The following is a 243,793-nucleotide window of genomic DNA, read 5'->3' on the forward strand; positions in this document are numbered from 1 at the left end:
CCCTTTCTGAGACATAGTTAAAGGGGAACTCTGGTATTTTTAAACCTAGACCTTATTTCTGGCATGAAATATGTTTATATACTCACCGAGAACAGTTTGGTGAAAGTTGGCGTCCTTTGAAAGATATTTAGATTACTCGAGATCCGCTTATATCCATATAACGGGAGAGAACAGGGCATTGACAATACAGCCTCTCAATAAGGCATTATCTGTCTTTATTTCACCAATACTTTAAGACGATGAATGCGTTCTATTGCACTGTTAGCTCACAGCTGCTGTGTTGTTGTTATTGGCGGCTATCGGGGGGCTTATAGAGGGCTTTCTACACACTCGTCGACTGGGATGATGTCATCGACGCGCGCTGCTGCAGCACAGCTTATTTAAAGTTCCCTTTTAAATAGTTGACCAGAGGAGAGTTAGAAAAAATAACGTTGTCTCTCTTCTTTACAGTTCACGACAACACACAGCCAATCTTCAATCTACTGCCACATGCTGACATCAGCTTTCGCACCAATGCTTGTGCTGGAGAATAAAACTTTGCATTATTTCCTCACTATTCCGCAACTGATTAGACAGTAATGCTTCAAAGAAGAGTCAGAATGGAACAACACTCGTTGACCTTTGTTGGCAGACTGGGCAGGTATTTAGATCACATGCAGACACATGCATATAGCGTCACATTCTCCACATCTGAATATAAACTAATTGCTTTAAATGCTATAGTGGATATGATCCAAATGAAGTGGCAAATACTTGCAGACTTTTCTATAAATTTGTTACTAAGTTTGAATAGGAGCACCAAAAAGTCGAAAAACTAGGCTGAGACACCTTGTAGAACATCTTGCAACTTATAAGACTAATTGGCAGCAAGTAACATGTCAAGTAACAACAGGATATAACAAAAACCTCATGGAGACAATGAGTCTTTCTGAGGTTAAGATGGGTACGAATAAAATTGCAACATACTTGGAGATGTTACCATCTACAATGCACAGTATCATCAAAAGCTTAAGAATCTCAAGGGCAAAATCCAAACATGGTCGTGATCTTCAGCCCCTCAGGCAGCACTGTGATAAAAACAGACACTGCTCTCTGGAGATAAATTACTGCATAATCTCAGAAATATTTCTTAGGATGATTGTCAGTGAAAACTGTTTGTTGCTGCATCCAAAAGTGTGAGTTAAAATCCTGCTATGTACGGTAAAATCTTACATAGTAAAGGTCCGAGAATAAATCTGCCGTCTCAGGGCCCAGATTTGTTTTAACTGAGGCCAAAAGGAAAACCTTCCTGTGGTCTGACAAAACCTCCCCCAGGCTCAAAAGGAGAAGTACCATCCTGCTTCTAAAAGCTGTGAAAGAACCATTTATGCTGACAGTTAAATGCAGGTTTTTGAGAAACATAATGCAACATGACGTTTCTTCTCAAGGATTGATGTACACATTTCAGGGAGACGATGCCTAGCCATATTCTGTAAGTCCTGAAACTGCAGTTAAAAAGCATGGATACTACACTGGCCTGTCTTCAATACAGAGAAATACATTATGTAACAAAGGAGCCCCTGAACTGCTGAGTAATTTAAATCAAGCAGGAATGGGGAAATATTTATCTTGCTCTCTGTTATGATGCTAAAAGAAGAGGTGATAAAGTACGGATATGGAAATGTATCCGTCCCAACTGTTTGTTGCTGGCTTGAAAGGTATAGATACCATATATTTATAGGCAAACATATTTATAAAGACAATTTCACCATTTCATAATTTCGAATTCTGTCTTTATACTGTTTTGATTGAATATTGAGTTTAGTGATTTGCAAAAACTTTATTTTAGGGAACCAAAAAGAAATGGGATGTAACAAATAGAACATACAAGAGTGCCCGCACACATAAATGTGAAAATAGTGACTGACTGACAGCTATTCCAAATAAAAATGGTCATGTACACCTAGATAGACTAAGGCTAAACTTAGATTTGTATGTATGTATGTGTGTGTGTGTGTGTGTGTGTGTGTGTGTGTGTGTGTGTGTGTGTGTGTGTGTGTGTGTGTCTGTTTATATATCACATTGCTCAAGCTTAGTTTAACTAGCAGCTGCCCTGGGCATGTCACCCTGCTCCCTCTACTCAAGTGACGCAGATCTACCAATAACCATGCCCCACGTACAACACAGCAAGCACAGACCAACACAAGTATCCTCCAGACAGTAGGTGTTAGCCAGCGGCAGTTTAAGAGAAATTAATGAGTTCTTAAAATGAATGCATCAACCAACCTATGTGCTGTTGCCTATGGCAAGATTAAAGAAACTGAACACACACTCACAGAGACACACAAAGCCCACAGGGAACAGTAGATTAACACACAGAGATGAGGACTGCTCAATCACTATGGTTACACAGATGGGCCCCAGAGAAAGCCTGGCCAGCACTGAGGCTGGAGGCAAATGACACACAAACACACATACTAATACAGATAAACTCAGATAAACTGTGTATTGTTCATGTTAGATGAAAGCTGTCCTTTCTCCTTTTACTGTCACTTAAAAAGCTCTTTCTGAAAGAGAGCTTTTGTACACAATAATCTTGCACATCATATTTTTTACTTCTCAAATAGTCAGATTTTTGTCTGAAGTGTCCCTCTGTGTCTATCTGTGTCTACCTTAGCCTTTAGGCCCTATAGAATATGGCCAATGACACCAGCAGCAGACAGAACCGCTTTTCTCTTCACACTATAAAGTTTCATTGTCTCTTTTCTCATCAGGGAATTGTAGTAGAGATAGCATTAAAGTGAACAATATCACTTGTATGTGCTCCATATCCACTGGGACAGCCAGGGAATCTATCACTTTGAGAAAAAAGGGAAGATGGTTTGGAACGCTTCTATCTTCACTCACATGTTGTATTACTTTGTAGGGTTAACCACATCCCATACTATAACTCTTATCACCCCTGCACTCTCTTTTCTTGTTCTGTTTAACTCTGTCTTTCCATTCTATTTTCCAATCTTTCCCTTGTGTGCTTTGTCAAACCCCAAGGGGACATAAGTTGTCATCCCTCCCATCTCGGAGGGTTCTGCAGCCTGACAACCCAGCAGCCAGTTGTGCCCCCAAGGGCTGAGGGTTCTGCTGCACAAAGAGATGGGATACATGTTGGATTGAGGAGTGAAATGGGAGCAGGCTGTGGCCACAATTGAGTTCAAGATGTGGCCTGTGGTGTGCATGTAGACATGTACACGTGCACACATGCACATCACTGCATGCAAAAAAAGAAAAAGGCAAGTTAGAAGTGAGTAACACAGTGAGATCCTGCTGTGTGTGGGCTAAGGTCATCAAGTATGTGTGCGCTGAAAGGCTCTCTGTGTTTTGCTACTTCAGACATGGCTGACTATTCTTACCATGGAGACAATATATTGAAATACTACCCACTGTTACTGGGCCACAATTACACCTATCTTTACAGGGAATAAGGAGGACACACAAGCTCATAAACTGCTAAGTTTTTAGGCCATGAGGCTCATTATAATTCCTCAAATTTTCCTCTGTTGTATTTACCTGAAGTCATCCAATTTTTCACCTAAGCTATTAGTCCCATTTTCCTTACTCAGGTAGGCTCATCTCTATTTGTATCTTTCCATGCATGCATCCATTTCTGTATTTATTCATCATCATTGTCCCCGATTCTAGAGAAAGACAATAAATCAATGCCATATTGATGGTGTAATATGAGATTTAGAGTAGTCTAGTGCTGAAGATGATAATGATAAGATAGTGTCAAAAAGTTTTTTAGGGTCTGTTCACACCTGGTGTTATCAAATGTCTTTGGAGAACCAATCATGTGACAAGTGAAAAGCTGTGACTGCCCACACAATACTCTGAGTTGGCTTGGGACACACATCTCCACTTTCCTTTATTAGCATAAAGACAGACTGTCTTAAGCAACACTGAATGGCCATCTATTCAAATGATGTGCCCCCACAAAAAGACAACTTTCCCATTTGGATTTTGGTTGTATGGGTGTGTGCTTGTTCTCCCAACAAAATTTTCTGACAGCACGTTAATAAGCATGCAGATAATTTTGTCTTCGTGGGTGCAAAGTCATTTTTAAGGGTTAAGATTTGGTTCTGGGGTTAGAATAAAGCATTCACTTGTGATGGTTAGGGTAATGGGGCGAGGGTTTGGAGTTCCCACTGTTGTATGTCAGGCATTCAGAAAAATTTTGTTGTTTGCAAAACTGATTCCTAAATCTTTGGGTCTATCCTGTGCTGGCTCATGTCCCTTATTCCTTCCTTCAATTGTTTGGCTGTAAAAATTGCTATTGTAATGTAACAAAGATTTACTGTCTGTGTAATGTACAAAAACACAAGGTGCTGATGGATGTATTAAAGCCAATTAAGTTGCTTTTTACATAAAGCAGAACAGAATCCATGGTTTCAGACTCTTGCTCAAATTTGTGCACAGAGACTAATCTATAATGAAAACTGTGTCTTTAACAGCAGGGGCGCGCATTTTCCAAGCTTTCCAACATCACAAATCATTCATTTTATGTATATTGTTTCATTTTCTTCTCTGTCATATTGCATCTGCAACACAACCAAATTTTTAATTCTAACTCACAAAGGCTTAAATGTGCTTACTGTATGTCTCCATCTATAGTAATTAAAAGGAAAGACTTTTAACATCAGCAGACTTGTAACGGATGTCCTGTTTCCTGCCAGTGCATGATGTAGTCTGGATATTTCCTTGCAGTACATAGTTGAAAAAAAGAGATCTGATCACAAGCAGTCACTAGAGACCCATGTAGAAATACATATGTTGACTGAAGTACTCACATCTGTCTGCTTGTGATCGAACCACCAAATACAGGGCCTTAGTCTGCTTTGAAATGTCAGTGCCTGACATTTCTATTGTTTGATCAGTGCAAGAAGAGAAGTTGAAACCATGCCAGCTCTCTCACCTTCACACAGCTGGTCATGACTAATAAAGTTAGTGCAATTGTCCTTTTCATAAAGTTACAAAAATTGTGAGACACATCCCACCACAGCACCCAGTAGTGGTGGAGATGTACGGAAGGGAGGCAGTTTCCAGGGCTTTTTGACCATCTGGCAAACATGTCACGTCGTGTATGTTGCATCAAGCAAGTGCTACATTTAACTGAATATAATATTTTAATCACTTTTCAAGCGTTTCCTCAACCATCAGTAATGTGGCTTTATATATCGGTTTCAAGTATGGTTTAACTGTGTTAGATTTTCAAGTGTGTCTTTGATATGGTGTCAAGAATTAAAAGTTAAGTTTTTTTCTATATTGCCAGTCATTTTTCAATTTTTTTTCTGGACACACATCTTTCAGCTTATTGTCAACTCATGCTTACATCCGATCCTTCTCTTCATACATCACTGCTTCCATTCTTACACAAACCTTCATCCCCATAGTGCCTTTGTTCCATCTCTGTTTCCCACATAGAGCTATCTATGTGTTCTTGTAACTACTGTTTGCATTGAACAGGAGGCAGGATAGCGATGACAGCGATGCCGCCGCAGATCAAATGAGTCTGTCTAACCATGATCACATCTGAGGAAGTGGTGAACATGTCATCAGCATGTGACATGAGCACTGGCTGGAGCTGCCAGACAAAACCAGTCAAGCGCAAAACTAATCTACCAATCCATTTGTCTGAGAGCCGCAGAGACAAACAAAGGTGGTATAATTGTGCTGAGAGGTATAAGGATTGAAACAGTGTCTTATTTCTCGCGGTTATGGAGGCCAGATTTCACAGCCCATTTCTACAGTGTTGTGCCAATCTCTAAGCTGTTTTAAATTGCACAGACATGCTGATAATTGCATGAAAAAACAAGTGCTGCGTAGGTAGGGAAGTGTGTATGTGTGTATGTAGGTTTTAAAGCCTGGCTGCGTTTTATGAGCAATAAGCTGTTGTTTGTGATCCTCTGTGGATGCATAGATAATGCATGTCTTAGTCAGCAGACTGGTAGGTGTTTATTATTAAAGTCTGATCAGGGTAATTGACTGAAAGGAGGTGAGACAGAAGAATAGTGGTGAAACATAAAGCTGTATTACATATTGTTGATCCAGCACATTATATCTAAATCCAATTTGAATATGAGTTTACACTTTCACACCCTCTGTAGGATGAAGATGTGTCGTCCAAGTCAATAAAAGCTATGACTGCATAACACCTTTGTATTGCATTAGCATCTTTTCCATCCCTTTGCCCTTCTGACCAAAGCACCCAGGTAGTAAAAATGTTAATGAGTAGGATCAGTTTAATAATGCCACTGTTGCGAGGCTCGTCAATCATTGCTATATATGGAATACTATAATGCTGACATAAATGCGACCTCAATGCAAATAGACCCATGATGCCCCAGCTTTAAAACACTATGTTTGTACATTTCTGTGTATAAAGTTCTATGATCCTCAACTATAGTTTTTTTTTCCTCACAATCTACTTTTCTTCCCCTCTCTGTTGACTCCTATCACTGCTTTCCCGCCTGTCTCTTTTGAATGTGCTTCTTCTCTTGGCGTTTTTCTCTTGGTTTTGTGCAGAAGCTTGCTGATGTACCCCCCCTTAATTATAGTGTATCTGACAAGGCCTCCTGTGTGGACTTTGTCACGTTTTTTCATACATACATATTACAGTACACACATACATGCACGCACTAGCAGTGGTGCTGCAATTTTTTGTTAGTATGACAGTGCTGTCAAGTCTATCTTTATGTTAGTTTATGTAAGACTCCCCTCTATTATGGAGACAAAAGTTACTAAAATCACCACTAAAGGTCACTATAGATAAAAGATTTTAGGGCAGAGGTTTGATTTAAGGTCAGAGTGATGTTACGTTTTAATTTAATTTAAGCTATAGAGCTATTTAGAGAAAGTTTAATGGTTGAAAACATTTTCAGAATAGGAATTATAGTCATGGTAGAGTCTTCTGAGATGATGAAAATGTGTGCGTGATATGAAGTTTGGCAATGTTCACCATTTTAACACCTGTTAGCAGTGTCCCAACTTCATTAGAATTGGGGTTTGTATACTGTGGTTGAAGATTTACGTTATGAATCTCCCCATAAATAACAAACTGCAAAGCCAATAATGTGCATGAAGGACTATCTTCTCTAAGGCTACATTCATGGAAAGCCACACACTATAGCAAAAGTAGTGATGATTTTCGTCAAGCTGTTTGTCATGTTCTCAGTCTCATGAGACTTCACAGTTTTTCACTGCAGTGAATAAGTTATTAAGAATTAAAATGTCTCTCCCAGGAGTACAGCTGATTAAAACAATATACCGTGCATCTTTCAGTTCCTTCATACTGTCTGCATCTGTGTACCCGAGTGTTGAGTTAGGTGGGTCATTTTCGTCTTTCAGCCCCATTTCCATTGAGGCTGTGCTCAATTAAGGCTGACATTTTTCACCTGGCTTCTTTTCCCAGGAGAGTGTATTTAAGACAAACAACTAAGTCACATAAGTATGTGGTTGAGTGTGTGTTTAAAAGCAATATATTTCAACTTAGTTGTGAACGTTGGTGCAGTTTTTTTCCACAGTTGTTTGTTCTCTGTAACCTACGCAGCCTACAGCAGGCCTCATCCATTACTAATTAATGTGTGATCGATAACTGGTTGTTGTGATGCGGTGCATGGGGAGAACAGGGGAACAGTGACATTTCAGCAGACAGGGATTACTTGACCTTATTGTTGTGATTAGAATTCAGCCCCAGCTCCCCCCAGAGATGACCTCACCTTGTTCACTCTGCACTGGGATGCTGGAGGTTGTTCAAAACACATTCTTCTCCTGCACCCCCCTCCTGCCCTTTGCTGTTCACCAGCATATTTCTTTTCTAATGTTTTTTATTTCCCACTCTTGCTAAGCTGTCATCTCAAGATTGTGTATCACAAGATTTGTAACTTCTGTTACAGAATTCTATTGGTTTTGGGTGTGTACTTGTACTGAGGTGCTCAAATGTGGGCACGTACATACAGTATGTGAACTGCCAAAATACTAAAAAAGCACATAAAGCAGTTTGTGTGACCTTTTTTGTGCTTTGCATTTTATTTAAAGAAGCCAGTACAGTATGTCCCTGCACCTTTGTTTGTAAAGCACATACACTAACCTATACGGCATCCCACCTACATGTGGCGTTTTTTTTTGTGAGAAGTAAGAACGTAAGAAATGAAAAGGAAAATAAAGATTGAAAAAAACTTTTAGAGCAATTTATGCATATTTAGTCTTCCTATAAATGTACTTGTCTACTTCTTGTTCTGTCCTCTTTAGGAATCTAAGTGAAGCCGTATTGTTGTGCTGCATTGTCAAGTTTTAAAAACTCAGCGAGAAAGCTTTTGTGTGCGTGTGTGTGTATGTTTGTTTGTTGGGGGTTTGTTAATACCCACAGGAATAAGTACCACTAAAGTAAGAAGGAAAATATTTCTTTTAGAGAACTATAATGAAATGGACCATGCATTTCGATTTAGATTCATTAGTAATTAATTCCAGTACAGGATGTATAATTTACAGCTTTGGAAAAACACTTCCTAAATCTTATTAAAAAAGTGAAGATTAAGTCAATAATAACACATTTTTAAGCAGACACATACAATTTGGAGACTCCAAATGGAGTTGTGATAACCATTCACATTTATGTATCAGTATTTACTTTTTGTTCCCCATTTTGCCTTATTTTACTCTCCTAAACATTTGGAAACTCCCAAAAACCCTTAACAATATTAAACTAATGACACAGAGGTAGAAGAACCACCTCATAGCTGTAAATTTGCTTTAGTTAGGAGTTTTCTTTATTGGGAATTTAACACGACTCATTTAAACGCCCCATGGGCTTGTTAAAAATTTTATTAGCAGTCTGATGTGTCAGTCATCATGAAGCTCAGTAGTAAGTGGCTCGGTCTATATCCAGAAGAGTGGGAGTTTTCAGCACAGATTCTCCTTGGATAATGCAGCCTGTGGACAAGACAAGAAAGTTTCTACTGGCTCAAGTGAAGTGTCAATCACCCACTGCAGACTAATTTTGAATAATGCAACAGCAGTTAACGGGAAGTCACCTTTTTTTTATTCATAAACCTCCCCTAAATTAGATCCTCCAAAGTTTTAAACAAGGCAGTTTTTGACAGGTAGTTTGTTAGTGTCTCATTGTTTTTGCATTGATTGTAACTGCCTTGGTGATTTTATCTTGAAATATCAACTTTTTGGATTTGGGATTTCTAACTGTAGATCACATATGTACTCACTAACACACAGAGGATGCATATACAGCTAAAGTTACTAGAAAGTAGAAGATGGTTGGCCCCCAGCATAAGTGAAAGCAACCCCTTCCAACTCAAGTTTTAGTTTTCAGTCTCGTTAAACATAGCAGGAAAGCCAGTGGGCGCTGATGGTTGAAGCCAATGATCATGCTACTTGAAAATACATTTTTTAAAAACTATACTCTTGAATGAGGATACCGACAGTTATACCAAATTTTCTTCTGATCCTCCATTTTTCATCTTCTCTGATAACCTTTAAAACCATTTATCAATAATAAGTTTGCCAGGTTTTCACAGTTTCACAAATTTGTGAATTTTCTGTCATTTCTTTCATCACTTTCCTTTTCATTATGAAGCAGACGGTGAAGGTTAAGCCACCAACCAAACAACAATGTTTATCTGTTGTGCGTTGTAGCTGTTTGTGGAAATAATTACTTATAGCAACAAAGCTTGTTAACAGAAGAAAACATAAAATTAATGTTTCGTCATTGAAAAAAATGGTCCCTATTTGTTACCTTATACTGTTATCCAATATAACGTTAAAGCTACACAAGATACAAGTTTAACTCAGTTTTACTCTTATTTTACAGTGAAATTCTTCACAGTCTGTTTCCTTTTTTAGGATCCTGTATTACTCCGTTTACTTGTGCCTACATTCCTGAGATCTATTGCAGAAGACTGGCAGCTCAAGCTTGCATCATCATCTGTAGAGTCACTGGGTGACTGGCACTCTTATCTGGGTTATGGCCCAGAGTGACACAGTAACTGTGGGGGTGTATAATGGAGCACCGACATCAGGTGAAGGTGGAGGATTGTGGATTTAGTTGCAGTGTTTTGGTATCGCTGGAGGGGAGGGAGTTTGTCGGTGGTTGGAGAAATGCAAACCTGTCACACCTGTTTGAAGTTGGCTGAGCTTATCAGAGTTTTTCCAGCTCAGAGAACAGAAAGCCAACCTGTCAATATTGAGTGGAGAGGGGAGCAGAGGAGAGCAGAGGAGATCATTAATTATGGCGCACATATATTGGATCTGAGGAGTATAATGGTTGCAGTAGTGAGAGAGGAGGACAGACGTGGAGCAATGGCAGTAAAAATTGAGATGGAGTGGTGGAGAATTGGACGGCACCAGAGGAGCATTTCGGGTATAAGAAATACTCTGTAGCCTCCTCCTGCTGTCAGCTAAGTGATAACATGCATGAGCAAACCTTAGGTGAAAGACGATGGGAAGATGAGGAGTGAGGGGGGATGGGAGAAGCAGGGTAAAATTGACAGATTCAAAGAAGCAAAGTGGTCTGAAAGCCTCCCATATCCTCCCTCCCCGCCAATCCTCTTCTCCTCACATGGGGCCTGCTAAGGACGTTAGTGTCCATTAAAATTGCAGCATGTTTACATAAAACGAACAGAAGCTTATGCTGGCTTCACCTCCTACCTCCTGTCACCCTCCCACATAACAAGCATGCAAATATAACTTCCATTTATTTACTGAGTCTTTCAAATATAGATTAAATATGGTTTAAAACCTTCTCAGTTCTCAGTTTAAATGCCATTGTACAGGTCTTCACATTCCCATTCCCTTTCTTTAAATTGGAACAGCCAGAGGTGCTGCATATGGAAAACATTCCTATTTTTCTTTTCTTTGGTTTTCTTTTCTGAGCTTCCTTTTATAGGTAGCACAAAGCATTCATACACAAAACCAAACAGGCATGCGCACTTTTCACCCATCAGCTGCTATATTGATGAGGGTTCCTGTAGTTTGGCTTTTGAATGATTCAACACACAATATTGCAAGGTCCATTTGTTGTCTGATTCCTTTGTCGGGGTGGTTTATTCATGTTGATGATGGTCCCCTCTCTCGGTCAGGTAGTGGTGTGCTTGATGTCCTCATGCCTATTTACCCTCCGAATCTCTTCAGCAGCATCATCTCTGATGGCATATAGACCATCAGTGATGGTACAGAGTGCCTGCAGGAGAGAGATGAAGGGAGATGGTAAATCTAAAATACAAAGGAGTAGAAGGAGAATAGTACAAACCATGGAAGATGAAAAAGGAAACACAAGTGTTTCATTGAGATGCTCTGATGAAGGATGAATGTAACCAATGAAAAGAAGCATATGAGGAGTTGTATGAGGGGATGCTCATCATGATAGGGGGGATAAGGCTCCCTGGTGTAGTCTGTGCCAAAATGGCTAAGATCGTGATTTGGCTGTGCCCCTGAGAGGGTATGTATCCTGCTAGAGTGGCTGGTTACCATTATGACTTTCTCAGTGGTACATGTTGGATTGACCTCTGTTGTTCATGAATTTTCATTTGAAAAAATGTTCAAACGTCCAGAGTGAGTTTAGCACTGTGGTGCTGGACTAGCTCTAATCATCACTCTCATAATATAAAATCCACTTCAAAAAGAGAACCATTAGGATTTAAATTGTTGTAATCTAATCTAATTTATTCAGCTGTCTTCGTCATCAAACTAATCTTGGAATTTGTCTTATATCTAAATCAGTGACTTTGAAAAAGCACATGGGCACTGCTGCCAAAGACTGAAGTGATCCTGCATGAAATATGACTCATTAAAAAAGAAAAAAAAAAAAATATATATATATATATATATAGAGAGAGAGAGAGAGAGAGAGAGAGATCTATGTTGTTTTACAATTCATAGATAGATAGATAGAGTGATAGAGTGATAGAGTGATAGAGTTTATATTTTAATTTTATTATCTTTATTCTTTTTAACGAAGGATGCAAAATTGTGCAACTAATCATGCCATCGGTGCTCATAAAATTGACTTTCACAACAAGGAGGGCGGCACTATTTGGGATTAACTATCAAAAGTGGAGGATTTTCAGATCAAAGTATCGCTCAAAAGTTTTACCCCATTCTCCTTCGTGGGGAAGGTGGGGGAAGCAGCCATTGGGGGGGACATTGTTGCATTTAAAATGCTGCATCTGTTGAAAAAGAGCACAGAAAACAGAAAAAATTTTATGCACACTATTAGATGAGGGGATTTCATTTTAGTTTGCATTCTTTATAATAATATGATTTGATAGCAACTCACAAAAAAAGTAAATCTTTGTGAGTTGCTAATCCTGCCATCTTAAACAATTAAAATAGAAAAAAACCATCCTTGTTTCAAACATTTATATTGTCAGTTAATCAGTTTACAGTGAAAGATCTTAACTAAATCCATTCAGGAATATTGTTGCAGAATGATTTCAGGAGTAACGCTGTTCAAATGACTGAGTGCTTCAATATCTTGGAAACTTGAAGAAGACCTCTTAGGATTTTTTAAGGAGTAATTAATATACAGGGGGAAAACACATTAAAGGCAATATGGCCATGCAGCAGCAATGAGTTTTCATTTTAGACCTATAATGAGGAGCCGCTACAGGCTGTTTCATTGGTAAACACAAGTTTATTTCCTGTAATTACTGTGGTAAACAAAGATTGCAGCTTGTGTGCTGAGGACTCTGATCATAAAATTGAAAGTAAAGACTGTTCCTGATTATACTGTACCAGATGTACCAGATGTACTGTCTCCAACCAAATACAGAACAGGTAAGGATAATCTGTGCAGTCTATAGCTTGCACAAAGACGACTAACACACGTAACATAGATTATTTCACATACACTTTTCATCTTTATTTTGTGCAGTTTGAGATTAAAAAGTTTGCCTTCTTTGATTTTCTTAAGGGATCTTGGTATCTGTATGCGTACACTTGGATATACTGGAAATGTTGCAATGCAATGACACATATGACCACCCCCAACAATAGGAAAGCTCAGTGTTATTTTGCAAAGCACAAATCTGCAAGGCACAGCAAACTTTACAGGGGCCTTTTAAACCTATGATAATGCTGGGAAGGTTTTATGTGATGGTGCTGGTTTGGCTTTTGGCATGACTGACTTGCAGCTCAGATTCCACAATTTGCATTCCATTGCACCTCAAGTGCACGAATGTATTCCATAAATTTAACCAACTGGCAGAATGGTTGAAAAAATTCTAAACATAATTTGGGTCTTTTTGTGAATAGTTTAAAATAACATCAACATTCTGTGTGGTGATAGTGTTGTTGTGTCCTTCGGCCACATGAGGCAACAATCTCTCGTAACAACATAGCAAGTTTCACGCTTGAGGGAAAACCCGGTCACGCTGATGCTGCTTGGTCCTTCTCCCTTGCCATCTCTGCAATGATGAGTTATGAGGCCACGTCTTACTCTGATGCAGCAGTAGCTCACACCTGACAGTCCAGGAGAGATCAATATTTGATTTAGGCAGTGAGCCACCACCTGTCGGGGTCTCTCGTGGCTCACAGGCACACACATCTTACCTGGAGGAAAACACACCTTTTTTTTTCAACTGTTACTGTAATGATCTGTATTCCATCAACTCAGCTTTTAGATGGAGTTGTCCATCTGCGCTCGTCACAGATGATCAGATTTCTGCTAGTGCTTGAGCTTTACAACACCCATATAACTTGGCTGACAGCATGACCACCTATGAAGTTAAACTGTGAAGATCACAGTTGGTCGTACTGATGCTGGTCGAGTGATATACATGCTCTTTCCTACCAATTACCGTATTCACATTGGACAGATGTGTCCATATATGAAGTTCTTGCTGCAAAAGTATTGAAAAGTTTTCTTTTGTCATCACCAAACAATTCATTTCCTTTGTTTTCCATTTCAGTCCTTCCTGGTTTAATTTGGTCCTTAAATCAACTCCTGCTGTCGCTCTTCTCTCTTCCTCCCCAATCTCTGGGTGTTTAGTTGTTTATGAGAGGAGGTGGAGAACAGCAGGTGCAAGGCCTGCACAAAACACCACAGAAATGATCCAATTTGGTGTGGGTAGTAAATTGTTTGGACATCTGCGCACTGCATGGTGTGGAGATGAGCACAGGGCAGGGTGGATGCATATCTCTGCCTAGCTGAGTTGCTGACAGGGCACAGAAACAGCCATGGAGGGGTGCCAGGCAAAAAGACTAAGAACAGGGTCCTGACACACTCTGAGTCTCCATCTTCAAGGCTTGAATTGACATTGTTCCTTCACCTTTGACAATGCATTTCCAGTCTCTTGTGAGATGATTTGTTCTGTTGTTTGTGAAAATGTTTTTCTCGCTCACTGTTTGGTCTGGATTAGGGTCTTGAACAGTTTCATTAGGGTTTAGAAAAGGTTTGGTGTAAAATACGACTTTTACACCAAGATTATTCCAATCCACCACAGAGAATCATCAGGATGACAGGTCTCCCTGCTTTCTAACAATATAAAGTGACCATGTTTCTCTCTGTTTGCCAAAACTTTATTACCACTGTGAAGAATGGTGGGGGACATGTCATGTCATTTGTGTTATTGGGTTGTGAAAGATTGTGTTTGTAAATGATTAAAAAAACAATCAACCAAATTTTCAAATCAGAAATGTGGATCACTTAAATGATTCACAAAAGTTTTCATGCACATTTTTTTGTGTCAAAACATGAATGTTATCTAAATAAAAATCTGTGCATGTTTGTAGTTTGAGACAAACTTCTTCTACTTCACAATTTTACACTGCACAATCTATATAAAGAGCAGTGCAGTATATTTTCTAAAAAACCCAGTTAAGAAACAAAATAATCAGACAAAAACATCCAGATAGGAAAAAATCGTGGGATTCAAGCTATAGCATAACCAATTAAGATCCAGTAGTGCTATGAATCACAAACATTACACATTGACCTAAAACATGAAAATCTTTCTAATATATGTTAAAGGGGGGTTGAGGCTTGCAAAATGTTTCATGTCAAACGTGTGTTGATAATAACCTTTTCCCCTCAATTTCAGCAACATGCACACAAAGTGCCACACAAAGCTGTGTGTGCCTTGACACACCAACAGCAGGATGCAGACTGTGTGATGATGAATAGAGATGTCAGGTGGCAACAATAGAGGTCGCGTCTTTAACTGGCTGACTGACCTGCTGCTCTGAATAGAATGGGTGGCCAAACCATTGAGAATGGCCATCAATCTCAAACACAATGATGATTTACTCTATTCAGATCAGTGGGTGAGTGAAGACTGGTGGAACAAAAAGCAGTGTGCCCGCTATTCCCAGGAAACTACATGCGTGTGTCTGAGTGCACAATTGTGTCTACACGTGTTCATGTGATACACAGCTCCACCAGGTACCTCAGTGTCCTGCCTTTGTAATCATGTTTACTCATTCTGTTTAACGCCAGCGTCTGTATTCAACTGTTCCGCTAAAATCTGGCTGTAATATATTGATCTTCTCTACCATACTGGATATCCAACCAATAATCTCACTTTCTAACAAAGTGTGAAATGAATTGTGAGAACAGCACAATGTATGTACAAGTACTCTCAGCTATTAGATTCATTGAAATAAAAAGCACATCAGGTTCCTGTCTGCAGTATAGTGTATGCGAGTGTGTGTACAGCTTGTCACCCAATGAGAACAGACTCAGGCCGACATTTGTTTAATCTTAACTTGGTTTATAGAGGCTAAATGGGATCACTCAGTGGGAGACAGTGTTTCTCGTAGCTTAGCATTCATCACAAAGCTGCAAATCCAAACTAGCAATTAAAGAAAATAGCAGAGTATGTGCATATGGCCATAACCATAAAGAAAGTCAGGGTTGCAGAAAAAACATGTATAAATATGATGAAGTAGGAGCTATTACTGAGGAGAAGAAGGAGAATTACAGCATGAAGACACTGAGTTATGATGAAAGTGTTGGTAATGACGCCGATGGTAGTGGCAGAAATCAGAATGATCACTGCCATGCTTCTGAAGGTGATCAGACTCTTAGAACATGTGAGGGTATGCTCATGATGACATCCATATTTATAACTAAAGGCTACAATGACAACTTATTTTTATTTTTTCTGACTGCAGCCAGAAATACATTGACAAATGTAAAAAGCTGATGGGAAGCTTAATTCACAACCAACTTCCCTTGGGGAACTGGCACCAGCAGAGCTGGAAAAAGTCAGCCAAGTCATTAATGAAGTTATGACCGCAGTCACTGCAGTGGTAGGAGATCTTAATCGCTTGCAAAAGTAGAGGACCAAGACTTGTTCCAGACCCATTAAGTCCACGACACACTAATTAGGGGGTAGAGGGAAAGGTTTGTAATCTGTTCAATTAGCTCAGCCTGGGGAGGCGTCCTGTGGGGCAGAGCAAAGAATCATGTTTCCAATGAATATTTTTCTAATTCACAAGGAAGTTCAATATATTATGGTTTCAGTTTGCTCTACGTGTCTCTACACCATGTTAACCTTCCTCCCTCTCTTTCTGAAGTGTGGCAGAAACCTCCATCTCAAACTGGAGTCCAGCTTGGATCACCTGTAGTGATGTCTGCTAACTTAAACAACCACCACTCGGCTTGCCTTGTAAAGCATGCATGTTTTTTTGTTGAAAAGGTTCACACTCATGCATGTTGCCAGTGTGATTTTGCGAGACACAAATGGCAACATTAAAACATGTGTACCCTTTTTTTCTTTGAGTGGAGTGATGGTTTCCTATGTGGCCTCCTTCCATTAACACCATTAGCAAGTAGGAGATATTTCTACAGGTAATGTTTTTGCAGGAAAGGCTGCATTAATAGTCCTTATTTTTTGTATTTGCAGACAGTTGCTCTGATCTTAGGCTGATTAACACCCATGTCTTCCGAGCTTTTTTCAGCATCTTGCATTTTTATAAAGCTTCTTCAAAGATCCTGTGAAAGACATTGTGGTTGAGTCATTGCTCTCACCAGCCAGTTTCTCTTGATGAGAGCAGACTTTGTCAGTTAACAGACTTGTTTGTCTGGTTGTGGGGTGTGTTAGTACAGAGGTTCACGTACATATTTTTCCAGTCTGGACTGCTCTGTTTTCAAGAAACACTTTAGAATCACAACTGTTTGTATGTTGTTCGTTTAGTCATATTGTGTGTATGATGTGCCTTTACCGTAACTCACATTTACAGACCTCATTTTATTAGTAAGTGTTGCAGGAGTCCTGGCACAGAATGTTGGCAGACGTTCTGTCTTTAAACTGGAGGCTTACTTCAGCATCAAATTTCACCATGTTGAATTAGTAGTTGTTCAAATGTCACCTGTTTTAAATATATTCCCCACAGCCCTCTACACCGTTCTCGTATTATACAATTTATTTATAGTACACACTGCGGTATATTTTAAATATAACTGGGATTATATTGTAATAATGTAAATTCTACCTTGTTTCAGCACTAACTGCACTGCAGCTTTCTTTATTCTTGTTCATCTGCTCATTGCAGTGGAAATGGTTTTGTTAGAGGCATAACACTTGAGACTGGAGTTTCATTGACTCTTGTAATGTTGTCTTCACCATCATCAGTCTCTACCTGCAAAACACAAGCAGCCCAAGCTGGACCCAGAACTTGTCATTTTATGTGACATCCCAGAAGTCTTGCTTCAATCCAGACTTGTTGTGCAGGCGAACATCTGCCACAGTATAGCCTACAGTTTTGGTAAATTAATGAATAATAATAATTGTTATCTCCTACATACCAGTATGACTTTCTTTGAGCCCAGAGTCTTCTTTTCATTTTTTGACAGATAGACAGAGCATCTGGTACAAGTACCAAATTTGCAGTGAAGTCTTAAAACTTTCACAGCATCCAGAATTGGATTTTCGTCATCTGAAGACGACATGACACAGTAAGAAAGCTGTGTTGAGTCTATTGTCTGGTCTCTGTTGGCCCAGTGTCTCTCATACCCAGACAGGACATTTCCTTTCTGCAGGTCTAGCCTTGTACCACAGTCACGTTTGTGACGCTTCATTTTCTGTCATGTAGTTCGGCACGTCTTATTTCAACATGAACTCAATCCCATGGTCCCAGAAAGGAGAGAGTGAGAAAGGAAAGTGAGAGGGAGAATCTCCAAGGTCACTTTTGGTTGCTCTCCTTTGGAGCTGGTGAGTTCCTGACAAGGCAGAGACAGGTTCAATTTCTCACTGACTGTCAGGGGCTCCCTGTTTTTAAACGCCTGTGAGACAGATATAAGCAGAGGAAGATGTTTCCTGACTTTTCAGTATTATCTGAGGGGCACTCTTTTCTCCGGCCTTATCTCTCTGTCAGTAATGGGTCTTCAGTGATTCCTGCCAGATATCTGCTGTGGATGGCAGGCAGATAGAGGTAAGCTTTCCAGGATACTGTAGATCTAGGATGGGCAGTTTTTCCACATCTCTGCCCCTCAGTGATTGGCCAATCCCACTGAGTGACAGTTTGACAGACATCACACCTATACTTCTAAGTAAAGCAGGAAAAATAGGAGAAGTGATTGATTTGAGGTGCTGGAGGTGTTGTTCACTGAACTTCTTTGACCAGCTCCTCAATCAAAAGAACAGGAAAAGTCCTGTTTTTCTTTCAGGTATGATGAAGATATGCATCAGAGAGCTTTGAAGTGACAGATCATGGACATCTTCATCTGACCCTCCTGACTCTAAGCTTTTTGCTGTTTTTATTGTTTTGTAGAACAATCCACTGAGGGGAAGGGTGCCATGTCGGAACTACTTTTTGAGTCTTTGATGCTAAAGAGAAAAGGGGAACTTCAAAGACAGCAAACTGTGCATGCACCTGTTTGAGTGAAGGATTGACCTAAACAATATTAGCCTCCTGTTGACAAATTAATGATGAGTTATGCCTGGTGAGCATGTGAACTTATGGTTCTTGTATTATCTTCTAGATAAACATCCCCAAAAGTAATTAATCCTACTTAAAGGCTTTAACTGAGTTAACTATAACTCTACCACTGTTCACTTGACTATAACAGATGAATGTTTGGAGTACTGGCGAGGAGTGGAAGGGCTGATAAGAGAGTTGAAAGCAGGGATGGGGACTGGAGTGGTATAGCAACAGACAGGACTCCTGCTGTCCCCTCTTTTGGGTGATCTCAACTAGTGCTGTCCCCACTGCAGAGTGGGAGAGGCTCAGCCAGACCCCTTTGAAGTACTTCTCTATTATTACATGGATGAGCTCCTTTGTGCTGCTAGTATACATCTCACACACTATATCTGAAGACAGCTATCATCCCTCAAACTACTGCAAATCTAGGCGACATCCAGCCAGCCAGTCAAGGTGGAAAAAGTTAATAGAGATCCTCGACAGCATTACCACAGCACAGCACGGTGCTTTTGACTTTACACTCAAATGACACTCTGCTGTTCTTAATCAAAATACTTGTTAAACCATTTTTTTTGGACTATGCAGTGGATTGCTTTATCACTAACATTTAATTTGATCTCCATTTTGTCGTATGCAAATTAGCAGCTGCTGCAAGAAGAAACAGAATGCAACATGAAGAGATCATGTCATGTTCCCGTATACTCCTCTTCAGTTATTACACTGCGGCTGCCATCTGTGCCTGTGTGCCTGTGTGTCATCTCCTGTGTCATGTCATTGCATCCAACAAAAGATGTTACCATGTAAGACCAAGGATATGAGCATAAAAGCTAAACCAGTTTAGTAAACACTGAAAATTCAAAAACTGGCTTCTGATACATTTGCAGAAGGGAAATGTAGCACTACAGCTGGCAACTATAGTCATTATTTCTTTATGTCCAAATCGTTTTTTAATTTGATGCTTTTAAATGCCAAATATCCTGCAAATTCCCATTTCCGGTAGTTCTGTGTTTAAAATGCTTTTTTATCCAACCAACAGTCCACAAAAACAAAACATTTTCTGTTAATTTGCTTGACAAAGAAAAGCCGAGATAATTCTTACTTTTTAGTTTTTGAGTATTGGGAATGACTGTGCTGAAAACTGAACTGATCAAGAGATCATTAAAATATATCGACGCGCTATTTTTATGACAACTAATACAACAGATAATAGTTTTATCTTTACCATAGCTGGATATTTTTCTACACTTGAAACTTGTAATGTTCAAGGTTTGTTGGCAATGCAGGAAGAAAAGTTAGACAGATGTTATGTTTCAAAGGCATTTCAGGTGATGTGATTGGATTGATGAAGACTTTTTGCTGCTCTAACAATTTGGAGAGTACTTAGTCCTATCTTCTTTCTTTTTCAAATGAATTCATTTAGAGACCGGTTAGGACTGCAGGCCGGCCAGTCTACCCAAATTACCAAGCCATACCTTTTTAATACAGTAATACAATATAAACAGGGCCTACCCTGAAAAAAGTGTCGTCTAGTGTGCTCCACACACTCCACAGATTGTTCACCCTTAACTGTGCCTACACTGATGTGCAAGATATCCATGTGGTGTCATTTCATAGTTCTGCGTGTGGGGTGGAATGCATTCAGAACACCAAAAACTATGTTAAATAATTTACCGAAAAAGTTTCCACTCTCTACTCTCAACTATGGTTTGCAAGGTCAATGAGTGCAGAAGGTTGGGCTTTAGTTTGGGTTTTGTCTTCGTCACTTCTCAGACCGGCAGGCTGCGACAGAGAGCCAACTTATTTAGAGAGACGCCGCCACTAACGCGGGATCCGTGCCAGCTGGGGAGCACATGCTTAGTTTTAAGTCTTGTTTGTAAAAGCAGCATGCTTGTGTGAAATCCCTGAAACGTGCGCAAGCCCATAGTAGAGGGGGTCGCACTTTACTCAGAAGCTATTAATTTTCCAGCTGACGTGGGAGCGAGAGAGCGCAGGCTGAACCGCCGGCTGGGCATCTCTCCGTGTCTGTGCGCCAGGGAGGAGAGGACAGAGGCAGCGCTGACCTGCAGGGATTACAGGGCATCCACGTTATTTAGCCTGTTTTTATTTCTACCAGGACCCATACACACTCCGGCGGGCTCTTCTGTGGACAGACTCCACTCAGAGCGATGACTGGTGTGAATTATCCACCGGCTCTCTGTAATTTCTCCGGCGAAGCTCGCCTAACCGCCGCCCGCCCTTAGATTAAAGCTCCCTGTGAAACAACTCAGCCTCATCACCGTTGTCTAACAGCTGGGATTTACACTTTACCATGTCTTGACGTGGAAGGGAAGCTACAAAGATGATGACAGTGAGTATCGGTTCATTTAAATGTCAGCTTTGTTGCATCCAGTTTACTTTTAGCTCCCGTGGCTTTAATTCATGCAGGCACTGACTTTAATTTTGACCGATAATGGTGCATGGACAAGGAGTCAGTTAGACCGCTGTTGTGGGTGACATCCGCCGTGTGGTATTGGGCGTTTCTGTCGCTGCTGTTGCCGGGGGATATCAGGTTGCTCCTGGGACTTTTTTGGGAACATTACATCATTTGACTGCCCTATGAATGACTGTGCAATTTGATGAAGCACATACAGCCTCTTTTAGCCGAGTGACGTGTTTTTGTTTTTGTTTTCAACTATATATGTTCATAAAGATAAACTACTATCTCTGTGTCATCAGATGTAGTCATGCAACTGCAGAAATACCACTTGGAGTGGACTCAATGCATGCACAGACTGGGCGTATGCGGTGATGCCCCTTAAACCATCTAGTGGAGGACAGAGCTGTGAACATAGTAGTCTTTGACACAGAAATGAAACAGCCCCCCGCCCCCCAAAAACAGTCGCCCGGCAGCGGGGTGGATATCGGTGCAGCTGTCAATTTGCATGTAATTTGTCGGCCAAATCCAGCCTGTATTTCTGCCTGCGCTTCGGTTAATCCCACAGCGGATCAGCTTTACCGCTCCAGCCTGGCCTCATGGAGTGCCTGCCACCTCTTTCTGTCTTTCTTATAATCACACTTTAAATGATTACATTATTGTAATCATGTGACCATCATGCACTGACGCGGTAATAGCTACATGGAGACCAAGGAAGCTGCGCAAATCGGGATCGGAACAGAAGGGATCGGTGGCTGAAATTTGAATCGAATTGAAGCGATCGTAGTTCCTGAATCCGGGTTTTTATAGCATTTACAGGGCGACAAAGCCAACATGACAGGCTGGTTCCCACACCATGGAGACTTGTGACCGCATAGTGTTCAAGCGCGCTCGATGAGCACCTCGGTAATGTTGTTCCCTACTGTATTGATTTACTTGAATTTTTGTATATACGTACGTTTAGCCACTTTTAAAAATCGAAAGGAGTTTATTTTTCTGCAAAAATATCTAATTTGTAAGTATTAGGTCATAGGCTGATGTTATATGTCGGGTTTCTTCACATTTCCATGACAAGAACCCACACTTGTGGAAAATTATCACAACATCATAGTAGTGTTATTACTATCCAAACAAGCAAAACATCTATCTACTCTCTAGCACAGGTTTGGTTTATTATGGTGTGAGAATAAAACAACAGTGAATTTTAACCTCCCTTTTGGACACCGTAGACCTACCAACATTTCAATGGTCAGGCAATATGTTTCCAATACTTTTTTATGTACTTTTTTAATACCAGACTTGCTTCATCTAGGGACGGACAGGTTGTTTTTGGGGCTTTGTTTGTATGTCTGTCAACCTCATCTCTGCTGCAGCTTCACTTCTGTTTTCTTTTACTTGCTTCATGCAGAAATGCAAGTTCCTCAAGGCAGGGTGGCTTTACGTTTCTCCACCACATCAGCACTTTTTATACTGTCTCTAAGATGCTGAGTCACATTGCTTGTCCCAGTGTAGATATTTTCTGCACTGTCCTTTGACATGAACAGCCGGTTATCGCTCATGTACGATCTAGAAGCGCTAACACTTGGTTTCTCTCCCTGTTGGGTCTTGTGCAAAAGGCAGACCTACTCTAAGTCTTCTTGGTTTACAATCAGTAATCTTCATAATTGATTCATTTCCAGAACAGCTCATAATGTGGTCACAGAGGAATGTGTTGTTAATTTCTCTTGCCTTCAGAGAAATTTGGGTGTGCCTTCTTTTCATTAAGTATTAAAGTGTCAACACCTATGTTAATATGCTCCGGTGGTGAAAAAAAATAATAACTCTACAAGGGAAGGCTCAGGTCAGGTGGAGATTTGTGGAGGGTTGTAAACAACAGGGACATTTTCATTAGCTGTGCACTAATCAGTCAGATGGTGATTGTGGCTCTTGCAGGAGCATCGCCGTCAAGGTTAAAGAGAAAACTCTGGATTCACCTGTTCATGCCATAGTTTTGGTGAGTTGTGTCTTAACATGTCACCGTCACTCACTCCCAGCACTCATAACACCCTGTTTTGTCCCTGTGGTGTTGTGCAGATGTAACAGTAGGTGGTGGGATATTATTCTGACACATTCAGCCACATAAACTCCACCCTCGCTGTGTGTGTGAAATGTTGCTCAAGAGGGGGAATGTTAAAGGACTGAAATGTTCTGTTAGCATTGTCTAGCAAGTGTGAGGAGATCCAGAACAGCGCAGATGTAGTAGAGATGACTGCAAAACAAGACCAATAAAGACAGTGACAGCAAAACTGTAGCGGAAAGGAAGTTCCTGCAGGTCAGGAAGTGCTTCGTTGTCTGTTTCAAACCTCAACAGTCTCAAACCTCAACACATATCTAATCCAAATCTACACTCTTCCTTAAATTGTCCTTTTCTTTTTCTCTTTTCCTTCCCTCTTTTTTAATGGATTCTGTCCAAAGGGAAATGTCCCTCCAATTCCATGTCCCACCTTCTTCTTTAAGATCCTCATTCTTGTCCTTAACCTAATTTTTTATGTCTGTTTCTTTTTGTTCCTTTTGTTGCAGGATTATCGGGAGGATGGCATGGACCTGGGGAGTGATGCATCCAGTCGCTCCAGCTCAGAGTCCAACTCCAACAAGGTTACACCTTGCTCTCCCTCTCTTGACCTGGCCACTTTAGAGGACTACAAATCCTCCCCCTCCCCAGATCTGGTCACTTTAGAGGACTATGAAGAGGATGAGGACTACCAAGAGTATAAAAAGAAGGTGATAGAGGAATGGGAGAGTGAATATGGAGAAGACTATACATCTCCACAGCCTTCTGGTCAAGGAGAAAGCAGAGAGGGTGTTGTGGGTGTTGACGGCCTTGACGAAGGCTACAGGAAGACAGTAAACAGTCGCAGCCTTGCTGAAGAATTCCAGGATGTGAAGACCGTCCCGCCCCTGCCGGCCCCTGGAGGACACACTGCCACCTCTGTAGCAGCCGTCCCAGAAGAACTGAAACAGAATGGAAATCTGATTTTGCCCAGGAGCAACCAGCTCCGCTCTCCCAGCACACCACGGGGGTGCACAGGGACTGCCAAACCCAGCCGCAGCTCCAGTCACGGCAGAGGGAGCCGCAGCAGGGGAGGGGGTGGCGGTGGAGGAGGCGGAGGAGGAGGAGGAGGAGTAATTGAGGGGACTGGGGGATTGACGCGTGAGTACAGAGAAGAGGAGGGTGTAGAGGAAGAGCCTCTCCCCACCATGGACTGGGCAGCCTTGGAGAGACACCTGGCTGGTCTGCAGTGCAGAGAGCAGGAGAACCAAAACCTCAACCAAAACCAGAACCACAACATGGGCAAGACCAACTACACCTCAGTGAGTGTGCATGTTGTTTCTGTGACTTTCTGCAGGTTTTTAAGATTTTGAGCTTTACTGCTTCTCACTCATAATGCACTGATGGGCAGCTTAATTCAGGCAGTTAACCATGTCAGCTGGACCCTTGAAAGCAAGGTTAGATTAGCTAGAGTAAAGAAGAGGGATTAGTCGGCTAATGTAGTGTAAAGCTATGTGGCCCATCTATTAAAGTGACTATCACGAAAGTATGCACAGCTGGAAGGTGGTGGAGGCTATTAGGGAGTAGCTAGAAAACAGAAATTCAACACCTCTTACAGTTAATTTAAAATAGATATCACCAAGAAGTAGACTGATTCAGAGAGTCTCCCTAAGTATTTAAATCGAAACAGATGCTAAGCAAAATGCAGAAATGTAACACCATTCTTATTACTGCGAGTCATCTCAGCACATAACTTTTAAAATTTAATAACTGTTGGCTCAGAATGAAAGTCACAGTTTAACCAAATTTCTCGAGATTAGTATGTTCTTTGTTGTGGCCATGTGATGTTTCTACCAGAAGAGGTCAGTGTTGCATTGATGTTGTGCAGAAAACAGCTGTAGGCCCCTCACCAGCAGCTCCAGCAGGAAAAGACTGCCCGTTTATTACACCGCAGCTTAAATCATAGTCTGAGTCACTTTTATGTTTTATTGTTAGTCTGTTGGTCCAAAAGGGTGTAGCTCTATAATATTCAGGGAGGAACAGGAGGAAATTGCACACAGCAGCTGGAGTTTCAACACTGCTGAGTTGAACTAACTGAGGGCAAATGTGTGCCTGAAAAAAAGCTAGATTGGTGCACACCATTGATATGCGAGCACCAAGACCTTTTCCTCAGCGCACACACACAATAGCTGCAGCCAGTGCTATTGTGAGTGTGTTGTGTGTGTTGTTTGTCTGTCCTGGAGGCCCCCCCTCTGTCTCCCTGAGGCTCGTCAGGAATGCAGCGAGAGAAGTGGGGGATGAGCGGGAGGAAGGAGGGAGAAAAGGACAGGAAAAGGAGTAAGCAGTTCTGGGCCGTATGGCTCGTGTGTTTGTGTCAGTGTTCATTAACTCCTGTCCATCTTAAACAAGAGAATCACTCCCTGCTGTGCTTTAGACCAGAGAAAGCCTGCCCACCCCCATCTTGTCACTTAGGCATAAGGCCGAGATATATTTGACCTGGGTGGAAGAAAATTTCTTGAGCCATATGTAGCCAGTATCTTCACATGCATTCACACAGATTCTCTTCACCGCTGACATATTGTTGCTTTCTGCAGGTGCCTTGTATGTGTGTACTTTAAGCCAGACTGAAGGCTTGGTGTTGCAGATACAGATACAGGGATCTTTACAATATTGGTGCAATAACATTCAACCAAGCCTCAGGAAAACCATTCAATAGTTTAGATAAGAAATTGGAATTAGCGTAGTAATCCCACCTCAGCAAGGATCGGATATAATGGAAGATATTACACAAGGTTAGATCCTGGACAGTTCCACTTTCTGTGCTGCTTGGTCCTTTGTCTAAGTAGGCAATGTTAATAAACTGAGAGCAAGAGCAGAAAAGTAGTCAAGCTGCAATTTAGGAGAAGTTCCCTCAGGAGATTTCTGATTTCTTTCTGTGTTAGAGGTTATCTTATTGTCTTAAATTTGAAATTGAAAACTCCATCAGACTGAATAGTCTCTCTGAATATTAGTTACCCTAGTTAACATTGCCATGTTTACAGCTTGAAAGGTCTGTAAACACTTTCCCGGTGAGGCCTTGGTTTTAAAAAGTTGGAGATTGCACTGTATATTGTGCCTTGAGAAGCTTAATTTGTCCTCCATCTCTCCCACATCAGTTCTGTATAAAGGAAGCAGTCATATTGCTGCAGGTGTGTTTAGTTAGGGTGTGGGTTCTAGCTGCTTTTTACTTTGCAGCGTTTGCCTGCAGGCGTTGCATGTGGAGGCATGGTGACCTGTTCATCATTTGTTTCTAATGAGCTCTGGAGGCACGTGGCAGAGAGGGGTCCACAGGGATCTCAAGAACACCAAAGGTAACACAACCTCTAACCCTTCATTTAGCTCCACTCGGCTGAGAGGTGAATAATAATATTATCCTTCCTGTCCAGTCTTCAAGTTAAAAACAGAAATGGGTTCAGGTTATATGTGTGGCCCTCAATACACAGAAATGTACACTTTTGTGTATTTTCAAAAGCACATGCTGAGGAAATATTGAATCTATGCCTCCCGGCGGCTTCTTTTTCAATCTCAAGGCTCACACAGCCAGCCTTCGTCACATAATTTAAAAAACACCCCATGGGCAAACTGTGATTAAAAGATAGTGTCAGTGCTGAGACTTGCAGTACTTCTCCTGTTTGAAAAGTGCAGAGAAGAGCCCTGTCCCTGATAACATCTACCGAACCTGCCCAAGCATCTACCTCACCGGTTGAAACACAAAATACTCGTATACAACTTGTACAACTGTGCCAAAAGCAGTCATTTCAGCTGTGGCATTGTATTAGGCACATGTGCAAAAATCACATCACAGGATGTGCAAAGTCAATTGAGGCAAATGATGCTGAATATGTGAAGCTAGATTTTTTATGGTGCTTCATACAAAAGGAAAACTCAAGTGATTCTCATTTTCCATTGATTGATCTACAAGAGAAGTCTGATTAAATGTATAACATTATATTTGTTAGTTAACTCACCTCTAGAAATAATATAAGAGTTATAGCAAAGCAATGCCGTCATGATAATTCAACCAGTGTATTTATCCAGTGTATTTTACCGAATATTTCCTTCCAGAACCTCTAAAGATGAGTAATTACAGCACTCACTTGCTTTTGTATTTGGCTCTTTGAAACAATTTGCAAACCATTCAGGTCTCAGTTTGCACTGAGAAAACCTTGCAGCCCATCTTTCCTACAAAATCAGTTCTTTTAAACCTCCACATAGATATGTTCTGGTCATTCCTCTGTTTTTCCATTATTTTTAGAATCAATGTGTATTTTTAAATTTCAGTATATATTGCAGAAAAATTAAACATACAACCTTAAGCCAGAACTGAGAGAAAATATGTTTTTTAATGTATTTATTCTTTTTTTATTAAATCATGTTGCATTATGGACAGTGTAGGATACATATTTGCTGGAGTTTGACCAACATTAGGCAGTTCTTCTCTAAACCAGTGATGAGGTAATGTCATACGTAACGTATGTTTTGATTATTAGTTTTGTTCAGTTTTAAATTAAAGCTGGAAAATATTTCCTGCTCAGTGTGAAACCGTAAAGAACAATTTCTTCTGAGGGCAGATTTTCCAACTGGCAGTGGAGGTACTACAACTTAATAGGGAAAGTGTTGCTCATGCTCACCATATAAACACTAGAAAAGACAACAGCCAAACCAAACTGTACAAGGCAAGAGCACTTTGCCCCAGAGAAACAGTCATGGGTTGTGGAAAATAAAAGAATGAGAACAGAAGCTTAAGTTCAAGAAAAGAGCAAAAGCTGAGAGAGCTTTCTCTCTCTCTCTGGATGGGGATGTTCAGCTGTTGAACTCTTTTTGCCACCCTTCACTAACATTCTAACTACTACTTTCTCCCAGAAAGTAGCTCATGCCACGTAAGGGGAAAGAGGGCGCGGTAGGAGATGGGAGAAATTGCAGGGTTGAAGAAGTCTTGTGCACAGTCATAGAGGATATGAATAGGTTCAAACAATCAGTGTGAAGAGGTCTCAAAAGAGTTAGATTGTGAATGATGCAACGCTAAGGTTTTGAAAGAGTAGCTGTGGAATGGAGGTGAGAGAAAGAGTGTGGTGTCTGAAGTGTGGTTTGAATAAGGATGGAGTTGAGCCAGTAGGAAAGAATAAACAACAACAGTAAGGAGAGAACGGAAGCCTCAGAGACTGGGGGCGTGGCTTCAACCAGGTGTGGGGAGCCCCTGCTGAGGATTTGAAGTCTGGAACAGCCTTTTATGCAAAACCATTGCTCCTTCTGCGTGCGTGTGTGTGTAGATCCATGTATGTGCAGAAACCAGCTGAAACATGCCCGGCCCTCTGCTCACCAAAGCTCTTGTACACACAGGCTCTTCTTACACAAACTCACTGCGTTGCATCTGCCTCTGAGCCTCCTGTTAGTCCAAACACACATGCACAAACTCACCTAAACACATCAAATGAAAGGATATCTTTTTCTTCTCCAGACAGTCTGCCCGTGTTGGTAGATTTTTTTCTTTTCTTTTCTTCTCTCTTTTTTTTTTTTTTTACATCTGTGGAATACTTTTCATCCCAGCTTAACCTTGGATTCCTCGCAGCACGCTGGGCATTTAACTCAGGTAAAGGAGAATATGATCAATTTGTCAAGGTGTGCTGTGGGTCCAGCTTCTCAGATCTTTTCAGCATTACATCTAATGAAAACTAAACTTCAGACCGTACATGCTCAGAGTTAAACAAGTTGTTTGGCGAAAGGCTTGATATTTAATTATAGCTTGGGGCACCACATTTTTCTGCTGTTACATACTGTCTTTCGACTTTGTAAGTAACTGACTATGTAGATATGTTGAGAATAGAACAAAAAGTAAAGCCAGCTGTTCTCCTGTCTATGTATCTAAGTTTTTGTGTGACCCTTTAACAAATAGCAGGTTCATGCTGGTAGGTTTCTGACCATATGTTGGTTGATACTTGGCTGCCCTCTTTTTCCTCGTTAAAAAAAAGTACCATCAAATATGTTGTGCACGTGTATGTGTTCTCTAAAAGCCTATCTTTGTGTTGTGCAGCTGTTTTAAATGTTCCCTTTACTTTGAGGGGTAGTGAGTTTGTGTGTGTTACACCCAGCTGAGCTCAAAGAATGAGCCATGACAAAGGCCAGCTGATTAAAAGGTTTATGTTGCCTCTGTTAAACTTGTGTCTGCTCTTGAAAAGCTCCTTCAGTAAAAGAATAAGTCAGATTAGACACAACTCGCACCGTAAAGCTGCTCTTCTCACTTGCTGATATCAGTGTTTTTCTTGTGATAAAAGAAAGGAAAAGATGGAAGCAAAGCATTGCAACAGGTTACCTTAAATGGGTAAAATCATTCACAAGACTAAACAGCCAGTCGGTGAGCTCTCTCATCTTTAGAGTTCCAACATGCTCAATAACCCAAATGCCTGCTCGGTGTGTCAGGACTCAAGGATAGTCAGAATAGTTGTTGAGAAGTATTTTTTGGTGAGGAGCCTCGTGTGTTCCAGTCCCTAAAATGTGGTTAAAATGTGAAGTCTGTTTGACACTTATTTGGTCAACCATAACATGTTTTGTCTGTGGTGTATGCACCTGCACATGCTCAGGCATTCTCATTGACAGCATACTTTTTTTTCTATGTCAGTATTGTCTCGAAGAAAAGCACAAGGTTGCTTTTTGCAAATTGTACATCTGCTGTGGCAATTCCATTTCCTAGACTGTATGAAGTAGATGGATATAGTTATTCTGATGTCGCCCTCTGTTTCGTGGACTCAAATTTAGAAACCTTTTAAATGCCTGAGATATGTAGAAGCCCCATACATCTCATTGGTAGTGGCTTGTGAATCACAAATTAGCCCAGTCCAAACTGACAGTCAGGTTCCTTGTCTTTATTACGTATCAGATAAAAAATGAAGTCCTGTTAAAGAATACATAAAACAAACTATTAAGACCTCCTTAAGATAATGTGAACTGAGGTTGGAAATACACTAAGGAGGATAATTTTCCTTTTTTATACAAATAGACCTCTTTCTGCAACCACATAAGTCAATCCCTGCTTGCCAGTAGATATAGGACAGGTTCATGGTGCTTTTGAAATGAGAGGCTTGGTCCCCATTTATGGTATCTCTTAACCCCTGCAGATAGGAATCTTTTATCGCAGATAGACAGACATGCATTCCTCCAAAAAGCTAACAGTGCATGGGCTTCAGGCATGATGCTACACAGGGATGTTGCTACAAGGAGGGCGAAGTACCAAAAAAACGATTAATAGCAAAAAGGGACAAGCAAAAAGCACAGACAACAGCAACACTAGACAAACTTCAATATAATGCTTAGTTTTACTCTATCACAGAACATAGCTTTGTCCACTTTAACTGCTGTTTTTGCTGCAGCAGTTCAGGGCTAAAGGACCAACATCAGCTCCAACATAACCTAGATCCATACCGCAGATTGGGCCACATATTTCTGGTACTGCCCCCACGTGGCAGCAACACACTTTAACATGTAGACTAGAGGTTGCAAAAGTTTGTTCAAAGTATTATTTCTGTCTCTGGGTGAGACGTGTATGACATCACTGTTTTTTTTAGTTTTGTTGCCTATCAATGTTTGGCAAAGCTAGAGCACCAAAACTACCTAATTAGATTTAGGAAAAGCTCATGGTTTGGTAAAGTACACCCTGTCACAACATTAACCCCTCAAATTGAAAAGGTTCCCTTAAGGTTACCTAGTGACTTAAAATCTCATGCCAGTGGGCATGTGCCAAGTTGGAAATTAGACACGACACACACGTGCCTAAATAAAATAAAATCTTTTGTTATTCAAATTGTCCTGTTTACATGAGCCAAAACCTTTGAATTGTAAAATCTACATACTGAAACTGGTAGAAAAACGCAAACTTCCTTTAAATACGTGGGTTATCGGGTTCAAGTGTCACCGCCATGCAGCCATCATGGGAGTGGTAATGTCTCAACTGCTCTTATCGTATTTCAAAGTGCAGCTTAATCTGCTGCCTGATAACTTCTGAACCAGTAAACAAACACAAAGAGACAACCTATGTGTGCTGATGAGTAATAGCAAAACTGAGTGCTTAAGGTGAAGTCAGCACCAATTTGTTTGATGATACATCATGAAGTCACCAAGGTAACCTGGCAAAAGCTAGACAGAGTCTCTGTTGTGATTGGAGATAAGTCTCAATTTCATGCGGAAATGTCTGGCCAAGAGCTACACATTCCACTAATTCTTGTTTAGTGGGTTATCCTGATAGATGCATAAAAACTCACCCAAACACACACCCTTCCTCTGATTTAGTCACATATGATTCACTATAGTCACAGAATGTGGATGAAATTCACAAAGTCATCCTGCTCTTCAGAGTGTGTAATATATTTTATGGCATGAAAGTCAGCTTAGGATCAAAGTAATTTTTGCAACACTGTTGCAAATTTGCACCTTCTTTTCTTTGTTTCCCTCTTTTATTAAATCACTTTCAGACATCCCTGGTCCTTTACTACAGTTCCCGTTCCTCCTCTCAGCTAATTGTTTTCTTCCTCTAGCTGTCAGGAGGCATTATACCCTAATGTTCTCACACAGCCAAAATACAGCAGGAGACCATTTTCTGCACTTTGCCTGGCTCCCCTTTTCCACCCTATGAAAACTATCAAAGAGGGGCGCAGGCTTTGAGTGGCAGAGCGTGCTGTGGAGGAAATGGGGATTTATGTAGCAGGGAGTAGACGGCCTCCAATGTTATAGCTTTGTGTCAGTCTGCATACTGCACAGTCAGGAATACATAACACACATTTGCACACAGGCTGGCTGTGTAAGTAAAAGCAAGTCAGAAGGAGATTTTTAAAAAAGGTTTATTTGAACAAGGCTGCTAAGAGAAATAAAAAAAAAATGACAGTGAGAATTGAGAAAGTGAAGGAGGTTTTTTTTTTCCCTATCAGTGAAGTATTTGAAACTCCATCACCTGTCCTGTGCGCTACCAGGGGAATAAAAGGTTAAATCACTCACATGCAAACACAGTGGCTTGTGTTTGTGTGCTTACACGGGTGCTCATTTGGGTGGAGCTGAAACATGAAACACTGGTCTTTTCTGCTCCTGATTATAGAGGGCGTAATTGGGTGTGTACATATGTACATGGGCAGAGAAGTGGATTTTAGACTAGGCCTGTTTATGTTAAGCTAAAAATACAAAGCATGTTTAAACTCAGAGAGAGTGAGACTTTAAAGGGTAAAAAGGTATATTTTTTCTTATCTAAGCTGTGGGCCTCTTCATATGACAAAGTGTGTGTGTTTGTGTATGTTTGTGTGAGACATTTTGCCAGGTCATGCAGAGAGCTTCATCTGCTGCCGGAGAGAACAGAGCACAGAATGCTTTCATCTTATTGCGTACCTAAAATACAAAAATAATCAGTACATTTAAATCAAATTGGGCTACAGCTCCTCATTATGACATTAGCAACTGAACTGATGATTTTTCCCAATCAATTACTTGATTGTAAAGTAACACTGTGAAAAATACCTGCTTTTATTTTACTATTGCTGTCCAATATCATCACCCAAAGAGATGAAAAGCAGCAAAATAACTGAGATAACAGAAGTGAGGAATGTTTGCTTCAGTTAATTATATAAAGATCAAATGATAACTGATGGGGGGCCTCAGTTGGCTGTTGTTTTTGCTATCAGTTTGGGCCGATTCGTCCTTTCCCTCTGTGCTCCAGTTTGGTCTGTGTGGATCTATGTGACGTAAAATTTGTAATCAGCACCAGTCCATGAAGGTCCCTCCTCGGCTGTTGGCATGCAGTCCAACATTTGTGTCAACATGATGTGCAGAAACTGCAAGCATGTTGACTCTCTCTGAGCAAGCAACAAAAACAAAAAAACGTAGTCACTGCAGTACAGTCAATAGTCTGTTTTGAGGAAAGGGACTTGATCATCCATTGTTAAAGGAGTAGGTCTGTAATGTCACAAAGATTATTTTCTTTTTCTTGTATTTTTCTTGCTGTTTTGTTTGCACTAGTACTAATCTTCTGGCCATCATGAAGTTGCCAATTTCATCATTCGAGTCGATGAAATATTACAGATGAACTTGAACTTGAATAGTAATTTAAACAGAGTCATATGCATGTCTGCAAAGTTTAAAATGGCCTGCACAGACAGATCCTTAAACCACAAATTAGCCTTTAGTTAGTTTGCCAACTATTTCCCAGACAAGTCATTCACCTTTGTCCGTAAAAAAACGCAATAACAGCATTTTGATTTGTCCAAATTATTTATAATGATTTAAAACAGAAATCAGCAGCAAATCCTTACATCCGAACACAGAATCTATAAGAAAGATGAATGGAGCCATCATAGTGTCACCTAGTGGCTCTGAATTACCATTCTGGAGCCTCAAGTTTAGCATTTTGGACATTGCCCTGTTGGATCTTTGAGACCTTTTCATGTGAGAGGTGGATGTGAGTGATGGTCATAGAAACTATGCAAGCCACTAAGGTCAATTGGAAGGTCAAGTTTTTTTGTCTATTTCAATCTAGATCAGACTGTATTTTGCAAAAGGAACATCCTGTTGTTTTGAAAAAGTCTTGAAACTAGTGATTGAGACTAAACTGAATTGGGGAATATTTACTGAAGTAATATATCATGTGAAATCATGCGTTTGGTTGTTTTCTTTCTAGTCGCCTTTACATTCTCACTTGTTTTCATAAATGCCATCCACTGGCTACCCAGTTATTTCAGCTCCAGACCAATGACTGATTGTTTCAATGCAAATCAGTTCTTTTCCATGTTTTCATGTCTTCACTCTGCTTTTCATAGTTGTTTTCATTGTTGTCAAGACAACAAGAAGAATCTAAAGAAATCTTCCTGTCTCGGTTTTGTCAGCTGTTAATGTTTATTGTGACTCAAAACTCCTGTTTCATAATGGACTTTGTCAGTGCACAAGTGTAATTGTTAGTTGTTAGTTTATTCAGCTGCTATACAAATGTAGTGTGCTGTGATGCCTTTGAAAATGCAAAACAAATATTAATGCAACCTGGTAATCCCAGCATGTTCAGTCTTTCCACCACCAACTGTAGACATGCAGGCCTTATTAGAACAGTCTCTGGTGGCTAACCATAAGAGCGAGCACACACACGAACTCCCTGGCCTTCCACATCAGTTCCTCCCTGTCAGAGCGAGCTCATTACCGCCAGAATCTGGCCCTCACACTGAGCCAACCTGCTTTGCAATGCAGTGTTTTTACACTGGCACAAAATGTCAGCTCGCTAAAAGCATCTGCGCTCTCCTCCACCCGCTGAGCCGGGGAGGAGGGCAGGGGAGGAGGAGGAAGATGGAGAAAAGTGGTAAAAAGAAAGCAAGTCTTGTTACACTGAAAGGCCAGAGAAAGAGGAAGGAGGGGTAGATGGCACAGAAGCTGAAAGGAGTGAGTTCAAGCTGTTTGTTAGAGAAAGGAAGGAGGTGACACAGCATGACCGAGATTCAAGTATTTTCCATGAACTGTATAAAATGTTACAAGACATTTTTTACCACCTACAACATTCATTGCAGCTCTTTGGCACCCCACTGTTTTCACTGGAATGAATCACCATGTTTGTTACATATGATTGCACATTAATCATTTCTGCTTCAGTCAATAAGTATGCCCAGGTAAATATGTGTTCAAGTAACAATGGAAAACAATCTTTGTACCTACTCTGAGCAAACAATCTAAATTGCATGTTACTCTTGTTACGTTTGGCATTGTAATTGGCATGCAACTACTGTATTTTACCAAGAGAATTTGAATTTGCTTACAGTGAATATACTGATCATTTTTGCAGATGATATTTGCTTGTCTTCTAGTTTTTAGCTTTGTACCACCCAGACATTTCATAATGTGGCCAATGCTTTGGAGACAGCGGCCTGCCTGCCTGCTCATCTCTCCGCCACTTACATAAACACGTTTTTTGGACTTTTGTTTTTATTTGCCAGTTGAAGTGACCTGTGTGGGTATAATTTAAGAATTACAGACAACACAAGGCACAGCCTGGGGAGAGTCAGACACTCTCTTTTTTTTCCAGTCTGAGTAAAGAGATATTGCCTGAGTCTCCACCTGTGCTTTGACTCAGATTGTAACCTTGACAACCATGTGAAGGTCAGCAGGGGGTTCTTTGGACTGACTGCTGCCATGGTGACAGAGGAGACAGGGGAGGTTGCTGTGTATTAATTTTTCAAAGCATCACTCATGATGTGGTATATCAAAGTTTGTTTTGCTCTTGCGCTTCAGGTTTGGTTGTTGGTTTTAACCTAAAAAGAACAGTGATTGTGAACATTTAAAACATACAAACACCTAAAGAGAGACCAAATGTGTGTTTAAATTTGGTATCAGATTGCTGTTTTTGGCATCAGCAGGCAGATTCACATTTTATCAAGCTGTATAGTCCTCTTCAAGTCAAAATGTATTAAATTAGCCATGAGCTTTTAATTAATTTTAAGCATGTAATGATCACTAGATGGCAGGGAGCATAAAAACAAGTTCCCAGCAGCAACCCACATTTTATTGAATATATAAAATTTTAAAGGCTTCCTAAGCATGTTAACACATCCAGCAGAAACACAGCAGCATTTACACTAAACTAAAAAAAAAAGATCAGGATTCATCGACTTGCTATGCCAATTTTCTACTACCCCCTGTAAACTTGTAAGCTTAGATAAGCTTTCATGTAACCTTGAACAAGCTTAAGAGGGCTTTCATGAAGCTTGCTTGGTATCTTTCAACACAGATAATTATATCCACTAGTGTCACCGGATGGGCCGAGCTCCAGTCTGTCCCAGCTGGGCATCACACAGAAGGCTAAGCCAGAGCCAACAAAGTGCAAGCTTGAGCGGAGAGATCAGAGCAGAAGGGAACTCATCGATCCACTTCCAGGTCATTAAACCCACGAGTGGTCTTATCGGGAAAAGCAGCGTCACCCAAGAGAGATCAATGTCGGATAGAGAGGTTTGGCCAGAGAGGAGGGATGAGATAACAGAAGTGTATGTATCTATAGCTACCTCCCAAAAATGGAAAGCTGGAAACCGATGTAGGATTTAATTGCATCACAATGTCACATTCTTTACATTTTTGTGCAAAGCTGTTCCACTGCTTTTTACTTATGGGAAGGCTTATAGTGGAACAAGGCAGAAGCAATGCTGAGCACAACTCGACTGTGGCTTCAAAATTAGATGCAGGATACTGGATTATATATGGATCTAATATGGAAATATTTTTGCAACTTATCTTGACCAATTGCCAATGTCAGTGCCTCCATGTTTTTTTCTATGGACAATGCTGATCTTTAGAAAACAGGACAGCCATTATGTTGCATATAAACTATCAAAACAGAAACAGTGCAGGCTCCTTTAGCTTCCAATAACCACCTACTCCTTTGACTTCAGGTTGTTAGTTAAAGTAAACACAAGTTGATCTTGTGTCATGGCAGTATGTCACTTGTTTCCCACTTTCTTTTAATGTCTATGTTTCCTCAGCAGCAACACTACGTTATCCACATATTTGCCTGTCAATTAGTTGTCTTAGTGTCCTCGGCATCGGTATCGGCTGATGCTAATTATAAAAAAATTGCCTAAATCTACCTGATTAATTGGCCAACCGACAGTTTTTTTTCCTACCGGATCACAACACTTAATCTGCATTTCGGTAAATTAAACAAGTTTTTTTTTTTGCTTTCTCTAATCATAATATCCCACTTGCAGATATGCAAAAAAAAATTTCATTGTGCACCTTTTTCTTCTTCAACATTTCCAAGCAAAGTTTCAGTCTGCTTTCTTAACACAGTTCCGAAAACAGCCCCAACCGGGTCCGAGTTGAACTCACCTGCTTATCAGTGCTCATTTAGGGCCAATGATTATATTTCATTTGTGTTTTGGTTGATAATATGCCAACATCGTCATACATTACTATATAAAAGGTTGTTTTGAAAACTGATTGATTGATTTGTTTTCTTCATATATAGAAATATGAGAATCTCAACTTTAAATGAGCATTTAACTTTTATAAGCATTATGTCAATATTTGATACACATTTTTTTGTGATGTACATTACATTGCATTTATCTAACACAAGCTTTTATGCAAAGTGACTTACCAGTGAGGAACACATTTGGGGTCTAATGTGGAGTTAACAAACCTGCCCTACATTCTTCCACGTGGGGACTGGGGAAGTTTGTGATCAAACCAACAACCCCCTGTTTGAAGAATTACCCCCATACTTCCTTTGCTACAACCACCCCCCATATGTAAGGATAATTTTGCATAACTTCTTATGGAAAACAGTTTTAAGTGCTTAAAACTTAGTAAAAAAAAAAAAAAGAATGACAATGCAACGGTCTCATTATTTTGATTAAATCTCTGAGGAGAGATCAGGAGAATATACATCAAATGTCCCATCATTTCAGCATAAAACCATAATGTAGACCTTCTATTAGATATCTATGTAACTGTTATCAGTGCCAAACAGGTGTGGTTAAAGAGTTTGCTGTGTATATATTTTTATTTCACCTGATCTTCAGTGAATAGTGGACAAAGAGGAAAACAAAAGGATGGATTTAGCACAGTAATAAGAGAATAGAGGAATGGATGGAGAGATGTAGAAGGGAGCGATTATCTTAGTAGGTTGGCCTGTTTGTGGATTATAGACCAGCCATCTGCCACTATGGGATTATAATCTTACGAAGAGACAGACACATTGCCCATGTACTATTTGTACTTCGACATAGAGAGGCTAAAGTAAAGCAAGTTCACACATAAAATAAGTGAATATATTTTTTATTATATGAATTGGATTTTTTTTTAATAAAACAATAACTAAAACATTGCAAATATCTCATTTTGGGGTTTGACATATTTTTAATTTCCTGCTAATAAAAACACATTTTCAACCTTTTAGTCTCCTTGTGATGATATTTTGTGCAGCCCACAAAGGGATTGAGATTACGGTTAAGGAATGAAAGTCACCCCTTGGCCCTTCCTCCCCTCTCTGTCTGGCTTCACTCCATTTAAAAAAGCAAAATGACATTCCGGCCTTGACCTAAGCCCTCCACCTTCCTCCCTCCCCCCTCCACCATGCCCTCTCCCCACTGGACAGAGCTGCTTACGTTCAGCCTTGCAGCTCCTCCCTCTTTTCAGTCCAAAGCAGATGGAGAAAAGTGAGCCGGAGTGCTCTCTGCTTTCCACCGCTCTCCTCCCACCCTCTCTCTGCCTCTCTTACATTCTCACACCCCTCCTCCCGTCTCTCACTCCCCTCCCTCTCGCTGCGTTGGGAAATCAGTGATCAGACCCAGCCCTTTTCTGTTAACAAACAGACAGATCAGAAAACAAGAGATATAAAAGGCAGAGGGTTGGATGAAGATTGACCTGACTACAACAGGAGGCAAGCAACGGTAGTGACTTATTTCTTTTTAGATTGGATCAGGGACTCGGAGGGATCTCTTTCCTCCCCTCCCACTGGAATACCGCTGCAGGGCTGGGAATCTTATCCCAGTCCCGCTCCAGTTCTCCCCAGCTCAGCCAACTCTGCTCTAGGATGCTGTGAAGGATGGTCCACCAGGAAAACTGTTCTTACCAGGTAGTCCTCAGAGCAAACTGACACAAGACATACAACTGTAATTTAATTGATTCTTTGGCATTCTGACAGACACAAGCTGACTTTGACTTGTAGTTAGTTATGTTTCTGATCTAAGAATAAAGTTTTATATTTTCAGCTCAATGTTTCGTAAACCCTAGAATGTTGGATTTAAACTAGAACATTGTTGCACATGTGTAGCACTTGTGTGTCACTGCAGAGACTGTGTGGGAGTATTTCTTTGCCTTGTGAGGTTACGTGATTGTGTTTAGAATCTGATGGCTGGCTGGTTGCTAAGAGAGCACTTGACTCATGGGAATAATGTCCTACCTCCCATTCACATCCTCCCTCATCAAGCCTCATCAGTTCATGTCAAGGAGCCATGATCTGTGCATATAACTTCATGTTTGTAGTATCACAGCTAATCTCCATTTTGTCTGTTTTCATCTGTTTTCAATAATTTGTTCTCTGCTTTGGTCTTAAGTAGCAGATCAACATAATTAAATGAATGGTGAAGGCAGCACACCAATACATAGAATTTAAATGTGAATGGTAGCTTGCAGGGCTTTCCTTGTGGTTTCTCTAACAGGACATGTGACAGCAGTGTCCCACTTTTTCTAACGAAGAACTTGGAGGAATGAAGCAGTCATGATTAAAGGAGTGCAGCACATCACAGCTATGCTCTTCCATAACTAGCACTGCTTGGAAGGAATATCTGCACTGCAGTGGAGATAAAGAGTGGGAACAAGCAGAGAGATAGATGAAAGGCAAAAGAAATAAGCTGAATATGCCTGGGGAAGCAGTGGGGAAGAGAGACGGAGCTTCTTTGATGGGGAGAAACAAGTTTGAAGAGTCTCCGAGAGTCAAATGGGCCTTGTAGATGTACTTGAACAGCAGACAAGATGAAACTGCAACATGAAAAGTCCAAATTATTAACATTAATGTTATTAACACTCCAAACATTTAAGTCTAATTTAGTTGAGATGAAGTTGCATTTTCAGTAGAAAAATTAAAGAAGCTTTCAAGCTTTTTCTAAAGCCTGGCGATCACAGTGCTCACCTCGCTATTATCATCAGCAATTTCTTATCATGATTATCTTTTTATGCACTTTCAAACACCATCTGAAGAAGCATTTGCATTACCCTCACTGCATCTTTCACATATTTGTATTTGCTTGTCTGCAGGGTGACTTTGTGTAATGGGATAAGGATTTCCTGCCATGTTCTTTGACAGATAAAGGCTGGACAGAGTAATGGGAAGATGGTAGGATCGAAGGAAACAGCGGCAGGGAAAAGTGATCCCAAACAGATAGGGAGAGATGAAACAGTAACAGGAAATGTTTTGTCAAAACAAGGGTGAGTAAGGCAAAAGACAGAGGGATGTCCAGCTCCCTGAGTCATTTGTGATGGTAGCTGATAAAAAGTATGGAAAATAGTCAACACCAGTGTCATCTAAAAGAGGAAAATGTATGGAGACGTTGAGAAAAAGTTGATATTTATTAAGTTAAAGTGTTAAGAGGTAAGATAACCCAATGCAAGAGATGTATTATAAAAGAGAGATGGAGTGAATACAGAAAAAGTGAAAGCAGTGTGGCGTACAGAGGGTTCAGGCTCTGATAACTGCAATTCTCTAGAGGCCTCTCAATTAGACTGGTATCCTGGCAACCAGCAGGCAGACAGCGCCCCTCACACATATATTTATCGCACACCCACTCAGGGATGGAAAGGCGCAAAGGGCAATGAGAGAATAGAATAGAGGGAATTAGTTTAATGAAGAAATACAGTGGTGAAAGAGTCATTAGTTGATGTGGGGAAAAAAGAGAGGTCGAGGACAGTGTTTTCCCTGTTTCTGTTTGTCTCCAGGGACAATTTATGTCTCGGGACAGTCAGATAATCAGAATTGTTTCTTTCTTTTTTTCCTGATTTAAATGAAGTATATTTCCTCATTTAGCTATTCGTGAATTTAAGAAAAAAAAGTAGAAACAAGCCAGAGAAATGGAAGATGACAGAAACCTAGACGGCCCCTTTAATTCCCTGTTACTGTCTGAAGGCATTCACCAATTAAGTGACAGGCTGACCATTAGAGATCAGGTAAAGTGACCATTTGACCCATATCTCAAAATTATCTGTCGATTTCTGATAGTTTTACAAACCAACAAATAGAATCCAAAAAAAACAAAAGTGTTCAGCATTAGAGCAATAACAGATTATCTGCTGCATCTCCCTCATCTTGATGTTGCACTTCGCTTCATCGAGTGCTTAGTGATCCAAAATCACGTTGCACCTTAGTGTGTTTACTGGGGTATTAGGTCTCAATATGTCACCCTGTTTTCAGATTCTCATGTAAATCTATAAATCTCACAGAGCCGTATTGCTGTCAGCAGCAGCAGTAATCTCAGCAGGGTAAAGGGTGATGGTGAGATTTATCAGCTTGGCCACAGTGTGTCATCCTGGGCCAGAACACCACTGTTAGCCTGCCAAGGCCTCAGGGACCCTGACTGAATGCTGAATCCTGTCACACACAGTGTTTGGGAATGAGGATTTCTGTGTATTTATGTTATGTTTATGTGCTGGCAAGCTTATGTAGCTTGATGGAGAGGGTTTAGGGAAAGCTCCAGTGTGGGTGTAACTTTATATGAGGTGTGGCATGATGAATTATAAATTAGAAGCAGCAGCAGATGGAATTTATACCACTGATGGATAATGCTCGAATTACAGAATCGATCACTGAGCCCGAACAGTGAAGTATGAAATTACTGAGATAGCAATTTACTAGGTTGTAAATTCAGCTTGCAACAGCCACTAAAACCACAAGTTCAGACATGTTTAGTGGTGTTTTTGGTTTTGGTTTGTAAAGAACAAAACGTACAATAACGAAGGATTTCTAAAGCTAACACACGGAAGGAACTAATATTCACTAAAACTGCCAAAAATTGTTGTTACGTACAATGTTATCAAGGTAATTGTGAGAACATAGGACAGACACTGCAAGACATACCCATTTCCTTTCCTATTAGTCTATGCAGACACTGAAAAAGACACTGATTACTGAAATAAGCAATCCATTCCCTAATATGCACACAGATCATCTTTAAACTGGCTCATTTGGAAGCATGCGGGCTGTTTTATTGTCTCTTGTTTCATGTCGCCTCTATTTATTAGATTTTAACAGGTAAACTCCAACCTATTACATTTCAAAAGTAACCTTACCCAGAAGTTTTTAATGTTTGCACACATGGATTCATGTGCTTATGATCTCGCCTCTGCTGTGCAGCGAGTCTCTTTGTCAGTCAAGATGAGAACATCTTTGTCCTAATATCAAACAATTTGCCAAAGCTGCCTCAAACACTGGCCTCTGTGTGAGTTAGCGGACTTCCCGATGGGCCACCCTGTGCTCCTTTCACAGCCCAATTTGTTTGGAACGCAGAGTATCACCATGGAGAAATTCTCACAAGGTTGCTATGGTAGCAGCCCCCATTCTTTTCCTTCTCTTTCCAAAATAAGATCCGATGAGCATGCATCTCTACATGTGTCTTTCATATCTGCCACTGCATGTAATCTGGTGTTGTAATATCACATGAGTATGCACATAGATATTAGGGAGCAGTGTGTTGATATTTGTAGACTAGGAATAGGTGTGATGAATAGGTAACATTTTTACCACATGCATATTCCCATACACATGCTGAACTTTGCACCACTAAAACCAAGTTTTAATCTTCAAACAGCCTTTCGAGGGACCAAAATATCCTCACTCTCAAACTCAAACTTGTCCTCACAAAGATAGCTGTACAAGTGCACAAACACACAAAGCGCCATTGGTCTTGGATGCCAGGCTTACAGGAGGTGCCAGGAACCTTCTCCCACAGTCACCCTCTGTTCTCTTGGAACAATAAGCCCCTCTGTGTGTGTATGTCACTTTCATGCTTGCTCTCTCTCAGCTGACCCAACAGTCAGGCCATCATTGACACCACGAGAATTAACCTGTGTGTCTTTGTGAGTGTGTGTGTCTGTGTGTGTGTCCCAAATACAGAATTAAAGGTATTCGCATCTATTTTTGCCCTTGAATAGTGATTCAGGCAGTTTTTGAGTGCACATCGATGTATGTGTGTTTGTAGATCTTTACTGTAGTGTCTTCCTCCTGTACATATGTAAAGTAGGTACCAAACCGCTTCTTCTAAACCTCCTTTGAATCAGCAGTGACTTCACCTTCACCATGAAGTCAGCCTCAGTAATGAAGCAGAGAGCCAGTGGGGAAGACTCTGCCCCACCCAACCGCTCGCAGATAACACCAGTTTTATTGGACTGTGTGTGTATATATGTGTGTGTTGTTTATATTGTCCCCAGCAGTTAGTCCAGTGGTGGTAGATTCAGGGGACAGCCAGACAATTCGCTGTACTCTACCCATAATCCACAGGGATCGACGCTAAATCACAACCACTTCCTATTTTTCCACTTAACCCTTGTGTGTGCATGTGTGTGAGCAAATGTTTAAAAGCTTTTTAATGTTATCAAGCAAATGCACTGTTCCCCAGCTGTATTAATCTTTGATTCCCCTTTTTTCTCATGTTATTCTCATCTCGGTGAGGAGAGAAACAGGTGACTGTGACTCATGTTCATCAGTTTCACCGGCTGTTCTCTTCGATGTCATCTCTCTCTTTTCATCCCTCTTTCACCCCTTTGTCCTTGACGAGCTTTTTCATTTCTTATCTGAGATCTACTTTCCCCTTGTAGTCTTACTACTTAGTGGGATTCGTCTTCTGACTCTGTCAGCAGGTGGTGGTTTGATGCTTCAAAAAAAGAAAAAAAGACTTCAAACAATCTTTGCTCTTAATATGGTCAGAATTGGTGTACTGCAGTTTCTGTCATTATACAAGACCAGTAGGAGGGTTTTTGCCTCAGTCTTGCATAGTTGTGTTATCTGTCCAATGAGAAAAATTTTCTGATGCAGTTTCTTTCACTAATTTTCTCAGTTGACTTCTGCCAACACCATGGCATGCAATAGTCAGGGCAGCAGAGGATTAACTGATCTCCAAAAGGCATGAAGTTAAAGACAAAACATTCTTCTCAACAATTTAAGTATTATTTATTTAGTATTATTATAAGATTTTGAGCAAAACAAAGTAACATTGTCCCAGTGGCAGCTGCCTAACACCAAATACCAAGCACTCACAAAGAAGGCTAGAAGAGGATTGAAATGGGTTATCAGTGTGTCATTTTCCTGAGATTGTAATGTAATTAGGAAATGCCAATTAAAAAAAGATCAGTGGTGGTCAAGAAGATTTCTGGAAGAGCAAGAAAACTATGCAAATCTCTTTGTTAGACAGGCAACTCAGAGCCAGTTTTTGACTGATAAAGACCTTCAGAAAGAGTTTGCAGACTACATCGTGGAGGTGCTTTGTTCTACTGGGCAATAACACCTGTGCATATATGACAGTCATGAAAGAGGCATGAGAAGAAAACATTTCCTGCGTGCATCCTCATCACAAAATTCAGCTCCAGACATCTACTCTAGCGAAGAAAGTTTTGCAGGATACAGAATTTAATGAACAGCCACACAGCTGTTAGGCACAGGTGTCGATCAGTCATTTCTTTCACCCAGTGGTACTGGGAACATTTCACTGGTAGAGGAAAAAATGTAATTGATTAATTAAAGACGATCTGATTTTGCAAGCAGATATCACATTATCTGTAAAAATCCTGACAATGAAAGAAGGGTCATTCTCCAATTACATAGTGACACACCTTAAAATCCACAATGGACTAACCTCAAGGGGTGTACGCCTAAGGTTATGCCATGGCCCTGAATTAGGCCCCTGACCTAATAAGCATCGGAAATCAGTGGATAGAAAAGCGGAGTTTAAGTATGATCGAGAACTGTACAGATTCTAAAGGCCTTTTGCTGGAAAATTTGACAAAAATCCCCAAAACAACATTTGAAATATTTGCCTGGCAACAAAAAACATTTCGCTTAGTATTGACTAAACATGTGTTTTGGCTCCTTTTCGTTTTCTGCTATTTTAGTAAGTAAACAAAAGAAACCTGGCAGATATAACCTTGTTATTGCTAACATATTGTTGTTTATTTCAACCATAAGCTGTTTTAGAAATCAGATCATAGATATTTAACTTCGTCAGATATTTACAGTAACAGATTTTTTTCACCATGAGGTGATTTTTATGACTTTATTTTTGCTTAAATGCGGTGATGGCTTTCCAATTCCTTGTAATGCCTGCCATTTTTCTGTGTAACCAGCGGACAGTGTGTGTGAGTGTGAAGCCGTGTCCGCCCGCAGTGTGAATCTCCAGCCATATGTGGATATCATTTTCTGTTGGGGCGGCTATGACAAATATATGAGTCATGGCTCGATAACGTCTCGCAAAGATGAGATCATTACACAACATGGAGAGCATGGAGAGCTCAGATTGAAAATGTAAGTCACTGATACAAAGCACAACCAATCCCTGTATATGTGAGGTAGCGAATGACTGGCTGTGTGTGTTTGTGTGCCAGACTAATGGTCCTTTGTGCTCTGTCAGGGTTTATTTAGCTGGCTGGGGCTGTGGGGCTGCTGGCTTTGGTGTCCAGACGAGGCACTATTTTTACCTTAGCAGGAAGGGAGTACACTACATTCTCTGTTGCAAGTACACACACACTTTCATGTTCATTTTTGCCTGAATTATGAAGGCTAATTGGCTAAGTGTATCTATCTTTAGCAATTCCAGTCTTGACTGAGCATGAATACAGACCGTAAAGGATTGCTCTGTCTAAACACACATGATCATGTTTGTCATAAACACACACACTCTGTGGCTAACTGTATCCCATTGCTGAGGTGTCTCTTTTCAAACTAGTGGTGAGCAGCTGCTGTCCTCACGTCAGGGCGTGAAACCGGAAAAAAACCACCAGTGTTAGTTTCTCCCTCTCCCTCCTCTCTCTTACTCTCCCTGGATTGTGAGAGGCCGCCCTGACCAGAGGGTGGAAGGTAGGGAGGGTCCAGCGGGGCCTTACCTCTGACCATTGTGCTTCCTCAGTCCTGTGAGAGAGGCAGGAAGACAGCGGGGCGAGTGGAGTAGTCAGAAAGTGCAGAGAAAGAGAAACACTGTCACAACATGTTAGAGAAAGACGAGGAGAAGCCACCAGTGGCAGGGTAGTGTTTTTGCTTTAGTGTCAGATGATGCCAGGGTTGAGTTGTGTGGGATTATGATGCACACTGACTGGGTTCAACCTCAGGAGTCGGTCCGGACAGACTTAAGCAGTGACTGGGAAGTAGAAAAGAAAAGACAGAAGAGTGAGGGAGGGGATGAGGGAAGCTCTTGATAAAATGGATGGATGTGGTGGAGTAGATGATGTCATCAGACAAGCGTCCAACCTTTACCTCAGTGATGACTACAAAGAGGTACCATGTCATGTTTCTATGTTTTGGTTTTGTTTTTTTTAACAGGATCCAAAATCAAATTTTATTGTGAGCTAGAGTGGACTCAAAGTGGGATAAGTTAGTTTGAGCACATGACTATGTTCACGTTGATGATTTTCTCTTCTGATTGTCTGCAAAGTATTGTATATGAACACGCGCACAAAAACTGATAATGTTCATCTCTTCAATATAAAGTTACAAATAGAATAGCAAAGACTCAAAGCTACAGGCAAACTGCTCTGCCAACGCTCACTTTGCTGTCTGGAGATAACAAAATTAAGGGTAAATTTAAAAACATGTAAAAATAACAAGTTGTGGTTTGTGTTATGGGCTCTTTAGTCGGGTGCAGCGATTAGCACCTTCACACTAACTACAACTCTTAACACCACAATGTTTTACTGATTTACCAAGCAACATATTACACTAATTAATATATATTAGTAATTCGTATCTTTATGCTAAACTTAAAGATTTATAAACTATTTGTTCCAGCTTTGTTCCAACACTTTTGTGTTGTGTGAACCTATGCGATGCAGCCCAAAGACTTAGGCTGGAACAGTGCTCAAGTCTGGGCATCAAAGGGTGCACATATTTGAAGGCAGTGCTATGACATAACACTATGAGTAACCAGGCTTTATTCTTAAATCTGCTTCATTCTTTTGGAGAAAAAAAACAGATCCCTCCACTAAATCCTGTCCCACAAATAGTCAGACCTTCTCACGCTGATTCAGAAACCCATTGTCCTGTCCAAACCCAGTTCATGCTTCTTGTCACCCCCCTCATCCTTGCTTTTTTTCTCTCTTATTTTCACCATAACCACCCCTCGTCCCCTTCCCCCCGTATATCTTTTACTGCCACATACACATTCATTTATACCCTTTTGCCACTTGCCGGGCTTCTTTTCCGAGCTGAGTGACGGGAGCAGTCTCACACTGACCTGCAGCTGAACTGTAAGAGGGGCCAAAGGTCAAGTCCCTTATCTGGGATGGAATGCTGCACTGAACAGAAAGACAGGTCTCAGATAGCAAAGAGAGATAGTAATGAGAGAGAGACACACGCACACAGAAACAAGCATCCATATTTAGCCTCCAATGATGGTGTGTATACTTGAAGCATATTTCATGAATAGTTGCTTCAGAATACAGACTGGAAACAAGGGAGACAGCTAGCCAAGAAAATGATTTATGCTAGGTTGAGCTTCAAAGATGTTTGTCAGTGGATATGCGAGCACTCAGCAGGGTTTCCAGTCTTTATGCTAGGCTAAGCACACCTGCTACTGGCTGTACATTCATGTTTTCACTCACACAGTTGTGAAACTTTTTTTAGCAAAGACAAAGGACATGAGCATTTCCCAAAAACTGCAAACTGCTCTTTTGAATGGGTTGACTTAAGACTATTTTAACATCTGAAAACGCACCTCACAGTCAGTCATAACACTCACACAGAAGACACAGTAACCCCTCATCTGTTTTGGAAAGCTGAGATCTCAGCAGCAGCTCACTCTCAGGCCTGGAAAAATTGTATGAGTGAGGCCATCCCTGTTTGGATTCTCAGCACCACACACGGGCTGCCAAAACACAGCAACACACATATGCACTAACACTTAGCAGCAAATACTTCATTTTAAAAAAGCCTTTAGAGCTTCAAATGCACTTATTCATATTCAGGTAGTCATATAAAGATGTCATGCTTCATCTTTTTTCTTTAGAAAAGAGACCACTTTGTAAGGAATGTTGAGAAAAATGCAAAAAGCAGACACAAATATTAATAAACGAGAAGGAGATTGATTTTACTTTTAGAGACGGTAAGAAGACTGAAAAGGGAAACTGAAATCGGAGAAAAGCAAATGACAGGAATGTGTAGGCACACAATATACATGCACATGCATCCATGTTTATACACATCTCAAATCTTAACCACTAAACAATTTTTTGGCAATTTAGTCAGCAATTTAGTGGGAGGCAGATTTGCTGGAACAGATAATTCAATTCATTCCCCTTCTCCAATATAGATTTTGAGGGAAGATTTGGAGGCTTTAAACAAGCATTCTGTCATCCATTGCCAGGGCTAAATCACCCACTTGGCCCGTGGATGAATGGTCGTAGTGCAGACTGGAGGAGAAAATGTCTTTGTCAATGAGGGTTTCAACAGAGGAAATTGCTTTGTGAATTTGAGGAAAAACACAAATTAGCCCAACTGTGTTTCCCCCAATCTAATTTGGACAGCTCTGGTGCTCAAGGCCAGGAACTGAAGGAGGTGGTTAAAGCTGTCACTTGTTCTCTTTCTTATGCTTATTTCCCGAATGCCTCTTTAAATCTAAATGTAACAGATCCTGCTATTTCCCAAGTCATCTGCAATGAAAATACATATTTGAACCATTTTCCATCTTAAGCTTGATGAAGAAACTGTAGTGGAATAGGAACTTTTTTTTTTTTTAACAAAATAGTCAAGATAGAGTTTGTGTGTTTCTGATTGGTTTACATTAGTTTGCTCTTGGAAAAGGCAAAAATTGGGAGGGAATTTGAATACATTTGGTTGCAGTGCATCATAACAAATATCTATAAGAAAAAAATGTTTTAAAAGTATGTATTTATTATTAATTGCTCTAAATTGTTATGTAATTATTACCTTAGAATGAACCATTTATATCTGTTTGTACAGCTGGTCCTTTCACATAGGAGAATGGCCACATTACTGCCATACAAGGCACATAAAAGAAGAAAGTGGAGGAATTTGTGGTTGTGATGTCGAAGTTGCACATTTTCTCCTTTACAGTTAATTTAGCAACCACTATAGTTGGAATATGTTTTCAAATTAGCCAGTGAAAGCCATTTGGGATGGTTTCTATTTCCAACTGGACCACTAGGTGTCAGAAACTGTTACACGCTGTTCCTTGAAGAGGCTCCAAAATTCTATATACTTCCAAAGAAGAGAAATGATTGAAATTGATATGATGAATTTGACACAGTTTAATAAAGGCAAAATGTAATGATAGAAAACAAGTCTGCTGGTTTGGATGTTACGAGTGGTGAGTAGAAAAAGGAATGAGGAGGAAGGGTCAATTTGCCCCCCTACCTCTAAGTGGCACATTCCACAGCTTTGTAAATGGTTTATTGGGCTGCCATGATCTCTGTTTTGCCACACACATACAAGCACACAACACAAACAAGCTGTGTAACAGGTGACGTTTATGTTCAGTCAGGAAGTTGGGATGTCTGGCAGGTGTGAGATACAGACATAATCTGTGACTTGTTGGTCCAACAGTTATGACCTGACCCCTTTCTCTCATAGCAAGTATCTCTCCCAAATGTTGAACCATATATCTATTTAGAAAGCTCAAGTGGTCTATCAGACATTATTGAATAGGTGAGTCATCTCTGATTGGTGTTTTAGAAAATGAAGACATTGCTGTCATTCAGCATCATAATCCATTTTTCTCATGAAATGAATACCTCAATGATTTCTTACGTATCTTCACTAGAAAAAGACAACAATCATTTCATCATTTAATCCTGTTAGATCAATTTTGTCATAGTTAGTGTAAAATCTTGTTGCTATGACCAAATACATGTCTTGTGAGGTCAGTTTAACCTTTTACTACCAATAATCCTGTCAGTTCATTTTTGAGTTATAGTGGACAAAAATGTCAAATTTCCGGAAATTCCTTCAAGGCTTTCCTGAAACTTTCATTGAAACAAGATAGGAGAGAAGTGAATGCTCAACTTGAAACACGATGCGTCTATTGATGGCTGTTCCTGCAAGTGTCCGTCTTGGTGGGAGTGTGTGCTAATGTGATGGGAATGCAGGTAGTTGTAATGACAGTATCAAAGTTCCTCTTTGAAATCTTTTAAATTTTGTACATTTTGGGTCACTATAGGAAAAGTAGTCAAATCTTCAACTCTGAAATAAAAAATGAATTGTTTTTATTGTTTAAATGTCAGAACCGTAAAGGAGGTGCTCTTGATGCCTTATGCAGTGCCCTCCTTAATGTGCCATACTGGGTTTCAGCCAGCCCCTCTTCGTCTCTTTTCTCAGCCTTTACCATATGAGGAAAGCAGGCAGTCAGGAATGCTCAGTGAACCTGCGGCTTCTGTTTTTTTTCATTTTGCTTGACACAACTGTTCAGCAGACTAACTCGACTGACAGATTTTCTGTAGTCAGTATGAGTGATGGATTTGTAAAGAAATGTGTTTGACCTGCAGTGAACCACACAGACTCCTGTTGCACCTCTGAGGCAGTGAAGTGAAACTTTCAAGTGTGTGCATTTTGATTAACCAGGCAATCTTTCAAACAGATACACAAAGAAGCAATACTAGCATGGTCCACTCCTCAACATACCAGTGTGTGTGTGTTTGCAGTGCCAAGAGTGTCTCGCGGGCTCTTGTGTGGAGTGGGATTATGTTAATTTGTCCTTGGTAGAGGTACTCACACCGACGCCTGCACACAATTGTCAAGAGAGATAAACACTGAGAGAGGAGAGGACTGAGAAAAAGGAGTAGGAGAGAGGTGAAGGTGTGATGTGATGTGCAATTTGACGAGAGAAGAACAGGATGAACGACAGAGTGACGGCTTGATGGAAGGAACAGAAGAGGCTTGAGGCTGATGGAGAGAAGTGGATATTGGGCATGATGAGGAGTGAGAAAGACAAATGATGTGTGAGACAAGTGATGTGACAGAATCAGGCAAAATAAGAAAGAATGGGAGTGTGAGGACCAAAGGTGAAAAAGGTGAAAGATATATTGAGGAGTAAGTAATTGTTTTTAGTGTAGCGTTGTCGGAACAAACGGTTCCGGGTACAGTCTCAGGATACCTATCCATCATCAGCTCCCATGTGAACTGCAGAACTTCTGGTGCATGTGAGCAGGTGTTGCATCACTTCCCAGCTTTGGAGGAGAGAAGAGACGCAGAGTGGTGTCACATTAGATGATGACAAGGCTCCCCTTTCCTGGAACAGGAATCCTTTGAAAGTTGTGCCTTATTGGTTGAAAGCTCTCCTTTGTAGCCTATCCACCAACTGTTTGAAAGACTATGAGCTCCTACAACCAGAAAGTGCTTACAAACAACTGTGGGCACCATCATGTGAGTCTTTAGAAAGAGCTACTCCACAAATGTGCATGCTTCAGATCAAGTCCACTCTGTCACAAAAATGATTTGGTGATGTGGACGTCCACATACAGATTTGTGGACATCCACTGGTGAGGATATTTGTGGATGCTGACAGTATAGCATACACATCTGTGAAGAGAGGTACCACCAATAGAGAGTAATAGGGCGATTACCAAGCCAACACTATAGACTTGTCCTTACTCCTCAGCACACTCCCACCTCGATTGTTCTTCTGTTTTATCAGGTAGCCTATATTTGTGAGGGTAGAGAAAGATGCATGAAACAGAAATGTGGCAGTAACCCTTAACCTTAATGGCTCCATGCTTTTCTAATAGATGTCATGTGACTTAAGTATCCATCATCCCGCCTTAAAGATTCTCAAGACAAATAGGTTGAAGATGAGGAAGCGATTCTTACAAACCAGAAACCTTGACTCATGAATTGTGAATTGTTTGCATCCCATTTGTCTCATATGTTTATCTGTTATGCGCAAAAGTTGGAAGCAGGCGGGGTTTTTGTGTGAGGGTGAATGTACAGTGGAAAGAAGTCAGAACAGCAGACCGCTGTAATTTAGTACTTTTGGGATTCCTGCAGTTTTAAGCAAACAGGAAATGCATAAGATCTTTTACTCTGGTGTTTCATATGTAAATCTAAGCATGTATGAAACCAACTGTGTGTGTCCATGCTCACCAACTGTTTGATGGGGCAACAGCACAACCTGCTGGTGAATACTGGTAATTTCAGCTTTTAATGACGAGATATGTCACACATTTTTTTCCACTTCATCAGCTGACTCCACACTTTGTGTCAGAGCTTGCTAAGATCACACTGAACCTCCTATTGTAAATTAAGATGAGGCTGCTGCTTCGAATATGCTTGCAGCAGTGATTTTTACCAGCAGAAAGTGCTGGGGGCAACAGTACTTTCAGCAGCTTGTCCTTTGGGAAAGGGTCTTATAGCATGCAGTTCACCACTTACCTGTCCTCCTTTTGTAACTACAATATCAGTCATCAAAGAGGTTGCATTAAAGTATCCTCATCTTGTTAATCTCTTAATTTTACAGGCCCAGAAGAATGAGAGGGAATCTATCAGGCAGAAGTTGGCCCTGGGAAGTTTCTTTGATGATGGCCCAGGCATCTACACAAGCTGCAGCAAGAGTGGCAAACCCAGCTTGTCCTCACGGTGAGATGCCTCACTTTTGACATGTAACTTACCACAGCAGCCATGTGATCGATACACGGAAAACACAAGTTTTTGTTTTTCTTCAAGTACTTTTTTTTTCCATGTGGTCTGATAATTCTCTGAATGAGGATGTTCTGAAAGAGGATCCTACACAATGATGAGAGCTGTCACAAGAACATGAGTCTTTGCTGTTTCATGAAGTTAACAGCAAAAATCAGAAATGTTCAGATTTACTGTCAGATGTGCCTCTAGATAATGAACAAAGGAGAGAGAGAATGACAGGAAGCAGAAAAAAGTAGTGTGAATGAGCCCGATGTGATCAGGCTTTGTGGTTCTCATTTCCTAAGAGACACCTACACATGTAGACGCATATTATGCTACAACCTCTGACACTGAACCTTACTGGAAGTGATTGTTTTGGTACCACTTCAGTGCTCTTTTGATTCCTGTGATTTGAATCACAGGAATTTCTCAATACTGTTGGATGAACTGGTATGACTACAGGGAAATGTTATGCACTTTTCTGGCATTTGGGTCATTAACAAATATGTTCATGGCTGAAAACACTTGATTATTCACTTGAACTCTAAATTGCTTTTAAAGAGTTGTGACTATGTATTGTGCGGGAGATTTTACAGTTAAACTTGTCGGTCCTCTTAGATTGACAGGGTGATTTTAAATTCTTTGGCATTTCTTTCGGCTGTTTTCCTTGCTGCTTTTTGCTGCTTGCTGCTTTGCTCCATTACATTAGCCAGGCTCTACTCTGTTAATACAGTTTGTCATATTCTGGTTGTCAAAAAAAAAGTCATTGGACTTTTTCATGGCTCCAACAATCTATTCAATTTGAGTTACAGAGAGCTTTTTGATGCCGCCTCCTTTGAAACAACAATCGACCACTCAGATCCTATTTTAAGCGGGCCTGAATGGATCTTTGCAGTCTAATCAATCAGCTCCGTTTGTAATTACTGCCCTGAATAAGCAGAGTATTGATCGACAGTAGGATGGTTCTGCACCCTAATGATATTCTGCTCTTTCACGACACAAACACACCCCTTATGAACACGGGCAGATTGCGTAAGACCCACTGGAGGCCTCCTGGGTCGATCCACATTGGAGACAATATCAGAGATGATTAAAAACACAAGCCCTCTGTAATATTATCCTCAACTAGCATTTTCCTTTGGTAATGGTGTCCTTTTTTTGTGTCTTGTGACAACAGTGCGACACCTTGTGTTTATTCACAGCACTCTTAATACTGTACTGAACTTGTCAAATGTTGTTTGTCTTAGTGCTGCTGACATGGCTGTCGACTGAGCTGAACTGAGCTGACACCTAACAGCAGTTATGCTTATATGACTTCTCTGTTTTCTGTGTGCCCCTGCAGGCTGCAGAGCGGCATGAACCTACAGATCTGTTTTGTCAATGACAGCGGCAGCGACAAAGACAGCGATGCAGACGACAGCAAAACAGAGACCAGTCTGGACACACCTCTGTCCCCCATGGTATGCACTGATGCCCACGTGTTCACTGAGAAGCACACAAAAATGTATTCCAAAGAATTCAAAAAGAAAAGAAAAGCACCTCAGTTTCAATTTAGCTACCAAATGTGTGCTATTGGCTGTGTGAAAGTAGCAAAGTAATAAAGATCTGATGACAGAACAAGAATAAAAGCAGGAAAATAGGCAAGATACTCAATATGAATCAGAGATAAGTGGTGCTCTAGTTGCTATATGAATGTGTTTACTGACGTTTCCTCGACTGTTAATGAGCTCAAATGAGAGGTGAATTAGTGGTTGTGTTGCCAAAGCCTTGCTTTACCTCATGTTTGCCTAAGAAACATGTAAACAAATGAAAGGGAGAAAGAGAAAATTCTAACCTCTTTACATGTTCAGCATTTTTGTTCCTTATGTCCCAGCTGATGTTCAATGACATTACTGCAAAAAACTTCCACACCAAATCACAAAGAATTCATAAACATTGTTTCTTTGGCCTCTTTCCTTATCCTCTCTCCCTGTTTTTTTTCTTTTACTAAATGTTTTCCTCTCCTTATTCCTCTTTCTGTTTTCACCACATCCCTCCCACAGTCCAAGCAGAGTTCCTCCTACTCGGACAGAGACACTACAGAGGATGACTCGGAGTCTCTGGAGGATATGGACTTTTTGAGTCGACAGAAGAAGCTGCAGGCGGAGGCAAAGCTGGCGCTGGCTATGGCCAAGCCCATGGCCAAGATGCAGGTGGAGGTGGAGAAACAGAATCGCAAAAAGTCACCAGTGGCCGACCTGGTTAGTAACATAAGCCTGAGATTAGCTTTGACAAAAATTTGAGACACTTATCTAATCTTTGATATCACGCCTTATCGTATGTTATTTCGTGTCATTTTTAAATGAACTAACTTAGAGTCACTGAGTGACTCTGCGTAACACGATCCACGGAACAGTTATATGTATAACTGAGCTGAGCCACAGTTACAGCTTGATTGAGCCGTTTAATTAGACTGCTATCCTTGTCCCAGTATACATGCACAAGAGTGGAATCAAGTTATTGACTGGATTATGTGTGAAACCTGTGTAAGAAAACATTCCACACATGCTGCCACTTGTAACTTTCTCTGTTGGAGATCGTCGTACATTCAAGTGATGTTAAATTTACAGCAGAGGCGTTGCATTTAGGTTACTTGAATGGTAATTTCATCAGATGACACAGCGGTTATAAAATCAGGATTTTTGTTAGAGTAGAGCCACAGTAAATTTCAGATGCATTTATCCATCTGACAAGAGAAACAGCTATTTTGATATACACACACAGCATGTGCAGGATGCGTAGACCCATTTGAGTCTTGTGATTCAATCCACGGTCACATTATCTGGATGTGTTCGTATGGGTTTGAAAAGCTTGATTTTGTACAATTTAGGGCCTGACTAATATGTTTACATGGATTTTACAAGTCCAGTGCCGCTCGGACTAACACAATAATTTCTGATTTATAATCCACTGACATGGCATCACATTACAATTTCCTAATATACCTTACTCTGTAAGAAATGTGGTGGAAAGAAATCATAGTCTCCCCCTGCACCCTTGGTTTTTTAAAGCCCTTTTTAGGGAGAGGATGGTGATGACAACCCCACTCATCATTATTTCATCCATTTTTATCTGCCCTGCTGCCTCCTCTGGAGCACATGCACCAAGAGACACCCACACATCTGCAGTGTCACACCGGCACACACTATGTTTCCAGCTGGACTTGCAGGCAGAACTGTTTTACTTATTCAGAGAAGAGAGGGGCAGTTCAAGCAGGTCCATCTATAATTCATTCCGGAAAGCATTGACTTGGGTGTTTAGGGATGTAGAAGTGCTCAGCAGTCAGAAGACATCACTGTCACATCCGGACTGAACACACACTGAATGTTAAGATGTATTAAGGTTACAGCTGCCTGCTATGTCCACAGCACAAGAGATCTATGACATGAACGGCAGTTATGACACATGCTTTATGCTTCCCTGGAACAGGGATTCCCAAATATGATGTTGGTAGAAACACAGGCTACTTCTGCAGTTTCTCCGCTCATTTGATTTAAGAAAACTGAAGTTATCTATACCAGAAAGATCACAAGTGGGTGTGATGCTGATTTTAGATTTTAGTTTCTTAACAAGCAACAAAAGGATGGAATACTGGTCTAAAATTATTTAACAGATTATTGAATAAGAAACAAATATGTTGAAGCCGAAATTGTTGAAACGATTGACTGAAGATAAATGGAAAATAGCTGAATATTACTGAGGTAATAAGTCATGCAGAAGCACTTGAGACGTTACGTCAGACAATGAAGGCTGGGGAGACACTCCCCTCCCTCTCTTTGCTGTTAGACTTCTGCGTGATTGGTTCCAACTAACAGGGATTTTCCTGCCAGCTCCTCAAAGGTTTTTTTTTCAGCACGGTGAGCTTATACCCAACAGTCTGCTTGCTTCCTGAGAATGTGGGTTTTCCTAAACCAACAAACAGAATCCCTAAAAGAGAGAGTTGAAAGGGGCAGAGAATCAGATTCCACAGTAAAACCTTAGATCTGTCCCCTAGTTTCATTCAGAAAGAGGTACAGTTCACTCTGATAGTGAGTCATAGCTGAAGATTGGCTCACTGGTATCGAGTGACCAAATAGTAATTTGCTAGTAGTAGTATGATAAGTCTGCCACAGAAAGTCTCACTGCAGTCAACAATTGAGTCAAAGATAATGCCAATTTGCAGCCTTTCCCATCACACTCACATTTTCTGACATCACGATTTTCCCTATGTCACGCTAATACTGCCTACTTGTGGGCGTTCAGTTTTTTCTAACTGAAACTACCGCATCATCCACACTTGCATCAGCACTCGCTGTGAAAGTGAAAGAGTGGCGGGAAACTATGTCGACATCCACATATGCTGAAAAGTGTCTAGAGAGAAAGCGTGCGCATTCTCCTGCCGTTTGTTTTAACTGGAGGGGGAAATGGGAGGGACAGAGAGATATAATAACTGTTGTAAGAAAAGGGAAAATATGTGGACCGGTTGGATGAGAGTATAGGCGACAGGAGAGGCGAAAAGCGAATTACCTGTCTGTGTTTTGTCAGAGAAAGCACCTACAGTTCTTTGTGTCTCCTTTACAAGTGCGGCTCACTTGTAAGGTTGAGAGGTTGACATTGTGTTGTTGTTTTTGTGTTGTTTTTTTTTTTAAAAAACACATTGAGCACAGCTGAATCATTAAACAGCAGAAAGCCTTATATAATATAGTTAAAACTTAAAAACAAAAGACACTGTTTAGAGCTGTTTGCAGAGGTAAAGTTTCAACTTTCTTGATTTGCTCACACGTAAGAGTACTCTTGCGACTGTTATACTATTATTGTTTCAATGGTTTAATTTCAATCATTTGGTTTTCATCAGTCATGCGTTACTGTAATATCAAGATTATTATTTTATCCATCTATAACTGATTTTTTTGTGATTAATCTGATAATTACATTCATTATTTGACTGACTCCTTGGTTTGTGAAAAGGGTAAGAAATCAAAAGACAAGTGTCCTGAATTTTTATTAAATGGAATTTAATTGAATGACAGTTTATTGATTTCCAAAAAAAGATTATATTATATATATTAAATTGAGAGAGATGTCATGAATGCATTGAGGTGTTATCTTTTTTAGTTTGGCAAAAACTGAGCTGATGACTTCACATATAGTGTGGGCTGGTTACACTGATGGACTCTCTTTAGACAACATAGACAGAAACTCAGATCTAACAGTTAAATATCAGGAATGCAGAGACGAACCCTCTCAGTAACATATTCAAGATTACACCACCTATAGTTAAAAAGCACTGCAATTCCTCCTCCTTTAGTCTTACCCCTCTGTGTTCTATTTCTGTCTGTGTAGCCCAACAGCCAACAACACATATTTCTGTGTTCTTGATTTACTCGCGCAGTCCTCGTAAAGTCTCCAAGCTCGTTTTTGTCATTTTCAAGTAATTTCACAAAGACAATCGAGGGAATAAAAGGATTCAACTTACTCTTCCTCGCTCTCTGTTTTCCTCCTGTGCTAATTCCTAAACATCTCTTCTTCAACTCATCTTGTTTTGGGGTCTTATTCCGGACTTAACTTGGGGTTTGGACAGCCCAATCAGCTGCTCCGGCATCGAAAACAACTTTAATGTTGGCTTGGTTATTCATCGTGACAAAAAAAAAAAAGTAGTATTTTTTAAAAATTTGACTTTTCACAGAAAAGAATCTCAATAAAAGACAAAGATTGTGTCTCAAATACACAATGTGATGAGATCAACTCCAAGAGCACCAATCTATAGAAAAACGAGGTGTTACCGAAAGGTCTGTCAGTTGAGCTAATAATTCTCAGTTTCAGCTATAAATGCATTATGTATATATATATATAAAATATTCTATTCTTCTTGAGTACAAAAATTTTGTGACATAAAAAATATTTCCATCTAAGAAATATCACAATAAAAATAAAAAGTATTCATATAAGGAATGACCATTTTTACTTGAGTAACTTTTTCTTGATTTCAGATTTTACTTGAAATGTTTCTGATTACTTAACAGTTGTTTGCGCTACTGTCAATGACTGGGATTTTGTGTGAAAAACAATTGAAGCGTTTTATTCAATGACAGGCCATATTGTGAGTATAAGATGAGATTCAAAGTAAGATAAGCCAGGCTGTAATGTTTTTTATTGTTTTTTACGCACTGTAAACTGTTAACAGGAGTGTCCACATGGAATCCCCTAACTTTACAGTCTCCGCACATAGAGTGGTAAAAACCTAAAGGAGTGATATTCCCTTTTGTTTCGGCAGGGAACAATGACTCTGAAAAACACTGAATGAGACATCCTATAAAGGGACTGCAGTGTATTGTTAGTTAATCGAAACAGCTTTGACAGTTTGACTCTTGATCTTCTTAACATTTGTGCAATTGTGAGTTTAAGCCATATTCAAATCGTTATTGTTGTAGGGAATCAATACAGTTGTTTTATAAATCACCAGAGAGCGGTGAGGAATGCAAGGGAAAATCTGGAAGGTCTCACATGTGAAAATCTGGAGGCAGATAAAGACAGTGTTGCTGAATTACAAAAGCATACAGTCTAAATTTTTTTTTTTAGTGAATTGCAAAAATATTAGAAAGCTATACTTATAATAGGGCATTTCTGTGCTACTTTATTCAAAATGATTCCATTTCTGCCTTCAAATACAGAAAGCACTATATTCAATGTGTTTGTTTGATCTGTTTTTATTCCCATCAGCTTCCACACATGCCTCACATCAGCGAGTGTCTTATGAAAAGAAGTCTGAAGCCCACCGACTTGAGAGATATGACTCTGGGGCAACTCCAGGTTATAGTAAATGATCTGCACTCCCAGATAGAGAGTGAGTTTACCACACACACACATACACAAAGCCTCTGACCTCTGTTTTCATTTGCAGAAATGAGCAAGAGAACAAACGGGGAAACACATGCACATGCATACTGACCCCTTACCCTTCTCAGTGGATGTGAAAGTCCTTTCCTTTATATACATTAGTCACTTTAATGTGCTATGCCAGTTAACAGCTTCCCCTTAACATTTACTGGTACTGCTCTGTACAGATCATTGACCCTGCAACTAGTGGATGAATAATTTTGCATCTTACATTGAACATTGGCAAAACCCCCCATGAGTTTAAAATTATGAGCTTTTACCTTCAAAAGTAACATGTCTTCTTAAAATCTGTTTTCTTGGTTAGCTGAAACAACGATAGCGATGCAAAAACAACCACAAGTCACTCAGAGTGCTTTGACTGTCAGTGCTGATAGTTTCCAGTGGCTCTGAGGTCATTTTATGAACCCGTTTTGAGACACAGAGGCATTGATCTACAGATATTCATTTTTATCAAAAGTCTGTACAGCAGCTCTATGGCTAATATGGTGTTTCAAGTATATTCATGCAGTAGAATTTGAAATAACTACTTGGTCATAGCATTGTATTTGTACACTTTCATATTTTCTATCACTCCAGGTCTGAATGAGGAGCTTGTACAGTTGCTACTGATTCGTGATGAACTACACATGGAGCAAGACGCCATGCTGGTTGACATAGAGGACCTCACCAGGTGATGAAAGACTTAATGGGGAAATTATTCTCTACATTAACCATTGTTTTTAACATATAAGTTGGGGTAGAGGAAAAATAATCATCTACAGAATGAAATGTGAAAAAGAAAAATTATATTGTTGTCACTGTCATTGAAAAAGACATTAACTAATGCATCACTTCATTTTTCAACATTTTCTCTCCTCCGACTTCCACATCTATATCACTGTCAGTTTCAAAATGTGCAAAATTAAAAGAAAATGTATTTATTTCATTTTTCATCATCGCCAAAAAACCCAAAACATAGTCAGTTGTCAGATTTCTCACAGTTCCCCTGAAGCATAAGTTTTCACACATATCCAGTTGTTCTCTTAGAGACTTTTAAACAATGTGTTCTCGACTCAGTGGAGTTCCCCTTTAAAAAACCATTCAGATTGGAGTAAAAAATGTATTTGGTAGGGACTACCAGGAGCTGTGGATGTAGTGTATCACTGTAGAGAGACAGAAGTGTATTTTGTCACAACAAAGTACAGTATCTGTGCTTCCAGAGTCCTCAGTTCAACACATTAACCTGCCTTTTGTGTTGATGATGCGAGACATTTTATATGAGCTTGCAGACTGCAAATTTGTAGGCTCACCAGAACAGATGTGTGCCCGACAGCAATCAGCAATGTTATCATTTGAATTGCTAGCCTGTCTTGAAAAACACTCTAATTTCTATCGTTTTCTTGTATGTTTCTTTCTTGATGTTTTACACATTCAGACATTATCTCAGTCAAACCTTCGCTGTTACAAAGGCTCTTTTTTCCTATTCGATTCTGACAATAGCCTGATGTCTCTTGCTTTTATTTGAGCCGAAACACTGACTGTCTCACACTAGAAACATACGATGGTTGATTTTGATCCAGATCAATGGCACTTCTTTTTGTCAGACCAAGGTTCTATTGTTTGGTCCAGATGGTGCTCAGGTATAGACTGAGGGATGTCACACTCTGTTATTTTTCCAGGAGTCCCCTCCTGAATGACTGTGCTCCTGTAACAAACAATTGCACTGTAACAAAGCTTCAAACCCCTAATGTTGTACTTGTCTTTAACTGTAATCCCTGTGATAAGTTGCCACAAAAGTTTTATTTTTCTCAGGTCTCAGTTTGTAACAAATTGAGCATTTTCTTTTTTTAGCCTCCACTTTATTTGACATTTTTAAGAATGTTGCTGTACATCTTAGGTTTTATTAACTATTGTCAAGGTGACTTGCAATAACGCTACACAGTGACTATGTCATTGTCACTTATTACTATTGACTGTTTTGATTATTTATTCTTTTTTCCCCTTCCTTTTTTGGGATCAATAGCGTATTTTTATGTTCAATTCAATATTTTTCTCATTATGGGCTATGTAGAACTGGTGAACAAAACCATTTATCATTTCCCAGTTATGTGCTATATAAATCTGGGACATATGGGGTCATGAGAACATCGGAATGACTCCCATGAGTAGGTATTTGCTCCTAAATAAATGTGTGCCAGTACACCTGTGTGGCTCTTTGATGGGTTTTTAGAGTTTTACACAAAAGAGGTCCGTAGAACATTAATTTTGAGCTTTTTTTTGTAGAGACGGGTATTAGCTTTTTTCTTGAGATTTATTAACTATAAGAGAAATAAGGAATTTAAATGACAGATTTTTTTTCCCACTTTTCTCATTTCCAGGCATGCCGAGAGCCAGCAGAAACACTTGGCTGAGAAGACCCTATCCAAATAAGATGCCCATCACCGTCCACTCTGCCTGCCTCTGCCAAGCTTAACCCCTCCTCCAAACGAAACTGTTCCCCTCCAGCCATTCCACCTCTGCCCTGTGTCGATCCAAATCCTTCCCGCTTGTCCTAAGTATTTTGCTCCTCGCTGCTTTCCTGTTTTCCCGTCTTTACCCTCTTGTCCAACTCACTGACTTCAGTGGTAGCAGCCGCACAGAGGAAAGCCACCCTCTTTCATCTGCTTCTCCCAGCGCTGAGGATGGAGTAGCACTTCCTGCTTCCTGGGAGAAGAGGAAATTGATTGTGTGTTGTCATGGATTCTGTCCCCAGCTTCCTGTGCAGTGATCGGCCTTGCTTTGCTATTGTTTCTTTATAACTTTCTACCTTCGCCACTAAATTGTAACTGTTCAAATGCAAAAATTGTGGGGAAAAAAATAAAATAATAGTGAAATTTAGTAGAAAGTCCGTCAAGAGAAAAAAAAGAAACAACAGTGCTTAAAAAAACAATGGAAAACTAACTTCTTCAGACCATTTTAAGTTGGACAGTAATTTCAAAGTATCTCAAAGTCGACCCGTTTTTATTCTGCACAAATGGTAGTTTTCAACTGAGAAATGTTTATTTGAAGGTGCTAAAAGAGTGTAAAGGAAACATGCCTGCCTTGTAGTGGAGTTGTAGATTTTGGTAATACGTTCACTCTAATTGCTCTTCAACATTTTGTGAATGTTGATTTTCTGACACGAGTCATTTTAAATGAATAAATGTGTTAATATTGTTTTCATCCTATTGTATTCAGATACTTTATTTGAGGGAAAAATGTTTATGTACAGACATGTAAGATAAAGAATAAACTTTGTTTCATAAATGTTGGTTTTCATTGTGCAGTTTGTACAGGGGCACAGTGCCACATGTCAATAAGGTAGTCTCCTCTTTCTAATACGTTAAAAAAGTGTGCTGGTTGTACCCTCAGTGAGAATGTAAAGGCATTATGGAGTATGACTCAGCTCCTGCTGTTTCGGTCTTGCCTCATCATCTCACTCTCTGTCATTCTTACTGGGGTTGATTTGCTGCTCTCAGAGGCACCACAAATCAATTTGGGCAACCCCTTTAAACCAAAGTCTTAATCAGGAATTTTTCAAAGAAAAATAACAGCTTGTGTACTTAAATGAATAGTTCCTTCTGGTGAGGGAAAAAAATATATATACCGAAATTTGAGTCTGAATGACTTGGAGGTTCGGCGATGAGTGCTATGTTTTTTGTTTTCTTTTTTTTTTTTCAGGTAAGCTGTCCCACCTTTCTCTCAGTGAGTAATATACTTGAGCATATAGTGCACTTAGAAAGTGATGGCAAGTTTCAGTTTTCAGTAGTTCTGTGATGAAGGCAGAGAAAGGCCAGGAAACTCCTGCAGCCACAGACTCACCACAGTATAGTTTCAGAGAATACACTTCCTTTCAAAAGTGTGTAAAATACAACAAACAAAGTGGTTCAAGCAGGAAGTGAAGTCTTGCTTTCATGAGGGTATCCATACTAACAATCAGGGCTCTCAAGTTTTGAATGAAGGCAAGTGAGAATCCCGCCCCTAACTTGTTGAAATGCGTGTCTCAACTTGAGAACCCGGCACAAGGTTGTATCATATTGAGTCTTATTCCTTTGATACTGTTTAGCAAATTGAAAATGAAAGTTGATCATTTGTGAAATAGAAAACCGTCTGCTTAGATGGAAGAATTAAGCAAACTCTTCCCTTCTTGCGTTAAGAAATTATACTCTATATATTAGTCTGTCATTATTAAGTCATTTAGGGCTGTTTTTCTTTCTGAAGCACTTGTTAACCTCCATGGCTGATCTGGCATATTTGTGTGACAACAAAACAGCCACAAACCAATCGACCAACCAGAGTTTTTGTTTTGTTTTGTTTTGTTTTGTTCTTTTTTAATGGTGCTCCTCAACCGTTGACGTTGGAAACGTTCAGTGGGCCTTGACGCCGTGGGTCAGGGACAGATGATGTAGAAGTAGTCAGACAGGATGGGCAGATCTGACAGAAGAGGCCAACACACACTGACCCGCAACTGCTCCGAATATCGTTGAATATCATCATGATTAATTTTCATCGATCCTCTCATTTACTTCTTTCTCACTCCTCTCCGCAGTTGAGGGACGCACAAACACTGCAACAACCAGTGTTTCTACTGCTTGCGTCATTTTGAGGCTGCGTACTTTCGACATCTGAGCGCATTGAAATATTAGTTTGGGAGAAACTGAGACATGCGTGCTACACGTTGAGATAGGTTGGGGTTAGAGTGAGAAATTGTTTATGAAAAATCCCTTTTAATAAGTCATGTGCTATGATCCAAGTTTTGCGGCAGGAGTTGGGCAACAGGCTTCCACATGACCATCTGCATCATTTAGCTGCAACCTGCAAATCTGACTGGGCACCTACAAATAAAAGACGTAATGTGTCAGTAATAGTAGACCTATTCATCAATAGAAACGTCTGTACAGCACACCAAGTAATCCAAGCCTACACAAAAGTCATTTCAAATAACATCTACATCATTATTAATTTACTCTTTTTTCTTTTTACCGCAATTACCTCTTTCAAAATATCAAGCAATAATCAGAACTTCCCTAATTTCTCTCTTTCTTTCTTTGTTTTTTTTTCTTTCAGTAAGATCAAGGAAATTACATATGACGTTTTAGTTTTACTTTTCTAGTAGCTCCATGAGGGAATCTCCCCTGAATACATATAAATCCCATGCGATAAGGAGACAGCGGCACAGTGTGAGTGACTTACCAAGCTGCACCAAAGATCTCTATCGGATCAGGGACATGGCAAACGTTCATTTCTGTAAGTCGGATAGCCCGCAATGTAGACCGAGTTTAACGGATATACCTTTGTCATGCTGTTTATTTGCGTTTTATCATGCAAACTGGACACCAGTGTGTGTGTGTGTGTAGAGTCGAGATATTGTGTTAATAGCTGGTATTTTCTTGCCTTGCAGACTTCGCTAGCTGTGTGCTGCTGCTGACTTTGAGCTGCCGCACATCCACAGGACTGCCGGTGCACCCTGAGAGCGCTGACAACAGTGCGCACTGCGCAGGGCTCTTCAAGGGACTCTTGTTGAATGTCACGGAACTTCTCAAAAGCGTGAGTATACTCCATCTTGTTTTATGTTTCCAAAAAAAACTTTGTAGTTTATCAGTTATTAATGGCATTGTTTTCTGTGACAGGAGGATTTGTGCCACGGCATAATCGCATCCAGCAAATCAACGGTGCGAAACGAGGACACAGTTCAAGCCTGCGCACCCATTCTGACCCAGGTGGCTCTTGTTGATTTATTAGTTATATAAATGAAATCATCCAATTGTTCAAAGAATCAAAATATTATTAAATTTCGTGGATTCTATTAACTTTCTTTTTTTTTTAAAAAGAGAGGGAGAAAAAAGCTAAAACGGAAAAGATTATTTTCCAAGAGGATAGAGTAGGGAAACAGCTTTAACCCATAAACTGTAGCCTGTGTTCACCAGCTTTACTTGGTCAAACTATTTTATTGATTTCTGTATAGTCCTGAGATGCATGGTGTTGACTGATTTGACCAGAAAAATGAATCAATCAACAAAGCTCTTATGTTTAAAATGTACTTTCCCCACAGAACTCTGGTTGCATGATGCAAAGAAAATCCTTCTTCAATGAGGTATGCTGTTGTTACAGTTTCATGTATTCCAAAAGAAATTCCTTTCATTTTCTTAGCTTTTACACAGACAAGTGTCTGATGCTTATTTTGTTTCCCTTGACAGAGTGAATGTTGGCAGAGCATCATGAAAGACTTGGCCTACTATGATGCTTTAATTCAGCACTACCTCAAGTCCTCACTTTACCAGCCTGAGAAAGAAGATCCACTTCTGAGCCCAACTCTGAGAATAATACAGAACCTCAGAATGGTGGGTTTATTTTCTCTACTCATGTGTGAGACTTGTAGAACTATTCTGAGAGCGAAACAAGTCATATTTAGAGAATCCCCAGGGAAATAACATTTGGAAGTTGCCTGACAAAATCTTCCTTGGTTTGCACAGAACTGCTCCCCGATGCTGGATGGAGAGAACTACTCCTCAGAGGTAGTTTTCTATTCCTTCTTTTGCGTTTGTTCCCTATTTACACCTCTACTTTAAGTCCCTAAAGAGGAAAACAGATATCAAAACATTGCTTTCAAATAGGAGGGAGAGTGTTTTTCTTCAGACACACTAAAACTTTTGCCACTGAACGTGTTCACATTGTGTCCTCTGTTGTCTCTCAGGAGGCGGCTGCCAACATTTGGAAAAATGACTCCTTCAAAAACCGTCAGATGATGTGTAAGATGATGAGAGGCTTCCATGTCCGTGCCATCACCATCAACCGAGCCATGGGCTACATCTCCTCAGGGGACCACAAGAAGTAAACATCCCAAAGTCTCATCACCATCATCATTATTCTATTCAATATCATAATATCTCCATCCCTTAAAATGATCACAACTTACCAAGCCATAACAACCATTCACTACCAACAAAACTAACGATTGTGAGGTGCTGCACACTGACTAAGCTGCAAATCTGTCTGCTGTTCAGACATCAGATTACTATTGATTCCAGCTTCTTGTCAGTAAGAGCTGAGGATCAGTAAAACTGCTGCAGGTTACCAAGGAGGCCACGTTGGCTCAATTTATGAATGTATTCCAATATTTGGGGGAATTTATTTATTTAAGATCTATTTATTTGTTGGATGTATTTATTTGATGGCCTGTGATGTTATTTATTGTTATTTATAATAAAGTATTTATAGTCTCTTGACCTGAAGTTGAATTTTCTTTCTCTGTGAAAGTGCAACTGATGATACTTAGAAATCTCTTTCCCAAAAAGTTGAACTATGAATTGAAAAAAGACTATGCAGTGATGTGCAAACCATGTAAACAATTTATTTGATGTAAAAAAAAAAAAAGACATGAATGAATAACATCAGTAACATTTTTTATTATAAACAGGGCCCCTTAGAGCCCCCTGAGGCTGACTGCTTCACGAGTAAAGATTTACTATTTGTGAAAGTACGATGAATCAATAGTTTTATACAGAATTACGATTTCATCATTTACAGCATGCTGTGCTTAAAATACTCAGAGAATCTTTACCCTTGTATGGTCTTCACTTTTGGGAGCCTCTGGTGACCCTCGGGTCAAATTGACCCGGGCATATTTGGGGCTTTAAAAACAATTCTAACATAAAATGCATGCAGGTGCATGATATCTATCTCTTTCCACTGGTTACCAAAAACACGTCTCCATTCAAGATTAGTCATATCCAGAATAATATTCTGAACTGAGTCAGGAATCAGCAGCTCAAAGGATGACTTGATATCCTGAACATGAGCCACTGCAAACCGTGTGGGCCCTGCTACCATCCGTACTATGTTAGCAGCTGAGCGGGGGGGCTTTCTCACTGTCTTAATCCCTTAAGACTGTTCAATTAGTCCATTCTTAGACAAATATGTCTGTGAGGCTCTTCCAGTGGCTGGCTCTTGGGCTGGTCCAGCGGCCACCTGGGGTGCTCCTTGTGGTGCATAGTCCGAATGAAGGTCATCTTCAACTTCACTTTCAGAATCAGAACACTCTGAATTGACATCTAAATTATCCTCATACTTGGAGACATCTTCCTCTTCCATATTACCATGTGCCTGACTCTCCTCAAATATGAGTTGCAAAACCCTCTGGCAGCTAAATCTTTTGGTCCTACTGATGGTGGAAGTCTGTACTGTGATTTAGAGGTATTTATCTCTTTTGTCTCACCACCTCGATGTGCAGGTGTAAAGCATATAGTACGAGAAAATGTTTGATTTTTATCAAGTTATAGAATAACGTCTAAAAAAAATTTTTTTTTAAAAGAGAGAACAAACAACTTCTCTGTGCTTTGATGATACTAATCTAACATTCTGTGTGTCTCTGTGTATGTGGGTCAAAATGACCCGAAGACCATATGAAGGCTGTAAATGTGTGGGGTATAGTAGCATGTGTGCTCAAAACTTTTTTTTTGTTTGTACATGTTTATCACAGAGAATAAGCTAAGGCCATTGAGTTTCAGGTAGAAAAAATGTGTACTTGTACCATTTTTCTTCTTTTAAAAATTTTAAACGGGTCAATTTGACCCGAATACCATACAAGGGTTAAGAAATCTCTTCCTTCACACACGGAACGTGATAGTATGTGGGTGTATTATGACACGTCACAAGTCACTTGCTCATCTGTGTTGATTAATGGTAATCAAAAAAGGTTTTAGAATATTTTTCCACATGTTGGCTGTTTTTTTGCTTATTTCAGCACAACAATCCCAAAACCCCATTCTGCTCATACTTTACTATTTTACAGCAGTATGTGTCTGCGGGACACATACTGGCCGGTCAGTGTTTGAGCGGCCTGCCTACAGTCCAAACCTGTCATCAGCTAAAAACATTTGCAGTATTATGAAAAGAAAAGTATGATTCCATACCAAAGGAGCGCCTATATTGTTGAGCAGCTGATGTCCTATATCGAGTAAAAATGAGAAAACAGTTCATTTTCAAAACTACAACTGGGCTTTCAAATTCACAAAAGCTTATTGAGTTTTCTTAAAAGCAGCGGTATCATAACACTGATATGAAGCATTAAATTCAAAATAAGTTTATAGCTATGAAAAAGGAAATCCAAAAGTCTTGGTTTCAACACTTACTATATAGTTTCAAAGAATAAAGGTGATCTGGAGCTTACTGATTCTTTATGCAGCCCAAACAGACAAATTATTAAATGGTGTGCAAACCCTGCCGACTCAAAACACAGCGAATTAAAGAATTAAAGAAAACAGCTAATTCAGAGCTGTTGCAGAGCCCTGATTGGACTGTTCATCATATCTAAAACTATGATTAAATGTTTCTTTGTAACATTGGAGGATGTTTTTGTGTGTGTGTGTGTGTGTGTGTGTGTGTGTGTGTGTGTGTGCATGATGGTGTTAGGGGGGTGGTATTTGGACACAATATACTTATAACTAGGTTCAACTACTTGTCCTATGTCTCATGCACACCGTTTCAGGTTTGCTATAACTTCCTGCCTAAGTTCTGTGTCCATCTTGACGCTGCTGAAGACTCAGAAGTGTCCGTTTGTACAGTTAAAAATAATCAATGAGTTCCAGCCCTCCTTTATTCTTTGTAAGTTTGTTCTTCAGCCGAGAAGCATCTGATTCAGCTGCACATTGCTTGAGGATATGCGGAGAATCCTGCTTTTATAAGGGTTGTAATCATTTTTAAAACCATTTCTAAAGAATAGATTAAAAAGACACATCCAGGACATATTATATAGTTTTATTCAGTCCACAGTTGACTTTTCTTTATTTCTAGAAGTCTTTGGAGGGATTGTGACCCTGACAGAAACAAGAGCAAAAACGACAGACTGGGCTGTTGGTAATAAATTCTGAATGTAAACATAATGTCTTCAGGGAAGATCCCAAAAGATTCAGTGTTCCAGATATCATTTCTCCCGTTTTCCTGAATTAGTGTTGACATGTCAGAGAAAAGCATTATTCCAAATTAAGTTGCTAAAAGATTTCCAGACAGAGTTCACAGGGTAGTTTGTTTATCACATTTTAGCAGTTCTACATTTGAGAAATTGGCCTTGAAAAGCTTATTCAATCATGTATGAATGTTTTCCCAGTTGTAAGCGGCACAAACACGGGTAGAAAACTTTTTCTTTCAGTCCAAAAAGGTGTTGGACGTTATTTAGGAGTGTACCCATCTGAAATACACAAACACGATTTATTCTTCACAACCACACGATGTAGTCTTAGGAGGGCAGGAAGTAATTCCCAGTTCAAGTTGAACAACATAAACAAAATTTTGGACCTCGTGCAATTCCATTTAGTTTTATCGAGTCATAGTAAAACACAAATAGACAAAAACAGATATAAATGACTTAAAAAAAAATAAACTACAAGTCTGAGAAAGGTTGGTAAAAAATAAAGATATGTACATGTCAATATGCCCAGAAATATAAAATGTGTAAAGACACAAATAGTTCAATAATTCAGTCCACGATTGTTTGGGCAGTCACACTCATGTGATCTAATGCCCAATTATTTCTATGAAAATTTCCCAAAACATAATATTTTAAGTGAAACAACATACACAGGCTGGATTTTTCCTGATTATTGCAGTTTTCAACACTGCAGCACCTACATCCGTCACTTGCTACATTATTAGCTACCAAATATTTCTTTCAACTCAACTGGTCATTCGTATTCTGTACTCGCTACAGAATCCCAACCGAACATACTTAGCCAAAAAAAATGCCCACCCAGACTGAAGACAATGGTCGTCTTTGGGAAATGCAGAAATAAAAACTCTTCAGCTCTTCCCTCAGTTTGTGTCGTCAGACACGAAGGAATGAAGTTTGGTCCACAGGTTCACTCTGCTTTGCAGATGCGTTCCAGATTTTTGTTGCTTCCATTTCATGGTGCAACAGATGTCCAGCAGCTCATTGAATTCACATTCCTTTCACTTTCCTGCTCGATTGTTCATCATATCTGAAAATAGACACAGGAAATTAAATAAAATTAATTTGGCTGAGCCACCACATACTGCACCAATATTATTGCTACCGTTTTGCTACTATGCAAAATTTTCATATATATACTGTATATATAAATAAAAAGTTATATATATATAACTATATATATGTAACTTTTTAAAAAAAAAAATTTAATACAAGATTTATGATTTGACTATATATTAATTGTTACAATTTCTGCTTATAATTCTATATAATAAATCATACTTATTGAGTGTTTTTATGGAAATTGTACCTTGCAGTGTCTGATGAACTTCATTTGGCAGGTCATCCAGCTCCTCCAAACTCTTCCACAGGTGGTATGCTGTGGCCTCTCCTGGCCGCCTTCTGCTTTTCCACTCCACCAGCATCTTCAGCTTCTGCATCGTCACATCTTTCTCTACTGCCTGGATGTCATCCAGCTCCCGGGAGTTCAAGTCTAGGTAGATGGCCACTTGCTTCCATTCCTTCCCGAGCCGCTTGGCCACCTGCAGTAGCTGCTTCTCTGACATGTCCTGGCCCTGAGTTTTCACTCCATCTGTTGAAGGAAACAACAGAACAGACGCTTCATTTTAGTTTAATTTGTGTATCTGGAGATAGTTCAGTAATTCAATAAAGCTGTGCCTGAAGTTCTTCTAAAATCAGTGGTCAGAATGCAGGGGAAGTTACCCGACTCGTCCTGCCATCGAGATCTTTTACAGGTCGTTTCTTCCTCTGAGGGGCTGCTGCTCCTCTGTCTACCAGCTGAACAAGAGACATCAATATGATGTGAGTCATCCTGCAGAAGCTTAAAACATTATGGCTCAAATCTGTATCCGTTTAAAATGAGAAAAGCATAGAAGCATACAGATTGTCCTTTTCCTTGGCTTCTTTTCCGTGTTATCCACACAGTCACCTGAGAGAGCAGCAAAAGATGGACATCAACCACAACGTAGAAACCAAAGAGCAATTCAGAGTGTTCAGACAAGATTCTGGAAGAGAACAGTGTTATTTATTTTGTTCTTACCACTTTCATGTTTTGTTATATAAGATATATCAATTAAAAGATGAAGATAAGCAAGACTTTTATAGGCACTTTCAATTAAATCATTATTAGATGAAAGACCAAGAGGCATTATTTCTGACCTGTATAAAGGCATTAAGGAGAAAAAATGTAGATAAAATTCCATTTATTATGTTCACCACCAGGTTTGATCAAACTGAATGAGAGATTAAGTTAGCTTTCAGGCTTCAAAGGAGAAAGGGTAGATCAGAAAGCTTAGGGATGATGAAGAGTCAATTTAATACAAAATAAAATGAAATACAACAAATTCAGTACCAAAAATGCTGTACACCTCCAGCAGTGCACTTTTACTTCTAGGACAGTGAGGTTTCATTCAGGGCACTATAAATAATATCTATTTGGTGCATTGGTATTTGCGTTTAAAAAACAGAAATAGGCACTGGCTGCCGCCTGACTCCCACAGAATGGAAGAATTAACAGATGTAGTCTGTTTTTCCACTCCACCTACAAATTAACAGATTACCAACTTACAGGAGTTGAATCAAATCATGGAAAAACAAATAGAATCGTGTTTTAGCCCAACACTTTCGGAGAGACAATACATTATGAAACTAAATGCATTAATACCTTCTCTAATGGTGGCGGACCACACACTCTCCTCGGTGTTAATCTCTATTAGAGACAATTTAAAAGGAGGCGGCTGCTCAAAGAAAGCTTCAAAGTAGCCTTTCATCTTGGTCACTGCGAGGGTGAATTTCAAGTCCTGCAGAAAGACACAAAAACATAGTTCAGTGGTAACAAAAACAAGAGTTTCAATGGCTTGGTGAGGAATATCATTCTCTCTGTCAGCTCTCTCACAACAGGACATACATATTGTATTTTTTGTACATAATGTCCAGTCTAAATGGCAGCTTGTGAGAAACCGTCATACATATACACAGAGACACACCTCAGGTTTGATTTCTCCCTCCGGCTCGCTGAGGAGGCGATATGTCCCCTCATCCAGTTTACATGTCGGAGGCTTATCTATCTTAATGTAACGATTCTTGTAGGCCCGCACCTGTTTGCCTATATCCTGATTTACAACAAGACAACAGGAAGGCAAGAGGAAGCAGAAGACACGTCAGTTTCTTGGCAACAACAAAGACAGAAAAATGACTAAACTGAGAGCGTCTCAATGGGAAAAGGTCACCCCGAGTTCAGCCGTGCTGATCGACAGCAAGACACAGAATCGCCATGGGCGATCACATCACATGGTAAAATTAACTGAATCTTTTTTTCGGGAACTGGATTTTTTTTTTTCTGGTTAGTTACAATACATGCAGCATGATTTTTCATCAGCTAGATCCTCTGTAGTACACGTGCTCACGTAACCACAATCGTACTTCCAGAGTGATTTCAGCGGTGCAGGGTTTCCTGTAATGTAGCTGTCAGACATATGTAACGCTCTTAAAAACATGTCGACCGATTTATCCCCCGCCCCCTGCTCAGCATTACCGTGACACTCATCACAGGCTCTAATTCCACCCTCAAGTTTCCACAAATGATTTCAATGGTGAGGCATTTTGCTGGAGTTTTATCCAGAAAACAGCTGGTCTGAATGAGAGTCTTGATTGAGGAGTCTTATGAGTGGAATATTTCTTTGTCTTGCTCCTGTAAGAAAGGTATTTTTGCTTCTGTTGTTTTGTTTTTGCTTGTACATCAATGGAAAATTCCTCAATTAAACACAATATTGGCACATACCGAGAGAACAGTCATGAGGAAGCTCGGTAAGTATTTTATTTCCAACTGTAAAGAAATGTCTATAGAAATTCAGCTAAAAATGTGCATCTAATCAACATGCACACAGTAGCACCCTATTCTGATTCAACTTTACAAGTCTAAGCTGAGCTGTCACGTTCTTTATAGAGAGAAGAGGCTTTCTTTATAAAAGGTGCTGACACATCAGCACCCGATCACACGATCAAGTACATTTGATTTGATTTGCACCTTGCTGCTTCTTACTATCTTAATTGATATAGAAGCTGTAAGGGTAGACTTGGTTTCTGCATTTTAGTTAAATAAATAATGACATGGAGAACTATGTTGTGTGTTGTTGTAAACCTGTGGTTGTCCCCGACTCTAAGATGTGGTAATGATCACATCATTGTTTATTACATCCTGTAACACAAAACCTTAGAACTGAAAGAGGCTGTATAAATGACTCTATGAACGATACTGTAACTGTAATGTTTGTCACCATGACTGCATAGGAACCGATACTGAAATTTTGTGGACAATGGCCAAGACCTCTAAGAAAAGCCAGTCAGTGTAAAAATGTGTAAATAACATTTGCAGATTAAAGATCCAGTGTGAAAGAAGCTTGCACTGATCAGGTGTTGCAGATAAAAAAACAAAACAGGATCCTGAAACTACAGAATGTTTGGAAAAAGTCTGGCCTAAATTCCAAGAGTTTTGTTTTTAGTGCTGCAAGTGAAAGTGAATGACAGCACAGATGATGCAGCTGGTGAGTGTAATTTCTCAAAAAAATTAAATGAGTCAATTGTTCACAGTAAGGTACATACTGTTTTCACAAATACTTACCTTAATGTCAGATGCGCTATTGGTGGCCAGGTAGACGTGGAAGCTGTAGCTGCTGGTGTCACCGCCAAGCTGCTTATAGACCAGAACCACACCGTGGCGCTCTACAGCCTGACTGGTCTGAATGATGGGACCCACAGGTGACAGGGACGTCACATTCCACTTAACGTGGCTACCTGAGTGGTCCACTGTCGGCTCAATGAGTGGACGGTTATCCTTTATGTGCAGGACACTGAATCTCAAGTCTTCTTCTGGATCTTTGTGGAGATAATGAGGACAAAGACAGTTGTAGGTTTCACACTTATCTGGTCTGATACACCATATGTTGAAGACAGAAGACACACAGGCATGAGACAGCTCTAATGTTCTTACGAGCTAGGCAGACGCAGTGAGGGAACTGGATGGACTTGAGGACAGAAGCATCCTTGTTGACGGTGTCGACATTGAAAATTGGCCCAGCAAATTTCCAGGAGTCACACAGGAACGCACCAAACTTGGACCAAGACAAGACTGAGTACCGTATGAGAACTCGTTCAGTCGCTTCAAAGACCAGGCCGGTGACCGAACACTCATATGTGCCCTCTCCTTCCAGCTGCACCCTGAAACACACACAAAGAGTTGGACTCCGGGATGCTGCTCATTATAATTCTGCTGCGGAGACACAATGTCACACTCACTGTAATCGTCCCTTTGAGATCCTGCGGGGGGTAACCAGCTCATTGCCATGGGTCTGTCAAAAGCACACACAGCTTGTGGGTTCACACATTCATAACAACAATGAAAGAAAAAACACAATGGAGACACACAAGTGAAGAGGCTATTTAGGTTTATTGAACCTGCTTCAAAGTATCCAAAGAATGCCAAAAATCTGTCAAAACATTAGTCGAATAAAACACACAAACATCTCGTTTCTGAGCTCACCTGCTGGATGGCTTTGCATTTTTCACAGCAAAATTTCAACCTGTCATCTGTTCGGATGTGTGACAAAAAAAAAATGTCATATATTATTAAGAATACAGGTGACAATGCCTCCACAACACTGCAGCGTGTAAGTAATGATCCACTCACCTGTCCCATTGAAAGTCGCTGCTTCGGGTCCAACATCTGCCCCTACATGGAGAAATAATCCAGACCCAATAAGATCACATCAAAAACCTAAAGTATCTAACAGGCTGAAATCCTGTCTTAAACCTGTGAAAAGCCACAGTGTCTGATAACTTTTGAGTATCACGATGTTGCACGACTGCTTTTGCGATGCATCTATAACAACACTATAACAAACAGGCATGGCCGTCTCCATGTAAACACAAACTGAGCTGCACCATGTTCACCACTGTCTTACTCTTTTCAGACTCTTCTGCATTGGCCTCCTCATTCTCTGCAAAGAAAACAAGGGATATAAATGTTGATAAGTAAATCCAGCAGGGTTTAATTTAGGTTTCTGGCATATTGTGAAACTTTAAACTGAGTTTGAACAGAATATAGGACATAATTCTTACCTTCCCCATCTCCTTCGGCATGGCCTTCTGCTGAGAGTTTCAATATGACAAAGAAGAGAAGGTCAGGAGCACAAAAATAACCAGAATATTAACTGTTATTTAATACACTCACTCCGCCAGTTACTGAAAGTTAGTTTGGAAGACTGATACTCTGTCTGTAAATGCATATGAATGTGAATGAGGGTACCGCCGAGCAGAGACCTACAGAGTTGAAAAGGTATGCCAGTAATGAAGTTGTAAAAAACTGCAGTCCCTTAAACAGCCCCTTGAGGCTGGCTCCAAAAGCAATTTAATCCCATAGTTTGTACGTAAAAGATGGATTTTACAATTAGCATCCCAGTTAATATCACAAGTTACACGAATCCAGATTGTACCATTTAAACAGTAAATGGTCAGGCCCCATACACTCCCCATGTTAAAATACCCAACTTCACCCTGATGCAAACAAGTTTACAGCCTGGTACAAAAACACTTCAATGCTAAGAAAACACGGTGTTTTTTTAAAGCCAGATATTTCCCTTCTCTGACTCAACATTTCAGAACAGCAGTCTACAGGGAATGCCATAACAGTGGTTATGTTCATCTTTTATCTGCAATAAAAAGGTCCAAATAAACTAAGGTCATAACGGAAAGATTAATCTCATTATTTTCTACAACAATGGCAAAACTCCAGTAGGCTCTGTGTGCATTTCTTTTTTTGGGGGTACGGATAGAACATACGACTTGTTAATCAATTAGTTAAAATTGCTGGTCGACCGATTTCTTCGATGATTTAGCTGTTCAAAGTGAGTCTCTTACCAGAATCCTCCTCCTCTTCATCCTCCTCCTCTTCTGAGCTGTCCTCGGTGGATGTTCCAGTGTTCTCTGTGTAACAAATCAATATAGAGGGGACATGCATGAGAACAGAGAACTTTGAACTGATTTTTACAAGAATATTGAGTTGAAAATACTGAACCTGTAAAGCGATGTGATATCTGTGCTCACCTGAACTGCTGCTGTCACTTTCTGTCAGGTTATCTGTAATGAATTAGTAATAGTTTTTAAATGAATGTTGTTTGTCCTGGAAAAAGGTCCAAGTGTGTTTCTATTTTAATACACAGTGAATATGTGACTACAAATGTTGTTAACAGCTGTATCATCGCCATTACGGGAACTACACCAGTTTAAAAGGTTTTGCATCATCATCGAGCCCATTTTGGTCTTTACTGTATATTACACAGCAGTTAATCAATTACGGGTCGACAATGTCAGAGAAAGCAAAGCTATTCAGAGCTGATGTTAGCTGTTTTAATAAGAATAACAAGAACACGCTTAATTCTGCATAGGAAGCAGAAACAAATGACACAAAGAGCCTGTAAAGTGAGGCAAAGCAACTTTTTCTTCTACTTTCTCATGTACCAAAGTCTATTTAAAGCAAAAACCTCAGTCACCCACTTGTTGTCACAATTAACAGTGTAAAACTATTTCCTTAGATTGGAGGAGCGATAATACTTTGCAGTCAAGTATAGTGACGGGAACAGAATTAGCACAGGTGCAGCCCCAGCAAGACCTAGTTTTAGTTTACTTCTAGGTTTTTGTTGGAAAAACAAATATTAGTCACCAAAAAAGCCCAAAACATGTCTGAATTACACCGCAAGCTTTTACATATGCATGATTAAAAGTGGCTGAACTGCGGCACCATTTCAAGTAGCCTGTGATAAGTGCCATGCATTAACTTTCCAGCACATTTATATAGATGGATGCAGAGGAGCTGCTGCAGCTCCTCTCCTCCCAGAAGCAGTGAATGGCCGTGGACCGAGCCATCTGGCTGAGTGCCCGGCTGGTTAATGGATGGAGCCCATCCTCTCAGGCCCACAGAGTTTTATCTTAGACTAACAAGCAGATGCTGCCATCCCTGCTCCACGTGCAGCACCGACCTCATCAATCTCTCCCCTCCACTTTCCTCAATTCGTCTGTTTCACCTCTCCCTGCACTCTCCAACACCCGCTTCCTCTCCGTGTCCTCATATGCCTCCTGTCTCTTACTGTGCTGCTGCCGCCACACAGCTGAGCCAGCAGGCATCCCTCTTCTTCATCTTGGCAAAGCTACTTCCCTTAATCAGACTGACAAACAAGGTGGAGAGCAAACACCCTGAAAGATACACACATGTATCTGCAGCCAAACAGGGCTGGTATTGCTGCAAAGATTTGGATATTTATAAATGTCGCCTGCCATCTGCTGGTCTAAAATTGTATTACAGCTAATGGTAAAAAGGTTAATAGTTTCTTGACGACTTGAGAAACCCTGCGGTATTTTATTATTAGTAGTTCCTGATTAGTTTTAGTAGTTCCTGATTTGCTTCTACAACTTGAAATTGAGATTTATTCATTGCACATGTGGAACGATCCAAAAAATAGAAATGTGGCTTTGAAATACACAAGGCACAGCAGCCTCCATTATTCTAAAATGCAAAAAGTTTCAAACCATCAACAGACTTTATAGATTTTGCTGCCAAACTGAATAATTAGGGATAAAAAGTCTGTCTGAGACAAATAACCAACCAGGCAATTAATGAGGTCCAGAGTTCCTTTATCAATATGGTAAAAACTTAAAGAAGGGTAACTAATGATGCAGCTATTTGCTAATCAGGCTTTTATAGCATATTGAGACAAAGTAATTTTTCACTAAAAGGTACTTGACTAACTCTCAGAACAAGAGAAGCAAGATCCGTTGAAATGATGAAACAAAGATTGAACCATTAAATGGATTAAACAAGCTAGACACAATTCTCATTGCATGTATGGAGGAAACCAACGATGGCAGTATCATGCTGTCTAGAAGTTTCTCTGTAACAGGGACGATGAAACCAGTCAGTATAGAGGGAGAAATGGATGCAGAAAAACACCTGGAAATCCTACATGAAAATGTTTTCCAGGGTGCTCACAATCTAAATGTCAAGGTCACTGTCATTAGTTGAACCAAACTGCTGTACGATAAGAGTCAAATAAACCAAAAGCGAAAAAAAAAAAAAATAGCATTCAATAAAAAACACAATAAAGGCACAACAAGTGAAATCAATAAAAATAATAACATAGACCAAAAGTGGTAAAATAACATCTCAATTAAAATAAAACAAAGGTATCACCTTCTACTTGAATCAAATGCCAATAACACAAGGTTGGACTTTAATAGCAATTTTAAAGTTCCTGTTGTTACAGAAATTAGGAGCAGCCACTTCAGAGGCAGGAATAGGCAGAACATAAAAACATCTGGCTGGTCGAACTCTGTGTCTGAGCTGGTGATGGAAAAGTTCCTCTAGATAGAGCATATAGAGCTTTAAAAAAAAAAAAAACAGGGACAGTTTTTTTATAAATCAATCCTGTGATCAACAGGAAACCAGTTGTGTGAAGCTAACAATGTTGATACGTCATCACAGTCCAGTGAAAGGACGAGCAGCTGCACTTTGCACCAGCTACAGACAAGGAGGAGACGGCTGATCTGTTGCCACACACTGTAGATTTAAACAAGGCAGCATCCAGATGCATATAACACAGGAGTGGCTTTGGGAAAACTTTGGAGTGACCCAGCTATTGGACCTGAACCCAGCAGTGCGTTTCTGATAAGACTTGAACACACCTCCACACTGATGCTTAACATTTGAATATCTATGCAAAGAAGAATTTGAGAGACTTCCAAATGTAAAATGTGGGATCATTCCCAAGAAGACTCAAGGCTGCTAAGGCTCTTTTAACCTGTATTAATTGAATGATCTGCTTCTGTATATTGAATATTCATGGATTTAAACTTGATTAAAATAACTTGTCAGAGCAAAACCTTGTCTTGCTCTGCTTTGTGGACAACTGTGTTTAAACTCAAGAGGAAATTAATTAAACCACTGAAGGCAGAAGCCATTGCATGACTTTGCATTAAACTTGCCACCCTTTCACGCAAATCATATGGAAAGAAGGGAGGTCAAACAGAGAAAACAGAGGCCTGTGGGAGGTTATTAAGAAAGAAAGGAAGTCAGAGGACGGGCACAGCATAATCACTAATGTAACCCTGCATGTGCACCTTGACAAAGTGAAAGCAGAGAGAGCAGTAAGCAGTAAAGGATGGGGATGACTGAAGATGAGCTGATGTCTACCTTTGTTTTCCGGCGCAGGGATATCTCCATCTCTGTGGGGCAAAAAGAGAGATGCAAGCTGATACAAACTGATATGAATTTCCAAAAGAAGGTGAAAATGACTGCGGTTAGTATTGAGCAGCTGCAGATTCTTGTAAAACGCAGCTTCTGCTTATGAACAGGAACACGTTCAGTCAAGCAAATTAGAAAAACAGGAAATGCTTGTATAAGCAACGCACAGCTTACTCTCACGGCCTATAATGACAAGTGGTCAGAGCAGTGTTGATGTTACAGAAAACCAGTCATGGAATGACAACGGCTGCATGCGCATCACATCAAAACAAAACAAAACAAGACGTACTACATTTCTATCGTCTACGTCAACTGATTTCATTTTGAAATGCGATAGCGTGGAGTTACGTGGCGATTTAGGCAGTGTGTTTCTTTGTTTTACACGTCTCACAGAAGTTTTACGAAACGTAAACCATGACACAAAACTACACTGCATGGCACTAAATGTCAACTTGACTGTTGCTCATATGACTTTTTGCATTTGTCTAAGTGCGATAGCAGCAATTACAAAATGGTATCACCATTCCCATAACCCAAGCAGTAGTTCTTCTCGATGTCTTTTGCAAGGCGCGTGAGTCATTTCATAAATGCAGTAAATCAAAATAGCAATATGTCAAATGGTTTCTGTATGTTGTTCCTGAACAGAGGACTGACTGAAGCAGCCAGTTGACACAGTCAAGCTTTAAACAAGCGGCAACACGCCTGAGATCCAGCAGGAGGAAAACAGACAGCCAGCCCCAACAAGACGAGCAAGTTCACCACCAGCAGGCGTGACAAAATGGGTTAATTCGTCTCTCTCTGTTTCTCTCTCTCTCAGTTTTTAGACTGTAAAACTCTGCGATCAAAAGGAAATGTGGAATTTTAGATCGCAACATTCACTCTGGCATCTGTTCATCCTGATAAAGAACTGCGGTTTCCTCTAATTTCCAACATCTGTCCAGGAAACACTGTCTTCTCTTCCTGAAGGTCAGCTTGTTTGCACCTCTGGCAGACAGTCACAACACAACAGCACTGAGGCTCATTAGTTGCCACGGTAATCGTGTCTTCCTGTGAGCAAACTTGGCTTTTAGATTGCTTGACTGTTTTCAGGGGAAGAATAAACTCTGTGAAACTTTCTTTTTAAGCAACCCGTCGCTATGCCATCATTCCACACTAGAAGGTGACCAGATCTACAGAAGAATCTTTGGTGTAGGCCAGATGTTTGCCCGAATAAAATATATCTGTGGCTGAGATAGGATTTTGTTCATTTGTTTGACTCATGGTTTAAAATGGCTACTGTTTACTTGTCAAACAGGAGCAAAATGCCCCAGTGCCCTTGTTCCAGGATGAAAACCTTCCAGGTGTGTGCCAGAATAAAAATGCACTGTGGCCCAGATGAGGTCCAGGTTGGGTTTATTTGTCGTGTTGTTGGTTGACATGAAGAATTTTTATAGGTTTGCTTATGGCCAAGATCTGGGAAACGGGACTTGGAGGACCCAAACGCCACAATTCAATATTCACCAGATGTGGGGTGGGGACGAGATCTGGGCCGCAGCAATTTAGCTTTGTGGGACAGTAATCGCATCTTCCCATGAGAATAGTTTAGATTTTTGGTTGTTTTAATATTTTCAAACTCTCTGCGTGGCTTCTCGGACTTTATCTGGTTTTGCTTGTTTTTCTCCCTCCTCCTGTGAGATTTTCAATCAGTTTCTGCTCATGGTTAATGGTCACTACATTTTCCTCTTTTTTTTTTTTAGCTTCCCTAAATCTCACATAAACACAATGCAGATAGGGGCCATCTGTGTGCAGATAAACAACTGTCAGTTAGGCTGCCACCACATGCAGAGGATGAAAAAAACCATTGGCCTTGGCTCTTTCCACTTATTACACCTCAATGCTTTCACTTATGTTTACAGTAAGACTCACCGTTTTCTCAAAAATAACTGGCAAACTTGCATTAGCCATTTGATTCCTAATTTTTCAACATATTCTAAGAACACGCAGTTAAATCCAAATGCGTTTTAAAAGCCATGTATGCTTTGTTAAGCAGGGGACTTTCCCAGTCAGGTCATCGTGCGAACAAAAGCAACACAATAGTATTCGCCGAGGAGATGAGTCATGAGTATCAGCTCACCTGTCTGTGTTTCAACTGTGTTTGACTAATGTTTTAATGAAACTTTCACTGCCTAGAGATAAAAAGGAAATATAAGTTAAAAGAACTCACATCCAGAAAAGGATCCGAAGCTTTTAAACCACAAAGCACTTTTTTATTTAAAAAAAAGAACATTTATTGACACCTGCATGAGAGACGTGGACTTAATATGTCAAAGCAGGAAGTATTTTGGTGGTTGTGTTTACAGACCTGCATTTTCGCTCTTCCTTGTTTTCGGTTTAATCTAATTAGAAGCATCACACATCTCCTTTTGCATCACACAACGTTGGCTCCAACCAGCATGACACATTGTTTTCAGTGAGTCATCACAATGTAACAACACGACAGCGTGCGGCTCGCGGAGACACTAACAAAGAGAGATCGCGACTCTCTTTGTTATTTAAATCTACTTTCAGTTCTATCTGCGTTAACAACAATGAGGCTCCAAATGTGGATGCATGTGCTGCTTTGTTTGAAAACGCACAGACAGATGAGCCCAAACCCGATAGTAACAAAAGGCACCACTTCCGGAGTGCTGCATCCACTGCTTGGTCCCGTCCAAATTGTTCGCGATCAGGCAAAAACACTGCTGTAATGCCAGACGTGCACAATTATCTTCTTTCCCTGAAGTAACTTAAGAAAACTCACCCGTCTTCCAGCTGGCAAGCCGCTCCATAGCTCGCCATCTCGGCGACCATCCTTTAACTGTTACCAAACCCCCGTTATTCTTTCTTTCTTCCGCAGCGGCTGCGCGTAAAAGCACCTGAGAGGCAATACTATCCTCTCATGCACGATCGGTGTCTTGTTGAAGGCGCCAAGCAGTAATTAGCGAACTCATCGGAGCCCTCGTGGCTAAACAACATCACATCGCAATGCTCCTTTCTTTATTAAAACATCTTCATATGACTAATTAGCGATCATAGCTTCCCAAATCCAGACAGGAGACACGCATCAGCTTTTTTGCATTTAAATGTGAGAGTGTATTGTTTCCTTTCGCAAACACTCTGTTTGTGTACTGCCAATAGAAACACCGCAGATGGTCACACCATGTTAACATCAGTGCTGCGCAGTTCTTAACATGGGGCAATGCGTTGAGAATCAGCGGTGCTGCGCAGTTGTGGCGCAGTACGTGAAAGCGCATGAATGAATACAACATGTGGGCGGAGTGCAGCATCCCGCCTTCACGATATGTTAAAGACTTACAGTTGGGACAATATTAAACGTACAGTAAGTCTTAAAGATGTGTTTGCTGTCACCCATTTGAGGCTACATGTGGAAAATCAACCGCACTTTGGAACAATAGAAAAGGATAAAGTGAAATCACTAAGGGATGCATACACGCCACATGCAATATAGAAACATTTCTATAGTTCCACATAGTTAGATATTTCTACAGTAAGATGCCACTGCAGCCAAGAATGGGAGTGACGGTGGACTGCAGGCACAAAAGCTGCTTAATTTACTAGAAACACTTAAGATATTTTTTGTTAGTTGCGCATTTTCTCTAACAGTAAAAAGGGGAAGCCACCACTCCATGATGCAACTAGGTCATTTTAGGCGGGAAGAAATATACACCACATTGCAGGCTGCATTGCATAGAGGTACCACCAGATGGCACATCAGACAGTAAATTAAATAACTCAGCAGCAAAACCATCTGCACCAAATTTCTCCTCTCAGCACAAGACACGTTCAAATTTGATTCATCATAATGATATGAAGACATATAACAACATCAACATACCACATAGTTAAAGTGAAATGTCCAAGGAATCAGAGGTCTGTGTATGTCCATGACTGTCCTGCAGAGAAATCAAATAAGGGAGGCAGAGTGTCTGAGATGACCAGTGGGAGTGAGTTAGGGATCAAAGGCTTTCCTATTGATCTTCAACTCACTGATCTCTTCCCTCTCTCCTCCCTTTGGCCACTTGTCCAACTTGACGGATGGATATGTAGTTTGCAGGCGGCAGCAGAGAGTGGGAGATATACCGCAGACCAACAGGGACATTATCCAAGTCTGGGAGTCGAAAGGGAGAAATCGGCTCCTCTGAGCAAGAGGAGACAGCACAACATCAGACTCAAGGCCGAAACAATATCCCCAATAGCTCAGGAAATCAGAGGAGATAAGACAGGAGCGGGGGAAGAGAAGGAAAAGGAGAGAAGGGCAGAGAAGGTCAGAAGGATAGAATGGGAATATTAAAAGGCAGGAGAAATACAAGTGGGGTTGTTTAAAAAAATGTGGAATTATCATTAGTATTTGAACTTCAGATTTGAGATGGAAACATGAGGACTTTAATAGACTTATTATCAGATCACTGTCTATCAAGATGAAGAATCTACAGTCATGAGAGTCCATCTGAGGCTGTACTTAGGCACAGTGATGGAATGAGCTAAAAGCTAACATCTTAATTTATTTTGTTAGCTTTCCAGCATTTACACTGGTCTCAGTATTTGGTCAAACACACAAGTTCTGGACAAATGAAAATTTTAACCTACAACAGAAAAAGTCAATGCAATTCATCCTGAGAGGAAAATGAATTTCCATTGCAGTCAGCCCAATATTTTTAAGATACATTCAACTCAAAACCACAAATGTAAACCTTGTAGTGGAAGAAACAGATCATCAAAGTTGGAAGGATGGATCATCTGGGAACTATGACACGTGTGTACCAAAATTTATGTCAGTCCGTGTGGTACATGTTGAGATATCTCCCAGGATACATAGAAACTTTGACCTGGTGGTGGTGCTAAAGGAACAAGAGCCAATATATCACCAAATTCAACAGGATTCATCTGCATCCATTTGATACTGGGCCATTCAATAAGTCAATAATTGATAGACTAATGCTGCCATATATTAAGCAATGTCACTGCTTACTGAATAATACTGAGTGAGCTGTTGCAATTAGCATAGCGAGCATTTATAAACTGGTGAGGATTGCTTATAGACTTGCAGGTTAAACATCAAACTCATGAGTCTTGATTGAAACTTTATTCAAAAAGTTGAAAAGTGTCCATAGAATCTCTTTTATTTTGTAATCATAAATACATGAACTGAGTTATATTATTTTAAAACTGGCATTTGAAAACATGTGACTTTCCCCTGAGTGGATCTGTTTAAACCGTCTTTCATTATGTGTAATATTATGACAGCGCTTTTTTTTTTTCTTCTTTTTATAGATCAACCAACCTCTTTGGAAACGATGAAGTCACGCACCCTGGAGGGTTAAGACTCATTATCCATCACGCAGACACACGCACACACCACATAAAAGTAAAGATACATCAGGAAGGAAAGAAACATACACTCTGGTGCTCAAACCTTCCCTTTAGAACATATATATATATTCAATATATACAAATACATTAAAGGTGTCCAGTCACACTGGAGATTATGAAGGCTGTACTCTTTCAGTATTAACGGGACATTTTGCATTTAGGCCCGATTTTTCACTGGAAAGATCCACATTAACAAATAAACTGTGCCTGCAGGCAGCAGCACTGTACAGAGATGCTAAATAGAGGTGAACAGGTCAAAAGAGCAACACCTTTACATAGTGAAACTTAAAGAGACGTTTTTTTTTTTTATTCACAAAAAGGAAACAGCAGTGTTTTCAGACACAGAATTTCTGATCAACAAAGAACGTATGTTACCAAAAGTTGAACTTGATTTAATATTCTGGGTTTGGATCAAACGCTAATGACTTGTGACCGAAATGGTGAATTCTTTTTGATCAAATTTTCATCATCTTTGTTCTTTCCCTCTATTTGATCTACCTCACTGTCTTTGTCTTGTTTTATGAGTCCCCTGAGATATTTTCATCTTATCAACACAGTTTACACTTCTTTGTTCCCTATTTTCAGGATGTTTTCATACATACGTTCCTTTATTGCCACTGTTTATGTCTCCTAACACCTATAACACCCTTACATGCCGACCCTGAACTTACTTTGTACTTTTTCCCCTGCTTTACTTGTATTCTGCCACATTATATTTAACACTTAATGCTCATGAGTTCTTATTGTATTGATTCCGGTAATGTTGCTCCTCACATTGAAATTGCTTTGATAGAAACTGCTAAATGACTAAATATTAATGTGTGAAAGGGGAAAGGCAAGGACTATTGTCTCTGGACAAGGTGATGTGCAGCACTCACATGAGGAAAAGTTAAGACGTCAATGGTTTTCAGTCATTATGTGTTGCTAACTTCAGTGAACAAGCACTTAACATTGTAGAGCTACACTAAATGGATATGCTCGTCCAAGACTATGAAGTGATGTCATGTTACTCAATCACAACACCAAAAAGAGATGAAATACAATGACGGACATGCAAAAAGACTCTAAATAAGTTGAAATGGTCAATTCCATAGAAACACACTAAGATATGACTTAAAACAACTACAATGGTTTCAAAACTGGAGCTAAAATTCAAAACAACCCAAATTAAACATAAAATGACACAAAAAAGTATAACATGATCAAAAGTAGACACAAAATCATTCAAAAGAAATAGGAAATGAACACAACCTGATGGTGAGATACAAAAAAATCTCCACAGAGAGTCACACAAAAACCACAAAGAGCTCTGCAGTACATCCATGATGTTCGTTGTTTCTTTGGTTCTCTTTTAGTCTGGGTTTCTTTATTCTATGGAAGGATGTGGGAGCCTTTTTCTCAGAATGTGCCCAGGGGCCGCTGGCCTAAAGTCCTTCCATGACAACCACTGAGTCAATCCACCAGCTTAGTTATTACTACAGTTGACCATTTAACCCCAGTCTTCCCAATAATCACATTAAAAGACATAGAGTCATGTGCATTTGTTTTGCAGCACCACCATCTTCTTAGATCAAACTTACTTGCATGGGGTGGTATTGTTCAGACTGTATACACGCTTTGCTGATATCTATAATGCAATATTTATTTCTATCAACCCTTGCATCTAACAACTAGAGTAGAGGTTGCGAGTGGTTTGGTGCCTTGATATTGATCATTTGTGAAAGACAGTGGAGTCTCAGAAACATCCATAAGTTTTAGACGACTATATGTTGTCTAAGATCTGCATCCTTGATGCTGTAAGTGTTTAGAATTTACATCTACATGGCCTTGGTCTTGATAATCTTTCACTGCCTCCCATTTCACCAGATGGGATGTCTTAATGTTGGTGCATTTTCCTTTATGAGCTAATCTCCTGCCTCTGGATGTCAAGAAAGCTGGTTGGAGGAAGTAACAGATGTATAGAGGAGAAGAAAGGTTAGTGTCTGTGGTGTCTCCAGGGAACTGGGCTAGGAGGTTTTTAGTTGACTACCTGTCTTCTGTTGTCCCCCGTCATCAATTTAGACCCTTCCATTCCTCACACAATCTATCTATTTATTACTCTATATCACTCTAAGCCTGTCAGCGTTCTGTGTAATGTGTGCTGCGCCGTTGGTCCGCTCTCTGTTTTTATCTATCCCACCCTCTTTTCGTGTTGCTGATGCATTATTTTGCGAGTCCCCTGAGGGAACTCTGTGCTTTTAGGGGCCACAGAAGGACGAATCCTGGGATCTACTGTGGGCGTTTGGTAAGAGGGACGAAGCTGAAAGCTATAGTCTAGTCACCCTCTGAGACACAGAACACCCCCCTTCCTTTTTTAGTGTGACTCAGCGCAGAAATGCAGAGGCAGGGGGTCAAAAATCCCCTGCCTTCCACCCCCACTCAAAACATGTGGGAAAGGGAAAACTTTATCCTATATTTAACCTCCAGGTGTCTGTGTGGTGTGTGTGTGTTCATGTGTATGAGTAACTGAGTCATCTGCAGCTGGGCTATAGATGGTTTATCTATATGTAAAAATGAGGTTGCTCCTTGTTCTTTAGGTTGGCTGGGGGCTTTTAGCTTAGATTTGGAAAACTGTGTGCGTCAGCGCCTTGAATACTCCTCATCTCTCTCCATTAAATCTGTCTGAGGTTGAAACCGATATATGTGAAATGCAATTAAAAACTGAGGAAAATTACGGTGCCATTACAGTATGGGACTGTGAATCTAATGCCTTGTAAAAAAGTAAGATGGCCTTCCTAAATTAACAATGTTAAGTTCTTCAACAGATAGAGCGTTTGGTGGTGGTTATGTATGTGGAATTGTGAAAAGGAGGGGATCTAAGTTTCCCAGCAACACAAATGTTCCCATTTGAACATAAAGCAATACTGCTGAGTCAAATCACTTACTGCTTTTACCCATCAAACCTGTCTAAATAATAGCAGTCTGCAATGGCTGCAGATCATGATAAGAGCAGTCTTATATGGTTATTCACTATAAAGTCAAAAAGCCTGGCTCAGCACAAGCTTCCCCACCAACTGATTTACTAAGAGCGCTGAGAGCGATTCCCAGGAGACAGAAAAGGGATTTCACCCCTCTCCCTTCTGTTGAAGATTTTTTTGGCCTTCTCGAGCAGATCTTAAGTCTTTCTCCTCAGAGGAAGTCTGGATTCTGATTCATCTCAACGCCAAAAACTACACACAGCTGGGGGCACAACGTATTAAGGTAACAGGCGCGCACTTTTTCTCAAACACGTTTACAAGGAGCTACCACATGCTTGCTCAAAAGCTTAAAATTCACACTAAGCACTGTGCTAAATCAAGTCTGTCCTGTGACCCAGGTGACGTCACGACTCATGTATCATATCCATCTCTGACACATTTTATCCACCGATGCAAAAAACAGGGAAAATTACTTGAAACCATACAAAGACGCCCACACAAACAAGCTAAAACACAAGTACAGTTGCCCCATGCTCTGAGCACACACAGTCCGTACACTTTAAGGCCTCCGTCCAGCAGAGCGATAAGATTAGAGGAAGTATGTGGGTGTGAAATAGCTGTGGTGTGGGACTTTCTGGATTCGCACAATCTACACTGACTGCAGGCCCTGCTTTTTATTAGAGTTCAAGCTGATGGGAATACACAGACGCTGGTGACACCCACACAAATATCACACAAACTCAGATACAGGATTTACACACTCGCAAATTAAACCAGTCAAAACTGACGCAGCATTCGTCCATTGTCTGTCAAATCCATACCCTACAGGCCTACAAAGGAAGAGAATCTGAAGAACTGAATAGTGCTATGATACTGTATGTTTGAATAGATATTATGACAATAAATCATGTCATGCAACCAGATCGTTTCCTTAAATACAGCACGTAAAAAAGCTAAAGAGGCTGAAAGTTGGTCTCAGGGCAGTAACTCTGAGGTTGTGACTTCTGCTCTGGAGCAAACAAAGTGAAATCCAGAACCACCAGTGGGTCTATTAACAAAGCCAGAGGCCTGACAAAGCTTTCTTTGTTTCATAATTAATGCAAACGTGATAACCGTGACATTGACTGCTGGGCGGGCCATACATCAACATCTCTGACACATGAAAATGAACGCTGCCATTCATCTATACACAGAGCTAATGGACCCCATAAGACTGCATTATTAAGTACAACACAAGAGACCTTTGTGCCAGATTAATAGAAGCATACATGGCTGCATATTTATTACAGTGATACAGAACAGTCAGTGTGTTATCTTTTTAATTGTTGGCCACACAGGAGGCAGGAACTTGAAATCATTGTGTAGGTTAATGCAACGAAAGCAGTCGCCTTTGTGTTGGTGGTGTTAACAGATTTACTGTGTATCAACTTCTCAGTGTGTCAGCGCAATCTTCTCTTAGTTCTACATCTGTCCACAAGTAATACATCTCCATTCCTGCCTCCATGTACATCAACGACTCGAATCTCATGGCAGAAACTCCTCACTCTGTGAAAATACTATGCATTAAAAGAGAAAAATGGATGGCTTGTTCTTTTCCCTTTCCTATGGGATGCAGTTGGTCTCCAATTAGTTTGATGTGTTTGCTGAAGGCTGCTCATAGATGAACAAGAAAGAGGGAGATACAGGGAGAATTTATTCAATCAATCTTGCTCACACAAGAACAGCACTCTGTGGTGGATTTCGGGGAAAAGGGGAAAATGGAAGGATGTGGTCGGTTAGGAACAGACTCGAGGAGAAATAATAATAGAATGAAGACAAAGAAGAGCGAATGGACAGTAATTTAATACAGTATCATGTCATCCAATCTGCATGATCATTAGAAAAAGACAATCGGAAGCAATACTGAATTTTATGATCTTTGATTTATACTTTGGATTCACTTCAGGATCATTAAAGTTCTTCATCTTCATAGTTGCCATCTTGGGTTGAATTTGACTAAAACGTCCTCTTTGCTGCATACTCTGAGGGCTGCAGCATTTTTCTACTTTCCAATCACTGCAGAGAGTATAAAATGCCATTCAAAACTTTGATTAATCCATATACTTGTCAGTGACAGCCATTTAGCAGCAGAACAGGAGGGACAGCCTTCAACAATTGGACTAAAAGGGGGTTTCTGAACTTTCCGAGTCAGAGTCTGGAGGCTATTGATTGTTTATTTGATTAGAAGGCTGCCCTATGATCGCATTTCCCTAATCGAGGCAGATTACTGAAAGAAATATGATGCTGCAAAAATTAGGTTGCACAATGCTGCCCTTGTACGGAATCTCACGTCATAATGCTCTAGTAATTAGATTTAGCGTATTGTGCATTAGGCTTTGTTTAGGAAAGAAAATACGGACTGGCTAGTAGTGACAAACAGGAACATGAATACAGAACAGGGTGGGACGGCACAATTTAGATTTTCAAGACTTGACAAAAGTCTGTCACGGCCATATGTTATCATGGCAACACTTCAGTCACAGGCTGGAGTTTTCTCTGTTCTGTCCTCACACAATATATCCCAATAAGTCCAGAAAAGAGCCTTTTATCAAATCTACTGGGATCCAAAAACGACTGAGAAGTGATGCTGGCCGATCTATGTAACCACACAATATCACTTCCTCTTTGCGCTACCACGAATTCTGCAGAGTGGTGTAATTAATCAGTTAATATTCAGCCCTTGTACAGCAGCTTAGCGCAACGTCTGTCACTCTTGGAAGTTATCCAAAGAAACATCTTTAGTGTAAATTAACATGTTGTGCAACAAGGCTACTATTAAACTGAAGATTTTAGTTTTATGGTTATGTTCTTCACTGCTGCAGACATGTGGTTCTCTGGGGTGATGTTGAACTAATGCAAATCCAGACACTCTTCTAATGAGAGTCCATTACATCCCACATAGCAAGACTATTCATATTTTATGAGAACGGCAGAGCTGTTGGCGCCTTTTATCAGAGGTATTTCCTATCACTGGTTATATTCAACCCTTTATCCGGTCAGGAATCAGTGAGGGTGCAAGTTTAAAGTCCAGCTCAGTCTTTTGAGGACAACAGATCATGAGGTGGAGTCTGAGGATTTGAAAGCATCCTTTGGGGGTGGCTGCAGAACCCCAATGGTGGGTTATCTTACTATATGAGACCGCAGTCAGATTAAATTGTTACAAATGTTTTAATAAGCTACATTTAGAGAGGTTTTATTTATTATTATCAACTTTACAGATTAGGGCATCTGATCTTAATCAGTAAGATTCAACTGGCTTCATGTACCTTAAACAATTTTATATTAAAATGCTTTATAAAGTGAAGCAACTTAGATTTTGATCTGACAATTAACATTCTGATAACTTATTCTTAAATGCACTATAAGTACTGTTACTTTCATGTGTATTTTGCCATTAATAACACGCATTTTGCTAACATGCATAACACAGATGCATAATGTGCAGTAATGCCGTTTTCTTTGAGGAGAGGATCTAAATATTCCCTCTATGGTCACAGCATGGGGACTAGTTCAGATTTCAGGGTATCAGAGTGCACTGCATGGATTTTCACTATCCCACCTGCAGCTGTCACATCTTGTCCCATAACTGCTCTATTATTTACAGAATCTCACACATCAACATAAGTCATGGGGCTCTGCAAAAAACGTTTCACTTACAGCCACTTCAGACGGGTTACTATTGTGAATTAGGAGAGATTTCAAGTCTTTGGGGCAGAAAAGTTCATGTAAGACTGACTAATGTGAAGTGGTCAGCATCACATCTGTGGCTTTCAGTGGTAAATGGACATGTCCTCGTGTAATAATGATGTAAGATTATTCATGATTGCCTTCACTGGTCCCTCCAGACACCGATGCAGCTCCACTCCCATCGCCCACAATAGAGCAGACAGGTCGTCCTCAACAGGGGAGCACCTGCTGTCCCGCTCCGCGCTGCAGAGCCTGTAACTGCACATGATCAGGGCACGGTTGGAAAGAAAGGCTGCCCTGTAACACCTGAGCGGACTAACAACACTGCACGCACAACAGACGCAAGCCGCGCGTCAGACTGCTTTCCATCCTGGGCGATCAAGACATGAAGCCCCGTCTGCTGGGCGGCGGCAGGACAACTGGCACCTTCTTGTCTGCATTCTTGATCTCGGCTTGTCAAGCCCTCCGCAGCTGCGGGGAGCTACAGTGCGTCGATGGCCAGCAGTGCTGTCCGCCCATCCTCAGTGGGAACGGCAGTGCCAGCTCCACGGTGCGCTGTTGCAAGCTCCCAATCCACATATTCTTCGACAATGTTGGCTGGTTTACGCGGAAGCTGTCGGGCATCCTGATCCTGTTGCTGCTGTTTGCCATGGGCTACTTCATCCAGCGAATCATCTGCCCTCGGCCCCGCCGACACCATAACCGCGACCACAGCGAGGAACCCTCCCTCTTTCACGGGCACACATCGGCGTCCCAGGATTCCCTGTTGGACCGGTACCCCGAATACAACCTCGGTGACTTCGCCTCTCCCAACCTGCCAGCCTACGACGAGGTTAAATATTTGCCCACTTATGAGGAAAGCATGCAGGAGATGCACAGAGACCGATCTGATGATAATCTGTTGTCGGAGACCGAGAGAGGAGGTGAGGGCAGAGTGAGAGCAACAGGACCGAGGTCCGGAGACCAGAGACGGGATCTTCTGGAAGTGACAGCACCGCAGCAAAGCCCAAGGACATCTCGGAACTCTGTTTGACGGAAAGCAGAAGCTGGGAAAAGAAAACACAACAATATAGTTATAGTATTATTAATTTGATATCATCGGGGGAATTATCCTGTGGAGATACAAACTCAAGTGCAATTATAACCATGAATGTAAAGAATAAAGGAGACCTCTGAGAAAATGTACGTGTTTTATAAGAAAATAGGGATTTGCTCGCCTTTTGTATGCAAATGGCCGCTTGGGTAAAAGTAAAAGGGATTATGAGTTGAGCGAAGGCGACCGAAATTAATGCTCTCTGTGTTGGTTACAGCTAATTTGCCTCCGATACAATCGCATTAAGCTTTACCCCAGAACCTCAATTTTAATGACACCGTGAAACATTTCTCCTATCATGTCCTCTCTCCCTTTCCTGCTCTCAATGCTAAATATTCAGCTGGACCTGAAAAATCTCTTATTCTTTAATGTATTCTTTATTAAATTTGCATCCAAAAAGGATATTTTTTCTCAGAAACCGTATATATGGACTGAAAGAAGGGATTAATATCAATTGTGAAACTTTCTGAGGCACACATTTTGACCAGCCAGCCCTGCAGCCTGTGCATGTCTTATCAGCATGAAGGCAATTATTCTATTCACACATACTCATTCACTGGGAGCTGATAGATAAGCATTTTATCAGCGACCTGAGCCATGTTTTATATGTTTGCACCCTGAGAAGCCTAAGTAGAGAAGTGCAATTAAGAAAAAATAATAAATTAAAAACAAAAAGCTCAGATTCTGGGAGCCTTGTGGCCTGGGGCTACATGGAGAGTCTCCTCAGGTCTTGGTTCAGTAAAAACAATGGCAGAAATTGCAGCTGGCATGCTGATATTGTGTATTATGCCAAGAAACAAACTTGTATTTTGATGATAACATGTAAGACAAGATCACAACTGCTGCCCCAAGCGGAACTAATACTAAACAGCCCAGAGGAAGCAAAGGACAAAGAGACATGTAACAGAAAAGATGGTGAAACAGACAGGAGGCAGTCGTGTCTTTGTTCTTCTATGGTGCAGGCTAAGAAAACATTTAAATGCACTTGTATATTGATCAAATGTGGTATCATCAAAGTAAACCTTTTTTTTGGTGATGCTACAATCCAAACTACCAGCCCTGCACAAATCATTACATCCAGCCAAATGACATTTTACCTGGATTGAAGACAACAGCCAGTCTATTAATGCTGCAGTATTGAAAAGGTGCCCTTGTTATGAGCCTTCATTTACAGGGTGTGTGCTCAACAGTCCATCTTGACAAATGTTCTTATTAGTTCCAAGCCAAATAAAAAAAAGAGCAGAAGTAAACTAATGAAAGTATTCCACAGGTCAAAGGTGACAACTTCAAAATACTTTTGTATGACTAGCAGTTCCCGGCTGGAGCCTTTCTGTCTGGAGTTTGCATGTTCTCCCCATGTATGCGTGGGTTATCTCCTGGTACTCCGGCTTCCTCCCACCCTCCAAAAACATGCATGTTAGGTTCATTGTTGACTCTAAATTGCCCCTCGGAGTGAGTATTACCGTGGATGATTGCGTGTCTTGTTAGTCTCTGTGTGGCCCAGTGATGGACTGGCAACCTGTCCAGGGTGTACCCTGTCTCTTGGCCAGTGACAGCTGGAATAGCCCCCCCCCTCACAACCCTAAAATTGGATTAAGCAGGTATAGAAAATGGATGGAAGGATGGATGACTAGCTGTGAAAAACACAATTACATCTGGTTACCAAAAGATGCTTACTGAAGGGACCTGAAACAGTGAAATATTTGAGCTATTTCTTGAAACTTTTTGTATCGAGTTCTAAGTCAACAACTAACTTTTGTCAGGTGAGAAATAAAAAAAAGTGTTACTTGTCTTTTGTGGTGACATATATGTAGGGAAAAATATGCAACTGTAAAACAGACAATGACACCGATGTGCCAAATCAGCTAAAATAGAACATCGCAGCACCTCCAGGGTGGTCACCTGCTATTAAGAAAGACCGATCTGTACCAACAACTGCAGCACCAGGCAGTACAAGAAAAGATTCTCACTCATCTCAATCCCCACACTTCAATTCTGTCAAATGCTAAACATTTAAAATAGAAGATGAACTATCTGCCATACTAGCATTCACCATTAGAGATCTTAAGCTCCTCTAATGCTCTTTACGCTAAGGTCTGAAGTGTGATTGTTGTGGCTTGTGTAATCCAATACTGGTAGACTGTGATGGCAGAGCTGATAGTGATCACTGATGGCTTTTCCGTCCCTGGGGGAAATCTGTTGGTGGGTAGAGTTTGCCCTTAAAAGCTTTAAATCTATAGTTGAAACCCACGGATGGATATACGAGGTCCACCAAGATGCATGAAGCAATGTATGTTTGCAACTCGCAGCATAAAATGTGCGACTGTTGCGTTTCACTCTAATTGCGGCTCACGGTGTATCAAGTCATACCGTAGGCTGTAACAGTAGAGCTTCTGCATCCCGTCAGGACAGGACAGAAATATAGTTGTTTTTCTTTGCTTCAAATGATACCAACAAATTCAAATGTACTGTGTAATGTATCGTACAAAGTATACAGGGACAGTGATGGAAAAACAAAACCAAAACAACAAAATTCAAACATGAAACACAGGACCAAATATAGTATAAATACTGTACACTCACATCAAGTGGATTTTCAATCTGTGTCCATCATCCAGTTACTCTGCTGCTCATTTGACAAAAGAACACAGATGCAAGTCAGATCAATTAAGCTTATTCTCCTCAAAAAGTCTACATTATATCCCAGCTGCATTGCTTGGCAATCAATCTAAAACATGATCACTTGCTATTCACAGGCTGTGGGTGTTAAGCTTTGTGTTTTAATAAAAGAACAGTGTTCATGAGGTATTGTGTGCTGCAGAAGTTTCAAAAGTATGAAATATACAGAGCAGCTGCAACATTAAGACTGCCTGGTTGATATTGCGTCGGTCCTCATAAAGCCACAAAAAAAAAAAAAAGAGTTGTGACCAGTCATGGCGTGGACAAAGAACATGTGAGAGTGTCTTGTGGTGTCTGGTCCCGGGATGTTAGAAATAGATGCTCTGGGCTCTGTGGGGTGGGATCTTTGGTCAGTTGGACTTGCTTCCCGTAGATGCCATCAGATCCTATAAGATTGGTATCTGGGGAGTTTACTCATCCATGTGACTGCCAGATTCAGGTTTTCCCAGCAGAACACTGCATTTAAACAAGATGAGCAATGTTTCTTTAACTGTCAGTGGTTTTAATGATGTGGCTGAAGCGTGTGCAGCTTTTGTTCAGTTTCTGTCGCTCAGGTGCAAATGTAGGAACTAAACACTTGTCTAACTTTAAAGTCCATCATTTTCATACTAGGCTTAAAATGTAAGTTGAATGTGTAGGTAGAATAAATAATTTGGCAGTATGCAACAAATCCTTGTTACATTATAAAGATTTAATACTGTGTACAGAGAAAAGCTTCAGGGGAAAATGAGAACATTTTCGATGTGTGTGGCCACTCTCAGTGGTAGTGCATGAGAAACTTAACTGTTCAGTGATAAGGCTTTTCTTAGATTAATGTTGTTTGCTCTGGATGATCATGTTTTATCCAGATGAGTAGGCTTTGGACGTTAGCAGATGGAGGGAGTAAAGTAAGAGAAAAACAGTGACTAAGATTGAGATTTGGCAAAAAGTGTCTCGCATTTCTGAGAGGGAAAACCCATCGAGTGACTTTCGACATCTACAGTTTTCTCTGATGTCTCCGCATCTGTGGCCACTCACGGGTGCATGGATTACGCCGATCACGTTTTACCGCATCTGTCTACGTCATCGTGATACAGCCAAGAGGCTGTTTCTGGAGAGCCCTGAAACTGAGCTTCTCCCTTCTGAGTGGCTCGAAGAGATGGATAAGCTATAATGGTCTGCTGATGTACTGGCACTCTGCCAAAGAGGGGGTGGAGAGCCGTGGCAAACAGTTGCTTTCACACCTCAGCAGAGGAGGAAATACAAAAATAATTCAGAAGAAAAGTTCTTCCGTGAAGCATCAAAACATCAAAAGGAAAAGATATGCAAAATATAGAGACAGAGCATATTTTGGATGAAAATATTATACATTTTTTCCATCTGCTTTATTGACTGACATTGTTTCTAGTGTTCCAGTGTCTTGAAAATATACCCTGTAAACATTGTAAAATATTTATAAAATACAAAAAAACATTGAACATAACAGACAAAAAAAAAAAAATCATACATTTGTGCTTGACTGAGAATGTCAAGTCAAATTTGAGCAACGGGAAATCACTGAACTTGACGTAGAAATCCCTCACTACAGTCATTTTATCATCGCACAGGAACTCTGGACAATGTTCAGAGCGTGGGGCCTCGACACTGTTTGTAGTTGCCCATTCACACATGTACTACTGTCCGTGTGGGATGTGTTCTCACAACTGGAAAAACTCAGAAGTTGTTCCTTGGTGGAGCACAAAGGACCCGGGACATGAGGCAAAAACATGTTGCAGAAACCTCTGCTTTGTTCACAGCACATCTTGAATGATGAATTACACACTGACATAACTGTACGATGACTGCTTTGCATTGCTATTAATAATAAAACGTATGACGATGAATCCACAAGTAAGAGTGGAAAGCGATATATATATAAATTTAAAGTAATAAACCACAGAAGATAATTATGCAGCAGATTTCATCAGCATGAGCATTAGCTGGCAGTGAGTTATCCAGACAGTCTTCTGTTCTATTCACAGATGGTCTCATTCAGTCTTATTCTAGACCCCACACAATGGAGTTGGCTGGTTATAATCTGCACAAAGTCCAATCAGATGTAGACATTTGTGACCTCACATGAAGCCCATTCTGATAATGCTTAGATATAGGAATGCTTAGTGCTGGATGTGAGAAATCAACTAGGAAGAGAAATGAGACGCTTTTATCAAAAGGGATACCATCCAAGCCTCATGGCCATGTTACTGTCACACCTCTTCCTTTGTTTTCACATTTTAAGTAATGGTGGAGACTGTACCTCGTGTGGGGGCTTTGTTTTACACCGAGGTGGAGTCAAACCAACAAAACTGGAAACCCTATAAATCAACGGCGGGAAGCCCCGCTGCTCCTCGTGGAGGTGATAGCAGCTTTCTCCCTCTCTTTAGACAACTCCATCTCTATCTTTGCCTGGATTTTTTCCCAGTCCACTTCAACCTGGAAGAGAGACAGACAAATTAGATGAAATTAGATTAGATAAACTAATCAGGACTGAAAAACAGTACTTGGCGGCAGCACATTTAGTAAAGGGGGTTAGCCTCAACTGAAAGAGGAGAAACAGAACTTTGCATCATCTGAATGTTTAGATGTCTTTTTACACCCGTGGGGACACATATATTTATGGGTCGCCCAACTCTATTTAATATTGAAAAGTTTGAGGTAAGGACTCCTGAAGAACTATGAGCAGCTGAAAGGCTGAGCTAGCAACCACTGTCAGTCAATCTCTGCAGCTGTCGGGCAATAAAAATACAACATCTTTATACTAATGATGAGTAATTAGTAAATAGAGTACTGTAGACAAAAAAATTATGTAAAACAGTTAAGTTGTTTTTTGTCAACTGTCAACTGTCAACTGTAATGCAACTTCAATCAGCGGCCATCCATCGCTATGTGCGAGTGTCTCAAAGACATGATTTGTATGATTTGCAGTCTACAACTGAGTATCTGATCTGCTTGACTGAACAGAATGAGGTTAAACATTAGTGTGAACCCATAAGTCTTTGGTGTTTCCAGCATGTAATATCAAGACAGACTTAAGAAAGGGAAGGCATGAAGACTAACTGCCACTCTTTCTCCTCAACAACTCGGTGAGCAAAACCCACTGAATCAATAGGAGCTACTTGTTAATGACGACAGAGGCTTGTCTAAACAACAGTTGGAATTGCCTCACAAAGTTCCTTTGGAAACGTTGCGGGTTAAGTCTGGGGAAAATCATCTAGTGTGTGACCTCCTGGCACGCACCAGTTATGTAGTACGATCACACTAGGTTTTCAAAGCTCCCAATAAAAGAGAAGCCCGCTATGTAGCGTGACTAATGAAGTGATCTAGACATTGCTCAAATGCAAACGGCAACACAGACTTTGTTCAGACTGTGTGCAAATCAGATTTGTTTCTCAAATCCAAACTTTAATCGAGAACGTCCTCATTGCTATGTGCAAATAGTTACTGTAGTAGCATTATAGGCTACAGATCACATATGATACAGCTTACAGGCTATAAACTTTTCTTTGCTAAGTCTACACAGAAGCCTTCCTCCAATGGCTGAAAGTTTATTCTGTCATGTGTCAGTAGAATATTTTTCTTGATATTGCTGTTAGTAGCAGCTTGGAGTCTACACAGCACCTGCACCACTCTGGATCTGACATCAGTGTTGGGTTTGCAACACCGTCAATGTTGGGTGTAAAACTTTCTGTCTTTTGACTCGCATATGAGAGAATTTTAGGGCTTCTGTCACCTTTGTAATATTGGCAAAATTACTAACACCCTGTCTCAGACTGATGCTGAAAAAACATGTCCATGCATTTGCAACTTTAGGATCGGACAATTCTAATCCTTAGTTATCGGGCCGTCCCGTAAATGCAATAAAAAGCCTACAGCCGATCCAAAAACGCTGCTAGATTTCTGATAAGAACTAAGAGGAGAGATCCTGTTTTTCTAGTTTTAGCTTCTCTTCATCGGCTCCCTGTAAAATTCAGAATAGAACTTAAAAATTCTTGTCCTCACATTTAAAGCTCTTAATGACTAAGCTCTATCACATCTTAAAGTCTTATAGCTAGATATTTTCCTAACAGAGCACTTTGATTTGAGACTGCAGGCTTACTTGTGGTTCCTTGAGTTTCTAAAAGTAGAATAGTGACTCTTGTGAAACCAGCAGCTAGACTGGGTCTGGTAAGCAGACACCCTCTCTACCTTTAAGATTGGACTTAAAACTTTCCTTTTTGATTAAGTTTATATCTGGGCTCAGCTGACCCTGAAACATCACTTAGTTATGCTGCCTATAGCCGAGACTGCTGGGGGACCTCCCATGATGCAATGAGCACTTTTTAGTCTCAGTGAGTATACATGACATTGATGTTGTCATGTACTTGAGTTTCTCTTGTTGTCTTGTTCGGCAGGTATCCCTGGCCTGGTGTTAAAGTGCTTGTTGAGCCCTCACAACCCCAATGAGGCAGATGGCCGCCCTTCCTGAACCAGTTTACTCTCCACTGTTACCTTATCGCCCATGATGGAAGGATTGAATTGAAGAGAAGATTTGATGTGATTTGTTGGCACCTTTTTATTAATTATAATAATTGGACTAATTTGGATGCCTTGAGATTACATTTGTTGTGAATTGACCCAGTATAAATAAACTGAATTGATACTGAACTGAATGTAAGTGTATGAATGTATGACATGGACACATTGAGTGAAATATGTTTGAAAACATTATATAAATTGGCATACCCCTTCAGAGTACTGCAGGAATCTCTTATTGGTCTCCTTCCTGCCAAATTTCTGTAGGAACTTCTGCCTATAGGCCAGCACAGTGTCCACATGGGTTTTGTGTTTGACTGCCAGCTCCAGTGCCCTGGACAGAGGATGGAGCATGTTTGCTTATGCATGATATCATCTTAACTCTGTTTCAAACCAAATATCAGATCTGCTGAAAATCAACTTCATATGGCTGAGAAAAGCATTATCCAAAACTATGTACATTGCTGCTCTCCTCCACTGTACAGACTATGACTGGCCACAAACACACAAATGCGCACACAAACATAATTTTACCTCTCCCAGTTGAAAAGGTCAATGTTCACTTGTATGGTTTGATAGATTAGACCAGCTTGTAACAGCGTTGACTCAGCCTCCTGGACCTGACCACTGAACATCAGCATGTGGGCCAAAGATGACTCCTTTGATGGCTGCTCTTTAATGAAGTTAATGTACTGCACCCTTGGTAACTGAAAGAAGAGTGGGTGTGGATACGCAGAGCCAACAAGTGAGATATGGTAGTTCTTTTTGACTTAAATTGTCAGAACCATAGAGTGTCAACCAGTTCAGTTGTGTGTGTACTGGCTCTTATATTCAACAGATTTTACTCTTTGACTAATGCTCTTACCTCCCCAATGGCAGCATAAGCCACCTCTGCTGTGGTCAGTTCCCTGCTTGCCATCGCCATACCAGCAAGACATGCCCACAAAGATTGGTCCTAAAGATAAAGGGAGCAGAAGCAGACAGCTTTTTTTTTAATTATGAGTTCGCTCTTTCCATCATGTTTCATCTCACGAATCAAGTAAATCAGAAACACATAATGTTCACTAACCAAGGGATGTACAAACATTTGATTACTTGTTGACTTTTTAACTTTCAGGACTTCAACTGAACAGGTCCATGAGGCAGGTTAAGAGTTGCTGTTAGGTGGCCGCTTCCAACCATGAGAATGGATTTAATTTTAATTGGTGGATTTTAAATTCATGGACTTTTTAAAGTTTGTGGTAACAAACTGACCAAAAGCGTTAGAGAAAAAAAGAAAAAAGAAAGAACCTGTCTAACTGCAAAGGCTCTACAGGGTGGTCCCGCTGATACAGGTTTGGTGCAGCACTGACACACAAAAAGGGTCCAAATTAACCAAAATGAAAATGAACAGGTGGAAACTTTAGCTCAAAACCTCAACACAAAATACAAGAATAAACAGAAACATCTGAACAAGTAAAACCTGGTTCAGAAAATAGTTCTCTGGAGAAATGACATCAAACTCGTGCTCTAAGTCCATGATTGGCAAATACATTTTTCTAGGGAGAACAAAAAAATGAATTGATGGAAAGAACATTGAACACATGTAGCCTGTGACACAGAAAGCGGGTGCATCTATAGAGGTAAGAAAAACTTCCAGAAATTATCTGCAACTTCCTGGATGAACCTGCATGAATTGTATTTCTGTTAACCTGATGCCAACATAATTGGAAATCTAAGTGAAAGGAAGAATTCAGCTTAGTTTACTGTTGTTGCAAGACTTCCAATATCTTTATATGTGCTGTAATGTGTCTTTACCCGCGCCCAAGTGCTTTAATTCAAAAGCAAAGTCAGAGTACAAGCAAAATAGTCTGGTGACGTCTTCATAGCCGATTCCTGCCACACTGTAGTCAAACTCCAAGCCAGTAAGAAGAAACATCCACAAAAACACAAAAACAGACTGTAAAGATTGACATCTGCTTTACACATCTATGAATGTCAACAACCGTGTCACCCGTTTATTTTGTGCAGCAGCATTAATTACAACTAAGGCTTTTACCACCAATTGGCCAACATTTGAGCAAACGGCACTTCAGAGTCACCACCCTGTAATTCCTCCTTTAGTCAGTGTCCGTCACTGTGACAAACAGCTCTAATTGGAAACCACTTCAGGAATCAACAAACAACAATGGCAGGCAGTGCCTGACTTCATAAACTTGATATGACTTAACTAAACTAAAAAAAAAAAAAACAATTTAAGGGACAATGTTCCTCGGGTGTGGCACCATCACTGCCAGCCAAACATCATCCACTGTTTGTTATGTTTGAGAGTGTAGCTTTGCTATGTATCCTCTCCTATATGGTGGGAGGTTAATGACAAAAACAATAGCAGTTCTGGGAAAAGCCACACGGCCACCAAACTCTTACCAGAAGTAGAGGGGAAGGGGAAGGGGTCAAAGGAAAACCTCTTAAAACTGGTGACTCTCTCTGTCTCTCTTGTTCCACCCTTCTCTCATTAATAGTTATCCATTTCTTCAGGGTTGTGGTTACTGCGTCATCTCCCACGGAAAGACAGTTTCACACTGCCTTCAGTATGTGTTAGTTTATAAGTTTGGAGGGTCTTCACATGCATATGGCTTAGTGTGCATTTATGAGTGAGGTCTGGGGGAGCTTAATCCGGTAAATGCTGTCACCAGGCTAATTGTGGGCAAATTAAAGCCTGCTGTTCAGGTCCAATAAACCTGTCCACTACCTTCTCATTTCAGACCCTGTCATGCTCTCTCTCATACATAACATCCAAGCATGTGTGTGACATACAGCACATGGACCTGGACAGTGTTAGCGCTTCTGACTGACTGCACAATATTTCTATCCTGGGGTTTAATTGTAAAAAAAAAAAAAAAAGAAAAGATATGTATGTAATGTAATATATATATGTAATATTCAAAAGATATGTTCTGACATCTTACTTTGGCGAAGCGGCAAAGACGCAGTGCATCCTCCCAGCGTGCAGAGGTGCTGTATTCATACAGGAGGGCAGGATAAGGAGCTACGCAGCTGTACACCAATGAACCATCTCCTTGGCGTAATGTCACCTTGGTGCCAACGTAGCTCAAAATGTGGGGCGCACGGCCGAATTCACTGTGCAGACACAAATACACACGCATTACTAAAATAAAATACACGCCACTACATCCCCACATTTTACCACAGAAAAGTCCGCTATAAACTTAGACTCTTGTAAGCATTGATGGAAAAAAACTGTGATCATTAATAGGAGAGAGAATGAGGGTTACATAATAAAACACTATATAGGCAGTACAATATACTAACTAATTGATTATATACCATTTATATACCACTTAAAAATTCAGCTGCAAATGGTGACAGTGAATGCAGCTCTAGATGCGACTGGCGATAAAACATTAAACAGCAGAAACATGAGAGAACCCCCCCCCCACTACTGCTTCAGCTTCACCTTCACATCCATATTGAAGCTCAGCTGTTATTGTTTTCTCCTGAATTAAGGAGAGTAGATGCTTCACTGGCTCTGGATTCCTAAACGCAGTAGTCACAATATTTCAGTTGATCTGGTTTGTGTCCATAACCTCACCCCAAGCTCCAAAGGTAAGCAATTCTTGGGTCTGGCCCAGCAAATAGCGCCAGCTTTAGGTTGCCAAAGCCAGAGCTTTGGCAGTCAAAAGAGATAGAACTGGCTTTAAGATGGGCTCTGCCTACGAACAAGCACTGGAACCACTTTGGTGGAAAATATTCGTCAAAGTGCCAGTCAAAATACTCAACTTCTCTAAGTCAGTACAATTTTCCCCATGGGTCATTAAGGTATCAATAGCTTGATTTAGTGCTCCACATCAGTGTGCTGGTGGTCCTGAAAATAATCAATTCATAAACGTTTATCCCTAAAGAAAAACACTTCTGTCCAATCAGCTTCCAGTATCGTGCTCCGGTTCTAACATCTTTTCCAAATATGGTCACGTCTGGCAGCACAAAGACCAAGATGGGGATGACCAAATGCCAGACTTGAAACTTCTAAATGGCAGTTCACAAACCAATGGGTGATGTCATGGCGGCTCTGTCCAACAGTCGCTTTTAGTCGATGGTTTAACCAAACCACTGCAGCAGCTACTGCTCCAACTGGGCATAAGTATGCTGAGACTAGAAATGCCTTTGGACGGGACTAAAAAGTCAGTTGATGTTCACACCTCTGTGGTCAAAACACTAGCACCTAAATTTTGGAGCATCTGTATGTCAACTGCTAAGGTAAATGCATTAAAACAGTGCAGATTGATCTGAGATGTAGGGATAGAAACCTTATGCCTCTTACACTGGGAGTAAAATTACTTTAACTATGATTTGATTTTGAGCTGCTGGTAAAAGGTTAAATGCGTCTTGCTTGTCTGCTGGGTTTCAATACAGACTACAGAAACGTGAACATCAGTTGACAACAATTCCACCCAGTGGGTTTGTAGCTGAAGCAGTGGATCACTGTGTTAGGCATGAGTTGTCACCGATGCGGAATCAGTAACTATTGCCAACTAATGTCCGGGCACATCTGCTGGCTTTGGCAAAGAAGTAGCCTCTATCAGATTCTCATACGTCTTCATTTTGTCCCTTTTACAGCGTCGTCGCGATTTGTGTAGCAGACATTCAAAATGATTGCAGGCAGGCACTTTGCCTGAGCACCTCCTGTGCTGGCTGAAGCTGAGACCTTTTGGGCAGGAAGCATTGTACAGTCTGACAGCTTCTGGCAAAAAACGAGTGAGTAAAGCACTATGTGTTATGCCTCGTGGAATGAGCTGGAAGGTGCAAAAAAGTTGCCTGTATCGCACTTTTTAGCTGTTATTTTACAACCCTTCCTGCCACTTCGCTGATGAAAATTGTAAGGGAGGTGAGGCTTGACTTTTATACCATTGATTAATCTAACATACTGACTCTTTGAGAGCAGGCCCTTTATTCTGGTGAACAATATCAGCTGTTATCTGTTTACCTGCTGTCTTTCATGTATAGTGTTTTTGGTAGTAGCTCCTTGTCAGTGAAGACAACGCTTGGGTAGTACCACACTGTGAACAGGTTGTCTTGGATTCCACATAAAATGTTGGCAGAATCATTCCATGCCACGCAGAGAACCATGCTACCTACAAAATGGAATACAAAACCATATTTTGGTCATCCAGTGTTAGTTACATGTTGAAAAAAAAAAACAGTACAGTCAGTACAGCTCTTTTCAAGCGAGTCCCCTCCTCTTGTCTCACCAATTTTGCAGATTTTGGGCTCTCGCCCAAGATGACGCACAGAGGTCAAGTAAAGGTCACGGTTCTTGTCGATCAGTGCGATTTTCCTTTCAGCGGATGGGCCACACTGATCCAAAGCTATATCCACCACCTCCAGCTACATAAAAACACATATACACATGTTCACAAAAGTAAAAAGGTTGAGGGCAAAAGAGAGGGATAAACAGCTGAAGGAGGGTAAAAGATCAGGTAGAGAAAAGAAGGGAGAATTCAGCCTGTCTGCTAAGGGTGAGTGTTTGTATATGAGAGGCAGACACAAAGTGATAATGTTCTAACCTTTTAGTCTTTTTGGCCATAGCTAGCTGGCTTGCGTTAGTGAATATTGGCAGGCAAAACCTTGCTGACAAACAGCAACTGCCGCTACCTCTACTTCTTTTCCTTCTATTCTTAATTCTTTCCTTCTTTTTGTCCTGTCCCCTCTTACAACAGTCTGGCTCCAAAGACCCTCCTCTCATTATTTCTTCTGTCTTTGCTGGCCTTTTAACAATTAACATAATTGGTTGTGAGATGTTCTGCCAGAGGATTTTTTTTCCCTTTCTGCAGCTTTTCAAGCCTTTAACTGCCCTTGTCTCAAATTTCTGAAACATGTAAGTTGCGTCAAATTTAGCAAATGAGCATGAAAAAACCCCCAAAAAACATTTTCTCAGTTAGAACATTTGATATGATGCCCTTGTCCTTTAAATGGTTTGCAGATTGGAAAGATAGTAACACGTATACAGTATATGCTGAGTTACAATTGTAGGTAAAATATTATTTAGTGACACAAGCTAACACAAATTAATTCTGTGTTTTATGACCCGGGAAAGACACTGACAGCAATCCAACTCCTCCGAAAAAGCCATCACACCATCATGTATGACAGAAAAATGGTGACCTCAGTGAAATCAGCCTAATGAAATGAGCCTAAAGGTGCTAAAAGTTACACATTTGTTTCAGATGGAAAACTGTATTGGCAATGCTAACATTAGAGAAAACTGATACATCCACAAAGTGTAGAACTAAAGAACAAAACACATCACAAGATTATTCTATCACCAACCTCTTAGCACCACTTTCTTTACAAGGACACAAATCAATTTAGCTTTTTGCTTTACTTCATCTCATCGGGCCCTAAGTATTGCCCCATTAATATTATAATAGCATGTTTAAAAAAAGGTTATCAAGGCCGCTGAGTCATAACTGGACTACTGATGTTTGTAGAAGGGCTCTTATAGTAGAACACGCAGATAATTGGCCATCGGGAAGATCTGCAGCATCTGTAACCTCTGTCTCTCTTGTCTTTTCAGTATGTAATGCATCTTGGCTCTGTCGGACCCTGCTAGGTTTTTTTTTCCCAGCGGATTTTAAACGTTGAATCGCCATTAGGTCGGGAAGTGAGAAATTTCCCTTCGAATGGCTGTTAAGCGTTGTGAATGAACTCTGTAGTAAGTTAAAGCAACTTCAACAGTGCTCTTCTGTGGCACATTAAGCTTAAATGATTAAAAAAGGCATACATGTACTTAACAATCCATATGATGGGTTTAATTAAAATGCCGTGTTGTGAGTATCAACACATCTAAAATGCCTACAGCTGAGCTAAAACCATGTTGATAAAAACTGAACTAACAACAACCTGACTTTATAGAACTGTTTTGTTTGCCTTTGTTACCTCACTGAATAATTTATAGGCTCCTGCTTCATTTTACACGGTGAAGCTGTGTCCTCTTGTGCTCACATATTGTGTACGTCAGACTCAGCAGTTGTCTTTGTGGTGTGTTCAAGAGCAATTGTTTTCCCCAACACTGCTGAAGTCAGAGACACAGCCGCTTGCTCTTAGCGCCGGTTTGGTGTATAAGAGCCCGAAAGTGTTAAGGTTAAAATCAGCGAATGAGCCAGTGACAGTGAATAAGCTGTGGGGCCTCCCACTGCAGGATGTTGAAACTGGAGAGTAAGAGAAATCTTTATCAAATGCAATCTGTACATGACCACACAGGCCGAAGAGGATGTCTGATCAAGAACAACAAAAAGCACTTTTATGTGTGACAGTGAGTGTTAAGGGCACACAACATGTCACAAGCTCCAGAAATTTGATGTCATATTTTACACAAATGATATTAAGAACTACCTTTTCATTATAGATCGAGATTGCATTATTCTCCTCAGCACTGTTTGGCTGATCTCTGAGCAGGAGTCAATATTACATTGTTAATGCAGAGAATTTTGATAATTTAGTCATCTCCACTGTAGAAGGCACAGAATTTAAGAGAGAAACCGCTATTATTAAGAAATTAGGATCAATGAGAAGCTTTTAAATATCAGCAGAGGAAGCTTTTGTATCAGTTTTGGATTATGCTGACATTTTGTAATCGTCTGCTCTTTTCACACAACTATTGCTACGATGTGTTACTGTTACAGAAGCATAATGAAACATAAAAACCCACACATTCGACTTGACATACCGGTAATCAGTGTAAAAACAGTCTCTTTATCTCACAGCGTTGTTGGTCCTTTACACTTTGCTTTTTATTTCAAAACTGTGAGACATTTTCTGAAACATAGCTGTACGCTAATCACACGCAGCAGATATCAACCTGACTAAGCACATTCCCACCTCTAACCTATTTGGCCCATCAAGGGAACAAGGGAAAGGGATTACACACCTTGTGAGTCAAGGGCTTCCCATCCCCAAGAGCCTTTCCAGTCAAGACTTCGAAGAAAAGGATAACTGGTGAGGGGAAAAAAGGAAAAGACGACACAGTAAAAGCACAGTCCGTATGACTTTTCAGAATGACAGTCATTAAAGAGGTCCCCCTTACCTTTTTCATCACTCTTGTCTCGAATGGCAATTGTGTCACTACTAAGTGAGACACTCTGTGCATTTAAGATGTCAGCTCTCATACCAGGGAACTTTGGGGAAGATATCAATCGACCCTCATAAGAGAATGTGTACAAACCTGCTCCATCCACAAGTAAAAAATGTCTGCGAGGGAGAGACAAGGGATGAGAGCTGAGTAAGTGTACTGTGTGAATACAGCTTTTAAATGTGAGTGTGTGGAGTAGCATGGGGGAGGAATTAAGGAGAGCAAAGGGGGAAATTAAATATAAAATACTAAAAGAATGAAGACAATAGCAGTTAATTAACTGACACAGCCAGGTAATTTAAATATGAACAGCACATCAACACAGTGTTAACTTACTGAGTAAGATGCATAAAACTCAGCTGTGATTACAAAATAGCCAGTAATCTATTTAACACTATGCTGAGTGTCAGAGACGGCACTGGAGTATTGCACAAGAGCTACTCCATATTAATCTAATTTCCCCCAGTGGTTTCACTCTCAGCCTTCTTGTATGACAGGGGCTAAGCTAGAGCACTGTGTGTGTGTGTGTATGTGTGTGCGCTTGTGGGAGGCTGCTGCTTGATGAGTGGCCAGTGAAGAGTAATGAAGCATTAGAGAAGCTGACAGACGATCCAGCAGTCTGTTCTGTCTCTTGGTGCACGGCTCCTGGAGTCGAAAAACTCACTTTTCTGCTTGCAGGATGAGGCTGACCGTTCCCTCCTTTAGGTCAAAGATGAGAGGAGTATTCCAGTTTCTTGAGCTGGCACAAAAAAAACGAGACAATGAGACTTTAAATTTTGTATCCCAAAATAAAATTAAAAAAAGAGCTGAAATGAAGATATGAGAGACCATATATAAAGATATGGGAAATTAAGAGTTAAGAGTTCTGAGTGAAAAAAGATAAGAAACCAATCTACAGAACAGGTCATCATTAAGTAGGAAAAATGATGTGACACAGACTTCCCTTTTTTCCCTTTTTTGGTAACAAATACTGGTGGTTTAATAAATAAATTACAAAAACTATGGTGAGGTGTTGCTATCACAGAAACAAAAGAAAAACTGATTGATTCTTTGCATCTTCCATTTAAAAAAATAAAGTCAAAATGTTGAGAATAAAGTTTAAATGCTGAAAATAATGTCCTCTGGTCTATCAAATCAGGTTTGGAGGGTGGCTGCACGTCTGCTGCCAAAGTCTACACATGTACAGGAAGTGGAACTGAGTTTATGAAGTAATGCAACTGTAGGCTACCACAACATAGCAACTAAAATCATCAATAGACGACAGCCATTGATGCCGATGCCATATGGCTCAGCTCATCGTGAAAATCCATGTGCCATAGTATATATAGAGAACAACTTTATTGCCTGACCATCACGCTTGGGCGTATGGCCTTAATCAAAGTCATCCTGAAACATCCAAAGTCCAGCTATTATAAGGACGAACACAAACAAACAATCCCATCAAATACAGCCACCACTGTGTGCAGAGGGATGGCTTAAATAGTGTCAAACCAAATGTTTTCCCAGGTTTGAGTGATAATTGTTCTGCCCCAAATTACACCCTTATGACATAACATAACAACCCCTCAAGTCCTCTGAAATTAAAGTGGAAATAAAAAGTCATGAAATTAGAATAAAAAAAGGGATATTGCTAAAAACAGCCATGGTGTGTTTGTCCCCTTTGATGCAGTAATGCCCTCGACTCAGATGCAGTGAGCTTGCCTGAGCTCTACACATTCAGGATCAAACTATTTGATCAACTGTCAGCTGGTGATTAAACGTAATCCCTCTGAATTTCACACACGTGTAAGAATCGAAACCCTTGTCTCTGTCCATTCTCAGCTATTTCAGCTTGCAGGCATGAAGCCATGTCTTTGTGTGGTCTTTGCCTTCGGAACAGACACAATCTTTGGCCCAATATCTCTAAAATACTAAAAATACTTATCATCACATTGTGTTTATGTGCTAGAAGAGAAAGAATTTCCTTGTAACTAAAACATTCAAGTACAATGTCACCATTTCATTTAAACAAAGTATTTTGTTGTAGGTATGTGCGCTCATGTCGGTTTGATTGAATGCCGATTCAACTTTAATCTTGAAATGGTATTTTGACTTTACCCAGAACATTTTAAATTTATTCTCAACATTAAGACTATAAAATAAAAAAATTAATAAATAAAAACTCTGTGACCCAAATAATCTCTCGGAGATAACATCTTCCTATTATTCTAACATATTATGATTATTTGGTTGTTTTTCTCCTCATCGCAGCCAGTTTGCCCGTTTTTCCTTTTTTCTGGATAAAATGATACATTTTGTAGGTTTTTCTTTTACATTGCAGTTAGACCTAAAAACTAAAAACTACAAGGTCCCTTAATTGTGAGTTACCATGGATAAAATTGTCTGCTCAGAGATTATATATGAATAGAATATAATATGAAAACTACGACAGTGAATGTAAAACATGTACGTGCTTTAAACAAAACCCCCAATGTCTTGAATTAGAAGATGAGAAAATTCAGACAAAGAAACAAGAAGAGGACTACTGACTTGTAAAGATAACACTGGAGGGAAGTGGCAACCACCAGGTGACCGTATGCCAAAGAGGCTTTGATGACACGATCCCTAAATTCCAATATGTCGACTGCATCGTTCAGCACATTCCTCACCTGTGTAGAAAGGATGGGAGTAAACAGCAAAAGACGAGGAATGTGAAAAACAAAAGAAGGGATGACTTGACTCCATAGAAACTGTACTGAACAGGCATAGACTTTATATTACAAGAAACATTTAACAATTAAACATGTTTATAACAAAAGGTGCACAGTAGCTTCACAAATAGAGGGCCGAATGCAGTTATGTATGCACAGGACAAAAAACTGTGCAGAACATTTCCAAGTACATGCACTGCAACTGTGGTCAGAGAAAGCAGTTTCTGCTGTTCAAAAGGAGTGTGTGCAGTGGCGGGCACTCCTTTTTTTTTTTTTTTTTTTTTTCACCTGCATAGATAAATACTTCCCTCTAGCTCTCTGTGAATGAATGAAAAGGCCTTTTCCAGCATCAGGTGAAAGGTGGGGTTATTTTTACAGCTTTACAAATCTTCCTCCTCTGCTGCCTCCAGCGATCCAAATTTACATGCAACACAACCAGGAATAAAAAACATTTGACCGCAAGGTGGTAAATTTAGCTGGCTGATTCACAAACCACTGGCAGATGTGCACTTTTAAAACTGACTGCGAGCAGGAGAGGGGGAGGAGGGAGACAGAAAAGCGCCTGCAGGGCTGAAAATAAATGGCTGATGACCCAACTTTGTTTGGTTTACACAAACTGCACTTGGTAGAGATGTCTATGGCGAATGAATGCACATGTGTGTTGGCACATGTGTGCAACCATGTTTCCGTAGGTGTGCGTGTCTGTCTGAGAGTATACAAGTGCATGTATATGTGTACTTGGGTGTGTTAGCTGCACGTAAACGCTACCTTGTGGTTAATGTGAGTTTAAACAGTAGGGAATGGGGGAGTGAAGGAGACAGCTACACAGGCTGATCATTGTCACTGCAGGGCTGGTATACTGAGAGGGTCCTCCTGTAATACATGGCAACAACTTTTAGTGTCTACTTCTACTTCTCCTTCGTCTTTGCAAATAACCTTTGTGGTACCTCGGTATGCCAACGTCACGCAGATGACTTCTTTATTGTTTAGACATCCTATTTCCTTGAGTAAAAGCTTATCCTCAATTATTTTTCTTTTAAAAAGTGCAGCTTTTAAAAGACCAGGACTCAAAATAGGTTTCCAGCAAGATTCTTTCGCTTACGGCTTAATCATCAAAATACATATTTATGCTTTTTTGTGTTTTCGTCACTGTCCTGTCAGATAGTTTATTTTGTATCCTATGTCTTTATTTTGTATTTTTTCGTAATAGCACGTGTCACCAAGTCTCCAGGGAAGACTAGATTTGATTTTCTTCAAAGACAAAAAGGAGCAGCGACTTAAGCAGGGTGTCACAGGCTCTCTCTCTACCTGCATGGTTCTCCTCTTGGTAAGAGTGATGACAAAGTTCTTCCACTCCCAGTGCTGCTCCACCACATGGGCAAAGATGACATGTCCGTTTCCGCAGGCCCCGGCCAGCTGGGTGCCGTCTGCAGACCAAGCCAAGCTGAACACACTGCCTGTGTTAGGTTTCTCCAGCGCATAGGACCACTGGAGGGAGGGGTGAGAGCAAGAGACGGTGGAAAAAAACAAAAATCCCAGATCAATACGGTTGATGACTGCAGATATCTATTCACAATGATAAACAAATACTTAAGGAGTATTATTGTAATGTAGGGAGTAGAGAGTTTAAAAAGGTTAGAGAGAAAAAAAAGAGTAGGACTCTATGGTTCTGTATGGGGATTTGTATATGGAAGACAGTGATTGGACAGTCACTGAGGAGTGATGAGTTGTTGAAGAGTCCAACTGTTGCACAAATAAACATACACTTTGCTGTCCTCATCCATATATAGAGATCAAGAAAGGGAAGAGGGTTTCTGTTTGAGCCCAAAAACAGAAGCAGAAATTTCACTTACTCAGGAAAAGTTTGAAAAAGGCAGAACCTACGAAAGATTGAAAGACAGCGGGGCAAAAGAGAACGAGAAACGATATAAGAAAGAATACTCTTGTCCACTGAGTTGCGTCAGCTTTCACTAACTCAGCAGTGAGAAAGAAAACCCTTTTCATCTTTCATTTTTTTCTAGCTTTCACCTACAAATCTATTTTTTCAGGTCATCGTTTTTCCTCTTTCCAGCACGTTCTTTTTTCTCCCAAATGTTTTTCCGTTCTCTTGTCTTTTGTCATCTTTAGGCTCTCACAACAAATGCCAAAGCCACTGTGATTTAATCAAAGCAGCTTTTTTTTGTTAGATTTATAGTTTGTAATTTTCCAGGATGATCAATCTTAAGGCCAGCTAGAGTAACTGAGTAAAGTACACTAAATATGTTTATTTCACTGACAAATACTATGTGTTTTTACCCACTTTTCACACCGAGCATCTGCCTGCAACTAGTACAACAGATTTTCTCCCCACTTGCCACGGGTGCGAGTGCTTGGCTGATCTAAGCTGGGTTTGGAATTTCTCAGCTGTGATCTTCCACACAAACGCATGCATTCACACTATAAACTGCTTATGTAGGGAGAAAAGTGCTAATGTTAACCTAGCCCTGCCTGCTCGCTCGTGATGGAGAGACAAGTGTGGTGCAGCTGGCCAAGTGCTGCGGTGAACCTTGGAGTAAAGGCCTCAGTGTGTTCGCTGCCTCATACACATGCAGCTGCGGGATGTGAGGTGTATCGTTATTTCCTCTTCGCTGCCTCTGACAGGGCTCGAGGTAACGGTCGGCAGGCTACAGGTTACAGGCCCATGGCTTTGATCTCTCTCCCTCCTGTGTGCCTCATACACACGCCACTCAGCTGGTTTTGGTCAGCTCCCTCCCAGCAGTTAATGTCATATCAGGACCCAAAATAGCTGCGGGCAAAAAAGACCTCTCCCATGTGGACAAGGGTTAGTTTGTTAAAGTTAAATTAATAACTATTTAACTTTACCCTCCCTCCCTTCTTCCCTTTGATTTCTGTAGATTCAACCTTCCTCTCATACAAATTTCAACAGGAATTACCATCTCTTAATACAAATATATTCTTTATATTGAGGTTTCTTTCTATTTGCCTAACCTGTGTGGAGGTAGGCTTGCATGAGCTCCACTGCCAAGCAGCTTGGGCCAGCGTTTATAATAACAAGAGAGCTCATTTATTCTTCTGCTAACATCTTGAGATGGCCCGCTCTGTGTTAAAGCACCCCAGGGAGAAAAGAGAGGGAGTGAAGTGAGAGGGATGGATAGATGGAGGGTCAGAGATGCAGCTGAATGTATACACCAGACTGTAATGAAGCAGGACATATGATACCAGCTGAGGAGCACTGCTGGATCCATGCTTACCTAATGCTTTTAACACATTGAGCCGTTTGAGTCTTTCTAGAGCCAGCAAGCGAGAATGTGTGTTTGTGTGCGTGGAAAGAAGAAGTTATCGTTGTGTCCGTGTGTAAGAGCAAAAGCACAATGCGTTTAGTACAGCAGAATAAAAGAAAAATGCATCAAAATAAGAAAACCCTCATGCAAACGACATTTTGTTTGTGTGCATAACGACACAAAAATGATGTGGGTGTTCACGAATGCCCCTAGTGAGTGTCCAGTCTCTGTTTTTTTAGGCTATGTGTACATGTGTGTAAAAGAGGTGAAAATCCTCTGGCTTGTCAAAAGTTGTCAGCCAGTGTCTGACTATTGGACACCCGGGGGGGGAGGGGGGTCTTATTGCTCTTCTGAGATAGACGACCTGAGTCTGGAGGAAAAAGGGATAAAAACTTTTCCAGAACAGTGTTCAAAATGCAAGTTGTTTGCCTCTCTCTACATCCTCTGTTCTTTCATTTCCTTACTACTAGTGAATTGAGATATTCTGACATTTATTCTGTCTTTATAAAAACTGGTTAGAAATACCACTGAATCAGGAAGACTGATCTAAAAAAGTAGAGATGCACCAAGCCATTTTTTTCCTTGGTCCCAAATTCATATCTACCAATAGAGATGCATCCTGATACCAGAGCTTTTTTACTTGAGTACCTTTATGACTTATCTCTGTTGTTGGTGGTGGTGGTATTGTGTGCATAAAGTAGTAATAAAACTGCCCCACATTTCCTATAAAAATAACTGAATTCACTTTAAATGTATTCCAAAATAATTATTTTTGACTGCATTTCAAAGAGTGTCAAAGAGTGACGTTTCCTTTTTTAGATTTTCAAGGCGAGCAAATGTAATAAAAGTGCAGAAATGGAAAACAAGAAATAAAACTAAAAAACAATAACAAAAAAAAATAAATATTCGTGGGACTTTCTTAAATTTTGACTCGGCTTATCAAGATAGGGCATTTGGTATCATTTGTTATTTCGGCAAATTTTGGTGTAGCTCGTGTGATAGAGTAACAGTAAATCATAAGTTTTTATCAATACAGCTGAATTCCCCGGAAAGCTGCTCTCATTAACATATTTTCCCGTTTCTCTTATTAGACGTCTGAACTCATCCGAAACTTCGATTGAACAGCAAACAATTAATGTCAACTCTGTGTCACTTATAGAATTTCGACACTGTTGCGCTGCTCTAATAAAATCCTGTGAATTCAGATATATTTACATGTCTGATGATCTTACATGGAAAAAGGTCTTGGACATTTTTTTCACAAAGTCCACATCAATGTGGAATGTCGCTTCAGTCAGTCACTCAATTTCCCTCCCGTGCATGTTCACTGGGACAAGGACGATGGCCCACTGAAATGACAGCTCTCTCTGACGCACTGCGCCTTGTCATGCATTTGTATCACTGTTCCTCCTGTCTACAGGCTTTTGGCCTTTTAGATTACAAACATGAAAGGGAAATCGGTTTATGAACTGTCCGACTGCTATGAAAGGTGTCAAAGTCTGGGAGGGGAACTGTGGAGCATGTTCCGAATACTTCTGGCCAATTCCATTCCTATTGAACACATTCGCGCTAGAATAATTATATTTTCACCTGCATAATCTGGGGGCTGTTAATCTGATTTTGGGAAATTCATTTGACTAGCATTTCAGTAAGATAAACATCTTTATACGTTTCCAAAGTCACCTTTTAGTTGGACTAACTTAATAACTCAGATTTGTTTAAACTCATGTAAACGTACTGACTGAGCTCACATGCAAGTTCCAACTATGAGTGGCAAAAGTCAGATTTGACAGTCTAAAGCCTTTTAACTTTTGTACAGATGTTTTTTTTTTTTTTTAACCAACTGATTGTGACCCCCTGGCGTCCTCACAACGTGTTGTTATCAGAACACCGTAACACCATTAGGACTTCCAAAGTTTTGAGCAGTGCAACAGCAAAACAACAGTGACGGCGCAGAGGCCGTTGCCTCAGGTGAAGAAACGATCACATTCATCTCGAGCTAATACCCACTACAACTTATCCTTGTTTGAGCTCACATGTAAGGTAAATATCGCATATCTTTATGTCAATTTCAAAGGTATGTTTGAAGGAAGCGTGAGGAACATTAACAAGAAAAGAAACCAATGTCTGAATAACTCAATACCGTTGCTTTAACTGATTGATGAAGCCACTAATGCTCAACCATGGTTTCTGGCCTTGGTCTTTATACACTCATATTTCCCCAGACTCCGTGAATCTTTTCAATACATTATGCACCGTGGATGTTAAAAGACCAAGATTTTTTTTTATCACTTTCAATTAAGAATTTAACTTCTTAAATTCAACGATGATTCTCTGATGGAATCTGGCACAAAATGGTGAACCACGATCCATCCTTGTTTGGAAAGACAAAACCTTTTTTTTTGGATACTACTTTTATACCCAATCCTGACACCCTCACCCGTCACCAACCACTCAGCAGATTAACTGGTGACAGAATATACAATTTACATATACAATAAAATATGCAATGCAGTTAATTGTATATTCTATAATTTTTTTGTCTTTCTTTGCCTCCTTCCCAACTTTTTTGAGTGTGTAGCTTGTATCAAGTTCTAGATTTGTCTCAATTTTCTAAATACAAAGAAAACAGTCAGCAAAGACACTAAAAATGATTCTTTTGAACTTGTGTCTGTTAAAAATAGGTTGCAATAATTTTTCAACAATGCAGACTTAAGTTTTAGAAAACTTTTAGGTTTAGCATATACAGAATAATGATTTTAGAATAATTTTTTAAAAAACGGCATTGAAAGAAATTATAGAACTTATTTCCATTAGAATGAAGCAGATGTATGTCATCATTCAGGGAATGCTTTTGTTTCTTCCCTTTTACTCTGTAAAGCCAGACAGGAGTTTTTGTATTTTCAAAAAGGATAAAAGTCTAGCAATAAAGAGGGGAGGAGGTGAGAACTGACTGTTACAAGAAGAGGAAAGACGGAGAAGACAGAGAAAGGGGGGGGGGGGTTCAGTCGGGGGAGGTGAATCAGCCAGTGGCAATAGATTTGGCAACTGGTTTTATTGCAGCCTAAAGGGGTGGAACTCCACTGGATACTTGAGAATTCTGCTAGACAAGCCTGGAAAGAGATTTAAGACTGGTTCAGAGAGATATTACACAGAAAGACAATACATGAAAACATGCAAAAGAAGTGTATTACGGCCAAAATGAAGTCTTAGAGTAAGAAGTGGAGAGTCAGTATCAGCCTTCATAATGCTGGAGTCCACTCTGGCCATTGAACCGTGTCTGTCCATAATGGGCAGCTTTGTGGTCAGAGAGAAGGTGGCAGACATGACGTGTGGCTATTAGTTAAGGTCTGGGGGGAAAAAAGGGTGAGACCCCTCAAACTCACAATGAGCTCATACAGACTGACCAAATACCATATAGAAATGCAGTCTAAACTGGCAATCTACCACCGGTGCTGATCCGTTTAAGTAGTATGCGAGACAGCAACACGTGCATCCGGTGTCTGTTAATATGCATGCATTTATATTACTTAAAGGTGCAGAAAATGTCACAAATAGTTGGCAAACTCCCCGTGTGTAGAAAAGGAACAATGCACTGTGCAGGAAGCTACAGTATCATGCATGATTCAGCAAAACTCACCTATTTGCCAGCTTTCACCATTTTCCCCTTATTGATGTTACTTTTTAATTCATGAATCAGCTTTTGAGCAAGGAGACGTTCAAGAGACCTACCATGAATCTACACAGACAGACCAACAACTCGGCAGATTTGCGCACACACACACACACACACACACACAAAACTAAGCCAGTATCTTGAAGCACAGCCTCTTGAAGAGGTGTGCTTGCCCCCCTCCCTTTCTCCTCTGCACTCGCTCTACATTTCTCGACATATGTTTACCATTAAGACTGGCAGGTGTTGTGGGCCTGCCCCTTCTCGCTATTGTTGCCCTGAAGCCGCAGCCAACGTGGGGACGCCTGCAAAAAGGTTATGTTAACAAAAAATTAGGCAGAGACGTTCTCCTCTGACAGCCCCACAACACCATAACCTCAGCTTGTAGCCGAAGGCACTCTCACCCAATATGCGTGCCCCTCTAAATAAAAATGGCGAGCTCCACCCGTTTGCTTTTTCAGTTTCTTGCCTTTATTCTTTTCACACATCACTTAGACACTGTGGTAGCAGCCCAATTGTTTAGTGTCTAAGACTTACAACAAGTAATGCTGTGTTCAGTTGAAACTGTGCTGGTTACCGTGCTCTTTTTATTCACAGAATATAACAAAAGATGTCAAATCTCTGTATTTCAACTTCCTCTAAAGAGGGTTATATGCAACGCTTTCCTGTATTTGAAGCAGAAGACATCTTAAAAAGAAAGCACTGAAAAAGAGAGACATGCAAAGGCTGACGGAACAGATAAACACAAGAAATGAAGTCACTGTTGAAAAAAAAAAAAAGAGTGTCTATCTGTATCATTATATTACCCTTTGCCTGCCTCCTTCTCCACCACCTGAAACAGTCTTAATGGTGGGGGTGTGCAGGGGTGGAGCTCAGTCCAGAAAAAGGGTTAATGACACATGTCTGGACTAATGGCTCCCTGTGGAGCTATCTGCTGATTCAGCCCCATTACTTCACAAGCATTAAATATGTCTGCCCTGACCTCTTTCTGCCCCCCCCCCCTACCCCAGCACTAATGCAAGTCAACAGCCTCCTAATCAGAGGTGGGGCATGAGCTTTGCAGACTTTCTGTCCATTCTAGCCCTTCATCTTGGACACTCCTGACACAGAGAAGCAAGCATCTAGGAAAACTTCAAACTACCATCAGTGTTAATGGGTCAAGCCGAGTCCGTGACCCTGTTGAAAACCTGTATTTTATACAGCTACAACACTTGGCCCTGGTTTAAAAAGACAAACGCAGGACATGTACACATATAGATTACCAATATAGTAAAGATTACTATCAAACTATCAAACTCCACTTCTCTTAAATTGTTACACCATGTTACAACATTGTGTCCATCGCGTTTAAAGAATGAAAATCTGACCAAATGATTGGTATAAATTATTCCAGATTCTTACAATGATATCGACAAAGGTTATTCATGAAAAGACAACGATGAAAAGTCAAAAAGTTGTGGCTACACACTGAAGGACCATTTTTTACTTTGCTAAGAACTTCACTGCTTTGTTGTGACTGAATTTTCTTTTTGAAATAAAGACTATGCAAAGAAAGTTAAAAGTAATGATTTATCTGATTATTACATAACAGATGTAGCTGCAAAAGCACCGCATTCTTCAAACCTAGAACTTCTCTTATCTGTTTGTTTAACTCTGTGCTAGTGAGCTAGTGGGAGCCGTCCTAGTCCAGGGTTAACAGTCTTACATAAATCAGAACAGATGGCAGACTCTCTGCAAAGCCAGCTGGCTTTAGTTTGCCTGTGTGTCTGTGTTCAGGACAGGACCTGGCAGTGCAGGTACAGAGAGTAACTCCCTGCACATAATAAACACAACATGTCTGAGTGTAATGGACAGTAGACATATACAGGCAAGTTTCTTGCCTTGAGGAGACAGAGTGTGTATTTATGAAAATACTAAGACAAATCTACTCATAAAGACAAAAAGAAAAAAAAAAGGATTAAATTAAGAAAGATAAAATGTGTTCAACAGAGCTTTGATGAACAAAATACGAGGGCTCATCAGTCTCTTAACAGATTAGGAGTGCTTGTAAATGTCAGCTTGCAGTCACCCACTCCACGGGGGATGGGTTAACTTTAAGGATAAGAACAAGCTGGGCCTCCGTCCAGCGCTGGTCAAACCTGAGAGTGAGAACTGCCCGAGATGAGAGTTTGTCTTTAAGTCTCTGCACACATAAACACGGGTAATTTGGCAAAGACAGATTTTTCTACGCGTTGTCTGCCTATTGCTCAAATGCACACACAGTTATTGGCCCCTGTTTTTAGAAAGAAGAGAAGAGATTAAAAAGTGGGGGGCCCACAAAGAGCGAAGAAAATGTCAAAATACACAAGTTTGTTCAGACAAGGTCCAATGCTTATTTCACGCTTGCCGTTCTTGCTCTCGTGCACGGTGTCCTGAGCCAAAATTGACGTCACAATAGCCGACACTTTGGTGCGGTTTACCTCTACATTTATGTAATCTGACATGGGCCATGCGAAGAACGTGTTTAAAAAAAAACAGGAGGAGCTGCGGGGAACCTGTACGATCTGTCAACAGAGAAGAAGGTACAACTACAGAAACTGTCACAAAAACATCTAAAACAGCTTAAAAGCGAAACAGAGACGTTGAAAATGTGTGGTTACATTTATGTACGGTTATCATACTTCCTGTGCGATTTCTTCTGAAGCCGTTCCCTTGGTATCAGAGCGCATTTGTCTCAGTAGCGATACCTACTGTTTAGGAAGAAAACTGCAGTGAGCCTCACCTGAAGCTCTGCTGTAAGTGGTTATGGCGCCGTGTTGATGATACGATCAATGTGGCAAGCACAATCACAGCATAAGATGGACTACGCGTTCCAAATCACCCTACTTTTTCGAGATAACCACTATGACTATTATCGGAGGCACAAATAAAACTTCCCCCCAAAAAAAATTGGAATCAAGGATTAAAGATGCCAGAGATAAAAACCTTCTAGAGAGAAACGAGTGGGATCTTGCTTAAACCTTTGACATCTAGAACCTGGTGTTCTCTTTGATACTTTAAGTTAAGTGTATGGCGTCATGATGCCAAAACGTAGAGAGCTCTCTAATCCCATTAGAGGAATAACTGTGCATCTGGCCCAGAATTTGAAAAGATCTAATTATTTGAAATATAGACAATCATCTATAAATGGCCTGGATTTGAAACCACTGCCAAATTTTGCAGGACCGCGCTATTGTGGGCAAATTCAGCCCAAAGAAGAGGATATTTGATGCAAAAACCTAACAGCATCACCACAAGAGCTGCAGGTAACTCTTGCAGCAGCTGGTGTCAAAGTGCATGCCTCTAAAATCAGGAAGAGATCGCTCAAAACTCGACCTGCTGGAGGGAAGTGTGCCAGGAAAAAGTCTTTACAGTCCAAAAAGAACATCAAAACAAAACTAAGGTTTCCCAATGAACATAAATGCAACAACCAGGTCTTTTGGAAAAAAAAAAGTGCTCCGGACAGATGACTTTGTAGAAAGAGTGGCTTAGCTACAGTATCAATGCACATGTTTGGCACAGAAGAAGAGCTTTTCAGTAAGGGTGCTCTGATCAAGATTTTTGAGCCATTGACTTATCATGTTACCTTATTAAAGTACTATTTGTAACTGCCTAAGAGATGTGATTTATTAAGAAATTAATTGAGTGTATTGAGAAAAAACATTTGAGTTCATAGAGTCATTAAAATTGTATTCAAAAAGTGTAAAATTGTAACACATGGAGACGTGACTAGAGTGTAGTTAGGCCTGTGGCATTATGGGTCATATTCAACATAGACAAAAAGGAATAAAACATGGCTCAAAAACTATGCTTTCCTGCATGTAGTCCAAGAGGCAAACATGGTAACAGCCCTTTGTTTGTGTTATATGGTTTATGATGTTATCGATATGCCTTTAAGTGGACAATGTAACACATTCTTTAACCAAGTTTATTTGATTTGTTATGTGTGTGTGGCACTTATGCGTCTTTGGGACTGTATAATAGCGGGCAGTAGCACGAGGCTACTTCAGTCATTATGTTGACTGAAGAAAAAAAAAAAAGGACAGACGAAATAAAACTTCAAAAAACATCTGTATGACATGTGGCCAGTTTGTCGGACCTGTACAGCTGCACGATCTATGATAACCTTCAATGATAAGCATTACATTAGGAGGTGAGCGGGCATCGTGATTTGACGGTACAAGGTACTTCTGGCCAGTGGATTAAAAAGAGAAAGAAAAGAGCGATCTATAACTTTGCTCTTTTGAATCGAAGCGAAGCTTCAATGTGATCTGTTGGGTTCCTTATCAAGACAACAACCTATCGACTGGGATTATATCAATAAAATCATTTCGAATTAGACTGAACTGAGGTGTACCCAACTGCACATATGAACTTGCTACCTTTCTCTTCAGTGCCCTGAGATGACTTTTATTGTGAATTTGCTCTGTATATATAGATAAACTGTGTTGAACATCAGCTGTTGAAAAAGTCTGAACTAATTTATCAACACATTGTGCTTTTTGGTTGGCAAGTAAAAACCAGTGTGCAACTATAAAAACAAGTTAATTAATCATGTGCTCACTCTTACCAACACAATTAGCCACTTGCACCTAAAAAAATGCTCGTCTGATGAAAGTTCTCATGTTTAACGACTACTTGAGTAGTGAATTACCTCAGAATATAGGTAATTCTGTATCTCTTGGTATTTTCATTCATAACCAAGAGATTATACCTGCAGTAAAAGGAAATGCTCCCCCATCCAAAAAAGTGGTGTGAACTGATCAATCACAAAAAGGCTACAAAGAATCTTATTGCAAACATTTATTGTAAAGGCTTTCAAAACTAGGCTTTTGCCTCATTTCAATAACACTGTGTAGCTACTATCTACTTGTAAACACGGGCTAGTGTGAGGAGCGATGTTATTGAAATACCCACTTGGCTCAGCTAAAGAGATACTGAGGCCTGGCCTGAGATGAGTGCGGAGTGGTATAACTTTGAGTTTTGGCAGTACGAGGGGAAATAGAGAGAGGGGGTTGGGTGGATGGGCGAGGGGGGAGCAAGACAAACTAGAAGATAGCAGGAGCGAGAGGGAAAAAGAGTGAGAGAGTAATGATCTACACATGGTTTTATGCTAGAGCCTCAACATAGTAACCATAGACACATGCTGGGGCCTCCTGGGACTCATCAGCAGGACACAGCTGTGAGCTGGACAGCAGAATTCTATTAGCACCAACTATGCACATATGCACTTGCAAAAACATACCCATATGCACGTACATATACACACAGGTAATTTGGTCATTTAAATGTGTTTTGGCATGCTATAAATGGCACATCACGAGACCCTACGAGACCATTGATGGCAGGTTTAACAATATACAGGATTATTTTGTTGATCTAAAGGCTAGCAGGGGTTGTAAAGTTTGCAAAATATATCCAGAGAGCTGAGACAACAAGCAATGACGTCCCTGCAGAAAGAATAACAAAATTGTTTTGTAAAATATCAGTAGGCATATGCCTCTTCAGCCCATGAATAGGGGTTTCATGAATGCTTTGCAGACATGGCACACATAAGAATATTGGCTTTATCAACTGTGGCTATGTAAAATATCCAAGAGGTCGATGGAAGACGTTAAAATCACAGCACTACCTGTTTAACATTGTTGAACAGGTGGTGTGAAGATAACGATGAGGATGATGATGTTTATTCCATCAGTCTTAACAAAGACTTTGTTTCACTGACAGACTGAACATCTTTAAAGGTGGCTGATGCGTTTGAGTTTGGAAAAGTCTGCTGCAGATTGCACATTTTAACCCAGTGGGTGTCTTTCCACACTGCACTGCACTGTGACTTTGGCTATAATTATTCAGCTGATTTGGTGCCACTGTTGATTAGTCTTCACCATGATGGCCAGTGCTTGACAAGGTACTTCTAGGTTTCAACAGGGATTTCCAAGCTCTAAAGGTTTGACGGTCAGCTGTCAGTTCGATGTATGCTGAAATGTGGAATCGGCTGAAATATCAAATCAGCAACAGGTCTGTTGGTGAGAAATCTCTCTGCTAGGCTGTTCAATGTGGTGAATAACAGACACGTTAATGTGACTGTCATTTTTCAATGTGCAAAGCCTAAATGCTTAACAAAAATATAAATACATACAAAAAAATAAATAAAAAATCAATATGTTCATTTCAATTACAATGCAGGTTGTTGAGTAGCCTAAACATGCTAAAACCTACTTGAGCTAGAACTATATTGGAGTCTAAAACTGAACTAATAACGAACTAACTTTATTTTTTGTTTTTTTTCTGTGCTGGAGACTCGTGTCCCTTTGCACAAGCGTAGATGCTATGTTCTAATAGAGATCTTAGGGAGGGCGGGGGCGGCTGTCACTACTTGTTACCGATGTTGGGTTTATGGGTCCAGACCCTAAAAGTGACTTTCAGATTTCCCCTTAAGTTTAAGATTTTTAGCTGTGCCTTTGTTGTAACACATGTTGCGTCCCGTGTGAAAGTATAGAGGCAGAATGGGGGGTCGAAGTTGACTGATACGTCTCTGAGCCGACACGGAAGGCCGTGACAGAGGCAAAACGATCCCGTCTCGTGTAATTACACACATCAAACCGTAATGGCGGAACTCCCCACTCGAACCAATAATGCTGTCGTAACTTTGTCACGTCTGTTAGTTTTGTTATGTTTTAAGTTCCTGGTTTAGCCTTCAGTTTTTGCCATACTTTCCTTAGTTCCTCTTGCCCTGCCATTAGGTTCATTCACTTCACCTGTGCTTTTCCCCTCAGTTGCACTACATCACCAATCACCTTCAGTATTTAATTTCCAGGTTTCTTCATGCACATTGCCAGATCCTCACCAACAGTTACCCATGTCAAGTCAGGTTTGTCCTTGTGTTTTTTCCATAGGCCCAGTCAGATTTTTTTGTTTTATTCAAATGTAAAATTTATTCATAGTTAGGTTTTGATATTCCGTCTCAGTCGTGCTTTTGTTTTGTCTGGATTGTTTAAATAAATCAAGTTTTCAGTTGAAATATCTGCATCCGGATCCTATCTCCACCACATCACGCACTGCACATCACCCTATATGAAAAACTTTGCTGTAATTTGCAAAGCTGACTTGAGGTCTTAAGGGACAAAGCCATGCAGGGCTGAATTGCCTTTGTTTGGCATGTGTGAACTACAAGGAGGAACATCGATGGGTGTCTTTTTTTTTCCTTTTGTGTCAGTAAGGCGAAACCCATGCGTGAGAGAGACTATTTAGACTCTGCACATGTCCAGCCTATGTTGCCTTAGCCTTCCCAAGGATACGTATAGTGGGCACATATTGGCACAGACAGGGTTATATGGTTGGGGATATAATTCTGCAATCTGATTTTAATCAACCTGCTAAGACAGGTTGTATGGAAACAGTTCAGCTGAAAGCTATGCCTGCTGAACATACTGGAGGTTTAATGAGCGTAAAGTGTAGCGCTGACTGCAGCATGGTAGACCTTCAGCTTTGTGCCAAGGCTGATAACATCCTTCTCTCCCAGACGTTTAGTTGGAACCTCTTGAAGGGCACTGCCAGACCTGGCGATTAAATCTGATTTCCTAGATATGGAAAGTGATGGAGATTCAAACTTGGCTATTATCTTCAACAAACCCTCTCCACTGAATGCACCAAAAAACTCTGGAAGCTCAAAAAAGGTGGTGTACGGTCTTCTCTGTTCTTGCAAAAATGTTTTAAACTATCTTGCTGCAAAGATTGTTCCCACTGCGTCTTCATCAGCACAGAAGCCACCTTGGCTTTTGGAGGTGTCCATGGCCAGCACCGTCTAAACATCACCTCTAAACTTTAGAACAAGTCTGGTGAAGATCTTGTCAGCTATAAAAAAAAATGGCAATATGCCCTGTTAGTTAAACCAAGACTGTTTCCTTTGATTTTATATAAGAAAGTACTCTTTTTTGCTTATTACTCACAGAAATGTTATTACTCAATAATAACTGATATAAGAGGCTGCAATTGCTTTGGCAATGCAAATAACAATGATTCAAATTTAATAGTTACTATTCAACCACAAGACTTGTACAATTTCTCCAGATCCTGTGTCAAATTCAGACCCACTCCTACAAGTGTGTGCCTATTAATTTATGACTGCAAATAGCTCAGACTTATGTTGTGTGGAAACTGCTTTTGAAATCTAACCTAAAACAAGCAAGTAAGATTGTTGCCATGGCTTTTTGCAAAAAAAAAAAAAAAAAAAAAAAAGTGACAAGAGTGCTCATACAAAGACAAAGCAGGCGTTTCTCAATTGCCGTCAGATTAATGGATTCATGTTTGAAAGGGGGTTACAAAATGTAAACAAAGGCAAGTAGCAGCACAGACATACAAACACAATATTAAGTCGCAAATATGTGCTCATCAGACAGCAAGATCATTACTTCTCATGGAAGCAAAAAACCTAGAGCAAATCATAACAATCGAGGGAACCGGTCAAAAAATGAGTTAAAGCAATAGCACTGCTTGATTCCCCATGGAAGCCAGCACTGGGGGAGGGGGAGGAGGGTGCAGCCAAAATTCAACCCTTTTGGACCTTGGTGCATTGTCTCCAGCCCAGCTGTAGTCCTCAGTAGCAGTCCTTAATGAACTCTGGGTTGGCAGTAAAGCTCAAAGTGATACCCGAGGCTTTCCCTTATTTGTGTGCAAAGCGAAAGCAATTTATTTTCTCCCTGCCTTCGTCACCAAGTATCACCCTCACTCCTTATACTACTTTATCCCCCCTTTCCTCTCTTTCTCCTTCTTTTTCTCTGCGAGTGTGACATGTTTGTCTAGATAGTGGAGGTAGTGATTTAGTGCTGCTAAGAATGATGACTCTGCCAGAGGGGCTGGCAGGGCACCGTCTCACTGTCATACTCTTACTCTAGCCGTGGGGGAGGGAGGGATGGAGGGATTTAGAAATAAAGGAAAAAAAGGGGAGAGAGACCAGAATGAAGTAAGTGAGTGAGAGAGAGTGAGAGAGAGACTTGAGGGAAAGAGAAACCACCGTCTTTTATGGAGACCAATCCTCCAAGCCTCACTGCCTAGGCCAACTTTAAAGGATATATTGGACAGTTCCACACTACCCCACCCCCCATCCTTCCAACTGCTCTTTTCTCAGCTCTTTTTATGCTCCCCTTCTTTTTGGTTTCCAACAAGGCAAGCCTTTAGCCGAACTCTAGAGAGGTGTAAAAGTAATACCATGTCAACAAGTGCCTTTTACTCTAACCCACTTTTTGCAGACAGGCAAACTCCTTCTGCCCCCCACCACACACACACACACACACACACACACAAAGAGCTCACACAAAAAAATTGGGGTCAATCATCTGCGAGATGGACCTTAGGATACACTGTTCCAAAGAGTGCGCCAGAATGAGTTCAGCAACACAGAAAAGCAAAGCCTGATCAGCACAAAAGGTGTAGAACAAAAAAAGAGAGACCATTATCTTCACATTCTGGTGGGGAAACTAATGAGCTTTTTGGGACGATGGATCAAGTCTAGATGCAAGTACGGCATCCAACACTTTTATGCGGTTCATGCACATGACTAAGCTTAATCTGAATTGAGAAGGCTATGAAATTTGTCAGAAGGAGTCAGTATAATTATTCCCATGACAACGTGAGCGAACGGTGACAGAGGAGAAATCTGAAAGGTGAGACTGACCCCAATTGCTCTTTTCAGAACTCTTTCTATCAGTTCACAATGTACGAAGGGAGCTTTCTGTTCTTACTGCAGCTAGAGAACAGAAAGGAAGAGTGGAGAGAGCAAGAAATAGCATGCAAAAAAACAGATTTGAAAGGGGGAGGGAGGGGTAAAGTAAGAGAGAGAGAGATGTAGCCCTACCCAGTTGCCTGGGGAGAAAACTGCTCTGCTGCTGACTCAGGACTCTCTTTGTTTGACAATGCTCCCTTGCTCTTGCTCTCACTCTGACACACTCTCAAAGTTACCAGTTTTTTTTTCTCAAACACTCAGTCACCATCTTTTCTAATGCGCACATGGCCTTTTTTTTTGGTCAGACCTCTGCCAATCATTTTTCAGCTTTTGTCCTCTCTAATTCTGTCTTTGTTGTTTTCCTAACCCCGTTCTGTATGCGTGTCTGTCTCTCCTACTTCTGCTGTCTAAACCGTACTGTACCAAAACGTCCCCTTTTCATTTGATGAAAACAGATAAAGGCTGTTATAAATCTGCCAAGTTTTCTTCTTTTTTTTTTTCATGCTCCCCTAACAGTGGTTCATGATCAGGACCAAAACTCTGGGCTCTTCAATTTTTTTTTTCCCAGCAGTGGCAATTTCCAGATGTTGGACGAAAAGTGGTAGGTAGCAGAACGTCAGCATAGGCCTAGGTATATGCTCCCCAGTGATGAAGGGGAAAACTTTTAGAGGAGCTAACTTATTAGATGGGGAAGTCTGGATTTTAGCATTTGAGGAGAACATGGTGCAGTAACTCAAGGAGGAAAAGATCCCACAGCTAAGACGAGACGGAGGATGACACTGACACTGGCAGACTAACAGTAAAGAGCTGTACACTTTGAGAGGAAAATAATGGTTGGGAACTACAAGGATATCTATCTACAAGATCCTATAGAGAATGAGGTTGCAGTTAAAGAGGGAAGGAATGAGAAAGAAACAGAAAGACAGGAGATGGTGATTCCAGCTTAAGATGGATCCATTCCAAAAGTTGCAATACTAAGCAAAGCCCAAAGGGGACTCCTGGACTACCCCAGAAAAAAAGGGAGGTAAAAAGGGCCTTGGGGAAGACACAAAGGAGAAGGAGCCATGAGGGGAAGCGCTGATAAGCTCAACAAACCCAAAGGGAGGAAGAAGGAACGTGCAGCAAACACAAGAAAGATAAGAAGGGATTTACACCTCTGTTCAGAACAGAAGAAATCCATCTTTAAAAAGCGAAAAGTGTCTCAGAGAGAATGAGGCAGTTAGAAAAAAAAACAACTGAAGTTCATACTCCAGCTTTGGTTTCAAAAGAATAGCTTGTTAAGTCTATTGTACTGGCACGGAATGGATTCATCAAGAAAGGATTAGTTTGCCCTCAATACAACACAGCTAAGAGAAAAACATGACCAACATTAAAGACTGAGATAATAAATCATTGACTGCTAAGACTGAAGCCATTTCATTTTTTTATAGAATATATAATAGAGATATTGTTTTTAAGAGTAGTATAAGTCATATATGACATATAATTTAACAATTCTTGTGCCCCAAACTTTTATGAGTAAAACAGCCGTTATCACAATGCAGAAGGAAAACTGCAAACACTTTGAGGAAAGAGACATTTATGCTATTACACATGACAAAGCTGTCGTGTAGAAGAAGGAATCACCCTGAGGCTAATATTAAAACCATCTGATCCCAACGGAGCTGTCTGTAGTTAAGTATAATTTACAAATAAGGGAGCAGAAAGGAGAGTGAAATACAGGATATGTACACTGGATTAAAAACAGTGTGACAGGAGCCTGGATCCAACCACAGCTCAGCTCAGACACATATTAAGTAAGGCTTTAGCTAAAGAGGAACAGAAGAGTTATATCGACTAAATTCAATCAGTACGCAGTCATATTCACATCGACATAAGCTCTGTTCAAAAAGCCAAAGGCTGATTATTCATTTAACTGAGGTTAGTCTGGTAAATGCATGTTTTTGTTGATTTTTTTCGGCTGAAGAAGTCATGCCTTTTTTTTTTTTAAATTCTATCCTGCCTTTGTTGCCTATAACCAAAGTCTGTGCTTGGGACAATATCCTGCAGTCTGCCAGCACTATAAGAAATGTGGAACTTCCCGGCTTCATTTATCAGTAGAATTTCTGAAAACTACCACCAAACACAATCTCAACGGAACTGCGTGTACCCAAATAACACGACTTGTAACCCAATCCGTTGCGATTGAGAAAAAAGAAAAAGTGCAAAACCAAGCAGCGATCACATCTACGCATGTGAGCATGGGTGTACAGTGGAGAGAGAGAGAAAAAAAAAACAAGTGGACAGAAGAGAGGGGGGAGAAAGAGTGGAGAGAAAGAAGCGAGAGGGTGCTTGCCTGGCACAATGAGCACTACTTGTTAGCCTGTGACAGTGTCAGGGATCGTGACAGGGTCCAGACGCTAGACACCAGCTGCAGCGCCTCGTAAATAGACTGCTGTCTCGCAGGCGCATTTGCACGGCGATGGTTGCACACACACACAGGCATGTGGGCACATGCATATACTATGGCAGGCACACAGAGAGACACTGACTTATTGTGTCTCCCAAATCTTGTAAAAGGGACAGTGAGCCTCTTTGTGTCTTGTGTGCTGTTAAAATTTCCTATAAAAAGAAAATAGTAATCCACACAGGAGAACTCGACGCTCAACAAAACTGCAAGGAAAATCCTTCAATATGCATTCAGAATTCAGCTGTACAAGCAATGGTATCTGAATGTTGCTTCACTGAAAATCAAAACAGAAGCAAACTTTCTGATAAGTCCACTGGTCACTTGATAGAGTTTAAACAGACCAATGTTTTCCATCAATTCCGCTTTGATATAAACTTCACAAATGTGTGTTTTCGACCACTTTAAGGCATCTGCTCTATAGCATGGAGGAGTAAAAGTAAAAATTAGGGTAGTTGAGGGTTAGAGGAGTGCTAGGCTGGACAGGAGGTGAAGGGGTTAAATGAGCGGGACAGATCCTGCTGAGCCAGCAGCAATACGTTAAAGTGCAAGGTTTCATTGTAGCAGATACAGAACAAAACTCCTTCCCATTAGTCACGCTAGTAACTGAAAAGATTCTTCTCACTGCTTAACCCTTGCTGCGCCGCTAACAAACCACAGCAACGACATAAATAAAGCACTTGTAATTGGTTAATGGCTCCTGTGTTTGTTTGCAAATCTGCACATCAGATGACCTTAAAGCAATTAAGTGAAGTAGCCAAGTGTGTATACGTATGCAAAGTGAAATGTCCGACATGGTGCACAACAGGACAATGAGTCTGAATTCACACACAGAACGCTACTCGGATGGAGTGACCTTTGAGGGGATTTTCTTTTCTAGACTTTTTCTGCCCCCCCCCCCCCCCCGTCTTCTGCTTGAGCAAGCCTCCCACACCATGCTACACTCCACAGTATTTGAGGGGCTTAGGGAGGAGAGGGCCAGCATACCCTTCCTCCAGTTGGAGCAGGGCAGAACCACATTCATCATAATTATCATCATCATCACACTGTCTTAACCGAGACACACCACAGCAAGGCAAGTGGTGCAGTGAAGAAACAATGGAACAAACCAACCACGTAAACAAACCCATAATTGGAGGACGCAAGGTAACTCGGGTCATTACACAAAAAAAAAAAAAAACTCAATTCTGAATGTTACAACTCTAATTGTACCGTAGTTTTTCTTTTTGCTTAAAATCTGATTTTATCATGTTATTGCTTTAAAAAATAAAATAAAAAACTACTGAAAACCCAGATTCAGAAGACAAAAAGCAACGTTAGAATTCACACTCTACGTCCTGTCTAAATGTAACAAACACACAACTTACCATTCAGGAAAAGACATATGTGTTTGCTCAGAGCTCTCTCCAGCCCATTTGTTTAGTGCTCCAGAAAGAAAAAAAAAAAAAAAAGGAAAAAAAGAAAAGAAAAGACATTTGATCCTAATTAAATCAAAATGGAGCATGAAATGCCTGGTGATCAAGACACAAAAACCCAGCCTTGGTTGTTTGTTTTGATTACAGCAAACTGATGCAGCAATACACTGACATCTCTACGTTAACTCAAAGAAGCCCTAAACGTCCCACGAGGGAACTGGTAATATTGTTCCTGGCTAAATGTTTAGCAATAATAAAACAACAATTACCATTCATCATTCTCTCATTTCCCCTCTCATTACTGCAGTTACCATCAGCACCAGGTAACAAGAAAATGCAGCAAGCAGCTTGATGTGATTTACAGAGATGAATGATGTACAGCAAGCACGAGGCTGTACTGAGCCACACGATATCAGCAATATTGCACTGGAAAAGCTGACTGTTTACCAGAGATTCTTTCTCATCCAAGGAAAAGGTTATGACTTACCATGAGGAATAAAACGTCTATCAATATGAGTTCAAACAAAAAGAAACTAAAATAAAAATACACAAAACAGAGGTTGACAATATGTGGAAAGTACATGGCCCTTTGTAAAGCTTCTGCCAGTGCTTGTGACTTCAGCATTTCAAATATGTTCAAATATCTAGGTATAAACCAATTATACTCTACTGCATGCGTGAACTGATCTTAGTTATTGTAGGACCTGCATGGAAGAATTCCTTCAATGTACCGAAGATCAGAATGGACAGAAAAAGATAGATTCCTTGCATGCGGTGTAGTGTGTGGTGCGATTTGCTCACAACAAGTTGGCAACCCGCAAGCACGGAGCCTCGTAAAAACCTGCTGATGATGACTTTTACATCACAAGCACGACACCCAAACACCACATACTAATGGAAGCGCAAAGTACAACATCTGCGCTTTTCTTCTGTTGAGGAACTGACACATAAAGAATTTTCTTCAGCAAAACATGAATCAGCACCTGCATCATTTTGCAGCATGACGGGGAACATCTGTCACACAAAGGCAAACGACAACCAGAGTTTTAAAAAGGTTTTGGGTCGTATGTGAACGGAGTAGACTGTGGACACATTGTTAATGCAGGAACATTGGAGTGTGCACTTGTGCTGGCAGTAAATAAAATGCCTGCCAATAAAGTCTAAGGCAGTTCCAGTGTATCTGATTTTCAGCTGCAGAGGCATTCTGCACAGTCTGTTAGCGCCAAAGCAAAGGCTCATTATCCATTAGGTCTACAAGGTGACGGATAGTCAAAGAGCCAGGAGCTTCGTTGTTTGAATGTCCAGTAAGCGACCAGGCAGGCATAATAGAAACCTGTTTAGAGGTTTGTACTGTCTTAGATGATCATAATTTGCTGTTCTCATGGCCCTGATTTAAGCAGCTGTTAAGCTTGACTCGCCTGTCAGGAATCCTCTCTAATTCTCCAAAGTGAGAGCGCTCTGACTGCTGCCCACTTCATGTTAGACACGGACTGCTCTTTGAGTCCTTCACACAACCCGACTTAAAAAAAAAAAAACTTAAAAAACTTCAAGAGTCAAGTCTTTTGGGGAAGAGATCAGCTCCTTTGGGCTGTGTACTCTGGGCTTCGTAAATTTCACGACCTTTGACATGCGCAAAAAAGCTTAACAATTCAGAAACCTTTTTTTCCCCACTATCACCAAGTCCTTGATCTAAACTGAACAGAACTGATTTCAAAATCTCAATAGACCTACTGGCAAGTCAGCTTAATGCCAAAGTATGGAGCTACTTCAGCCAACCCTCAATTCCAGCATTGCTGCTTTTTTTTTTGTTCCCTTTTGTTTTTTTTTTAATCTTGTTAAGAGTCTTTGTCAAGCAATAACCTCCACTTTGCCCCCATATCTACATCAGGGTTTTATCAATTCCACAATCTATTGTGGGAATTGAAATAATTAGAAGCACGGTATCAGTGGAGAGTGTAAAAGCTTCACTTACCCCAGTCTTATCACAGAGCCGCAGGGTGTTGAAGGAACCCATGGCAAAAACCTCCCCATCTGGAGCCCAGGACAAAGAGGTGACTGGGTAGTCATGAGAGGACGACGAGTGAAGCAGACGTCCATAGCTGTCCCACACCTTTGGAAGGAGGATACAGTTTAAGACACGATTAAACAATTCCTAAACAAAAAAAAAACTATTTCCAAAAACAAGTTTGGATGCTTCAGATGAAATGCAATGATCTGCAAGTAGATGCAACTTAAAACTTTTAAGTAGAGTATTTTCTAATACAAGCTCCAATAAATAGCACAAAAAATATTTTGAAATTGAGGAATCTTGTTATTTTTGGAAAGGCCATGTTCATTTTGAATTGGAGCCAGAGATATGTTTTAAAAAGGTTCCTTTGTTAAGCATTTGGGAATTGAAGAGACCGTGTGCTGTAAAGCGACAATGTTTTCCTCAAGTCTCTGCGGATCTCTGCCACTCTTAATAGTTTTCAGCCTTGTCCTTTTGTGTGGATCGTCTTGTTACCTTTAATCTTATTATGTACTGGAGATGATAAGATTCAGATAACTTTCAATTTCATTTTACAAATTGAAAGTTAATGAACATGCGTACATGTTACACATTTTTTGGGGGGGAAAACGAGGGATATAATAAAAACAAATCACTGACTTTATATTTACAGTCTTCTCCACCTGACAGGATAAGATCATTGACGGAATTCCAGTCCACCTTCAGAACAAGTCCATCATGAGCCTTCCACTAAAGAGACACAAAGAGAGTAAGAAGTTCAGTGAGGAAGCGTAATGACACCATAAGGAGGGGAGAGACAGTGCTGATAAATCCCCTCACGTTTGCTCGGTTCAAATAAAAGATAAAGATAAGCACCAGAGAGGCTGACATTGATTCTTGATCTTGACCGTGTTTGAAGTTTATGAACTGATATCTGTGAAACTTACTTATTAATGTCAAAATCGTATGTTACAGAGTGACAAAGAGCAGAAAGTCCCATCTCGGTCCCGCTGTGTTCACATACCAGCATTTTATTGTCCATTTTTTGTACCCTAATTGCTCTTTCCCTGTGTCCAAGGGAAACACGGTTAAAACTATGCTCATGTGTGTATCAATGTCCGTGTAAGTGACTGAAAATGTCAAAAAAGGACTTTTTAGGGGTCTCCCTCCACTGGTGACTTCCATCATTATGTTGGTCTCCAAGGGGGTCAGGGGGAGAGGTGATGAAGTTGGACATTTAAGTGTGTGTGTGTGTGTGTGTGTGTGTCGATGTGTCTGTGCTTGAATCACTACACGCATGTCTGGTAATGGCTGAGAGAAAGCAAAGCACACATTAAACCCTCCCCTGTTTATCCAAGGTCCCAGGTGCTATTCGGCTTCGAGAAGAATAATAAACAAATGTATACATGAACAAGAAAAATACTCAATGGTGTGCAAGGTCATCTACAGAATGCTATGTTTGTAGTGAATGTGCATGGTCATTAATTCACTGATCTATCAAGGAGGCTGAAATGTTGCCACGGTTAAGAAAGAGGTCGATTTATTTTCTGGCTGTAGTGCATAAAGACTAACAGAAACTGTAGCAGCTCTGCTTCAGTTCCTGCAAATCCTCCAATGGACAAAAAAAAAAAAAAGAGAAAGGGATAGCACAGCTGAATGCTGCCTCCGACATGTGGCACACAGTTAAATAATAGCTGGCTTTCAAGCAATAAAGCTACATTACAAGCTGCAGCACAACATGCAGCTCGGGTCGTACATTTACATGCGACCATCGCTGACAAGAACAGAATCGACTTTCGGTCGTTTCTTTAAACTGTTCCCTGAATCAGAATGACAGGGCGAGATGTACTCGGAGAAGGCAAAAGACGTTGCAATATTATTCATGTCCTTTGGTAAGTTACAACCCGAGTAGACACTTTTGGTCGTCATCAACAAACCTCAGGAAGAATTCTGGTTGGACATTTGACCACTCCTCGTGGCGGAGCCGGGAGAGTTTAATCAAATGTGTTGGTTTGCAGGCCAGACCTGACTTTTAAGCAAAGTCCATACGTTTTCAAGAGGGTTAAGATCAGCAGTTTGGGAAGGCCATTCCAAAAAAATTTCATGGTAACCTACTTGATCTATTCTTCAACCAGTTTTGGTGTGTGTTTAGGGTCAATGTCCCACTGGAACTCAGAAATCCTTTGTTTGGCAGATGGTTTGTTAAACAGCTCTAAGGTAGTCCTGCTTCTCTCGGTCCCTCAGATTAACAGATGTCACAGTGTCCTTGGGGGTGACGGCCTCATCTTTACTCATCCAATTGTAGCTCTGGTCAGCGTGGCCTGACAACTCGGCCTTTATCTCATCAGACCATAAAACTTTCCTCCAGAGGCCTTTTTCTTTGTCCATGTATTCATTTGCAAACTTAAGCCAAGTTTGAGGGTGTTCATAGCGGTTCATCTCAGTCCATGGAAATGTAAAAGTCACACTAGTGATCCACAGGTTTCCAGTTCATTGCATACATGTACCTTGGTAGTTCAGGGGGTTTTTTTTTGGTAGTTCCTGGACATTGCACCGTTTGTTTTTCAACCCAATGAGTCTTGTCAAACAAACTGTTTTTGTGTTGGCACAGAGAACTACCACCATCTGTAGTTAATCATGATCACTAACAGGAAGTTTAGAGGCCTTGGCCTTGGCAAGTTAAAAAACATTTGGGATCTTTCAGCACTGATGAATTAATAATCTGTATGAGTGTAGTGGGCAGGGTTTTACACCAGTATATTTCAAGCCCGGCGAGCAGCCACATCCAAGCATCAGGATTTTATTCCATTTATTTTAAAACCAGTATGAATTTTTTGATAGAAGTTCTGGACAAAAGCTAAAAAAGTAAAGTTAGGTGGCGTGTTGCTGTAACTGGTCAAATCAACAGTGTGTACCCAACAAAAAACTGTTTGAAAGTTTTAGAAGAACAATAAAATAAGTTAAAAAAAAAAAAAAGTTTAAACTAAGTGCCAGAGAAATGCTATGATTTAATGCAATTTAAAAAAAATATATACGTAATTTACCCTAGTTTTTTTAGCTGATATCCGACCCCTTACAGTCACGTATCACAGCAGGCTAAATCCGTCACTGCTGTACGAGGAAAACAAAGAGACTAAACACTTCTGTCAACCTCAGGTGAACAGTTTCTGTTTCCTGGCAATCAAAACACAACAAAGCTGTCGTGAAAATGGTGAAAAAACCCAAAGTTTTCACGTGTTCCATCTTGCTCCACATGTCATCTATAAACCGCTACCCAGCCCTCAAACAAATACAAATATTATTCTAGGTACTTTTTAAACTGTATTTTACACTTTGTCATTTCATGGATAACTGTTTAAAAATGTAAATGTAATTGTCCTGCATTTAGGGATTTACACAAATTTTGTTTCCACTTAAATTCCAGATCTTTTACTTTTCTTTCTTCTTTTTCCTGCTAAGCTTTGCAGAGCAGCAATGCAACGCATCCTAAGTTGGGATCTTAAAAACTGGTTTGCTAAATTCATCTGGAATTTCAACAATCTCAACGATAACGAAAATGAAGCTTGAATCTTTAACAAGATAACTTGAGATTCAGAGCTCTTGTGGATCTATTTTAAAAGTTTTCTCTTTACACAACAAGTGCAAAAAAAAAAAAGATCCCCTGTTGTCAAAGACGACACAGAAGAAGTAGTAAGAGCTGCACATACACTGTTCTACCTGTCCAACACAGGACCCTCACTGAGGATGGACAGAACTAAGCCACTGTGACTCAGATATCACTAATAGGTACATTATGACCTAAATGCATTGCTCTTTATTGGGTCTTTATGTGTCTGTGCGCACATGAGAGAGTGTTTACGGAAATGGACTCAATGTTTCCTTTTTTCAATTTGAAAAAAAAAAGCTGTGTACCTGTAAGACTTTAGCACTGGGCTGTAGAGGCTTGATGATAAGCTGCCTTCCTGATGTGTAGAGTATCCTGTCTGAGTCTGGACCCCAGGCCACAGAATATACAGGAGACCCTAGAAATGAAGAGAAATACAGACATACAATCTCTGATTAATCGAAGTTTGGAGCAATGGACTGGGCTTCAGCTTGTATGCACTTTTGGCTGTTTCTGATGCAGCTTTACAAAGATGCTGTGCTCTCTGTCACTGACAAACTAGACGTTTGTGTGAACAGCAGCTACAGCAGAACTAATTCCTCTACTCAGAAGGTATCACATTCCCTCGGAGACCTCAGAATCAGCCTAACAGCACTTAGCTTACAGGGAAACCAGCTGAGAAAAATCGGTCTAACTTCTTCATAAGCACACGTGTGTGTAGACATGCACATGTTAGAGGGAAAGTGTGTATGTGTCTGTATGCGTGAGCTTGTTTTTCTATTGCTATGAGGTTTGACTTCTTTATGGGGACCAAAATGTTGGATGCTAAAGAGTTAGCCACTTAAATGAGGGTGAGGACTTTTAGGGTTATAGTTAGAATTTGGTCTGGGTAAGTGTTAGGATTAGGGCATTCAAATGTGATTCTTAAGGTTAGAATAAGGGGCTGGGAAATGTATCATGTCAATGGTGTCCCCATGAAGACAGTAATGCATGAATGTGTGTGTTTAAGTTGAGTTGTGGCTACACGCGTGTGCAGGGGAGGGGGCCTGACATTTAACCTCACTCCAGGTGCATGTGGTTTCTCACAAATGCCAGCTGGTCACATGATCTAAATCTGACGAAGGCGATGAGAGGGGTTGAGACAAGTTCCTCTTTCCTCCCTCTCGCTCAGATCCAACCTCTTCCTAGAGCTCACTCTTAAAATGGGTCATAAGGTACCCAAAAAGAACAGCGTGATCCTACAGCGTGTGTGTGTGTGTGTGTGTGTCTTAGGCTCTGAGGCGAAGCAACACCTGCAGTAACCTGGGTGCCATGTGGTGTTTATCTAAAAAGCAATGCGACTAAATCCAGGCACAGAGCTCCAGATCTTTAGAAGATCCCACCATCCAACAGTTTACTCTGAAAACACTAACCAAAAGAAACCGCTGCTATATGTAGCTACGTATTCATGTTTCCCTGCTAGGTTTTCTACAGCTACTTTCATTCATCAAAGGTTTTCTCCAGAAGCCAAATTTTACCCCCATTTTTTTTTTCTGTTGCAGAACTGAAACAAAAAAAAAAGTTTAATAAGTCAAACTGCACAATAAATCAATTAATAAATAAGCCATCTGTGAATGCTGGAGAGAGGAGCGTAGCATTAGGAGTAATTTCTTATGGCCTTTAATAAAACTTCACTATAAAGCTTTGAAAGTTTACGGCACTTCTAATGAAGGAAAACCATAGAACTGGAACACTCGCTCTGCTTTTCTTCTACTGAACACAATCAGATCCTCAGAGGCCAAAAACATACACATTTGCACATCACACACAGCTTTATACAGCTACGCAGCCACACAAGGAAAAAACAAAAGCTTTCCTCTTTGATTACTCATTAGAAATCAAATGGAAACTGCAGATTGCCCAGTCAGTAGAAGGAAAAGGATGAAGAGTAACGACAGAGAACAAGTAAAGTGTGAAAATATGTCTGAAGGAGCGGACTGCTCCACAGGCAGTTGCTGTTTGTCTGATGTCAAACAGAAGTAAGATGAGCTGGTCAGCTGGTGTCACGTCACTAAAGCTGTTTTCATACATGAACGCAGGAGATTCTCCGGGGAATGAGTGAACGATTAGGTCCTGGCTTTGTCCACCGGCGACATTCACACCCGCCTTTCACAACGGAAGATTCTCTGCTGGAGATGCACTCTCACAACTGGAAATATCGTGGAGGGGCATTTGAGCTCTGAGAGGACGCGGCACATGACAAAAAAGTACAATGTGGAAATCTCTGTTGAGCAGGTCAAGAATGGCAGATAATGCTCATCGATGACAGTTTTTGTGTTAACACTGTCAATAATACATTTATTCAGAAGCATTACGAAATGCAATACGAAAACGAGTACAAAGCAACAGCTTTTACCAGTGCACAGTCACCCGCTGCAAATGTTCCAGAAGCTTTTCCTGCAGCATTCACACATCGGCCCATGCTGTATCTGGTAAGCTCTGCAAGGAGTCAGGAGCAAATGCAGGCATTTGCACTCTACCATCCAGCCCTGCCGGAACATCTCTGAGTTCAGGGCTGCAGTGAATGTGTAATAATGGCTTAAGAGAAGGCGAGGGCTGTAACAATAGACGTGAATGGAGCTGCGCCCGTATGGGTCTCGCATTTGTTTTCTTTTTCGTTTTTTTTTTTCCTGACGTCACAAGAGACACTCTTTGAGGTCCAAAAGAAAGATAAAATATCAGCGCTGTCTATGAGCGTGAATTAGAGAGACAATGCAACGAGGAAAGAGAAATGGACTGCGGCCAACTCGAAAATACAGGTGTTAGCTTTGTTGCACACATGATTTCCAGATGTTACAAAAAAAGAGTCACCTTTTTGCTGGGTGGGGGGATGGGGGGTGACATAATGTCAAACCATCATTGCATTATCTTTCTTCAAGAAATTGTTTTTTTTAGTCTAGTATCAATAAGCGTAAAAAGAAAGGTTTAACATCATCTTGCACAATCAGAACTAGACTTTCTGATTAAAACCATCCTTTTTGGCAGTGAAATCATTGGAAACAGTCTGAAGTTTGACCTCCTAAATTTAATGAAGGCAATAAAAGAAACTGCAGATGATTCAGTTTGAAATCAGCCTATTTCAAAATGCTATAGTACCAGAATAAGAAAGTGCTGACTGAGTGATCATCATCCAATGTGCAGCTTTGCAAGAACACTAATAATAGATAACTGGCTTTGTTTCAGTGAAACAAAACAACTGGGGAGTTTTTTGCCTGACCTTGGCTGGCTAGTGTTGAGCGTAGCATCCCACTTTTTGACCAGATCTTGATCTGTCCATCTTCTCCGGCTAAGAGATGAGAGAAACAATTTAAATTAGCATCGGGGACTTCTGAACGTTTTAAATTCTCATTTTGATGAAAAAAAGAGAAGAAAATACAAGAGGCTGTTTGAATGGAGATTAAAAAAAAATGAAAATGTGTTCAGGTCATCTTAACCTGTGATAAGAGCAGTCCCATCATAGTTCCATCTTCCAGCCAAAACCGCTCCTTTGTGTGCTTCGACACTTTTCTCAATGCGTCCCATCTTGGAGGCAAGGTGGAATTTTCCTGTAGTGAGAGAAAAAACAAAAAATGCGCTCGATTGTACAAAGCTTTGAACTGATGTGAGTGTTTCCAGTCTTACATGCAAAACAGTAATGTGTACTGGTATACACTGGCTTCTAAATGGATGCATTCTTATTCACAGATTATTCATATGTGAGTGCAATTTCAGTGGCTGCATAAAGCAAATGGACCAAACTCATTTTTATGGCCAATCCAAAATATTAGACGAGGGAAAATATCCACTAAGCTTAAAAAAAAAAACACATTATAATACATGGACTGTATAAATAAATGCATCACAACCACTCCCATTACACACAATTATCATCAAAGCGATACTTCTCCAATAAACTAAATTACAAACTTGAAGCACGAAGCAGATGAGTGAAACTAAACTGTTTCTGTTGGTTGAATTGGAGCAATTTTCTATTTGCTAGACATGAAAGGGTGATCAGGCATGGAGACAGTTATTGAAGACGCTAGCCTAACATATACTTTGTGGCAGTGTATATTAAAAATTCAGAATGTTCTATGTAATTTCTGGCAGCCTATAACTGCAAATCAGCACGCTGCCGCTCTCTCCCGTTTCTAAATTTGGACGTCCCAACAAAAGTGCATGTTACTGATCCAGCAGGTAGTCAGCAAAACAGGCATGTACAGCTGCAAAAAAACACCCAAACTTTCAACTTAAAACAATGTTTCTATTTCTACAACAACACCGCTATCAGCAGTCCAAAGTGTGGGAAGTCCTTTAGTGTGATAGACTGTTTGTTTGCTTGTAATCTGGGAAATGTTTTCTTATGATGTCTTAAAATAACATAACTTCTTTTTTTTTTTTTTTGCCCTATTCATATGCCGTTTAATAAGAAACAAAAATAAAAAATAAAAAAAAGAGAAAAGAGAAGAGGGCCAAATATCTCCCTCATGATTAACTGGCTTTACTCAGTGCCAAGTCTATTTCCATTGAACACAATATCCTTTTTGGTAGAATGACACATTTAAGCCATGTTGCTATGCCCTTTAGCGATGAGGAAATAAGAATCTCAAGTAATGTAGTACAAATATCATTCAGATATTTTATGTTTAGATTTGAAAGGACAGACAGAAAATCACAGTTCATGAAATGTTTGTAAGTGTGAAAATTAAAATTACACGGAATAACCAAAACACTTCCACAGGGATGGGAGGCTGAGTAATCGCAAAAGGTTCAGAAAAGCCACAAAATGGATGCAAAGTCCCACAAGCCTTACAAACCCTGGCTATTAGACGGATTTCTTTTCAACTCAACCTAAAGTCACACAAAAGGTTATATGTACAGATCTGCAGTACAGAATCTTCTTTGATTGGGATATTTTGGGGCACACAATAACTAAAAGAATAAATCCACAACTATTGTGCTCACATTTCTCTTCTCCTATTTCAAGCCATATCCGTAGCGATTAATATTTGTGCAACTTGAATGAAACAAGAAGCCCGAAGAAAGTTGCAAAAGTGAATTCTAACAGAGTTTTCACAAGTCTCAAGTCTGCCAGAGAAAATTGCTGCTTCAGTTTGTGGGTGTGTTTATGCAACCCTACACTGCCATTACAGTTGTGACCACACATTGCCTGCCATAGCTGTACATCCATACTCTGTGTTTATATCTAATATAGGATGAAAAACAGACATAAGAGACCATGTAGATACATGTCACAGAGACTGTATCCCAGAGTTAAGCAATACAAATGCACAGCAAATAATCCACCTTTAGTGATATTACACTGAATTCCTCCTAAGTATAAAATCGAGACTGAGAAATAAAAAGAATACCAGTGAATTGACTAAAAAAAGTGACGTTTTTGTGACATTTGATAAATATCAAAATGTATTTTACTAATTTCATTTTCTGTGTTTACAGAAAACGGGCAATGATTTCTGTCGAGTGGCTACATACAGTGATATCTGTTTTTAGAAACAAAGCTCTGTAGCCTGGAGGATTTCAGAGAACACATATAGACTTGCCATCAGTGCTGGTGAGGACAAAAATCTCAGCCTGCGTCTGTTTTTTGCCACCAACAGTTTTGGGGAACCAATGTAGGTCAATGGGGTAAATGTCCTCTGGCAATCTGACAACCAGATTGGTTTCGTTGTTGAGCAGGTTCCACTTAAGGATCTGATGATCCTCACTACATGAGTACAGCTCATCTGCTGTGGTCCAACCCACACAACTCACAAGTTCCTTATGTGATATGCTGTTAAGGACAATAATCAACTTTTTAGTAATTCAACTGACTGTATGAGTGGCTAATGCAATAAATAGATTCATTCGAGGGAACTGTTACTTTCACTGATTTGTTTTCTTTATCTTAATAAATGATGGCCCAATATTTAACAAAAACAAAACTATTTTTAGCATATACACACATTAGTGTATATTTACTGGTCTATCTATAGGGAACACCATTTGATAGCTATCACAACAACAAATTTCTAAACATGATCATATTTTTTTTTTTACATGCCTAAGGACTACAATACAAATCCTTCAGTTATTTGATTCAGTGGAATTAGAAGACAGAATCAGAAGATCAAATATATCAATATATCACTTTGTTCAAAGTAAATTTGACTCAAATAGCTACAATACTCAGACACTGTTTTTATAAGTACTTTCAATATCAATAAGTTCAGTCAGAGGAGCAAAACCAATAAATAAGTTTTCACTCTTTGTACTGTTGTATTCATAAATTTGACACATATATATAAATATATACATACATGCATACAGACACATGTTTATAGTCTTCGGTAGCCATGGGTTACATTGCATAAGCCAAACAATCATTACACTGCTATATTACCAATTAAAGTAACAATAAAGATGGAAGAAAAGGTTTTGAAGTTGTGTACATATTTGAGCTGGAGAGTAACACGTATGTTGTTATTGAGCAAATTAAACCATGGAAAGGATATGTTTGGGTTCCTTCTGCAACGATGTTTTTAGCCTCATGGTTGCTATGTTGTATCCTAAACGAACAACAACAAAAACAAAGTCAGTTATACAAAGTATTTTATCGCGGATTTACAAATTCATATATAACATTTAAGTCAACCAAATACATAAAGAGAAACTTCGTAAGAGTCCCAAACCGTAAACCTATTAAGTTTACCTAATAAAGGAAGCAAAGCAGTTGTTAGTTTACCCTGGTAGCTTGAACGGTAAATGAAACAAGCGTCTGCAGTTGCCACGGTACCTGTCACTGTTGCTAACGTGAATCCTCAAATGTATCCGTGTCGTGCCTGAAACTTGAATGCTAACGGTCTTCTGATTAGGTCGGGTATCATTCTGCCGTCACTGAGTTTACTGTGAGACAATCAGTAACGTAAACGTGTAATTTGGTATAGATCAACTTGTCAGTAATATACAAAGCAACAATATCCATCATCAGTCAGCATGTTTTACCTCACGTATAAATGCTAACTTTTGGTAGCCATTTAATAGGGTTGAGAAAGAGCTTGGAAAGTGTGTTATCGCGAGAGTTGGCAATCTCGCCCAATTCACTACAGATCTTTCTAAGTATTTGTAAAAACAAATAACATCTAGCGTATAACAGTATCTATTACCATGTATTAAAATCAAAGCACGTTTACACTAATCTCTGATAAAATAAATCTGAAGTTTCCTGAAATATAAACTATACCATAGGGCGGGACTCCTTTCTACTGTAACTAAGCAACCGTTTGAACGTAGATGAAACATTAGATTTTGAACCTTATAATAATCTAACATGAAAGTTAACATTGTATAGGAAAAGTGTTGTGACTGCCTTTATTTTTTGCCCAGTTTTCATTATATAAATTTCGTAGGTGTGGAGTTAGGCGGAGTTGGCTTCGTCCCCTTTTTTGAATTTCGTGTTTTTTTCCCTTGCCCTTTGAACGGTCCATGATGCCTTGCGTCAGTTTGTAACGAATTTGGTTTGACGGCACAGTTTAGGCGCCATTTACAAGATACAGTTTTCGAGTAGGAAAGCAACTCGGAATGACACTGGGCTGAATTTGGTGGATTATATTTTCCGATTTTTGGATTTTCTGACACTTTTTGTGAAATCACAAGTTGGATCAGCAAGTAAGACTTTTGACGGGCTGTGTGTATATTGTGCAAGGTACAGAGTTATTTTAGCGGAGACTATTCACTGGGTTCCGTCTATTTGCTGAAATTCATAGCTTGAGTTCCACACGCAACGTAACGTTAATAACGTGTTAAAGTAAGTTTTAACACAAGCGAAGATAGGAAACGAACAGACCAGTGTTTCATAAATCTTTAAATAGAATGTGTTAGGTCTCTTTTTGGCCAAAAATGATCTCCAGTGCAGCATTTATGGACACTTCGAACAGGAACGTATAACATAATATCTAAGCTATCGTGAATACAGTTAGCTTAACAAAGTTTACCGTTCTAGCACCATGCGCGAGTCAAAGTTAATTCTGTTAGCATATGCTATGGTGCTATATTTGACATTAGATAGTTAACTACTCCAGTTAACAGTATCATTAACAATGGAAAAAAAATAGCGTCGCACGTAACGAAAGCAAGGACGACCAATTATTTTTTGCATATGCGCGACTAAAAGATTAAACCAATGTTGAAGTAGAGTTTCATTAGTCCTTTGACATTGCTTACCCAGCGACTTGGGTTACCCCGTTTATACCACCGCCCCCAACATAAAAGTTGAGAAGACTGAACGTTAATATTACTGTCAGTTTAAGACTTCGACTAGAGTCTGTGTAGCTGCGCTCCCGGTAGTGGTCATGCAATATAGGCAGTGCTAAAGGGTGGATAATTAATCTATTAGCATATTAACTGAACTATGTTTTCCAGTTAGTGACGTTAAGCATATTTTCCTGTTTTCCCATCATTGCTATGGTTAATGACCGTACAGCTATATGAGGTGCTACTCAAACGCCTAATGTAGATGCAGATGGTTACCAAAATTGCTTTAGTCACGGGGTGAGGACAAACTTTGTACTGATATTTGCATTTAATGTTAAAATAACATCTGGTTCCCCACAACCGTAACGGAGATCATTTGAACTGGTTCAGGTTAAGTCTGCTTAATAAATTAAGAATATTCAGGTCTCAAAATCAAACGCGTTTACTTTGTTTTAAACAACTATGTTAGCATATGAGGGGGGTGGGGGGGAGAAAAAAAATACCGATTAGGAGTTAGATGGGCGGCAGTGAGATTTGACTGTGGTAATGATAAAAGCCTGATAGAGTAGCTGCGTGTGACCGACTAGAAGTGGACTTGAGAGATTGACAGGCACAAAAAGCACTCATGGATATTCCTTTTTTACATTTTTTTTAACCAATGACTCCTTCAGATTTCAAATCATGCCATCTAAAACTACAAAGAGCTCAACTGCCTCCGCCAAGCCAAGAGTGAAGGGGTCGCAGCCTCGGGATGACTCCGAGGACGAGCTGGATGTACCCCCTCAAGAAACCAACTCCAATGGCCAAGAGGAGGCACCGCCGACAACTGGCAAGTAACAAAGGGTGTTTTGGTGTCTGTGAATCTAAATAAGTTGTTCACTCAATGGCTTTGCGTGTATTGCTGCACTGGTAGAGGCCATTTGGCACAGCTTTAAAGCTTTTTTTTTCTTGCTTAAATCCGAACACGTAGTTACAATGGCTGATAGTTTTTTTTTTTCTGGAGTGCCAGTCATCAATAAAATCATTTTTGGGATGATTTTGATACCGTCGAAGGTACTTCTTCGCCGATCCTGTCGGCAAACAAGGTAATTTATTTCGTATAATGACCAGTTTTGTGATTTGGATCAAAACGGTATATGACTTAATGCTTATAACTTGATATTAAATCATTTGCATGCTACTTCTGAGAAGCCCATAGGCAACGGTAGATGTTTGTAGTCATTTGGATATGTTGAAACGCTTCACTGGGTGTCCGGCTGCTAGAATTTGATGTAGAAACATCGACTCTCCTTTGCTTGTTTATGCTTATGTGAGCACAATGGATTTTGAACAGGTCGTTGTGGCTTGGTGTGATGGCAACGTAGTCCTTTTAACGTTATACATCATTACCACAAAACAAGATTTTGCTCGTGTGTGTGTTTTGGTTGCAGTTAAGCATGAGTAAAAATGTGACGCTGGTGATAGCGATGTACACTTTAGTTATTTATCATCGACGTAGTGACTGTGGCGCATCTACTCTCGCGTATCGACGCTTCTCGTGGAGAGCGTTTGTGTAATAATGTGGGTTCGTTCAAACGCTACCATGGTCTTTCTTTTTTGTTGTGCCCCCCCTCTCCTCTCTTTGGTTTGCTCTTGTTTATAGAACAAAGGAAAATAGCGCCTGACAACTTTCTCTGGAGTCGTTGTTTGACTGTGACTTGCTGCCTGTGTTTTGTTTGTTTGTTTTTCTTTTTGTGTGCGTGTGTGTGTGTGTGTGTGCTCCTCCACCCCTCCCCCATGCACCACTGTCCCCCACCTGAAACGACTCGCACAGAAGAGTAAAAGTTGTACTTTTTGTGCCACAGATTCGTCTCAGGGGGAAGCTGCCGAGGCGGTTGATAATCGAAGTTTGGAGGAGATTCTCGGTAGCATCCCTCCACCCCCGCCCCCAGCAATGACCAATGAACCGGGCGCTCCTCGCCTGATGATCACACATTTAGTTAATCGCAACTTTAAATCGTACGCAGGCGAGCAGATTCTGGGGCCTTTTCACAAGGTACGACCTAACAGGTTTAAATTTATTCTCTAGCTTGGAAATACTTGATAAATGTGCTGTGCTAAGACCAGGTTTACCACCACTGGCAGTTGTGTCTTAACCTTATTTTATTTGTCTAAATTTTCCACATCATCTAATTGCATATATGTTATCTTCTGTAGAGGAAAACGTAAACAATTATCAGGGGAAAAAATCATGGAGCTACATTAAAGCATTTGTTCAATTAAGAAAAAAAGAATCAAAGTGGAAAAAGTCATAATCCTCCATTTTGATTTGGTGAGTGTATTTCACAAGCAGTGGTGATGAGGTGGTGTAGACACATTTCCCTTGAATTATGACTTTCTGTAAGCCTTTATCTTTTGACATTTTTCTGAAAGTATATTTTTTATATATTAAATCTTAACTACACTCACACAGAATACATTCACTGTTCTCACTGTGTAGAAATGCTATCACAAACTTTTAAAGGATTAGAACATTTACTGTGTCTGTTTGCAGATGTTGTTTGGCTTCATATAATTGATTTCTGTATTTTTGTGTGCTCTTACCTTCCTCTCAGCGCTTTTCCTGCATCATTGGACCAAATGGAAGTGGGAAGTCCAATGTGATAGATTCAATGCTCTTTGTGTTTGGATACAGAGCTCAAAAGATCAGATCGAAAAAGCTCTCAGTGCTGATTCACAGCTCTGATAAACACAAAGATGTGCAAAGCTGTACTGTGGAGGTGCATTTTCAAAAGATTATTGATAAGGTACATATATATGTGTGTGTGTGTGTTTACTTATCTGTAGCACAAATACAAACTACACTCACTTTGAATGAATCAATAAGCAGTCCAAACTGAGAGGCATGAAGTGAAATATTTTTCTGTGGGCAGAAGTTATTGCAGAATTTTAGACATATTATTTCCTCAATCCTCATTTACAATATTGCAACTCATTTATCGCATCGGTGACTGAACACAGACTCAGATCAGTCTTGAAAGTTGCAGCTCACTCCCACACATGTAACAGTCACTTAATATTGTGCTAGAAGCGATCCCTCGATTTTTAATTATTTTTTAAAAAATTACCGTGTTGTGATTGGATTCCACTTTGACTGTAAAGTAAAAAAAAAAGAAAGGGGGAGACAGTAGGTGTTTCTATGAGGAGAAAAAAATTAGTCAGATGCATTAAATGACAAATTACAAGTGGGATAAGCCCACCTGTATATTTAATTATTATATTTTCAATCTGCCACAGGGGGGGTGAGTAAGTTTTGCCCTGCCTGCTGATGAAGCTGCTCTGTTTGCTTCATCAGAGTGATGTAAATTAAAATGAATCAGTCGAACCTCCTGCACGGTGCTGTGTCGTCTGTCAGCTGTACAAGCGGATGTTTTTCAAACCTAAAAATATTTTTTTCAGAGGTGGTGTACTCAGCTCTGACTGATGGAATTGTTTCTAAAAGTAAAACATTTTTTAGGTAGATTGCCTGCCCTTTTTTATACATTGTATTTGTGATCTTAACACCTTCTATAAAATTCTGTAAATTTGATAGAATACACTCCTGACAGCCACAGTATCATGTTTTTTAAAACCATGGCTGGCCCAGTGCTGTGGTGTGCTTTTTAAACAAGTCTCGTTCTTAATTGTTTTTCATGTGGTGTGTGTTTTTTATTTTTTTTTAAAAATGATTATTATTTTGTTGTTTGTTTTTTGTTTTTCCCTTAAAGCACACTCAGTGGGTTTGTCAGCACTGTGAATATAAAAGTTTGATGTGTGGAGCTGTTTCAGTCTCTCCTGAATTGCTCTGTGTCTTCTGCCCCTCCCCCCTCTGAGTCAGGAAGGAGATGACTACGAAGTCATCCCCAGCAGCAAGTTCTATGTTTCCAGGACTGCCAACAAAGACAATTCCTCAGCTTACTATATCAATGGCAAGAAAGCCACATTCAAAGAAGTGGGGGCTTTGCTCCGAAGCCATGGCATTGACCTAGACCACAACCGATTTCTGATCTTGCAGGTAATTGTCCTTTCTTTTTCTGTAATTTTCTCTTCCACTTCTGCCATTTCTGACGCTGCCTTTTTTGTTTTTAATTCCCCCCTGGGACCATCCCATTCTGTCAGAGATTTCCTGCTTATCGTTTTCTGCCCATTTCCTATTCCTTTTTGAGTTAAAACGTTTCATGTACCTACCGGCCATGCCTTTCTATGGGAAATAACCTGTTGCACTGGACTTGGAAAGGAGAGGGTGTGCTCTCTGACAGCCCTTAGATTGCTATAGCAGCGCATCATGGTTTGAAACAATGTGGAAAAGGTGCGAACCATTATTTGCTGCTTTAGAATTTTAAGGAAAAGCTGCAGTTTTTACCACACACCGACCTGCATGCGAGTAGCTGAGCTACTCCCTCAGATTTTGTAGTGGGGAAATCTTTGATAATGACCCACTAGTGGGGACAGGTTGAGTCTCCCTTCCCCTCCCTCTGCCATGTACCTGCCACGCTTTAGCAGCACGTAAATATTGGCGTGTGAGAATAAACCCCAACCCCAATATTGGCAGTGCTGCTTCAGTGTGGCCGGATCAAACACCCTCCATTACCATGGCTTCAATATTGCTTTGACTTTTTGTTTATTTATTTATTATGTATTTATTTATTTGCCTTCAATGTGAATTTTCCGCATTCTGAATGCTTAAAAATGATTTTTGCTGTTAGATTTTTTAAAATAATTTTTTCCCCACATTGTGTTGTGTTGCACTGAGTTTGAACCAGGTCACACTCTACCACCCCTGCTGAGTGTATCACATCTGATCTGCCCACTTTTACTGATTAACTCCAGCCATATGGGCGTGACTGGTGTCAGACGGGAATAAAATAGCAGATTAAATTTTTACGACCCCTGTTTTGACATTTTTTTAAATTTTTTATTCCGTGAATATTTTGTGGGTTTCAGATAAACACTTGTGTCCTGTTTGACTCTTCTACATTTCTGTGTGTTCATGTCCATTTTCACTCGTCCTGGGTGTCCCAGGCTTTGAAACTGCTGAATGACTATGGGAAGAGGTTTGAGCTTGTTCTCCAAGGTCACTTTTCCAGGCCTTTGGCAAAGGGGAAGTGTCTATTTTGTGCACTGGTCAGAGCAGAGGATGACGTGGGACCCCCCTCCACCCCACCCCCTTCTTTTAAAGTCTTATTTTGGCTAGTTAAATATAAAAGGGATATACAAATAGGCCTCTCCATATAAATTAAACCTTATTTAAGATCTACTTTGTTTTTAGCTATGGAATAATATATTTATTTAATTTTTTTTTACCTTGCAGTGTTGTTGCTCATTTCCAGCTTATTTTAGGTGAACAAATAAAAATGAACACATGTTCAGAGAAATACAAATAAGCTGGAAAGCTCCCCTTCATTAGTACACTTGCATAGTATTGGGTAATTGTATAGTTGAAAGAAGTGAAAAGGTTTCAATGTAGAAACAAACTTTGTTTTTAAAACATTTAGAATCTGGTGATTACATTTTTTTATTTATTTAACATGTGGGGAATAAAGGTGATGGAGCAGTGAGATGGTGTGCTGTGTGTTGTGAGTGAGGCGTGTTTCAGATAATGAGCACATTATTATTATTAGTTCTTTATTTTTATTAAATTTGAAAAAAGAAAAAAATCCTCCCACTTTGTTCTTAGTTTTACTGAGTGGAAAAAATCTCCTTCTCAGAGGGAAAACTCCCAGAACAAGTGTCTGTGTGTCGCGGTTTAGTTGGATTCACATGTCAGAGGTGTGACTGTTGTTGGTTGCCTATCTTAAAAGTTCAAAGGTGTGTTTGTTGTATTTTATTTTATTTTATTTATCTTTTTTTAATTATTTTATTTTTTTATTAAATCAGTTTGGTTACACCAAAGCCTAATTGTCTGTTAATGTTTCCACTCTGGGAATCTTTTGCCAACATGCTCTCTTGGACTGTATCCAGGGTGAGGTGGAGCAGATTGCCATGATGAAGCCTAAAGGTCAGACGGAGCACGACGAGGGGATGCTGGAGTACCTCGAAGACATCATAGGTTCTTGTCGTCTCAAGGAGCCAATCCAAACCTTGGCTCGCCGCATCGAGCTGCTCAATGAGCAGCGAGGAGAGAAGGTGACGGCGTTTTTCACACTATCTGCTCAGACTAACCGGCTTTCCTTCCCGTGTCTTAGTTTGTTGTGCATTTATATGGCTGTTTGAGGAGGGGTTGTTTGTTTGTGCATATTTTTGTGTGTTTTTTAGCCACTTGGCTGGACCATCTGCTCTGTTTATACAGTAGCTTTCAAAAGTTTGGACACACCATCCCGCTCTTTTAAAATGAGTCTTAATTCATGGATTTCCATATAAATCTTTACATTCAGTTACTCCTGGAGATTGCTTTGTTCATGCATTTGTCTCTTCACCCTCTATTTATTTTTCTTTTCTTTTCACCCTATATTTTATTTTGTTTGATCGCACCATGAAGGAAACTTGGACAGCTGATATTAAATACCATAATATTTTCACTGTCCTAGCTAAACCGAGTAAAGCTAGTGGAAAAGGAAAAGAATGCTTTGGAGGGAGAAAAGAACAAAGCTGTGGAGTTCCTCACTCTGGAGAACGATATCTTCAAACACAAGAGTCGGCTCTATCAGTATTATGTGTGAGTAGCACCTCTCAGTCCTTCACGTGAAAAATGAAACGACACAATCTGAAGCGCGTCAGGTGCCAAACCTCGAGTTCTTTTCTTTTTCTTCACCTGATTTCTCTTCATCGTTAGTCACGACCTACAGAAACGTGTGGTGGATAAAGAGCAGGAAAAGCAGACGATCTTGGAGGAAAACAAGGAACTCGCTGAAAAAAATGCAAAGATATCACAGGAGATGGAGAAAATGAACGGAGAGCTAAAAAATGTAGAGGGGTAAGAAATCCACCTTTTTGTTAATGTAACATTCTTAATTAATTCAGTAATTTTTTGGCTGTTGTCTAAACGTTGTTGTTTGGAGGGAAAAATTCAGCTGTGAAAATAAGTAAAATGATTTAAATTAGTTCCGCATCTGGTTGCAATGATTTTTTGTTTTTCCTACCTCAGAAAATGTCTAAACGTCACATTAGATGTGTTGGTTTTATCATTTTTCAGCTTTGATAACCACAAATCAAATTTTAGAAGTGAGAAAAGACTGAAATTAAACTTAACTGAGCTTTAACATAAGGATTTGCCCCTTTTATACAAATTGAGCTTGTAATTCTTCATCTCTATATTGTTTTGTTTATTTTGTTCCGATTCTCGTACTTTATGTAGCGTTTCAGAGACGTTTTTGAGAAGATTGACTTGAATTCATCTGGTGAAATTGCTTTTTCCTCCACCAGGAAACAAAATAAGATCAACAAGTACATTGAGACCCAGAAGGAGAAGTTCACCCAGCTGGACCTGCAGGATGTTGAAGTGCGTGAGAAGATTAAACACTCTAAGAGCAAGAACAAGGCTTTGCAGAAGCAGCTGGAAAAGGACCAGAAAAAGGTGTGTTGGCCTTTAGGTTGCTGTTACACACAGGTCAATGACTTCATTTAACATAGTTTTGCTGTTTGCTTCTCTGCAGCAGATAACTTGTGTCACTCTGACATTATCATTGAGAGCAGAATGTTCAAAGCACATAATCTGTCAGTGAGTAATTTTCTTCTTTTTTTTATAAATTCAGAGCACACATCCATGTGCATATAAAACACTAAGACACCCTGGCCTTGGTGTTTATCTTGGTTATGTGGAGGAAAAATTTAAAAAAAATTCTGTTGTTTATATAAAACATCAGAGGTACTATCTGCCTGCTTAAATGTGATTAAATGGCAAATTAAATGTTAAAATATGGCATAAACAGCATGTTTTACTTTCTGGTATCTGTCTCTTCTCTTATGTTTAATTTGCAATTTTCCTTTTTCTCCCTTTAATCCTTCATCACTTCACAAGGTTTTCAAACTGTAAACTGAGCCTTAAAAAGTGTGGGGGGGGGGACACTTGTGCTGTTTACATTGTTTTAATTACATGGGTTGTTGGCCTCAGTAATCGTGGATTCTGCTCTATAAAAGGCTAAAGAATTAAAGGAATAACGTGTCTTTATTTTTCATTTGTGAAAATTTCAAAACCCTTTAATACAAAGTTGTGTTGTTTAAATGAGCAGTTTTAAGAGGAAAGCCTGCCTGCAAAATAGTTTCGGAAGGCTGCAGGTGACATTTTTCTTCAGATCATCACCACACAAAGAAAATATGTGACAGTGACATTTCCTGTCTGCGTAGAACATTTAGTTAATATTACTATTGACCAATATTGATCTGACTTGATTCCCTCTGTTACTGAAAAATGATAATGTGTCAACAAATTAATTAATTTTTTTTAAATATATATATATATTTCTATGTTCTTTTTTGTGGAAGGTAAGGTGCTGTATATCTTCTAAATGAACTGACATTATTCCCAGAATGAAATAAAGCTCAGTGTTGGTGTGTAAATCAACTTTTATAGCAGGAAGGTCCATCAGTCCTAAACCAGCCACTAGGGGGCTGTCAAGTAACGCACAAGTCCACTGTAGGAATTGTTACGTTTGCCGAGGAAGTCTCTTTTTTTTTTTTTCTTCCTTTTTTTTTTTTTGTTAGACTAACCGCTCTGTATCGCACACACTTATCGACAAACTGTCTCAGTCAAACCAAGAGCTCTCTGTAACTATAGGGATATCTTCTGATTTCACTCACACTCTAAAACACTATCTGCTCCACCTACAATGGCTGCGCTCTGGAAACATCTTGGTCAGAGGGGGAGCTGGGCAGAGGCAGTCAGACCTCTGGGGAGCAGTGTTCTGCTGTGTGGTAGTCAACTATGGCCTGGCTTGTGTAACACTCCCAGCAGCCACATTCACATTCACCCGCAGTTAACCCTACAAAACATAGACTACACACACACACACACCAATTCTTGCCTTGTTTCAGCCCTGCCAAGCAGCAAACTGTTGTGCCAGTCTTAACCAGGCTTGCTCAGAACTGAATGTGTGTTTATAGTTTATTACATTTGTGTGTTTGGCCTGCTTTGGAATGCACGGCCCAGCAACTGTCAGTGGCAACAAACTTATTTTACACATTTATACACCTCTTGTCTCCTCATCTCTTTCTCTTATCAAAATCTCTATTAATCTGATTTAACCCCATAAGATTTCAGGTGCTCTGTATGCCTGGGGACACAGATATAGTATATTATACAACTATACAGGTCGAATCAGGTCTTAATGGTTTCAGAAGTTAGGGGATTTTGCACCACGGTTGTTAGGACTGTGTATTAATGAGCTGTGTTTTCAAGTTGAGCAAAGACGACTGTCACCTGTTGTTCAGAATCCACGGTTGGACACGTTTTCAAGTGTTCTCCTCTCTGGCTCATTTTTCAGTTAGAGGAAGTGCGCGGTATACCAGCCAGCAGTGAAAAGGCCATCTCTGAGGCAACAGCTAGCAAGGAAGACCTGGAGAAACAGAAGGTGAAAGAAGAGGAAAAACTCAAGGAAGTGATGGAGAGTCTGAAGGAAGAGACCAGTGGTTTGCAGCAGGATAAAGAGGTCGGTTTGTGCTTTGTGACTGATTTAACTGTATCGAGCACACTTTTTGCTATTGTTTCTGTTAAATCAAGTCTCAAGTTGTTCTCCCATAATCTTTCTCCACTTGCACCCTCCAGAAAAAAGAGAAGGAGCTCATGGAACTCAGCAAGGCCGTAAATGAGACCCGTTCTCGTATGGACCTCGCTCAGTCAGAGCTTGACATTTACTTGAGCCGCCACAAAACGGCCGTGACGCAGCTCAACACGGCCAAACAGACGCTTCAGACAACGTCGGACACTCTGCAGGAGCGCCGTGCTGCCATCAAAGACCTGGAAGTTCAAATACCCCAGAAAGAGCAGCAGCTCAAGAAGGTAAAAAAACAAACGTCAACTTTGTTGATGGTGCTGATGGTGTCAGTTGTTAGTTTCTGCTTTAACTGCTCTTCTTCGTTTTTATTTTGCAGGACCAGGGAGAGCTAGAGCAACTGATGAAGATGGATAATGAGGCGAGGGAAGTGGTGAGGGAATTGAGGCAGAAAGTAGATGAAGCCAAGAGCTCTCTCTCTTCCAATCGCAGTCGAGGAAAAGTCCTGGATGCCCTAATGCAGATGAAAAAGAGTGGCAGAATTCCTGGCATATATGGCAGATTGGTAAAAAGACTACACTGTTTATTGTTTATTCCACTTAAATGAATTGGATTTATCTTTAAAGCATTATTTGTCCATTATTAGTCTACAGTTGCTGCGTTATTAAGGCATTTCTGTGCTCGTAGGGAGACCTTGGAGCCATAGATGAGAAGTATGATGTGGCCATTTCCTCTTGTTGTGGTGCTCTGGACAACATTGTGGTGAATACCATTGACACAGCTCAGAAATGTGTCACATTCCTCAAAGAGCAGAACATCGGAGTTGCCACTTTCATCGGACTCGACAAGGTAAAGACGATGGCTTGTGAGAACCTCCGTCGAGAGGGTGTGAAGTGATGATCTTTGTAGTTTAAAATATTTCAAATAAACTGTCTACTTATCTTGCTGCTCCCGCTCATTCCTCCTCACTGACTTTTCTTCTCTCAGATGAAGGTGTGGGAGAGGAGCATGGCTCCCATCCGCACTCCAGAAGACAGCCCTCGCCTCTTTGACATGGTACGAGTGAACGACGAGAGCGTGCGTCCAGCTTTCTACTTTGCCCTGAGGGACACCTTAGTGGCCAAAGACATGGAGCAGGCCACAAGGATGGCGTTCCAGAAAGAGAAGCGCTGGAGAGTGGTCACCCTGAAGGGACAGATCATTGAGATGGCCGGTTGGTGACTTCCCTGTTCTTTCAGAGCTGCCTGTTGCTTTTCCTCAGTCTCTGATCGGTAAAGGTTGCTGTTTTTTTGCTTTGTCCTTACCGTCGTTATTGATGTGGTCCGACGTGTATTTCACAGGAACTATGACTGGAGGAGGACGAGTATTGAAAGGAAGAATGGGCTCTTCTATTGGCACTGAAGTCTCACAGGTGGAGGTAAGTTCAAAATACATAAATCAGTGTTGGCGTTCATTAGACCTCCTTAAAAAAAAAAAAAAGGCCAAACTTACCCAAAGCAAGGCTGAGCTATATTTAGGTAAATTATGTGTAACGTGTGCGGATTTAGAATTACAAGAAACAAACTGTAACACATTAGTACATAACTTTTAGTATCATAAAGCCCTTTATTTTAAAAAGTTGTTGCTTTGTGCACATTTTCTCTAAGTCTTGACGCCACATAAGTAAGTTCATCACAAGTCGTACACAAAACGTGATTCCATTGTGGGTTTTTGTCTTTTCTCTGCAGCTTGACCGCATGGAGAGCAAGCTGAATGAGAAAGTGTCAAAGCTGCAGGGCTGCCAAGAGAGAAACCTGCAGCTAGAGGAGAATATCCAGTGCCTTCAGCCCCAGCTCCGAGAAATGAAGAACACGCTGGAAAAATACACCAAGAGCATGACTGTACAGCATTTTCATTCACTGCGTTTCTGTCTCACTCCTTTAACCTCAGAATGATAACGTGCTACTGCACAACCATGAAATATCAGTTACAACTGATGAACTAACTTTTGCTGCTTATAAGTCAGTGTGGCTGAGTGTTTTCCTCCCTCCCTCAGAGTCTAGCTGACCAGGAGACTCACTTGAAAATTCAGATGAAGGAGCTTGAAGCCAATGTGGTGGCAGCTGCCCCAGACAAGGCCAAACAGAAGCCGATGGAGAAGAGCCTGGAGGCCTTCAAAAAAGGTACACACTTCTGTTAACTGTTGTTAATTGAATTCTAAGTTAATATCTCAAAGGCTTCGAGTCAGGTTGTTGTTACGAATTCTAATATCTGAGTGATTTTATACATTAGACTTGAGATTTAATCTCTGCTAATGTACATCATCATAAATAAATCGTCTTATTCCTTCACTCTGCGTTTTGTCAATAGACTACGAGTCAGCATCCAGTAAGGCGGGGAAGGTGGAAAATGAGGTAAAAAGGCTCCACAACCTGATTGTAGACATCAACAGTCACAAACTAAAGGCTCAGCAGGACAAGCTCGACAAGATCAACAAGGAGCTCGATGACTGCTCCTCCATCATAACCAAAGCCAGAGTGGCCATAAAGACAGCTGATCGGTAAGGAAATGACTCTGATCAAACATGCATTTGTTTCTTTAGGGTGACACCTTCTGCTGGAGCTTGAGGTGTAAGATGGTAGCTTTTGTGTTGGATTTTAGAGCTGCTGTACATAAAAGTGGAAGTCAATCGCTGTGCTGTGACTTCAGAAACATTTACATTTAAAAGGATTTTTTTAGAGAATCTTGAAAGTGGCCAAATGTCTTGTTGGCAGCTCCTTTTACTTTCCTCCACTCAGTGAACAGGCGGTGGTGAATGCAGCTTCCGCACCCGTGTCGGGGATATTGTGATAAAGTCACTAAGATGGCAGCTCTGACTTGGCATGGTACAAGCAGCGAAACGTTTGCTTGAAGAGGAGGGAGCGACACTAAAAAAAAAGAGAGAGAGAGAGAGAGGTTACTGGAACATGGAGTAAATTCCTCTTCAGTTTTTCTTGTTGCTTTCTTTAGTGGTGATTAAAATAGGCCCTTAGTCTGTGGTATGTGTTACTGGAAGTCTAACAATAAGCATGTTAACGTGACACAAATTATTTTTAGTGGGACCAAATCTAACGTTTGAAAATGCATGTAAACATTGACCAAAATCCTCCAGAATTGAGCTTGTGTGCAGGGGCCGACGCCCAGGTAACGCGCCCGAATCGCCCCTGCATGCAAGCGCTCGACTTCACCCCAAGGCAGAATGCCTGGAGCGGTTTCTCACACAGTCCACAGTGTCGTGGTGACAAACTTCACTCAGTAATTGATTCCGCTGCCATGTGTGTAAACTGGTACAGGGACCGCGGTCTAATTAAACGGCCGAGTAGAGCTGTAACCGTAGCTCAAGTCAACTGTGCGTGTAACCGTTCAGGGTGACTTTATAGGCTGGAAAGCTTCACAGTCCGTCTCAACACGAGTGGCTGCATGTGATGTGGTTTGTTTGGTTAAACTGGCCAATCGCCAATACACTGCAGCTTATCAGCAGCAACACTGAAACATCTCCGAAAGCTGAAATGAAGGAGCCCACCTCCAGTGTTCCAGCTTTCTGGGTCAAAACATGAGCTCTGTGCTGGATAACTTCACAGATGTGCCATATTCAGGCGACTGATGGTCTCACTGCAGCAGTGAAGAGATTACCGTTAAGCGCCTGTGATAATGAGACCAAGTGTTGTGTCCAACGTCTCAACGCGGTTACCGAAGTACGTGCTTGTGTACTTTTATGCTCCGAGTCTGTTTTATTTCACTACAGTTAGCGTATCGACCCGCCAAAGTGCAGCTGACGGACAGCCCAGCTGACATGCTGCTCGCATGACGGTTACCTTACTGTGCAGGCGGGGTCAGCTGGGAAGTGTTCAGTGCTGTGAAAGCGTTTGACTCACTGAGTCGAAGTGACTCGTGACGATTTGTTCGCAGGCCTCCATGTGACGTTTTTTATAGCCACGACTACTCTGAAGCTGATGAGTTTTCTTCTGTTTCCTCTGCAGCAACCTGAAAAAGTGTGAAGAGAGCGTAGCGCGTGTGCAGAGCGAGCTGGAGGAGAACGAGCAGCGGATGGCCGAGCTCACCCAACATCTGAAGAAGCTGGAGGATGAGGCTGGAGAGATCATGAAAGCCTGTCAGGAGGCAGAGGTGTGGGCGCTTGTTGTTCGCTTTATTCAGTATTCAGCCGTGGTTTCCTGCTCCCAGGCAACATTGTTGACAGCAGTGGATGGTCTTCTAGCAGTAGTTAAAAGATGAGGCTATGTTTCCTGTATTGTAACCTCTGGTATTCTTGCCCTGCTTTGCACCCTCTTAGAAAAAAAGTTAAATATCTATAGAATTTCTTTGTATGTCAAAATTGATATTTCCTTTTATTTTTCGCTACGGTGTGATGTACTGTGAGTCTGAATGAATTTTAACTGGGCGGATGTGTGACTGATGCATTTCTCGGCCTCCAGGCTGCGCTGCCTGAGGTCCAGGAGCAGTATCAAGCAGTGTCTAAGGAGATAAAGGCCCTGCAGCAGCAGGAGCACGCTCTGCAGGAACGGTCCCTCAACGTGCGGCTGTCCGTTGAGCAGCTGGACGCCACCATCACGAAACACAACGGCAAGATCAAATACTGGCAGGAGGAGGTGAGGGAAGAAGCACCTTTTAGTTGGTTCAAATTAGGGTTTATTCTTGTAATATTGAAATCTGTTTGGAATGATATGCTGAGCAAACTAATTATAGGCCTGCAGACATGAACAGCCCAGTGCGGTTAACTCAAACACTCCCTGAGCTTCGTTATTTCTACGTTTCAAGTACAACTGTTTTGGATTTCTCCGGCTTTCTTTTTCTATTAGTTTATATATGAAAGGGTCCATCAGTCTGCGCTGATGAGAAAGCAGCGTACTGTTTTCACTTTGAATGAGAATTGTTGTTGTTTCTGTGCTTCAGGCCACAAAACTGCGCCTTCACACGATCGACGGCCAGCCAGCAGAGGAGCTTCCTGTGCTGACTCCTGCTGAACTCAAAGCCATCTCAGACCCAGACATCATTGTGAACAAGATGAGCACATTAGAGATCCAGTGTGGTCAGTTGAAACCCAACCTCGGAGCCATCGCCGAGTACAAGAAGAAGGTTTGTTTGTCTTAGTCTAAACTCAGCATTGTTTGGATGCTGTCTTTTAGCTCAGAGTCACAGTTTCAGGATTAGAACACGCAGAAATCATCATTGTATGGGTTATTGTAACATTTAGGGTGTCATCACACTATCAGACGAGTGGAGATGTTGGAGCTAAAGGACGATTAACACTGATCTCTATGTACTGAAAGAGATGGACCATTAAGTACAACATGAAAAAAAAAAAGAATACATGAAACATTATAACCTCGCTGAGTATGTTCAGTTTAAAAAGTCCTGTTATGTCATGATAATGTCATTTTGTGTGTGTGTTCAGGAGGAGCTGTACCTGCAGAGAGTTGCCCAGCTGGACGAGATCACTACAGAGAGGGACAGATTCAAACGGGGCTACGAGGACCTGCGCAAACAGCGGCTCAATGAGTTCATGACCAGCTTCAACATGATCACAAACAAGCTGAAGGAAAACTACCAGATGCTCACACTGGGTGGAGATGCAGAGCTGGAGCTCGTGGACAGTTTGGACCCCTTCTCTGAAGGCATCATGTTCAGGTGAGGGACGAGAGAACCAGCCCCTGCTGGTTGAGCCGAACTGTTCGCAGATCAAACTTTAACTTTGTTCTGTTTTTAGTGTTCGTCCACCAAAGAAAAGCTGGAAAAAGATCTTCAACCTGTCAGGAGGAGAAAAGACCCTCAGCTCGCTGGCTCTGGTGTTCGCTCTGCACCACTTTAAACCCACGCCGCTCTACTTTATGGACGAGATAGACGCTGCTCTTGATTTCAAGAACGTCTCCATCGTGGCCTGTTACATATATGTGAGTATGGGCCTGTGTCTGTATGTGTTGAGATGTTACTGACAGATGATCGGCAGGCGCTTTGGGAGTTCAAACGGCACCAAAAGTTCTCTTTACATAACAAAACTATTTTTCCTGGACACATTTTGAGGGAAGAAGTCTAGAAGCTTGGCAAGACTTTCCAGAGGAGGCCTGTCTGTGCTAAACACTCCTCAGTTTGCTTTAATTGGCCTAAACTTTAACTTGAACCAAGTCAGGGGCAAACAACTTTGTGCCCTGAAATGTGAACTAGTGCTCCCAGAATGCAGTTTGGTACTTTTCAAAGACTATAAAGAAAAACGATGGTGATGGATCCTGTGTACACAGGCCACTAAAGTTCGAGGTTTCCATCCTGAATCATGTAATAATAGAAAGATGTGAAGCATCCTTATTTTCATTAGACGTGGATCAAAAAAGCTCCGCCTTCAACTGTTGGCTGAGCTTTGTTGGGCAGCGGCGTGCTAATACTCCGCAGGGAATCAAATCTATGCAGACGAGTCACGTTTTTCCTTCATTTCTGCGCAGGAGCAAACGAGGAACGCTCAGTTTATCATCATCTCCCTGAGGAACAACATGTTCGAGATCGCCGATCGTCTCATCGGCATCTACAAAACGCACAACACAACCAAGAGCGTGGGAATCAACCCCAAGACGATCGTCTTCAAAGAGCACGACGCCATCACCGCTTGAACCTTAAAATAGTCTTTACCTCTTCCTCTCGCATCTAATGTACATATTTTTTTAAACGTCTCTGAAATGCTGCTATTCTGATCTGAACCAATAAAAGTCTTTTTCATGAAAGTTGTGAGCAGAAAATGTTGTGACAGAAGCAGCAGAACAAGTGATTTAAGCTCACTTTACCATGAAGCCACACGCGACTCGACAATTACAAACACAAACAAGTTTATTGCACCTTAGATATATGAATAAGGCAGTTTATAAAAGATTGGACAGCTACAACAGGTCATGTGTTAGAAATGTAACAATCGTTGAAAATACAGTTTTCTCTGGTTTCTCATGAACAGAAAATTCCAGTCAGTATTTAGTGAAGCAGGTTGGTGTTTAAAAAAAAAAAAACCGAGCTGCCACACTAAAGTTAGAATAAAATGAACAGGACCTTTCTCAGTAGCATACATCGGTCCTGGTGGAAAGGCATGATGTGTTTTAAGTTTCACACACCGCTCCAGTTACCCTGAACACGCAGCTGGAAAGCTGCTACAGCGTCCCACAACATGATGGAGAAGGTGGCTAAAGCCTCTAAACACCTGTTGTTGAAGTGGAATATCTCCAAGCTGCAGCGTAACACGTCCGTTACAAAGCACTACATCAAAACACTTCAAATACTGTTACAGCATTTTTTCCATCGTCTCACAGCTTCCTGCTGCGTTTAACCTCCGAAGTGTCTCTGAAATGAGGCTAAAGGGAAAAAATGTATTTAGAGCTGTGATCAAACCGTTTGTACGCAGCCGAGGTTACGTACTGGTTTTAAATGATCATTTTCTTACCACATTTTGCTTAGTTTTCTGTGGACTTTTTCAAAAGTCAAAAGAGAGGTATAAACAGAAGAGGCCGACCCGTTTAAGCGTCTGTCGCCACATAAAATTCAGTGTTGACCTAAATCTGAATAAACCTGTTGCTGTGGAAGCCAAATCCAACTTCCACTGTTTTGGTTTCACAAATGTTTTAACAAAGAAACACTGAAACAGACTTAAGAGTGTACAATTAGAAATAGCAGCTGCTTAGAAAGTATCAAAGAGAAGCCCATCTATAGTTGAAGGTTTTTGGTTGCAGTTTGGCTTCTTTCATCGGAACAGAGTATTAAACGAGGCGGCCGCCTGCTGAAAGACTTTCTCCCTCACTGAAGAGAGCTGGCAGCTCCATCCCTGCACAGCGGCCTCCAGAAGCACGTACGCCGCCGCTGCAGCGTCCCACACCGACGCCACGAGTTCGCTGCTCAGACTGTGGACTAACTGACTGCAGCGCGACAAGAGAGAGAAACCAAGCGACGCCCCTCCAACCGGGTTGAGCCACAGCGCTGCGAGCAGCAGCAGCAGCAGCAGCACAGCGCCTGCAGGGTGCGGCTCACGCCACATGTGCCGGGCCTCTCTGTCGGCTCCAACTACCTCCACTTCCATTTCGGCGGCGCCGCACCTGGCGCAGCAGCACACCTTAGGAACGGGTGCGTCCTCCAGGCTGCCGATGGTCACAGCGGGCCAGTGCTGCTGCAGGTAAGCTGCTGCTCGCGGCGTGACGGAGAGGCTGACCGCAGAGGGCAGAGGGGTGTTAATAAACTTCTCCACCCTCTCCCTGAGCAAATGCACCTTCTCCAAGAAGACCAGGGGGCAGTCCTCATCCTCCGCAGACGAACCCAAAGACACCAGGTCCAACTCTTCCTCCTGCAGGAAACGAGACATTGGCGCCACGGTAAACCAACAATGCCACAAACAAGGATGCATCGTTATTTCTGACGGACTGAGCATCATAACGGGGAAAGTAAAATCTCATTTGTAACCACAGATATCCTAAAAGGCTCAAAATGTCACCAAAGCAACAGTAGGTCTACATTCCAAACGCACTTTTTCCAGTTGTAGCAGCTACACACCTGAAGCTCCTTGACTCTGTGGATGAGGGGGTCATAGGCCTGCGACACCTCCGCCTCCGCTTTATCCAGAGCCTCCAGGTAGGCCTGCCTCTTCCTGGCCAACGCCACCTCCAGCGAAAGAAAAAACTGCCCCACTTCCTGTCTGTCCTGCTTCACCAGAGCCTCGCAGCGGGATTTCTCCTGCTCCAGCTGCTCCGCCAGCTCGCACACCTATCGCAGCCAGAGACGGAGCTGCACGTCTTCAACAAGCGCAAAACTATTTCCATGCTCCACCTCGAACAATGGTCGCTCCTCACCTGTGAACATCTCCGCTCTGAGAGTTTGGCCAGCAGCAGGAACGGGGCCCGTTTCTCTCTGATGAAAGCCGCCTGCAGGTCATCTATAGGGTGGCCCTGATGCTGGCCTACAGTCAGGCACAGCCCGCAGATCAGCTGCCGGTCCTGGACGCAGTACATGTTCAGAGGCTGCCGCTGGTGCTCCTGGCAGGACGGGGCTCGCGGCTCGCCGTCCCTCTGGAACTGAGACCACAAAAGTGAGAAGGAACAAAAGATGACTGAGCACAAAATTTAAAATACATTTTTAAAAAAAGAAGAAGAAGAAGAAGAAGAGAGGATTCAAGACACACGCAGCCGCAGAATGAATGTTTGACTGAAAAACAAGTGAGTCCCTCCTACTTTCTCGATGATGGCTCGCAGTGAGACGTTGGTGGGCAGAGCGTCTACACCCGTGGGGGGCAGCTCCACCACGCTGCGACAGTTGGGACATTTTATAGGCAGTCGGAGAGGCCGCCAGATGGAATAGTTGGTGGACACCTGGAGCAAGTTGTCCAGGCAGCTCTTACAGAACGTGTGCGAACACGGCAGGACTCGCGGGTCAGAGAAGAGAGAGTAGCACACAGAACACGTCAGGTCCTCCTCCAGGTTGTCCATGATGGAGATCAGAGGCCTGGCTCAGGTCTGAGGGGTAGGGGGCTTTGAAGAGAACAACAGCATCTGGCACGTCAGCAGGGAGGACGGAAAGCTACGCGTGCACCTGTTCAGCAAAACACATGAACTCACTACAAGTGGGAAAAAATAAAAATCACCTGCTCTAAAATCCGCTTTAGAGCCTGGCGTCAGTTAACAGAGAAAGCAGCGGTTTTTTGAAGAAGAAGAATTCTCCCTTCGTTTCTCACATTGTATCAATAAAATTGTTGAAATCATAGAGAATACTTGGCCTGCTGATGGATTACACACTTTAATAAAACAAAGTAAAACCACACCAACTGTGACCGTAGGGCTTAAAACACATCGGACTTGACAAGGGAGCCCTTAGAAATTAAATGAATAAATAAAAACTAGAACCAAATGGAATACTGACTGACCATCCTTGTTATCCTGAAATTTGACCCGTTTCACTGTTTCTTAATCGTGTATCATGTAGCATTTCCTGTTTGGTTGTTGTGGTCTTCAGTTTTTTCCCCCCAAACATCTCTACTGATGTCCAGAAATGACACGACAGGAATTTAGCCGAGTTTATTGTTTACGTTTTGTCCAATATTGTGATTTCGAAGCCACAAAACTTTGTCCCTCGATGAAAAATTAGAACAAAATCTGAGCATCACCGGCCGTGAAATCAGATCTTTATGGTGGAAAGGTGAGAGTGTGTTGGGTTTATCTCATCAAACGTCCTCTGAACAGTAAAATCGGTGCTCACCTTAATCAGCAGCATGTTCAACAAGTTGTCATAGTCAAACCATCATGCGTTAAAGACCCGTAAAAGAAACCAGCCAAAGTGGATCAACTCACGTCACACATAAGTTATGCTCTGTGCGCGCGTGTTGACGGGCTCTCTCCTCTTGTTACAGCAAGCATTGCAGCTACAATAGGAGGCCCAGAGCCAGCACCCACCCAGCCCCAACGCTCAGTCTATCTGGACAGTCTGTACAACAAAACCTAATCCATGTGTGGGGGTCAAAGAGGGGCCGAGTCGGCTCCTAGATTCAAGCAGGTGGCGGTTTGCAACCGCGACGACTTTTACTGTCGCTCAGTTAGAGCACATTTTAGTTTTACACGCTTTGTAACATTAAGTTCAAAAGTGACAAAAATATTTTTTTTTACTAATAAAGTGGGTCTGTTATAGTTATTCCGAGGGATAACGGGTCTGGTAACCGCTACATCAGATTAATTAAAATGTTATGTTTACTTTTTTTTGGTCTTCTATTTTAAAAAAACTTGAGACACGTCGCTAAAAAAATGCTACATAATCAGCAACCTATAAAATTATTCACCTATTGTTTAGTCCATTGATCTTACTCGTGGTGATACCACGCAAACACTTTGAAATGTACACATTAGGCGAGAAATCTGCTTAAGACTCACCGTCTTGTACGGAGCAAAGCGTCTGTGCAAAACAGCTCTCATTTCCGGTTCCTTATCGTGCTGCCTTCAGGTACACTATGTAAAGTCGTTTTTTAAAAACAGGAGCAGGCAAAAACACGGAAGTGACCTATTAAAAAAATTTTAAAAACACGACAAAGATATTGATTGGATTTTTTATATATTCATATATTTTTAACTTTTTGGGGCTGGTTATAGCAGCCTTTCTTTGTGCCATTAAACCTGCGTGCATGCTTAAAATTCACCAGTAAGATGTTGTTCCTTGTTTTATTTATTCAAAATATATTAAGAATTTCCCTCTGTCGGCACTAATTTTTCATTTGAATCGAAGCAATTATTTGACTTGTGTGGATGTTACGCATTATAACAGGAGTTTAGAAGTTCATTTCTCCGATTCGAGCTAAAAGAAAAAGAAAAACTCTTCAACAGTGCGCATGCGGAAAAACGGCCGTTCTGGCCAATCGGGTCGCGCCGCCTCCCGATTTGAACACAAGCGAGCTTTTGAAGGAGAAAAAAAAAAAGTTAAATCACACAACCTTTTCACAACAGAGCACACACACACACGCAGTCTCTCGGTTTGGGTTTCACTATTTATTTTCTTGAAGACAACCTATGCTGTAGCCTATCTTCCACAAGGTTTTTTTTTTTTAGGCCAACCACCTTTTTCCCCCCTTCCAGATCAATAATGTTATATTTGAAACCACGTTTGCTAACAAGGAATGCTGCAAAAACGAAAAAAAAAAAAAAGAAAAAAAAAATACCCCTATGTTCAACAGAAGGTTTATGAGCACAATGTGTAATCATTACTACAGTGTTTGAAGTTAACAAAAATAAAATAAAAATTAAAGAGGGTAAGCTTGTACACCTAGCTGGTAGAGGAAAGAGGGAAATGGGGCTGAGGACTCTGCAAGGTACTAAAGTTACAGCAAACTTGTTCATGGGTTTATTTATTATTCAGGGTAAACCCATTTAACACAACTCCAGTCTGACGTGCAAGACACCTTTGACCGTGAGAGAAGGGAGGTTTAACCCCCCCCCCTATAATCAAGCTGAGATACATTAGCAGATTAATTACTGCTGCTCCTGAAATAAAGTAATTATTTTCTCAAGTATCACTAAAAAGCATCATTGGATCACTCTAGAAAGACAACAAAGACTGTGGTTGAGTGATGCATAATGTAGAGGCTCGCTGGCAGGTCAAAACCTATAAAACCCACCAGCACACCATCAGAAAAAAAAAAATAAACTTCAGGCCTCACTTTGCAGTACATGTGCAAAACCATACAGATTATTTAGCAATTCGGACACTAGTGAGGAGCAAGGGAAAGGGGAACATGTAACATTTAAGCACAGTTTTACTTAAAATGAAAAATACACTGTATCCACAGCCTAAGGAAACTAAAATACCCTAAAAAAAATAAAATTAAAATAAAAAAAATAACTGTGCTATAGTTTAGTACATGCAAAGGTTATGATTCACAATCCTACGCGACATGGCCGTTGTTCTCTTCTCCCTTGGTGATAATCAAAGCTATGGCAACGAAATTGCAAAGCATTGATTCTGCTGTAAAATGAAGGAAATAAATGAAGGAGTTAAGAAGAGGAACAGGTCATTGGTTGATTATGGTGATGGTGTCGGAATTTCACAGCATCAAAGCCCATGTCTGGTGTTCAGGTTAAGAGTTCTGGTGGAAGGATGGAATACGATCGTCATCGTTCGCCTTTACAGAAGCAGTGAAACTAAGAGCTGAAAATAAAATCTGGAAGAAAAAAAAAAAAAAAAGAAAAAAAAAAAAGAAGAAGAAAGGAACACACTGGAGGCATAAAGAAAAGCCCAAAAGCATCTTAATTCAATGCACTTCCGTTCCACACCTGCCATTAACATTGTCCAGTGTCAATTAATACTAACTTAACAATAACTCAAAAAAGAAAATAATCCTTGTGATGACGATTTTTTTTTCTTTTTTCTTGTTTTTTCCCATATCCAAAGTTCTTCCTTTCAGGTAGTCGAGGATCAGCCCCGTTTCAAAAGGCCGAATTTCTTTCCTGAAACCTTTTTCTAAACGTATTGTTGCGTTTCTCAATTTTGTTTCTCTTCAGATGTTGTTTTTGTATCTTTTCCTGTCTCTGCATGCGTTCTCACCCAGCCTTGCACACTCCCAGTCACGCACGCACGCAGCCAAGCACACACAACAACTCATCCGTCCATTCTCTCGCACATGCGACACGCGCAGTCGGACTCCTGGCCCTGCCCACCGTGGGGGGAGGGGGGGAGGGGAGGGGGAAGGTGGGGGGAGGATGGTGCCCCATTGGGACGTCTCGTTGGAGGAGATGAACCTGGCTCCTCAGCACTGAGTCCAGACATTCATACACAATGGGTCCATTCACACACATGTCTGATAGCGTGGCCGATTGGGGGAGGGGCACAATGAGGGTGGCGCCCTCTCTAGTCGGAGGACCGCAGAATTGTGATGGTTTGTGGTTCATCTCAGTTCATAATCAAAGTTCTATTTGTTTCTGCATTTTGTCGTTTTATTTCAAGATCTCTTGATTTGTTGTTTTTGAATGTCCTTGGTTCTCCCTGGGCAGACATCGAGTCTTTTTTTGTTTTGTTGTCATTTGAAGTAGTTTTCCGAAGACGACAGCTCCAATAACGCAGAAGTTATGTCGGCATGTCTCTCAACGCATTCAATGTAGATGTTTTGCTTTTTTTGCAACATGTAGCCACTCATTCTCACTCGCACCCACTCGCCATCTCAAACTTCATTTGGGCTGGTTCCCCTGGAATGCCAAATGAAATCCACATATTTTTCTCTCAGATAAGATGCAGCCATGGATCCCACGAGCCAAGCACAATGGATCGAATTTCTCACACTCGCTCTCTCTCGCTCTTTCTCTCTTAATTTGTTTATGTTGAACAGAGTGCTGCATCATGAACAAAACTCCAGAATACCCCAGATGACGTCTAGAACTGGAATCCCTCGGCTGGCACGTTGGCTGAGTTAAAGCCGTAAGTTCCACCCTGGATGGTCTCTGGGACGAGGCTGGTGTCTTCGTCAATCTGGATGACAGACAATGCATTAGGCGTTAACAGCGTGCAGCAGACAGGGCTGTAGATCAGACACTGATGGTGCTAAACACGTCAGTCGGCCGTTGTAAAGAAAAATACGACCGCACAGCCCAATCACTGTCAGTGGCTTTTAAATTAAGGGGGTAAAAAGTAGAGGTAATTTGAAAAAGACAACTTTATGGCAGAGACTACAACTTGAATTAAAAAAAATATATATATTATACCATACATATTCAACACATTTGTTACATTTTATGTTAAATATCTAACCAAACAAACTACTTCAGTTAAACCTGAATAAGCAGGAGCTGGCTTTATATGCAACACACAGCGTATTAGTTCAGCATAACTTACATCATCAGATGAGAAGTACTGATCAATAATTTCGTATGCCAATTTGTAGATATCTTCATTTTCATGGTTCTGCAGCTGCTCCACCTTTTCCAACCCTGTGGGACGAAACGTCAGAACAAAACGTCATCGCGGATGAACCCCTGCTGAGACTAAATCAGGAAACCTTGGTAGAGGATGCGACGCCTACCTCCACATTCCTCAATGAGATTAGCGATGGTTTCAGCCTCATCGTCAGCCATCTTGAGGATATTGCTGAGGCCGTCGAGAACGACCTGCACGACTTGAGCGTCTTTCACTGTGAGCAGGTTGCAGAACGGAGGGATCACCTGCTTCTCGATGAGGTGTGCCACCTGCGGGCCACACAAAGACGTCGGCCACGTTAGAAACAAGAGGGAACGCTTGATGGCATTTCACATGGCAAATTATTCGAAATGCGTCTGTAGCTTTTTGCTGACATGATTCATTGTTGATAACAGGAAATAACATGAATGGACTGTGGCTCCACCCTGTTGAAAGGTTAAGCACCATCAACACGTTGTGGTTGAGACAAAAAAATTAAAAATAAAAAGGACCAAAGCAAGCAAAGTAGGTTTGCTTAAGAGGATTCTTACCTGATCTTTCCTTCCACTTATTGTCAGGTTACTGATGGCCCAGGCTGCTTCCTTCTGAGTGCCAAAGTCACCCTAAAACATACATTCGATGTAAGCAACACATTCTCATCCAGATGCTCTGAACAAACAAACACAAAAAAGAAACACACGATCTACAGGAACTGGATCCAAACCTTGTCGAGCAGGTGGATGATCATGGGGACCAGCTTAGCATCAATGACAGCTTGCACCTGCTGCTGGTTACCTGCTGTAATGTTGGACAAGAACCACACCGCCTCCTACAGGACAAAAGGCACAAATGCAACAGTGATGTGAACAGATGGGACAGCTGTGCTCAACATTTTCTCACGTTTTGCAGGTTTTATCTCAAGCAAAGAAGCCACCTGCTGTGACTGAAACACCGAAGGGAGTTCTTTTTTTTTGTGTGCCTGAGCTGGATCAGAAAACAGAGGTCGGCTCAGGAGAGTTGACCTCTGGTAGAGACGGAGCGTTGAGGGTGGGGAGAGGGTCGCTTGAGGCTCTAATCATTGTCCAGTCACAAGAGGGGCCTCGTTTTTTTAAATGACTGGTCTCAGATGCACTCCGATATCAGCAGGGATATTTCAGCACCCTTCTTTCCACCAACCCATGTTTATTATCAATCATTCACTCACTCACACACACACACACAGGCTAACACCTTCCTCCCCACCCCTTTAATATGAGTCACTAACATCAAGTGGCCGGTCTCCGGTGTCCTCTTCAGCGTCTTCATCCTCAGGATTCTCCATGTTGGAAATGTCTACCATTAGCTATGAGACCCCTCTTCTACCTTTCACACAGCATTCACACTCACACCACGTCTCTGATTTCATCACTTCCAGGCGACTGCTGTAGCACTTTGAGATGATCGGCATAAAGACCGGGGCATGTTACCTTGTTGATTTTCTCCTTCGGGTGGGTGAGGAGCGCTGGGAAGTGGCTGAGGGCGTCACAGTTGAGCACTACCTGCGTCTGTTCATCTGTGCCGGTCACGATATTCCCAACGGCCCTCAGGGCAGCAGTCTGAATGAGGAGGGGAAGCGCAAAACTGTTTTAACAATGAAAAGCTAAATTGGTGAAGTTTTTTAGCAAAAAAAAAAGTGTCCCGTTAAAGACACGGCTGGGTTTTGTTTGATTTATTTGTCTTCTTATTGTATTATACGTGACTCTGGTTTAGTTAATACCGACTGGCATCAGTCTCCCCTCCGTACCTGAACTTTGACCTCCTGGTGACTGAGCAGAGGCACCAGATGTGGGACGATGCCCGAGTCGATGACCATTTGGATCTGCTCATTCCCGGCGTCCGTCAGGTAGGACAGAGCCCACACCGTGTCCACCAGGATCTGGACGCAGCGAAACACACACACACAAAAAAAAAGGATTCTGATAAATGCATTTTCATTTCCGTTAAGCCTCATTAAACGCCGTCGTTTCAGCAGAATAGCTACAGTAGGTAGAGCCGAGGCACCAAAGCTGTTAATAATCTGTACTTACACTGACATCAGTGTGGTGGATCAGCACGCACAGAGCCGGCAGGATCTGAGGAGACGACAAAGAATTAGAAGGTGTAGCAAAGGAAGATGGAAATGAGGTAAAGTCATAAGTTAACCATGAAATTAAGTTGTCGCAGCTGCATTTTATTCTTCTTTGATAATCGCGATTGACACCTTTGCCCTTCTACCGACTGACAAATGGTCGTCTCTAATCCTCTCCCGTCAAACTATAACCAATAAACACCCGTCATCCTCTTTGATTTCCACAAGATTAGAAAAAGGCAAACACCGCAGCAGTCGCAGAATAAATATTTCTCAAGGCAACACACTCCTCTTTAGTCACTGTTGTAGTTTCTGACACCTTCTCTTCATCACCAGCAACTTCAGAAGCGTCAAATATTTCAACATTATGCACATTTCTTCAGCATTCGCCATCAGAGAACAGACTTCAGGTCCTATTTTTGGCATTCGCCTCCATGACATCTGACCGGTTTGAAACAAAAGTACTGAATGCGATAATCTATACCATGTTTACTGCCTCCTTCTTCCCTGCGTCTTAAACACACACAGATGCAGCTGTGAGTGCAGATCTCATGTCCTCCGGCTGTCCATAATGAGCATTATAAATAAACCAAACCATGCAGCTGCCCGTAGTTTGCTTACACCAGTCCCCCTTTTTATACTCCATGAAGCAGCTATAGATTAGAACTCAAAACGGATTAAGATGCTAAACAAAAATGCTGTCGGATCACCTTTGGCTTCGATTACAGTTTATGCAATGTTTCAACATGCATTTCCATCCAGAGTAACATCTCATTTTTGTCAAGAGAGAGAGAGTCGGACCGCTGTGTTAAGTCTTCTCCAGCGAATCCCAAAGATGTGTGAAAATTAGGCCTCATCCTCCCTGAACCCCTCATAATTTCACCTCGACGAAACGTAGCATTTTCATTTTGCGATATGCCCTTGGCACCAGGAAAGGAAAAAAAAAAATATATATATATATATATTAGTACTTTATTATTTTTGGGAGAGAGCATTGCTGAACCTTGACCTGACCACCTGAAGCAGCAGCAGATCACCTCCATCTTCCGATATTTAAACCTTTTCAGGATATCTTAAAATCTGTACAAAGGTGAGAAGGCTTCCCATCCATCGCCACTAAAACGGTGCCTTTCTCATAACATCTCAGTGCCGAATGATCTACGCACACACTTATCTCTTCACGTGTACTCACCTCCTGGATCGTCTCCATTGGAGGTGGAGGGTCCTTGTGACGGCACAGGTTGACCATGACCCAGGTGACATTGCGGAGGAAGGTGATGGGAATGGAGGGACTAATGAAGGAGAGCAGGGGCTTGACCACACCCAAGCTGATCACATAGTCTCTGCACTGTGGACCATCACCTGCACAGAACACCCAAAGTAGTGCATGTTGTTTAGGGAATACTTACATCAACATTTACTGAACACACATAAAAAAAAAAATACAAAAAAGTGGCCACTCACCTATGATGTTGCCCAGGGCCCAGACAGCCTGTTCGCACACATTCTGATGAGGAGAGTGAAGCAGCCTCAGGAACAGTGGCACAGCGTCTACAGGAAGAAGAAGAAAAGACAGAAAATTGATGAACACATCAAGCAAAATTAAATTCACTCCAACCTTTTAAAGCCAGAGACACCCAAAACGCTGCTTCTGCACCATGAACATTAACCCGTTAGGTGTGAATGCTGCCATTCACTTCCAATACTCAAAACCAGTGGAAGAGGGATTTTTCTAATCACTTTCTTTCCCCCGATAGTCACACAGATTAATATCTGACTGACATGTAAATATTATAAATCCAGCCTCCTGTCAGTGCATTTTTTTTAAAAGCTTAAAAATGATATAAACCAGCTTTTGGTAACATTTGGCAGTTTGTCAAAAGCTCTTTCCTCTTGTTATGATTCAACGCACACACAGCAACAGCCTCAGGAACAGACGGGTTAACTATGAAACAAAAATACCCGAAGCCTTATCATTTTCTCCCCTTTATGTTGCAAAAACCCCATAAATCTTCCGACCTTCGTGCTCAACTTATGAGCCTTTTTATAATGATTGTTGTTGGAAAACGGCTGCAGGCAGCTCAGACCAGCAGTGGCTCCCATTTTGCTGTCCATTTGGAGGAGCTTGCTCCAAATAGTTCAGCTTCTACAGGAAAACTGAAAACTTAATAACTTTAGACGCTCATGTGCGCGTCTGTAGGCAGTTTCTATTGTAATAACAATAACTTTAACAGAGAAAGAAGTGCGGCACAGTGGAACTTACTGGACTGGACCACAGCTTGGGTCTGCTCTGAGGTACCCGACGCTATGTTGGTCAGAGCCCAGGCCGCCTCAAACTGGAGAGATGGGCTGCAGAGAAGAAGAAAAAAAACGTGGGTGGGTGATTGCAGCAGAGATAATGGCAGAAAGCGAGTGTGATTGGGCAGAGGTGTTGAACAGTAAGAGCATGCTGATGACTCATCCCATTCCTGGAAGGTGAAAACTAGAACACATTTACATAACAGCATCACCATTCAGATGTAGGCTGGGCTAAGGCCTGCTGTCTCATTAGCATAACTTTAGTGTGAACGCGATACGGGAAACAAGCTAACTTCTACATGAAAAAGCGCGACTCGGAACAGAATTGCAGCCTGCTTACTTGTCATCTCTGTCCAGGCAGTGGACCAGTATAGGAAGGATCCCAGACTTAATCAGGTCATCTATGGGAGGATTACGGTCACTGGACAACAGCTTCCTATAAAAACAAAGAGGAAACAAAAGATCATTACACACCCACACGGATTTACTGCCACCAATGAAAAGGACCGGGTGCACACACAGAAACAGCCCGCTGGATGCTACAACACAAGTCAGTCCCGGTCACCAACGGCAGCAGACTTTACCCCGCTTGTGACGCAACGCGACACAAAGTCGAGCGCCGCGCAGCGATGACGCAACGCCATGAACCGTTGTGGAAGAAAAATGATAAGGAACATTCCTGAAATGTCAACATTTCTCAGGAATCTGGCAGCACCGTAAGTTTCTGGAGGGCAGCACGACTGCGCTGGAAGGCCATTTATAAAGTCCATTAATTAGACGAGGACGACTTGCTCCAAATCACAGCTGTCGAGCAGATTTGGGAAAGCAGTCGGCCCCTGAAATTGCACCATTGGAACTCTATTTCGCAAGAGGCAATCAATTCCAGCCAGAAAGCTTTCCGAGACAAAGCACTGGTGTGCTAGTGTGGAATCGGCAGCTTTTACAGGCACCTGTGAGCCACATGTGTTACCGTGATTACACTCAGACCGCTACTGTTCATACGCACACGATCACCTATAACAAAGGGACGCTCGATGTCAAACAACATCAAAACAATCGCTCTTTAAATCGTGGGTTGATTAGATAATTGTGATTTAGACAACTTAAATCCTGGAATAGCCGACAAAGACACACAACCGGCTGATGATCAATTAATCAAATCCGTTTGATTTGCAGCACTAAACGCGTTAGTTTGTTCACACACAGCTTTGGTTGAGCATTTTAGTTTAGTTTGTGTTAAATAAATAGTGGCACAGTACAGTACGATCATCTGATTTTAAGATCAGGCGATTTGGTTATTACAAAACTTCACGTTTAACCACAGAATTTAAGGAGGGTGCATTCGGTTTTTCACGCCACCGTCTCACGTTGTTCCGTCATAACCTCACATTGCACTTTGTCTCCATCCTCATGACTGCCGGGCTTCTCTCATACGTTTGTTTGTGTTCTCCGTCTCCCATCTGTCATGGACAAGTCTCCTTGAGTTGTGTGAATGTGTGAAGTGTTTATTTTGGCAGCCTCCTTTTCTCTCGTCTTCACGGCACACTTAATCATTTATTTGTACCCACGAACAAGTTGCCATGAAATAACTCATAATTCAGATATCTGCTGTTAGCTTCGCTTCTCGTTGAACTTTTCACGGCATTTTCAACTTGTTTAATTCAGCATTTCGATCTTTTTGAGCTATAATATTTTAATCTAACGGTTTTTAGTTTTACCGGTTGATTGTCGTTTTAAATAGTTAGTTAACTAAATAACTTTCTTTCCCGGTTGTGATGAGCTAAATGTACTTCATAGGGCTGCAGCCATGGATGCCAAAGCCCAACAACGCCTTTGCCCTCAAGTTCACAAAAATCAAACATGTCTGCATACATGTTACAGAGAGAGCTTGTTCAAAAGGAAGCACACAAATCGTTCTATTCGCAGTTTTCTCAGCGCTTTTTATTGCAACGTCTCGCGCCGCTGCCCATGTTGGCAGGACATCATTAAATGACATTGCCGTCGATGTGAGGGGGGTTTCTAGCATCCAAAGCACTACATTTATGGCATTCTGTGAAAGAACAGGCAGTGTGGACTGAGACAACATGCGTCCTTACCTGGCAGCCTGAACAGCACTCAGCTGGACGCCCTGGTTATCACTGGTGGCATTCTACAAAACATCAACATTACAGAGTCATGTGCTGTACAACCATCAAAATAATTCATCTTTTAATGACTTTTAATGACTTTTTTTTTTTACTTACTTGTACTATTGCTTCAAGAGAAGTGTTTTGCTGTAAAAACAAATCATTTCAGAGTGATTAGATTGGAAACAATGGTCACAAAGAGTAAAAACTTAAATGTCCTGATAAAAGCACTAACAAGGAGAGAAAGTCATTGAAGTTTCGATGAAAATCCCCCAGGAGAGGATGGGCATTGTTCGAAAAGTTGTTTGCATCCTGACTTGAACCACTAAAGTGTTGCAGTGCAATCAGAAAGCTTCATGCGACAGCCATTCAATGCCATTTTTCAACAGGCAACCTCTCTGGAGAGGCCCCAACAGTCACTTACAATGATCAGCCGGTTATGCCTACAGGCTCCATCGAGTTAAATAGGACGGGGACTCCTAGACTGAAGCCATCAGGGGTTAGAGGTTTACTCCAGGCCCTTATTGCCAGTGGACCTCCAAACGGAAGGTGTGGCAGTCGAATGCAACTGTAAATATGTGAATACCTGAAGCAGATTTATATTTATGCATTTCAGCCACTTTGGAAGATGATTTAAGCAACAACTGTAACCTTGAGGTAATAAATCTACCGTCGACATGAGCAATAAAAAGATGGAGAACAGTGAGGGTTTTACAGACGTGTGTTTTTCAAGAGCTAATCACAAAGGGAAAGTACAACAAATGTCTCCCAGGCAACACAATTTACGTGTTAAAAGAGCACCTCTAAGCACACGTATCAAAGTATCAAAATTAGACTGGCCTCCACACGTTCAACAAAAGCCTCTCTAATGTCTTTCACTGAGTCAGAGCGGCATGCCATTGTTGATATACTGCTAAGCAGCTCGTTTCGAGTCAGCCCTCTCAACACCACGGAGTAGTTACAGTGATTGAATCTCTAAACAGCTGAGTAGCCATTTAAATCCGGCAATGCCACCAATCCCAGAGAGCATTATGGCATTTTCTCATCACTCCACGTGGCACGGTTCTGCCTTTCCATGCTCCGTTTCCCCTCACTGTGGGTCGGATCAGCTGGTTATCAGCGTTTGAAGCCGCAGCAACACAGAGGAGAGACATCTTCGCTCTGCGAGTCTGCTTCTTACACCACACTGATCGGGCAGATGCTTTTATCCAAAGCAACTTACAAGTTAGGACTATAAAAGAGTATTGAGCACCTAATGAAATGATTTGGTTTGCGATGGGCTTTTAGTTCAGAAAGGTTTGAATATCTTTTGGGAGTGATCGTTAACGACTGAGTGCTGCGGAGCTCAACTCCCGTCTGCAGGGAAACAGCTGAGCTGTAATTCTATACTCCGAGTTAACAAACATGTTCATGTATTCATTAGTAATGAACACAACACACGACCCGTGTCAACAATTGAGATATCCATGATTTATGTTGTAAATTCTCTGCCGGACTTTCAAACAACCCGATGAAGCAAGGCAGCGTGTGCTGCTGTGGAGATTTGTGTCCACAGGTTCAGATCCGCTCTGACCAACCTCAGCTGAGGTAAAACCGAAACCGCCATCAGATACATGGTCATACGAGCACGGAAAATCGCCACCAGGGATGGTGGGAATCTCGGCTGGTCCATGTTCTGCGACGCTGCCAGTCTAAAACATGCGTCACTGCTGAGGCTGCATGTACTAAGAGATGACTGTAGAGACTTTTAGAGGCGAGAACATTTCAGACCTGAAACTGAAGATCAAAATATTTATTGCCTCCATTTCGACAACAACACATCAACAACTTATCGTTAAGGTTAATCCTTCAGCAAAAGGTTAAAACATTTGATGTGTGCTGTAAGACTCAGTGTTGTATTTTACACTTTCTATCCAGAAACACGCATATTAACTCCATTTGTGTTCTCAGCAACACTAAGAATGTCCATTTAGGACCAGTGTGGCAGTGAAACAGCAATCATTATTCATTCTAAATGAAGGGAAAAAAATCTCTAAGTCAAATTGAGAAAGTTTGCCCAAAAAAAACACCTAATCAGCTGCTACATTTGCTGGATGCCAGATCAGATCAGATCCAACGGAGTTCTTTGGATCCCAAACAACAAGGTGGCATCAAAATGGGTGAAAAGATCTGCTCAATGTTTTGTTTTTTTAATTCCAGACTGTATATTATCCTGCAAATTCATTGAGCTTATTTTTCCCCCTCTCATTGACAATCGATGACACGATGAAGCTTGTCGCTCTAACAGATCATGGTTGTTTTAAAGTGACGCCTCCAACCGGCATCAAACACATTTCCCTCCAATTAAGAGACCTGCTCTTTCAGGTCGTAATTAATTAGCCAGCTCATGCACCAGCAAAGGGAAACGGAACGTGCACAGTAATGTGCCAGGAAAGCAGCATCATATGGACGTCATTCTCACTGCTTCAGCTCCCTTCAAACATCTTCAACAGATCTCTCCAACAGTCGTCCTACCCAGTGGAATATTAACAAACGTACCGATCTGAAATCGCCATCAACATCGGAGTCCTCACAGATGTCCTCGTGGGGCACGTTTCTCCTTTTCAGGAGGTGTTCATCTCTTTTGTTCTGTAGAGCGGACACAGATATCACTTCATACAGATCCACAATTACAGGCACAAATTAATAAAGTTCAGGACATTAGAACAAAAATAACATGCAGATAACAGAAAACATTTTGACTGAAACGCACTGGTTGTTTGTGGATTATATTAAAAGAAATGACAAGTGTAATCACCTTTCTGAGTTCCACCACAACCTCAGTCCTCTGTCTTCTCATAGTCTGTGGAAATGACAGCATAAGAACATCGTATGATCAGGAATTTTACTCTTAACTTCACAACCAAGAGAGTAAATTAGCTAGACAGATTAAATTTAATCTGGAACCAGGAAACAAAATTAAGTTATTGACTGACTGTGGGAGTAAATGCTCAAGATATTCGACCACTTCTAACTTTTTAAGAAGTATAACTGAACTCACTTCGCTGATGTTGTCTGATGTTACCTGAAGTCATTTTGTGAGACTTGCTTATAAAAATTAGGATTTTATTAGAGCAGAGCGACAGTCTGGAAGGTGACAGTTAATCTTAATGAGGTGGTTTTTAATCACAGTTTCTATGCAAAGAGATGAAAATTTGGTGTATGTCTTGGAAAGTTTGAGTCTGAACATGAGTTGAACTCCAACCACATTACCTGGGTGTGTTAGTTTTGCAAAGATTGATTCTGTACATGAAGACACTTCATGTCCATCTTATAAGCCAACAAGAGTGATAATTCATTTTGTCTTACATAAACCGCATACAATTTTATATTCATGCATAATGGTCTGCGATCCTCTTGTCGTGGCTTTTGGCCTACATTTCTAATAGTGTTTATAATCTGCCCCGCATCTTTATTAAATCACCCCAAAACATCTGTGCTCAGCACTTTATATCAAGTACATTCTCAGGTCTGAGGGAAATCTTATTAACGTCATACAACAATAACTAATGATGTTTATGCATTTAGCAGACGTTTTTATCCAAAGCGACTTACAAATGAAGATATAACAAGCTATATAAAAAGCTAATAATAAACTACATAGAAGGAACCCACCAGAAGAATGATAGATGAATCAGGATTGGCATTTTCTTTATCTCCACATGTGTTCAGTATGGAGCAGAAACAAAACAGCTTACTCAAGCCGAGAAACTGCTGTGCTACTAAAGGTGCAACAAAAGCTAAATCTCAATCCAAATGCCTGAAGGTCTGACCAAAATATCAGCATTTTGAATCTGGCTACAGTGGAGAGGATGCTGGAAGCATTTTAGCGCAGAACACACTTTCAACTCAAAGACAGAGGAGGAATAGCTTAACAAGTCATCCAATTTTCAACTATATGGAATAAAACTAAACAAAATCAGAAGAGAAAAAATTGATGAGGGGTTTTAATTTGTGCAGACTCCGTACGATTCACTATTCTAACTTGTTCAAAATGTGTTTTTTTTCTAAACTCTATGCAGCACAACTGTATTTCAATCAACCCGAGAGTTGTATTTGCTCCAAGAAGCGGAGCAGGGGCTGCTGTGGTTGAAGTTATGTCTCCATAAAACAACAAGAGAGGGGAAGATGATGCTATATGTTGCCTGAATAAGACTTTCTCATTAGTTAACTCCAACACCTGAAATATGAAAAGGGGTTAAATACACAAAATAACTCCAAAATTAAATAGGACGCTTCAAACAGTCCCACGTGATTGTCATCGAACCCAAATAATTAAAAAGAAGAAATCCAAATCAAGGCGTGATTAATCACATTTTATTCAGCATCATGCTAAAATGATTTCAGTCCTGCAGAAGGCCCAAGACTCTAGTCTGCATGTATAAATCATAAGATTAAGTATTTCTCAAACAAATCTTACATTAATGACATTGTTCCTATTCACAAGCTGCACAAATCAGCCGCTCCGGCACACAAAACAACCGCATTCCCCAATTAATTAAACCAAAAACTGAAAATACGTTCAGCCAGATTTCTCGAGTTGAAGTCAGGCGTGACTGTCAGAGGGGGGCTATGGCATTCATTTACAAATATTATGGCACAATAAATAAAACAAAGTCCAAGTTGGAGTTTAGGAGCCGACGCTTGATGAGGAAGGGAGGGTGTGTTCACCGCTCACAAACCTCCACCTCACTTACAACTCAAGTTGTAAACAGGCTGGTAAGCGAAACAACTCTCGAGGCCTCTCTCGCAATGAGGCGAGTTGTCAAACAGGATGTATGACTGTATCCTGCGTACAAACACCTCAAGTAAGCCCGCCTGAAACCAATATTGATACCCACTAGCTTGCACGAAGCAGTGACACGCTGACCGTAAATCACCTGGTAACTTATTGATCCGACGTTAGCTAACGCGTAGCTTTGATCTATCAATCATGTAATCAGGTTAACTAGCTGCTTATAGATTATTCCGAGATCGTGTAATATTTGTACAGGAGAAAACAAAAAATGTATCCCTAAGCACCGACTGAAGACCCAGTTGACTGGTCAGCTAGGAAGCTAACTGGTTTCCGCCATTGTTTTTGATTATAGAGACGGGGGATGGGTGGAACTGCAGCCACCAGCAAGCTAAGCTAACACGCTGGTTAGCTATCTGCAGTATTAAAATCAAGCAAATCCACCCTCATGTTAGCCTAACAATCGAGGGATTGTTCACAAATGGACACGTACAAGTTAAATATGTTTATGAGGTAGAAGGTAACATTTCACACCGAGCTACACTGACTCGTGGAGATATGCTTCAGTTGAGCTAGCATGCCCCCCGCGGGCCTGGCTAGCAGCAGGCTAGCAGAAGACATCCAGCGGAGGTTTTTCTGACATGTTTTATAATCGACACGATTTCACGAAGAAACGAAACCAGTGAGAACTAACAGGCAACCGCCCTGCCGAGGCCGACAGTCAACTACGGGTGATCTTTGAAGGCCTCGGTCGGGTTCTGGCTGCAAAGTTCCCGACGGTGGAAATTAGAAACGACGTCACAGGGGAGCCGAGAGGCAAGGCTAGCCGTGAATACAGCGGCGATGGCACTAAAGAAGAGACACCAATCCGCACAACTTTTACCTCCAAATCTCGGCCCTTATTCTTGAAATTCTTCAGCCGCTGGTTGTCCAGTTTCTCGTTGTCAGCCATGTTAGCAGTTCTGGTTACGTTAAATACAGCTGAACTCGTGGATTTAGCTGGTGAGCTACCCTTTTCTGGTTCCCTTTTCTCAGTCTTTCGTTAGCGGACTATTTTTTGCTGCTCTGTCCGCGGTGCATACTGGGAATGCCGGTGGTGGAGGGCAGCCTCGCTCTGGCGTAGAGGAAGGGTGGGGAAATCCCCCTCACTCTCATTGGTTTTGCTGCTCGCGTCTATGTGCAGGGAACACCGCACGTTATAAACTCATAGTTAATCATTATATATTCATATACATGTATATGACTTCATATATATTCCAATGAGCTTATAGATAAAAGTAATATACATTGTACACTAAAACAACAACTCAAGGACTGCCGTCGACATGAATAGTGTTGTAGTACTTATTTTTTTGAGGTCTTCTTTTACTTTATCATAATTCACTATTTTGATTTTGCAGCAGTTAATTTGATCATCTCAAAATGAATGTGATGTTTATTCATTTATTCATATTCAATGTGAAGTTGTAGATTAATGGCCTGATTACTACTTGGTCAAAACAGCCACAGTTAAGCCAGATGTGTAAAATGTCAGCTGTTTTTTAGGGGCCCCTGCAGCAAATTCACTTGAGCCTTTATTCTCATCAGTGCGTCTCCTGTCAAGTGCAGAAATAAACCCTTAAGACCCGAAAATATTTAGCCTCGTGACACGGTACTAACCCCCCCAGCTGCTTCCCAACCCCAGCTATAGCTTTGATAACCATTTGAAATTAACTATGAAGGAAGTGCGTCTGACTTCTGAAGCTAAATGTGGCACATCAGTGTACTAATATCATCTGACTTTCAATTTTAGCCTGCTGTACCCTCTTGTAGTCATAGTCTTTCAACAAGTGTATTTAATTTCCTATTTTTGTTGATTTAATCTTTCTTCTGAAAGTGTTAAAGCTTCATGTTACTCTTTTTTGCTTTACATTTTGATGGTGTTATTCATATCATCCTCTCTGAACAGGGCGTCTTACTTTTTGGTTCAGTCAGCCCCAGGGTGGACATCGTAACTTGAATATTTGTTTCTCTCCAATGCACATAAAACAAACAGGGTCTCGATCACTTTTGAAGATATAGCATCAGCTGAACCCTCCAATCAGGTTTGGCCGAACTCCGAGTGAAAGTACAGTGTGAAAACTGAATTTAAGAGTGGGAACACATCCCTTGTGGCCATGTCAAAATTTTAATTAAAGGACTTTCACATCCAATTTAAGTTTCATTTTGTTACATTTTCACATTGCAACTTCTGCTTAAGTAAGAATTTAAATATTTTTTCTGCCTTTCACTCGAACACAACCATCTCATTCAGTTCCGTGTCATTTTATTTCAGGGGAACAGACAGAGAAAACATAGCTGGGACTGCACCATTGTAGTCTTTGACACACATGCTCACCCTGGTTCAAACATTGAAAAAATAAAACCCAAAAAACTTCTTTGTTTAAAGACAATGTTTGGTTGGATAGGCAGGATGAATAAAAATACGATAAAAAAGTCTTAAAAGCTTAATTCATAGAAGGTCAAACATGTTTTAGATTCTGGACAATATAACATGTGAGACAATACTCTGTCTTGTTTCAAATAAATGTAAATCTCATACAATTAGTTTTGTGACTTTTGACTATAACATAAATAAATAATTGGAAACAATTGGAAAACATATAATCCAAAGGCTTTCTGCTATAAACATGGAGGCTTCTCATGGCGACTCGGGACTGCCTTCACAAAACTACCCCGATGATTATCACAAAATCCTTGTGGTGTCTCATCACCAGCTGAAGACACTCTGTCTTCTCGATGATTCTTGAGAAGTCGCACCACACAGGCTAACTTTAATCCCTGTGTTTGTTGTGCACTTTGACTTGACCGTACCAGGCCCAAGTTAGACTGCAGCAGATGATCTACACATGAACTCGAGGAGGAGCCGTAAACATAGCACGGACAAAGCTAAAAATAATCATCCATCAACTGCCACAGAGCAAGGTTTGTTTCATTGCTGTGAAGCTGAAGCCTTTAGACCTCATCTTCACCTTAATGGCCTCTTGAGTCTGTCTCAATGGGGTCTTCATCAGATAAACCATTCTCCTGAAACCCTCTTCGAGTCCCATGCCGGTGGTGGCTGAACACGGCTGAATGAACCACGCCCTGCCCTCGCACACTCTTCTCAAGTCCAATTTCAGGCAGAGCGCTTCGGGGCTTAAAGCACCTGGACGGTCCTGTTTGTTGGCCAGAATCACAAGAGGAACACCTTTGAGACTCTCGAATTTCAGGGCCTAGAAAGTGGAGGAAACAACATGGTTATTACTGCAGTGTAAAACAAACTCTCTTTATGAACTTGGTCATAGGTAGAAGCTTTGTAGACTTTTACCTTTCAATTTTTTCACAGCTTTTCAGCAGTATGAACCCTTTAATGTATGGTTTATGACGCATCATGGGTAGTTCTCTTATTTCCTAGAGGAAATTAAAGTTTTTTTGTTTTTTTTCATCAGTTCTAATCACTAAAGTATCTGATATCGGTGCATAAACAGCACATTTATGGTATTTATCATATTCATTAAATTATAGCATTAATATTTTGAAAATAAAAATGTTTATTCTCCTTGAAATGTGCACAAACTCCATCCCGATGAGGGCTTTGGTCCTCATAGCTCTCCTTTTACTACTTTCAATGGTGACAATGATAATATGAACACATTAAAAACAATAATAAATACCCATCAGTTTACATAGTTTGAGGTTTTTGCTCTGCTTTGGGTAAATGTGAATATTTAACAGAATTTTCCCACCAAAAAACAATGATTCTGTCCTCATAATGCCCTCATTTACCAGTATAGATAACTTTTCTAGTGTCAAACTCTGCATGGGCGTCTCTCTGCAACGTGAAATCACAAACCAATTTTAAAGGGATATACTGCTCAGAAACACTGACAAACTAATCAGTCTCTCGAATCAAGACTCAAATATTCACTGATTGAACTACCCGATGGAGTTCCTTGCGGGCCTCGTCTAGTCGCTCCTCATCCCAACTGTCCACCACAAACACCAGTCCAGCTGTGTCAGAGTAGTGATATCTCCAGTGGGGCCTCATCTTTCTCTGGCCCCCGACGTCCCACACTGTCAGCTCCGGGCTTCTCCTGTCCGTCTCCAGCGTCTCCACGTTAAAACCCACAGTTGGCACCGTCACCACGCTCTCATTGTACTTGAGTTTGTAGAGCAAGGTGGTCTTTCCTGAGCCGTCCAGGCCCAGCATCAGGACCTGCGCTTGTCTCTGAGACTTGGATCTATTCACACCCATGTCCAACGCCTGTAGCATTAGTTTCTCTACCCAGAGAAGTATGTCTTGTTTTTTTTTTTTTACTCCCCCCCTGTGTAACTATGCTGTCTGCACTCAGTGGCTCCGTCTGTGTGAGCCCAGTGTGTCTGGTCTCTTATGAGGAACATGCGATCCTCCCCTCTGTTGTCACTTCTTATGTCTCTGCGTTGCTTCCAGTAACGCTATTTATATCCAAAGTGACTCTGCAACTAAGTGGGGCAACATGAAGTTCTCTGGCCCCCACTGCACGGTCAGTGGAGTCACGTCACACCTGCCCCAGATCATCATACACACCAGCAGCCAGGAAGTCCATGTATGGAACGAGCAGAAGATTGTGCGTCCTCCCGGCGGGATGTCCAATAGTGATGACATCACAGCTATATTTTGGTTGCACTGGCTGTTGGATAAATATGGTTTTGATCCAGAGGGATCTGTTTTTAAACTGAAAATGCATGCACATAAAACACATCTTCATTGATTATCACAGACTACAACACAACACAGTAATCACTGCACCATGCCTGAATTCACATACTAACAGATTATGGTCTTTGTAATAATCGATGGGTAAGATACTTATAAATCTTATGTAGGGCTGAACGATACGGAAGAATAATCTAATTGCGATTTAATAAGCGATTATTTTTTAAGTTTCTTGTCTTTTGCATTTTTCAACAAATATAGCGAGTCTTTCTGTTATAGTAGACAAACTCAGCTATTTTCAGCTCTGCAGTCACTCTTTGCTTGCATTTTTTTATACACTCTTATATATATATAGCAACCTGGCTAAAACATGTCCGGACGGCATGCTGTACCGCTTATCGAGTGTATTAATAAAGGCTCTAAACCCAGGCTTGGTCACCATGGTGATGGGTATCACGTCCCTTGCCAAAAACTCCGTTATTGCTCCTTGCCGTTTTGACAAAGTTTCATATGGAGTTACGCTTTCCAAAATTTCGGTTAACAAGCCCTGTCGGGAGCTGTGTTGATGATGTGATACGCTGCTAATTGCCATTTGAGCCATGCAGTTATCATTTAACTCACTTTATGGTGTTTTTTCGTGTTGCCTCACTAGGTAGCAACAGCAGCAAGACATGTTTTGCACAATACCTGGTGCTGTGAAGCATCCTCTTTTTTAAAACCAAAATAATTCCACACAATTGCTTTACTACTCCTCTTAGACACTAAAATTTCTTTAGTGTCAGCTGCTGCATAGGTTGTGCCTGAGGCTATCTCTGATCAGTTTTATTTATTTTTGGCCCTTTGCGTGTTAAAAGTCACATGACTTAAAGGGGAACTCTGGTATTTTTAAACCTAGACCTTATTTCTGGCATGAAATAGTTTATCTACTCACCTAGAACAGTTTGGTGAAAGTCGGCGTCCTTCAGGAGCTATTTAGATTACTCGCGATCCATATAACAGAGTGAACGGGGCAGGGACGATGCAGCCTCTAAATAAGGCATTATCAGTCTCTATTTCACCAATACTTTAAGAAGAATAAATGAACGAACACTACTATTGCTCTATTAGCACATAGCTACTGTTATGTGGCTACTTGCAGCTATAGGAGAGCTAACGGAGGGAATTCTACACACTCGTCTACTGGGACCACTTCATCGACAGGCATGGCTGCAGCACAGCTCATTCACTCCAGTAAGAACTTCCATCTTACTCAAAGTCGTCGTTCAAGTTGTCACAATCTGATAAATATCCTGCCGTGTTGCACAAAACTAGCAGTAGCAAACTCCGTGTGAAGTTAGCATGTCACAGAGAAAGGAGTAAATAAACTGCTCCAGGGGAGCATGTGGATGAAGTGGTCCCAGTACAGTGCCTGTGTAGGAATCCCTCCGTTAGCTCTCCTATAGCCGCAAGTAGCAACATAACAGCACCTATGAGCTATAGTACACATTCGTTCATTCATTCTTCTTAAAGTATTGGTGAAATAGAGACTAATAATGCCTTATTTAGAGGTTGTATTGTCCCTGCCCCGTTCACTCCTTTATATGGATATACGCCTATCACCAGTTATCTAAATAGCTCCCGAAGGACTCCGACTTTTGACAAACTGTTCTCGGTGAGTAGATAAACGTATTTCATTCCAGAAATAAGGTCTAGATTTAAAAATACGGAGTTCCCCTTTAAATCGCAACATATGCAATTAGAATATCAATTTTATGGCGATTTTATCGCAAATGCAATTGATCGCTCAACCCTATAAACATGTGTAAGACCAGTCTAAGATAAAAACCTATACTTCTACTTAGTATACCTGTTTATGACCATCAGTATGAACTTGTAATTGCATAGTGTTGCTCTGTTTACTTGTTTAAACTTTTAAAATATCTTCAACATAATTAAAATCTTTTCATTAATTTCCCAGCAGTTTTATAATGAATTTACGCACATTTAACTGTGCTGTTGCAGTAAAGAGCCTCAGAGTGAACAAATCCCGTTTTATGCACTTATAAACAGTGAAGTGTTACCTGGAATGAGCACTGCAAGCTGTAAGAAATATGTACGTTGCATGTATGTAATTCTATATTTTCTACATTACATCTGTAGAAGTTTTTAATTTAAAAAAAAATAATTTTCAATTTAAGAAAAAACACACAAAGTGACTTAATCACTTATGATTTTAATGTTACCTTTTTTGATTTACAATGTAAAATTTTCTTTATTCATTTTTATTTTTTTTAACAGTTTATTAAAGTCAACAAAAACAAGTACAAATGCCACAAACATTCTTTAAGGTACACTGGAAAAGGAAAAATTATGAGCTGAAAAAAAACAAAGCACAAACTCTTTATCTGGTTTACACGTCTGAAGATAATTCATGAACAGGTGCAGCTCTGTATTAAACTGTGTGTGTGTGGGGGGGCATAACAATATAACATGAGGACAGTATGTACATTCATCTTAAGGTTTCGCGTCTCTCTTAGACGCTTCTTCAACAATGCTCTTCTAATTTCAGTTCAAGTACGACACTGAGGTCGTGCACGCTGTGATCGACTGCATTACATCAAAAATTTAGAAGCAGTTTTGGCAGCGAAAAAAAAAAAATAAGGCAACAAGAACTCGTCTCATTCAAAGGTTTGTTACATTTGGACTTCCAGTCCAGTAAAAAGGAAAATGTGATACGGGTTAGGAATAACTAATGTTTCCTTAGGTGACAATAAAAATTACCAATTTTACCTTCATTTGTCATGATCTCAATTGCTTTGTGATTTTCTTTCCTTTTTTTAACAGGTCCATCATATATCAGACAACAAGTTAAACCTTATGAACAAACAATTAGTTGTCAATCATAAAGAAATGTCATCACGTTATCTCCATTATATGCTGACGTGTTGTCGTTTGAAGGAATGCTTCATCACACTCTGACAATCTACAATCATCCAACGGTTATTATATTTTACATTAATATCAGTTGCACAGATCTAAATAAGTTGGGTCTGAACAGATGAATCTCTCTCAGCTTTAAAAAAAAAAAAAGTCTTTAAAAGTTACAAACATGGGAGACATGAGATTTCAGAGAAGAAACAGCTGAAGTTACAAGAAAATTAAAAGTGGGGAGACTCAACACAAAACATGTATTCCATTCCTACATCCAGTTTTCCAACGTGCAGCAAGTGTGACGTAAAAATGTATTCGGTTCTACTGCTGTACAAGATTAGCGCTAATATAAGAAGCATAGGCGTCGTCGTCATTAGTGTTGTTCACGACTGAAAGGAAAGTCGTGTTAACGGTCCACATATATAGAAGGAAAAATTAAAACCTGCCATCAGGGATGTCTACAGTCGGCTGTCCTGCAGGTTTTAGATGTTCCCCTGCTTCAACACACCTGATTCAGATGAAATGGAGATTGTTAAGTTCTGTACAAGCCTGCTAATGATGCCTTGATCTGAATCAGGTGCGTTGAAGCAGGTAAACATCCAAAACCTGCAGGACAGCGGCCCTCAGGACTGGATGTGGACATTCCTGCGTTAAACCAAAGGACTTTCTGTGCTTCACTTTGTTGATACCGTGAGACAGTGTGGACACACAGTGTGAGAAACTAAAGATATGAATTAAATGGTCACACAGACAACTGGTGACAGACGTAATCAAAATATACGGATATGAAATGCCGAACCAACTCATGTTCTTTATAATCCGTCATTCATGGCGTTAAAAACAGTGACTTACTGATGCGAGACTCATGTGCAAGTTTATCACAAAGCGAAAGCAGCTTTCATTCACTCTCTCAGACACACACACACACACACACACACGCGTGCGTGTACACAGCCATAGCTGCACAAAGCTAAATCAAAGCTAAATCTGTTTATTTGCATAACAGCGACCCATCTCACGTTAAGCGTCTCAAAGGGTGAGGTCAAACCTAAATGGACAACATTTTCATTTCATCTCTTTTACTGCAGTAAAAGTTAATAAAGGAGGACGAGGATGGATGTGCAGTTTCAAGCGCAAACTCCCCAAAACGTCTGCGATAGAAATAGTTCTCACACAAAAAAAACAGAAATCTTTCAGGGCTAATCTTATTTCGATGTTATGTGTGTGGTAGGCTACTACTTTTCGCTGGTTTTGCCTTTAAACTTGACCACCATGACGGTGATGTTGTCTGGGCAACCACGGTAGAAGGACTGGAGGACGATGCTCTTGGCGCCGAAGTGTGGCTCGTCCAGTCGTTCCCTGATGAAGCGAACCGCCTCCTCGTTGCTGAAGGTGTCCCACAGGCCGTCCGACGCCAGGATCATGAACTCAGGCTGCAGCTTGTTCAGGTCGAAGGACATGATGTCGGGATCGGGAACGACCACGTTGAGGTTTTTCAGAGGGTAATCTCCCAGAGAACGGGACATGGCCAAGATGCCCTGGACACGCCACGAGCCATTGAAACTAATGAAACCACCTGCAGAGGAAGCCGGGGGGGGGGGGGGGGGGGGGGGGGGGGGGGAGACGACCACAACAACAACAGGGGAGGATCAGGTATGAGAAAGAATGTGAAGAATGAGCACAAAGTTAGGGAAAATAAAAAGTAGAGAAACAACCAGCTTCTACTAAAGAAAAAGAAACGAAAGAAACGATCTGGCAGCATGTTTTTAAATCAACTTTGAACCAGTGAGTTCACATCAAAGTCCAGATTATAATGTGGATCATTACCACTGACATGTTTTCACTCACTCAGTGCTTACTGTCGGGCTCAAGGAACTCACTGTTTTTGTTGGATATATTTCAGTTCATGTCATATCCTGCAAATACAGCTGTGTGTCCTCTATGGCTTCAACAGTGAGCAGGGGAATTGTACTGGAAGTTAGAGGATAAGACGCAGACTTCCATCTTTGGTCATAACATCCTCCCGAGAAGGGCCATTAACAGGATTTAGAAAAATACTGAAGTTGAGAGTCCAAGCCAAGATTGCAAATATTGATGTCAGTCTAAGAAAAACCCCATTATGTGCAACTTCTTACTATAAAAAGCACCAAGTTTACTAAAGATCCCTTTGAGGCACATTATATGTTGCCTCAGTGTCTGCCCGGAACATCATGAGGTATTAAACTCAGCAGTTAGCTGCGGATGCGCGTCATTAGACCGTGTTTGTTTGTGTTCGCAAAATCCATGAACCATGTTTCTTCAGGTTCTTTCAGAATTTATGCGTTTTGCATTTTGCACGATTGCAGCATCTCAGTCAAAGACCGTCAGGAGGCACTAAACTTAAAACACTTAAAGTACATCTTTGTACAACAGCCACGGCCTGAAAGGTACTGATGTTTGAAAAGATCTCAATGCCTATGACTGAGGCCAAAAATGAAGATTTAAAACAAATAAGATACACGAAAAACTAAGATTACAGATAACAAGTCAGGTAATGCAAAAAAAAAAAAAAAAAAGGTGTGTAACATCAACAAAATAGGAAGAAAGATTGCCCTGGGAGTCTTAAGCCCTTTTCACACTGCTAAAAAAACAAAAAAAAACAAAAAAAAAACAGTAACACTGAATGTGGCTTTTAAGTGTAACGGTAAAGTGTTTAATTTACATTTAGTCGCAAGTCAAATGACTCTACAGTAGTCATGGTTTTTTATGGGCTATAGCTCCATTCAACATTGATGGGATTTTCCCTGAGGGTGCTGTACTCAAGGCTGTAAGAACAGGGACAGCCACTTTACAGAAATACACTCTTACCGACCATAACGTCTTACGTGAAGTCTCCAAAGCCGACAGCAACAAACAACTCGCCGACAAAGAGAAATGAGATTGGTGCATTTTACCCGACTGCAAGACATCTGGAAGTTCACTCCGAGCCCAGCTGTGTGGGGCTGACGTCCACGGTCCAGTCAAAAATAATAAATTAGTCTAATTATGTCAGAAAGTTGCTTTTATTGAGACTGTAGGAAATAGTGCAATGGCATCCCTTCCCGTTGTTGTGGTTACAGGCATGTCCAGTGTGAGGTAGTAGCAGTTACTGGAGCGGTGCTGAACTTGCTGTAGCCCTCAGAGTAGTGACGGAAAACGCACTACGACAAGCAATGGGTAAGGGTTTGTTTTGGGTGGTGCTCCCACATTCAAAAACCCAATTTAAACACTCTACTTATACTGTAAAAATAACATCTTGGTATCATATACAAACTGGAATAAAATCTTCATACCTTTATGAATAGATACAGAAAAGATACTCGTCGATCATACAAGCATCACTTATTACCTTTTTTCAGACATTTCTTTCTCTCCTTTTCTTTTTGCTTCTTCTTTTACACTTAATTTAGCAAAGAAGTTTCAAGACAATCTGGTTTCTCCCATCGATTCAGAAGTTAAAACATATTGCTACACTGGAGCTATATGCCTAATCACCCATTTATACATTTATGATTTCAACGGCTGAGTCCGATTTTCTGATTTGAGTTCTAGGCGCCGTTCTGAAAACAGCCAAATGTGATCTGTAAGGTTTTTCTTTCAGTACCAAACACAACCATTAGATGGAGCTGTGGGGCTTCCCTGACTGACGAGTTTGGCCAATCTGCTTTGAATCTTTCCTCAGCACAGCAAGTATACAGATGGGGTTGGAGAGAGAATTATGCCTACAAGTGCACCTTAAAAAATGTGCACCGTCTGGCTGCGTTTGATAACACATTGCTTTAGAAGCAGATTGTGTTATCAGAGAGTAGGTTTTGATGTCAGCCTTAGACACAAGAAACACGATAATGGTTCTGTGCTTTGATCAAAAGAAAACTTATTTTACGCTTTCATGACAACAATCGGAGATCTGATGTTCCTTCATGATTTAACAAAAGCTTTGTTCTGCTGCTCAGAAGTACTTGAAAAATGGCAGTTTTCTCACCAGCCTTCTTGATCCTCTTGCGTTCCTTGAGCTGGTACGGTTTGTGGTCATGGGATAGAGGGATGGCGTTGCCGTCTTTATCGCACAGAACTCCGCGAGAGTCTCCAACGTTGGCCACCGTCAACTCCTTATCAGACAGCAGAGCCACCAGACATGTAGTGCCTGCATCAATGGGAAGAGGGAGGGGGGGGTGGAGGAAGAGAAGAAGGGCAGGGAGGAGGGAAAATAAGTGGGAATCACATGAATGTAATGGCATTCCACAGTTGAGACATTTCTCTTCAAACATCAAATGTTGTTAGTGAATATGTCAGGAGATAACCAGAGTTCTTAGTATTCGTCCTCGGGGAACCACAAGCGTCTGCAAAATTTCAAAGCTGTCCATCAAATGGTTGCTGAAACATTTCCCTCTGTTTCAAAGCGGTGGAGCAACTGACATGAGAGTCATGCCAGAGTAAGAATGTGGTTTACATTGACCTAAAATCCCTTTCTGAAAACCAATCCACACTTGTGAAACATTTCGTGTAATTGCCAGAACTTTTACGACGGGATGCTTCACTAGAAACAAATAATTGATTAAAGAAAAACCGCAAATACTTGATAAAATACATCCGTCAGGAAAAGATAATGTCGTCCCCGGCACGACGTAAAACATTAAACTGTGTGAAAACAATGCAGCACAAAAAAGCATGTGCCAAGAAGGCAAAAACTCTTTCAAGTAACTTCTCAGAAATGCTTTCATTTCGCCTTCCTCTCTATGTTTAGCTTCCCAGTCAGGCAGAACCGAGTGTAGACGAGGAATCTGAGGCCTATTGTGCGAGATCCAAAGTCCTGTAGAAAAAAAAAAAACAGATCTGCCGGTTTGGCCATCTGCTCACACAGAGTAAAGACAAAACTGGTGAGTGGGAGCAGGGAGCAGAGGAGAATTAAAAAAAAAGAAAAAAAGATGGATCCTACCACCCGGGGCTGGACCACCTGGACAGAGAGGGGTGGTGTACTGGGAGTAAGAAGAGGACAATGGGCCACACAGCAGTCACACCCAGGAATTAAGTGTTAAAAATAAATGCACCAGGAGGCAGAGAAAAAGGCTGAAACAAAGCAGCTTTAGATGTTCTTCCAAAGATGGTGGATCACCTACAAAGATGTCAGAGTTGAGGGGTTAATACAGTTTGTCTCGGACATTTTTGCTTTTGGACCGGGGGATCAAATCCATCTCTCCTCTGAAGGGTCCTTTAAGTTCAGTTACTGTGCTGGACCTGATGCAGGCAGCGTATGAGCAAAGGGATGGGGGGGGGGGGGGGACAGGCTGTACAGCATCCAGATAAAATGAAAAGACAGAATACAGGAAGGGCGGGGAGCTGAAAGAAGAGGGAATATTAACAGAAAGTAACAGAGCAATTATTTTACAAGACATTAAAGCTTAGTGACAAAAATGTGATAAATTAGGTAAACACAGCTAAAAGGAAGACTGTCATGACTGAATGCTGATGCCACTTAAATAGGGAGTGTCAAACTGAATCTTTTAAAAACACATTTCTTTTAGTTTCATCACTGTGCGCATCCCCTAATCCTGCTGCTTGAGCTTATGGCTGCAGCAGCACCGTGCCACGCTGTCCAGCTAATTATCCTTATCTCGTTCCCATGGTGATTGAGATAATGGACTGAGGTGCTTTCCGAGCACACCCTTCCCCAATTAGCCCCGTCATGCCAAGCACAGATTCAGTATTCCCAATTAAAATGGCACCGTGGCCCACATGCACTCTGTGCTCGTGCTAATTATCGGCTTCACTTGGCCAGACAAACCTTCAACAGTCCAGCAAGTTTAACAACTCAGCCCCAGTTCCTCTTCCACTCTGATTTGTGTAGTGAGAGGCCATCCTTGAGCTCTCACTACATCTCAGCTTATGTTCTAAAAAAAAGCAGCATGGCATCAAGGTGAAAAGTGAAATATGGCAACTTGACTAAGACTAACTTTCCTGCTTACCTGCCCTTCTTGGACTTGCACTATTGACTCGTTTACTCTTTGTACGAGCGTCCTTGAACTGCTACATAAAGTCTGTGCCACCCTGAGGAGGCATCTTTGCTTTTTGTCATCTATTGGCTTTATTCTACTCATTCCTTTCTATAGCTCAACAGCGACCGTAGCTTTGTAAGGGTTGGCTTTACTCTTTCTGGTGCTTTCGTTTGAGGAAAAATAAGTGGGGTGATATTTTTGCATCCAACTATGTATGATTTATGACCGTCATGGCAGCTAAAACTGTTGTAGGTCAGGAAATAGTTTTAAAAAGTACCACACCAATTCCAAGAAAGCTTCTTATTATGTTCTTTGATCTTTACCCACAATAGAGTATCAGGTCTGTTGTGAAAGTGTCAACAATTAAAGATGCGGAGGCACCCATAAAAGTCTCCTTAACTCACTTATGATGCCACGCCTCAAAGTAAGACCATGGGCGTAATAATACAAAAACACTAGAACTATCAAAGAAAAGACTCAAAAGGTTGATGGCCTTAACTTTGGTATCATCAGTCCTCCGATTTCTGCTATTTTCACACAGCTAACTGGGCGTAGAAGTGAGAAAAATATATTTAGCCTCAAGGCCTTATGAGACCAAGTGAGTTAAGCTTTAAACACTAAAAAGGACAAGCAACGTCAAGTGAACTATGACAAAGATCTCATCACACTGAACAACGTGAAAGATTTATTTCTGTTAGTCCAGCAGCCACGCAGACAGCCTGAGCTGCTATAAAATGTCTCTTGAGATATTAGAAATTTAAAAATGAGCTGCCAACAAAACACACTGCAATGACGATCTGCAGCGTAACAAACAAACAAATTAAATGCCACATCTCTGATGTTGGAGTTCGTCAGACATGTCCAGTCTTTGCCCAACTTTAAAACCCAATATTACTCAATGACTTATTTACATGACGGGGAGCGAGGATAGTGAGGAGACATGTTTGGTCAGATATATTCGGATCAATATGAATGAAATCAAAGTACTTTTTAAATGAGTACATTCAGCTCTACAAAGCCCCTTTATTTTAGTTAACACACCTCGCTCAAACTTGCAGTGGCCTGTGAACCCGTGTGCCAAAGACAACATCCAATAACTTGACTTAAAGAAAACAAATGGCATGTTAGCATACAAAGACAAATTCGGTACAACTTAATTTACACTTAGTTTAGGACGCTTTGTCTCAGGGGAATGGAATGAATAACACTAACTGGAAAAGACTGGAGTCAAAACACGAAAAAAAAAGAAGAAATAATTAACTGGAGTAAATAAACACCAGTGGCAATAATCAGCTTAAAGAATTATTATTAGAGCAAACAATCACAGAACTTAGAAAAGACAAAATTACTCATGAGAACAAAATGAAGGCTCACACTGAAAAGAAAGAAACGGTGAAAAATAAAAGAGAATTTAACATATACAGTACGAAGTAATATAACTTCTAACATCAACGTTCTAATACAGATGTTCTCCGAGTCTCTTTCAGTCGCTCATGTGCTCTTTTGATTCAAGAGCCGTTCTGCCAGTTTGACAATGAAATGACATCCACGTCTGTTAATGTTACAGCAAATAGATACAGTATTGAGTGCGTTTGTATTCTGCAAAGAAAAACATTAAAATGAATAGTTTTGTCTTTCTGAAAATAGATGGTGAGCAAAACACGTTCTCCAGAATTAATTCTGCACACATTTCCACAAATAAATCTCCTTTTGTCCAAATTCAAAGTTAAATTCATATCTCACTTTGAGACAGGTGTCCCTTTATGGAGTATTATGTACTTTACTGTCGGCTTGCTTCTGCTTTCAACAGTAAGTACTGACAGTTGTACTAACACACCACAGTCCACCTGCTTGTCCTTGCAGAGGCGCTGAGATCTGAGGTCACAAAGCCACATGAAGGGTAACAGAAGCAGAATACCACGCTGCATTAAGGAGACTGTTTCCATAACACACTCTAAGCTCCAGGACATTGCATCAAAGTCCCATCTCTGCCTTCCTCCTTTCAGGCGCTTACCTTTGAGAAGAATGAACAGGAGGATAAACCAGATATGCTGTTTTCCCGGGGACAGGGAGCTGAATTGAGAGTGTATCTCCGTATTCTCCCTTCGCTCTTCGCTCCTTTCACCCCCCACGGATTATAAGAGAAAGCTGGGAGCCGTGCACTCTAAAACATGCGATTGTTGAGTTAGATTCTGGGACAAGAACGCACAACTTTGACCACATGAGCAAATCCCCCAGAGACACTGGCAAGAGAGCGAGTACAAATACTGCAGCAAATTCAATCTCTGAATGTCTTAACGCTCAGACGGGATAACACGGGAGCCTTTTTATTGTAATGGGGTTTGACTTTAAGTTGATCGATAAGCTCAGCATTAGTCCTTTTTGTTGTGCTGTCCAAGTTAAGAATGGGAGAAGCAGAGTGGGGAGAGAAAGTAAAAAATAGTCGTGCCTTTGGAGACTGAATTCAATAGTTCATGGAGTTCAGAAGGAGCGGGAAGAAGAATACGAAGGGCAGATTTACTTGGCGGCTGTTTTGAGAGCAACGCTGAGCAGAAAGATGATGTTTATCTGCAGTTGGGGTGGCAGGAAAGGAGAGAGAATTAGAGAAACAAAAAGGCAGTGCGCAGCAGGACCTTGTTTCAGGGAGGTAATTATCAGCTGCCGCCTCCAGACTGGGCGCTACGACTGCACGTTTTAATTGTCCTTCAGTGCATCATATGACCCGTCATTCTCAGGAGGATTTACGAGTCACATGTTGGCGTTTTAATTTAGGCCACAACACAGACTGTTGTTCGCATTTACATTCTAATTGTTTGGAGTCACTCTTCTTATTTCTTCAATTACATCTTTGGTCAATTGTTCCATAATTTGAACGTCATTTTTGTTTGTTAGGCTGTCAGTGAACTCACCAGAGTACAATTAAAACAACGAAACTTGAGTGAAGTAAAATCCTGTGTCCTTCCAAAGTCGAAACTATATTCATATCCCTAAAAACGCAGTGTTGGCATACTCCGGCGTCTCAATCGCCCTACACATGTGCCCTCTTTGTACCAAAGCCTTTCCTTTTTGCACTGAACCTCACCCGAGCTGGTGCTGCCATAGTTTGTGACGGCAACAAGCAACCGGATCTATGAAAACAAATCCATAATAAACAAGAGTGTTCTTAGAAAAACAAGCCCAAAGTCACTCCTGCTAACTGAATTTAGAAACTGTAGAACTTAAAGAATTCGCTGCAAAGCAGCAGCGATGCCGCCAGATGCAGTGAGAACTCCGGCAGGATGTAAAGGTGAGATTATGATGGACTCAGACCTAAATTTGGACAAACACATTAAGGCAATAACAAAGTCAGCCTACTATCACCTTAAGAATATATCAAGGCTAAAAGATCTAATGTCTCAGCAGGACCTGGAAAAACTAGTCCATGCATTCATCTTTAGTAGGCTTGATTATTGTAACAGCATCTTTATAGGTCTGCCTAAAAAGTCAGTTAGACAACTGCAGCTCATCCAGAACTCAGCTGCTCGAGTCCTCACTAAGACCAAAAAAGTGGAGCACATCAGTCCAGCTCTGAAGTCTTTACACTGGCTGCCTGTCCATCAGAGGATAGACTTTAAAGTTCTGATGCTGGTCTATAAAGCTCTGAATGGTCAAGGACCAAAATACATCAGTGACCTCCTGACCCACTATGAACCTTCCAGACTCCTCAGGTCATCTGGATCCGGTTTTTTATCAGTTCCCAGAGTCAAAACCAGACATGGAGAAGCTGCATTCAGCTTGTATGCTCCACATGTCTGGAACAAACTCCCAGAAAGCCTCAGATCAGCTGAAACACTCAGTGTATTTAAGTCCAGGTTGAAGAAACATCTATTTTCAGCTGCATTTGAATAAGCTTGAGTTTCAAAACGGAATCATGTTTTAACTATTGATTTTATCTTTCATATATATCATTTTTTCTGATTTTATCTATTGTTCTTATTTCCTTCTTTTGTTTAAATTTTAAATCATGCTTTTTATTTCTTCTGTTTTAATGTCTCTGTGAAGCACTTTGAATCACCTTGTTGTTGAATTGTGCTATACAAATAAACTTGCCTTGCCTTGCCTTACAAATGTCTACGTAATGCTGTCAAGATCAGCGAGCTCCTTCATTTGATTATTGCTAACTCCAAACAGGATCTTGTCTGAGTGAAAGTAATCAGATAATGTTGTTTTCACAGCGGTTTCACCTTTAGACGAAGGTCTTATTTGAGTTAACTCTAAAAATATTGCTGTCCATGTAAACATATCCACTGTGACTACAACTCCACTAAAAGTCAGTGTAATCAGGTCACCGTAGGACAAAGTGACCTTCTCACAGGAATGCTGAATTCTTGCAGCTGGAGAATGACACCACAGTTAAACCCCCCCCCCCCCATGCTCGATAACTTAATAATGTTGGCACAGAAAAAACAAGTTAACATACGTTCTGGGCCTGGGGACATTTCTTATGATGGGAACCTAGCAGAAAGTTCAGTCCGTTTATGAATGATCCCTCTATTTCTCAACTCAACTGTACAATCCTGATGAGGGCCTTTTTGTTTCCCTCTGTACATTGACGTCGCCTTTTGTCATCGCCCCTTTGTACCCATGCTTTGTATTTATTCTCCCTCATTCTGCAATACTGGGCCCTCCTTCATCTCCACTTTGTAGCTCTCACTGGAACAATGATCGTATCCCTCCATCTGCCCTTGCTCCTAATACTTTCCATCCATCACTCTATCTCTATCGTATTTCCGCTCTCAGTCCCCTCCACAGATAATTACTACAGGCCTTGTGAGGATAAACTTGTATTTAAACAGCTGAGTAAGCAAGGCCTTGGGCTGCTGACAGTCACTCTTCAGCAACTGTCAAGTGGAAAAGTAGAGGTGAAAATACTGGTTTGGCAAGGCAAATTTATTTGTCAATTCAAAGCGCTGGTATGTAGCGCTATAAGGGAGATTTTACACATTCGTGGCTTTCTCAAGTCTCCAGTAATGAGAGGAATGTACAGGTTAAATCCATATGCATGCCTCCTACTTTTATGGTTTCAGGTTGACAAACTGTCAATTAATGAACCAACATAGCAGCTGGGCAGCACAAAGTCGTAATACATGCAAAAACATGCATCCATTTAGTCTCACGGGCATTTGTCTTGCTGAATAGATACACACCAGCTTCGTTGTAATTGGCAGAAAGCTTGTCCAGCATTTCTCTGTCCAGCGTCAGGATTTGCTGCTCCAGGATGGACGGATAGGAGAGGCTGACTCTCTCCTTTTTGTCGTCTTTCTCCTTGTCTTTTTCTCGGTCTCGCTCTTTCTCCCGTTCATAGGTCAGCAGCTGCTGGCGCAGAGCGTCCGGCAGGTGGGCTTTGGCGAAGTCAGCAGCAGCCTGGCAGCAGAGGAAGTCAGTAGACGAAAATTAGTTTGGTCTGTATCACCTTTAGGAGGCACAAAGTATTTACATGCTCCAAATGTTATTCATCTTAAAATGTTCACGTTCGAGCAGAACCAGGATTTTTTTTAAAATCACTAAAAGAACGTCTTGAGACCATCTTTCTTTTGACTTCAGATAATTATAGAAGCATTTTCCTGATATTTTTTTCGAACATTTCACCTGTGTGTCATAAAAACACACACCAAGTCCACTGAGAATGTAAATGCTGAAAACACACATGACGTTTGGGGAATTATGCTCATTCATCTTCTCGTGCCCAGTTAGATAAGCTTGTTAGTTTTGCTTGAACACTTGAAGCCAGGGGAGAAAAGTAAGCCTGGCTCTGTCCAAAAGTAAACAAAAAAATAAGAAATTTTGCCCAGTCAGCACCCTCCAGAAACCTAAAGTACATAGAAATAATCTGTTCTGGCAGATATTTTCTTTAACTTTGTTGTGCTACATAAGAAAGGGGCCCGAGAAACTTCTAATCTTTTCCCTGCCACACACACACACACACACACACACACACACACACACACACACGCACACATGCACACACGCGCACACACACGCGCACACACACACACACACTGCTGCTCGGACTAAGGTGAACAGAGACTAGTGTGCCTCAAGATGGAACAAGCACAGCAGATGTGCACAGAGGTTCTAAGACGCACTGCTAAGTCAACAGCGTGAAAGCGTCTTTGGACTCAGATTAGGACTCTGCTGTGCATAAACAGCGACTATCAGACATGTTAGAATTGTAAGTATAGTTATCCTTTACAGGTCTTTTGAAAGCTTATTAAGTGGCAGAGGCCAAAAAGAACCGCGTTAGTGGTTTGCCGACACCGATGCGATCCCACACTGACTGCCTGTACTCAACTGCCTGTTTCAGGCTTGTTTTGAAGAAATTTTCAGAATTATCAGAGTTAAAATTTGTAACATGTTAAGTTTTAAAGAGGCTCCGGTGGCAAACTTTGCACCGATACCAGTCAGTGTCATCAACACCAGAGAAACGTGCCAAAAAAGAAAAACAAAACAAAACACCATTGTCATGAGATTTCTTACTTGTTTCTACATGTGAAACCCAGAATGTTAAAGCAACATTTGAGGTCTATCAGGATGACACATGCTGAAACATTCTCAAATCTAGGACAGCACATTCCGGACTTCAATTGGCTACTTTACCAAAGACTTTTCCTTTATTCTTGACATTTCATACTGAAAATGATCACACCCTTTTTTTTTTTCTACAACACACATACAGATCCTTATATAAACCAATGGACAGACCAGAACGCTTTCCGAGGCAAACATCGGACTGCAATAACAGAAACCTCCGTGTCCTTTCAGCCTTGCTGAAGCAGATAAATCACAAATAAAGAAAGAAGTGCATCACCAGTCAAACACACACCAACTCCTGCTGTGGGATGCAGCCGAGCTAGAGAAGCCATATTCTCACCTCTACCCGGCCTTTTCCAAGGATAACACCAAGTAAGCCTTTTTCTCACACATTCCCACTGCTGGTTCAGAGCACATGACGCCCATCTCCCCCGGCTCAGGGAGGACCAGTGGGCTCAAGGTCATGAGGTACAAAAGTCATAACATACTGTTGACACAACGCTGATCTGTAACATCTCAGATTCACAAAGCTCATATTCTGTTTCATGAAAATAAGAACACAAGTAAAAACATGAAAATAAGAAGCCAAGGATTAAGTTAGCCAAACGAGCCACTCCAGCTCACAGACGAGAAAAAGTTTGAAGCTTCCCGTCATTGAATATAATGATTTTAGGTCATTTGTCAGAGATCTGCTGATGAACCCAATGTCTCACAGGCTCATGAAGTGTCCCGATTTAACTCCCTCTCCAATCTATAACTCCCTCTCCATCTATATCTCATTCTGCGGAGGGAAATTGCTTTCAAGGACTTAAATAACTCTGCCTCTCTGCTTTTTCTCTACACATGCAAACAATTAATCTACTCCTCTCGTACCATTTTATCAACGATGTTGAGGCTTTTGTCAGTATGCGCTCAGTCAATCTACCTCCATCTCCTCCGATAAAGCCCCAGTGTTTTATAGTTCATGGATGTGTACATGACAGCCTTTCCATCTCTCATTCTTCATTTCCAAGAGTATCTACACTCCGTTGCCATGGTGAGGTTCAGTCCGAAATCACAAAGGATCATTTCTGTATCCCCGTCTGACTCATTCCCTTCTTTTGTTTAAGAAAGAGTTGACACACTTTCATCCTGCAGACAGGAAGCAGGAGTCAACAAAGTGAGTTTGAAGTTCATAAAAAGAGCAGGAAATCTTTTGTCTGCTTGGGTTATACTGTCCCAATTACCAAGGAGTTTGTCTGTCCATCTCCCAGCCCTTAAAGCACTGGGGTCACAGTTTCTTCCGCGACATTCCTTATAACTGTGTGACTGCACACACCCGTGTAAGTAAATAAAGATCAGCAGGATCGGGAAAGTCTTGAGTAACTGATGGTGTAACCTGCTGGCTAACCACACTGGCACACCAAACACCAGATTAGAGGATGAAAAGAGTGATGGGCGGGATGAGGGAGGGATGGCAGGGTTAGATGGGGATGAAAACTGAGATAGAGATGAGGACAAGGATCAAGGATGGTGAAAACATGAGGAAAATAAATGAAGCATGAGATTAGAGAAGGGCATAAGAGCACAATGAAGGAATGCAGCAGAGGCACATGATTACAAGTGGATGGTAGAGCCCAAATATATGGAGCAAACAGGATGGGCTAGAGCAGATTATCATGGGAAAGTTATTCTAACTTTGGGGGGGGGGGGGGGGGTGCTGCTGATATCAGCATAGAAAGCAAGAATGTGCCAGAACAAAAAATGAGGCAGAGAGGTGTATATCTGTATGAACAAACTGCTGGAGAGATGTAAAAAGAAAAAAAAGACCCTGTATTCACAGGATTATTTTATATTGTTTCTCATGTATCCCAGTTCAGTGCTTGGTAGAGTTAGTCAAAATGTGAGTATTTTCCAACCAGCCACACTCAGTCCAACAACCAGAAAATGTTAGTGTGTTGGAGAGTATGTAGAGTGGGAGAAGGCAATCTGAGCCCCCATTGTCCACATTCCATGTTCAGCAGATGCAATCCTGGAGGATCTTACTGCAAAAACACATACGCCTTGTTAGCATTACTTTGATTTGAAATCAAAGCCAAGACAAATGCAGACAAACCTTTAACAATGCATCGTTCCTGCAAAAGAGTCCTACAGGATTGGATGTGGGACACCTCCGCTTTTAAGCAACAGGGTTCATGGGCTGGACCTAAAAATGTGACTATTCAAATATGAATTTGATCACAGTATCCCGATACTTTTAAAAAACAAATGACGCGCAACAAATCTTCGAGGCAAACAGAGCCAGGAGTGCAACCCTGTACTGCCCCGTGAATTAACTGAAAGCACATGTGCAGAAGACGCTGTGCACTGTGCGAGAGGCAAAAGTAAGAGACAAACACTGCGTTTCTCATAGCTGCACGAGTGATCCTCTTACATGCAAATATGGTCAAAATCACTTTTATTTGATTTGTGTGTCTGGCGATTTTTCTTGTAATCGGTCTGACTGCAAGTGGCATTAAGTTTCCCCAGTATCAACAGAGGAGATTTATCTCAGAGAGCAATCAGTCACGGTGATGAAGAGCATCACATTGGCCTCACCTTCACACCAGACTTCCCCTGGACCACTCACACAGAAACCACTACACACAAACACATCCCAACAGAGCCACCTACACTACATTAACTGCCCTGTTACCCAAATACTCCCTCCTGACAACCAACTGTGAGCCACACAGATACAAGAGGCGCATTCGGACAGAGAGTTATAAGAACGCAGTTCTAAGAACTGTACACCTCGAATTTAGTTGTAAGAACTGCCCTTCCCCAGGGGAACTGTTTCATTTTGTATTCGCACACAAGTCGGGGACCTTGGTCGGGACTGATGTGACGCAACCGTTTGCAACAGTGACGCGTTACTGTAGCGCCACACTTAACAGCAAAACCCGCGAAAAGTAAGGAGAGAAAACAAGACACCACCAAGAAGCTAACATGGAGAGCGAGGAGGCCACCGTGTTTATGGTCTGCCTGACGGTGATATTAATCATGGACGATCACATCAGGCGTCTAAGATCGAGGCTGGAAGAGCACACAGTGAGAGTCAGGAGATGAAGAATCGAGCAGCGGGCGATACTTCTTCGTTTCATGAAGGAAAGAAGGAGAGCAGAGCGCCGCAGACAAAGGAGACGACGTCTAAGTTTAACTTATTAAACATGCGCCGGTTGTGTCCGTGTCGTATGAGTAAATATTTCAGACAAGGGGCAAAGCTACCAGCCACCAAACACCTACGTCATATGTGTTCCTATGGAACCCAGAAAAGACCCTGCCTCGGAGAAGGAGCTAAAATGGTTCTAGGAACTGATGGCCATGGTTCCGAGTTCCTGTATGTCCGAATGCACGGCCTAGTTCCTGAAAAGGTTATAGGAACTGCAAAAGGTTCCTGCAGTGGGAATGCGCCTATAGTCCACCAGAAATAGTCAGGCCCTCTAAATATTTCCATCTATCATATTGCAAGGCTGGCAGAATTGAGGGGAATCATCTGAGTCTCTTTAAAATTGCCCTGAAGGAGATTCAAAAGGAGTGTAAAAAAATCTCTCTCTGCGTCCAACATAGCGCTCTGGGGACAGGACTGGTTGTGGGAAAGTAGCGTCTGACAGATCAAGCAGGCAGATGGAAGGAAGAAATAAGGAGGAGCAGAGACTTGGAAAGGGTGAAAAAAAATAAAAAAATCCTCTTCATTAGCATCACTCAAGCACACCATTAAGAGAAAAGGAGACTTCAGTTTGGAGATAAGCAGCAGAAACCATCACAAGCAATAAAACACAGAAAGCAGTGGATACCAATAAGTCCGGAGAGGAAAGCAGTTCATCGCATTCACATTGGCTGCTTTTATTTCTGTTTTTCAATTTTTAAAATCACAGTTAAATGTACTTTAATAGTCACTAAGTAGATAGTGATGCGATTTCCAATTCAAGTGTTGCAGATAAGAACCTTAAGTTATAATGTTACTGTGCACTTAAAACTGTGGATAATTGGAAGGATATTATGTTACCCGTAAACTAAGTGGCTGTTGTTGTTCTGTGGGAACACATTTGTCCACTGCAGAGGTGTGGTGTGTTTCTCCTCAGGATGACATTGCAGGGCTAAGTCTGTACACGGGGGGGCCAAAGAGAGCACAGGCATCAAGCCCAAATCAAATCATTATCTCACACCTGAGCTTTGTATGTGTCAAGGCTTTGTCAAGTGGAATTTGTGAGTGGGATTGAGTGCGTGTGTTAGTTGGTGCAATGCTGTCAACAACATAAACAGGAGGCGTTTCATTTGGACTCAAGAGGACTGTGAACGGCACTCGAGTTGAGGAGACATGAACACACAAGCACACATTTAATAACCATTCAAAATGTTGACATTGAAAGTTAGTTTTTTCCCCACCACAAAAGTCTCACTACGAGATCTATTCATCAGCTTCACTGGTGCTCAGCCAATAAGCAGTTTAATAGCTCAGAAAAATGCCAATTTAAGCAACGACCACATTAAAATGGAAAAAGCTAAGTGTGCTGAGGTAGAACACAACAAAGGAAACAACCAATTCAGCTACTAACCTGTTCCACCACTCGCATTATGGCAAGAGTTCTTGGTTAACTACGTGTAACATAGGGCCGCTACCCGTTAACTCAACTGGGACCCTAAATTTGGCTTAAAGGGGAACTCCGGTATTTTTAAACCTAGACCTTATTTCTGGCATGAAATACGTTTATCTACTCACCGAGAACAGTTTGGCGAAAGTCGGCGTCCTTCGAAAGCTATTTAGAAAACTCGCGATCGCCGTATGTCCATACAACGGAGTTAATGAGGCAGAGACGATGCAGCCTCTAAATAAGGCATTATCTGTCTTTATTTCACCAATACTTTAAGAAGAATGAATGAACAGAGTGAGACAAAAAACTGCTAAAAAAAAAAAGATTGTAAACACGAGTATTATAACTCAATAACTTGCTTCTTTAACATTGTGAGCCAGAAGGTATACTGGAGGCTGTACTTGTGTGGCCTTGAACAGACCTGCTCCCAACACACAGATTTTACCCAGACATCCCAAAACTATTTTGCTCTTCCAGATATAAAATCTCCCAAAACCACTACAAACATCCAAACATTCGGCGCACAGATGGGCTCTTGGAGGGAGAGATTGAGAGATGGAGGCAGGCGGGGGGGGAGATGGCTCTGCAAATTTCAAAACTCCTTTGGTGCCTCACAAAAACTTTCAAAAATAAACCACTCTGAGCAACATTCACATTAAAATACCTGTCTCAAAGAGTATAGGCAATTTCCAACAAAACGCTGACTACCTGACTGTGTAAAGAGGACAGAAATGGCTTCTGTAAAAATGAGTGAGGATTTCCGAGGCATTGGCAGAGCTATAAAAATGAATGAGGACTGGAAAGTTGAATAGAAGTCTTTTAAAACTAGCAGCTTCAGCGCCTTTAGCCTTCACCGACAGAAAGAGACAGATCTACATGAAATATGACATCCTGGGTAAATGCAGCCGGCCTCTGCTTTCATCTCCCCAACTGTGAAAGAACGACAAGTGTAAGAGGGGTATAATGAGAACATCTGGTAACCATGGTTACATCTGGCAAGGTTAACGTCTGGCAAGACATCTTGCCCCCCTCGCCCCTTAGGAGACCTCTCACTGTAGGTCCCCTAATACTTGTGGCAATCCATGACGGCCTGCAGCAGAGGACGTGAGGCTCCTGGCTTGTTCCATTTCAAATAAAGACAGATTTTACAGTAAAGGTGACCATCCAGAAACTGAAAATCTAGCATTCTAAGTACAGACACAGACAGATATGCACTCAGTTACACAAACAGGGACAGGTTTGCATATATAATCTGCATATATAATCAATGCAGTTAAAAGTAACTGGAAAAATAAATAGTTGTGCAGAATTACTGCTGTGAGCAGGAATAACATCTTGTATTGTTCTTTGTTGCAGCAGACCAATGAAGCCTCTGACTGAACACACTTTATAGTTTGATCACTTTGTTCTATAGAGAGTGTAGTGTGGTCCATTATGCTTAGTAACCTCTGCAGCATTAGCAACTTATTGTTTGCACGATGGGTTTCAGTTGCCCCAGAGCAGTTACCAACACAAAGCAAGAGTTTCTTTATGAGTTGCTTCACTTTGCTTGAGTCACTGGCTCTGGTGTTGCTGCCCCAACAGATGGCTGCAAAGCAGATTGCACTCTCCACCACAGACTTAGAGGATATGCAGCATATTGCTGCAAGAACTGAATGATCCAAGCTTCCTCAAGAAGTAAAGTTTGTCCCTTGTTGAAGGCAGCCTCAGTTTGTGACTGAAAACAAAAGGTCAGAATTAGCTTATATTCATTTTATGAATTTAAATGCTGTACGTGGAGCCCTTGGAAGGCGTTGTGATCATGATGATACAAGAAAATATTTTCATGATCTCCCTTTTTCATTGTTTTCCCACTATCCAAAGTAAAAGAAAATAAATAAAGAGAAAAAAACAGCCTTTCAGTTTTTGGGATTATTACACCTTTCCATTTGAAAAGAAGCAACTGCATCTCAGAAGCTCACACTAGATGGTGTTTGCCTTAGAGTTTAGGAAACAGTATTTAAGAAATTCAGCATTCAGATAGTAAAGTAACTGTAAACATCAATTTCACAGTGGCTGGCTTTAGTGTATGGAGTAACTACTCATTACCACCGATTTTCTCTGGCTGTATAGGTCTGTAAACATCGATTTAAAACTTATTTCACCATTTATATTTTCTGTCTTACTTTAGGCTCGTCTGTCATCTGGAACACACTTTGATCTGCAATGACCAGCGTGAATGATACTGTACAGCTCGTGTTAGGGTGCCCGGCAGCACACTGCAATACAGGCAACAGATCAATAAACTGCATTCAACTGAATACCATTTTATCAGTACTCCAAGGCAAAGTTATAATGTAGCAATACAAATGGAGGAAAATGAAAAAAAAAAACAAAAAAAAACAAACATGAAAAGTAAAAGTAAATATCAGCTGACAAACTGCTGGAAAGTTAGAAGTATAGCAGGGAGAGAGAATGAACCCCCCCTCCCATGTTCCCACTTCATCTGCCAGTCATCTTTTCTCTTCATGAAAACCAAGGGGGAAAATGGTTCCGCTCCATCCTGCTCTGTCTCTTAGATATCTCCTCTTCAAGCATTAGTTGGGTTTTGGAAAGCTTAATCAGCTACTCCCATGTGTAAATCGTTTTTCCCTTGGTACGGCAGCTCATCACAGATGTTAAAAAACTGTGAACAAAGACGTTAAGAGGTACCAGAATCACCTGCAGAATCAGTGGCACAGCATCCAAACGAGCATGAAAAGGTTTTAAAAAAACAGTTCAGAAGACTAACTCAAGAGGAAATAAAGAAAGACACAATATGTCCAGTGACATCTACAACTCAATAGATTAGGGAGCAACCTGGTTTGACTCCACAACCGTCTCCTGGTCTCCAGCTGGACCATGCCCAGATTTTATGTTCACATCAAACATCCAGACATCTCTTTACAACAAATTCTAATCCTTAATTGACACTGAATCACAATGACAAGAATAAACTCATATTATCCATCAGATGCATTGGCATTTATGTGTGCGTAACAATGTTTTCCTTCAAACTGACATACCACACATTGCTCAAACACATAAATACGCCCCTGAAATGTAATACCTGCCGTTAATCATTACAACCATGCAATTTTTTGGGTAATAATCAACATTAACCCAGGTGCTGAGCAAGCAGTGTTACAAAGGCAAAGTCTCATGTTGCGTGTGAGCACAGGTGCCAGTATTCGCACCTCTTCTACCTTTAACCGAGGTGCTTCACACATCACGCACCGATCTCACAAAGCAGAGAGGTGGCAATTAGAATAACTCGAACTGGCATAAATCAACACGGGCCATAAACACCACAGTGATGGAAGCCCAAATGAGATGAGGAGGTGAGAGGTGATAAAACCATTTTATATGTGCATTCAAGGGAGAAATATGAGATGATTCAGAGCAGAAAAGATGGAGAGATAAAGAATGAGTAGAGAGACTCCCTTTAAGATCAGATGTTCTTCTAAATTTCTTTGCAGGTGTGAGACTGATACAAAACTTACAAGCTAAATTTATATGCTTTTATCGTGCCGCTGCTATGCACAAAATAATGACTTTTCATAATAATAATAATGATAACAATTATTACAATACATTTTAGAGAGGAAGGAGGAAGCGGTGGACCTGAACATATGGGACAGTGTGCATATTGAGCAGGATTTTAAAAGCAATACGGAGGCAGACTGGGAGGAAGTGACATTTATAGACAAGGGTGATATATTGTGTAGAGTTGGTTCTGGAGATTATACAGCAGCATATAACCAGGAGAAGCAATGGCCGGCCACTATTGGCTTTAAAGTTGGGTTGTGGGACTGTTAGAAGGTGGCACTTCTGTGTCGTGCCTTAGACACCGACAGTGATGTGGATACTTTTTCCATTCTCCACCTTCAGTAAGTCTATCATTATCCACAACCACACACAATCTCAGCCTCTAACTACTGTGACAAGAAAACTATCACACATCCAAGTAAGGAAGACCCCCTACACGTTTCTCCCACAAAGTCTCTTTTGGAAAGTACAATCATACTAGCTGATAAAGAGGGAGGGAAGGCAGGAGAAGCTGCAGATATGAATGCAGTATTGTCACAAAGTTTAGGGGTCAACATTCCCCCCCCCGCAGAGACGAATCTCTGGCTAAGACAAACAAACAACATTATTGTTTAAAGCAAGATCCAATTCAGGGTGTGACATATTCACTGATAACAACGGTCCAATCTGTCGAATTCATGAAAATTATGCTTTGTGAAAAAGAAGCAACTGCCTGGAAATGAAGGCAAAATTTAAGTGCCTAAAACAGAAATTGTCTGAACGCCTACTCGAGGCGGGCTCCAAAACCAAATCAATCCCTTTAAACACCCAATAACCAACTTAATGATAAACATGTTTATGGAACAATTTAAAAAAATGAAAGACAGACGAAAAAGAAAGAGAAAAAACTGCACAGGAGATGGGTTCTTTTTCTCGTCTCTTAGTCTGATCCACATCTTGCATTTCACTAAACAATAACAGCTACATGACAAACTTAGGGCTTCAAAAAAAGCAGTCCACCAAATGATGGGTGATGTCACAGTGGCTACTTCCTGTCTCTCATATGCAGTCTGTGTTTATCGACATTGATCTTCAATTTACAAAGACGTGTACGAGTTTAAATGAAAAGAAAAGCAATCTGTTTTTCAGAAAAATAACATGCTGCAATTTGAATTAAATTGTGTGAGTTTCCTCCGGTGTTTTTGCAATAAACCAATACTTAATAATAATTTTAGAAAAATCAGATTAATGTGTAGTAAGAATAATCAATTGCAGCATTAAACAATATACTACAACGGCAGCAGACTGATCAATACACTATATGATGAAATATAGATGCTCATGCAGTTGAAAGTGTTTAGCCGTACAGTGAACTTGTATAAGCTTAAGCAGAAGAAAAGTTTAGTTTCATGCTTGTCATGCAGAATTATGACATGAAGCACACTAATTATTGTACCTTTGCAGTTTTCAGAAATGAACAGATGTAAGGCTAAAACGATGACGGTTTCTGTTTAGGACCCAGAGGGTTTGGCTAAGCACTTCTCAGATATCCATCAGCTCACAGATGTCCTTGTGCCAAGGACAGAGTCAGTACTATTAAAGGTCTGTATGTTTATGTAATAGAAAGGCTAATAAAGAGAAGAGAGCAGAGAAGGAGAAGGAGAAGAGAAATATAGGTGCTTGGCATCTCCATAGGCTTGTCCTTTGGCATCTATTAGAACTGCATTTATCCTTCGGACCCCGACACCTTCCTCTGTTCTATTTACACACGCTGCTCTGTACAATCTTTGTGTGTAGAGAACACCGCTGACATTTAACTTGTCTTCATTTTCTCCTGCTTTGGAAAAAAGAAAAAAAAAAAAAGGAAAAAGGTAGAGAGAGTTCACATTTTCCACATTAATTACCAGCAAATTTCTTTACACGTAGTTAAAACGCATCCTCTTTTGTTTGGAAGTTGTTTTTTTCTTTCATTTGTTCTTATTTGTCTTGTGTTTTTAAGACCGAGCTCTCTGGAAAGAAGTGCCTGCTATGTGTTCTCTTGGGTGAGACGTGCAGCACAGTGAGTCAGTACTGCCACCTTACATGTCAAATCCTAATTCTGTGTCGCACGATTCTTCGGTCACACTTCACTGAGATGACCGAATAAAATAACAGACAGGCTTCTCTATGACATGACGGTACCCTGTTTTAAATGCCAATCTGTAAAACATTCAAGTCATTCCTAGGCCTTCTAAATCATAGTATGATGGGGTTTTTTCTTCACTTTACGAAAGAAGCCATTTTGAATATGTAGGTAGAGATACAAAGACAAACACTGATAGAATGAGTCCCTCTGAGTCATGTCCTTTTCAGGCTGAAAGACTCTTGAACACTCCTAATCAGTGGACAGGAGTCACTGCAATGGTCCCACCATCACATCCAATTAAAACTGGCGATTGTTAACTTGCTTGTCCTTTAATGGAACGCATTGCGATGCCAACTGGTGACAATAAAGTTGATTAATACAAACAAAAGAAATCTAAAACACTTATTGAATCAGTGATCGTGGTTGCTTTGAGAATGCAGAGGGTACATAGAGGCCTTTTTGAAGGTTGACAGAACAGAGGACTGAGCCTTTAAGAGGATCCATTGAAGCAGTCCTTTGGCGAGATTTGATTCTATGGTATGTTAGGAAGGTAACATTTAAAGATCCTGCCTCGACTTTGACAAACACCTACAGTGTATAATATGGGACTGGGCTTGAGAAAATTATAGAACCGTCGCATTAAGAAAAGAAAAATGAAGCCATATTGTCACTTATGTGTTATATTTTTAAGCAACATCAGGCGCAAATGGATATAAATCCAAACAATTCAATCAGATTTTAACGATAGCTTTACATTGTTCACTTTGGTCTGAAAATGAGTTAAGATCCCTCCCTGCTGCAATTTCAGTGGAGGTGAAGTTTGCCACACTTCGCAACTTTGAGTTGTTCCAGATCAAAGATGACTGACATGAAAGAATATCAGCAAAACTCTTTGGTAATCCAAAATAGTGGTGCTACGTTGCACTCTGGCAGGTTCAAAGATGGTTTCGGACAGCAGGGGACAAAATTCTAACAGCGTCAGAAACTCAGGATGACCATCCTGCCGTTTAACTTCTGCTGCAGTGCAGCTCTCCCACCCAACCAAGCAACCGGCACGTGGCGTCACATGATGCTGCTTATTGGCACTCTGGTGCCATTGTGTGTGCGTGTGTGTGTGTGCGTGCACGTGTGTGTGTGTGTATGGAGAGGATGATAAACAAGCTAAACTAAAAGTTTGGGATTCCAGCAAGTAAGAACTCCCAACAGAGTTTAATTATCTGAAGCTTTGTTTGTACAAAGCTTGTTTTGCACAAAGCTGGTGACAGCAGGAAGAATGTGTGTGTGTGTGTGTGTCTGGGGGGGGGGGGGGGGGGGGGGGGGGGGGCATAATACTGAAACGCAGACTGCAATTCAGAAAATGTTCTCCTACACACTACCTTTGTTGCAGTTTAGATTGCAGTTAACTTACATGATCAGTCTGCAGGTCCCTAATGTACGTTATAATGCATCCAAGTTCCAATTAAGTTAATATGAGGTTTCATTAGAGTCAATTATTGTATCTTTTGGCATTTCTCTAAAACAGTATTGCTCGAGCTACAGTGGGAATTGGGACTGGGGGCTTTTCGGGATTTTGAATAAGCTTTTTAGATCTGGTTCTCATCTCCCATAGGAGCTGCTTCAGGAGGTGCCGTTTCAACAGTTTAAACAGGATGAAAAATTAGGGGGGTTTTTTCGAGTGAGAATCAACACAGACTCAAAATGAAGTGATTCCTTTCAACGATGACACTGAAATGATCTTAAAATAATATTAAATGCCCGATGTGCTCAGCCTAGTCATGCGACAGATGAGCTGGTGCATATCCAACGCCAAATACGGATCCTTCTTTTAGTGGTATAACAGCAGTGTTTCTCAGTCTTTCATCTCTCATTTAACTGTCACGCACTGAGCTTATTTTATCCATGTGCTTGGGACAAACAGCATAATGTAATAGAGCGAGAGAGACCGAGATGTGAAGACGGCAGGCAAAAGTTTCAAAACACAGGAGTGAGTGTTATTCTCCCTCTTTTAAAAGTGGGGCACAAAAAGCCTAGAGGAGAAGAGCTGAGTAAATGTCAGCTACGCCATTCTTTCTTTGACACCCACACACACACACTTCAATCCAACACCCTCCCAATTGCTAATGCACTCCCAGGCCTATAATCTTCCACTGTGCCCACACAGAGATCACACACAAACACACAGTCACACTTAGCAAGTGTTCTTATTTGTATTCCTGCTATCTGGATCCTGTGTTTTCTGGCAGACACTGATATATCAAATGCATAAATATTCATACAATAGACAGTGTGGCAAGCCTCGTCAGCCCCCTCTTTTTCTGAAAGCGTGATTGAACACACACACACACGTCGTTCTTTAGAGATGCCTTCTTAAATAATGTCTGCCTTCTATATGCACATGCAGTGCGTGAACACAGAACTGCTGCGAGCCGCCACAGCAGGGTCTTTAATCATAAGCTAACGAACCATGTCAGTGTCTGTCTGTCACCCCACATGCACACAAAGAAGTGGGTCCGTTTCCTCCTGCGATTGAAGCTGCGTACAACACTTCCTGGCTGATTAACTGGTAAAGCACATCTCCAGGTAGATTAATTGCATCCGTCTTTAATCAGCTCCACTAAGACGGCTACAACTAAGAGAGTTGAGACGCTGTGTAACAACAGACTGCAATATTTTTGCAAATCTCATATAACAATATTTGACCATTTCATGAAAAATAAGTTGGAACGGGGCTCCTGTGTAACGCCTCCTTTTTAATACAACGGTGGGTGAACATCTGGGGACTGAGGAGACCAGCTGCAGCACCTTTGTGAGAGGAATGTCTCAGTTTTGACTGATATTGGATTCCAGATGCTCAACAGTCCTGGGTCTTCTCCGTTGTTCATGATGCACCAAATGTTTATGATTGTTCTATTATGGAGCCATGCTGTTGTAATAGATGCAGTATGTGGTTTATCATTGCCTTGCTGAAATACGCAAGGCCCACTCATAGAGAGACGTCATCTCCATGGGAGCCCGTTGCTCTAGAACCTGTACATATACACACCTTTCAGGACTGATGGCGTCTTTCCAGATGTGCAAGTTGAAAATCCAATAGGCACGAATGCACCCGACATACCATCAGAGATGCAGGTTTTTAAACTGAGCTCTGATAACAAGCCTGATGGTGCCATCTATAATGTCTTCATATATGGCTTCTTCTCTCCATGATAGAGCTTTTTAGCTTGAATCTGTGGATGGAATGATGAAGAGTGTTTTTGAGTCCACGCAGTCATTTTATGACAGAATCACGTCGGTTTTTGATGCAGTGCTGCATCAGGGCCAAAACGTCACGAGCATCCAGCATTGATTTTCAGCAGAGTCACTTACACTGAGATGTCTACGGATTCTCTGAATCTTACGATGATATGATGTTCTGTAGATGATGGAATATTCAAAATCTTCACAGTTTGATTTTGAGGAATACCATTGGTGTTATTGACCTGTTGTCGGTCCATTTAGCTGCATTATTTATTCTTCTCCCTCTTGTTTCATTTAAGCATAACTCATATTCCAGACTTTCGATTCTCCACATTCAATCTTTAAACATGTCGCTGCTATAAAATTCCAGATTTGCAACTAAAATAGGAGTAAAATGTCTCACATTCAGCATTTGATGCGATATCTATGTGCAACTGTGAACAAAGCATTGGTTTAAGAGATTTGCAAATCTCTGCATTCTGTTTTTATTTATATTTTGCATTATGTCAAAACTTTTTTGGAAGAAAGGTTGTAGATGCATACAATGTGCAAGAAAGTTTCAGTCCTCAGCTGCCCTTCTGCCATCTTTTTCAAAGAAAAAGACATCGGAAAACCTGTAAATAATTAACAAGACCTCGAATGAAACTCATTTCTCTCCCACCTTCATTAGAGTGGCAGTACGACTCCCCCTCACAGTTATTTTGTGGTAAGCCATTTAGTTGCTGGTAGTGGAGAGACAATATGAGACCTTTGTAGTTGTGCATTTGTCATCCCCACTCACAAACTTTCTCTCCTACATCTTCACGGCTCATTGCTCCCATGCTTCATCTCATTCTCTCCCACATATGCACTTATGCTGCAGCCATTCAGCTCCTCTGATCTAAAATATCAATTTGCATTTTTCTCAAGCTCACTGCCCATTTATGTGCCGATACATTATCACTCAGTCGGTGAAACCTCATTGTTTTCACTCTCACTCTCTTCAGATTTAATTGAAAGGGTGATTAATATCTATGCAACTGTCAGAAAAGCCGAAGCTAAAGTGAAAACTTCATGCATCTCCCCAACTTCCCTCCTCCTCCTTTCCACGGGGTGAGACATTATGTCTTCTTATCAAAACACAAAAGGCAATGAAACCATAGAAGAACAAATTACAGTGACATAAATAGAGATGGAATACAAACAGTACAAGCCAAGTTTGGTGTGGGGAAGAAAAACCAAGAATTTGAAGATGAATAAGGCCCCATGTTTAGATATGATGATTTCTACAGAGCAAGTTTGAAGGAAAGCAAATTTAAGCTTTCTGTTTACAGATTACCACCAGTGCTGTGCCAGTGGTTCATCCAATCAAAGAGCTTTTTCACTGCGGGCCAGAGTGAAACGGACAGATAGGAAGGAAGGAAGGATGGATGGAGCTGTTTACACACTGAGGTGAACACACAGCAGCTTACTGCACCTTCAGCTCCTGCTCGATCTTATGTTAGTTCTGGAGAGCAGTGGTGAACACAATCTCACACAGAGTGTATACCACTGAACACCAGATGTTCCATGTCTTGTGACCGTTCAGTGAAAAGCTTTAACATGACCTCGCGTTAATATGGTTTGCTTGAATTGAGAAGTTAAAACATCAGTTTGACTTCTATCACAGTCTCGGTCACATCATCCCTTTCCTAATATGCACAATGCTGCTCAAATGACGTTAAAACAAGCTGACCGCAGTCCAAGCAGATCTTTTTACAGCATCGCCGGGGGAAATTGGATAATGAAACTGAGGAAACCACAAGCCCGATCAACGTTCACATAATAGCTCTGTCATCTGGCTGATCGCAGCAGTATTTACTCAGGCATTGAACTCACCCCTCACAGCGAAGGTCAAACAACCACTGATGTTGCAGAGGTTCAGATTTGATTTTCCAATTAGCCAAGCAAGACCAATCAAAGTGAGACACCATCTGTAGAGCGCCTGAGCAGCTGAAGCGGTTACAAGCATCAGTTAAGCAGCTAAAAGTTAGAAAAGCTCAGGAATGACTAAAACGGTTTACTCTTAAATTGTGCTGCGCTACTGTATCATACATGTCTTACGTTTCGCACAATTTCATGAATAGTTTGGTCAAAATAAAATAAAATGGCCAAAATAAAATCCAATAACAAACGCCTATTGTAATTTCCCAGAATGAGAGATGACACGCTCGGATTGCCAGGTTTATCTGCTCAACAGTTAGCTCACATCCTAATTAAAGCCTTACGACAAAGATCATTTCTGTACATTGACAAATACGATAACTGACTTATTGCTTCGGCTCTAAATTCAACAGCTGACAACCGATCGTGGTTGAAATGCAGAATGAGTTGCTGCAGTTATTCTCATTCTCAAAGACTCTCGCCCAAACAAGTCACACTGCAGCAGACTCCGAGTGCCAAGTGCTGCTTCTGCCATCTTTAACCAACAGCTTCCTGGACTCCTTTCATCCCTTCCTGTGTCCATCCATTCATGGGCGCTCTCATTTCCATACAGCTGGCCTCCTTGGCACAACAACTGGTTCAATTAAACAACATTGCAGGAATGGCAAAATAACCCAGCAGTGGGCATATGGAGCAGGGTAACTGTTCCATATTTCACATGCACATAATTTCATCCACATACAGCACTTTGAGAGGCATCAGGCGGTGGATCTGTAATTGGGGCACCCATAAATAAGAAACAGAGCGATGCCTGGATTTCTGCTGATTTGTTTTGCAGGAGATGTGTGTGTGTGCGAATAAACTTCTGGCATTTCATTCCAATAACGCTGCAGTCTGCAGTTATCCATCTTCCTCTCTCAATTTTAGGTACTCCAGCACAAGCTCACAACTTCTTTTACTTATCATCCCTCTCTTGTGATCACGCGCCCCTCCCTGCCGCTCTTACTCCGGTGCTTCAGTAAATATCCTCCTCCTTCCCCTCAACTTCACCCACTTTATCCGGCTGTCACTCTGGAGACAGATGTTGGATTTATGACATTAATTACAAACTGCAGTTCCCCTCCATCTCTGTCTGATTGGTAGCAGGATAAAAAAAGAAAAAAAAAAAGGCCCTTCTGAAGACCGCCATAAATAAAAATACAATGCGGCCTCTGAGGATGTGTGCAGGTATGCTGGAATCTAACAACTATTCAAACCTCTCCCCCCTTGAAAATGAATAAGCAGTGCTAATACTGTGACTCAGTTTCTCCGGTCTAAACACTTGCTTCCTGGCCTCTCTCCAACTGTGTGCTCCTATTCATCAGAGAGGAGGAAAAAAAAAAAACAAACGGAAAAAAAAAAACGCACACACACGATGTTCAATGCTTCACCTGTTTGTGTGGTGCAGACCGAAACAAAAATGCATGAGCTGATAAACATACAGGCATTCATAAAAATCAATACTCATCTATTCCACCTGCCGCTGTTGTAAAGCTTGCTGACAGAAATCAAAGCTTTTATCTGCATTTATCTGTATGCGTCACATTGTGAGACGTGTTGACCTCTGAATCAGGACACTGATTACATTAAATAAGTTCTGAATATAAAAGGCATCGGGAAGTGCGAGACTTTGTGTACAGGACCTATAGCTACAGTAGAATAAGAGGAAGAGGTGTGAGTAAAAGCAAAGAGAAGTAAGCATGCGAGTCATGCCAGATACAAGAAACGGGTAGATCCTGCATACCATCAGCCTGTGTGGCAGGTGTGGGGGAGAAATGTCTGTGAGAAATAAACATCTGATTCAGGATCTCTGACTCTAGTCTTTCTTAGTCTGGAAACAAAAAGGTTTAAGAGAAACAAAATGCTCATTGGCTCAATGAGCATGCAATGATGACACATGCTTCTCCATGATAGCTCAAGACGTCAGCTCGGCCAAATATCCATTCAAGCTAATGGAGGACAGGGTGTGTAGCCAAACACCAACCCGTGTGCCCACTTTCCGAAACAATCGCCAACACATCTCAAAACGAAACTAGGGGCACATTCAATAAGCGTAACATGGAAAGCCTCAAAACACTAAATTCATGAATTTATCTGCTGCCCACATAAGGAAACATTTTGGATTAAAATCCTTTTGTTTATTTTATTTCCTTCGAATAATTTCTGGCTTGCCAGCTCTTGACAGATTTTACATTTGTCGCCCTGCCTGATGGGGGAGGAAGGTGGGTGACAGAACCAGCAGGCACCAGGCCACGGAGCTTTGAAGCAGCCCAGTTTCCATAGCAGGTGCAGTACCATCATGGAGCAGACCCGCTCCACTCTGGCCAACTCAACATTTCCAGCCTTAGACACACAGTCGCCCCCAAGAGCCTGTCTGCTAAGAATAGAAAGCACAATGAGCCTCTGCTCTTCTCTATGTATATGTCTGTGGGCGAGTGTATAAACCGTGAAAATCCTGATGGATGGCTTCACGGTACATGCTATAAACAGTCGAAAAACACGCACGTACGACCTCTGTCACAACCCAAATGTTTCTAATGCAATGATTGATCCGAGGCTGAGAAGTGATTCAATAGTCCTGCAAAACCTTCCCTTTACTTTGTGTCAGCAAACACACTTTGAAAGAGGGACAGTCCAAACTTTTGTATATGCCAGTGAATTGTTCACAAATAACACAAATGAGTCAGAAGTTGTATTGCATGATCTGTCGATGTGGACAAAGATTCCCCAAACGTGGAGTCTGCAACTTCTTTAATTCTTCTTAAGAGAGTCTGAACTTTGCCGATATTAGGGGTTAAACTGAGTACTTGGACTTCATTAATCATTTATAAAAATCTCACTTTTCACGGATACTAAGACCTACAAGAATTAAATGAAAATGGCCACAGCATGCCTTAAAAAACAAAAAGTCTGTCTGGCTGATGGCCACGTTCGCCAAGACAAAAAGCAGCTCTCAAACACACCACAACGACCACGTCTTCCTACGAGCGTGGGGATGGCGTTTGTGGCACTAAATCTGACGCTTACGGAGAAAAGCAGGAGGAGGCAAAGATGAAGAAAAAATAAATAAAAATCAACAGAAAGAAGCTGCACTAAGTGGACAGAATCATAGAGTCCCCTGCTAAGCTGATCGGGAACAGCAATTTTATTTGCTCATGTGAGCCAGCGTTGGATTGTTGTGCAAAATCAACTAATGTTATCATGTTAACTGGTGGCCTTGAAGTGACACGTGTCAAAAGGATTTGATCGGACACATTTATCTACAAAGTCAAAGGAGTAGAATTAGTCATTTAGTCAAGTGTGTGCAGTGGGCTGCACGGTGGTGTGGTGGTTCGCACTGTCGCCTTGACAGCAATTGGTCTGAATCTCAGCTGGGGCCTTGCTGTGTGGAGTTTGAACGTTCTCCCCGTGCACGTGTGGCTTCTCTACACCATCAAAAACATGCATATCAGCTTAATTGGTGTCTCTGAACTGACCCGAGGAGTGAGTGCGAGTGTGTAAGCAGTTTGTCTCTGTGTGGCCCTGTGATGGACTGGTGACCTGACCAGGGTGTACCCTGCCTCTCGCCCAATGGCAGCTGGGATAGGCTCCAGCCTTCCTGCGATCCTGAATAGAATGAACGTGTGGAAAATGAATTAATGTGTCCATCGCTTGTCAGTTTCTAAGAACCAAGAGGAGATGCCACAACAAAAGAAAGATTTTGTGCACAGTGCAGCACTACAGACTGTGTGCCATCTTCAGAAGACGCAATAGTCTCCACTGCACACGTTAGCAAATGCATGTGTTGTAAGTAAAAGTTGCAGACTCTCGGGATTAGGGGAAGCAGACTCTTTAATATTTCAAAGCAGTGATAAATAAGTCAGACAGACTGCAGAGATAAGGTGACTCTGCCAGTACGGGTGAAGAGGAATGAAGAGGAGGGAGAAAACAGATATAGCAAAGTGGGGAGAGATAGGCAAAGTAATGGAGCAAAAGGTCAGACAAAGGGCAAAAGCATCTAACAAAATATCTGCTTCAGTATGCTGTCCGAGCTTACTCTGAACATACAGGGAGGTAGTAATGAGCAACCATAAGACCTCTTTAAATGTTAGCCAGTTCGATTGGAACACTAAACTCTGCACTTCCTGTCAGTGCTGGCCTGAAGACCATCAGGGTGAATGACAGACTTCGATTTCTCAGGACAAAAAAAAAGATCAGAAAGGGATCAGAAAGAGAGAACAGATGAGTTGGCAAGGCTGAAGGAGCAATGAGGAGATAGGAGGGGGAAGAAGAGACAGAGAGAAAACAAAGACTGTTACAGTGGAGAAAGGTCAACAGAGACAGGGAGCAAGTGTGAGAGAGAAGATGGAAAAACAGGCAAACGAGGTGGAAGTATGTCAGCTTTCTGGGGGAGGAACTGCCCTGTGGGGCCGTGGAATTCAATCATGCAGACTTATGATCAAAAGATGATAAAGATCAACCAGCACTTCACACACAATCTAACTTTCAGTATTGTTGTTTGGCTCCACTATGCTTCGACTTTATCTGTAAACTTTTTTGCTTCACTCAGACTCTAAGCCCCGACGGAAAAAACAAGGTAAGTTCTGACAAACAAAGCTGTGCTGCAGCCCTGGAAAATCTTTGGGCTGCGAGCGAGATGCTGCCTCTCAGCATCCATCCATTTTTATCCTCATCTCCTCTGAAAGAAGCAACTTCTTCCCCCGCCTTTTCTCCACCTCCAAACAGCAGCTCTGAGCTCCCTCCTCTATCATCACTTAAGCTCCCATATGCCAGAAGCATTTCTATTTCTTAGCCGTTTTGTCAGTCCCACTCTCATCTTAGCATCACTCCACAGCTGTCCTCCTCCCTCCTTCCCTGACTAAGGGCGCTTCCTCATCTATATCATAATTTTCTTCTCCTCTCACCCTCAATAAAGCATCTCTTTCTCCTCAGAGGAGCATTAATACATCTGGAAGCGCTGATGCTGGATGAGGAAAAAGGCTACAAACAGACTTCTGTGGGTGATAAAAAACATGCAGGATACACACACACACACACACACACAGACAGGGAAATCTAAAAATAACTAAAAACAGACCGATATCAAATGAACAGTTAATTAAGGAGATGAACACATCCAAATGAATGGGAGAATGTTGAGGATTTAAAAAAAAAAAAAAACAACAACACCAAATTTAGTCCCAATCTCCCTGCTGAGATTAGTGAAAATCTAACCTGCCCTGCTGCGCGTCCTTTTCCTTACAACCTCAGCTTAGTTGCGCTCTCAGTAAGAGAGCAGGGATCTTATATGAGCCTTGAGCTGTTGGCATTAGCTCACATCACTATAAGCTTCCTCTGCGCCACACTAATCAATTACTAACCCGGCTTATCTGCCTCTAAACTTCCCATCCATCCAAAGCCACCACCAGCCCATGCACCTAAACACATATTCGCTACAAAGCCCCTTAAAGGGAGATCCGTTTACGTTGGAGATGATGTATACACAGTATCATGAGCAAAATGTTTTGGTGCTTAAAGCAAACTGGGGATGCTTAATGGGAAGTCTTCCGAAATAAAAAATATTTAGTGACAATTTTGCCTTTAAGGAGCACCGACGTCTAGGCAGACTTGTTTCATTTTTTGTGCCAAGCCTCTGAGCCAAAGCTGCCACGTTTCTGTGTATTTGGTCAAATAAGTGCAGCTATACAATTAATTCACAGCATCATTATTCAAGCAAAAAAAAAAAAAAAAGGGTTTAGTAAGTCAGACAAATAAAACGGTTCTATGTCCTCCGACAACTGCAGCCTTAACCTCGAAAAAAGGAATATCTTGATTCATCTTCGAAGCCATTTTTATGGACGTTTTTTCTCAGTATTGCAATCAAACACTGAATGCAACTCAAGGATTTAAGAAAAAGAAAAAAAACTAAATGCAAAAATGTTCCACTTCAACAAGGCTGATTCAGGTCGCTTGGGTCAGAGCATATGAAGAACCTATTTCAGATCTTCTGAATGAGGCCACTTTAACTCCGGAGGCCTCCAACATCAAGCTCCTGGAGCCAGCGGATGGACACGTCTTAGTCCGGCTGAAGAGCAGGGCTTAAACCTATCCTGCTGTTATTAGTCTTTAACACATGTTGTCATGCTTTAGGATTACAAACAATAAGGTCAGAGAAATCCAGCCAGGAATCAACCTCAAATCGCATTTGTAGATTAAGTTGATTACTTGCCGTTTAACACATCGGATTTGTCTCTTTAACCTGGTTACAAATAGCTCATCCTGCTTCTCTAACCTTATGCCCCGTCCCTGTTTTTCTATCTCAGTTATCCTTTCACCTTAGCAGTTTCTCTTAAAAATTAAACCGTTCACTTACACGCCACAAAGTATTAAGATGGTTGACCAGACTGCCCTTTCTTATGTAGTGCCTTGAAAAAGAGCAACCCAGAGAAACAATGGCGAAATGTTTAATGCCATTAATCTCAAGTGGCCAAAATCAACAGCTCATGGCAGAAATCCAACAACGCTCACACATGCATGCTGAGATTGTATGCAGAGCAAGTTCTCTCTACCTCCAAATTTTAATCACAAGCACAAATTAATGACATTCTGTGGAGTCTGATCCCGTCTCTTATCCCGTGAGCCTTTATTAAAGTGTAAATTAAAGACAACCTGGCTCAGGATTGGTTCAGAGCAGAGTTTATTTGTAGCACACAGTTCTGCGTGAGAACAGAAACCATGTGCAAATATTAAACCTTCATAATCAGCTGCATTCCTGTTGTCTCAACTGTTACTGGCAGGCTGCACAGCACATGTGTGCTGCAGACCGGCTCTGGCATGCTTTCGGGAGGACACACATAACATGTGTGCAGAAATATCATATCAACTTAAGTTGGAACAGATAGAACTCTGAAATTTAAGAAGAAGCCATGAAATATCTTATCATGAGAGGCCTAAAAAATACAAAGTCCTGTTTCTTATTGTCAGGATGCACCTGCCTTTACACACTGGTCCATCTGAGAAGCACCAAGAGAGGAAGAGCCCACAACTGTGAGAATTACAAATCACTAAATCTGAAAGAGTGTGACTTGCTGCCCTCTCTGAGCCAACATTCCTCTCCTGCCGTCCCTCACTGCCAAGACAGCGAGCAGGCAAACTTCATCTGACTCATCTATTTTCTCAAATCACACAGACAAACAAACAACTGACATGCTGGCACTCGCATATAGGCTAGGATCCATGGAGCGGAATTCAAATTGTGGCCAACGCTGCACAAGCATTCTTTCATTTAAGTATTTTATGTAACAGTCGTCTACGTGCAGAATGCCTCCCTTACAAAACCAAGTGTAGATTAGACCAAGCAGTCGCGTCAACTCCAGCCATGTGATTTATTTAGAGAACGTTAATCAGCTACAGATTACAAAAACACAAGACCCTACAGTCTAATAACACTGTTGTAGGCAGTGATTAGATCTTCAGGGGCAGACTTCTGGCTTCTAAAACTGGACTCTAAACCAACACAATTAACATCTTGGGTGTTAGAATCCAGAAAACCTCACATGAGGTGGTGTGTTCGTGCGCCACATCAAGCAGCCAAGTGTGGAAAACCACCAGGCGTGGTGTGCAAACAGCGAGATCAGGGGAGAGTCGATAGTGGGATTGAAGATGCAGATTCAGTTTTGGCAAATAAACAGAACAGCTCCATTACCAAACCCACCCTTCAGCACCGTGTCAGCTCAGTCTGGGCCCGCTGGGAGAAGAGTGGGTGAAGCAGAGGAGGACAAAGAGCAGCTAAACACCACGAAACTCAAACTCCACAAACAACTTTCCACTAAACTCCCCACACACAGCGTGAAGTAATGCAGTGTAGTGTTTTCCGTGCGTGTTTGTGAACCTTGACCTTGTGGCTTCCTTCTGCTTGACAGAGGGCGTATATTTATTCAGGGATTTTAAAAGAAGTGACAGAGAGGGTGCTAAATTATTGAACAGTCGGTGCCAGCAGGGAAGGACGGCACACTGAGGCTGAGGAAGGTAGGCTTATCTGGTGCTACATGCTGTTAGCAAACACACACATAAGCCTCTAAAACCTGATGACTGCTTACTAAACACTTAGCTTTTAAAGCAAAGGAGGGTTTTAATGTGAAAAAAAGATCTATATACGGCAACAGGCAAGAAAATCAAGTACAGTTTCTGAACAAACCCTGCGTTTGCTTTATGGACGTAGGTGATGTTAGACAAGAACAGATACAGACGTATACTACAGCTCTGAACAGCTGAGTTACTTGACAGGAAACAGCCCCATTCATCCAAATATATGCTGCGTTCTACTCCTTGAACCCCCTCCTTGGTCGCCCCATGACGGTCTTCTCACTACCACAAAAGCAAACCTCAGCACCGGGGATAAATTACAGAAAGGTCAGAAGACGTTTTTCAGCAGAGCTCTCCGGCCTCTTCTCCACTGCACAAGTATTTTCCAAGAGAGCACGACCTCTCATGTGCTCCCCGCTTTCTGCTTCACTCGACTTCAAGGAGGGGCTGAAATGTTGAGTGTCAGCTTTCAGCGCAAAAGAAGGAAAAGTGGCCACGGGAGGGCAACTGCTATGAGCGAAACTACCCATCCTTGGATCTGCTCCTGGATTTACTTCAGCCAGAGTGAGCTGCCAGGTATTCAGCGAACTGTATGTAGCATCATGCGTCAAACTGTGATGTCCACACTGACAGATGAGACAATCTTATTGATGTCCAACAAAAGCTGATTAACTGTGTTATTATTCATTTCCAACCCCATCATTTAATCTGATGCACAGTCTGCTTTACACAGCCAATTAGTGGTTCAGCCAATAAAACATACATTAGAAAATTGAGGTTTCTATTAATACTAATCACAAGACAGCTTGATATGGCCAAAAAATTCAAAAAAGCTTGGTTGTTCATTTCAACTCGAGTGGCTGTGAAGTTTCTTCTACAAAGCGATGCAGGGAATTGATAGCAGGCCTACCTTCTCAACAGGCCTTCAAAATTTCCGCCTCACAGTGACGTCATCTCTTCCCAAAGCCAAACGTCAAACTGCCACGTCTCATCTCTACGTGAACTATCAGCATTCATAAAGAAGAAAGCAGCCTCTTCTGACAGCTAGCGACACACATATTGTAAATATTTATGCACTCTCAAGCACACAATAGTGTCCTTGGTCCTCCCTCTTTAATCCTGTAAGGCCAACAGTGTAATTAGTCACATGCAGGGTCTTTCTTTCATCTCTCCAATGAGAGTAAGCTCAGAAGGAATTCAAACTGCTTACTATCTCAACTACATTACCCTCAGTTTCTGGAGTAAAACACCATACTGACATTAAAATACCTGACATTCCAACAAAAGCCTTTTGACTGTGAAGTGCCCTTTTACCTCTGACAAAACAGAGAATCGTGCTGCATGATTCAAAAGTCCTGTTCTGTTAATCTGCAATTAAAGAAATTATTAATAAATGAATAATGAGGTCAAAAATTAAATGCATGGAATAGGAAGCAAAACGTGAACTAAGGCAAAGCCCGGGAGCAGAATTAGGACAGACAGGAGCCGTCTAAAATGGTCATAGCTCCTGTGGTTTAAGAGTTATTTGTGCTTCTTTGTTCTGAGCTTGCCAGTTGCCTCCTTCACAGTTAGAAACCATATCTATCACAACCCACTCTCCAACAAACACCACTGGGCAAAACGACATGAAAGAGTGAGCCACGATGGAACAAGAAATTGTCAGAACAAAAGCCAAAAGGATGGAAAAGCCGACAGAGAGAAGAAGCCCCCGCACTCGAATTTAACGGGCTCGTAAAGAATGTCTTCCATGTACTCTACAGCTGAGGTAATTTTGCAGCGCCTGAAGCGACGGCCTGACAGTGAGATGGGGAGGGGCGAAGAGCTGCCGACACTCTCCATCCCAGTGAGGAACAGATGGATCATGTTGCCGTTAAACGGATGGACAGCCCAGGGTTATCGTTTCCATGCAGGTTATTCTCAAGTGTCAGCTAAAAATCAATCTCCATTTCACAGATTAATCCCCTGACTGATCCAACTTTAATATGATTGAGACTGCAAATGGATATGCTTGGACTAAACACCGATTTCAAACTCTTGTGTGTAAGTGGGTGTGTGGTGCAAAAGGGATATTTTGGAGAGGGGTGGGATTTCCAGGTAGCATTGACTTATGATTGATCTATTATTTAATGGACTGGTTTCAGTGAGACGCTACATAAGCAACAGCACCAAACTTAGGAAGGGCCTACTTTTCCTCATCAGCTTTTCTACTCCCAGCGACCCGAAGGACTCAAGTACTCAAATCACCCGTGACCACGTGATGACCACTGAAAATAGGGCTTGGCCTTTGCTTTAATCCATTTTTATCCATAGTCTACCAGGTGGTCCCATTAGAATTTAAAATGTTATACATCATGCCATGGCAAAAGCTTCAGAACATATCAAACTCAAGAAAAACAGCCAGTGCAGAAGCAGGGTTCGGTTGATCTACACTGCTGTAGAAACAAGGCAGGTTGCAATAAAGGCAAATCTTTAAATATCTTTCATTTCTACAATGACAATTGTTTTGTTATAGTCATTAAATCTCATTAGCCGATACATTCACAACCGAGTGGAAAAGTATTTGAAATTTCTGCCCGTTGAAAAGGTCAGGTAGAGGTCGATGTTCGAGACTTGAACAGCAGTGCGGTTGTTTTAATGACATAAATTATGTTTATGTGGTTTGGATGAGCTAATTTGTGTATGTGAAGTGAAACCAAAGCAGCCAACATCTAACTAACAAGCCAGCCGAGGCAGCCGGTATTCCTGGAGTTGCCTTGGGCCATACAGCGTCCCTCCGCTTTTTCCAACAGCTTCTGGCTAAAAATATAATTGAAATAAAAAAAAAAATTCACCAAATATGAGAAGTTGTTTCTGAAGGCTGCTGTATGGCAACCATGTCAAACACTTCAAAAGAGGACATGGAAATGAAAAGAAGACTATTGTCGCCCGTGGACATTCAATGATGAAACAGTCTCATGCATATATTTTAACCACTGATGCTCCCTCACTCATGCTCTCCTTATTCTAAGTACTTCTGTTGCACTTTTATTCCTTCAAGTTCCCTGGATATGCCTGAAAGCGGTAGCATGGCTAACATGTTAGCTCGGCGATGTCTAAAAATTAACTCCACAGGGGGAAGAAGCATGGAAGAAAAGGTCGTAGGGGAAAAAAAAACAATCCAATGACCACTTTTGGTCAAACACTGCAGCACTCAGCGCCGAGGCCTAAAATCTAATTTCCCTAAAAGTACAACCACCTCAGTGCCTATGGCTGCACTATTTTTAGTATATTATTGTTCAGCTTCAGACTGTGGCAGCCGAAGTCAGAATAGAGTCGCTGTCGGGTCGCCACAGCGGTCCTCAGAGAGCAGAAGTGGCTGATCAAAACATGACTCATGTTGAGAAGAGAAGAGAAGAGAAGTGTGTTTTGTATTCAGTTTGGCTTTGTTGCATCAGTTCTGTCAGCTGAGAGTGTGATTGAAGCCCCCCCCCCCCCAAAAAAAAAACAATGCTAGAGCTGCATAAGTGTTGTCATGTTCTTGTCTAATGGTGGCATCTTCTAAAAGGCTCTGTGTCCCTTTGACCACAGTTTCTCTGATGCCCTGAGCACACTACGACATTAATGCCCTTCTGTCAAACAACACTAAACTCCTCCACGTGATGAGATCCCCATCAGCACTCATTATACGATGCGAGTACTCGTGTTGGTGGAGCAGGCTACCAGGCTTTTGACCGCCTGCGATGCACCTCGCAAGTTCCTGGACTGCGTCTTGCACAGATGTGCCGTTTTTCCAGTAAACTTGGCACTAATGACGTACTAAACAAAGCAGACCAACACGCAGAGGATGGCGACACACAGGCTTGTGATAAACGACCCACTTTAAACTACACTTTGCTTCTGCTGAGGAGCTCAGCTGGCTGTGTGCACGACTCTGTGGCACTTTAGAGTTCAATTGGCTCCTTCCTGCTATAATCATCTTAGATCACACAGGATATGGTAACGCTTTGGCCAGGAAACATGAGTGACTGGTATAGGTATGATTAAAACTATAAATAAACCATATAAATAAAACGGTGCGAGTGTGGGTGAGCACAGGGCTCCAGCAAGACATTACAGGCTCCTGCTGCCTAGGAGAGTCTGGGGCCCCATCTCTGCTTGTTCACAAATACTCTGTAAGAAATGCTTCAGGCTGGGTTACTTATCGCCCTCAGGGCCTCCAAGCTGCCAGTCTTGATGCCTCTTACCTAGTTTGTCCTAATTCAATTAAAAACAAACAAAAAAAAATAAATATCAATGAAATCAGCTGGAATATCAGCTGACATGGCAGAAGACTTGGAGTGTTTCTTACTTTATTAACCAGCCATGAGCCCTTTTGCTAAAGAGAGCCTTTGTGCCAAAATTCAGTTCCATGCCGTCTTCGTTAGTTTAGTTTGACCAGACATGTTGAGTAATCCTGAATCAATTTAGATTTAATCAAATTAGCAGTCAGCAAATCTAATACAGCTCGGAGCGTAATTTGAGCCGAGAGAATAACGAGGACACAGCAGCCAATTTTGCCAAATCAATTTCAAGACATGTCACTTTTTAATAACCAGCAGAAATAGTTGATGCGTAAAGATAAAATCGTTTCAGGAAAAAAAAAAAGACTTGACAGCTGCAGACAGGACTCAGTTTCCCCTCCGATGAGCATCACAGTCATTCTCAACATGTGTCAAACCCAATTATATTTTAATCGTTTTAAGGAAACGGTTCATTATAATAATGGTGCGTTCATCTTAAAAGTGTGAGACGGTTGGTTTCAGCTGAATACGCGAGAGAAAAGCCTTTTTATGTCAATAATTCACAATAAAACACGTCACGTGAAAATCTTCAAGGTATCTTTAGACACTTAAGGGCTCCACGTCTCAGTTTAACAAACCCCCCCTCCGGTTTCCCCACACTCTGATAAATGCGTTGGAGAGACGGAGGGAGAGCAACGTGAAGTCATTCAGACATGGATGCGTCTTTCCCACATCACTGGACTCACCTCTCCTCCGTGGCCATCAAAAACCCCAAAAATAGACGGGTGACTCTTGTTGACGATGTCGGCGAGCACTTCGAACCGGTCCTCCATGTGGTCGCGCCGGCCTTGGATGGAGTACACAGCCGCGTTGTTGCTCTTGAACTCCCAGGTCTTCGAGAACTCCGCGTCCAGGACGTCCAGTCCCCCGAATCTCTCATTCTGCATCATCTCCGCCACTTTCCCCTTAACCATCTTGACCGCATCCCGGCTGGACTTGACGATGGTCTTCACTTCGTCCGTGTGGAAGAAGTAACTCCACAGAGCCAGGCTGATGCACAGCAAGAACAAGGTCTCCGGTCTGAGCAGAAAATAACGCATGATCCGACCTAACAGAGAGAGCAGGGTCATTGTATCCTCTATCATTTATTTACTTACACGCTGGAAATCGCGGCAGGTTGTGTGTCGCGGATTTCACTCCATCTTCGTTAGCGTGTTTGGTTTCGTAGCTGTGGAACAGGTACATTTAACACCGAAAAACATTCAGATTGTACTCGCTGAACGGGTGACACCTCGCTGCATTTTAAAACCGGAGCCACCAAACAGGAGGGTAGAGTGTCACAGACCAGGAGGGAGGGGGGGCAAACACGGTGCTCCAGGAGGGTTCTTCTAGCAAGTAGCCCCGCTGGAGTGAGCCACCAACGGCTGTGCGTTGACCATCTGCTGCGGTCTGAGAACACCGACACCCGGGAATGCCACTGGACGCTCGATTGGACGTCAAATTAAACCAGTAGGCTGGCCAGCAGAGTGGAGTAAAGTTATGGGCAGAACCTCTCCTCGGTCAGCCCTGTCAGAGTTCCCAGTCCTGAAAATAGCGTGAGCTGAAACCCCCACATTCCCGGTGGCCACACTGACTGCGACTGCCTGCTGCTGTTTTTCTTAACTGTGGTGCTGCCTTCAGGTGCAGCTCGTCATGTCCCCGAAGAAGTCGGCAATGCCAGTCAAAATGTATGGTTATGCAAGATTACAACAGTAACACATGCAATGGCTGAAATAAGGTATAAAAGGGCAGAATTGGAGAGGAAAAAAAGTGAGATGCAAATAAACCTTATAGGAGTTACAATTGCGTCAAAGAAAGAGAGACGGAGGAAAAGTGGCTTCTAATGTATGCAAAACTATTAAAAGTTATAAAACAACCAGAAGGAAATGTAAAAAGACCAAAATTGAAGAAAGAAATCAGCAACATATGATGCAAAATGACCACAAAGTGATGTACAAAAGAGAGAGAGAGAGAGAGAGAGAGAAAGGGGAACAATTTAATGTTCCAAATGCGAAGGTGGAGATGCAAAACATTCATACATTGTTTCATGTCTCCTCCTGTCTTCATCTGTTGTACAAAGTCTAATAATGCAGATAAAGATGGTACAAAAACAAATAAGTCAAAGGTAGACGGATCCCAATACGCATTACTGTATTATTTATTTTAAATTATACTAATAAACACTGAAGACTGACCAATAGTCTTTACCTGCTGTTCCAACTAACAATCTGGATAAACAGAGTCCCTATTCAAGATTTCTCCGACGGTAAGTGAAGGCATCCAAACAACTTCCATTGACAGGTGTGCTCAAAGAAACATCGAATTGATCATAAACCGTTCACAAAATCTGATACATAACAGCATACCTGCACTTAGTGTTCGATTACCCAGAGGTCACACATGTCCAGTGGCAATGAATATATTGGCTGAGTGTGAGTTTGTTTATATATTTAGAAATACGGTGAAGTGAAGCACAACGTCAACTAATAAAGTACTTTTTCTGAATTGTTGTTGAATCACCTGAAGTATTCTGCAGTCAAAATACAATAGTAAGCCTCCTGTGTTCTTGTACTATCCCAGTACAGTAGTGTACTATGTAATCCATTCTTCAGTTTAGTTGGTTATTTATGCATTTAATAGCTAAACTATGATAAATGGTTATGGTTGAAGGGGTGAAAAAAATATTCAGGCTTTGTTGTGTAACCTGTTTTTAACTGTACTCTGAGTAAAGAATAACGCTCCAACTCAAACTTACTTGTTACTCAGTCTGGACTTAGTTAAACATATTTTCTGCAGTAATCGAACAAGGCTGCTTGCACATTTGCACATCTACTTTTTTTTTGCATTAAACTATCATTTGTGCATAGAAGTCAATTAGCTTGGTAATATGTACATTACTAAATCACATTTTCTTATCCCACTGTCCATTCCCTTCACACTGGCCTTGCCTTGACTTTGTATTTTGTATTTTTCAAAACAGAAGAATTTCACCATGGTAAGATTAACATTACTTGATTGTAATTTCGTCACTCTTAAGCTGAGACAAGAATTACACAGCGGGGTTTTTTCTAAAGTCTTCTATTCCATTCTGTGTGATTTGAACGTTGTTTGTATTGTATTGTAGTTTGAAAGGTTTCTGAATGTAATTTATTCAGGCACACGAAGATACTCTCGGGGTCCTCGCCTCTTGTGTGACGTCATTCGGTCTCTCTGGCCACGGCTGGGAAAACGTGGGGGACTTGACTTGACGGTGTCGTGGATTTCCCATCAATATTATCGTTGTAAGTTTTGTCAACACTTGGTTTTACTAGTTGTAGCTATGGGAAATGTTTAGTTGACATGTTCTTCATGGCTAAGTTGTGGAATCGTTCCCAAAATTACCGATTTAGCCTCTTATGCTAACTGTTACTGAACGCAGAACATTAGCTCGGTTAGCAACACCAACTCTGCACTGCATCATATTCAGTCTTAGCGTAACTGTCTGTCAGTAAATACTCACAATGATATTATTGTGAACTCTCAGTGAGGTTTCGCTATAGGTTGACATTGTCGTTAACTCCGAGCGTTCTTGCCATTGACAAAGTTTTTTTCTTTTGAGAGTCAGCCTGTCATGTTTCTCTACCCAGGAATCACAAGGCTGCAGATAGATCCACTGATCTGTCAAGCTGACATCAATGGAGTACATGCAAGCTCCTGCTTCCAGCAGCCAGGGGAATATGTAAGTAAAAACGCTGCAGTGTTGAGCAAGCCTTAACAGCAGGTTCCTAAACTAATCACAGATGATATTAGTGCTATCTGTGCTTGCTTTATCAAAAGGTTAACAGTGAGAAAACCCTGTCACATCTGTTCATTATTTTACTGAAGTATCCTTTATTTGTAGTGATTTAAAGGAATAACATCTTAGTTGAATATGGGGGCACCAGATATTTGGTAATCGAAACAAAAATATATATTATTTCAGAGTCTTGTGATGTCATTGTGTTTAAACAGCACTTTGATAAGATATACACACTCAAAACCAGAAAGTGCAGACAGGAGACTAATTACAGGAAAATCCTGAACACATTATTTTGCTCTATGGTGATTTGGTGGCTTGTTTATGCTGTGGGGACAATATGCTGGCATAGTTCAGGTCATTACAAATCCCAGAATCTTTTTTGCTTGATGATTCTACACTGAATGATTCTACCCTGGCCTTCTTCAGGATGACAATGATCCCATGAGGAGATGGGGCATTATTCAAAAAGTGCTCAGTGGAAATCACAGTTTTGTTTACAGCACATCTATAACAGTGCTTGAGGCTCATTGATTACTGTTTTTGTGTTTATCAGTACCACTTATATTTATATTTAAGAGGCAAAAACTCATCGACCACATATTTTGATGCAGCAAGAGGTGTGAATTGCCACAGTAGTGATTTGTCTTTTTAAAAATGTTGCTCATCTCCTCCACAGCCTGTGCTGCACCTGTGGTGTCCCCATTCCTCCCAACCCAGCCAATATGTGTGTGGCCTGCCTACGTACTCAGGTAGACATCTCAGAGGGAATCCCCAAGCAAGTGACGGTGCACTTCTGCAAGCAGTGTGAACGGTTTGTTTTAAACATTCGTTTGCAGTAAAATATCTGTTATTTCTTTTATTTTTCATATCCATGTAATATCAGTGGTTCTCTGTTTGTGCAAAGAAAAAAAATCATGACATATTAAATTGTGAGTGAAGATATTTGTTGTAAATGCAGGTATTTGCAGCCACCAACAACATGGATGCAATGTGCCCTGGAGTCGAGGGAGCTGCTGGCCCTTTGTCTGAAAAAACTGAAGAGCTCAATGACTAAAGTAGGACTGACTCTTACAGACATGATGATTCCAAAGAAAAAAGACATTAAGATGTCATAAAATGTCTCTACCTAAAGCACGTGTTGGATTTTTTTTTCAATTTAAAAAGATGTCATTTTAGGCAATTTATTTGGCACAGGCATAAGATTAAACAGATTCGGGGGTGTTAATATAACGAGAAGGACCTGGTGGAGTCAACACCACCTCTTCTTTCATAGGTGCGTCTCATTGATGCCGGCTTCCTGTGGACAGAGCCTCACTCCAAGAGGATTAAGATGAAAGTCACCATCCAGAAAGAGGTAAGAAAACTGTGGAAAGTGATAAGTGTGGGAGCTTAACATCCAAACTGAGGTGGAAACTGATTGGTGAACTGGGGTAAGCGAGGTTCTTTTTCTATGTGCAAACAGTAGGTGGGTAATTCTTGCAGGTGATAATTGGCAGATGATTGCGTTTTGGTTGTCCTCCATTTAAAAATGGAACGGTAGATTTATTTGTTTATTTTTATCAATAAATATGATGCCCACATGTAATGCTGATATAATTTTACAAAGGAATGGAATCGTATGCACAGCAGAGCACCAGATCAGTCTGATCTTGACAGGGTTTTGTTTGTTTGAGGGTAACGAGTCTTGCCATTGGCTGTCATCTCATCCCCTTGACCTTTAAGGAGAACCTGAGCTGTTCTAGCTTTCAGTGCCAACTCTGTTGTTTGTGCTGATGGAGAGCCTTAAATGCCCCCTGCACATGGAAACATGAAAAACTATTGTTTTTTCATATCAAACAAATTTGTAAATGAATAGTTTGAAGGACAAGGTTTTTGCCATAATTTGCTATTTATTATGAGCAGACGGCGTAACTTGTGGCTGTCGTCACTTCTACAGGTGATGAATGGCGCTATCCTGCAGCAGGTGTTCGTGGTGGAGTTTGTCATCCAGTCCCAGATGTGTGACGACTGCCACCGTGTGGAAGCCAAAGACTTTTGGAAGGCAGTGGTTCAAGTTAGGCAGAAGGTAAGTATCTCTGGTCTACTGAGGGATCTTAGCAATAATTATTATTCCAGGCTGTACATTTGCTTCTTTTTTCTACATTTTCGTGAATGGTTTAATTAATGGTTGTGATTTTATTTTGACACATCTAAATTTGGTTTCCTTGGTAGATGGAAAACTTTAAAAAGGGACCTTATTTAACTTTCAAGACTTCTTCTATAAAACACACAAAACAACATTCTTAGCATTTAGCAGGAAATGTATCTCAAAATACCGAAGTCCCACTCTACAGTGACGTATGGACTAAGTTGAGCTTAAGTTACTGCTACAGAAAGAGCCCTGCGATTCAATAATTCCGAAACATTCTTGTGTGCAGGTTAAGAGTTGCTCTGTACATCAGCGAGCTAAGCTCCCTCACTTATTAGATGAGTCAAGACCCTCTGCATCTGCTTCACAGTAGAAAAGAGTCCCTGAAAAGCTTTTACCCTGAAGCATCTGCACTTAAAGTTTGAATTAACAATCCTCTTCCACTCGCGTGTTTTATGGCTGCTCTTTGTCCCCGGGTTGAATTCAACTTCAGCTGTAGTCGCTCAGGTTCTTTAACTGGAGTATTTTTCAGGGAGGTTAGTGTCAGCAAGTTGTGGCCGATCTGAAGTTCTGCATAAAGACGGGAAGAACATGAATGTCTGTATAATACAGATTGTTGTTTTTGTTTTTTTCCCCTTTTAGACTTTTCATAAAAAGACATTCTACTATTTAGAGCAGCTGATCCTAAAGCATAAACTCCACCAGAATGCCCTCAACATCAAAGAAATTCATGGTAGGTTGATGGCAAATGTATTATTTATTCATGTATAAGAGTATATCTTATTTGGGGGGGGGGGCATGCCTGGTGTTTTTCGAGGACTCTAACCAAGTTGCACTGAAAAGAAGGAACCTCATTTGTAATTTTGTAACTAATGTGGATTTGAACCACGCAGATCATAATGATGTCTCGTGTTAATTACCTCTTCCTGTACCAGACAGCAAACCATGCATGCACATCACTGGCGCCAATCACTTCATACAGCTGTCATCATGTGGGCCTCACAGGGGCATGCGTTGGGCATCTAATCAGTGCGCTGTAATCAGAGCAGGCACTCGATTCCAGTTTCTTGCCATGAAAGTTCACCTCATAGCCTGTTTAGAGACGCTAAGTGCTACTTCACACACATGCACACACACAGTGCACGGAATGACAGCTCAGCAGCTGCTCTCAGTATTCTTGGACAGGAATGTAAAGTGGAGTTTGGCCCTATAGTATAATTCAAATCATTTCCATATCTCAGTGGGACTTAAAAGCTTTATGAAGGTTACAACATGTGGCTGCCATATTTTCTTCCCTCTCCATCCGATTTCCTGTGCACGTTGTTTGCATGCGTATGTGCTTTGTGGCGGTGATGACCCAAGAAGTGCGCCTGTGATGGATTTATTGGTGGGAGAGTGTTTGATATTGCGCTTTTCTCGCAGACGGGATTGATTTTTACTATGGCACCAAGCAGCACGCACAGAAGATGGTTGACTTCTTGCAGTGCACTGTGCCCTGCAGGTGAGTGTTGCTTCAGTCTGTTTACCTGCCCTGAACACAACCTTCAGAACATTCAAGCTGGTGTTCTGGCATTTAGAAGTTCTGTTGCAATCCACACAAATGTATGGGTTGATGTGGAAAACATTTGCTGGCAGATGTTGCCTGCTGTATTAACACATTAAAGAGCTGTGAGGTGTCATTATTCAATTCTGTCAGTACACACAATATATTTCTCTAATAGACTTTGCATACTATCATCTATGTTATGTATGTATATTACCATTCCACTGAATTCAGAGTTCAGCTAATGGGTTATGACCTGCAGCTCAGATAAGTTAAGGTGCACAGTAGGCTTCTCTTCCTCGAGTATAAAACATCTTGCTGCATACATGTCCTTTTTGTGATCTGTCTATCGAGTTGAACATCGATTGTGCTGTGTATCTAGATAATGTAATGGTAAATGAATAATAATTTCTCCATTATTTATTTATTTATTTATTTTTAGGTCTAAGACATCTCAGCGCCTCATCTCTCATGACATCCACTCAAACACGTACAACTACAAGAGCACTTTCTCTATAGAAATCGTTCCTGTGTGCAAGGTATGTCAGCTTTAGCTGCGTAATTCACTGATGCAGTGAAAATCATCCGTATCTGCTCGGCACATCCCCCAGAATTATCATTGCATTTCACCTCTTAAGCCTTCACTTTGTGAGTTTAGTAAATTATATGTAAGAAAGCTGTCTGTTGATCCACTCGGATGCAGATGGAACCCAGAGGCTGGCCAAGAATTTTCATGTTCTAGATGTTTTTTTGACAGTGTCAGGTATCAGAAACACCTGAATTAATAGACTTGGCATTGAAACGTAAGTAAGTAAGGATTCTTGGCTGGTGTGTTCTGTTATTTTCTGTAGCATCTTAATCCTGTTTGACATTTAGCTTTAGTTGAGCCTTTGGAAGTGCTACACAGAGTTTGGGTGTTGTCTCCCAGCATAGTTGAATGACAGGGGACATGCAGGAGCATATTCTGTAAGTGAAAACATGCTTTCTCTTGAGAAACAACCAATTTTGTCCATCTGTAGTTTTTTTTTCTTTTTTTTTTTTCCTAATATCTAATTTTTCCGTCGCCTTAGTTTGACCCCAAGTTGTCTACTTGTGTGTTGTTGCCAGGACAACGTAGTGTGCCTGTCTCCACGGCTGGCGCAGAGCCTGGGGAACATGGGTCAAATCTGTGTGTGCATCCGTGTCACCAGCGCCATTCATCTCATTGATCCTCGCACCCTGCAGAGTGAGTATCACACCAGAGTGCATTTCATCTTCAAGTCTTCCTGTTGAAAAGAAGAAGAAAAAGAAGATGGAGTCAAAAGTCTGTACTGTGCACACATTGCAGCATTGTTATACATCCGTGTTGGTTTCAGACCTCAGTCTGTACGGTCAAATAAGAATTCACTCCATTTCTACATCATCTTCAATCGACATTCATCACAATTTTGCACGGGTGGGGGTCACCACATGTCTGCGTCTGTCTCTTCTAAACATGATGGACAACAGTTCGGACGTTATCCAGTGGAAGAGCAGCTGGGCTTAATAAGTTTGGAGGGATAATTCCTGTTGCTAGTGACGTCTTTGTTTTTTGCTCATGCGAGTGAAATCTGGTATTGGCGACACTAAAAAGAGCAATGCGAACAGGCCAACAAAATTGGAATTGAGCATTAATAATACCTAATTTAAAAAAAATGTGGTATTATTGGATTTCTTAGAGCAATTTGAGTTCAAAGAATCCTAAAACTGATGGGGATTTTTATACGAGTAAGTCAAAGCTACCAAACTGCAAATAAGATGATATTAAAATGTAGGACCGCTGCTCGTGCTCTAATCTGATTGGCTTCAGTGTGTGTCATGTGACAAGGATCAGCCGCACTGGGCTTCTTCATTAGGACAGGATATCTATGTAGTATTTTCACTGGGTTGTCTTCATTTATTTAGTTTAGTTGAATAGTTTCACAGCTGACCCACACTGCAACCAGTCAGATCTTTAAGCTGTTCTTGTCTTTGCTGAAGTCCTTAAAACTTTATCTTTTCATGGAGGTCATTCCTGACTGTTTGACCGTGTGTTTCGGACCTCATTTTGAGGAAGCGCAAAAAGTGGGATTTGACCAATAAGAGACGCTGGAACGAGAACAAATCTTCACTAATACCTGTTTTAGGTGTCAGCCTTCAAGAAGTATTCCTACGTCTGGTTTGATGATCAAACGTTTTAGCAAAATGAAAAAAAATTAAAACAAACCTTTAAAATGTTCCACTCTTAACAACATAGACCAATTATCTTCTCACCAAGCCTTACTAAAGTTCTGAGGGGTTTTGGTGTTAACTGATTAATTTAAATCCAGCATTGTCCAATATCAGCTGTGCTTTGACCAGATCAGTTTACCATGGCAGCTCTGCCCCCCGCTACACGGCTCTTTTCACTGAGCATTTTCAACTGTTGATCATTATTATTATTTTCTTTTTTTCAATTTTTTATAAAATGTCAGAAAAATGTTACAAAATGTCAGAAGGTAATAAAGTTGGTGTCAACAGATATCTTGTTTGTGCAACCAACAGCCTAAAACTGTCTGTAGACTGTTGCATTTGAGTTGGCTTATTTTTAGAGGATCTCAACTTTTCCAATAACTTGGACCTTTGAAGACTTTTGCAATCACCACTTTTGGACCTCGTGTTTGTTCGTGATCATGTTAACATCAACGTTTTGCTCCAAGTTCCATCATCTGAAAATGGGTAATCAGTCCTTTTTTGGAGAGATTTAAAACAAATAAAAGTGCAAAGAACATTTGTGTTTCTTTACAGTATTAAGTGCAGGGTCTGCTCTTCCTGTGAGAGGCGGAGACGCTCCGCAACAGAATTCTAACCTTTTGCAGCAGCACACGTGTTTTTAATTACTCATCAAAGAGACGGCTATTTTTTTATGTAGAAAGTTTCTGAGTTGGTTGCATAGCAGAAAACGCCTCGAGTCTGTTCAGTAATGGCAGTAGCAACAGCAAATAACCTGCGTTTCTGTTTTTCTGCATGTGCACTTCATCTGCAGCGTGAGGGAAATGCATCATTCCAGTCATCTGGAGCATGAACAGAGAGGAAAACTTCCAAACCAATCACACTTCTTACAGTTCATATCTAGATAAAGACACTTAACATATCTCGAAGTTTGCATTTTCAGAAATACCTAAGAGTCATTAGTTCAACTTCAGTGAATAGGAGAAGATACTGAAGCATTTCTGCTTGTTTTTCTTTGCTCTAATGACGAATCTTATCTAAATGGTACAGTTTGTAATGCGTGAATAATCTCTAACATCCTATAGTTGCTGAGGTGGACGGGAACACATACTGGCGTAACGCCTTCAACAGTCTCTGCAACCCACGGCAACTAGAGGAGTTCATCGTTATGGACATCGACATCATCAGAAACCAGAAGCTGGGTGCTGGAGCTGGTACGAGGTCCAATAAGGTAAGGCAGTTTGTGTGTGTTGGTGCAGAACAGATTGCAACATTGCTCTTCTGTAAGAGGCAAAATCAATAGCAGGCCATTACATTATCCCTGAACCTGTATGTGGGACTGAAGCCAAACTGACAGAACCACTCAGGAGTGTTTCTTTTGATGAGAATGAGGTTCCCATCTTTCCTCTGTCTGAATCTTGTGCTATTATTGACGCAACTCCCTGAACCAACTGGAGCAAAACAACAAGAGTAATATTGTTTCACTGGCTTGAAACTGCATTTCTGTTCCCTGTTTGTGTGTTTGTTGCAGCACACGCTGGCTGAGGTGTGGGTCCAGAAAACATCAGAGATGGATACGAGTCAGCAGTATCACTGCCGTACCTTCCTGGGCCACCTGCTCAACATCGGAGACCTGGTGCTTGGGTGGGTGTGCAGGATTGCAGGAGGAGTTGAGATGTCGGTCACAAGACTGATGGCTGGCCTTGAGCTTTAGACTTAGGCCCAAACTCATTTCATCCCTCTGGCCCTACCTCTCGGCTGCTTGCCTTCAGTTTTGTGCTCTCATTTCTTCAAAGGATTGAGGAGCTGTGGTCATTTTTCAGCTTAATCCAAATATGATGGTTTATTTTCTGCATAGGGATCTTTACCTTTAGTAACCTTAGGGCCACTGCCTAGTTTAGGCCCTAAATTGTAGTTGGGGGTCATTTGTGAGGGCAGGTTGGACCTCAAAGTATACTTGACAACCTCCAAAAGAGTTGTTTACATTGCTACAACTTGCATGTCCCTCCCCCTTCTCGCACGGTTGACTGTTGCAAATCGCATTTAAACCATCAGAAGAAGTCCGAAGAACCTGAGTGTTAAGATGTTGTGACAATTTCAGACAAAATGATACAAAGTAAAAAGTTCTGCTTTAATATCCGTTTGTTTTTTACTTTATAGTTATGACTTTGCCAACTCCAACATCAACGATGAGTACCTGAATAAGATGAACCCTCACCATGTTCCTGATGTGGTAAGACTCAGCTGAATATCTCTCGGCATCCTCGGTGTATAAATCCAGGACCCAGTTGATGGTTTTAGTGTGTTTTGTCCACTTGATAAACACTGACCTCTAGTGGCAACATGGAGCACTTATTGTCGATTTGATTACAATCTTGGAGAAACAAATTCCTGCACATAAAAGCAAGAGAAAAACATATCTGAACAACCTTTTGTTCCACTTAATGACTTTTGCGTGTGGACTGTTAAAGGTGCTCATCAAGAAGAGCTACGACCGCAGCAGAAGAGTGAAGCGCAGGAACTGGAAACTACAGGAGATGGCCAGAGATCGTGAAGGCATGGACACAGATGATGAGAGGTAGGCCGTTGCTACGTGTTTAGCTCATGGAGTGAAGGATCATTGCTGCTACAACAGTATTGTGGCGCAGTCAGTCATGCACTTTTGATTTTAGTCTTTTCCCCAAACCCTTACAATTAATGTAAGTTTGTTTGGAGGATTTTGGATCTAGCTGCAATTAAAGCTTTTTTTAGGGCACCATGGAAGTGCCCCAAAATAAGCAAATGATTGTATCCTGAGGTTAATGTCAACCCTATGAGATATTTTTTTCGTAAGTAGTTTTTAAAAAATCTGGGAAAACACTAAAGAGACCTGAAACTGTGCCTTTGGCTTGTTGGTGAATAGTTTGATAATGTGCCAAGAAAATACCAAATGTGCTGCGGTTGTTATTTTCATCTTTTGTGCCACATGGGTTTGCTCTTATTTTGTTTTCTGTGTTCAGACAATACCAGGACTTCCTGGAGGACCTTGAGGAAGATGAGGCTTTGAGGAAGAATGTCAATATCTTCAAAGGTGAGCAGCTTGGGGATGCAGGTGTTTTTCTCCAACAGAATATTAGAAAAAGAAAATCAGAGCTTCCTTTACAGTCTCTGTCTCATTTACTGACAACAGCAGCTTAAGTTTCTGACGAGCCTTGTGCCGTAACATTATTTAGCATGCGATGAGCAGCTGTCGATTGTGTTCTGTTTCAGATGCCTCAAAGATCCCAGTGGAAAGTGACACTGATGATGACGGCGCACCGCGCATTTCCCTGATGGAGATGCTGGAAGAGCTCAGCCTGACAGATGCCACAGGAGGAGAGGGTGCTGATATGATGACGGACTAGCCAGTTGTTACGCTGCCTTCGTGGCTCTGACAGCTAATTTGTCAACAGCAAGTCCGCTGGTGATACAGTTACATTGCCAGTTCTGATTTTGATCTGGCAACCGACTGAGGACTGATGAAAGCACTGACAGTTAATGTTTGATGTTGGTGAAATTCACAGATCCTCTCTGATGACTCGTAATATTCAAACCCCATAAACTGGTATCTGCAGTGATGCCACTTAGCCACAAATGCACTTTCACTGAGAAAGTGTATTTAAAGCGATTTAACTGATCATTGACTACATCTAATTCATCTGTGGAACTTTTTCTACTGTGTACCCTCAACCGTTTCAGCCATTTTGTTAGCACTCATCTTTATCATGTAAAAAGTTTTAAATGATATAGCAATGCAGTGCTTAGATATTCACTTGATCAAAATAAACAATTGCCCCTACACAATTTTTTTTTGGACATTTTCTTTTGTTTTCTGTAGGTCTCCACCAGAGGGAGCTTTGTGCTAAAGAGAAATAGGAAGTTCCTCATGCAAATAGCCACACTTGCAGTAAGCTGAGCCAGGTCATTTAAGGGTGCCATTTGGATACTGTGGGCAGTATGCAAACCCTTACTGGTTTGCAATGCCTGTTCAGCCAGAAAGAGTGCAGATGATCCCTAAATGGCATGATTATGAACAGTCCACCCCTCCAAACCATCCTCAAACCATCCTTTACTGGTACAAACTCACAGATCCAGATGTTATCAAAGTTGCGTTTCTTCATCAGAAATGCACTTCAATCTGAAATGGAGCAAGAAGCAAGAAACTTTAATCAATTTGGAATGATAAAAGAAATAAGTGAAATGTCCCATGTTGGGAAGATTTCATATTTATTTGATATGTTCAAAGTCTAGTGAGTAATTCTAGCTCTTGATTTATTGAAATATGATTATGTTTGGCAGAAGAGAATCCCAACAAAGAAATATAAATCTGGATCACACACAAAATTTGTTAACAGTACTTTTATGGAGGCTATGAAAACTTAATGGAAAGTCGTTTTATTTTCTGTATTTGCATAGCTTGAGTCCAGCAAGAAGCAGCTGTTTTCACACCCACTTGTACATGATTTGGATCCTGGATGAAAAATGTGCCTTTTGTCATAGGGCCTCTCAGGAAAATCTGTTTTCGGCTGGTTTATAGAAACATGAAATGGTTGAATCTGCGAGAAAGTGATGCCGAAATGTTTTTCATGATCTCCGATAAAATCAGATCTGCATGCAAACTGCCTTCTCTGCGAGTTTTTACGAGAATTGTATAACGTAAGGAGTTACTCTAAAAGTTGTTTGTTGTCCTCTGTACAGATATGAGGCCTTCTGGAAACGACACTCCAGAGAAATGTGTGTATCACAAGGTGTGCTAGTCTTTGTGACATGTCTCACATTTTAACTGGAGGGTGGAGGAGAGCCTGTCTCATTTTTCACAAACTTGAGCTGGTTGTTAAGGGTAATCAGATCTACTTGGGAAAGTGAATGAAGTGAATCCATGCCGAGTGTGTGTGTGTGTGTGTGTATACATGTGTGTTTTTGGCCTGAATTTTTTTGCACAAACTGAACCCTTGTGACAGAAAATGCTTTACTTTCAGCCACCTTAACCGAGAGTTTCTTGTATTACGCACCCGGTAGCAACATGACAAAAGCGATGTTGGGAGTGTGATCTGGAAGCCTCTGGAGGCTGCTACATTGATCTGAATAATGATTTCCAAGGTTGGTGCAGCAGATCGATTCACAGTGACCACACTGTCCCTGGCATTTCAAACCAGTCCTCTTCTTTATGACGCTAACAAAATATTGCATAGTGTATCCAAGCATAACTGTTGT

The 243,793-nt window shown here is 41.0% G+C and overlaps 11 protein-coding genes across 16 annotated transcripts in view; 5 read left to right on the forward strand and 6 right to left on the reverse strand.

The window, feature by feature from the left end:
* The window catches only part of schip1 (schwannomin interacting protein 1), a 209,430-nt gene extending 146,550 nt beyond the window's left edge, over nt 1–62,880 (forward strand). Inside the window, exons 1-8 of one of the 4 annotated variants that reach the window (XM_072392350.1) lie at nt 20,719–21,250; nt 23,876–24,667; nt 52,541–52,659; nt 54,044–54,161; nt 54,744–54,941; nt 59,440–59,563; nt 60,193–60,286; nt 61,974–62,880. In XM_072392350.1, the coding sequence (XP_072248451.1) occupies nt 21,242–21,250; nt 23,876–24,667; nt 52,541–52,659; nt 54,044–54,161; nt 54,744–54,941; nt 59,440–59,563; nt 60,193–60,286; nt 61,974–62,025 (1,506 nt within the window). In that variant the 5' untranslated portion in view covers nt 20,719–21,241 and the 3' untranslated portion in view covers nt 62,026–62,880. Of the gene's footprint in view, nt 1–20,718; nt 21,251–23,875; nt 24,668–38,841; nt 38,959–45,976; nt 46,354–52,540; nt 52,660–54,043; nt 54,162–54,743; nt 54,942–59,439; nt 59,564–60,192; nt 60,287–61,973 lie in introns of those variants that run through there. The other 3 variants (XM_072392349.1, XM_072392352.1, XM_072392351.1) reach the window with 3 other exon arrangements.
* A 1,853-nt stretch (nt 62,881–64,733) lies between these two features.
* On the forward strand, nt 64,734–66,780 carry il12a (interleukin 12a). The gene is made up of 7 exons (XM_072393130.1): nt 64,734–64,793; nt 64,993–65,160; nt 65,244–65,333; nt 65,666–65,707; nt 65,811–65,954; nt 66,087–66,128; nt 66,311–66,780. The coding sequence occupies exons 1-7, from the start codon at nt 64,734–64,736 to the stop codon at nt 66,446–66,448; spliced, it is 684 nt and encodes a 227-aa protein (XP_072249231.1). The 3' UTR covers nt 66,449–66,780.
* A 2,573-nt stretch (nt 66,781–69,353) lies between these two features.
* LOC140314232 (uncharacterized) lies at nt 69,354–83,001 on the reverse strand. 2 transcript variants are annotated; one of them, XM_072392354.1, is made up of 17 exons: nt 82,645–83,001; nt 79,815–79,846; nt 76,676–76,708; nt 76,490–76,555; nt 75,692–75,718; nt 75,535–75,570; nt 75,261–75,302; nt 75,114–75,160; nt 74,870–74,922; nt 74,565–74,791; nt 74,196–74,449; nt 72,562–72,687; nt 72,240–72,375; nt 71,457–71,504; nt 71,279–71,353; nt 70,866–71,147; nt 69,354–70,586 (listed from the first exon to the last, which is right to left on the reverse strand). In XM_072392354.1, the coding sequence occupies exons 1-17, from the start codon at nt 82,692–82,694 to the stop codon at nt 70,558–70,560; spliced, it is 1,563 nt and encodes a 520-aa protein (XP_072248455.1). In that variant the 5' UTR covers nt 82,695–83,001; the 3' UTR covers nt 69,354–70,557. The 2 variants fall into 2 exon arrangements, with proteins under 2 accessions (XP_072248455.1, XP_072248454.1); XM_072392353.1 differs by having other exon boundaries at nt 75,692–75,721.
* A 9,341-nt stretch (nt 83,002–92,342) lies between these two features.
* Nucleotides 92,343–93,390, forward strand: LOC140314226 (uncharacterized membrane protein C3orf80 homolog). The gene has a single exon (XM_072392344.1). The coding sequence runs from the start codon at nt 92,343–92,345 to the stop codon at nt 92,988–92,990; it is 648 nt and encodes a 215-aa protein (XP_072248445.1). The 3' UTR covers nt 92,991–93,390.
* ift80 (intraflagellar transport 80 homolog (Chlamydomonas)) lies at nt 92,926–140,824 on the reverse strand. The gene is made up of 18 exons (XM_072392343.1): nt 140,696–140,824; nt 140,479–140,547; nt 137,531–137,640; nt 134,279–134,368; nt 133,604–133,741; nt 112,386–112,565; nt 110,917–111,035; nt 109,052–109,126; nt 108,343–108,506; nt 108,187–108,251; nt 105,509–105,644; nt 105,244–105,391; nt 103,208–103,379; nt 101,125–101,214; nt 100,794–100,966; nt 100,470–100,593; nt 95,634–98,180; nt 92,926–93,003 (listed from the first exon to the last, which is right to left on the reverse strand). The coding sequence occupies exons 1-17, from the start codon at nt 140,781–140,783 to the stop codon at nt 98,070–98,072; spliced, it is 2,052 nt and encodes a 683-aa protein (XP_072248444.1). The 5' UTR covers nt 140,784–140,824; the 3' UTR covers nt 92,926–93,003; nt 95,634–98,069.
* A 3,944-nt stretch (nt 140,825–144,768) lies between these two features.
* smc4 (structural maintenance of chromosomes 4) lies at nt 144,769–161,875 on the forward strand. Of its 2 annotated transcripts, XM_072392345.1 has the most exons (24): nt 144,769–144,945; nt 146,165–146,322; nt 147,338–147,528; nt 148,088–148,279; nt 149,350–149,526; nt 151,473–151,637; nt 152,039–152,166; nt 152,284–152,424; nt 152,874–153,024; nt 154,931–155,095; nt 155,212–155,445; nt 155,538–155,723; nt 155,846–156,007; nt 156,146–156,371; nt 156,499–156,575; nt 156,886–157,038; nt 157,194–157,320; nt 157,508–157,697; nt 159,157–159,301; nt 159,610–159,783; nt 160,088–160,270; nt 160,590–160,822; nt 160,902–161,085; nt 161,629–161,875. In XM_072392345.1, exons 2-24 carry the CDS (start codon nt 146,175–146,177, stop codon nt 161,791–161,793), a joined length of 3,897 nt encoding a protein of 1,298 aa, XP_072248446.1. In that variant the 5' UTR covers nt 144,769–144,945; nt 146,165–146,174; the 3' UTR covers nt 161,794–161,875. The 2 variants fall into 2 exon arrangements, with proteins under 2 accessions (XP_072248446.1, XP_072248447.1); XM_072392346.1 differs by lacking the exons at nt 144,769–144,945; nt 146,165–146,322 and adding an exon at nt 146,369–146,578.
* Nucleotides 161,876–161,989: 114 nt separating this feature from the next.
* Nucleotides 161,990–165,732, reverse strand: trim59 (tripartite motif containing 59). Its single transcript, XM_072392357.1, has 4 exons — nt 164,380–165,732; nt 164,002–164,223; nt 163,706–163,915; nt 161,990–163,499 (listed from the first exon to the last, which is right to left on the reverse strand). Exons 1-4 carry the CDS (start codon nt 164,632–164,634, stop codon nt 162,906–162,908), a joined length of 1,281 nt encoding a protein of 426 aa, XP_072248458.1. The 5' UTR covers nt 164,635–165,732; the 3' UTR covers nt 161,990–162,905.
* A 921-nt stretch (nt 165,733–166,653) lies between these two features.
* kpna4 (karyopherin alpha 4 (importin alpha 3)) lies at nt 166,654–181,978 on the reverse strand. Its single transcript, XM_072392355.1, has 17 exons — nt 181,756–181,978; nt 178,896–178,940; nt 178,637–178,726; nt 176,216–176,245; nt 176,069–176,121; nt 174,313–174,408; nt 173,938–174,023; nt 173,139–173,225; nt 172,867–173,036; nt 171,634–171,678; nt 171,351–171,482; nt 171,034–171,162; nt 170,292–170,396; nt 170,119–170,190; nt 169,695–169,857; nt 169,508–169,602; nt 166,654–169,144 (listed from the first exon to the last, which is right to left on the reverse strand). Exons 1-17 carry the CDS (start codon nt 181,822–181,824, stop codon nt 169,049–169,051), a joined length of 1,563 nt encoding a protein of 520 aa, XP_072248456.1. The 5' UTR covers nt 181,825–181,978; the 3' UTR covers nt 166,654–169,048.
* A 1,434-nt stretch (nt 181,979–183,412) lies between these two features.
* LOC140314230 (ADP-ribosylation factor-like protein 14) lies at nt 183,413–185,300 on the reverse strand. Its single transcript, XM_072392348.1, has 2 exons — nt 184,834–185,300; nt 183,413–184,126 (listed from the first exon to the last, which is right to left on the reverse strand). Exons 1-2 carry the CDS (start codon nt 185,164–185,166, stop codon nt 183,818–183,820), a joined length of 642 nt encoding a protein of 213 aa, XP_072248449.1. The 5' UTR covers nt 185,167–185,300; the 3' UTR covers nt 183,413–183,817.
* Nucleotides 185,301–187,781: 2,481 nt separating this feature from the next.
* On the reverse strand, nt 187,782–230,536 carry ppm1lb (protein phosphatase, Mg2+/Mn2+ dependent, 1Lb). The gene is made up of 4 exons (XM_072392347.1): nt 229,612–230,536; nt 199,697–199,913; nt 192,500–192,661; nt 187,782–190,075 (listed from the first exon to the last, which is right to left on the reverse strand). The coding sequence occupies exons 1-4, from the start codon at nt 230,008–230,010 to the stop codon at nt 189,735–189,737; spliced, it is 1,119 nt and encodes a 372-aa protein (XP_072248448.1). The 5' UTR covers nt 230,011–230,536; the 3' UTR covers nt 187,782–189,734.
* A 1,548-nt stretch (nt 230,537–232,084) lies between these two features.
* On the forward strand, nt 232,085–242,383 carry nmd3 (NMD3 ribosome export adaptor). The gene is made up of 16 exons (XM_072392356.1): nt 232,085–232,185; nt 232,531–232,622; nt 233,359–233,493; nt 233,641–233,737; nt 233,956–234,036; nt 234,619–234,747; nt 235,453–235,543; nt 236,233–236,311; nt 236,796–236,892; nt 237,461–237,578; nt 239,647–239,792; nt 240,093–240,205; nt 240,722–240,794; nt 241,033–241,139; nt 241,561–241,631; nt 241,811–242,383. The coding sequence occupies exons 2-16, from the start codon at nt 232,579–232,581 to the stop codon at nt 241,942–241,944; spliced, it is 1,515 nt and encodes a 504-aa protein (XP_072248457.1). The 5' UTR covers nt 232,085–232,185; nt 232,531–232,578; the 3' UTR covers nt 241,945–242,383.
* The last annotated feature ends 1,410 nt before the right edge of the window (nt 242,384–243,793 follow it).

The sequence above is a fragment of the Leuresthes tenuis genome, unplaced genomic scaffold (genome assembly GCF_036924035.1).
Source record: "Leuresthes tenuis unplaced genomic scaffold, fLeuTen1.0.hap1 SCAF_9, whole genome shotgun sequence".
Classification (NCBI taxonomy): Eukaryota; Metazoa; Chordata; class Actinopteri; order Atheriniformes; family Atherinopsidae; genus Leuresthes; species Leuresthes tenuis.

What these genes read in the sequence shown, in the direction of transcription:
- LOC140314226 (XM_072392344.1), top strand. Translation starts at nt 92,343, where the DNA reads ATGAAGCCCCGTCTGCTGGGCGGCGGCAGGACAACTGGCACCTTCTTG.
- LOC140314230 (XM_072392348.1), bottom strand. Translation starts at nt 185,166, where the DNA reads ATGCTACAGGCGTTGGACATGGGTGTGAATAGATCCAAGTCTCAGAGA. An exon ending in CCCGCAAGGAACTCCATCGG is followed by an intron (nt 184,127 to 184,833) that starts GTAGTTCAATCA and finishes TCCACTTTCTAG; the next exon opens with GCCCTGAAATTCGAGAGTCT.
- ppm1lb (XM_072392347.1), bottom strand. Translation starts at nt 230,010, where the DNA reads ATGATAGAGGATACAATGACCCTGCTCTCTCTGTTAGGTCGGATCATG. An exon ending in TGCCAATTACAACGAAGCTG is followed by an intron (nt 192,662 to 199,696) that starts GTGTGTATCTAT and finishes CCATTGATGCAG; the next exon opens with GCACTACATGTCTGGTGGCT. An exon ending in CAAGAGGATCAAGAAGGCTG is followed by an intron (nt 190,076 to 192,499) that starts GTGAGAAAACTG and finishes CTTCCTCTGCAG; the next exon opens with GTGGTTTCATTAGTTTCAAT.
- smc4 (XM_072392345.1), top strand. Translation starts at nt 146,175, where the DNA reads ATGCCATCTAAAACTACAAAGAGCTCAACTGCCTCCGCCAAGCCAAGA. An exon ending in TTCAAAAGATTATTGATAAG is followed by an intron (nt 148,280 to 149,349) that starts GTACATATATAT and finishes CCTCTGAGTCAG; the next exon opens with GAAGGAGATGACTACGAAGT. An exon ending in ACCGATTTCTGATCTTGCAG is followed by an intron (nt 149,527 to 151,472) that starts GTAATTGTCCTT and finishes GACTGTATCCAG; the next exon opens with GGTGAGGTGGAGCAGATTGC.
- nmd3 (XM_072392356.1), top strand. Translation starts at nt 232,579, where the DNA reads ATGGAGTACATGCAAGCTCCTGCTTCCAGCAGCCAGGGGAATAT. An exon ending in TGGTTCAAGTTAGGCAGAAG is followed by an intron (nt 234,748 to 235,452) that starts GTAAGTATCTCT and finishes TTCCCCTTTTAG; the next exon opens with ACTTTTCATAAAAAGACATT. An exon ending in AAATCGTTCCTGTGTGCAAG is followed by an intron (nt 236,893 to 237,460) that starts GTATGTCAGCTT and finishes TGTTGTTGCCAG; the next exon opens with GACAACGTAGTGTGCCTGTC.
- kpna4 (XM_072392355.1), bottom strand. Translation starts at nt 181,824, where the DNA reads ATGGCTGACAACGAGAAACTGGACAACCAGCGGCTGAAGAATTTCAAG. An exon ending in TGCCTGGACAGAGATGACAA is followed by an intron (nt 174,024 to 174,312) that starts GTAAGCAGGCTG and finishes TCTTCTCTGCAG; the next exon opens with CCCATCTCTCCAGTTTGAGG. An exon ending in CCAAGCTGTGGTCCAGTCCA is followed by an intron (nt 173,226 to 173,937) that starts GTAAGTTCCACT and finishes TTCTTCCTGTAG; the next exon opens with ACGCTGTGCCACTGTTCCTG.
- LOC140314232 (XM_072392353.1), bottom strand. Translation starts at nt 82,694, where the DNA reads ATGGTCGCCGAGATGGCGAGCTATGGAGCGGCTTGCCAGCTGGAAGAC. An exon ending in AAGTGACAGCAGCAGTTCAG is followed by an intron (nt 76,556 to 76,675) that starts GTGAGCACAGAT and finishes TTTGTTACACAG; the next exon opens with AGAACACTGGAACATCCACC. An exon ending in AGTTCATCAGACACTGCAAG is followed by an intron (nt 70,587 to 70,865) that starts GTACAATTTCCA and finishes GTCTATTTTCAG; the next exon opens with ATATGATGAACAATCGAGCA.
- il12a (XM_072393130.1), top strand. Translation starts at nt 64,734, where the DNA reads ATGAGGGAATCTCCCCTGAATACATATAAATCCCATGCGATAAGGAGA. An exon ending in GCGCACCCATTCTGACCCAG is followed by an intron (nt 65,334 to 65,665) that starts GTGGCTCTTGTT and finishes CTTTCCCCACAG; the next exon opens with AACTCTGGTTGCATGATGCA. An exon ending in TAATACAGAACCTCAGAATG is followed by an intron (nt 65,955 to 66,086) that starts GTGGGTTTATTT and finishes TGGTTTGCACAG; the next exon opens with AACTGCTCCCCGATGCTGGA.
- trim59 (XM_072392357.1), bottom strand. Translation starts at nt 164,634, where the DNA reads ATGGACAACCTGGAGGAGGACCTGACGTGTTCTGTGTGCTACTCTCTC. An exon ending in CAGAGCGGAGATGTTCACAG is followed by an intron (nt 163,916 to 164,001) that starts GTGAGGAGCGAC and finishes TGGCTGCGATAG; the next exon opens with GTGTGCGAGCTGGCGGAGCA. An exon ending in ACAGAGTCAAGGAGCTTCAG is followed by an intron (nt 163,500 to 163,705) that starts GTGTGTAGCTGC and finishes CGTTTCCTGCAG; the next exon opens with GAGGAAGAGTTGGACCTGGT.
- ift80 (XM_072392343.1), bottom strand. Translation starts at nt 140,783, where the DNA reads ATGGGACGCATTGAGAAAAGTGTCGAAGCACACAAAGGAGCGGTTTTG. An exon ending in CTCATCCTGCAAGCAGAAAA is followed by an intron (nt 108,507 to 109,051) that starts GTGAGTTTTTCG and finishes TCTCCCTCGCAG; the next exon opens with ACATTTTTTACTTGTGGATG. An exon ending in TCCTGCAGTACTCTGAAGGG is followed by an intron (nt 98,181 to 100,469) that starts GTATGCCAATTT and finishes TCTCTCTTCCAG; the next exon opens with GTTGAAGTGGACTGGGAAAA.